This window comes from Sphaerodactylus townsendi, linkage group LG04, assembly GCF_021028975.2.
Source record: "Sphaerodactylus townsendi isolate TG3544 linkage group LG04, MPM_Stown_v2.3, whole genome shotgun sequence".
Taxonomy (NCBI): domain Eukaryota; kingdom Metazoa; phylum Chordata; class Lepidosauria; order Squamata; family Sphaerodactylidae; genus Sphaerodactylus; species Sphaerodactylus townsendi.
Genome location: NC_059428.1, coordinates 88,228,940 through 88,517,297, shown reverse-complemented (window position 1 = coordinate 88,517,297; position 288,358 = coordinate 88,228,940). Strand labels below are relative to the sequence as shown.

The 288,358-nt window shown below is 40.8% G+C and overlaps 1 protein-coding gene across 2 annotated transcripts; it reads right to left on the bottom strand.

The window, feature by feature from the left end:
* Nucleotides 1–107,108: 107,108 nt before the first annotated feature.
* On the bottom strand, nucleotides 107,109–224,134 carry ANOS1 (anosmin 1). 2 transcript variants are annotated; one of them, XM_048493915.1, is made up of 14 exons: nucleotides 223,738–224,134; nucleotides 204,504–204,551; nucleotides 150,577–150,639; nucleotides 146,593–146,815; nucleotides 139,449–139,633; nucleotides 135,828–135,957; nucleotides 129,142–129,347; nucleotides 128,262–128,409; nucleotides 124,445–124,600; nucleotides 114,709–114,806; nucleotides 113,952–114,123; nucleotides 111,527–111,747; nucleotides 111,255–111,393; nucleotides 107,109–110,219 (listed from the first exon to the last, which is right to left on the bottom strand). In XM_048493915.1, the coding sequence occupies exons 1-14, from the start codon at nucleotides 223,969–223,971 to the stop codon at nucleotides 110,161–110,163; spliced, it is 2,082 nt and encodes a 693-aa protein (XP_048349872.1). In that variant the 5' UTR covers nucleotides 223,972–224,134; the 3' UTR covers nucleotides 107,109–110,160. The 2 variants fall into 2 exon arrangements, with proteins under 2 accessions (XP_048349872.1, XP_048349873.1); XM_048493916.1 differs by having other exon boundaries at nucleotides 124,445–124,534.
* Nucleotides 224,135–288,358: the final 64,224 nt, after the last annotated feature.

The window sequence follows — 288,358 nt, the reverse complement described above, 5'->3', positions numbered from 1 at the left end:
AAAACTATCACATTGCAAACAATCTGGCTAGAGAAAATATTTTAAAATATTATATACAATATCAGCTTGCTTCTTGGGTTTATTTTTGTTCATCTTAGAATGTGTTCTTTTCATTGGTTGAAAGAGAGAACCAACTGTTTGCTGGTGTCACTGTATATTGAGAAGAAAACTGCAAATCAGATGGAAGTCATTAATATAATTTGGGAACAATAGCTATAGGTGTTTCATTTTTAGATTAGCATGAATGTGCAACAGTTTTCTTGTTCAATATTGTTTTGGCAGAGAAAAATAAAATTATAGTGACTACCAAACTTCATTAGAAAAATATTTCTCAGCTGGGATACAACATGTTGGGATCTGTCATTAATTCCAGTTTCAGGCTTGTCTCTGTCAAACAGTTTCCCCCACATGTGTTCCTATGAATTACATAAATACAGAATACTCAGCTAGTATGTAGTTTTTAAGTACCATCAGTGTTATGTGATCTTCATTTTAATATCTATCTTTAAATTTTAAGGCCACACTTTTCAAATGTAATGAATGTTCTGACTCGTACCAGTGAGTCAGATTTCTTGAACTGGGGCGCAGATGTACTGAGTACATGGCTATGCTTTCATGATCTTTGGGCTTATGCTTCTCTTTGTGAGAGGATGAGGCTCAACACAAAGGCTTCCAAAGTCATAACAATGGTTGAATGAGATTTCATTTACATGTGGACACAAAAACACACCTTCAGTGTGCCAGCAGCAACAATCAGAGTGGAGACTGGTAAGAACAAGGTTTACACATGTGTGTTCTTGCCCACTCAAATGTTTTGCCCCCCTCATCTTCTTCTCTTCCTCCTCATGTGTGCAAACACAGAGCACAATGATAATGTTCTGCCCCAAGCCAGAACCTATCCCTTTCTGTTTCTGAGCTCAGCTGTGCTGTGAAAGTATAATGTGACTAGTGGCCTTGAAATGGTTAAAATGTCTAAAAGTGGAAATTGCCATTTTGAAAGCAGAGTTGAATAAAGGAGGTTGGGTTGTGACGGACAGCTACATAATGAGGAGTAGTCCTGGTTATAGAACCTTGAGTGACAGGAGGTTTGTGAAAATAAAAAACTTAAGAATTCTACAAGTAGCAGTTGAGAAAGATGGTTAAATAAACAGACAGTTGATAACTGACCATTGAATCTGACAATTAAGGCTGCAGCAGGAGTGCAGGCAAAGCATTTGCTGAGGATCAAAAAGAATCCTGTGTAAAAACACATTTTTGGGAAGTTTGCCTCCTTGGCTTTTTTAAAATCTATCCTTATGTATGTATGTGTGTGTGTGTGTGTGTGTGTGTGTATTTATTTATTTATTTAATTCCATTCCATTTTTAAACCGCCCTCCCCCGGAGGGCTCAGAAGGGTGTACATCAATATCAAATATAAATACAAATATAAAAACAATCTAATAACAATATGAAATTCACAGAATTTAAACAATAAAAATTTGCAGATGGCAACTTATCCCAACCCCATTCCCACCTAGGGTCTATGACTGCATTCCTATCTCCTAATATAATTATTTCACCTTCTGGATTGGGCTGTTAAGGTTAAATATGTTAAATAAAAAACATAAAGAGGAGCTTTAGCTGTGCCTAATATAAAATTATATTATCAAGCTTCAGGACTTGTATGAATTTTTTTTTGGATTAAAAATCCAGACCAAAGAATTTAAAAATTAGAAGCAGCAGATTTTCAACAGGAATGCATAATTATCTATGGAAGGAAAAATCAGACCAGAAGAAAGATACGATTAGAAACAATTCACATTGAATAAGTAGAAATATTTGGAATCAAAATATATACAAGGTTAAGTCCCCTGTATCTCATCTCTAAAATATGGCAATTCTGGCACACTCTCTTACTTTTTCCTCCCAAGTTTCTCTTGGGAGCTCATATCATAAGAGCAATGTTTGCTGGGAACAATAGCTAAGACCCTGCTCAAATGGAATGGAAAAAGTACAAGACTGTATGGTAAAATGGATGCAAAACTTTCAAGGAGATATATCTTTTCAACAATGTTACTATGGTCCAAAAACATTAACAGCCCAATCTAGAGCTGATGGGCAAGTGAAATTGGTGAGAACGGTGCCACTCCAGCACCAACCCACTCCCTCTGAATGGTGTTCCCGCAGTGCAAGTAGTCCAGAAGTAAACAAAAACCCAACTGCTGCCAACCATTCCCCACAGGGATTATGGAGATATGCCATGAAAAATGTGGCAAATCTACAAGAGCCACTATGCCAGTGTGTGGGGGCTGGAAAGGCAATGGAAGTCAATTAAAATTGGCTCCTCTGAATTTGGCTGCCCATTTACAACTTGCTAAATGCTGACAGAGAATCCTTTACAGATGGTATGTGACATTGAAATATGAAGATGAGTAAAAACTTCAATAGTCCCTGTTGGAAATGTCAAGAAGAAGTTGAGTCATTTTATCATATGTGGTGGACTTTTTAAAAAATTAAAAAGTATAGGCAGAAACGCAGAAAAAATCTATTTGTTGCAAAGACAATTTTATTAGATATTTCTCTGAAGAACCTTCTTAAGAAACTTAAAAAATTATGTTTATACTTATTAATGGCATCCAGAATAACACTGGCAACTAACTAGAAAGATGGAAGATGTCCAAACACAAAGACTTGGGAAGAAAAAATAAGAGAGTATGTCACAATGCCCAAATTAACAAATCTTGTAAATAGACAGTCAAAACATGAGTTTGATGAGAACTAGGAACAGTATTTTTTGTATACTGCTAAATCAATTATTTTTTTAAGTACCATTAGGGATCAAAATTAGATTTAGAGCGATTAAATTGAAACATTAGTAGCCAAGGCTATTAATAACTGTCTAATTACCATATACAAGTGATGTTTTATGAAGAGAAGAATCTTAGGTGAAAAAAGTATGATGGAAGGTTCTCTCTCAAATTTATATCATGTTTATAATTTACTGGAAAATTATGATCCATTAAATTTGTTATCTGTTTATATCATTTATGTGTTGTTCTTTAAATGAGTTGATTTCCTTTTTTGTGCATGTGTTTTTATATTGACAAAAATTAATAAAAATATTTATTAAAAAGTTTTCTTAGCAAATGTGTGTGCAGCATTTTTGTGAAACCAACTAGTAATCTGACCCAGAAAGCTTCACTAGTAGTGTAAGGATTCTAACCTGGACCTCTCAGATTCTTGTCCGACACTCTAACTTTCCTTTGGTTCCTGTTAAAGATGTGGGTCTTTGGTTCCCCATGTGGGGAAACTTCTTCTGTGGATAATAACTTGAGATATTCAGAACTGCACATACTTTAATTAGGCGTTAAAATAATCATAATTTAAAAACATCACGTGGAGCATGTCTAACATATGGATAGATGGTGGTATAAACTACTGCCAAGTCACAGCGAACTTATAGGGATCCCTCATAAGGTTTTCAAGGCAACAGATGAACAGATGCGGTTTGCCATTGCCTGCCTCTGCAGAGCAACCCTGGACTTTCTTGGTGGTCTCATATCCAATTAGTAACCAGGGCCAGTCCTATTTAGCATCTGAAATCTGAAGACATCAGGCAAGTATGGGTCATCCAGGTCAGAGCTAAGGAGAGATTGCCACTTAGTAAATCATTTCATCATTGCGATTCTGCTCCTATTTCCCCTTCACAGTTTCCTCTTTGTCTGGATTTTTAAATGGTTTTGGATACCGAAGAGTGGTAATAGTCATATTAGTCTGTGGCTATGGCCAACAAACTACTAATTTTCTTTACAGTAATAGATAGTTTTTTAAAAAAAACACAATATACATTCATGTTGTCAGCTGGCCTTTCCCCACGTTACCCTTGGCCACCGTCGCTGCGCGCAATTCCCAGCGCGCGGCATCCCTGGATCTTGGCGATCGGGTGGCTGCCCACTCTCTTGGCGCAGGGGTCATCAAAGCCCTTTGCAAAGGAAGCCATGGATGCTAGCAGCTGAAGGAACACGACAGTGGCAGCGTCGGGGCGGCTGCGCTGTCTCCGCCCCTCTCATGGGGAGTGCCGGGGAACCCTGTGCTACTCTCCTCAAGTAGCGTGGGGCTTAAGGTAAGTGGGGAAAGGCCCAGTATCTCTAAGTCTTCTGTAGAAGAGTGGGTTATAAATATTATGTAAGGCAGGAGAAAAAGAAGCAGGGTGGGAAAAATCTAGCTCTTTGCCACCCATGTTGTTCCCACGGAAGTGGGTTCAACCTGGGATTTTTTAAAAAGATTGCAATGTTGGCGTGTTTTGAAAATCCGGGTTGGGGAAAATATCACAGGTCAATCTTGCTCTGAGGAAGAGACCCATGCAAAGTTCTTGCCCAAACTGGGATATTTCCCTTCGTCAACCCATTATATTTGGACCATGTGGAAATGACCCTACTGTAGAAAATGGCAGAATGTTGTATCAAAGCTGAGTTAGTATCAATGGAAGAAATTTAAATATGTTAAACTTGCTCACTGAAAGAATGCAAAGCTTTTTTTCTGGATTTTAACCAGCAAGTTTCCCCTCAGATAGTTTAGAATATCTATTTCTGTTTCCATTGAACCATCACATTTCAGCATTGTCTGCAGCTGAGATTTAAAAAAATTTAACCACCATCTATTTTTAAAGCCTCAAAACACATTGTTTTGATCCAGTTTCATTTACCAGTGATTGTTTAAAGTTTGTATTCAATCTGATAAAATTTCTGGTATTTATAGTATGCATTTTCAGAATTACGCATGCTAATTATTGGTTGCCACAGAACAATAATTGTTCAATCTCTTTTTTAAAAAGAGATGTATGTTCAACTTTTAACTACTAAGTGTTCACATTCTTCTTCACTGGGAGAATATAGGACCAACTTCTGAATTATTGTGTGTTTATACAACTCTTCATTTCACAAAAAAGAAAAATGCTCAGTCTTCTCATTCTAGTTTGATCAGAGACAAAAGCAAAACTATCACTTTACTGCACAAATTCCTTATAATCCCACAGATACAGACAGAAGAAAAAGAGCAGAAAATCTGCAATTCAATCTTACCCCAACTTTGAATTTGTAAGGAAATCCATAACATCCTCAATACTGACCTACCATTCAGTTTGTTCAGGGTTACAGATAACTGCATGAAGCACTTACAAAAATAATTCAGTATAATTCTCCACATGGGGAAATCTGTGGACACTTAAATCCAGAGATTGGGGCTATGATAATTAGATGGGTCAGTACTTTTGCCAAACCTAGAAGTCTCTACCGGTTTGCATAAAAATCTGACATCTAAAACAAAACATATATTGGGTTTTTAACCCCTCCCAAATAGAAGCAGGTTCTGTAGAAATGAATGCCATCACTGGCCTTCGCTAGGCAACCACAACTGTACTGCCAGCCTTCAAGCCTTAAGCCATTTCCGCATGACCTGGCATGTCCCCGGGCCTCTGGCACGTCACCGAGGCCTGAGGACACGCCCCCCCGGCCCTGCACGCCTGCTCCAGCATCGCAGGGCAGGGGGGCGTGTCCCCAGGCCTCAGCGACGTGCTGGAGGCCCGGGGACAAGGTAAGTGCAGGGACGGAGTGGGGGGAGGCGCCTTGAAGCTGCTGCCGTTCGCACGGCAGCAGCTTCAAGCCAGCATTCCCGGGAAAGTGCTCTTCCCAGCACACTCCGGAAACGCCGGCTTGGCGCCGGTTGGGCGGTGCGAGGGCGGTGCGGCTGCTTTGCAGCTGCGCCCCCTGTGCGAATGGCGGCCTGGGGACGGCGTTTTTGCCGTCCCCAGGCCGCCATATTCCGCCCGTGCGGAAACGGCCTTAGTTTCTTTCAGTAAATGAGCAGACAGAAGGGATAGGATCCTTTTCAGGGCTGTTTTGGTTTTTAAGAAAGGACTCATTAAGGCCAGCCCCAGAAGCAATAGCCAGGGAATTTGATACTATACAACTTGCATGATTCACAGAAGCCTTGTTGCTTACTACTGTTTAACACTACCTGCACAAAAGTCTATGTGATGTAGTAGTTAGAGTTTCAGGACAGGATCTGGGAAACCCAGGTTTCATTCATCACTGCTGTGGAAGTCCACTGGATGACTCTGGACCAGTTACACATTCTCAACTTAACTTACCTCACAGGGGTGTTGTGAGGATAAAACAGAGGAGAATAAAATGATTTAAGTGGTTTTTAGTCCCCACTGAGGAAGATGTGGTATAAATGCAGTAAATGAATAATAAATACAGCTGAAGATGGGGGTGGAGTTGTTTGATGAGTGAGAAGGAGAGGTAGGTTGTTTGATGAGTGAGAAGGAGAGAAGGGAAAGATGGGAATTTGGGGGTTGCCAGGAAAAGGAAAAGTGAAAATCATATAGGGAGAATAGTACAGGAGAAAGTGTGGTGGCCTCTGAAAGTTCTTGTGGGTTCCCTACCACACAGTTGGTCCAGCAGCCAACATCATGCAACTCAGCCATATTTTTCCTCCATAGAGGCAGAAAAGAAGGAATAAAAACTGAAGATAGAGGGAGCAGATAAAGGTAGGTCAGCTGTTGGGTGGAAAGGAGAAAAGGAGGCAAGAAAAGGGGAAAGGCTATGGGGCTTTCAGCAAAGGAAAAGATAAAATAGTGGGGGAGAGGGAAATAATATGCCCCTCACAACTTCTTGTAGCCCTCTCATATTTTATAATCACAACTCCTCTGACCTCAGAAATAGAAACTCCTACCATATTCAGAGATAATATCTAAATACATTTCTTGGGAATATGTTCTTTTTCACTTTATAGCAAGAAAAAAACCCATTTTGACAAAGTAGCCTAAACTTTTTTTTTACACAATTGAGATGTACATAAAACTTGCATGATAGACGCTCAGGAGAAAAACAGTATTTCCCCCCCCCCCCCCCCGCAATCATTCAATTGTTTTTGCTTGCTCTAAGGTCCAGAGCCAACAGGGTCAGTATGTTCATAAGGATTCAATCTAATTCTGAGCACTGTGGGGAGTTTACTTGATGGCTCTTTGAACTGAGATTAATAGCTTAGCTAACCCTTTTTGATCCTGCCATTTTGAAATGTTTTCAGGAATAGCCTATTGAACCTACTTTCCAATATAGGCCTCCCACACCATCATGACTTTCACTTGTTTCCTTTTATGATCAAAAAGGCATAGGTACTGCTTGGTTTAAAATTCTACCACATTTATGACAACAAATTATTTCTGTTAAAGTTTGTACTTGTTTCTTCCCTCAATACTTTAACAGTTCATATATCAATACTTTTATGGAACTATCATAGAATTCTGATAATTATGGAAATATCTTGTTTATCAGTAACAAAACATGACATGATGATACAGAGAATTATCTCTCCCACCATAAACAGAGTCCCTGTAAAGGATTCAATGGTGTTGATGGTGAAGTAACCTTGAGTGCATTCCACAGCCCGGGCGATGGGCCAGCTTCTTCGGCGGAGACCTTATCTCTGCGCGGGAGATGAGGACTCCGTTCCCATGGGAAGCAGGAAGGGGGGATGGGGTGAATGGTGTTATAACCTGTGCTTCTGGCGGGAAGTGTCATTCCTGCCACTGCGTGTACTTGAGCTTTCTAAGATGTCTTAATAAATGGACTTTTACTCCCAAAAAGCCTTTTATTTCTGCTTCTATGGAATTCCTTACATTGTGGCAGGAATCACCAATACATCTATATCCCTAGTGCAGTGGACCTCTGGTGTCTTGACATGGAGAGGTTGAATGTTTCTGCGGAAGGTGCGGTAGCCCCCAAAGAGGGCTCCGACCTTTCCCTTCTGGATCTGGAGGCACCGGCAGGAGAACGGGCCTCGCTGGTGGCTCTTTCTCGTCCTCGTATCAGCACGAGTCTTCCTTTACTCCGTTGGAACGAGGGACGTGGCGGCGACCATGGGGACTTCCATGAGCCGTTTGGGGCGCTGTCTATGGATCGGCCTGTGGATCCGGATCTCTACCCGCTCTCGTGTGGATTACAATCCTCTGATGCAACCTGTCATGGAAAGAGGCAGGGCCTGACCACCTTTCATGCGGCAACCCAGGAATCCATTGAACGGTTCCTGGACTCGTATTTTGGTGATGCTCCCAAAAAGGAACCACCGTGGCACAGCACTGGGGCCGTCAAAGGACACGGGACTAAACCTGGAATTGGGAGGGGTATCCGTGCTGCTTCCCAATCGGACCCCCCTGATCCCGGGCCAGCGACCGCACCTGCAAGGTGCCTCAGGGAACCACCGGTGGCTGGCGGCTTCGGTGTCTCCGATGTCTCGCTTCCAGATGAAGAAGAGTCCGAAGAAAGCCTGCACTCCCAGCCGGATCTGTTCCCTCTCCCTTCGAAGGAGACCTGGGATGAGGAAGTAGAGGCGACTGCGAGATGCCCAAAAGCATGGACCATTGAGCGTCAGCTATGGGAGGAGGAGCGGACACAGTTGCAGCAAGGCGTGAAAACCTGCAGAAGGACCGGGAGCGGCAATGCAAAGAAGTCCAACTTCAAGTTGGACCGTGCCAAAGATCGCTCCAACGACAATATGCCCAGAATCTGTCAGTCCATGATAAAGTCCTGGAACACTCCAGACTGGATTTACAACGGCAACGCGAAAGCGTTCAGGCCCTGCGCACGCAAAGTGAGCTCACTGAAGCCCTTAAGCGGGACGAACTGGCTAAATTGGAGCGAGAAAAAGCTGCTTTGCATGCGCACCAGGATGCATTGACCCGCAGGAGAGGGAGCTGGCTGCGTTGGAGAGGAGCTAAGGAGGCAGCAGACCAGGAACCCCAAGTTGGAGTCTATGCTGTTACTGATCAGCGCGGTGCCAGGGGGGCCACGTGTATCTGGGTCCTGCCACCACTAAGCGCCGCACCCCGTTCGCCCCATTACAGCAGCTGCCTGCCAAACCTGCCCAACCAGCAGCCACCACCCCAGCAGGCACCAAGAGCCGTTGAGCGGGGCTACTATCGGCCCCGATACCAGCCCGTTTTGATGGGACCCTTCAAACTTCCTACTTCATTTTGCAACTCAATGCCCGCGGAAGACTATGATGATTTATACCGGTCTGGCGCGAAAAAATACGGGACATCGGCTCCGTCCTGGATGGGGCAGCAGCCGACTGGTTGGTGACTCTTCTAGATTTGCAGGATGAAGACTCTCGCACGGTGCCCGCATTCCTCCAAGCCTTAAGAGCGCGCTTCCAAGATCCAAGCGCCGAGAATGAAGCTATCCGCACCATCAAAACTATCCAGCAAGGCAACCGCCCGTTTGCAGAATTTGCCCGTGAATTTGATGCGGCTGCTCGACTTCCTCCTGAGTGGCCTGAGCGCATGAAATCGCGAATACTTCTCGGATGCTGTGGACGGCAGAAGCTGCGTGAAAGCGGTGTTTTTAATTAGTCCCTCGTACTATTGCAGATTGGATCCAGTTGGGATCCCAGGTGGCATCTCGTCTGGAATACGCTCGTGCCAGTGGCCGCCCACGCCCAAAACCCACTACTGTGTCCACCAAGTCAAGCCCAGCTGCCCCTACGAAACCACCTCGGAACGCCGTCGCCGACTGGGATTGTGTCTTACTGCGGAGGGCCAGGTCATCTAGCCGCCAACTGTCCCAAGAAACAAAAAACAACCGCTCCAGCCCCGCGCACCCCATCTGCCAGGCCACCACGCAGGCCAGGGCCGCCGCCCGGCGGGTTCGTCTAAAGCGGTCATCGAAGGCGACCCAGAGGAGGAAGCAGCTGTTTGCCTTTCTTCGCCCCATGGACATGGGCCCGACTCCTAATGGCGGTGAGTGAAGGCAAGCGCTCCCATTACTGTCAAGCATTTCTGGCCAACCCCGCTAAACACACTGCATCATAGCCTCGGCCCTTGTGGATTCTGGCTGCTCCCACTGCTTAAGCGGCCCCAGATGGCAGAGGAGCTAGGTCTGGACCAAATTCCCCTGGCCAAGCCCATACCATTCACCCAAATGGGCCGGCAGCCCCTTGGGAGCGAAGGACCCGGCCCAGTACAAAACACAGCGGTTCTCCTCCGTTGCGCCGACCATTGGGAGAAAATTAGTTTTATCTTGGCACCAGTGGCCACACACCCCATAGTTTTGGGCATGCCTTGGATTTACTGTTACATGAACCAAAGTTCGATTTGGAAAGAAGCGGATCTTAGAATTTACTGACCCTCCCTGCGGTGAACACATGAACTGGGGAAAACCCAACTTCTCCTGACACACCCCCCCCCTGGCTTCTTCAGCGATTGCTCCCGATCTTATTGGCATCCCACCTGCATATCATGATCTAGCCAGAGTTTTTCAGGAGCAAGAATGCGATCAGTTGCCACCCACAGAGACACTGACTGCAAAATTGTTATACAACCAGAGTAGCAACTTACCCAAAGGTAGAATCTATCGCATGAGTCCCAATGAGGAGAAGGAACTCCGTGCCTTCTTGGACAAGAACCTTGCTTAACTCATGGGTTCCATACGACGGGCTACAACTTACACCTGCGCTGCTTTCCACGTTTTGTTTGTAAAAAGAAGATGGAGTCACTTCACGGCTTGGTGCACAGATTATGTCGAGGGTCCTCATAGCGGTCTCTGTCCAATAAATATCCTTTGCGCTTTGATCAAAAGGACGCTTTTAGATGCACTTTCGTGCAAAAGGCGCATTTTACTAAATTGGACTTGAGACAAGCTTACTACAGAGTCAGAATTGCTGAAGGCTATGAACACTTGACTGCCGTTTAACACAAAGTTTGGACAGTTTGAATACTTAATAATGCCATTCGGCGGGTTAAAGTGGGCCCCGGGGCTTTTATGGCCCTTTGGTGCCTCATGGCGAGAAGTTCTTCATGATTTATTGTTATTGTACAAAGGGAAGTTGTGGTATGCTTGGATGGCGTTTTAATTTACTGCAAACCATGGAAGAGCATTTGAGACATTGGTTTGTTGAGGTATTGAAAGCGGCACCTTTCATCGACACTAACTCTCTCTTTATGCCAAACTCTCCAAATGCAGTTTCACCAGACCTCCATTTGACTATTTGGGTTACGGGATCACAAGCCGAGGGGCTTGAAAATGGATCCTGCTAAAATTGATAGCGCCCGAGGTCCTCCAGCCATAGCCTGCCCCACCAACCGCCAAAGGAACTCCAATCTTTTCTTGGTTTTTTGCCTAATTTCTATCGTGACTTTACATGCACCCCAATTCGCTGAACTGACTCTCCCTCTCCACAGACCTCTGCTTACGCACTAAGGGGTAAAGATCCACTGTCCGCTAAGCCCGGGGCCCCCCCCTTTCCTGGTCACGAGGAGGTGTCAAACAAGCTAACTTTCCAGCTCTTAAAGTCTGCTTTTACCACCGAACCTATCCTACGGCAGCACCCTGGCCCAGATCCTCCCGTTTGCTGGTTCCGCGTGGATACCTCGGACAAAGCACTTAGGAACTGCAGCCCTGTTGCAGAAAAAATAAAGATGGTAGAGCTGGTTCCGTGTGCTTATTTGTCCTAAGAAATTCTCTGGTGCTGAACTCAACTGGACACCTGTGGGAGATAAAAGAGACTGCGGCCGGCATCAAAGTGGCACTCTCCACTTGGGCGCCACTGGCTGGAAGAGGGAGCGCAAACACCCCTTTCAGGTTTGAGTGGGATCCCTTATAAAAACTTGGCAGCTCTTTCCACCCCCCCTCAAGATGTCTGCAAAACAAAAGCTTCGTTGGGCCGATTTCTTTTCTCGTTTCTCTTTTACAGTCCATTTTTTCCCTGGAAAAAAACCAATAAACTAGCCTGTGGCTCTCTGGCGCCTACGAGGAGGGTGGTGGAGCTGCCTTATGATTTGACATTCAGCAGCTACTGTTCTTTCCCCCACTCCCAGTTAGGGGTTGGCTGTCACCCGATCTCAAGCGTACTCGCTCCTCCTCCACCCCCATTCCTATAGCCTCGTCCTCTCCTTTCCCTCGCGGGGAACTTCGAAGAGTAGGGGCTGCCCTGACGAGAACCTTCAATGGAAGAAAGTGACTCCCAATTGCGTTTGGAGAATGGAGTTTGGCGGAGGAACTGTTGAGAATGCGTGCACTCCGCCCCTCCGCTAGCAGGTTCTTGAAGCTTGCCGCGATGCCGTTGGCTGGACATTTTGGCTTTTAAAAGCTCTGCATTTAGCCCGCTTCGGCAGTTCTGGTGGCGCGCAATGCGCAAAGACATTGAGGCATACATTAAGGGCTGCTCAGTTTGTGCAAGCCGAAAACCATCCCGGGAAAGCCCCATGGGCTGTTGCAACCTCTCCCGGTGGCCTCCCGCCCTTGGAAGTCATCTCCATGGACTTTATTACAGATTTGCCCGAAAGTCATGGCAACACGGTTTTATGGGTGGTGGTAGACTTATTTTCTAAACAAGCCCATTTTATTCCATGTCGTCCATCCCCTCCGCTCCTAAGTTATACGGCTGTTCATTCAACATATTTACCGTCTCCATTCCGCTTATTAAGGTGGTCTCCGACCGCGGCCCCCAGTTCATCTCAAAGTTCTGGAAAGCGTTTTGGGGTTGTTGGGGGCCGCCCGGTACCATCGCCGCCCTACCACGTTCAAAGTGACGGCAGGCGAGACGGAGCGAACGAACAGAACCCTGGAGCAGTATTTACGTTGTTACACCAACTACCACCAAGACAATTGAGTGCGAGCTTATTCCGTTTGCAGAGTACGCCTACAACAATGCAGTTCATAGTAGTACAAAGAAAACCCCCTTTGAAATTGTGTCTGGTGGCTCCTTTCCACCCGTTGCCACAACTACCGCGCAGAGCAGCTTTGGACCCCCCAGAGTTTCAACAGTGGATTTCATCCCTAGCCGAGGGATGGAAAACGGTCCAGACCGCTTTACAACAAGCAAAGGACTCCCAAAACTGCAAGCGGATAAACACCGCTTCGATTTTCCTCTGCGTGTGGGCTCCTGGGTGTATTTATCTACAAAAAATCTCTCAGAGGCGATTGCATAAATACTCCAAAACTTGGCAAAAGATTTACATGTGGGACCTTTTCAGATTACTAAAGTGATTTAATGAGTGTCACTGCTACCAGAAACTTAGATTTGCCTAACTCTCTTTAGTAACATTCATCCTACTGTCTTTATCTTCCCATTTCCAGCTTGCTCCTAAGGAGGCTCAAAAGCCTCTTCCACGATGCCTGGCACGACCCACTGAGAGGCCCACCGGACTATTATTATTGATGAGTCACAAGAGCACTCCACAGAATTGACTGGCTTATTCTGGACTCTAGAAGCTTTAATCGCCAGAACGCTTGCAATATTTAGTCTCTTGGGTGGGATATTCCTCTGGAGTATAATCAATGGGTTTATTCCGAAAATATTGAAGCCCTACCCCCTTATTTCTGCTTTTCCACCGCGCCTTTCCCGCATAAAAACCTGGGGAGGGGTCTTCTTTAAAGGGAGGCAAGAGTGTAAAAGGATTCAATGGAGTATTGTTGATAGGTGAAGTAACCTTAGCCAGAGTGCGATTCCACAGCCCAAGGCGATGGGTAGCCCAGCTTCTTCGCCGGAGACCTTATCTCTGTATGCGGGAGATTGAAAAGGGCACTCCGTTCCCATGGGAAGCAGGAAGGGGGGATGGGGTGAATGGTGTTATAACCTGTGCTTCTGGCGGGAAGTGTCATTCCTGCCACTGCGTGTACTTGAGCTTTCTAAGACGTCTTAATAAATGGACTTTTACTCCCAAAAAGCCTTTTATTTCTGCTTCTATGGAATTCCTTACAGTCCCTGTATGTTCATCACAAGTGATCAGGGCAACAGGTAGTTTTAAATATTCTGAGTTTCCATTTGAAACAAACTCAAAATAGAACCCAAAATTTGACATAGATATACTGGGTGTCAGCTTGTAACCATCCACTGATATATTAATACATTTATTGTAATGATAGTTTATCCTGATTGTCTTGGAGGAGGAGGAGGAAGAAGAGGAGGAGGAGTTCAGATTTATCCAGTGCTTTTCTCAACCGTAAGGAGTTTCAAAATGGCTTACAAACTCTCCCCACAACAGACACTTTGTGAGGTAGGTGGAGTTCAGAGAGAGAGAGAACTGTGATTAGCCCAAGGTCATCCAGTAGGCTTCATGTATAGGAGTGGGAAAACAAACCTGGTTCAACAGATTAGAGATCACCGCTCATGTGGAAGACTGAAGAATCAAACCTGGTTCTCCAGATTTAGAGTCCACAGCTCTAAACCACTAAACCATGCTGGCTCTCAGTAGTGAAATTACAGTTTGAAGTAGTGGCAGAATAATCCCAAAAGAATACAGCCTGGACACATAACAAACACAGTCCACCTGTTTGCTATGATTGCTCTCATTATGTACTTGAAAGTCTGTCACTTAAAAAGACAAGGAAGCAGTTCCTGTTGGCAGCTGAGAATAGAACTCAGAATAATGTATATAAATTATAGGCACAAAGGTATCATCTGGATATTGGGAATTTTTTCTAACAGAAGTAAAATAAGCTTCCTAAGGATATGGTGAGCTCCCCCTTACTGCAATCTTCAAGCAATGGCTGGACAAACACTTAGGGTTGCTTCAGGTTGATCCTAAATTCTGGGTTTCATGGTGGTGTAGCTGAGAGATATGCATCTGCCCCATCCACTTGGGAAGGGTCCCAATACAAGCAAGCACACTGGTGCAAGGCCGCACCCCTACCTTTCAATCCCCCCCTTTGGATGGGGCTGCTCACGTTGCTCTCAATTTTTAAAAAAAATGTAACCACCATGCTAAATATATATAAAGTAGATTCATGAGTTTCTACTATTGTTATCCAGTTGTCACAATAGTAAAAACATTGCTGTGCTACATGCATTAATCAAACCAAATGAAGATCTTCTGCCTCATTATTACTATCATAGTAGTAATCTACTGCAGTAAAGAATGCTAGGATCTGTTATTACAGAATGCAGTCACCTGCTTACATGTGTGGTGTTGTGTTTAAATTAAGTACTCTTGATGGAACTGGAATTATCACAAGCCTCTTTAGTTATCTCTCATGGGTAAATGGATTAACATTGGCCCTTTCCACACAACCAAAATAAACATTTTAAATGTTTTAAGTGAATCCTCTTTGGTGATTCCTTTGTGGAAACTTTTCACTTTAGTGATTCTTTTGTGGAAGCATTTTCACTTGTTGTGTGGATCTCTTTCCCATGCCATTCTGCAGTTCATAGATTTCCTCCTCAGCACCAGTTTTTGAGCTCACTCCATCGGCTCACCTGTTTATTTTCATCATTTTTCAAAACAAATATTTTGGAGGGTAAAATCTTCGAAGCCTTGTGAACACAGCCTATGAGAATCTCAGCACGAGGCTTTGAAGAAATTGAATCCTCAGAGAATAACACTGAATCCTCAGAGAATAACACTGAATCCTCAGAGAATTTTTAAAAAACTGGAATGATTACAAAATGGAGGCCAGGAATTGCTTCGAGAGGTGAATGTGGACAAATCAGTGGGGAGATAGAAAATGTTTTGCAAATACTTTCAGGGATCTATGTGGAAATGGCCACTGTCTTAATATTGTTCAGCATTTTCCACAAATCCGTACTGATACGTAGAGCAATGTATAGATTTTGGTATCCAGGCTGATAGAAAACTTAAGAAGAATATGCAAATTTCAATTCAAGGAAAAACTGAGCATTTTATTCTACTCTGGTTTTACTTTCATATGCATAAGTTTCCTCCCATAAGCTGGTCCCAACATAACCTTTAATTTTAACGTAGAGGAAAGAGATCATGTGCAAGAGAAAACTGAGAGACTGATATGTTAGGAGTCTAAGAAAGTAGTTTTTCATTAAAGCCAATAAAAAGACCGAGGTTGACTTCAAAGGAACTATAATCAAGCTGGTATTCCTTTACCAAGTAATCTCCTGCAAAGGCTTATGAAATCTCCATTAATAACTTTTCTACTATAGAATGAATAGAATGAAACATAGATCAAATTAAGGATGGGAGAAAGTGGATATTACAGTTTCCATCTTTTCCAGGGTGTCAAAATATTTGTCTTTTTAAAACTATTCTCTTGAAAACAATGTCGAGTGAAAGCAAAATGTCTGGAACCAATTTTTTAATGCTTTAGAAATTATATCCTTGAAGATATCTGCAGAAATTGTCTTCTTGCAGATATCTGTTTCTTTAGCATGTACTTAGAAATTTTTCTTTACAGGAAAGCCAGAGAGAATTATTTGAATAACTGCTACTGTAATGAGAGCTAAGATGCAAGTATTGTTCTCAGCTTTTGATTAATACAGCAGCATCAGAGTATGCATATGCCCCTCTGCAAGATAGGTAAAAGCAGTCCTTTGTGAATGCACCAGGTCTTTACTGGTCCATGGGGGGATATCACATCACAACATTTACTAGACAGACTATGGTCAGATATGCACAGCACAAATAAGACATCCTGGGAATATCTTTAAAAAAGCCCCCTCCTCATTTTTTGTCTGGACAGCATGAACAAAAAAGACATCAGAAATAAAAAAGGCTTTTTTCCCCTGGCCGCCATTTTCTCCCGCCCAAGTTTAAAGTTCTTGAGCCCAACATTTTATGATGGTGCAGTGATTCTCTGTGCCTACTGATTTTTGCTAAAGGTTTCCCCAGGACATTTGCTCTGCAGACTCCACTGCTGGATGCCTTTTCAGCCCAAAAAGTGCATGGTTGTACTCAGCTCATCCTGCCAATTTCAGCAATATATAGTTTTCCCCTTTGTTAGTTTCAATGAGCTTTCTTCATAGACACACAGACATGATATGAAAATAGGCATGGATTCTGAAATCATGTCTATGGCCCTTTCCGCATGGGCCATTTACAGAGCCCTAGGGATGGCAAAAATGCCATTCCTAGGGAGCTGTTCGCATGGTTGGTGCAGCTGCATCGCAGCCGTGCCGCCCTCGCTCCCCCCAGCGGAATTGTGGTCCGAAGCCACGACGAGCATATTTCCAAACCTCGGCCTCCCCTGAGCCGGGAGTTTCTCTAGGAAACACCAGCAGCTGCCGTCGCAGAAGCGGCCAGTGGCTGGAAGGCGCCATCCCCCCTTTTCCCATCAACGTACCTTCCCTGCGACCTTCCAGCACGTCGCCCAGGCCTGGGGACACACACCCCTGCCCTGCGACTCCAGAGCTGTTGCGCAGGGCAGGGGGCGTGTACCCTGGCCTGGGCGACACGCCGGAAGGTCGCAGGGAAGGTATGTCGATTGGGCGACGGCGCAGCGCTGCGCCGTCTTCCCTGCCCTTACCAGGACCGTATTTTTTTAAAAGGGGAAACTATATATTGTTGGAAATAACAGGACGAGCTAAGTACAACCATGTACTTTTTGGGCTGAAAAGGTGCCCTACAGCAAAGCCTCCAGAGCAAATGTCCAGGATAACCTTCACCAAATATCTGCAGGCATGGAGAATCTCTACAGCGCCATAAAATATTTGCAAGTTCCTTCAGCAGATGTCCCATGAGTTAATCAGTTCCCACACATGGTTTTGGCCGCTCTCTAGCATAGTCCAACAAGAACCTTGACCTCACTTTCTCCAAAGCAAGGCATTACTTGCTTCTAACATCACTGCCAAAGCTAATTTGAACCATAGCAGGCAGGACACGTCTTTACCATAGCAGGCAGGGGGTCCTTCATACCTTCATACCTAGAATTGGGTTTTCTCTCTTCCAACTCTGCATGACTCAGCACTAAGTTTGATTAAGCAATCTTAACAAGCATTACATCATCCCTTCTTTAAGCAGCAGCATGTAACACCTCAGAACAAAAAGGCAGTATGCTGCCTCTTTGATATACATTTGACCCACATAGTTGGTTCCATTGCTGTGCAGGGCAAGTTTGTATATTATTTTTAAAATTATGGATCCTCTGGATGGAGGATGGATGATCCTCTATAGATGCCAGCCACAAATGCAGGTGAAATGTCAGGAGAAAATATGACTGGAACACGGCCATACAACCCAGAAAACCCACAACATCCTAATGGAGGAATATTTGGGTTGAATCCAATCAGACATGGGCAAAAGCTCATTTTAAAGCATGCCCAATGATAATGGTGGTAATAACAAAAAGGTCTGAAAGAGGAACTGGACTGCTTTGTGGTGGTTTTGTTCAGCACTTTGCAGATAAACTCTCTCATTTTCCTTCTGACTTAGACTCTATGTTAGCAGTGACAGGGTCAGATGGTGCTAGAATGCTCCAATTGTTTGGGATGCTTTTCAGTTTATTCAGTCTAAAGATGTGGACAGGATCCTTGGAAGTTTGAGACCTGCCACCTGCTTTTATGACCCTTGCCCTTCCTGGTTACTTAAAACTTTCAGAGGGGGCTGGCTGACTGGATTTGAGATGTAGTTAATGCCTCCTGAAGAGAGTTGGTAAAATAAATAAATAAAATAAATGCAGTGATAGTATATAGGCTGATGAGTAACCAACACCAAGAGAAGGCCTTGCAGATAATGATAAGATAAAGCAAAAAGATAAAATATAAGGTTGGGGGATGGTTAGAGTAGGAAGCTTTCTGGCAGTGGACCATATTTTGCTTCAAAATTCAGCAATATAATTTGGGAACTCATAACCTACCATGTGTTCTGCCAGCACTGGATATTTATAAGATCAGGCATATCTGTCCTCATTGTTGCTCAATATATATGACACAGTTCAAGCTGACATCACTCATCATAAAATATGCAGTCATGATATTCAATAGCAGATTAAAAGAAAATGAAGTTAAACTATAAAAACCACATCTCCAATATCTCTGAATCTTAACATACTCTCAGCGTTATTTCCCCTCTGAAAATATTTTGATATAAGACACATTTTTCATTTTGAATAAGTGCTTTCAGATTTCTTGCTAATTTTTATAATTCTCTATCCCCAGAAGTGCAACATGATCTATACCACACAGGACCTCTGCAAGTGAAAGACAAACCTTAGCCTAGGCAAGTTGCTTTCCAAGAACATAAAGAGAGTGAAGTTCAAACCAGAGTACCAGAGGCATGTGGGTGCACAAAACAGACTAAGAACACTGTGTACAATCACAGAATAATGGTTTGCATTTGCCTCGCCCTGTCCCAGATGCATATTTCATTGCAGTAATATAATTTTTAAAGTTTGTGAATATATAGATTGCAATAACAACACAATAAACATAAGAAAAAGAGGGATGCATCAAGAAAAAAGATCTAATTATGAAAAAGGAAAACAATACTGCAGTGCACATTGCTGAAATACAAATATCTGCCTAGGACTGCAAGAGTCCCACTGTAGAGACCTCCTGCTGGCAGACCCCAGCCTTTACTACCACTTGACAGGACAATAGGAAAATACAAGTTTAAATCATTGTTTTTCTGACACTTTGTCATCACTTCTGATGCAAACCCAGAAGTAATATCATGGCATTGGGGTGAAACTCTAGGATTTCGCTAAAACTCTATCATAAAATCATAGATTTTTAATGGAATCCTAGAGCATCATCTCAGAAATGATGTCATGCCATTGAATTAACATAAACATGCATTTCCCCACACCCTGCTGAGGCTCAAATACAGTAATGATTTGAAGAGGCTAATTCCTATCATATTTGCCACATCAGAAACAGTTGTGTGCATTGGCTTTAAGTACTTCAGATAGATGCATCAGCCAGCAACTTCTCTTTAATTTTTTTGTTGTTGTATGACAATATTCCAACATAAATACAGCCTCATGGGCCAATAATAAGGAAATATTTCCTGCCATAGTCCTAAACATCCCTTGATCTCAATAGTCTGGATTTTTAGAAAAGGAAATATATGATGCAAGAGAGGGAGAGATAGAGAACAAGACTGAAAAAGCAAGTGTGTGAGAGGGGGCCTGATAATATTAGTGATAGGTTTGCCACCTTTCAGATCATGCAAGTAGAAAAGATCATGACAACAATACAGAGGAATGTGAAAAATTTATGACTGCCTTGCTGTGGAGGATTTAGAGGGGTGTGGTCTAGGATACAAGATGAAAATCCTGATAAAGCATTGAAGAAAAAGTCAACAAATCTAAGGCTCATTCCGCACATGCAGAATAATGCACTTTTAAACTGCTTTCAGTGCTCTTTGAAGCTGTGCGGAATAGCAAAATCCACTTGCAAACAGTTGTGAACGTTTTTTGAAAACGCATTATTTTGCATGTGCGGAAGGGGCCTTTGTTTCAATAAACAATGGAATGCTAATAAAAAGTAAGGTGGGATTGATGTCCAACTTGCCCCTGCAAAATAGGTAAATGAGGAAAGGCAGCCCCGGAGTCAGCCGGGGCTACCGTTGCAGCAGGAGCGAGGCCGGCAAGCCCCAGATGGGCCAGCAACACACATGCCGCAGTCGTTCAGTCTCCCTGTGTCACGCAGGACGGGGGGTCCTGTCACGCCATGACTTACAGGGGAGGGTGGGCTGAGCCTGTTAAGTGCCTCCCAGCCTCTTTCAAGGCTCATAGGCCATGTGCTCCACATCGGCTGTTAGGCCTGAGCTGCGGCCACTTTAGGAAAAGCTTGGGCATTGTTGAAAGTGCTCCGGAGTGAGCTGGAGCACCGGAGACAACACTAACTGGGGAGGGGGGTTCCTGGGAGGGTTGGACCCTTCCCCCTTTGTTTTTTGAAGGGCTAGAGACCAGGTCTGACAAGGTGACACTGCCCAGGCAAGCAGCAGGGATGTTCGGTGTCCGTTCTCACACCACCCCGCCCTCTTCCACCCACGTTTATTATTCCTGCCCAGCAACAGAGCTGGGGCAGGTGTGGAGGAGGTAGGCAGGCAGGCATTGTTTAGCAGGCCTGGCTAGCAGCAATTTAAAGGGGTAGGCTTCCCCTCCCCCCCATATTGCTGTTTGGTTTTTTCCTTTTTTCCCTCATAATAACCTGAGGTGTTCAGGCAGCAGGGTTAGCCAGGATTACCTGCAGGCTGGCAAAGGGGCATACTTAAATGACAGTTAGGGGTAATCTTCCCCCCGCTACCCCCTCCCCCAAAAAATTATTATTAACTCGTTAGGAGTACTTGGAGCAAATTGATAGGCTGTTCATAGTAGTTGGTTCATAGTCAGAATTTTGTTCATTGCTAGTAGTTGATCATAGTTAGTGGTTGGTTCATAGTTAGTAGTTAGTTCATAGTTAGTATTGTTAATTAGTTGAGTATATTTTCATTAATTATAGGGCCATTGCTTGAGTGTGGCTTCAGTTTCTAGACCACTATAATGGGGTTTCTTTATGGCAGACCCCCCCCCCTTCAAACCGGTGAAGGGCTTCAAGTTCATACTGACGAGAATGGCATTGGTTTTGGGATCTATTTTAATGGGTGATGGTGCTGGGGAGTTTGGCCACCTTCTTGGTCTGCTTCAAGCATTACTTCGGGACATGATCTTTTCAGAGCTTTTCCCAGCAATGGTTGTGGTCCACCTATGGAGGGACCTTTTGAAAAACTGTGCGGTCCTTTTTTGGTGCAACAATTAAGCCGTAGTGCAGGTCGTGAACAGGCAGTCCAGCCATTCTGGCAGGGTTGTGTCTGGTGTGGGAGTTGGCGTTGCTTTGCCTGGTTAATAATATCTCTTTTAAGGCCGTATTCCTTCCAGGGATCACCAACTGCATTGTTGACTGCATTGCCTTATCTTGCTGCCAGGTGGACCGTTTCCACTCCTTTGCACCCCTGGCCAGCCAGGAGCCTGACACATTCCCAGAACAGCTCTGGAGCCTTGGTAGCAAATTATTGCAGATGGTGTCCTCCAGTCCCTAGCTCCAGCCACCTGCAGCTCATGCCAGGAAGCAGTGGCAGCCTTCCTTGAATTTGCCTCACTGTGAGGCATGGCCACAGACCAGGGGATCCCTGAAGATTTACTTTTGCAATATTTGACCCATTTGAGGGCGCAAGGTTTCACTCCACGGAGGCTTTGCAAGAGCTCGCTTCCCCCAGCAGGAAGGGGTGTCACATAATGGGCATACGCTCAGGTGGCACCTAGTAACTTTCTGTCTTAATTCCCCAATAGGGATTGGGGATGCTGCCAGGTTCAGCAGGCAGGCTGCCCAGCAGCTAGGATGTGCCCCTTATGCTTGCCCATCTTCCATGTTGCATAATAAAAGGGCTGCGGCCAAATTTTATTCCAACAAAAAGTTGTGTTGTATTCTTGGGGCAAGAAAAGCTCCACAAATCAGCACGCAAATCTCTTATCACTTCAGTGTTTGCACAAATCAGTAAACCATTTTTAGACTAAGTTAAAGGTGTCCAAAATACCTCACACTTATAAATGTTATATGCCACCTTTCCTTTGGCTCTTAACTCAAGCATATCCTCTTTCAAATTTTTATTTTGCACTTCCACCACAGTAAGTTATTTTGCACTTCCACCATAGAAAGTAAAGTTTACCTCTTTGCATTTCCAACATTTTCCTTTGTAATTATTATCCATCATAATTTCAACTATCCATCATAATCCATCATTATTTCATAATAAGGCTCCCTTCCTTTTTTGAGTATGATGGTGTGGTCACTGAGGATGCAAGTATGGTCATAATCTCTGTGGCCCAGCTGGCAGGTTATTTGCCTAGTTCCCAGACATTGCAATTTTCCTTCAGGGAGTGTATCAGGGGCACCACTGTTGCACTGGCACCTCACCATCTGTACCTCAGTGGCTCTCAGGACAGAGTTGTCCTTACCCTTTTCTATTTCAAATAAGTTCTCTGAATTATTTGGGATTTTTTTCCTGGCAGACTCTCTTCAGTCTGACCTAACGCTTTCTAAATGCCAAGTTGATCTCATCTGAGAAACTCTTCCATATTGGCATTTTGGTTACAAGCATAATCTTTTCAAGCATTTTCTAACTACAATTTCAAGCTTCCTTCCTAATGTCTGACTGGCTTCTAACTGCCCTATAAGGTCTTCATCTCTCTCTCCATCTGTTAAATATTGTTCCTTCCCACCTCCTCTTTCAGCCCAAAGTCTGAACTCAGGACAAGCCTGTTCTCTCCTCCACCTGCATTCCCCTCCCCGCCAAAAAAAAACACAGACACATACATATCTCCTTTTTACTGCTTCTCTGCTCCAGACTATGCTTTACAGACAAATTGCAGACTAGATTTGTGGACAAACAGCTAATGAAACCAGCAGGTTCAAGTATCCAAATGGCTGCTGTCATTGCTATTTCACAAGTTTAAAATTGTACTTGGAGCTATACAGTTAATAAAATGGACACAGCTTCCAGTTTAATCCAACACATCATATTTTTCATAACTCAGAATTAGCCTTTAATCATAAGTTTCTAAATCTATTTTAAAAATTCATATTCCTCTGTAGGTATCTAAAGCACACTCAGATAAATTAATACCAACTTCGATCACATTACAACAATGCATCTCCAGCAAGTTAAAATGTTTTTTTAAAAATGGGTTGTGCTCTAATTCAAAGCCTGCCAACTTTCTGCCAGTGCAATTGCTATTCACGATCTATTCTTGTGTGAAGCAAAGTCTCCTCCTCATTTAATTTTCAAAATGTAGATAGTCTGAAAATCATTTTAATTATAAATGCATGGGTTTTACCCCTGAAATATGTGCTAATTTCTCCAGAATGGACTTTTATTTTTACACTGTAAGTTTCATAATTGACTCACAGAATGATTTGCTGAAATGAGGTATGAGTCCCATCCATCAAATGCCTTTTACATTTGTCTCCACAAGGAAAATAGCAAAACCCCAAAGCATACTGAATCAGGACTGGCACTGAATATCAGAAAACTTCCTTGAAATTCTGGTCACCCTGTCTCAAGAGTGATAATGTGTATTTATTGTTGTAATGGTTCAGATTCTAACCTTCAGAAGCAATAAAAATCACTAGTGCAACACATAATCACCCTGAGAAACAGAACTCTATGGTCCATTACATAAAATAGTGTTCCGATAAAATCTGGGGCTTCATGGTCCAGTTGTTTTTATTGTGTCCATTTCTTCAACAGTTGTCACTCGGATCAAGCAGCTCTGTTGAACACACAAGGACTCTTATGAACACAAGTACTGTCAAAGCCTATGCTACTGACTCATTAATGGCAATGTCATTAACTACAAATTCTCATTCAGTAAAGGAAGCATGTTGTGCTTTTTCAAAGAATGGGCCATATCTCACCAGTGCCTAACTCAGATTTATGTGTTCAAGTCAGAATTCTGTGCCTGATTCAGTAAATGCTGCCTGCATAGAGTCTGGGTTGTGCACACAGCAGAGGTTTCCCCCAATGTCTTCCATTGTGACAGTGCCAGTACATGATCATCCTTTCACTGCCCTCTATTGAACTGAACTTGACAGAGTGTATTTTCAATTATTTTTCAGCTGACATTTCTGAAAACAGTAAGGTAACTGCTGTGGACATCTCCACTCTGCAATGAAAAGTATTCAGTGCCAAACTGCCAAGCTCAAATCTACTCATGACTATTCTAGCCTTCATATTCTTCCATTCCTTATTAAGTTAACTTAGAACATCTAACTTGCAGCAACTGTTTTACCATGTCACAGAAAAAAATGTCAAGTGGTTTTTTGAAAGCTTATTATGAACCTGGAACAAATTATCCTGCAAATAGAAGAAATATTTCATGCAGAATGACATATTTAAACTTATTGGAAAGAATACTTTTTTTCAAATAGTATTTAGAGGAGATTCAGAAAGGGAGGCTGCTCAATGACTACACAGGAGGTGTGGATAACCGTCAGGCTGTCTGGCAGGAAAAACAGTTATCAGAATGATCACACTGTAAGGAAAGATATCTCGGAAACATTTCAGCAAAATACACTGCAATAAAAGTGTTTCTTAAAACTATGAAATAAAATGTGTTTGGACATGTTTTTGGCACCAAACAGGGGGGTGGGGGAGTGTGGAATTCCATGAAAAAATCCATTAATGAGCTGGATATAAGGTAGAACAATTGTGCGGAAAGGGCCTTGATGTAACAATTTATTAACAATTTATTAACAAAATAGTTTATATGACTTTTGGTAAGAATATCAAGTTAACTTTTGTTAATTTATTTCATATATACCTTGCCTATTTTCCATCATTATACTCAAGGTGTCATACATAGGGCACACACATGGTCTCCCACCCATACACTGACTAGACTCAAAGCTGCATAGTTTCAACAAGGTTGCCGCATTATATTCCTTTCAGTCATATCCATATGTCCTCAAGAAGCAGCATTTTGGGATACATTTTGGAAGGCAAAAAAAAGTAAGGCTGTGCAGCAACTGTTTCCATTCACAAAATTGCTCTGATTGTGCCAAGCCTGTTTCTAATCGATAGCTATTACAGATAATCACTACTGTCTTATAATACAAACAATTCCCAGTCATAATAGTGAGACAATAGAAAGTAATATATGTATTTTATTTATGGATTTATTAATAAACACCTTTCTTTGAGGCTTATATTATGAACTTGTACATGTACTCATAAAAGAGAATTAGGAATTTTTTTTATCTCCTGTGGTTCCTGAATAACTGTTCAACATACTCAAAAAAGAAAACAGTAATTTCATTTATATTTTGCTGTTAGAATTAGATATAAGAGTTCCCAGAAATTATTTCCCTTGTGGTGCAATTGTACAGTGTTCTGTTTTGAGAATGTGCAGGGGAAAGCAAATAGTGAGACAAAAAAATACACCCCAAATGTCAAGCATTCTTGGAATTAGAAAATGCAATACTGAAAACTGTTTTGCATGCCAAATGGTATGTATTAAAGAAAAGATACAAAAAAAGACAACCAATTAGGACACCTAGGACAATATATCAAATTGCCAATTTCTATAATGTTGTAATGTTAAGAAGATTCATATTTAATACAGCTTTTTCTCATTAATTTTCCAGTTTTCTAAAAGATTTAGTAAACATATTTAAAATTTGTTTATGAGCCATTTTCCTTTTTTCTTTTCTTTCCAACTTGCCGAGTACATACCATTGAGCAAATTCTGCCTAATCTGACTGGCTGGTTTTATTTCTTACCAAAAAATATTTGTACAATATCTGGAAACTATCTACCTGGGACACTACAAGTATCAAAGGAAAAGCAGTTTGGGAACAGTTTCTAGTCTGCTTTTACAACAAAGTACATGACTGGCAGGATGTCAGCTGGAAACAGTAAAAAGATAACTCTGAAATGTTTGCGCATGTAGCAGAACTGCAGTTTTGCTTGACAGTTTCTGTCTCCATCTGAATTGTATTTTCTGCCAGCTGAGTTAATGATACCCAGTGATGTATCCTTCCTGCCGTCTCATCTTTGCAATGGCACACCCTACAAAGTCTTCTCATATTGTACATCCAAACCAAACATCTTGGTATGTGACTAATGCGAAGTATTTTATTATGAAACGAATATAAGATACCCTATGTTTCTTCAAATCCATGTTTGTTTATAAAAACTCTTTTTCACTCTTCTTCCTAACATAATGGAAAACACAGGGCAGTCTAGGAAAGGTCCAGTATATTAAAGTGCAATCAATGACAGCCTCTGAGTGAAGGTAAAAGCACCATTAGCAGATCTGTTGAAGGCTCTGTTTACAGCTTCCATGTATGTGTGTAAAGTGCCATCAAAAGCCAGCATGGTGTAATGGTTAAGAGTGGTGGACTCCAATCTAGAGAACTGTTTGACAACTCACTCCTCCACATGAAGCCTGTTGGATGACCATGGGCTAGTCACAGTTCTCCCAGAACTATCTCAACCCTGCCTTCCTCTCTGTTGTGGGAAGAGGAATGGAAGGATATAAGCTGCTTTGAGATTCCTTACAGAAGAGACAGGCAGAGCAGAGGTGGGATCCAGCAGGTTCTCACAGGTTCCCGAGAGTAGGTTACTCATTATTTGTGTGTGCCGAGAGGGGGTTACTAATTGGTGATTTTGCCACGTGATTTTTGCCTTAGTTATGCCCCTGCTCTCAGCAGTAGCGCACAGAACTTGAAGCAGTCTAGCAGGAGGTGCACCGGCGTGCGTGGCAGCCTGTGCCTGTGTGCACTCATTTCCCGCCCTTGCCACAGCCCCGCCCAGGAATGCCCCGCCCTATCGTGCCCCGCCCATCCCCATTGGCGCTACGCCACAGTTTGAATCCCACCACCATGGGAACCTGTTACTAAAATTTGTAGATCCCACCACTGAGGCAGAGTATAAATCCAGACTCCCTTTCTTATTCTTTAGGGACACCATAGGGTTTTCAAAGTAAGTGATAAAGCAGAGATGGTTTGCCACTGCTTTTATCTGCAAAGTCTTCCTTGGTGGTCTCCCATCTAAGTATCAACCCTTCTTAGCTTCTGAGATCTGATAAAATTAGGCTGTACAATAGCATTCCACACCACTTACAGCTTCCTTATTGAGAACAATTTCTTTGGATTTGAAAGTCCTAATTTGGAAGTCATTCAAATGCACTTTTTCAGATGTGGTATAGTCATTATGGATGCTTGACTGCCTAGTGGTTTGGTTCATTCCCTTTTTGCCAGGTACAAACAAGCACCTGATTTTTTTATTTGTTTATCTGTTTAGCAATGTTCTGCTGGTTCCTAAATGTTGTCAGGCCTTCATCTCTTTGGAAGCGCCTCTCCCCATATGTTTTTCAAAGAGTGTTATGCTTGGCAAATAATATTTTACTGGTGGTCCCTGGCCCCAAAGTTATCTGTCTGTCCTCAACTAGACCCAGGGCCTTCTTGGCTCTGGCCCCAGTCTGGTAAAACACTCTGTCAAATGACACCAGGGTTCTGCAAGATTGGATGCAATTTTGCAAGGTCTGAAAGAGAGAGCTGTTCTTTCAGGCTTATGGTTGAGAAAAGCAACATTATCCATCTAATTGGCCCCCTCCTCATCCCTTCTCCCTTTCTCCCTCCTCTGTTTCACTTCCCTTTTCCTCTTTCCGTTTAATGGTGTGAATGTGGTTTGTTTGTTTATTTGTTTGTTTGTTTGTTTATTAAATTTATAGGCCGCCTCATCCCCGAAGGGCTCGAGGTGGCTCACAACATGACTGTTTCCAGAACAGTAAATCAATATAAATCAATATAACATAAAATCTAACATTAAAATTCAGCAGCAATTAAAACAATAAATACAGGATATAGTTCAATTTTAATTATTTTCTCTTTGGTGTTTTCCCCATAGGCAAAGTATCCTGGAAAAAGGAGGTGAAGCATCCCGGTTCAGGTATGGCTTCCGCATGGCTTCCAGACCTAAATTGGGGCCCCCTGCGAGATTTTCCTTATCCTAAGGCTTTCAAAAACTGATGAAATTGGTGGTTCTTTTGAAAAAGCCTGTGCCACTCCCGCTCCCATGCAAACACCGCGGGAGACGGGCTGGTTTATTTTTCTGGCTTCGCAGCCTGCTCTCCCTGCCCCTTTGCTGCAGCCAACCAGAACATCGGAAAAACAGAATCTATTGTAAACTACGTAAACATACACAAACTATGTAAATGTTCATGTGGAAAATGAAAATAAACTGGGGGCTCGTGCATAATACACTGGAGTTCTTCCTCCCAGCCTGAGCACAGTGACAGGCAGCCATGCAAAGGGAGAAATCAGAATAAAAACACCCTGGGATATATGATCTCGGGTCTATCCCAGGATATTTTGTCCATAAGGAAAATACCTTAGAGAAGTTAATGGCACCAGGATATAATTGTGAAATTTTATTGATTTTACTGTTGTTTAACTGATGGTGTATTCAACCCTGAACCTGCTTGAGGAAGGCAGCCTACAAACCAAATAAACTAAACTAAACTAAGTTTTCTGTGCAAGCACATTCTCATCTCGTTCAATCAAGTTTTACTATCTCCCTTATTCACTGTGTAACAGCTTCAGTCAGCAAGCGATCGTTTAAGTAGACAATGGCCCTTTCTGCACAGCACAAGCAAAACAGGAAAAAAGACACATGTATGGGATCAGCAGGAAAACCTAACTTTATTCATGAACTTTATGCACTGGAATGACGCACAGATAAGCTACAAGCAGAGGAAATTCCATGATAATACTCTGCAAATGGCAGCAGCATGGAGCCTCCTGATGAGGGCAGAAAATTAGGGGTGCAACCTGCTCAGTAGAAACTGAAAGTAAGTGTTGTGGGTGGGTGAAGGAAGGGGGGGGGGGGAGAGAATCACTTTCCCTGCCAAAGCTTTATTTGTCTTCACTATGTGGACCAAAAGAACCCAAAACAGTTCTTTTTAAAATGTCTGCAAGATTTTATTTGTGTTGTGCAGAAGAGATCAATTAGATTGCTCAAATCATATAAATCAATCATAAATAAATGCTGTGTTTCAATAAAATCCTAGTCTTCAGAGGGATTCTAGTGGCCAGGACTTGGGTCTGGGGAGAAGTGAAAGATTTGTGTTATTTTTTGTTTGTTTTAAACTTAAAATGTTTTAAGATATTGTTGTAAGTCACCTTGAAACACAAGGAAAGCTAGGTTATAAATATTTTAATAAATAAGTAAATAATACCATAGGCCCAGCCTGCTAATTGAAGGACTGCCTCCTCCCATACTGTTCAGCCATCCAATTAATGTTTTTCTTCCCAAGCCCTGTTCTTTGTGCCCTTGCCTGTACAAATGAGATGGCAACCAGAGACAGGACCTTTTCACTATGGCATCTTGCCTTTGGAATATCCTCCCCTTTGAGACTTACTTGGTGCCTACATTACTGTCCTTAGCACTTCTAGCCCAAACCTGTTTTTTAATCTGTTTTTATGGTTGGCTTCTAGTTGTTTATGGATCTCACTTTATGCTTCTAGATATTGTTTTATGTGCTTTTAACTTTTAACAGCTTGTTTTATTATTGATACTTATGTTGTTTTTGAAATTTGCTTTTACTTCCTGAGCCACTGTAGCAGATCTCTAGAGAGGTGACATATAAACAAACAAATAAATAATATAGCAGCATTTCAAAAGCTGCTGCCAAATATTCCCATTGCCTTTCAATGGTTCTGTTTGCTAAAAAGCAATTTTGAAGTTAAAAAAACTATTATCTGATTGCCGTCCTCAAACCCTATAACTCTGTTTTTCTTTCAAATACTTCTTGTTTACTTTTGTTAGCTAAAAATTAGAGCCTTGTTAAGCAATCAGGGTTGGATCACATAAAGATTCTTCCAGAACAGTAACTTAAAACCTCACATATAATTTGTGGTCTCATGTAAAATCAACTGATTGCAATTTTATTAATGATTTCTTCATGGATGCACATGGAACTAATATAAGAGCCTTAGTTAAAACCTTGGGTGGTTTTTAAAGTAATTTTTTTTAAAGGTCACAGGTTTGGTTTTGTCTTTATGGAAAAGCACTTTGAAAATGATGTCAATAACTATTTCTAGTCACTTCTTTCCAACAAGTTACAAAAAATACCTCAGTTCCATCCTTATTTACTAGCCAGTAGAACAAGTATATTGGTGGGAGGACAAATCTGTACATATCCTCCACAGCAGGGTCTCTGCATCTCACCTTAGAATGGAGCTGTCCAAGAGGAAGCCCTCCTTCCATGCTGATTCATACTTACACAGCATGCCTCCTGCTTTCGTGTATTACATGGCAAAATGTTGAGAGAGCCAGCTTCATCCATCACCATTCCAGCCACAGGCATGTCATCCACCCATGCTATCAGATAGTAAAGCATGACATTAGCTGGTCACTATTGGGACTGAGTCGAAATTTTTTACAAAGGTATTTTCTATTGAAACAGTAATGAATACAGCAACGGTACACAACCTAGTTAAAATGTCTTTTGAACTTTATTCAAGAAATAACATACTTTAATAGAGAAGAAGAGAGAAAGAAGTTATGTCTTATCTACATCATGAGCTTAGAAAGAGACAGATAGCTCCATCCAAGAAATGGGTGCCCAGCCGCAGTGCTGTGGCTGCACCCAGCCACTCCCACCCCCCAAAAAGACTTTCCGGTGGCTTGTAGAGGCTCAAAAAGGCCTCCCAACGCTGAGAAGCCTGGCCTCAATGGACTTGCACCACCCAAAAGAATGGCTTAAATCAAAGGCCCAGGCCACTGGCATAATGCAAGCAAAGGCCAGGAGGGAGCCAACTAAAGTCAGCTCCTCCCCTGACCATGCCAGCAGTGGGAGGGACCCTGGGACACTGGAACAGCATCCAGGGCCACATTCCAACACCAGGGTAAACAGCAGCAGCTACATACCATCAGCTACATACTGGCAGAGCCCTTCTGCTGTGGTCAGTGCCTTACGGAAGGTGAATCTGCCAGTATAATGGCCGTGCCTTTACCATCCCCTTTGGATGGGGCTCTAACAGTGGAACTTCCAAGAAGAAGTATTATATTGCCCCAAGACTAACAAACTAAAGAACGTTAATATTCTTAGCCGGCTGCCGAGCTGAGTGGACACTGTTTGCTGTGCTCCTCCTCCACCTCCTTAGAATAAGTTTTTAAAATTATTTTACCCTATTTAGTTTTTATCTTTCAGTATATCCATTTGTTATCTAGAATGTTTTTACTGTTCAAAGGGTAGAGCCTTTTAATACTTTTGTGTGGAGACGAGCGTACCAGCTGTTTTTCACTGTCTATTCAGAATGCCTGATGATTATTGTTTAAGTTAAGTTACTTCTGATTATAAGGCTTGAATTGATCGAAACAACTGAATTTGATTTGTTGGCAACTGAGACGCCACAATTTTTTAACAGGACTCTTAACAGGTTTAAACTCCCCTTGACTTGGAGTGGGAGTAGCTGCTTCACTCTGGTGTCACTGCAGAGTTTCTCCTATTAATTGTATATTTAGCCTTTTAGCTTTTTATTTAGTTCTTAAACTTTTTAAAAACATCTATCAATTTAATAACAACACAACAACAATAGTCTAATTTCTGTTTCTAAAGTATCGGGTGGTTTTATTGGGTGGAAACACCTGTCATTTCTTCTTTTCTGTTTCTAACTCAAGTCTGTTTCTAACTCAAGTCAAGGAATGACACTTGAGAGAAGGTGCTGAGCTTATTATCCTATCTAATTGTCTTCTTTCTGCCTCCTTCAAAGTCTCCTTCACATCTTTGTACACCAAACATTGCCGATTTCAACATTTTTATCTACTCAGATTACAATGTTGTGATTTGATTTAGTTACCATTTAGCTATCATAACACAGGCCACAAGTAGAGAAATGGTGAAGTGAAAAGAAATTGAAACAGGAACATCTTGTTTTCATTGGTTTTTTCTTCAGACCATTGGCATGATGTTGCACATGATATTCTGATGGGTAAACTGCTCAGAGATGGATGCTAGGGCTGTTTCCGCACAGGCCAACAACAGTGCCACATGGACGATAAAAACACCATCACTGCGGCACTGTTCGCATGGCTGCCACTGCTGCAGTGCAGCAGCGCCGTGCTTCCGCCCCCCCCCCCAAAATGTCAGGAAAATGCTGCTTTCTTGACTCGCTCAATGAACGAGTCTTTTGGAAAGCTGCATCTTCCCGCTGGCACCGTGCAAAGCGCACCGCCATGAGGGCATTGCTTTTAGGCACTGCCGGGTTGTTTTGTTTACCTACCTTTTCTCCCTGTGAAGCTCCAGAGAGTGGGAGGGACTCACCCATGCTGCCCTCTAAACCCCGGGGATAAGAGGGCAGCATGGGCATGTCTCTTCCTCCATTTAGAGCAAAACAAACCAGAGGCGGCTTCATAGGGAGCTATTAGGTGTACAAGTTTTAGTGGGATTCACAAGTTTCACAAGTTTTTGCGGGCTTTCCACTGTGTAACTGGGCCTTAGTTTTTAGAAGTGCAATCATTAACATTAATTTCACTCTTAATTTTACTGAAAGCCTCTGATGCCCCCAAACTATGGAGGAAGTAACAGTAGCATTTCTGTAACCATTTTTGTATGTATTCAATAAAACATAATCTTCCCAAAGAACTTGCAAATGGATGAGCACAAGGCCAATTTTGGATTATGTCTAAGAGAACAGATAGCACTAATATCAGCTATTAAAAGTTACTTGAACCCTTTTAAAATAGCAACGTAGAAGACAAGAAATGGTGAAACCAACTAAAAGGTGATTTTTTTTTCTTGTTTATGAACATAAATATGAAATTGGTTCTGGTGGGTTTTCCGGGCTGTGTGGCCGTGGCCAGAAAACCCACCAGAACCAGTTGAATTCAGCCGTGAAAGCCTTCGACAATACATAAATATGAAAATTTCAGTTGGCTATGTGACAGGAACTTGAAAAATGTGAAAAGAGATAGAAGAAAATAGCCTGTACTAATAATTTTGATGTTTCCAGCATCAAAACTGTCACCACTGTGGATAGGTACATGTGATAATGTCATATAATATGTTCTCTTTTAGCACAATTGCCGAGTGAGAAGGAAATGTGGGTGTAATATTTCCAGTGGCAACTATACATCTCCAAGAAGAAGAGGAGGAGGAGGAGGAGGCATTTGAATTTATACCCCCTTTCTCTCCTGTAAGGAGACTCAAAGGGACTTACAATCTCCTCCCCCCGCCCCAACAAACACCCTGTGAGGTGGGTGGGGCTGAGACAGCTCCAAAGAGCTGTGACTCGCCCAAGGTCACCCAGCTGACGGGTGTTGGAGTGCACAGGCTAATCTAGTTCTCCAGATAAGCCTCCACAGTTCAAGTGGCAGAGCAGGGAATCAAACCGGGTTCTCCAGATTATAGTGCACCTGCTCTTAACCACTACCCCACTGCTGCTCCTTGATGGTGTCTCCTTTTTTTAGATGTTTTTATAGGCTTTCTTGTCATTACAGGCATTTTTATTGACAGACAGCAGTGATGCATTCACGTGATATTCCAGTGCTTCCCCAGCTATGTACAAGAAATAACATTTTGGAACACTATACCATATATTTAGTTTTATTCCAATGTAAAAATCATATTTGTAATACTATGCAGAATCCTTTGGTGGAGAATTCTACACATACACTCACACATACATTATACAGGGAAAACAAATTACTTGTCTGGTTTGCGTAAACATGTCCAATGCATAGGACTGCTGTTTGGCCTGGTGCTTTTGAACAAATCCAGTTGCGTAAGAGCAGCACAATGAGGTGGGGAAATGCTCAGGTGCTAGAATGGTATACCATTTCAAGCCCAAAGATCTCATGTAAGCAATTTGCAGAGATATTTTTTTAAGATGCAAGCAATTTTAAAGAATATTACTTATCCTACCATTTGGGAATAGACTTGATAGAATTAGTACAACCAGCTGTGTCCTCATTTTTATCAGTATAGTTAAAACATGCTGAATGTAATAGGTTCTGAAAGAATAAATGCTGATGTGTTAAAACAATAACCATTTTCAAACTAAGGCAAAAAACATTGTTCAGCTGACTATATAGAGAAAGCTATAGTAGCAAATTTTACCCATTCAAAATAAGAAAGTCCTGCATTTGCATCTCCTACATCATTCTCTTCAACTTAAAATTCAAGCATACCGGCAGTCCTCTTGTATGATTAATAATGAAATCCTTTACAACAGAGAATTTGCTTGAAAGATGAAAGCTGGAAATTAATCTCTTATAAACTCTGTGTCTGTTCTAACTAATACTCTATAATACTTGGTTCTAGGAACAAACAGAAGTGATGTACTAGTAACTAGGCTATCGTATCATATGGCAAAACCAAACTCACTGGAACTTCTATTTTGTCCAAAAAAGATGTCTTTGACAATACAGATTGAAATTCTGTACCACTTTTGAAAATTTTATACTTTTGCACTTACTGGACAAACTACATTCATATCAGAGTTGAGCCAAAAACCGTTCAACCACTTTCATTTAAGACTAAACATAATTCCTTTAATCATTTTTTCAGCTTATTTTAGCCATGAAATGATGAGAACCCGGAAAACCCACAACATCCTAGATGATGAGACAGTCCCAGAGATTTTATATGTCCATACTTCCTGATTGTATCAGTGCCCTTTTTAAAACAATGAAAAGCTGTTTTGAAGAGAGGTAAGTTGAGTAGATAACACTTAGGAGAAGAAGGAAGGGGTGCTTATTTCACTTTGTTTCTCCACTCTAAAACCAATCTCCCACAGAGTTTGAGCTTCCTATAAGCATGCTGTGTATCCTTTCCATTTCTTCTTGTCTCACCTCTGGCTTTTCCTGTAAATTCTCCCCTCTGGCTTTTCTCTTCTGCATTTTGCGAACATGTCATGAGTATTCAGTGTATATTTTTAGTTGTTGTTTGTGTTTGTCTTTTTTACAAGTTTTAATTAAAAAATTGAAAAAAATATACTACATTAAAAGTTGGTGATTGACTTTGCAGCATACATAACACTATGCACTGAGATCTCAGCTGGGAAGTTCCATGGGTCAAGTTGATCAGTGTTTCCGTATGGATGTTTAACTGCAACAGTGATGAATAGCATCATGGTAGACTGTTGACAAATAACAGGAATTGTGTGGGTGCCAGTTGGTGTGTGCCTCTGCATCTTTCTACAGTGATTCTGAAAGGGTGTTTTATGCACATCAGAATAATTTCAGTCATCAGCTGATGTCCTTACCACAATTGTAAAACATACAAAGGGAAAAATTCACCCTTCATTTTTAAAGTCATTTTCTTAGCTTTATCTCTGAATCAGACATGCTACAACCCACACACTTTCAGTTTTGTAAAATGGGGACTACAGTGTCTTGTCAACCAACTCCCCCTCCCACAGAAAATACATTATTCCAGAAATTGCAATAACTGTAGTGGTAACATATCAACATCTGGAATATTATAAATGCATAGTCTGAGGGAACTTCTGTGCACAAAATCTAGTATAAAATGTGGTGTTTAATTGTTTGTAGTTTCTTTACAACATATCCAGTGGCAATCCAGAGGCGTACCGGGGAAATGGCGCCTGGGGACAACACCTTTTCTGGGGACACCCTGTGCCCCCTGCTCTCAGGAGCAGGGCTCAGGGACAGGGTTTGAGGGCACTGAGCCCCACCCCCTGTTTCCCTGCAAACTGGCTCCTGCTGTCCCCTGGGCCTGGAGAGGGCAAAAGCCAGCTTGCACGGAGGCCGGGGGCAGAGCTTGGAGGGCATTAAGAACATAAGAACAAGCCAGCTGGATCAGACCAAAGTCCATCTAGTCCAGCTCTCTGCTACTCGCAGTGGCCCACCAGGTGCCTTTGGGAGCTCACATGTAGGATGTGAACGCAGTGGACTTCTGCGGCTGTTGCTCCCGAGCACCTGGTCTGCTAAGGCATTTGCAATCTCAGATCAAGGAGGATCAAGATTGGTAGCCATAAATCGACTTCTCCTCCATAAATCTGTCCAAGCCCCTTTTAAAGCTATCCACGTTAGTAGCCATCACCACCTCCAGTGGCAGCATATTCCAAACACCAATCACACGTTGCGTGAAGAAGTGTTTCCTTTTATTAGTTTTAATTCTTCCCCCCAGCATTTTCAATGGATGCCCCCTGGTTCTATGGATGCCCTATTCCAACCAGCTGAAGTCCACACCACTTTCACCACCAGTTTCACCCCTACATTTATTTATTTATTGTTTAGTTTCTGTACCGCCCTATCCCCGAGGGGCTCTGGGCGGTGTTTAGATGGATCACTAAGAAAGGAATGTTCTGGAAACAATCCAGATCAGGATGCTCTAATTCCCATTGTTTTTGACACTGTCATTCCTAGGATCATCCTAAGCTGATGGCCATTTTTGAAACTTCTAATTTTATTTTCTGAAGAGTTATGGATGTCACAGGCACTTCCATTACAAATAACATAGGGGGATATCTAGAGATGATCTGGGCAAGCATGTTCTAATCCCTTCATTTCTGGAACTGTTGCTTCCATGACCATTGCTGAACTAGTGGCTAGTTTAAAAACTCCTAGCTTTACTTTTTGATGAGTTATGCCTACCTAAAACAGACATACAATCCATCTATTCCTACAGATGTTTTGAATTAATATTAGCACACTTAAATTTAACTTTTTAAAGATTTTTGAACAGTCAGTTTTAAGCATCAAGAATCAATTTGTAAAATTAATTTATTTTAAAAGCCTAAAATTCTTTTATGTACATAAGTATAAATATTTTATAAATATTTTATATACATAAGTATATTTTATATACATAAGTATATTTTAAATTAGTGTTTCTGTGAGCAAAATGTACATGAATTTATATTAAAATATTATCTTTGCTTTCAATTTATTTAAGCTCTTTCATCAATGAACATTTACAAATAATAACATGTATGGTTATTTATTTGTTTGTTTGTTTGTTTATTTGTATGTATGTATGTATATTTTTATCCTGCCCTTCTTAATAGGGTTCAGGGTGGCGAACATCAATATGACCCAGCTAAAACAGTACAATAAAATCAATTAAAACTTAAAACAGTAGAACAATAGATTAACAAAAAACCCATAAAAGACACCCATGGGAGGTCACAATGTTCCAGTCAGGCCAGCTGGCAAGATATAAAAGCCTGGTGGAAGAGCTCGATCTTACAGGCCCTGCAGAACTCACCAATGCCCCACAGGGCCCTGATCTGAGGTGGGAGCTCATTCCACTAGGTAGGGGCCAGAGCCGAAAAAGCCCTGGCCCTAGTAGTGGCCAGCCAGACCTGTCTAGGGCCAGAAACCTCCAGCAAATTCCCCCCAATGGAGGGGTCTAGAGGGGCAATATGGGGAGAGGCAGACCCATAGGTATGTAGGTCCAAGACTGCTCATAGACTTAAATGTCAAAACAAGCACCTTGAACCTGATCCAGAACTCGATCGGCAGCCATTGGAGTTGGTACAGGACCGGAGAAATCCAGTCTCCACTATGCGCTCCCGAGAGATGCCTGGCTTTCGCATTCTGGATGAGTTTTAGTTTCCAGATCAGGGCCAAAGAAAGGCCAGCATACAGAGAGTTACAATAGTCCATTCTAGAGGTGACCGTTGCATGGATCACTATGGCCAAGTCAGAGGTGGAGAGGTATGGAGCCAACTGCCTTGCTTGACAATAAAAGGCAGCCCGGGTAGTTTTTGCCACCTGGACCTCAAACGACAAGGTGGAGTCCAGAGTGACCCCCAAGCTACCAACCAATGACGACTCAAATGGGAAAATTCAATATTATACAAATTTAATGACCTAGGACAACTTTCATGACACAAGAACTAGAAATAAAATGAAACATATTTTTATTAAGTCTGCAAAGAGATGAACAGGACAAAATCATGGAACAAAAGAAACGAAGGTTCCACTTTGCCAGATACAGCAGCAACAGTGCTGTACTACCCGGGGCCTCTCCTTAGACATGTCTGGTGGATGATGGACATAAGTCACGCCTATCACCCTTGCCCATGTTCCCAGTCCCAGCAGTATGGTACTATGTCAGCTCTCATCTCAGTTGCTTGGGTGGAAAACTGGACCTGCATCTGACATGTTACTATCCACCATAGGTCCTGAGGGTTACCTAAATCTGAGTGAGAGGTTATCTGAAATGGTAACTACAATGTTCAGGAATTTTTTTCTAATGTGATTGAAGTTTAAGCAGGCAAGGGCAAGTACTGGCATTTTGAGCTAATCAGCCTGCCTTGGAAATCATACCAGCAAGTACTTTCATCAAAGTTAAACGAGTTAGACATGCTCAAGCCTGATCTAGCTACAATTACCAAATAGGTTGTCCACAGAAATGATTTTTGATATTTTCCAATATTTTGTGATTAGCCCTATACCCACAGCAACCGTTTTGTGGTTACACACATTTCTTGTTTTCCAAGTTACCAAGTATGCAAAGACTCAATTGTGGTTCACCACTTTAACTCATTTATAAATTAATTAAATAACACCCATCCCAAAATTTATTTTTGGATACCCCCATTGCATATTTCTTTTCATTACAGAAATTTTCAGTTTATTCCAACTTTCTGCTTCCTGCCCATTAACTAGTTAGTGATCCATAAGAGGACCCTCTTTTTCCATGGCTGCTAACCTTATTCTGCAGATTTATTTTATTTTATTTATTTATTTTATTGAATTTTTATACCGCCCCATCCCCGAAGGGCTCTGCAAAGGACTTTGCAAAGGCTAGATATATTTGTTCCCTCTTTTGGAAAATGTTGCTCACTTCAGTGGCTGAATGTTATACAGATTTGTCCGCATAAAGGCTGTTGTACATATAAAGGCTGTGGTTCTGCCAATACTTATACATGTGTGGCTTTGGGAATCTTAACGTGAAAGTGGTCCTTCCAAGCATCAGCAATGTCTGGCTCTGGTGGCAGGTATTTGAAAAAGCCTTGAAGCTAGAATTTAGCTGCTCTTCAATCTCTGCCCTATTATTGTGTAATTGCAAGTGAATTAAATGTACAATTGAACATGTCAGACAGTAATAAATATTGCATGTAGGAGTGCGGAAACATATCTGGTTCATTCAGGTGGAGAAGTGGGGAAGTAAACCCAGTTCACCAGATTAGAATCCACCTTCTCTTAACCACTACACACCATACTGGTGATCACTGTAAATCTAATTCCTTAAGCAATTCCTTTTTAGCCAAGACTTTGTGTGTGGTTGCCATTTTCAGTAGACACCTTTGTGAATAGAGAAGCCACAGTGTGGTAGCTCAACAGCCCCCAGTAAAGAAAGCCTTGTTCCAACCACATTTATCTAACACTCCCTGGCTTGAAAGACATCCGGCTGGCCTCTACAAGGGCCATGGCGTTTATGGCCCTGGCCCCTACCTGGTGGAAGAAGCTCCTTAGAGAAACCAGGGCCCTCTGGAAGTTGCAGAGTTTCCACAAGGCCTGCAAAATGGACCTGTTACGCCAGGTGTTTGACCAACCGGGCTGATCATATAATTCCGTTACATCTAGGCCTTCTGTAGGTGTAACCCCTATGATCAGAATGAGTTGACCCAGAAAGGGATGGAGACTCAAAGCAGCAGAGGCTGCAAAAACTGGTGAAGTTGGAGGAAGCAAGGCTACCAGGCTGGGACCTTGATTTAATCCGTTATAAGCTCTTAACACCTTGTTTAAGGGCTTGCTATGTATGTAATTGATGGGAGTTCGTTTGGGGACCTTCATCATCTTGGATCCCAATCACCAAGCTTCTGAAGTCTTCATAAGCCAACCACCAGCAGGAAGAATTGGACTTGGCATTTATCAGTAGATTGTCAAGATAAGGACTTGAAATGCAACCTAGAAGGACTGTAAATTGTTAATGTTAAATGTAAATGTTAAAAGTGTTATTTGTTAAGTAAACCATTTTGTTTTAAAATTTAGTTCTTTGCAACTCCTTCCAAGTTCTGCCCCACAGAACCCACAGTTAGAGGTTACATAGGCACAGTGAGTGGCTGCGTTTTCATCATCATCTGATCTAGTTCATGTTTTATAGTATATATTTTGTTTTAGTGTTTTATGATCATTTGTGATCTTCCTCTTGTTGTTCACCACCCGGAACCCTTCAGGGGAGACGATCTAAAAGTCTAATTATTTTTTTAAAATGCAAACTGTTCTGAATCATTTCTTGTATCCTCTGCAAAGTACTATTTTTATTTATTTATTTTATGTCCCATCTGTCTGCCCTTGCAAGGGCTGTTAAAGCTGTTCACAACTTAAAACATGTAAGATAAAATCACATCATAAAATCAACCACCCCAACATACATCATTAAAACAATTTTTCACGTTAAAATATGTCCAAACAGTTATACATACAAAACACAAAAATTGGTTAAGAGGAAAAATCATTTGAAGGAAGTCCAAGCCTAACAAAAAAGTCTTCACTTGCTGGCAGAAGGTGGCAACAGAAGAAGTTAGATGAATCAGTTCAGAAACAGAGTTTCAGAGCTTTGGTGTCATGATCAAGAAGAAACTCTCCCAGGTGTCCACCCACTTGATATCTGAAGATTACTGTGATAGTTGTGTGAGTTCATAAGGAATTAGGGTGTCCTTCAAGGATGTTGGCCCCAGACCACATTCATCTCTGAAGATCATGTCCAGCATTTTGAATTGTACTCAGAAACGAAGAAGAAGAAGAAGAAGAAGAAGAAGAAGAAGAAGAAGAAGAAGAAGAAGAAGAAGAAGAAGAAGAAGAAGAAGAAGAAGAAGAAGAAGAAGAAGAAGAAGAAGAAGAAGAAGAAGAGGAGGAGGAGGAGGAGGAGGAGGAGGAGGAGGTGGTGGTGGTGGTGGTGTTTGGATTTATATCCCCCCTTTCTCTCCTATAGGAGACTCAAAAGTGCTTACAATCTCCTTGCCCTTCCCCCCTCACAACAAACACCCTGTGAGGTAGGTGGGGCTGAGAGAGCTCCGAGAAGCTGTGACTAGTCCAAGGTCACCCAGCTGGCGTGTGTGGGAGTGCACAGGCTAATCTGAATTCCCCAGATAAGCCTTCACAGCTCAGGCAGCAGAGCAGGGAATCAAACCCGGTTCCTCCAGATTAGAATGCACCTGCTCTTAACCACTATGCCACTGCTGCTCTGCTAACTGGAAGCCTAACTGCAATAGGCCAAGACTGCATTGATACGGTCCCTATGACCCACTTCAGTCAACATCCTGGCTACAGAGTTCTGTACCAACTGAAATTACTGAAAACTTTTCAAAGGAAGTTCCATGTACAGCAGTCTAATCTATATGTAACTAGGGCATGCACCACAGTGACTAGATCTTTACTGCGAAAAAAAGGCTGCAGCTGGCTAACCAGTCAAACCTGGTAAAAGACATTCATAGCTGCCATCAGCTTATCCAGCAGTATGTCCAGGTGTATTCTTATCTGGATGGCCTAGGCCTGCTTAGTACTTAAATGAGAACACCAGGATTAGGATGCAGAAGAAACCTCTTGCCTTGAAAATCCTACTGGGTTGCCACATATGCAACTTGACAGCATTTTAAACACCCAAGCCTGTGTCTAAGACCGTCCTTGGATTATGGAAAGTACAAACCCATCCAGAACACATGATATCTTCAATCCCATATCAGACATCCATTTACCTGCATCTGGAGATGTATCTTGGATTCTCAGAAAACTAGTAATCAAGTCCTGAATATTTTGAATCCCAAATAGCATTACAAATACCTGGAGATAAAAGCTATTTCATTTCAAAATATATATCCAAAAATACCTTTTTGATATATATTTGGCCTACAAATATCCTAATTCACACTGCAGAAAAAGCCAATTGGACTGCTAGGAAGGAACAGAGTTAAGCCACCTCTCAGTCATGAATTGGTTGACAATGGAAGTTGTCCTGATCTTTGTAAAATCAGCTCCGTTACAAACAAGTGTGACTCACCTAACTTGCAGGAGTTCGAGCATTTTTAATTAATCCCAACCTATATCAAATGAAGTTAGAAAATGGTTCCTAGTAACTGGGAAAGCCCAAAAAGCACTGTTTTACAAAATAGCTTGAAAGGATTTTTCTGAAAACTTATGAGGTGTTACCAAAGGAGAAGCTCCCTAATCCAAAGGGCACGACTGGCATCTAAAATAAGATTTCTTCCTGCAAGCTCTTGTCCTCCTATCAAGTTCTCAAACCATTGGTGCAGTTTAATTTGCTCTATATTTAGAGGGGTCACTGTTTATTGCTTAGATGCTATCCTAATTTCAGTTCCCTGCAAAATGAAATATTCAATTACTTTAGCCATTTTCACATGTGATAGAAAAAGGAGGATTTACACTTCAAAGGTAAAAAATAAAGAAGAGTGCAGCCAGAACAGCCCAAGGGATGATTTTAGTTCACAGAAAAATAAACTGTGATTTAACAACCTTGTCTGATCTTGTGTGAAAGAGCTGCAGTGCTCAGCTCTGTCTCGGCAACATGCCGCCTTATAATTATGCATGAGAACACTATACGTTTCTGGTTAATCCATGCAGCACTAATACCTCCTTGAAAATGTTTGGATTATCCACTATATTAGGCATTCATTTTAGAGAATAAAGCAAATCACTAAAATGCACTACTAATGAGGCCCAATATAACATGTGCCAAGTGCCTTGACAATGCAATTCCAAGTTACACCCTTCCAAACTCATTGACTGCAATGGACTTGGAAAGGTGAAAACCTGTTGGAACTGAACTGTAAACAGCACAGCTAAAAAACCATGCTGATTCTCAAAGACTTATAAAATCCCCATTGAGGGATTGGGTCAAGGTAAAACCACAAAATGCTGAGCTGTGACTACTGACTACTCCAGAGTAACACTATGACCAGCTCCCTTAACCAACCCACTAGCCAGAGACCATGTGTGTTAAGTATCTAGTGCTCCCAGATCAAGAAATCAACCCTGCAAGGTAGGACATTACTAGGTAAGTTGCAGAAAACAATTATTTTGGTAAGGGCTAAAGTAATTGATTCAGAATAAAGTCCCCAAACAAAAGAACATTCACAAAAAATAATTAAATCACTTTATTAAAAGAATATGCAGGAATATACACTGTACAAGCAATAAACTATAGGTATAAAATACTTTAATAAAGCTATATATCTAACCTAAACATATTTATAAGCTTTGGTTCTGAATCAGATTTTATCTGGCAAGGCTGACTTCAACAGAGTTTCAAAATCTGACGTCTAAAGCAGAGATTCCAGCCAGCAGGCATAGATCTACAGGAGGCACCTTCCCCAGGCATGGGCAGAGAGAGGGCACTGGCACCAGCAGCCAGGATTCCTTGTCCTTTAAACTGCTAGGCCTAATGGTCTGCCTGGCACCTGTTTCACTCCCATTCCCCTTTATCTCACTCTTTGAAGCAACAGTCAGCTTAAAGTCAGGTTTTCAGAAAGTGTCTAGGGTATTTACTAGGCTTCAGCCTGAGCCAGTATTTCGGAACAGAGACTGTTGTTTGTTTGTTTGTTTGTTTGTTTGTTTGTTTGTTTGTTTGTTTGTTTGTTTGTTTGTTTGTTTGTTTGTTTGTTTGTTTGTTTGTTTGTTTGTTTGTTTGTTTGTTTGTTTGTTTGACTTCTATACCGCCCACCCCTGGAGGGCTCTGGGCGGTGTACAACAACTGATATAATCTAAAATAACAAGAGCACATTCAATAAATACATACAATATAATAAAATTAGGGCTCTAAATTTCACATTAAAACCATTTAAAACAGCGCACAAAACATCACGTCAGGCAATCTAAAAGTCCCTCTGAGGAGGGAACGGAAAGGCCCATGATGTAAAATGCCACAGATGGTAAAAAGGGAAGGAGACAAGTTACCTTCTTGGCAGTGGTTTTCTAAGATATGAGATGGCTAACAGTATGACTTTAGAACAAAACTATCATTTTTGAGCAGCAGTGGCGTAGGAGGTTAAGAGCTCGTGTATCTAATCTGGAAGAACCGGGTTTGATTCCCCGCTCTGCCGCCTGAGCTGTGGAGGCTTATCTGGGGAATTCAGATTAGCCTGTACACTCCCACACATGCCAGCTGGGTGACCTTGGGCTAGTCACAGCTTCTCGGAGCTCTCTCAGCCCCACCTACCTCACAGGGTGTTTGTTGTGAGGGGGGAAGGGCAAGGAGATTGTCAGCCCCTTTGAGTCTCCTGCAGGAGAGAAAGGGGGGATATAAATCTAAACTCTTCTTCTTCATCATCATCATCTTTCAGAGAGCGCCTGAGTTTTCCAAGAATTACAGCTGACCTCTAGGGTAAACAGGTCAGTTCCAATGGAGGAAAAGGCAGCTTTAGAAGGTCAAGTCTATTGAAATCACAACCTTGCTTAGCTCCCTCCAAACTCTGTTCCGCAGATTACACCTCCAAATCTCCAGGAATTTTTCAAGCTGGAGTTGACTGCCCTATTTAGAAATGTTTGTGACCTAGCAAAATGCAATCAAAAGAATTCAAATTCACATTTGAAAAGCATATCACTGTAACTTTCCAGAAACACCACAATATGTAGTTTGGTGAACAATTAAAGCATAAATCACATTTTATAGGTAAAATATGCCCTGACAATATAGGATTATAATTTCTGGAACATTAAACTGTTCAGGATTCTTTGTATTTTTCATTTAGATATATGGAATATTTTCTAAACTGTAACTTCAAAGCAATTCACGAAAATCTGAACACAGCAATCTGAACACAGCAATAGGCCATGCCACACAGCAGAAATAATTTTTTTGAAAACATTTTCAAAATGCTTTCAAAATGTTTTCATGCCAGCATATTAAATATCTGCATAATATTTGAGCATGGAACTCATTTCTATGAAAAATAACCAGAGATCTGCATGATCTGAAAAAGAAAAAATTGCTTCTCAACTGGAAATTTTCTTTATGGTTCATATGGGTTGAATTCAATGAATTGTGAATGGAACAAATGCATGAAACAGATGGGATTTTTCAAAAGACTCATGAAAAGTGTGATTCTCTTGGGAAAAATAACATGGGGCAGACTTACTTTAGGGGGAGGATCCCCCATATCAACCACATGAATCTAATTTGTTTCTTCCAGTGGCGTAACTAGGCAAACTGGAGCCCTGGGCAAAACCTGAGTTTGATGCCCCCCCAGGCGCATGCCCGGTGCAACGTGCGCACCCCCAGCTCCCTTGTAGCTATGCCCAGTGGCGTATCTAGGCAAACTGGAGTTTGGCGCCCCCCATGGGCAGCTGCCCTCCCCTACCATGACCAAGCAATGATTTTTACACCAAGTCATTTCAAAGTCACCATCACATTATAGAACATGCCCCAACTCACAAATCTGAACACAGCAATAGGCCATGCCACACAGCAGAAATATTTTTGAAAACATTTTCAAAATGCTTTCAAAATGTTTTATTACTGCTATGAAAATATTTTATGGTGTTGTATCCAGTCCCCCCAATTGGGGGAAATAGTATCACTTTCAATGTTATTTAAACTGGAAACCCCAGATCCTCCCTTTAAGGTGGATTTAAAAGGAAAATCTGGGCTCCCTAGTTTAAACAAGTGATGCTGGAATCCACCCCCAAACAGCATCATTTTCAATGGTGTTTAAACTAGGGAGCCCAGATTCTCCTTTTAAATCCACCTTTAAGGGAGAATCTGGGGTTCCCAGTTTAAACAACATTGAAAGTGATGCTATTTTGGGGTTGATTCTCCTCCACCCTGAAACAAAATCACTTCAATGTTTAAACTGGGGACCTTAGATTCTCCCTTTAAATCCATGCCAAAGGGGGGGGATTTAAAAGGAAATTTTGGGGAAATTTTGGGGGTGCCTGCTGTCAGGGGTGCAATTGTTAAGCTAGCAGCACCAAACTTTCAGAGTATCTTTAGGAGACTCTCCTAATGATACCACCCAGGTTTGGTGAATTTTGGTTCAGGGGGTCCAAAGTTTTGGACCCTCATAGGTGTAGACCCCATCTTCTATTAGCTCCCATTGGAAACAATGGGGGATGGGGCAACCTTTTGGGAGTCCATAAGTTTGGACTCCCTGAACCAAACCTCACCAAACCTGGGTGATAGCATTAGGAGAGTCTCCCAAAACATCCCTGAAGTTTTGGATCTGCTAGCCTAAAAACTGTGCTCTCTGAAAGCCAAAAATGGAAAACCTACTAAAATACCAAAAAGCCCATAAACGAACCCTGCATTTTTGGCACCGACCACAAGGGAGTGCCCTAGGCAACTGCCTGCTTTGCCCAATGGGCATTATGCCACTGCTTTCTTCTTCAGGACATCCATTAAAATGGTATAGTTCTTTCACATCTCCAGGGCCATCAATGGGATTTACTTCATGATATCGGGGAAGACAGTCTTGAGAGTCTATGCGGCTTCCTCTTGCTGCCTGGAGAGCTTACAACTCCTTTTGAATCATTAACTGGAGCTTTGGATCCTGGAACAAATTTGTGACCTACCATCTTATGTCATGGCTAGAGCAGAAGTCTCCCCATTTGGGGAGATCTGACAACGCCGAACTTACAGTAACTATAGCTGCCCAGTTACAAGTGCTAGCCAGTCTTTTGTCAATCCGAAAGGGAGGATAATTATTTGATCAGATTATTCTTCTAACAGAAAAATAAAAAAGGTAGAAGCAATATAACTTTTGAAAAATTATAAAATAAAATAAAAACGGCAAATAAGGAACATGAACAAACACAGTTGTCAGAGCAATCTATTTGGATCTATTTCAGGTTCTCTTTTTTGAAAAAGTCCTTTTTCTAAGCAAGGGCAAGAATTCTTTTTGCTCCAAACTTGCAATATAATTTTGCAGCAATGTTGATTCTCATAAAAGAGCATCCTGACCCCATATATTATACAGATGTCTGTTCTTCATAAATTCAGGCACAGTTCACCAGGATGACTCAAGCTGATTGCTTACTGTATATACTCGCATATAAGTCGACTTTTTCAGCACATTTTTTGAGCTGAAAAAGCCCCCCTAGACTTATACGCGAGTGAGGTGTATTTTAAAAAATATTTTAGGGTGTTTACTTTGTCACCCACCAGGGGGCGCAGTTTTTAGGCTAGCAGCACCAAAACTTCAGGGATTTTTCAAGAGACTCTCCTGATGATACCACTTATGTTTGGTAAAGTTTGGTTCAGGGGGTCCAAAGTTATGGATCCCCAAAGTGGGCTCTCCCATCCCCAATTGTTTCCAATGGGTCCAATGGGTCCTTTTGCGGGTCCAGAACTTTGGACCCCCTGAACCAAACTTCACCAAACCTAGATGGTATCATCAGGAGGGTCTCCTAAAGATACTCTGAAATGTTGGTGCTGCTAACATAAACATTCCTCCCCTGACCAAAAATCCAGTTTTGAAGGATTTTAACTCTTGTGTTTTAGCTTGGTTGCTGATTGAGCTAAGGTTTTTGTACTTTTAAAGTTATTGTTGAGACCATATTGTTTGTGTTGACCCTTTGAAATAAATATTCAAAAACATTTAACCTACTGATGCCTCAATTAATGTAATTTTATTGGTATCTATTTTTATTTTTGAAATTTACCAGTAGCTATTGCATTTCCCACCCTCGACTTATACGCGAGTCAATAAGTTTTCCCAGTTTTTTGTGGTAAAATTAGGTGCCTCGACTTATATGCGGGTTGACTTATACATGAGTATATACGGTAAGTGAATTTGTCAATCTGGAAATGTTTTGAGACATAGAAAGGCTATGATCGTCTAACAGCCCAATCCACAGGGCTGTTATGGATGGGGATGGCACTGCTGCTGTGCTTTCTCCAGAGCGCTTCCAGATATCAGAAGGCTGAAAACTCTGGAAAATCTCCTGCTGCCCAAGAATGCCACTAGCCCACCCTCAGCCATGCTGGTGTCCAGATTTAGGCTGGCACAACCCTTTGAGGCTCAGGATCTTCAGAGTCAGGTGCTGCAGAGCTCTGCAGTGTCCACTTGCCTCTCCATTGGGCCTCCTCCCAGCATAACTGCCATTTATGCCAGCGTGTTGGGCAAATGTGCCAGCATGACCCTGCACTGGCTCCAAGTGGTTCCCCTTCTGAATTGGGCTGCCCCAGTCACATACCCTTTATCTCTGCATACTCTTGTATCTTCTGAGTTAGTCAGAAGTCATGAGGGACGAGGTTTCAGTTTAAGGAGAAATCAGCAGAAATCAGCCACTCAATTTGCACAAGCTCTACTGTAAACGGAAAAGTTTGCAAGAGAAACTGGTGATTTCTGCTGATTTTTTGCTGCACTTATCCACATCACATTCCCAGACTTCTGATTCCAGTTTAGAGACAAGGAGAGTATTGTGGCTGAGTTCAGTGTTATTTTAGACTTTGTTTATGGCTTTCTGTTAATTTTTGGTTTATTTCCATTTTTGTTATTTTTTGTTTTTTCTCCACCCGCTGCTGTCTATTGTTTATCACTGAAGTGTCTGAAGGTTTGCTGCTTAGGCTGAATTTGCCAATAAAGATCCACTTCTTCTGGAGCTGGAGATTAGAGCTCACTGGAAACACAATTGGTCCTGAAAGTCTGTAGCTGCCTGCTAGAACTGGATAAAATCACTCTGATATATTTTATTATATTTGAACAGATTTATTTTCATTGTAGTATCAGTGGTTAAGTAGCACCTGGCCCTTTAATGGGACTATGTTGCCTTCATTGACTATGTTCCTTCATTGACTATGTTGCCTTCAGGACCATTCATTTGGTCCTGAAAGTCTGTAGCTGCCTGCTAGAACTGGATAAAATCACTCTGGATAAAATCACTCTGATATATTTTATTATATTTGAACAGATTTATTATTACATATTTTATTATATTTGAACAGATTGACTGATTGACATTGTAGTACAGTGCTTGGTGACCTGGCCTCTTGAATGGACTATAAGGCTCCCCATTGACTATGTTCCTTCATTGGACTATAAGCTGGTTTGTAACCATTCCCATTGGTCCCATATTCAGCTGCCTGCTAGAACTGGATAAAATCACTCTGGATAAAATCACTCTGATATATTTTATTATATTTGAACAGATTTATTATTACATATTTTATTATATTTGAACAGATTTATATTTTATTATATTTGAACAGATTTATTTTCATTGTAGTATCAGTGGTTAAGTAGCACCTGGCCCTTTAATGGGACTATGTTGCCTTGAAGGAAAGGGGAAAAAACCCTGTTTTAAGCTATTCTGCTTATATTATTCCTCTTATCTATTTTATTAGAGCTATCCTACAATGTGTAGAATTGGATCTGTGCCTAAAGATTTAAGAGGAAGCCTTCATTTAATATTGAGTGAATACATGAGAAGTGAACCTGTGCAAAAGTGGGATGATGGTTAAAAAGGACAATATCCGTTTGACAACCAAAATTATCTCCCAATGAAACAAAGCAAATGAAGTAAACTAGAGGTGTTTTTATGCTCTCCCTACCCTAAATAGATTTGAGGTTTTACAGCATGATCAGGAATTGTCAAAATCCATCTTGGACTCAAGTGATATTTCCTGTCCTAATACAGTAAATTACACTGCTCCTGCAAATCTGGAGACTTGCCTCTCTTATTTTCTCCAGATTCTAGCCTCGCAAACCTTCCTGATTGCCAACATTGCAGAAGATATCTAGCAAACTGGACCTGGTCTTTAACAAACTCCGTTTATGCAATACTATTCAAAATGAATATTGGGACACTGGAACAAGAACAAACCACCTAAGGGCAGAAGATCCATATGTCCAGGGAATTTGAATTGCCAGACACTGTGGACTCCGCTAGGCCATCAGCTTCTAAGAATTTCTCTCCCCAGATACTGAGTATTATTCTTTATATTTACCTCCCATCAGAAATAATATATTAAACGGTATTGTTGGAAAACTCTTATTGCCACAGTATTTATATCCTGTGATAGGAAAATTTTAGAAAGGAGAAATAGAAATACAGTCCTTCACAAAACATTTTTTTTTACCCTAAAGTTTTTATCTAACGTTTCTTCAAATAACTAATTAATTATGTTTCATGATTTTACTTCCATTGTATAGTTTGGATATGAGAATTGAGAAGAATGGTAATCTCGGTGAGTATAGGGTGGGAAAAGAATTGTGGTGTCTAGATCTTTCCAAGCATTAGAGACAAAGGGGAAAATTGACGTCTTGGTTGAATATAATATTATTTCTAAAATATTGGCATCATGAACTATTGATTTTAAAAGGCTTTCGATCAATACCCTTTTAATAGTCTCCCTTTTATAATGCTTTACATTACCAAAACAATAAATCTGCAAGCCGATCAGCTATAGAGATGAGTGAAATCTTCTTAAATGGGCCTTTTATTCATTTGGATTAACCTCACTGTATGGCAATCACCTGAAATAAATGACAGATTGACAGGAATATGAAATGGTTTTTTAATGAACTCTTGAAACTCAGTGCAACCAAGACCTTCAGGCTACTGACATATAAATCCCTTTTATACTGTCTGAGCAATTTCAGTGGATTTGTGACTGATAACTGACTGCTGTGGATTAAGTTCTCAGTCAGTAATATGGTCAGACTTCAGATTTGTCCATATTGAATCCATTCTATGTCACATTCCTCTGCTGTTGTTGCTTTGTTTTTGTTTTTTCCTTCTCAAGTAGAAAGTTAGGTACTAACTATCTGAATATATGCTTTTGCATCGGCATTACAATAGTATATACTACAAAGATCCACATAGGACTCAATGGAGCCTTTGAATACCACAGTAATACCACAGTACCCCACAATAATTTGCTTCATCAGCATTTTTTAATATATTTCATGCTTTACTATACATATCAGATTCTATTTTTCTGTTAGTTATTCATTTCTATTTTTAATAGAAAACAAATTTCTTCAACTATTAAGTATCTGCCAAAACTGGGGTAAAAATCTCAGTGATTGTACTTCTCCTTAAAGGGAAAATTCCTGTCCAGTTACATCTCCTATTTTATCATGCTACATTTATTTTTGAGAGAATCTTTTTTTCCCAGCCCAACTTCTATATCAAAGCCCAACACAGACGTCAGAACCTTATGCCCCTATATGCCTGTCCTTGTTCTCTCCCTATCCCTGGCTCCCTTGTTCTCTCCCTATCCCTACTCTTGCCCCCACCCCATGTCCTGGCCCTTCCTCCCTGAGGTCTTTTGAACTCCTCCCTCTTGCCTGACCACTCTTTGTTTATTATAATTTGTCATTGAGTGGCTTTAGGACCTGGGAGGCTGCTGGGCCATTTCTTCCCCCATCATTCCCTTGGCACCCACAGCTCTACTCCAGCCATAGTGCACTGGATGGGGCCACAGTTCTGCAACTGCTCCTGAGAGTGGTGTTCTTCTGAGGCCCCTATGCTGCTGTGGCTCTTCTTCAGGCTTTTGTAGCTCCTGTGGCCATTCTCCCAGCTGTGTCAATGCCTGGGTCTCCCCTGCGGGAGATGGGATTGGGCAGTGAGTTAGAGAAGGTGGAGAAGGAGACTGGCAGTGGGGAGTCTGGGGGTGGGGACTCTAGACATCACAAGGCAATGAGCAAGGTGACATAAGATATAGATTGGCACCCCCACCCTTCAGGTTTATGAACAGACTTCATGCTTTTTCACTGCTGCTGCACATTTATAAACATCTCATTGAACTATCCACTACAGCCCTAGGATCGCTTTCCTTCTCAGTCTCTGCCAATTCAGACCTCAAAATATAAACACAAAATGTAGTGCTTCCTTCCATTGTGAAAATTGTTCATTTATTCCTATTCAATGCTTCCTGTTGTTCAAACTGTATTCAATCCATTTTTAAAAATCTATTATCTTATCCCATGACTGCTAAGATTATTCCTGAGTCTTTGGTGAAGGACCTTATCAGAAGGACCTGGGAGGCTGCTGGCCCATTTCCTCCCCCACCACTCTTGCTGTGGCACCCGTGGCTTTCCTCCAGCCATGGCGCACTGGGAATGCCATCTAACAGTTCACCATTATCCACAAGCTTGTTAACCTTCTTAAAGAACTCTGAAAGGTAAGACTTCCCTTTGCTGAAGACATGTATATTTTCTCTCTGAATGGTTTATTTCTCAATATACTAATAAACTATACCTTTAATAATATTTTCTACTAAACTTCTTGGAATATTCATTGGGCTAACTTACCGGTCATTTCTGTATCATTTTAGATCCCGTTTTTGAAATTAGTGTAATGTTTTCTACTTTCCCATCCTGGGGTATGGAGCCTTATATCAGTGACAAGTTACATATACTGATTAGTATATCAGTTAAGTCACATTTCAGTTCCTTGAGAAGTTTCAGATGTTTGCCCTCTGGATCATAGTCTTATTAGTTTTTAATTTGCCCAATATTCCTAGAAGTCTCATCACCTCAACTTGGCCCATTTCTTTAGTCTCCCATCCCCAAAACAGCAATTTTAGTGTGGTTATGTGACCCTCATTTTCCACAGTAAGAACAGATGCAGAAGAATTCTTTCCATTTTTATGCCATTTCTCCATGATTTTTAAGCAATCCTTTCACTTTTTATTATACTCCCATCAGAAACAACAACTAAGGTTAACTGAAAACATGCATGACTTGATTTGTAGCCAGACTTTAAAAACACAAAAGAGGGAACTGAAAAGAAGAGAAACAAAAGAAGTTGAAGAAAAATAATATACTTATATAATGCACTAAGTACAGAAAGGTCATTTATCACTCCCCCCCCCCCCCAGTGAATCATTTAAAACCAAATTCATTTACCCATGATATATGAATTCAAATGTGTTCATTCCCACACAAAAAACTGTAGTTAATTAGGAAGTCCACAATTATTGCAGAATACATCAGAATATAAGAAAAGCAATGCTGGATCAGACCAAGGCCCATCAAGTCTAGCAATCTGTTCAAATGGTGGCCAACCAGGAGCCAGCGTGGTATAGAACAGAACCGGGTTTGATTCCTCACTCTGCCACTTGAGCTGTGAAGGTCTATCTGGGGAACCAGATTAGCTTGTGCATTCCAACATATGCCAGCTGGGTGACCTTGGGCTAGTCACAGTCCTTTGGAGCTCTCTCAGTCCCACCCACCTCACAGGGTGTTTGTTGTGGGTTGGGGGGAGGAAGGGAAAGGAAATTGTAAGCCCCTTTGAGTCTCCTTGCAGAAGAGAAAGGGGGGATATAAATTCTACCTCTTCTTCTTCTAGGAAGCCCACAATCAAGATGACTCCAGAATGACCCTGTTTGTCTTCTACAGCAGCTAATATAATAGGCATGTTCCTCTGATTCTGGAGAGAATATGTATGCATCATGACTAGAATTCATTTTGACTAATTCCAGTTAATAGGTATATTTGCATTCATAGATCTCAGGTAATAAGAATTAATTTTAATCATGATTCTCCACATAGCCTGGAAAATGGGGAGGACAAACATACACACAAGCCCAGAAACAAGCCAAGTTTGTGAACATTGTTATTTGATCATGGTTAAGTCTGATGTTTGAATGCAGTGCAGGGCATATATAATAAAATGATAGGTCAGCTTTGATGCTCATGATTGCTTTACTTCCCTCTTATCTGACTCGCATCCATTCTCCAATTTCTTTCCTCACAGAAAAACCGTTTGATAAATAAATAAACATTCAACTAGCTCAAAGTGGGTTTCCTCCCCTAGGCTTACTGCTTTAACAAAAAAAGAAAAAAGCTTCCAACTAAATGTCTTTGGCCTTAATATTTTATAACAGAGATATGACTTGTAATACAATCCTGAGGTAGATAGGATCTCAGTGGACTACTTAACAAGACTCTTTTACGTTGGAACATTGTGCCTGAAAGTCTGTACACTTTTTATCTATTCTAACTTTTCAAATGTTCACACCCACAGAGCTTTGTGTAAGCCAAGATCCTTCTGGCATCAGTAGAAGATTTCATGCTTTGTACAGTTTTAGTCCTGAGGCAAAACAGTAGGTACTGGAAAACTGTCAAATAACTATTCCTTTTTCCTATCAATCTGGAAACCTTTGTTGCCCATCACTCAGGATTTATGCCCATTGAGTCAACTGACAAAAAAATATTATTTTTAGATAGCCATTTTTTTAAAAAAAAAAAAACCTTTTGGTCTGATTTAAGTTAAGAGGGCATTCATTCCTCAGGCTATGATGAAGAGTTCTGGGTACAAATTGTTTCTGGCATTTTCCCCATGGCCAAAATATCCCGGGGAAAAAACGGGATCATACTTACCAGGATGTTTCCATCTCGGTTCCTCTGTTCGCACTGCAGCCCATCAGCGCGTTCAGGCCAGGAGGAAGAAATCCAAGTGATTATGCACAGCCCCTGGTTTAGTTTCATTTTCTTCACCAACATTGCCGCACATGTGCGAACTGTCCCGTTTTTCCACCATTCTGATTGGCTGCAGCCAGCAAGGCAGGAAAAATAAACCGGCCCGTCTCCTGTGGTCTTTGGATGGGAGTGGGAGCAGCGCAGTTTTTTAAAAAGAACCCCAAAAATCTTGTTTTTTGAAAAACGCCGGATAAGGGAAATCTTGCAGGGCGGGCCCAAGTTAGTCCCGGAAGCCATGCAGAATTCATGCCCAAACAGGGATGGTTCACTTCCGTATCCCAGGATATACTGGCAGTGGGGAAAACACCTTTGACACTCTGGCTAGTCACTTTTATCTGCCTAACCTACCTCTCTATGGCCCCTTCCGCACATGCAAAATAATGCGTTTTCACAACTGTTTGCAAGTGGATTTTGCCATTCCGCACAGCTTCAAAGAGCACCGAAAGCAGTTTGAAAGTGCATTATTCTGCATGTGCGAAATGAGCCATTGTTGTCATTAAAACAAAATTGAAGAAGTATGAATATCACCCTTGAGTTATGTGAAAAGAGGACAAGATAAAAATGAAATAAATAGATTGGATATATTTTTGCTTAATTATTTTGCTTAATTATATTTTTTGCTTAATTATAAACTAGTAATTAATAGCCTTTGGTGAGATATAGCATAGTTGTTCTCCACATAGAAGGATCTCTGTATGAACAGATACCCAATGCACAGCAGAACCCTATTTCATTCTCTCTCCACTATTCCTTCTCCTTTTCATTTGTTGTCAATACATAAATTCAGTATAAATCTACGATGTATTGCTTGGTAATGTTTTGCAAATGTCTTCTTTGAAAAACTTTACCAAACAACATATTATGAATTCCATCAGACGCTCTCCCACTTCTAGAGTCTGCCCTGAACATACATGGAGAATGGGAGGAAAAATTGTGATGTGATTTAAACCTGAATTTTGAAAAATTGGATTAGTTACCGTACTTCAAGCTTAACACATCTAAACAAAGAAAACTTAATTCATCAGCAAAGAGTATCATGTGGTTTTAATACTTGCTGGTTATTGCTCATTGTCAAATTACCACATGTTCAAAACTTGAAGGTTCAATAATTTCCAAGGAGTTTATGGTCATCATGATATAAATAAACCAGTATCAGAGATATAAGAGACTTGGGTATATTTCTTCTAACTTGTCTAAAATTATAGAATTTTAAATGGTGTGCTTCTTGTATGCTTGAACATGGCATTTTGATAAGGAAAAAAGCATATGCTTCTCATTAAGACACATGTTCACTGGAACTGAATGTAATAAATAATTTTTCATGTTAGATGTGGTATCTTTTTTTCCAGAAAATTCTGACAATGCTCTTCAAAGCATTAGTGTGAACCCTTGCTTGTCAGTAAATTTTAATTAAATTAGAGAAATGGTCTTAATAATTTTCATCATGAAGTGCTGTATGACGCATGCGTGCTCTGCCTTGATGTCCTGTTTGAAAAGCTGTTTTGAATAAACTTGAAGAGAACTTCTCAATATTTCACTTGTCACCAACAAGCACCATGCAATAATCAAACACATCTCAGACAAAAGATGACTGCTCACCATTTTCCTTAGTGAGGAAAAATATAACAGGGATCAAATTATAGAGTGAAATAAGAAAACACTCACAGTTTTTTGAATCCTGACTACCAGAAATTTTCTTAGGAAGAGTCAGTAGCTGGCCCAATGTTCTTCAACCATGCTGCAGCCATCTACTTACTGTGGTAATTTCTTACCATGTTTTCACATTATTTTGTCCTAATCAAAAAGCAATTTATTTATGTGGATACAATCAGTAGTGGGATTCAAATAATTTAACAACTGGTTCCAAACTGCCAGTGGTGGAATTCAAATAATTTAATGACCAGTTTGCAGCCCTAATGACTGTTTTAAGTATAAAAAAAGATATACCAAAAGGTAGTTTATTACTTAAATAATACTTAATACTTAAATAACAACAATAAAAGAGGTACACTAAACTAGATAGTTAGAAAAAAGTTTTAAAATATTAATGAAAAAACCTGCTTGAAAAACACAGATCCTCATGATTTTTGCACGAAGTCATCCCAAAATCACCAGCACATCACAACTCCAGCCATTAGCCACATGTCTGAACACAACAACCATACATCCCACATTTCAATAGAATTGCCAGATTGTGAGAATACAGTGAGAAGCCAATTTCATCAAACAGTTGCAAACATTTTGGGGGGGGGGGGCTCAAAAATGCTACTTTTGCTAATAGGTTAAGCCAACTGTGTTGCTTCCTTTTTAATTCTCAATCATCAAACTTCAAAATCCCCCCCAAAAAAGAATATCAGGAAAGAAAACTGACAACTGATAGCTGACAGCTAGTTTCCCCCACTCCCACAGTATTCTCAACATTTGTATGAGCATAATATATGGTTGACCAATGGCGTAGATCCAGTGGTGCTTTCTGCAGACAGAAGAGATTTGTATCCCTGAGTACAACTTGCATATTTTGCCCTTCCCATTGCAGCCTGAAATGCTGTTCCTTGGGAAACAGAACACCTCCAGCTGTCCAGCATGAGAAGTGAACTAGAAGTCTACAGTGAGAAGGAGAAATTGGCAAGAAAACCATCCCACTTCCATGTGAAGAAATGATCCAATGTACTTTTTATATAATGTAAAAACTAAGGCACAAACTTTACAATGTCCATGCTTTTTTTGGAGTATTTGTGAGACTTGGCTCTTGGCTTTAACTAAAAGGGTGTTTTTTTTAAAAAAAAATCTAAAATATTAATGAGCCTGAAATTGTTTCTGTATCTGTCTAATTTTTTCATATAGAACAAGTATTTAACAATCATCCTCTAGGATGTTTTATGATTTACTAGAACTACCTTAAATTGTAGCTGTCTCTTTTAAGTCTACTTCCTCAGATATTTTCAAGTTAATAAAGTTCCCGTCATTGGCTTTAGCAATACAGAGACTATATTAGTATAGGAAGTGGTTTATGCTACTATTCTTATATGCAGAAAGATCAAAGTGTTTCTACTGATCATTAGGTTAACATTCAGCTACACAGCATTAACAGGATGTGGGCTTTCCCTCCCATATTGAAAGTCTGTGGTTTTGATTTTGCTTCCCACCCTTCACCTACAAAGAACAGTTGTCTGGAAAAAAAACCCCACCAAAAGGATTCATTAACCTGCCAAGGTTTACAGGAAACCTTCCTTCAGCAAATCAACCCTATTCATCTGAACACTAAAAAATGTTCTTATTTAAAATTATAAAACCTATTCTGAGAAGCTGGATATGTCTGGAGTGGGTGCTTTGCTGTGAAATAGACTTTAAAAGACTCAGAGAAATAATAATATAACAAAAATGGTAATGATGATGATAATAAATGAAAACTTAGCATGCAATCCTTAATTCATTTTTATGTTGTGGAGCTTTCACAGCGATTTTAGATTTTCTGTTTTCTTGGATAGCATCCCCAAACTTAGGTAGGTCTTTTAGTAAAGTATAATAAATCAGACCCCCACAATTGCAAGGCTTTTCCAAGCCAGGTTTGCTCATTTAAGCCATTCATATTGTCCCGTTATTCATCTTTCATGAACCAGCACTAAAAAAAACCCTTCCCCCTATCTCAGGCATTGTTGGATTAGGCAGTTAAGTATGGATAAAATAAGTCAAGAATTTTTATTTCCCTTCCAAACCACACATTCACACAACACATTGTTTTAGCCAAATATTTGGGGAGTGTGTGATTCAGTTTCAGACCTAGCTAAATTCCATATAGGACATTTTTTGACTTTTTTTGGTATTTAAAAAATTAATTCCTTTCAGCTGTTTTCATGTCATCTTGTTTTTTAAATTTATGCAAGGATCTGAACACTTGATCTTAGCATATAATGGTCTGTACTTTTAAATTACGGCTGGGATTTTCAAAAACCATGAACACAAATATTGCTTCAATTTCAGGACACAGAATTATAAAGTGATATGATGTATTCTGGTTCATCATTTATGACCTCAAATCCATGGAAACCATCAGAAAATTGGAGGAAAAATCTGTAATTGTAAAAAAAAGAAAAAAGTGGTAAAATAAACCTAACAAAAACCTTAGTTCAAATCAAAATTCAAAAATGTTTCTTGGCATACAAAAGGGGTTCCAAAAGAGTACAGAAACATTACTCTGCAACTTCTACATTTAACAGTTAAAATGAAACAAAACTTTGTTGCGATATCTCCACATATGCAAATGTAAAAAAAAAAATCCTGGCTAGAATTTTGCCACCACCATGGGTTGCTGTAGCTTACATAACACTTGGCTTGGCATGGGAGCCTCAGAAGTGAGCTAGAAGAGGGGGAGCACATGGTGGAATGAGGGGAGTGAGGGAAGCAATGATAATTGGAAAGAGGTGACTGAAGGAAGAGAAAGGAAATGATAACTAGGAGGACAGGGGAAAGTGGCGGCAAATGGAAAGGAAAGGAAGGGATAAAAATGACACACACACCCCTCCAAAGTCATTCAATACTATGCACACTTTTCTTGGAGTAAACCCCATTGAATATACTTAAGGAGGATTCTGAATAGATCCATTTAGGGTACCTCTCTTTGTCAATATTTTTCTAGCATATTCTAATAGTTTGGTCAAAGTTATGCCTATCTAAATCCAAAACATAAAGGATTTGTTCTTAAGCATTCCTTGCAATCTCCACATGGAGGTAGGAGCGAAAAGGGCCTGTTTGAGCCTGGCATTAGCCAGGCTTGGATCCAACTCTAAACTGTAGGCTGGAAGCCTGCAGCTTAGAGCTGGATCCAAGTCTGACTGAAGCCAGGCTCAGACTGAGCACACAGCCTTGCCCTCAAGGATGGAGCCAATAGTATAAAAGTAGATGATAACTAACTGTATGCTCAGTTTGCTGCTGGCCTCAATGAGGCTTGGGGCTAGCTTTAAATTGGTCCAGACAGCCGAGGCCAGCAGTCAATGGCTGCTCCAAACCTGACCCAGCACTCCAACTTCACATAGAGTTTGGAGTTGAGGCCAGCCCTGCTGGTCCTTCCCAAGTTCCATGTGGTGTTTGGGGGTACCCGGACTTTAATTGCAATCTGGCCCCAAACAAGATTGGCTCTCTAATTTTGCAAATGGGCTCTTCCAGCTCAGCTGTGGCTTGACAGAATTAATGTCCCATGTTCCAAGGCAGGAAGTTCTTCAAAGTTCACTCAGAGACCTAGTCCTGGTAGGGAGAAGTATACCCCCAAAGGGAGGAGGGGAGTATGCCTTTCTCCTGCACTTCTCCTCCTTTTCAAGACTTGCTGCCATGAGAGAGAAGTACCACCTTGGGAGGAGGTGTATGGTTCTGCTGGGAAGTGAAGTTCTGCTGGGAAGTGAAGACCTTGCCCCTCCAGGAGGAGCTGGAATCTGGGCTTTTCTGGTTAGTCATCAGGAAATGCTGCTCAATTATATAGTAAGATATTCAGAACTATAAAATTCCAATCCAGATCTAAATATGGAATTATTCAGTGAATTCCAAATATTTCTGAATCCATCCTAGTTAAAATACAGTTCAAAAATATGTCCATTAAAAAAAATTCACCATCACTATGTACACCAATAAATGTGGGTCTGAATCTTCTAAGCAGTAGGGTTCTGCCTTTTAACAATGAAAAGCCAGCAGAACTAGACAAGCACTAGACCAGATGTGAATCTGCCACTATCACATAGGATGGCAAGAGACAGGCTTGAATAGCTGATCCTGCATAGAAACATGACTTATTTGCATTTGGAAGGAAGAAAAAGTGGAGCAGACAATCTCTTGGAAATGCCTGCTAGGGTAAGGCATCCAGAAAAGGCTAAGTCAATTCATAAAGGATAATATTAAAACACCTATAAGTTATGTTTTTCTCCCACCCCCACCCTTGAAACAGTTAGACAGTCTTTGTCCATCACAAGAGAAAGTTGAATAAATGCATTTACCCAATGCAGTCACACAGTGGAATGGGTTCACTGGAAGAAGTCCTGGAGTATGTTGGCAGTCAGTATTTTCCCACTTTCTCCTGCTGTTTGTCCTGAAATGTCAGTCCTTATAAGGATCAGGAAGCCTCACAAGCAAATGTACTACAGGATGGGGAACTGAGAGGATGAGGCTAATGCAAAATGGACTCTTTTGCCCCCTTTCACTGAACCAACTGCCAGTAGAGAAAAAAGACAATTTTGATTCCCCATCATCACTGCACTCCCATGTAACAAGTTTGCCTCACAATTGCTTAGAGAATGGGAAGAGAAATCGTTCTTTATACGAACTCAATCAATTAGAATTAGCGACTTATTGAGCACTGATAGCTCTTTAAAAAGAGACTAATGGTTCCACACTAAGCAGTTACACCTTTCTAAGCCCACTGAAGTCAATGGACTCAGGAGTGGGTAATTCTCCTTAGCTTTGCACTGTGAGTCTTTTATAAAACATGCGATGGAAAGTCTTTAGGCTCAATTCATCAAACTCCTACTTCTAGTTTCAGTGACCTGAACATTTTAGTGCAGGTGGAAACTTCAGAAGTACTTTAAAGAATAAAATATTGTAAAACCAGAACTGTACAAGCTTCGACCTCGCTACTGCAATAACTGAAATGCAAAGTACACAGAATTAGAAAAACACAAAGAAAGAAATATATAAATGAATGGAGCATGCTCCATTCAATGAAAAGAGATCAGACAGTGAGTGTAAGCATGTTGTAAAAGGAGATGCACAACTCACTGTTGGAAAGCGATCAAGTAACACACACCTGGTTGGTCTCCTGTGCTTTCTTCTTTTTATAGCTTTCAAATTCTAGGACCTGTCTCAGGCATACAGCAACACCAGCAAATCTGGCAATTAGCACCAGTGTTAAAATGAAGTCATAAGTCTCTTGTGATTGCTCTTTTTCCAACTCTAAAATGTAAGCCTTGGCTCAGACACATATCACACTGTGCTCTTAAATACTGTGGTTTATCTGCTCCTCGGGGAAACCACCCTTCAGGGTCACTGTGCTAATCATGGCTCAGTTTAAATCACTGGAAATGAGAGGGAAGTGGTGAGGGAGTATAAAGGAAACTGACTGATATATTGTGAGTGACATATTCCTCCATGGTAACTTACTCTTCCCAAGAGCTTTCAACTCTGAATTCCAGCTCCCAGACTTTAAAACTATTTTTTAAAATTTAAATGTGTCTCAATCTGTGCAAAGCCATTCTTATATTCCACCATGATGTGGGGATGTGATGTGTGACCAGCATCTCTCAACATCTTCTCAGTGCTTTCTGATTGCAATTTTGAATTGTAAGAGCGGCATTTTTTTCAGGCTAAAAACAGTGGCTGCATCTGGACATGCAGCAGGCAACACATTGTAGACAATTGTGTCAAATGAGGTCAAGTTGTGGCAGGTGAAGGAGTTCTGGACTGTTTGAACAGCCCTCATTTATATCCATACTGCAGTATATACCAATGCCACATGTGCCGTTTTCCCTTTTTCTTGGGCTCTTTTATAAACTACCATTAGTTTCAGAGTTTAGAACTAGGGGTTCTCTGTGTGAAGCCATTCATAGAGGAAGAGAAACTACCATGTAAACAGAGTTGGATCCCTGCTTGTACTTACAATAAGTCGTTTTCTCTCCCCATACTTAAAAGTCAAGACTTAGTTACCTTGTGCATGCATGCTTCTGTGGTGCTTATGACAAAATTATGTGTTGACTTATGAATAATAATAAGTTAACACCACCTAAGTATCAACAGCTGTTGACAGGGATGAAAAATGGGATTCGGGTTTTCACTCCAGTGCCACAAAAATAACACAGCTTACAAATGAAATATTAGCAGATGCCTCATCAATAATGTACACACAATCTGATTTGTAGCCACCAGACGATGAAGGATTGCAGCAACAGAGGGCAAACACATCATCCAAGGAATCTCAATTACATTCTTGCTTTCAAGGAAACCTGAAAGCACAAGGAAGTGACATTGTTGAGAAACTTTTGGCTCATTGCTGCAGAGTATAGTGCTTTACAAGATGCCAAGGAATCTAGTATTTCCCTCAGGATTGATTTCTCCAATCCAACACCCAGTTAGTGTAAAATGACTGTTTTGAGATATCTTGGTTGTGTGAAAGAGCTACTGCAGATCAACTTTCACAGACAAAGCAAATGAGCAGTACACCATCAAAGGAAGCTAACAAGTGATAAGCTTATCACCGGAAAACTATCACTTTTACTAAACATATGAATTACTTTTCAAGCCACTTTTCTTGTTAATTTTTAAAGTCAAGCAATTTGATCATCTTTACTAGTTAAAAATGGTTATGAAGTTCCAAAATAGTATCCATAATATGCTTTTCTTCATAATACTTGCTTTGACTACTTAAAAATGTATATCCTACAACATTTCATTGAATGTTGAAAAAAGGGATCTGGATGGACACCTGTATTCTCAAACCGAAGTAGACTACTGAGGCTCCTCTTCTCTTGTGCATTACTACAGATTTTACTGTGCCTGTTGTATTCTACATTAATTTATTCCACAATCATCTGCTCTCTGTTGAATATAATGTCAAAAAGATTCCCCCCCCCCTTTATATATATATTAGGAAAACAGTGCTTTAGTGCTCATACCAAAGCATCAGTTACATGCTAGGAATAAGATGCTTTAACCATCACACTGTGCTCTAGAGATGCTGAGAAAGGAATGGAACTTGAAAAATTACATCACTAACAGTTTCCATGAGATATCCCCCAAAGACCACACAGGAACAAAATAAAAAATAGAATAGAAACAGAAACTTAATAGAAACAGAAACAGACAACAAGAAATATGGAGTGTGTCTGCTTTCATATGCAACCAAGAATGAGATTTATCAGAGTTTTCAGCCATTTAATATATTTAGCTATCCCTAAAGGTGGAATTCTAATTAGGATTATTTTTTCTTTTTATTGATTGTTGGAAAAAACAGAGAATGATGCAAAAGCAGTGGTCAGGAGACAAAAAATCTTCATATACTGAATGAATTATGTATTGCATTCATTTTCCCTCTCCTTTTTTAACAGCTGTGCAATGTTCATTTTTTCAAGAACATCACTATACCTCTTGATTGCATGTTGCTTGGTTAGTCCAATGCAAAACTTAAAAGGTCATGTCATAACTTTTACCAAGACTTTGTATGCAAGACTTTTAATTAACAAAAAAGCACGCCTCCTATTTTTTATGAATGATCTTCTGTTCACTTGCTAGTAATTGATTTTGGAACTCAGCTTGGAAATGCTCCATCTCACAGGGACTTCTTGATTAGCATACAGTAGGGATGGAGAGCTGGTTCCTTGCTCTCTGCTGAAGCTCAGTTAGAGGGGCTGGTGATGGCTACACTGGAAAGTGAGGATTTAATCTCTAGTCTTGTGTATTTTGCTTTTATATTTGTCATTGGGCCTTTCCCCACTCTCCCCTATCCCCCCTATGCCGTGCAATGCTCTCAGCGCGCGGCTTCCCTGGCGCACGCCCTGGCGTCCCCACGACCCCACGCTCTGTGCGGGGTCATCAAAAGGTGCCCTTTGCAAGAGCGCGAGGGATGCCGCGCGCTGAGGGGGCGCGACAGCGGCAGCGTCGGGGCGGCTGCGCTGTCGCCAGCCCTCTCGTGGGGAGTGCAGGGGGACCCCACGCTACTCTCCTCAAGTAGCGCGGGGCTTAAGGTAAGTGGGGAAAGGCCCAGAATTGTTGACATGGTTGGCAGGCATTCAGATACACAATGAGGGTGCTAGTGCCATTGCAAGCCCATCAGCAACAGCAATTGACCACTCTATTGGGTCCTTAGTGGCCCATGATCCACAACCCATGCTGTAGTGGTGAGCCAACAGGAAGAATCGTTCCTAATAGGGCAGCCACTTCCAACATGGCAGCTGCACAGGCATATGATGACAGAGATTGGGCGGATGTGGGCATGAGGCATGACCAGGCACCACCAGAATCAATTACTCTCTATATCACCACCAAAGGGTTCTTCGCCTAGACCTTCTCATAATAGAGCATCTTTGCCCTTCGAGATGAACTGTGGAGGTCAGATTGGTAGCACTCCAACCTTGGGCATTGGAGACTCCCTGGACTTTGTGATTGTTAATGAGTCATCATGACTGACAAACTCCATATCCTTGAGTAAAGTGGGGTTGTAGGGGAGGTCCCTGTGATATCTTGGGAGTGGTTCCTGGGAATGCAGGCACAGTTGGAGCCAATATAGCCCAGCTGCCAAGACTCAACCTATGCAGAGTCTCTTTAGCCACTAGCAGCTGGCCTCTTCTCCTTCAGTAGCACTCAGTATTGTGTAGCCCAAGTTGTATTTTTAGCTCTTTAGAGAAAACTACCATTTTGAAAAGGATTTTTTTTGCTGAAACTCACTGTAACTTAAATAAATCAGTTCTATCCAAATTAAAAATGTTCTGAGCTGTGAAGATTCTTCTACTCAAAGATATAACATTTAATTATCAGATAATGCTGACATAAATTTTGTTAGCTAAATCTGTGATAATGATATATCAGACTGTATGATTTGGAGTTTAGTATCTTTTTTATTTTTGCAAGATTGTATCAGAATTCTACCACACGTTGTTAATGATAAATACTATTCTTTATACATTTTTAAATACAACCTTTTTTAAATACAACCTACAGTGAAATTTTGATTGATTGGGGATCTTTAGAAGTTGTTTTATTCAAAATTGCCAGTAGTATTAATATATAACAACACAAACGATTGTGTGTGTGTGTGTGTGTGAAAGAGAGAGAGAGGCATAACTCAGCAGAAAGTAAAGCTAAAAGTTTCAAAATTGACTACCAGCTCCAGGATAATCATACTGTCAAAAATGAAAGGTATCAGAACATCCTGGCCCAGAATATCTCCAGAACAACCTTATGCTATTTGTAATAGGGAAGATGCTTGCCTATTTGTCGTAGGCATCAGAAAACAAAGCTAGGAGTTTTAGAATTGACCACCAGCTCCTGAATTATTATGAAAGTTGCAGCACAAAAGAAATAATAAAGGAATCAGAATATCCTGACCCAGATAATCACCAGAAAATTCCTCTGCTATTTGCAGTAGAAGCAACTGTTTACTCCCTAGAAGCCGACAAGATGCAACAATATGGAGGATGGAGAATATCTCCTCCTGAACAAAGCAAACATGTTCACTTGACAAGGTTTCTGAGCTACACTTCAGAAACCTCTCATTTCTGTAACTGCAATAGTTGTAATAGCAACCACTGAAGCTTTTCAAGGCTGTTTTCACATATCTCTGCCAAGATCAAAGTCTTCCTGCAAGCTGAAGTGATGCCTTTACCATAGTTATGCAGCTGGAGAAGAAGGTTGGTTGTTGGAATGGTCTGTAAATGCAGCAAAAAATAAGTGACTAACAGTCCAATCCACAGCTTGAGTTGGCCAGGGATGCCTTGCCACTTCCATAGGGTTTCCAGCACAGGAAGACAGCAAACAGGAAAAATCCTGGCCACCTGTAAACTCTCTATAAGGCTTACAGAGTTACTCCACTGTTTTGGGTGGCATCAGTCCGAAGCCCTGGCCACAACATTCCTGGCCCTAAAGTCCAGGTGGAAGCCCACTAAAGTCAGCTCAACCCCTGGGGATGTCCCAGTCTGTCTCCACACCGTGTCCAATTGGAGATGGGGGGCATCTGGCCACCTTTGCCCTGCCTGCCAGTGGGAATGTCCCTTATGATGGTGGAGGGGGCAAACACACTGGCACAGCCCAGCACTGGTTCTGCAGCCCATTCTGCTCCCCCATCTGGATTGGGCTGCCCAATAAACGTATTTTCCTATTGCTGAAATATACTGTCAAATATACCAGCCAAATATACCAGTTTATGTATAGAAACAGGAAAAGTGGAAATTTTACCAGAGTGTAGACTCATAGTTTGAGATGAGTGTACCATGTCTCACACAACTGTGGGGGAAGCTTTCAACCACACATTGCAGGATTTGTGCAGAAATAACTTCATGCTATCTTCTCTGAGGCCGTTTCTGCACGGCCCATTTATGCAACTGACCTGGGGAGCCAAAAGAGCCCCCCCCAGGCATACGTTCCTGAAGCGCCCGCTGCTGCAAGCGCAGCAGCGGCGACTGGCTCTTCTTCCCTCTCCCAGAGCGGTGTCAAGGCCGCCCTAAACAATAACCAAGGGTTGTTGTTGGGGAAGGCGTCTTCCCTCTTGGCCTTGATGCGGGCAGCGCGGGGCTGCGAACCTCCATCCGCCCTCCGCAGTGTCCTCCTCGTGCGCCTGCCGGGAAGTAGCTGTCTCCGATCTCCGCCCACTCCGCGGTGTCCTCCTGGAAGTAGCTGCGAGCGTCGCAGCCCGCCCACACTGTCCTCCGACCTCCAGGGGTCGGAGGGCGAAGCGTGAAGCGGGGCTCGGCGCGCCCTCATATGAAGCGGACATTACGATGAAGTAAAGGCGAAGCGCAGAGAAGCGGCTCACGTCGCGGAGCCGCCTGCCGATCTCGGCCTCCCCTTCAGCCTGCTTTCATACGCTTGGCGCTTGCGAGCAGGCCACTCCCTGCGCTTGACAGAACTCCTGCCCGGCATGATAGAGCACTACCTCAACCCGATGCAGAAACGGCCTGAGATCTGGTAGGGAGATGAAAATACCATGCCATGAAAGGCTTTGCATTTGTAACATGATTTTTGAAGAGTCAGTTCATCATATCATGCTCCATTGTCCTTTATATAATGCAGCTAGGAGGAAGTTCCTGGCTCCTTTGTTGAATGACAACAGCATTCTCACAGACCAACAGAAAACCCTCTTCCTTCTGGGCAAAGGTTCAAGAGAAGTCTTAGAGTTGACTGCCAGGTTTTTCTGTATTGTAATTGCAAGGTGCTCTTAACATAATTTTTGAAACATTTTATTCAGTTTTTAAATCATCATTTTAGAGGATTTTTAAAATATATATCCCTATTTTGTTATTTTTTAAATAAATGTATACTTATTAAAAGCATATATTATTGTTGCTATTTGAATGCTATTAAAGGTTTCAGTTCAGTTCAGTTCAGTTCAGAAATAACTGGGGAGGAGTCATTGTCCTATTTTCTGCAGACTTTCAACAAACGCTTTCTGTTATTCCACAAAAGAACTAATGCTGATGAATTGTAAACTTTTATCAAATAATTACATATATGGAGTATGCAGCTTGAGGAAAATTGCACAGATAGAACTGGCTGGTTTCTAAACCAAAATAAAATCCAAATGCTTTTAAGTTTTTACATTCAGGTGTTCTAATTTGAAATAATATTTTTATCTAACAAAATCTACTGATGGTATTTGTCATTAAGGGAGAAAAACAAATAAAACACTGCTTTTTATGTTAGGCAGACACATAGCAGCAATGGGGACATCCGGGGCGGCTTGTCCCGGGTGCCGCCATTGCTGTCACGTGTCAGGGGCGGAGTGGGGCGGAGCATGTTGGGGGGTGGGAGGGGGCGTGCAGGCAGCTCATGTCCCAGGCGCAGTTCCCCTCCCTTTGTCACTGATGTTAGTGCATGGAGCACACAGTGGCAGAGCCCCTCTGACATAATTTTATTGTCAGAACAGCAGCAGGCTACAGTCTTGGAGCATGTAGGGGTGGGTCTCTAGCAATAAGCAGTGTCATTAATGATACTCATTCACTTATTTAGAACTTTTCTATCAAAGATAAAACAACTTACCAAATTATTAACTGAAAAAAATCATAAACTTAACAATTGAAAATAGAAATTAAAAGTAGCAAGCATAAGCACAATATCAACAAACCAATAAAAGTTTTCTTACGCCCCCTCCTCCCCCCCCCCAAAAAAAACCCTCTTTCTTTTAAATATGTCTTTACCAGATTCTGAAGGTCAGGAGCGAAAAGACCAACTGGACACTATGTATGAGAGCTATATAATGCACTCAACCACACCTTTGCATAGCAAGTTCCACCCAAACACTTACTGATTGGACAATATACCCCACTAAACTTTCCCTTCTTACTAGACACAATGTGAAACAGACTTTCCTCTGTGATATACCTCTGAAGATGCCAGCCACAGATGCAGGCGAAACAAGATCTACCAGACCACAGCCACACAGCCCGGATAACCCACCATAACCCACCACAAACCATACATTGTACTGTTTGGATGCAATTGTTGAGATGGCAGTTTTTATGTTTGTGAAGTTGGATCCCAGCAGAAAAAAATGTCAATGTGCAGGCAGGAATATATGATGGCCTGCCCCTAAGCCATTTTACAAGCAGGAACGTATGGTTCCATGATCCCAACCCATTTTCAGTGCAATCCTATGCAGAATTACTCCAGTATAAGTCCATTGAAATCAATGGTCATCATCAGCACTGTGCTTGGATACAAGCTGGCACAATATTAGAGTCAGATGTTTCCTTTGGCAAGTTCCTATTACAATTGTTTTTGCCCCATTTTGAATTATTTGTATTTCCAAAAAGAGATTTGTATTTACAAAAACCTGCTAGCTGCTTTGGATAGTTTTTAAACTGAATTGATAGATATAAATTGAATGAATAAAAACAATTAATAACCCAATGTGGACATCATTAATGTGTATATAACCATGGCCAGACCTTTTCAGAAGCCACCATGGTTGGAAAATAGTTTAAACAGACGAAAAGCATTCCTGGGCATTTCCACAATGTATGAAACAGCTATTTCTGTTCTGTTTTTGCAATTTCAGGCTAAAAGCGGGGGGGGGGGGGTCTGAGTAGTCAATGGTTGCCATACAGAGTTTATAGGCTGGATTCAACTTCATGGAACTCAATACTGAAAGCAGGCTATAGAACAATACAAGATAATTTTTCCCATGCAGCTCAGTTTTGTTTCAATAAATTAAAAAGTTTGAAAAGGAAAGCAGCCTAGCTGCTTGAAATGTGCCAATTTCCAGACCAGTGTTTCTCTCTCAAAGGCCTGATATTTTGCAGAAGTTTAAAAAAGTAAGAGAAGAAAGGATAAAACACTTCCTGACCTAATACATTTTCCCAGAGTTTTGGATTTTTTTTGAAAAACATGGCAGTTATTATATGCTGTTGCACCCACAAATCATCATTTAGTATGCCAGAGTATATTGTTCGTCCTGCCACGTTCTCTGCTGGCCTCTGTGAAAAGAAGCCAGGCAAAAAAGAGGTGTCAGAGTACCATACCAGCATGTATCTATGCAAAACCACCTGTCGACTTCAAGCAGCAGGTCTTCCCAATTCACCCTCCCACTGCAATCTATTGAGAACCCTACACATTTTGTTCCTGGGTCAGCATACCTTCAGGTACAGTATACAGGATAAGAAAGGATATGCAGTAGGAAGGGAAATAGTGAACATGACCATTCCCTCATGAAGGCTTACATGCCAGTAAATGTCTGCAGCTGAGTGGTTGGATACATGCCACATGGATACAGTGGTTGTCAACTTTCAGGTGGGACCTAAAGATCTCCTAAAATTATAACTGATCTTTAGTCTATGAAGCTCAGTATTTCTATATAAAATGGCTGTTTTGGAGGGTGGACTTTATAGCATTATAATGTAATGGGTCCTTTCCCTCTCCAAACCCTAACATGCCCAGACTCCACCCCCAAACCTCCAAGGATTTCCCAACCCACAGTTGGCAACCCTACATTTTTCTTGTGATCCAAAGATCATTCCACATCCCACTTAGCACTGTTTTTTTAAAAAAAAATCACCAAGGGGGTTTCTGCATTGTCCAAATATCCCGGGTTGACCAAGAGAAATATCTTGGTTTGGCTAAGAAGTTTGCACAGTTCCCAATCCTGAAACTGGTTTGTCCCACAATATTTCCCTCTTCCTGGAAAACGCTATAATGTTGATCTTTTTCCAAAATCCCACTTTGAATCTATTCCGTGTAAAGGCCACAGGAACAAAAATGATTTATTTTTCCCACCCCACTGCCTGATCTCCCTGCCTTACATCATGCTCACCCTGTTCCAGCTCACTCTCACCAAGTGCCACTCACTAGCCAAGCTGTAGTCAGCCCAGTCTGCTCATGTTCCTGGCAGGATGCTCTCATTCCATGACAATCCCAAAGACCAGTCAAATGTTATTTGGTATATTGGAAGAGAGTGGTCGAATCCCCACTTGAAATTTGCACGCAGATCCAAATCTGTTCGTGGTGAAACCGTGTCCTCTTCATCGGAGTTTCTCCCTCCCCACTGCAGCGAGCACACAGCAGACACACCCGGTTGCAGAACTCTTAGCAATCCCCACTACCAGGTGAGCTCGATTCGCTGGACTCTCCTGATTGGCTGGCATGCCTTGATGGGGCAGGACCTTTTCCCACTGTGGAAACGTACATTGTAGGGGCGTGATCAAAAAACCAGCGTGTAAAAGTTTAACGTTTAACTGTGTAAACAGTTAATCGTTACCTGTGTAAACCATTAACAATTCAAAGTTACATGTTTGACTGTTTAACATTTGCATCCCCTTCTGCTGGCCAATCACAAAAGCGGAAATGAAACCAAGGAAAGGCTGCGCACGCATCTCAGTGCTGATTGGTTGCCCAAGTTCCGCGTCACACTCCAGGGTGAGTCAGGGTTTCCACCCTCATCCCTCCCCTCGGATCAGCTCTGTTAATGGGGGTCTATGCCACTTGCAACCAGGTCCTGCCGGAATGCGGATTAACGGGGAGAACGAGCACCAGAAACGGAATCTGCCATGCAAGCAATGGGGAGGTCATCCCTCAAACCTGGTTAGTTTGTGTTCTGAAACCTGGCTAAGACGGTAGTGGGGATTCAACCAGTGTCTCATGCTGTGGTTTCCTGCACACCTTTATATGTGGATGGGACATAGTGCTCTGCCCAGTATTTGTCAAAAGTTTTTACTTTGTATAGCTCAACATGCTTGTCATGTTGCTCACTGCACCAGCTCCTTTCCAAAGCTAGAGAAAAGATGTGTGTGTGTCCTGCTTGGTTTTCCTGCAGTTGCTCTGGATCCATTAATCAGAAGCATTGCCTTTGAGAAAGGGGGAAAAGCCAATCAGAATGCAGCACACCAGGGCTGTTCACACATAAGTGCTGCATCTATGTTGTAAAAACAAAAAAAGCCTGACTCGTGCAAAGGAAATTGGAGTATTTCCTCCTGTCTCTTAATGTGACTCCTTCACTGAAACAGGCACCCATGTGAAGGGAGAAATTGGGATAAAATAGATACCAATTGTAACCCGGTATAATTGTGCTGCGCGAAAACGGCCCAACAGAAGCAGCCAGGTAGAAGAATCTAGAGGCTGATTTAGTTTATCTGAATTTGGATGATAGTTAAAGATGGGAGATTGGTTTTTCACTTACTAGACTGAAGTTCTGCTGAGAGTAAATTAAGTAGAATTAAGAGACAACAGTTGCTGAAAAAAATTGAATTTAACAACAGCAGGGAACCAAAGTGTTGAGTGCTGGAAATGGCAGAAAACAATGTGTTACAGAAGAGAAAACCTTCTGGATCCTTCCTTCTTTCTCTTCTGCCATCAGTAAATGAGTTTAATGTATTGTCGAAGGCTTTCACAGCCAGAATCACTGGGGTGCTGTGTGGTTTCCGGGCTGTATGGCCGTGTTCTAGCAGCATTCTCTCCTGACGTTTCGCCTGCATCTGTGGCTGGCATCTTCAGAGGACAATTTCAACAGGAAGGAAGAAACCATGAAAATGAACAGAATTTGGCTGCCAGTGTTGAAAAATTCTAGACTAATCAGCTCCACACAAACACAGGACAACTGTAGACAATAGCAATCAAAGGGAACAAAGACCAGGATACTTCTATTCAGATGCATTCACCTATTGACCTTGCTATCTTCATTGTTACTCACATTTGCTGGCCTAATGGCCGTAATAAAACTGAACTGAACTGAACTGATTGTTACTCACATGCTACAGACTTCTTTGTGACTCACATGCCAGGCTACTCTATTCGCCTTTTGATCTCACAGTATATATACTCCACTTGCTTTCCATTCCTACTATCAGATCCTCTGAAGATGCCAGCCAGAGATGCAGGCGAAACGTCAGGAGAGAATGCTGCTAGAACACGGCCATACAGCCCGGAAACCACACAGCACCCCAGTGAATGAGTTCTTGAGGAAGCCCATCTGGATCTTCAATAATAGTTTTGTTAGAAATGTAAAAACAAAATGTGGTCAGTTGGAAGAATTATTTTCTTCAAAAGCACAGATTTTGTACCTGTGAATTAGGTGGAAAAACAAGTTCTGAATACTGTTTTCTATTTAAATTTTACATTGGCTATTTATAATAATTATGAGCTTAGTTGAAAATCCATCTGCTAAGGAATTCTAAAGTTCTGGAGACTTCATGTGAAATAATCCTAGTACATTCTATCAACAGTTAATTATCTCTGGACAGCTAGTCAATTTAATTCCTATCCAAATATTTTAGGTTTCTTAGCTTATTAAATTCTCATCTTCTTTAAGTATTAACACACATACAAATAATTCCTAAGACAGCAATTCATGATCTCCCAGTGGGAAATATGAGATAATTTAGGTTTGGTTTAAATTTAAATATTTCATCAATTTCTCTCAAACTAGGAAATGTAATACTAAAATACAGTAATGTACATATTCCAGTAATGAAATATTCCACTTTTTACCTACAAAACAATTCTAAACATAATTATACTTTTCTAAACCCAATAGGACGTAACTCTTTATGGGATTCCATTCTAGTTTAACATGCATACATATGTGTGTGTGTGTGTGTGTAATTTTTCTGAAACTTTGGTTCTATCTCTTTTTATACATTATTTATTATGCAAACAATGAGATAAAACCACATTAAGGTAGACATATTTTGTTACTGTACAAACTGTATGTAACAGATCAAGCAAGAAATGTTTCTTTTTTTTACATATCTGTTAACATCATAGAGCTATATTCTGAACTAGAGCATTTTTCACAAATTGAATTAAAGCTAATGATAGAGCAGGCTAATATGTGTATAGATAATCAGTTTCATCCAGGAATACCACCCATCAAACATCTTCTTTCAAGACTGAATCTTTGCAACTAGCCAATTATTGCCCCATCTGTCAGAATCTAGAGGGCACCCTCATGAGTGAAATTATATCTGCCTTCTTCAATGTTTTCAGGATACCTCCTTTAATATCAAGTAAGATGTTTCAGTACTCTACAGTAAAATGGAGTAGTGGCTTTGTGCTGGTGCTGCCAGAGCATCTCACTGGTCCTTATTGTAATACAATTTGCAAAATTATGACATCTCAAGCAGCATTTTCTTGGAGGTCCTTTAAAAAAAATTAAACCAGGCAACTCTGAAGTCCCTTCTGCACATGCAGAATAATGTACTTTCAATCCACTTTCACAATTGTTTGCAAGTGGATTTTGCTATTCTGCATAGTAAAATCCAGCTGCAAAGTACATTGAAAGTGGATTGAAAATGCATTATTCTGCACGTGCAGAAGGGGCCTGAATCTTGGTCTTCACAGAGATTCAAAGTAGCCCTATCTGATAGCAGTTGCCTTTTCTGAGAAAAGTACCAACACCAAAAAAAAGCAAAAGCCCCACTCCCCTTGAAAACTGCAAAAATGTCATTTGAAGGTATGGACTTTACAGACCATAAGATATAAAATATAAAATGTCATATTTTTGATATATTATGCCAACAAGATGAATGATCAAAAGCGAAAGGTGGGATAGTATGGGATGCCATCCTGCTTTTTTTTTTCTTTCAATAGATCTAAAGTTATCCCAGGAAGCTCGTGGGATAAAGGCACAAAGGCGCCTTCTGCAAAAAAAAATGTATAGTGGGTTGCAGTTAGGATAAAATTACAGTTTTTTTCTTTTCATGTTTGCATGCATTTGTGCAGGCAGCGATTGGAGCCCACAGAAACAATGGGGATTGCTGTCGAGCCTATGCATAGAGGCGCGTCTATTTTTAAAATTTACCTCCCACCAATACGTAGCTACACAGGCATACACAAATGAACCTCCACAACCATGCTGATGTCTCACAACACCATGCTACGACCATCTGCACCTGCATGGCTATGCAGATGTAAGCTGCGAAATTTTAAAAAAAGGAAAGCACAGCCGAATAAAGCACCTCCTGCCTGGCTGTTCACTCTCAAGCGGCTGCAACCCAGGACTTTTCAAAAGACTTGCAAATAGTGTGATTCTCAAAAAAACCCAGTTTGTGGGAAATAACACAGGGCAGACTCACTTTAGGAGTGGGATCCATGTAAAGTTCCCCCCCCCCAAAAAACGGGTTTTTTTACCATCCTTAACCCATGTTTATTGGCCCATGTTGAACGGGCCAGAGAGGTAAGCTGCACTACTGTAGTTAAAGCTCTGCTCATGACCTAAATTTGATGTGGATGGAAGTCAGTTCAGGTAGCCAGCTCAAGGTTGATTCAGCCTCCCATCCTCCTGAGGCTGGTAAAAATGAGTATCCAGCTTGCTGGGGGTAAAGTGTAGATGAATAAGGTAGGCAATGGCAAACCACCACATAAACAAAGTCTGCCTAGTAAATATTTTGATGTGACATCATCCATGGGCCAGTAATGACTCAGTTCTTTACCCTTTACCTCACAACTTATCCCACTTCTTTTTCAATGGATGTAAACCATTTCAAAAGGGAGCAAGATCACAGTAGTGATTAACAATTGCCTGTATATGGCCCATCTTATGTTGTGGCTCATCCTATGACATGGTCTGCTGAAGGAAGTCAGGGAGGCTCCCACTCTCCTGGAATTCTGCAACAAGCAAAACAAACAAAGGTAATGGGGATTTAATTGAATGGAGTGGTTCAGGAAGATGCTCTAATAAAGAGTATGGACCATACTACTATGTAGTGTATGTGGTATTTATTCTGTATATTAACCTATTGTGTAATACTTATGTTTGGTTGCAGTTTTTTTCTACATTTGTCTTTGGCTTTAATTTCTGCAATCCTAATGCAGTTACTCATATTACTTATTACATGTCCCATAGTATTGACTGCACTTACTTATACTGTGTAATCCACTTTTTGACTTACCGTAGTAAGAAAGATAAACTATATATAAATAACATAAATCAATTAAAATAAAATAGCTCCATATTTGGCTTTGTTCCTGAATTCTTTTATAGTAACTCTATTCTTTATCATGTTTGTTGAGATGACTACAATAATTTTAAAGAACACCAAAACTAATACAATTAGCAGACAGTTTACTTGGTAGTTATGGCAGCTGCAACAGGATGCAGCAACCGAGGCTAAAAGTGAGTATCTAGCCAATTCGAAACAAAACCTTTTTCCCGCTTCGGTCATTTTCAGTAATGAACAGGACATTTTTTTCCATGTTGCATTCCAAAAAATATCATGTGCAGTCTTATTAAATATCTAATCACATTAAAAAGAATCAGGTTCTGAACAAAACAGCAATCATACTTGCAGGCATTTGTAGCAAGGCTCAAGACCATTATGTGAGTGGTTTCAGTTTCTCTGCACTCATCATCAATGTTGTTTTATTTTTCTAGACAGCTGTTTTTATTGGAAAAAGGAAAACAGTAACCAGATGGAAGTTTGACTCTGGATGCACATATTTTGGATCCATTATATTTAGCTTTAACCCCATGGAAAGCTTGGCGCATGGCATGACCTACATGTTCAGGGACAGAACTATATCCGTAAATCTGACAGGCAAAATTGAAATTAGACATTTAAACAGTATTAGTTCTAAATTCTCAGTCCATTATATCTGATTAAAATAAACCTGATCACTTTTGTCTCATTGTACCATCTGGGCATGGGGGCAATCACAAAATTAATCCCAATAGAGACAAAAGAAATGAGAAATATAAAGCAATCATTTTATTCTAATCAGTTTGGGGATATATTTTTTGTCCAGCAGACAGTGACCTTTCCAGTGCAATCCATATCATTGCTGTACAACATACAAATACTTGATGACTACAGAGCATCTTGAAAACAAAAAATCTCCAAATCAAAATACTATGTGTGGACTATAATTTCCACTAGTGATCCTGAGATGTAGGATTCCACATGATACTAAACATTGTAATTGTAATGATACAAACTACATCTTTATTTTTTTAAAAAATAAGGCAGCTGTGTTGCAATTGTATATGGTAAAGCAGCTGCACAGTTTATGAGTTTACAAAACCTAATTGCCTCTTGCCACAAATCTTGTTTTTAAATTAGGCTAAATTCTAGACATGAAATAAATGCAAGCAAAGCTTTTGTACAATGACAGTCAAGATCACATGCCCAAATTGAAAGCAGACAGTCATAGCTCAAAGCATAGATTAGTTATATAATTAACTGTGCTGGAGTTTTGAAATGTCTTTTTTCTAGGATCCTTCTTTTATTATGCTGTGTGTGTGTGTGTGCGTGCGTGCGTGCGTGCGTGCGTGCATGTGTAAAACTTTCTTGGGTCTGAAACATGGATTTTGGACACTAATATAGTATATAAAATGCATTTTGGTTATATATTTTTTCAGTTTCATTTCACTCTCAGAAAACTTGACCCAAGAGTGGGCTCTTATTAGGAAGAGTAAATCCTTAAAAGGTCAAATAGCCATGCCATCATCATTAGTATGAGCAAAGGGGCAAAGGTGAAACGTCAACTGTTCCCTAGTGGCATTCTTCAGCTGTGATATAATGCATAGTCTTCTAGAAAGAATTCTCTGTTAAAAACAAAGGGATTACTATACATATTGAAGGGTATTCTTTGTAACTTTAGAATATTAGCTACCTCTAGCCAGACCTTAATTATTTTAATAGGTGTCCATAGCCATCTTTCATTACCTATGTTATTAAATACAAATTAAAAAACAAGAGGAAAAAACCATGAGGATGACTGAGACATGTATGAGTGGTCTGTTCCACAATGCATAAAAAATACATCTGTAGGACATCTTAAAAAGAGCTGACTCCTTCTTTTTACTCTGCACACCCAAAATAAGATGTCCAGAGAACACCTTAAAAACTTCTGGTGTGCTTTCCTGACAGCAAAGATGTCAGAGAGAGAGAAAGAGGCTTCCCCCACACCCCCGACTGTTTTGCACTCTGGTCAGTTTCACCTTCAGCTTGTGTCTAGGACATTTGCTAGCCCAGCTAGCCCAGGACATTTGCTCTGCAGACTCTGATCCTGGACACCTTTTTTGCACAAAAAGTACATAGTTGTATTTAGCTGGTCCTGCCGATTTTGGCAATAAATAGTTTTCCTTTTTTAATTTTGGAGGAGCTGTCTTCAAACATATGCATACCCAAGTGTGAAAATCTTAGACACTTGGAGGATTCCCATTGAAAAGCATTGAGAATGCAGAGGACAGGTCTACCACCCTTTGAGAAGCATTGTAAATATCTTTTACACATTTAAGTATAATGTAGCAAGCTATAATGCTGATTTATTAATGCACAATTAGTTTTGAAAAATACATATTTTAAATAGATAAATCTATACCAGGGGTCTGCAACCCGTGGCTCCAGAGTCGCATGCGGCTCTTTCGTCCTTGCATTGTGACTCCATGTGGCTTGGGTCCTCTCAGCCTCCTTCGGAGAGTCGCCCTAAGGGTTAATGGAAAAGAGTCCCCATTCTTAGAGAGGCACAGCCCGAGATGGCTATCCCAAGCCACTTTCGGCTTCCCTGTCCCAGCTGCAGGTTTGCTGATGATGGTGATGACAGTGCGGGGGCGGAGCACTGTGGTGGATCCTCTTGAACAGGTGAGCAGTGAAGGGTGGGAAATGGTAGGGAGTTGCAGGTGCACAGATTTTCAGTTACAATCCCTAACCTTCAGTCCGGGCTTCTATGAATCGGGGGTCAGGGGTCGACCCTGCTTTGGGTGTCCTCATTTTCCCCTCCCCCAGGTCCTTCTTGGGAGGCGGGACCATATGGGGGACCCCAGCAGCACCACCTTGGGTTGCAGACCCCCCAGCAGCCCCACTGAGCTCCAGGGGCTTTCCTGGCGGATGGCAGCCTGGCTGAGTCCAGGTAAGAAATACGATATCAGGTTTTAAAGGAGTAATTACCTGCAGCCCTGCAAGGTTGCACTCATGGGGGCTGTTTGATGGGGAGGTGGGGGTGGGTGGGAATTGTTTGCTTCTGCATTGCCAAGGAGGGCAGGAGTGCATGGGGAAAGCTTTGCATGGGGAAAGCTTTGCATGTGGATCTTGGAAGGTTTACTTCAGAGTAAGCCAGTGGAGGGTAAGCTTGTAGATCGTGGAACAGAGGAAGGCCGGAATCATCCTTAGCCATGGTTGTCGTGGGTTGCTAACTCTCGGCGGGCAAATCCCAGAACATTTGGGGGTAGATTCTCAGAAGCTGTGGCTTTTGGGACCAGGGTGGGGGCCATGCTCAGTGAGGAATATGGCTGTCGAGTCCACCCTCCATGGCAGACATTTTCTCAGGTGGGGGGAGAAGTTCACCCCCCCCCCAGAAGTTGACAACCCAATTAAAAGCATCAATTCCATCCAAGTGGAAATTGAGGGGGTTCTTTTGGGGAGGCATAATCAGTTTCTTTCAACACAAGAAAAGAGAAATGGGTGAAATGGGTGTTCTATTGCTGGTCATTTGAATCATGTACAAAACAACAGGCTTTTACCCCCTTCCTTTTTTTTTTTTTTTTGCTTTGATGGGTAAAAATGGGCCCCAAAGAAGGGAACTTCTCCCTACATGAGAATACATACAGTGTTATCTTCATTTTAGATGTCAAAAAGTATTTGCGGCTCCAAGTGTTTTCTTTTCCATGGAAAACGGGTCCAAATGGCTCTTTGGGTGTTAAAGGTTGCCGACCCCTGATCTATACAAACAAATGTTGTGGAAATAAATTATGAGAAGCAGAATTGAAACAGGGGTATTCAGTTCAAAATAGCAAGGAAAATAAATTAAAACTTATCCCTAGATCAATTAGAGCTTACTTGTCTTATCACTGTTTATTCCTTAATGAAGGAAATTGATTTCTGCAGTGCTACAAAACAGTACAACATTAAACTACAGCAGATGTAGTCAAAGCATTCATAAAAGTCTACAATGCAGATGATTTTTTTTTTACAAAACATGGTACACTGGGGTGTCAATGCCATTAAATCACATGGTTTTGTCCTGTTTTAAAAACATAGCCATTTATAATGTGCTAAGTTGATGTTTTCTTTGGTCAAAAATATGGCTGATCTTACTGCTGAGATCAGTCATAGCTATCAGGACATTTCCCCAGTGAATTCTGCTGTGAGGAAACTCACATCTGAATTACTGCATGGTTTAAATTAAAATATTTACACTAATAACAACTTCATTACTTTAAATATAATACAACATTCCAACAAGTTATTGTACCTATTATAGGGACCTCTGTGGTTTTCACCCATTCCTAAGTGTTAATTGCTGAAACATGGCATGATCTATGAAGTCTATTCTGCTCTATCTTGAGATGATTGAGCACTCTTTTTGATGCTCATATCTTTTGAAGGGTTTCACCTGTGATTAGAACCTCCTTTGCAAAGCTGTCTCTGCATGAGGTAAGAGACTGCTAAAATGCTTTTGTATTTCATGATTTTAGCAGCATTTAACTAAAACACTGCAAGGCAATCTGTGACCTGGACAGATCTCAGAAGCTTAGTTCTGGTCACTATTTGGATGGAAGACGACAAAGGAATACGAGGATCACTACAAAGATGCAGGCAATGGCAAACTACCTCTGAAGTCCTACAGAGTCACTATAAATCAGGGGCAACTTAATGGCACTTAAAAACCAAACAAACAAACAAAACCCCTGCAAGGAACATGCTGGATTGAAGGGATCTGGACAGAAGGGATCTGATCATTTTTGTCTTTTTGGCATTTCAAACTCACTAGTTTGTTTGTTCACTCTTTGAAAACTGTTTACAAACTGCACCTGGTTCAGAATGTGGTTGCCAGATCGTTATAGTCAAGCCACCAATAGTATATTTCTTCTATTGTATATAAAATTCATTGTTTGATCATTAACTTCTTACTAGGGATGTCTGGAGAAAACATGCCTTGTCCCTTTGATAGAGATTCAATGTATAGAAATGTACAGTTCAAGCTTTTCATGGCTTGGATGTAAATAACATCTCCTGGCAAAATAATATTCCATTAAGCTTCTATTAAAGGAATGGATCTTTCCCCCCACAAACTATTAGCTACTGATTAGCATTCTCACTCATTAAAAAAATGTTTAGGCCTTTAAAGCCTTTAGAAGCTTCGCCTGTGTACTAGGAAATCCAGATTTGCCTAGTTAAAAATGAGGTATCACAGTATACAAAACAGTATACAAAAATGCAATACACTATGAAAAAACTCACATCAACAATTATCAGCTCAAAGAAAACAAATTGTGGCTAAATAGTAAAAATGGGTATAGAAATATAGCATAATATTTACAGTAGTAGAGAAAAACTTATGCAATAATAAAACAGAATGTTTACATTGGTGGGGTACAGGAATCCAGATATGCTTCTGTTTCATAAACCTACTTTAGCTGGAGCCTAATTACTGATACACATCTTAAACAGTGAACAGGGAGCTCTGCCAGTCTTACTGCTTGTGAAGATTTAAAGGCAGGCAGGAGCACATATTTAATTCAAAGTAATGCTGCCTGTGCTTTCTTTCCAAAGTATTTTTTTAGCAAAAAACACCTCTCATACCGAGAAAATCCAGCATCTTGTATAGCAAGTGCGGAAAATTACATTCAGCCATCTGCAGAAACAGCTATCTTTAACTCTACTGATAAAAAAATGGCTCTCTCCAAATGCAGAAACAACACCTTAATGAAGCATTTTAAAATGTTAAATCAGGAAATTTAAAAGTAAAGTTAATACATGATAAAAAAAAGTTTCACAAACCTTGCATTGTGGTTATCCCACCAAAAGGTAAAAAGCTCAGATACATTCAGTCCATTAAAAGCCAGATTGAGAGGATATTGACTAGCTGATACTGGGCTTTCAAGAAGCTGCTGTGTATACACAGATATGTAACCATTTCAAATATAAGATACTGGAGATGGTATACAGTGCAGATTACCTCTTACATATGTAGATTACCTTTTACATTGTTCATATTTTCTCTTTGTCTACCCAGCAAATCACTAGCAGGAAAATTAATATCTTTCTTTAAATTATCATTTATTGAAAAAGACTTTTTAATGAAAAACTAATGAATTAATGAAAAACAAAAAGACAGAAAGCATAGTAAATAAAAATATTTTCAAATGTTTTATTTACTTACATTTCTGTGATGCCATTTCATCAAGGCATCCCCTTGATGACATTAAAAATGTTAACATTAATAACATTTAAAATAAAGTATATACATAATAGTTTAATTTAAAAATCATGCAAACAGACATAACACCCAAAACCAGGATGAAGGGCCAACACAGAACAAAAAAAACCCCTCTTCAGTATGATTGCCAGACTCCAGCTGGTAGTGAGGAATTCCTTGCTTTTGCACCCTGTTCCCCCTTCACATAATGCAATTTGGTTAGCCAGCAAGGGAATTTACTGGCATAAAACTTAGACCAAGGCCGCTGGAATCTGCAACAAGGTAATTTCTGGCGTGCACTGGAAGCAACATTATCACATCACTGAAAACTGTGGGGACACTCTGATATTTGGGCAAACTCTATGATAAAAACAACCATAGTTTTTCCCAAACACCAGAGCAATCCCACAGTTGCTGGTGATGTGATGAGTCAGTTCCGGTGCATGACAAAAATTAGGTCATAGCATTGCTGATGCCAGGGTCTTAGCTGAAGTTTATTGCCAGTAAGTTTCCCACTCTCACCAGTTGCTAGAGAGTACCTGGAAACCCTCGTCTTCAACCACTGGTGAACACAACGAGGACAGACAGATGAATCTCCCTAGTGAGGAGTTCCAAAGTTTTGTCACCACAGTCAGGTTTGGATACAGAGAGTGGAAGCAAGCACAGAGGGAAATGCTATAGGCACTTTTCGCACGGGCCAATAACAGTGCCCTAGGGATGGCAAAAACACTGTCCCTAGGGAGCTGTTCGCATAGCATGCAGCTGCATCGCAGCAGCAATCAGCCTTGCTCCTCCCTTACAAAGCCGCCAGCTCAGCCTCGCCTCCCCCAGCCAGGCTCTTCTTCGGCGGCACGAAGGCTTATCCTTCTTCTTTCCCGGACGACGTACATTTTCTGTCGCAGTCAGCCTAGGCCTGTGGACATTGGCCCCCGCCCAGCAACTCCAGAGTGGTAGCGCAGGGCAGGGGGGGTGTCCCCTGGCCTGAGCGACGCGCCGGAAGGTCGCAGTGAAGGTAAGTCGTTCGGGTGCTGCGCCGTCTTCTCTGCCCCTACAGGGACCCTTTGTGCGAACGGTCCCGGAGGGGTGCGTCGGCGTTGTATACGCCGACGCACCCCCCAGCATGGCCGTGTGGAATAGATTCACATTCATCCTTGGCATAACTACATCCAGCTGGACTGTTGTGATGAGATGACCTTTACCCAGAAGCAAAAAGAGGCACAACATGGTAGGTAGGACTGGCAATGACTGGTGGTACTTATTTCACCATTAATGTTTTGACTAGAGCTTGTTTCAATTGTGAGACAAATTATTAAATCATTTTTTGCATTTCAGGTTCTCATTGCTATTCTTAAATAAAAATGCAGTAAGATAGCTGCTATTAATTTTATCATCTTCAGTTTTACATGCCATCAGTCCTACAGCATCTATAATTTTTGCCATTACAGTTTTTCAGTCATACAGACTTCAGGACATAAGTTATATTCACACAGAGATATCTATATGCAATACTTCATATAGAATTAAAAGTTTGGTTCTGACATATTGCAGTTTAGTCAGAAGTGGGAATGGCTCTCCTTGCCCTCTGACAGAGTTAAAAACCATCACTTGAAAGTTCTGGGAATTGCCATCTGTTTCCAATATGATCAACATTCTTCAGGTGCAGATACTTTTGGAAATCATACATTTTGCTCTTTTATTCTTTTCTTTTTGGTTAACTAAATTTTCGAGAGTTGTATCCCACACATACTAGATTTCAACATGCAACTATTATTACTTGTCAGTTCAACAGATAACATTTTCATTGCTATGTATGGAGTGTCTAGATCAGATGGAAACAGCTGCATTTAAAATGAATGCAGTGGATTTTCTGATATTATCAAGAGAAGCAGGAAAATGGTATTGCATGTAAGAAAGTCCCTGCCACTCATTATTGACCAGAACTTGCAGGTATTGCAAGAAGGTAACACAGATAGTTGCATTTCTTTACCGTTGTAGAGCCACAAAGTTGCTGACTGGTTATATGCCCATAGAGGGTGTTTTAGATGTGTACAGGGAATTCCAGACCCAGGAATCCTTGTTATCTTCTTTCTCAAGATTTTTTTTAGTGATGGCTTGGGAGATGGATAGATCAAGAAGTCCATAAGTGTTCATTCCTTCCTCACTGTGGCCCTCTCTTTCTGTGACTAAAATAGTGAAATAATTGTAAAGATGGATTGAAAGGAAACAATTATATGATGGCAAAAAACTTTTCAGGAAAACTGCCTCTAAATCAAGGATATATTGTAATAGGGCAACTAGATGGAACAGCACCTTACAAATCCCTCTTCATTGTGACAGGTTGTACTTTTTAAATACTAGCAAATAAATGGCATATTACATTTACAATATTCAGTGCCCATTTATTCCACCATCCATTTTTATATTGGGATCGTGCCCAATTTAACATAGGGATTAAGGCAGTGTTTCCCAGCCTATAGGTTGGGACCTAATAGTGGGTAGTGAAACTCTGAAAGTGTGTAGCAGGCCAGCCATCTCTTATGACTGCTCCTGTCCTTTGCATCCTTCTTTTTCTTTCTTCCTCAACAATTCCTTATATTCTCATTTCTCCCGCCCTCTTTCTGACAATAATCAAGGACAAAAAACATTTGGTAACTCATAACTTGACAGGAGTAGCTAAAAGAAGTGGAACAAGGGTTGTAAAGGAGTTGAGAGGTGTTCATCCTTCCATGAAAAAACAGAGGAGGATAGAAAGAGGAGTGTGTTTGTGTGGACTCGGGTTTGGTGATGTCCAAGCCCTCTGCAGTGCCTCACCTGTTGTGGAAGGTGTACTATACTGAACATCTTGCTGCCAGCCTTTTCACCACCATCTGCCATCTTTTTGTATTTCCCCAAATGAACTTTTTCAAACTCTGGCTCTGGCCTGCTGCCAAAAGAGGAAATGAACTCCCATTTGCTTGGAGTTCATAGTAGGAGTAACTGTAACCAATATGTGGTGATTGTCGATTTCTCAAAAAAATCTGGTTAGGTACTACAGAAAGCAGAATGATGGAATAGATAGGTGCCAAGGTCATATTTTGCTTAGGGTATCCAAAAAATTTGGGGCAATCCTGGATGGGTCACAATAAAAGCAAATTTGGACTTATCCGACCCCTAAAAGGTTGGGAACTTCTACATCATGGGACCAGAGTTTTATGTACATGATCCAATATTTTTCTCTGATATATTCTGACAGAGATTTATACGTGGATGTTGTCTAAGGGAATTGAGCACAACTTCCTATAGTTAGGGATACTGAGGGATCTAGCATGTTGTCCTAAATGTGATTTCCCTGTGCTATAATTTCAGTGGGCCAAGACTGGAGCAACTCTGAATAGGATTGAATTTCAGTTAAAGGCTCTAACATTAATCATATTCTCACTACAAGACATGAATCTACTGTCAGATTTCTGGAAAAAGTTGCCTTGGGTTAATGTTCCTTTCTACTTTTCAGTAGTTGAGTAAAAAATAAATGACATACCTCGTAGATACTTCTTTAGATATCTAATTCACTTGTTTGTTTAGATGAGATGTGCCACTAGGTTTGAATGAAGCAGTAGAACTGAAAGCTCTCATAATTTTTTACGATAACTTGAACTGAGTATCCTATACATAACTCTTGGTCATCTGTGTATTCAAAGATTTCTGAGAAGAGCATTATGTCTGCTCAGTGTACTTGAATCAGAGTTCTACATATCTCATTGGTAATGAATGAATTTATCATTATAACTCATGAATAAGTATTTTTTAATCAGCTCTAGTGATCAAAAGTAGCTAAAACAATTGTCAACATTTAAAACATTGTCATTTGAATATTTTACAGACATTTTGACATTTGCTAGGTGAACACTAAGTCTTAAAAAAAAAGAAACCAAAAGACTCCATATGGAAGTACTCTAAGATCCCGTTCATCTTTATTTTATATGACGCCCAAACATTTTTTAACTAAGTGCCTAATTCTTTAGAAACCATTTGGCTAATTTATGAATACAAGTTCTCTGTTTGGGGCAGGGCCTGCTCCATGTTTTGTTCTTTCTGGAAGCAATCAGTCACACACATGGCAGGAGTAATAGGTCGATACAGGGCTCCCCAAGTGTTTATACACACAGAGAGAGACACAGACAGGGTAACAAATGTGCCCTTTAAGCCTGAGCTCCAGCCCCCAGGATGTTCTCTTTGGCCTTCCCATTGTGCTCCCCTCCCAGACCTTCCCTCCCTTGCTTTTAGAACTCAGTCCCCAGAGCCTCCTCTGCCTACCTTACCTTCTTTGAACAAACTCTGTCACCTTCAGTGACTAAAGCCCTTCTCAAGGCTTTTACTTCTGTAGCTGCCTCCAGTGGCACAGCCTGCAGTTGAGAGCTGCTTCCGCATCTACTGCTACAGTTTCCACCTCTTCTCCCCCCCACATTTGCACACTTTTTTGCCATCAAGCTGACTTATGATTGCAAAAAAATAGCTCCATTACATTTCCTTTGGTGAATTTCACAGAACTTCAATTAATTTGAAAGGTTGAGAATCTGCTAGAATGTTATTGTAAAGGCCAAAACCTAACAGTCCATTTATAACATGAACATGGTTGCCATATTCATACTTAAATGTGAATGGGAGTTATTTTCCCTTAAGTGGCAACCGGGGACATACATTGAAAATTCTGGGGGGAAGAATTAGGACTAATAAAAGGAAATATTTTTTTCACGTAATGCATGATTAATGTTTGGAATATGCTGCCACAGGAGGTGGTGATGGACACTAACCTAGATAGCTTTAAAAGGGGCTTGGACAGATTTATGGAGGAGAAGTTGATCTATGGCTACTAATCTTGATCCTCCTTGATCTGAGATTGCAAATGCCTCAGCAGACCAGGCGCTCGACAGCAGCAGCAGCAGGCCATTGCTTTCACATCCTGCATGTGAGCTCCCAAAGGCATCTGCTGGGCCACTGCAAGTAGCAGAGTGCTGGACTAGATGGACTCTGGTCTGATCCAGCAGGCTCTTTCTTATGTTCTTATGTTCTAACCATGTAGGTTTTCATATGGAATGTTTTATAGTAATGCCATGTTCTTAATGTGACTTTACCATGTTCAAGACTAAATTCTTTTTAAAAATCCATGCAAACCTGTTCAGTTTACCTATACCTGTCTTTGGCCACCCTGCCTTTCATGCCCAAGTGCAATCTAGCAGGTTTGCTGATGTAATGAGGATGTAGAAATTTACAAGTTCTCTGTGAAGCCAGGTGCACTATCTCAGAGCTGGGATGTCATTGTTTTGTTTGTTTTGAAAAAATATTTATTTTATGCATGTAAACAACACAGACAAAAAAGAAAAAAAACAAAATCTCACCCCTTCCCCATCTATAATAATAACAATTAAAAAAACACATTTCAGTACATCACTGCATACATAAATGGTGTCTTCCAGCTACTTCATTATGGATCCAAAATCAAATCTAATTTTGTGCTTATAATTGATATCAGCATTTCTCCACTTTTAATCCTATTTCAGTCCAATCTGCTGTTTTTATTTAAATTTCAAATCCTGCTATCATTTCTCTAGAGTTGGGTTGTTGTAAACGAGATTTGCGTGGTTGGCCCTCAGGAGGGGCATTGTCTGAACCTATGCATTGTCTGAACCTATGTATTCTTGATTCAGGAAGAGAAATAATTATTTCATGTGTTTCTTGATATCAAAGACCTCTTGATATCAAAGACCTTGAATTAGGATTGGCAACGGGTGTGGCAGGGGCACGGGGCACATGGGTGCCCCGTGAGCAGTTCCCCCTTGCAGTTCCCCCTCTGCTAGTAGGGACTCATCTGGTCTCATCAGAAATGGTCCCCTGTCTGACTATGGTTTGCCCTGGTATCTTGTCTCTGGTCATTACTCACTAACTGAAATTTCCATACCTTCACTAATACTACATCCATTCAAGCTGTTGGTAGGATCAAACTGCAGCTTACCAGTGTGCTATGGCTCTGGTCCAGAAATCTGCACAGCTATTCCTAGAAAGCATTTCTACTTCTGCTCATCCTCATGCACAAAATGTTTCTGTTCCAAGGACACACTCATCAAATAGAAAGCCACTTTTGAAAGTCAGGGAAGTATGAAAAAGCATAAGGGATCAAAGGGATCAAAAGGCCAGTCTGCTACAATGCAGATGCCCTCACTAACTGATTATGCTATCTTCATGGTTACTCACATGCTAAATGAGTGGATCTCACCCAACACATGCAAATCAAGCTTGCTAAATGCACCCTTTACACTTGTTAACTGGCAAATGGTTCTTTCTCCCACCCTCGACATTCGACAGGTATATATGCTCCACTTGCTTCACTCACATCAGATCCTCTGAAGATGCCAGCCACAAATGCAGGCGAAACATCAGGAGAAAATGCTACTAGAACATGGCCATACAGCCCGGAAATCACACAACCCCCTATGAAAAAGCAATTTGTAATATCAGGCCTGTTTGTTAAAGGAAAGTCAATGGCATGTCCAAGACTCAGGTTACGACCACTCTGGATTGCTTTAATAATCAATACATTTGTAACCATAGGAAGGAAGTCTATAAAATGTTTAATTACCTGTCTTAAATGCTTTACAGCTTCTCCAACAGGGCCGTGTTGATTTAGAACTCTTTCTAAAAGTATGGTATGGTTTAGGTATGATTTTCATGTATTGCCTTTATAGCAAGGGAAAAGCTTCCAATATAGTAATAAATTAAACACAAGGCTGGTGGCACACACACATATACACACACACACACACAATACTTTGCTGCTTTTAGAATTCTAATGACATCTCAAACCATCCATTCTTAGCTTTCCTTACAACCACAATATTATCAGAACCACCTGTTGTGGCTGCTTGACTAATATCTTTTTGATCAGTGGCATACATTTGGTTGGCCAATAAAAATACACTGTACTTCAACATAATGTAAAAATATTCAGTACAATCATGCTGCTTCATTTTCTGATAATGATATTCTATCCAAACAAAGTGTAACATATTCTGTGCCTTAACTGTGGTGATAATGTTAATGAAATGACACACATAGTGGAAACTCTGTTAACACCTCAATACTTTTAAGATTTAGATTGGGTGTACTTATAGGAGGCAGTTTGGCAGTAGGTCTGGACTGACCCAATGCTTTTGGGCATCCGAGGCCAACACCTGGACCTCAAGGAAGTCACCGCTATTCATGCTGCCCTAACTGGTGCCATGGCTGTGGACTGTTGTGGAGCCACATTTCCCAATAGGCAAAAAGGCCTTGGAAAAAGACTAGGAGCAAACCCACTGCCCTGCCCCTGCCCCCAACTATGAAAGGTAGGAAGAGGTTTATACATGACCACTTCTTTAACTTGATTGGTTAGACATGCATTGAGAGATACAGATAATTCAATATCAGGTTTGAAATGTTTTGATGATCTTAGGTGTTTGTACAATTATTACAGAAGAATGTCTTAGGCCCATTTCATAAATCCTCATCCTTTGCACAACAGACGAGAAAGCAACTCCTGGTGTGGATTTATATATTAACTGTTGAATGAATGGGGTGCTGTGTGGTTTCTGGGCTGTATGGCTGTGTTCTAGCAGCATTCTCTCCTGACGTTTCGCTTGCATCTGTGGCTGGCATCTTCAGAGGATCTGATAGTAGGAAAGCAAGTGGACTATATATACCTGTTGGAGTGTCCAGGGTGGGGGAAAGAACCATTGTCTGTTAACAAATAAGGGTGCAATTAGCAAGCTAGATTTACATGTGTTGAGTGGAATCCACCCATTAGCATGTGAGTAACAATGAAGATAGCAAGGTCATCTGAATAGAAGTAGCCTGGCCTTTGTTCCCTTTGATTGTATTACTACCTATTCAAATGCCCTCACCTATTGACCTTGCTATCTTCATATATGGAATATATGTCCAGTATCTTCTCAATTTATTTACTGAACTCTCTAGTTCAGTACAGGACCCCTGGCAACATGTATAGAGTCCACTCTTCAAAACTTCAATTTTCTTCAGGTGAATTGATATCTGTAGTCTGGAGATCAGTTATAATTTCAGGAGAACTCTGTACCCCATTTGGAACTTGGCAACCCCATAGGCCAAATTTAACTTATTGCTAAGATTTGCTGTACATGTGCTTGCACTCAATTGATTGTAGTATTAAACTGAGCAGTAAGCAAGCAACAGTAAACTGGTGATGATATAACTAAAAATTATCACTGGTTACATTTAAAATCCTGACCTGGAAAACACCAACATTTCAACCTGTCTGGATGTAAAGTTTCCCCTTCGGTCGTATTCAGCCCTGGGGTACCACTGCAAGCAGTGATTTTATAGGAAAGCCGCTTTTGTGGGGTAGTTTGCCATTGCTTTTTCCGGCTATTCTTTACCCCCTAGCTATGAGCTAGGTACTCATTTACCGATCAAGAAATGGATGGATGGCTGAGTTGACCATGAGCCAGCTGCCAGGATATCTGACCCCCAGGGGGCTCGAACTCCTAACCATGTGAGTGGCAGTACAAGCACTTAACCACTATGCCACACAGTCTGGATGTAGATATGTTTTAATTAACAAAAGCAATATTTCCTGTGAAGCAGCATGGAAAATCTGTAGATTTATCTCATTGAACATAACCCATAACTGATCAAATTTATCTACAGTATGTTCTTCTAATCACACATTCATTTCAAGGTCCAAATGTTTTCTTAATTAATATTAGCATCTAAATTGATGATTAATCTTTCTCTGATGCCAACTGGTGAGGGGTTTTTTTGGAAAAAAATAATCTGAAATTAGATATCTAATGCTGCAGTAATCAACATAGCTCCTATCAAATTCAATTGAACTTACTTCTGCATAATATGTTCCAATTCTGGCTGTAAGAATTGCTGTTAAGAGAAATTAAGCTACAAGCAGGGCATTCAAGAGCCAACAACCTACTTCCTTTGAAGCAGTATTGCACTCGGAGTACTGTTATTTAATTTTTCTATAGATAAATAGTTGGAAACATGTAACCTGTAGAATAACATTTGGAATCTTCTAAAAAACATTCAGTGTAGTCCTAAGCAGGTTATACCTGTCTAAACCCATTTATTCCAATGGATTTAGAAAAGAGTAACTCTTTAGGATTGCACTGTTAGCCTACTTAGGTCAGATATGTAAAACAAATTCCTTGGCTACTACCGTGTTTCCCCGAATATAAGACAGTGTCTTATATTAATTTTTGCTCCCAAAGATGCGCTATGTCTTATTTTCAGGGGATGTCTTATTTTTCTGTGTTCTGTTCGTCGGGCATGCTTCCAAACAAAAACTTTGCTACGTCTTACTTTCGGGGGATGCCTTATATTTCGCACTTCAGCAAAACACTCTACTATATGTCTTATTTTTTTAGGATGATGTGTGTCTCGCATATTAGAGAACAGGGTAGCTAAAGTTCCTAACTGATTAAAGAAAAAACAACAACCCTATTTATCAGCCAGGAAGAAATATCTTGATTTCCTACCTCCTAAGGCAGGGTTAGGGTTAGGGTGGAACTTTGGTGGTGGAAAGTGCCATCAAGTCACTGCTCCAAGATAGATCGTTTTGTTTTAGTCAACATTATGTTTAAATCAGGCCAGAGGTACAGAGGGACAGAAAAAGCATGTGTCCATCTTTATATGTTTCTTGTTTGTGTGAGAGAAAGCATGGAACAGAGAGAAAGCAAAGAGCAGGCAGCTGTGCATGTGGATTATCTCCAGGTCCAAATCACATCTGTTCTGCAAAGCTTAAGAAATTAGCTGTTGGAAGTGAAGGACTTTGCACTGTCTCTTAATTTCAAACTTCAGAGGATGACTTGACTAGAGTATGAGAGAGATAGAGGGGCCGCTAGACTGTGCTTCCTTTCCCTACTGCTCTGACACTAACCCTTTGATGTGTAGATTGCTAGACTCAGGGAGGCTTCCTTCCTGCTTTCACAGCTCCATGCACACACACTTCACCATGATAGCAGGACATGGATCCTGTATCTCCCTCAATCCTTGTTAGACTAGATTAGGAAACTATCCTATTATATCTAGAAATGGAGGTCCTATAATAAAGCATGTTAGTTTGACTAGATAAAGGAGGATGTGTGTCACTTTCTTCTTAGTACAGCACAGACCAGATGGGCTTTGTTGCACACAATAGCCTTTGTACACTCTACTAAATTCAGGTTTCTAACAAAACTAACATTAGTAAATATTGCTTGACAGAAATTAGAATTTTTGAGTTAAATCTTTCAGGATAGCATGGCATCTTGGTGCCATAAAAGGCAATGGCAAAAGTCTGGAAACAAGACTGTGGATTTAATAAAGCTTCTCTTAAAAAGACATAATAGCATTACCACCAGACCTTCCTGAATGAGGTAAAAATAGCAGGAGATATTATTATTTTGCTCATGTGGAGACTGTATTTAGAGGAACTGTAGATTTTCTCTCATATTACTGCTATCTAGAACAAAAGGGCTTGTGTTTTAATGAGATAAGAAAACACAAAATCATTGTGTGAACATGTCTTAGTCGGTTTTCTATAATGTGATGATAAATTCTGCTTTGGTTATCACTTAATGATTTCATCCAGTATTATGCCCTCTTATAGTTCTTGAAACTTCCTATGTTTCATATCAGGTAACCGGTTGCTCTAATTCCTATCATTAAACTATACATCCTGGAGAAGATGGAATTGCTACTATATCCTCTTGCACATAAAGTACAACATCCTAGCACAGTGGAAATTGAACTATTGTGCTAGAGGCACATTATAATAATTTCCTTCTCTGATGGTACACAACCAGCACAAGGGTGGAGAAGGACAGAGCTGGAGAGGCAGTGGCAGAAGAGCAGAACTTAATCAGAAAATTATGCTAGTTTGGAAACCTCTTCTAACTCATAATTTGTCTAGTCATATGCCTAAAAATAGGTGGTAAAAACACTTCAGTAGGGAGATGATGGAAATTAGGCCTCCTTTTTGATTTTTGATTTTCACTAGGAGACAGGGATGCCACAGAGTTTGAAAACAGACTCTTAATGCAAATTTTCCTATTTGTAATAGACATTTTTACATTGATTAGAAATGGAGTCTTCTTGTACAGATAATTTTGCAATGTCAAAAAAAACCCTTTATTAGGCATAAAACCAGTGCCAAGAATTTCAAATACAATAAAAGATCATTATTGCTCTACTTGCAGTACACAGAGCAAAAACATAGCAACAGCTTCAGATATTTCAACACTAGAGCTATTTAGAAGCTTAGCCATTTTTATTTTATCAGAAAGGAGCATAAATCCTGTTGGTAACGCAGTTCTCAGATCGGTTCTGATGTTGTTGTACTTTGAACAATGGAGCAGAATATGAGAAAGTGTATCCAGTTACTGTGATCAGGACAAAATTGACAGCGACAGCTCATTTTGTGGAATACCAGAGAATTCAACCTTTGAAGATGTGCTTTGACGGAAAAGAGCTTACACCTTCGGCTCTAAGTCATGACCCATCTGTAACGGTTGTAATTAATGCCATAAGTTGTTGCAGGTATATAGCAGGGGCTAGTTTTTTTCTGAGGGATAATCCCAAAAAAAGAATATTTGGAGAGCAAGAGCTTTCTTGCTTTGCTTCCAGGAGAAATTGGTACTCTTGATCAAAATAATCGTAGTCTTTAAAGCGATGAGTAAACAAATCTCCAGAAGCGGTGAGCATTTCTATGGTAGGAGCCTCCCAAGAGAAGCCCGAGGGAAAAAGATCCTTTTCAATCATGCTTAGCCTACCATCTTTGGCTGGTAACTCTCTCATTTCCTAACTGGGACAAACTGTTAGGGTCAGTGCAGAAACAAAGACGCTTAGCCAAAACTTAAAAGTTACAACCCATGCCCTTGTTTCTAATAAATGTTGCCACCTGATTCCAAACAAAAAAGAACACCATAGGGGACACAATGTCTGCGGGGTGCCAAAGATCTGGCTATAAAGGGAAATTGGATTGGATGCTTTCCAATTTCTGGTGCCATGCTTGGATCCAGATGGGGATGATACCATACAAAGGCCAGCTGGAGCCACCTTAGCCGTTAAACACCTTCAATGCTGCTGAGTATGAATCTTACCACCATTGATATTAAAGAACTTCAAGTACTGCAGCGGATAAATTTTTTGTTCAGGGCTTCATAAGCGGTGTTGTATCTCTATGTGTGGTCCCAGGTTGACTTATGATGGAATACATTATCCCCAAGGTATCGTTGAACAATTTAACTTGCTCCAATGTCCGTTAAGCACCTTGGATAGACTCAGTTCCTGACCAGGAAATGGTACCGTTGATGCTCTGAAGCGAAGTGCCGATTCCAGCAGGTCCTTTCTGCGAGGAACTCCTACTGGTCACATATTTTCCTTCTAGAGAGTGGTAGCCCCGGAAACTTATAAAAAAAAAAGCAAATGCGAATAATATTCTGCAGGACTAAACAGCAAAGGTTTAAATGAATCTTCCCCTGCTGAGTATTTTCTGCTGAAGAGGCATTTATCGTGTAGTTCTTCTTGCGAAGGGCTATATAAGTCACAAACCAATGAGAAATGGAGAAGCATCTCATACAGGCAGTTTCTCAGCTCAGCGATACTAGAGGCTTTTAGGCTTAGCCTTGTTGCTGAGGGAGAATGGAGTTCCTCCTTAGTTACTACTACTATCATCTCGTACTATTGACCCCCCAATATGAAGCATAGCTATTTTTTGTAATCTTTTCAATAATGGGAACCCTGATGTACTCTTAGGGTTGAGCCCCTTTGTCTAAATGGGAGATATTCCTAGAGTGGGGCCTCCTGTAAACAGAGGAGGGGATAAAATTACAACACTAATAGTGGTAATCTTAAAACTAATAGTAAGCTCCGAGGGTCCAGATGGGGGGACCCGGCAGAAATACAAAATCTTTTCCCGATTGGTGGTCCCCTCTGTTATTAGCCACCTTATTCACTACTGTGAATGACTCTGGCTCAGATGCCCATAAATGTGGAGATCTACTTACGCAACCATCATTCCATTGTTTAAAAAGGGTGACCGTAATCTCCCTCTCAAACTACAGTAACCAATCAGCCCTGCTGTCTGTTTCAAGGTAAATTGTATGCCAAATATTTACTTCTAACCATCTTTTTGAATTGGATTTCAACTAATAGGACCAATCCGAGATTAAGAGCAGATTGGCTTCTACGAAAGGAAAGACCACCCTGGACCACTGTATGACGTTGGAAGCACTTGTGTCCAAATACCTCTGTAGAGGAAAATCCAATCTTTTTGCAGCCTTCATTGACTTTAAGGGGGCTTTTGACTCTATTGACAGATTGCTGCTATGGCTTAAACTGCAGAAGCTCGCTATTGATCCTAGGCTTCTCCTATTAATTAGATCTCTTTACAGGAATCCCACCTGCCAGATAAGGTGTACACCATCAGAATTTTGCAATGTTTGAAATTAAATTTAAAATATTATTATTAAGAAATAAGATTATTTTGACTATATATTCTCTTCTTGTACTTGGGTTTGCCCTTCATCACAGTAGGGGCTGAGCCCAATAGCTGGTTTGGGTGCATGCCCAGAAGATAACATGAAGCTCTCACATGATCTCCAGAGACTACTGAGAAAACTCAGCAATGAAGGGATAAGAGGGGAAGTCCTCCTATGGATTAAAAACTGGTTGAGAAACAGGAAGCAAAGGGTGGGTGTAAATGGGAAGTTTTTACAATGGAGAGATGTAAGGAGTGGTGTCCCCCAAGGATCCGTTTTGGAACCAGTGCTCTTTAACCTATTCTTAAATGACCTGGAAGTAGGGGTGGGTAGCGAGGTGGCCAAGTTTGCAGATGATATGAAATTATGTAGTGTGGTGAGAACCGCAAAGGATTGCGAAGAGCTCCAAGCGGACCTTGATAAATTAGGTGAGTGGGCTAAGAAATGGCAAATGCAGTTCAATGTAGCAAAATGTAAAGTGATGCACATAGGGGCAAAAAATCCAAACTTCACATACACGCTGCATGGGTCAGTGCTATCAGTCACAGACCAGGAAAGGGATTTAGGCATCCTAGTCGATAGTTCCATGGGAATGTCAACTCAATGCATGGCAGCTGTGAAAAAGGCAAACTCTATGCAGAGGATAATTAGGAAAGGAATTGATAATAAAATTGCAAAGATTGTCTTGCCCTTATATAAAGCAGTGGTGCAACGGCACTTGAAGTACTGTGTTCAATTCTGGTCACCACATCTCAGAAAGGATATCAAAGAGATAGAAAAAATGCAGAGAAGGGCAGCAAGAATGATTGAGGGACTGAAGCATTTTCCTTATGAGAGAGGCTGCAGCGTTTGGGACTCTTTAGTTTGGAGAGGAGGCGTTTGAGGTGGGATATGATTGAAGTCTATAAAATTATGCATGGGATAGAAAATGTTGACAGAGAGAAATTTTTCTCTCTTTCTCACAATACTAGAACCAGGGGGCATCCATTGAAAATGCTGGGGGGAAGAATTAGAACTAATAAAAGGAAACACTTCTTCACGCAACGTGTGATTGGTGTTTGGAATATGCTGCCACAGGAGGTGGTGATGGTGAGGAACTTTGTCAAAAGCCTTTTGGAAATCCAAGTAGACAATGTCCACTGGTTCCCCCTTATCCACATGCCTGTTTACACCCTCAAAGAACTCTAGTAAGTTTGTAAGACAGGACTTGCCTCTGCAAAAGCCATGCTGACTCTTCCTCAGCAGGTCTTGCTTTTCTACATGTTTTATAATTTTATCTTTAATGATAGATTCTACTAATTTACCAGGAACAGATTTCAAAGTGACTGACAAATTAAAACACCATGCAGGAAAGAGATATTGCTGAGGCAATGACAATTGAAAACAACAACTAAAACTTTCTCTACTGAAAAAAGAGGAGAGGAGAGGAGAGGAGAGAAAGAGGACAGGAGAGAAAGGAGAGGACAGGAGAGAACGGAGAGGACAGGAGAGAAAGGTTCCAGAAATTTGGCACCATAACCAAGAAGACCCTTTCCTAGGTTGCCACCGCCTAATCTCAGAAAGGCAGGAGCCTCAGTTGACTGTAGTGGTTGGATAGGTTCAGAAAGGAGTAGGCAGTTCTTCAGGAATATTGATTCCAATCCTACAGAACTTTAAATGACAGTACCTACCCAGTTTCTCAATACTTTTCAAGGGCAGTTCCATATGGAGTACACTGCAGTAATCTAATCTTAGTGTAGTCAGGACTTGCACCACAGTAGCTGGATTTTTTCAGCCACAGCTAGCTAATCAGTCAAAGCTGATAAAAGGCAGCCCTGATCACAGCTGCCATCTGCTTGTCTAACAATAGACCTGTGTCCAGATTATAGACACTGGGTTGGAGGCACTGGATAATTAACGATTGAAGTACTGCCAAGAAACTAATTATAATGATAAGAGAAAGAGAGAGGTCTAGGTCTAAAAGTACCCCAAACTATGGACCTCTTCCTTCAAGGGAGTTCATCAAGAATGGGTGAAACATTAAATCCTGGGTCAGAACTTTCACCAACTAGTAGCTCTTCTCTTTGCTCAGAATTAATCTTCAGTTTATTAGCCCTCATCCACACCAGAACTGTCTCCAGGCACTTGTTCATAGTTGTTCATATTCTTTGGGATCAGGCAGAAATGTGAGATAGAGTTAAGTATCATCTGCATACTGATGACAACCAAGCCCAAATCTCTGGATGACCTATCCCAGCTGTGTCATATAGACAGAGGTGTAGCTAGGGAAAATGGAACCCTGTGCAAAATCTGAGTTTTGCACACACACATACCCACCCCAGTCCGATATGGGCGGCTTCCCCACGACCCAAGGTCGCCCTCCCCCACTACAACCAAGGAACAATTTTTGCACCATGTCATCTCAAAGTCACCATCACATTATAGAACATGTCCCAACTCACAAATCTGAACACACCCAGAGTTCCCTAGTTTAAACAACATTGAAAGTGATGCTGTTTTTTGGGGCGGGAGGGGGTCCACCCTGAAATAGCATCACTTTTAATGTTGTTTAGACTAGAGAGCCCAGATTCTCATTTCAAATCCACCTTAAAGGGAGAATCTGGGCTCCCTGGCTTAAACAACATTGAAAATGATGCTGTTTCAGGGTAGATTCCCCACCCACCACACAAATAGCATCACTTTCAGTGTTGGTTGTTGTGGGTTTTCCGGGCTGCATGACCAAGGTCTAGTAGATCTTGTCCCTAATGTTTCACCTGCATCTGTGGCTGGCATCTACAGAGGTGTATCACAGAGAGAAGTCTGTTATACACTGTCTCCAGACTTCTCTCTTATAATAGACTTCTCTCTACCAGACCACGGTCACGCAGCTTGGAAAACCCACAACAATCAGCTGAATCCATCTGTGAAAGCCTTCTACAATACTTTCAATTGTTTTTAATCTAGGGAGCCAAGAGTCTCCCTTTAAATCCATGCAGAAGGGGAGGGGGTTGATTTAAAGGGAGAATCTGGGGAAAACTGGAGGGTGCCTGTCAGGGGAGCAATGTTTAAGTTAGCCATACCAAAATTTCAGGCTACTTTCAGGAGACTCTCCTGATGACACCACCCAGGTTTTGTGAAGTTTGGTTCAGGGGGTCCAAAGTTATGGGCCCTCAAAAGGGTAGCCCCATCTACTATTAGCTCCCATTAAAAACAATGGGGAATGGGGCACCCCCTTTGGGGGTCCATAACTTTGGACCCCCTGAGCCAAACTTCACCAAACTTGGTTGGTATCATCAGGAGTGTCGTCTGAGGATATCCTGAAATTGTGGTGCCACTAGTATAAAACCTGCGCCCCCTGCCAGCCAACAAAATAAAAACAGAAAAAAGTTTTAGAATGTATTTTTGATTTTGGCCCCCCCTGCAGGCGCGCCCAGTGCATCGTGCATCCCCCGTCCCCTGGTGGCTTCGCCACTGCATATAGATGTTGAAGAGCACAGAGGACAAGATGGAGTCAGAAGTCAAGGGATTAAGTAGCAGGTCTCCAGCATAACCTTCTGGAACCTGCCCTCCAGATAAGACTGGAGCTACTATAAAACAGTGCCTTTCAGTCCCAGTTGAGAAGAATTCCATGATTAACAATATCAAAAACCACTGAGAGGAGGAAAAGGGTCAACAGAGTTGCACACCCCACTGTCCATCTCCTGATATAAATCACCAATCAGGATGATCTCTGTTTCATAACCAGGCGTGAAACACAGTTAGAAAGGATCCAGTCTTCTTCCTCCAGAAATGTTTGAAGTTGTTCAATCACTACACATTCAGTCACTTTGCTCAGATTATGATATTTGAAATTGGTCCATGGTTACTGAAATTTCCTGGGTCCAGGGTAGAATTCTTTAACAATGGACACATCCAGCCTGTTTCAAAAATTGTGGCAACCATTCTCTTTTCTCAGGGAGAAATTAATCACCTTGCACCCAGTCAGCCAGTTCCCTCACGACAGATTCATAAGTATCCAGAAAAGACAAGGGTCATAGAAGCAGTGGTTATGCCTTCAATGACACTGCCTACACCCTCAGACTGAATACACTGAAAAATATCTCAAAAAACCTATCCAGGTCAGCATCTTGGTCCCATCTGACCCTTTCACTGCTAATGTAAACTGTAAGCCTCTACAACCATGCAAGAGAATTTATCTGCAAAAAGTTGAGCAAAACAGTTATAGTAGGCCACCAAATAGTCCACCTCCTCCTGCATGTGAGATCCCAACAGACCTAGAACACCTCTTCTGGCATATACTGTGTAGAAATAATGGTGGTGGGAAAGTATTACTTATTTGCCACCATTGAGAATGCTTTAAAATGAGCCTCAGTCCATGTTGTATTGGATTTGTCACAACTGTTCTTGCATTATTGCTCTGTATATCTACCTTGTCTTTTCATTGCCCCTAGGCCCCCAGTAAAATGATGAGGTATCTGGCCTCTAACATCTGAGCGATGGTGCCTGGGTCACTTTCAGTAATTATGTGCAACAATAAAAATGTGGCATAGTCCAATCATCCATAAGTGATTAACCGCACAAACCATACTACTTAGCAAACAGGAACTCCCCCTCCCCACACACACATACTTTTCTTATTGGTACTTCATTAAGATAGAAGGACTGCAAGAAATAGGTGAATAGTACAATACCAAGAAAACTTCTCTGGGAGGAAGTGTTTCAGATATGTTTTACAGATTGTACAGTTTCTGTGCTTAGATGTTCTGGCTTCTGGCTATTCCACATACAGGTTCTAAAGCTGGCTTAGTACTTATACACAGTACTTTCACTCAGCCTTCCTAGTTAGAACCCTCCCCCCCAAATAATAATACATAAACTCTCTACTGAAGTAAATCAAAGCAAATCCTAATACCACAGACTCACTGATACACTGGAACACTTCTTTCCCCAGAAGATATTCCTAATCTAGTTTATAAAGGTTCTTCAGCTAGCCTGTTATTAAGCTGTTCCCACCTGTGCACTTTGTCAGTGTATTTGATTTCACACAGCATGCAGGCTGATAACCAGTAGAATCAGTCACTCACTTTGGCTGATCTACTCCCCTCAAGAGTAGACTCAGTTACACTCAGTTAAGACAGACAGTTCTTAACAGCACAAGATTCAAACCAAAAGCCTCTCAGAATGTACTAACCAGGGAGATAAGCTCCTTTCCCCTCTGCATAACGTTGTTACTTGCCCAATCAGAGTGCAGGAGGCCATAGCCAATCAGGTGGCTCCTCCATTTGTAGGCCTTTCCTGCCTCACTCTGAATGTAAACAATATGTTTCTGTAACAGAACTGCTCTTTAAAAATCATATTTCTACTGCAGTCCATCACAGCTGAAAACAGTTACAAATGACATTGTTGGCACATCTATCATTATGGCTATGTCAACTACTACAATTATTGTACTCTGTTGACAGTCCCAAATAGAAGTGTAACTATATTATGCTGATAAAACAATTGCATTGTACTGGCATAGCAGCTCTACAGGAAGACTACAGGATGTACATGTTAATGTACTGTGTGAAATAAATTTGCAACAAAATTTGTTCTCTGCTTGTATCTATTTCTGGACCTACTCAAAGTCCATGTCATCATTTTTCAGATAAGACTATACAGTTACCAATTGACTTGCAAGCTTCCCTACTTCGCATATAAATTCAAGCTTCATTTCACAAAACTGCTTCAAACATTACACTACAGCAGTGATAGCAAACCTTTCTGAGACCGAGTACCCAAATTGCAACCCAAAGCCCAATTATTTATCACAAAGTGCCAACACGGCAATTTAACCTGAATACTGAGATTTTACTTTAGAAAAAACAGTTGGCTCTGAGGCACGCGTTACTCAGGAGTAAGCTTGGTGGTAGTCGGTGGCTTTGCTTTGAAGCAACCGTGCAACTTTTCAAATGGGTGAATCACGACCCTAGGAAGGTTTACTCAGAAGCAAGCCCCATTGCCAGCAACCAAGCTTACTCCCAGGTAAAGGATTGCGCTTTAGTTCTTCGCATGAAAATCAGTGGGGTTTAACAGTGCTTAACAGGGTTACCTACACTGCTTCCCCAAAACTAGGTCTTAGGTTTAATGCTAATAATCGAGCCCAGCGGCTGAGGCCAGCCTAGATGTGTCATTTGCTTGTGCCCACAGAGAGGGCTCTGAGTGCCACTTCTGGCACCCGTGCCATAGGTTCACCACCACTGCACTACAGTGAAGGAAGAAGGTGCGTTTGGATCTCATAAAATCCCAGCAGCAAACTTCAAACTGTTCATTAATGACATTACAAAGAAGAGTAGTCATAGCATACTTAGAGCTGCAATCACTTCTCTTGATTCTCACCATTCACTTCTCTTGATTCCCACATTGGCCCCTTCATATCAAAATATTGCTGTTTCTGTTTGTGCACCCAAGTTCTATGCCTCTTCATAATATTTAATTATATTTTTCCTGTAAACCTTGATGGAATGTTGGGCAAGTTTGGAATGTTGGTAGCCTTATTGTCAAATGAGTGCATAAGGCATTTAAATAAACAGATCTTGTGATACTGCATCAATATTTTGTCAGAGGGTTTGTTCACAAACACTGCAAACCACAGAAGAACACATGTATGTTTCTGCTCGTCTCCCAGCAAATTCTTAAGTCCGCTGCTGTTCAAGTTCGTGTTGCAGACACAAGATGGGCAGTTTTGACTTCTGTATGATTCAATTTGTATCACAAATTTGTCCGAGGCATGCATAGAGTCATTCACATGAGGTTTCTATCAATCAGTTAAATAGCAAGATGGCTTTTACATTATCCTACAACAAAATATTCATTATTAATATTGAGGTGTTATTTTGTGAGTTGCCTTTTTTAAAATCACAATGAATGTAGTCACTTGGAGCTTGAAGAATAATTTTACACCCCTAAAGATAATGTAACAGGGAAATAAACACCCTCAAAGAATTTAAAAATAATAATCTATAAAATTATTTTGTTCTGAAATAATCTAATAATGGCTTTAAAAAACCATGACTGGTAAAAATGCTTGAAAATCTTCAAGAACTATATTTTTAATACAGCTGAAGTTTGGAGGATCCCAAGCAAAGTAAACTGAATGGAATTTAAGACACTCCCTTTTTGAGAGCATTTGATATTTAGTATGAACACGTGCAATTGTTCAATTCCCAAAGTCATTTTGAGGTAATTATTATCAGAACACTCTGAACTAGGCACTTTTCTCATTTGTGACAAAATATGTTAAAACAAAATGCAAATTATTCATGAGAGACATTCCAAAAAAGGTATGAAGTGACTGAGTACACATTTGTAGTTCCTGAGGGACAACTGTATAGCAAAGATTTAAAGTAGTGTCAACTTGTTGTATGATATTATCCAGACACAGGGAGCTTAAATTGCTCTTTTCTGGGTATCTATCCATCCAACTCCCTCTGTTATTCATTCACATCTGTTTAGTCAATGAACAGAAAATGGTTCACAATCTAGATCACGTAAGCCAAGAATAATACTTAGATCTTGCAGCATTTGCCAAGCTATAGGTGACAATGATACCTACCAGCAACATAGCTTTCAACCTTACTTACAAAACTATAGGTCACATACCAATGTTTGTTAAAAAACAACAACCACAGGATAACAATATGTTCAGGCCACAGCCATAAGATGCAATGCTAAGTGATTAACTAACATATGCTACCTACAATGTTCTGGTAGAAATCATCCTTCTTTGCTAAAATGGCTTTATTACTTATACATGTATATTTATGCCAGATAAGTTTTCCAATGAGCCAATGTATGCCTGGAAAACAAATTAGGTATTGATTCTCTGTTTTTAAAATTAGATTAGAAATAGTTGCAAAAGTATTTGGCTGACAGGTTTGAACGAATCAGTTTGGAAAAGTGACAACACTGAGTTCCATTAAACAATATTATAAAATCTTGTGAAATAGAGCCAGATATTCTGCAATATCACATATTTGATGCAGACAAAAAAACCTTAAGAGTAATCCAGCAAGAATGTATAGCTGTGGAGTGGCCAAGAGTATTAAAAGTAGATGATAGGCCATTCCTTTTTTTTCTTCTAGATGTCTGAGTCATCGCCAATAAGAAAAAAACAGGTGTTCAGATATTGTGTTGAAAACAAATATCTGCAAGAAATCTCAGATTATATCTTTGAAGCTTTTGTACAATTTCTTTTTCATAATTTAAAGTAATTTATTGATCCATAAAAAAGCTATGACCGACTGAAGCATCAGGGATGACAGGAATCACTTGCAGGAACGTATCAAGAAGAGAAAAATCAGTCTTGTCCTGGATAGCAGAGATTTTCAAAATGGTCCAACCAAGGAACCCTGTATGTTAAGCTTGGAAACCCTTTACATTGCAATGGATCCCAAATAACATTCTAGAACATATATTCAATTCATGTTGGGACATATCCAATTACTTTTGTTATTGTTAGAGAGGTGACAGCATATGGCAATTTTATTAACATAAATACTGATACAGATCATGTCCTAGTGAACTAAACATGCTAAGTATCAGTATTTATGCTAACTCTACAGCAGTGTCGAGGGGGGAAATGGTGCCCAGGTCCTGCCCCCACCCCCAACCCCTGTGATGCCCCCCTGTGGCACCCCGCCCTCCACTTACCTTACTTCAGCTGGCTGCTCCAGGCTCCTGCTGGCAAGGGGGGAAGGGGTGATTTTCCTACATGACCCCAATCGCATGCACCCGGAGTGTGCCTCCCCCAGCCCTGTGGTAGCTACGCCACTGCTCCAGAGGAAGTAGAGGCAGCATTCTTTCTACTACACTGAATGTATTGGATGCTTATCTCATTTCCCCTGCACCTGTAGTTTAGTTATTGTATCTTAAAGATGTCTCATTCTCTGTCTTTGGAAAGCCCAGTATTTTTGTTGTTGTGTTGTTTTTCAAATCCTGTTGTTGCAGTAAACTTTATTTAAAGAAATTCTGCATGTCACTTCCCCAACTCTATTAACAAATATTTTTATTTTATTAAACTTAATATCTTAATCTTCCTGAGCCAACAGCCAAGCTTAGACCAGCTAACAAAATAAACAACAATAAATTAAGTTGATCATAACATTAAAACATTAAAATCCCATTCCAGTTAGAATTAAATTATTTAAATAGTTTTAAGGTGCCAGTAGATATCCCAACTGTGATCAATAATACCCTCCTATCTCACTTTATATTAAGTTTACAACGAATTGGAGGAGGAGGGAAGGAGGAGGAAGGCCAGTAAAATTCGAGGAAAGTTGTCACTGCCTTAACCGAAAGCCTGGTGGGACATCTCTGACTTGCAGGCCCTGTGGAAATTGACTGAGTCCTGCAGGGCCCTCGTGACAGATAGTTCCACAAGGTTGGGGCCAGGATCAAAAACGTTATACTCTGTTTCACATAAAGATGATACCGTCGATTGATATATCACTGTCAAGAAAACTGTATGCTTCCACATTAGAATATAATCCCAAACTAATGTGAGAATTATCATTCATTTTAATGCCTTCTTCAAAACTATTATTTTGTGCATTATTGAACATGGTACTTTGATACAAGAGCATTTCTAGTTCATTGAATGACTAATACTTGCCTTTTGCAAACTGCGTCATACTTTTTCTTGGCAGAATGGCCCAAGGAGCAGGAGCAGGCATGTCTACTTCCCAAAATTGCCTGTACATGGCTTTCTTTTTTGTGCCCCCCCCCCCCTTTATGAAATGGCCTGCCTGATGGAATCAGGAAGGTTCCTATTCTTTTGGAGTTTTGTGAACTATGTATAGCTGAATTATTCACAATGGCATTTTTTCACAAAGATGCTTTAATAAAGGGAAAGAGACCGTGGACTATACTACGATGTATAGTAAGTATTATTGGTTGCTATAGTCCAAGCTCACATCATCTCATCAGATCTCAGAAGCTAAGCAGTTGACTTTGATTAGTATTTGTATGGGCAACCTCCAAGGAATACCAGAGTTGTGATGCAGAGACAGGCAATGGTAAACCACCTCTTGATTGAAAACCCTACAGAGTCACCATAAGTCAGCCATAACTTGGAAGCACAAAAAGGCATGGTCTTACTATGTTATTTCAGCACTGTTTGAAACATACTAATACTTACATTTTATTTCAGATTTCTGTTTGGTTTAAAATTTCTGCAATCCTAATCCTACTGCATATTCATCCTGTTGATTGTATTGATTTACACTGTTCAATCTACCTTGAGTCTTATTGACAAAGGTGGACTATAAAGAACAATATTATAAGATTTTCATTTTTCACTTGCCTTGTTGTTTCCGATGTCTCAAAGGGGCAAAGGCTTTGCCTCTAGATTTTTTAAAATGGAAAAACTTCCAACCTCATTTCCCACACACCCTTACATGGGAAAATACCTTGATGATTTGATGTACAGGAAGGTATTCCGTGCACAGTTTTTACCTCTATATAGCCCTCAAGTTGTAATACTCGAAAGTATGACTCAGAAATAAAGTATTGTTAGCTGTTGCCCAATTTTGTTGAAGATATCTAGCTGCTTGTTGAGATATTTGACACCTGTCACATCACTTGGAATTACACATATTAGTTATACAGCAAAATTTGTTGCTATCAACAATCCACGTATCCTTTGAATTTACTTCTCTTGTATTGTAATTGGACAAAAGCCAGTATTTTGGCTTTAGGACTTTCTTGGGAGACTGGCTCTTTTCCAGGTAATTAAAATATTACACCTGTAAATGAAGCATCTAAAATTTTCCCCCCTTCCCCCACTGCCCAAAGATTCAATACCAAAAGTACAGCTAATGAACTAGCTGCAATAATATCCTTTGCTATTGCTACTGTCATTTTAGTTGGATTGGTGCTAGAAAGCATTGACCATGAATTTTAAGGGACCAACATGTTGAAAACAATTCTGCTAACATTGAGACATACAAGGAGATAAAGGGGCATCTGTCACTGGACAGGCTGGAGTTTGGGTACTAATTCTAAGCCATGCGATTCATTGGTTTGATTCAATTGGTCATCTTAAATCCAGTATCACCATCCCTCCATTGTCTCAGAATTCTAAACTGATGAAAGAAACGGCTAAGCAATTTATGATAACTTTCTTTTTGTGCGACGTCTCAAATAATTTTATGATACAAAAGATTAAAATCAATGCATAGTCTTATGCATATTTCATTGTAGTCGCCACTATGTTCAAGATAGTACAGAAAAAACAGTAGCTTTTGAGATAATTGTGGTCAGAAGTGCCATTTGCTAAGTAAGCAGCTATAATAAGATTCCCAGCTGTCTGAATCAAACATTTATAATGCAGGATGCAAAAATCTGAGAACACAGAGACATACATGTTCACATGTCTATATTTATAAACTATTAACAGCACTCCAATAGTTTGTAACCCCATTTGTATATACATACACACGCATGCATGCACAAACTCACACTCCACCCAAAGATGTCTACTTGGGTGTTTACATATATCATATCCATTCATGGAACAATGAACTCCCATACTTTTCTCAAATAAAAATGTGTTACTCCTATGGAGAAATGAGAAACTTCCTGGGGCTAACCATACACATCTACAGTTCAATGTGCACATAGTTCTCTACAGAGAACTATAAAGGCAATACAAAATTAATAATGATTCCAAAGCAAATTACACACGTGTACATTTCCATATAGATGGGTTATTTATTAGTTAAACATCTGTACAAAATCTAAACAGGAAAATAAGGAGAAACTGAACAGCATACTATTTACAATATATTTTTACATTTTTTACAAGAATCATTCTCTAAGTAACATGACACACACAAATCAAACTTATTCTGTAGAACATATATAAATAAATATGAACTTTTAAAAATTGGACCATTATAAGAACATGATTTCTACAGCCAATTTAGTTAACAGATAAACAGTTCTGTTATCTCCACAGTACAATATAATTACATAGAAAGGAAAAATATTTTTTTTACATATAGAATCTCTGTTAATTACTTTGTAAATTGTACTTTACTAATATATTCAATAGAGATGATACAGTTATATACTTCATGCCTATAACTGAGCTAAGAGTTCTGGCATGCAAAACCATATAGATCCATCAACATCTGTTGCTATTAATTATTTTTTTTAATAATGTTTTGAAATTTAAAAAAAAACATGCAACGACTTATTCCTGGATTATAACTCACAGGTGTGTATGACATATTAACTTGCACATCCACAGATCTTGATGAACAGATGTAAGAAGACTTGGCAAAAAAAGGATACTTAAAAATAAATAAGTTAGTATCTCAACAGTTTTGAGAGAAGCACCACTTGTTTTTTAAAGGGATAGCACACCAGAATGGAACCACCTGGTCCCTGTCCTATATTTTTGAGCTCTGATTGAAGACATGTAATCTTCTCAAACCCTATTTATGTGCAAACAATACAGACTTCATACTTCAGCGACTCTAATACAATTTTAGCATCCATTTACCTATCATAAAAAGGGAGGGAAATAACGCAGAATATATATGAAAATTTGCCTCTGGGTTTCTGAACTGGTTCTGTATCAGCTGGTTCATACATATACCTTTTCTTCTTGATTTCTTAAAACATGATTAATTGCCACTGTGTCAGACATGTGAAGTCCTATCTGTGGGCATTTTTATTACCAGCGTACATCATCAAATTGTAAACATGCAAGTTAAAAACACCTCAATGATTCCCAGAGCGAGACAGATGTTAGATGAAGTCTATTTCTTCTCTATTCAGTTTCATCAGTAACAAAAGAAAAAATGCACTTGTTGATATGTGAATGCATACAACCTTTAACATCTCTTTCACCTGCACACTACTGTTCTCTTCCACAGAACATCTGACATGTCAAGTGATATTAGTTGAAATATTATTTTTCTGTGATGATCAAATCTGACATGTCAAGTGATATTAGTTGAAATATTATTTTTCTGTGCTGGTCAAATCCTTATGGTATTTCATACATTTCAGTCAACAATAACCTATATTTCCATGCACCAGTTATGGAATGGTTGTTCTCAAATCTCATAAATGCTTAGGGAATAACTCTCTACTTGATCTCTAATACAAAGCTGTAATAGAAGTATGATCTTTCTTTTTAAGAAAGAAGTTTAGTTTAATTCTCCTCTGATCTTTCTAAACAACTTAAAATTTCCAGAAAAAGCCTCTTTTGTAAATTATGGAGAAACACATAAACATGGGAAAGCGGTACAACCCTACTATTCACCAATTAAAGATGGGAAGACGGAACAGCTAAATCTTTCAAATGTTGGTTACCATACTATTCACTATATAGGATACAATGTTGTTAGATAAACAGAAACTGTCATCCATGTTAAATGTGGGTCATAAAATAATGGAAAGGGGGAAAAACCATTGGTTGGATCTAATTACTTTTTCTACTAGGAAACAGAAAAGAGAGTTTGCCTCAAAATATGCTATGCTGAGAATTACGTACATCTGCATGTAGCAAATCATATAGGTTTACATGGCCAAAGCAAAGACAAGCATTGGTAAGACTGAGTGGAAAAGATGGCTGAATCTAACCCTGGGTACTGCATTACTGAACATATGTGGAATTGCTTGGGATAATAAGGTACTGCTTGTCTTAGAGGAGTTACTCACATCACTAATGACACAAATTTCAATATTTAAGAGCACTTCAAAGTCTGTCATCCTGATCCGAGCCCTAAATGCACTACAGTTACCAATTCCGTATTAAACTCTTCCTTGTGTGGGGACATCTGTTGAAGGAAAAACCCTGTGCGTGCTTTTGGTACATACAAAGCTGCCTCCCCATCAAAAAGGAATAGGCAAGCCATGACCAGCTGGGGTGCCCCATGCATATTTTACACAAATGTCTACTGTTTAGTTAACTGGATAGTTATTAAATAAAGGAGGGAGAACAGTTAGTCTTGACTCAACCGCATCTTTGAACTCAATGTCATCATAATCCTTTTCATATATTTGTCTAAGTGGCATTTAAAGATATGAGATCATAATCCACAATCCACTTAAGCCAAAGCACATTCTTTAATATACTTATAAACCACTTTTCTATCAATGCACTGAATTTTTACAACTGTTATCTGGGGAAATCTGCATTCAGGTGTGAACACCACATGCAAAAACCAATAATTCCAAATTTTTGACATTTTCCAATATTGGAAAAGATCACAAACCTGTTATTTCTTCTGTTCTGCTATCATACATTGATTTGGATATTACAAAACCAAAATATCAATATAGGCAATTTCATCATTAATTACAGGTTTTGTCTGCTACTGCACCTTGTGACATATTTGATTTTTTCATCTGCTAACAATTTAACTATGACATCTTGAATCATATTATTAAGTTTAAAAATGGAATAAAGAAAGGTGTAAAAATATTTGATTAAAAAAACTTGTCAGTGTTACACATTGTATTTTATGATGACAAAGAAGTATATTCAATATACTTTTATTTTCACACATGATGAATCTTTTTTATATGCACTCAGTTGATCCTTTCATGACATTTCAGCCTGGCATTAGTACAAATATGCTTGCTTCGGTCCACATAATATAGATGTATCTAAACAATCTGTCCACCAGAAGTATAGTTATTCTGTATTTCAGTATAAGCATTTTTCTGATCTTCTTGCAAGAGCTCAGTTAATAATTTTTCCAGCTAATTGATCCAATGAATTTTAATACTTTTCAGGTGGTGATTTGTAGTGATGTGGATGGTGCTGTTTCAGATGTGGTCCTAAAATGTACAATTGCTAAAGTAACTACAGTTTGTAAGCATGCACGCAAACTTTTATGTTAATTTTTGTAGAAAAAAATACAGTAATTATATGATATTTCACTAACTTGAAAAACTACCAACAGATTTGTAGTAAAATGGCCTTAGTTCATTAGGTGCTATACCTTTGATCCAACAGCGTTTCCTATAAGGAACGGGAGGGGAAAGTTTCCTAATTTTCCCTCCTGCTATAGACTTGCAGACTGTCTTTCATACTGTTTCTGGCGTTCCACTGATTAGCAGGAGTGTAATTTCGGGAGCTAGAGAAAACTAAAGTGGGAGAGGGTGGCAGGGAAGTTTCTTCCATTAAGACTCAGATCCATTAATTTTACTTGGGATCCAAACCATAGCTGTGATTTAGAAACCCGTGATTGAGCCTTCAGTATAACAACATGCTAAGAAGTACACCAAGCTTGAGAAAGTATATGAAGTATAATTTTCATCCCTACGTAAAGTACAGTTGCCCAGCTCCTGCCTGGGGAAGTACATTTTCCAGGGTTACTGATGCCCAGGATGAAAATTAAGTTCTATTGCACTTTGGATGCCACCAAGAAAGTCTGTGTGGGATAATGAAGGAGAAGTTATCAGAAACTAGACTATTTTGAATTGAGGCTGATCTTTGGAAGGATTTGTTGTAAATTTGTAATGGATTTAATGGACTCTAATTCTGTTTTTTTCTACCATCAGGACTGACAATAGCCTGACTATGGCTTGCAGATATCAGGAAAACAAGTTATCCTCTCAGCCAATTCCATGAAGTCAACCCATCTGAACAGCTTTATTAGTGCTCATCAGAGTATATAAACAATGGATTACACATTTCTACAGCACACCCAGTATTAAGTGTTGTAGATTTCAGGTGCGTGATAAATTTTAAACTAAGCAGTATCATTCAGACTGATTCTCTACCTACTTTTTCTGTATGCACAGGAGGGAAACAAATCTCCTTCTGCATACATGTGAGTCAGTCAAAAGTTGTATCTGGTCAACACTCACTGTGTGGAGATGTCAGTAAATCAGGTGTTCGGAACGATTTGATTATCGCTGGTCCTTCTCCACTTGTTGTCAGCACTTGGACTTCCAATCGGTAAAGAGTTGATGGCCTCAGATTGGGCACAGTCAGAACATAGTGATCCTTAAAGCAAAATAGGAGCAATTATCTCAAGAGGAAAATGGTATTGAATAGACTTAAAATTCTCAACCTCACTGAGCTTACACAACTGTCCTATCAACTCCTCCCCCACATCTGTAAAGCAGGAGACACTTACTACTGGCAATATTTGTGACTGTGAAATAATACTGTTGGGCAAACTGTTTTGTCTGCTTTCTGTTGTGACCTCTGCCCAAGTGACCTGGAATCCTGTCATGGGTTGATGAAGATTTTCTTTGGATATTTTCCAGGAAAAATGGCCAGTAATGTTTATGTCCTGCACAATGAAAGAGGCAGAGAGATTCTCGGGTTTTGCCAACACTTTGGGGACAATTGAATCTGAAACAAACAACAAGCAATAAAATGTTAGCTTTTCTATCAAGGCTTCAAAAATAATTTTTAAACTAGATACACAAATAGCAACATCTTCAGATAATATTCTGTGGCTTTACCTAAATGCATAGCAGTTTTTCATCTCAGATAATCAAGAATACAGAATTTAGCAATAAATGTATTCTACTCTCAGAACTGCTCAGTTTGGACCTTTGTTTCTTTTTTGACCTGTGCTGTTTCAGTCTAAATTCTTCCTTTACTAGATTCTCCTGTTTTGTATAGACCAAAATATCCTGCTTGATGAAATCCTACCATACATCCTACAACTCTGCCAGAGAAACAGTCACTTAATTTGGAAGAAGTCTTCAAGCTATTCTAAGATGACTTGTACTCAGTATGGTCTATTCTAACTAGCAATTGGTATCTAGAAAGAAAGATTTTTCTCAACACATGCTGAGATCTTGTACCAGCAGATCTGGTACAAGGGACTGAATCGGATTTAAAAAACAGCCACTTTTTGGTATCTCCACTAACTCAAGGTGCTTACATCTTCCTCTTCCATAACCATTAGCCTCCTTTTTTAATTATATTAGCACAATTCATTTATTCTTTTAAAAAATCTTATCTCATTTCTGTTTACTCTGATTTAAATTTCTATTTAAAGTTCAGTTAAAATTGCCTCAAATCAAGAAGAAGTCCGTCAAAGAAATCAGTATACAGACGACACCCAGTTGTACCTGTTGGGGAACAGCTGGCTGGACACAGTCCATGAAAATCTGGCTTGTGATCAGAGGCTATGGCAATATGGCTAAAGCAGAGCCAACTGAAACTCAAGCTGTCAAACATGGTCCTGGGATTGGGTTGGGGAGGTCTGGGTTAGCTCCCCACTTTTGACTGAGTTCAGCTGATACTGGCTCCAGCTGTCAGGAATTTGGGGGTCCCCCTGGGTGTCTCCCTCTCTTTGGAAGCTGTCACAAATACTGCCAGAACAGCATTTTTTAACTTTTGCTAAGCCTGGCACCTGACCCTTATCTGTCCTGCACTGACAGTGCAGTGATCCATGCAACCGTCAGTGATCCACAGTGATCCATGCAAATGTCACCTCTAGATTAACTACTGCTAGACTATGCCAAAAGAATAGGAGCTCTACACAGGGCTGACCTTGTTGCTCTGGAACTGATCCAGAATACAGCCGCGAGGATTCTTATGGGGAATCCCATGAAGAGCTCATGTATGGCCAGTGCTCCACCAGATTGAGTACTGGATCACATTCAAATTTTTGGTCTGCGACCCATATACCCTTCCAGATATGCCTCTCAGAGAGTGTTATGCATGTCTGATAACAATTTTTTGGTAGTCTCTAGTCCTAAAATCATCTAGCTGTCCTTGGCCAGAGCCAAGGCTTTTTTGGCCCTGGTTCTGGCTTGGACAGACTCTCTCTCTTGTGAGACCTATGCCTTGGAGGACTTGGCACAGTTCTGCAAGGCTTGTAAAAAGGAGATGTTCCACCAGGCTTTTGGCTGAGGACAGCAATGGCATTATATATTAGCTGGCCTCCTTCCCATCTTCCATTTTGTTTCTTTCCTTCTCTTCTCCTTCCTTTTTGTCCTGGTCTCCTTTTCCCTGGAGCAGATGAGATTGTTGCATGCCTGACTGTCATAAGAACATAAGAACTAGCCTGCTGGATCAGACCAGAGTCCATCTAGTCCAGCACTCTGCTACTCACAGTGTCCCACCAGGTGCCTTTGGGAGCTCACATGCAGGATGTGAAAGCAATGGCCTTCTGCTGCTGCTGCTCCTGAGCACCTGGTCTGCTAAGGCATTTGCAATCTGAGATCAAGGAGGATCAAGATTGGTAGCCATAGATCGACTTATCCTCCATAAATCTGTCCAAGCCCTTTTTTGAGCTGTCTAGGTTAGTGGCCATCACTACCTCCTGTGGCAGCATATTCCAAACACCAATCACACGTTGCATGAAGAAGTGTTTCCTTTTATTAGTCCTAATTCTTCCCCCCAGCATTTTCAATGAATGCCCCCTGGTTCTAGTATTGTGAGAAAGAGAGAAAAAATTCTTTTAGCCTACCAATGTCCTATTAAGGAGTATAGTTATGGCAACATTTTATTGTGTTAATTAGATCAAAACTGTGGTTTTAATTATGTGTTTAATCTATATTTTAATCTATTCTGAATGTTTTCAGAAATCTACTTACCTCCTTCAGTAGGACAACTTATAAGCTTGTGCTTTTTTCCTTTAAGATCAGAACAAGATGGCGTAGTAAAGTAAATACTTTCAGCCTTCAACCGGCCTTTGGACCTTGCTGGCTGGACTGTAACTTTGTATTTGCATGAAAATGACAGATTCTGAAGAATTATATGATTTTCCTACAAGAAGATAAACAGTTTATAGGCAGATGAAATCTAGGAAACTCTTTATTTCCCTTTTGATAAATTCAGCTTCAGTTTATCCTCATCCCCTCATCTTAATCAGTATATACTAAAATTATCTTCATTTACAAAACAAGACAAATTATTCATTAAAATATTTTTGTAGAATAGTTATTTATCATGTGCGTAAGTTGTCTTCTTCAGTTCTATTTACTCCTATAAGCCATAATCACACATCACTTGAAGGAATTTTGGAGATGGGCAATAGTTACATTTGTTTTATGAACTATGCACTGCCTTAAACACTGTCAGTCGAAATAAAGTATACAATTATTTTAAACAAATAAAAAAGCTTTACAATCTGTCCATCTCCTCTTGACCATAACTGGTACCTTCTTATGACAGCAGTGCTAAATGTACTATGCTACCATTCCTCTGAAAATAATTAAAATGGAGGATAATAGGAGGTTGTCAATAAGGTTTAACTAAGATATTTTCCTTCCTTATGTGTGTCTTTGGGGATCATTACCTTGATTCCATTTTCAGTTTACAAGTTAGTCAGAAGATTAAACTTCCACTTACATATGTAATATCACTGGATTTTTCAATCCCTTTTGTTTCATTGTGTGTACAAGATTCTGGGAACCACTGGACATGGTATCTACTCCTACTGGCAGCATCTAAGTGAAATAAAAAAAATACAAAGAATATGTGCTAAAGATCCCAGCAACTTTTACTGGCCTCTGTTTTAAAAACAGGATACTGTTGACAATTATAATATGTAAACAAGAAAAGCACATTTATTATGCATAAGGATTTCAGTTGTCACATAATGGAAAAGGGACCCCATTAATGTTGTGATGTAGTAAAAATGCGACAGGAAGCCAACATAAATTAGATGGACTGAAATTTAAGAATCAGTTGTCATTTTCAGTCAAAGGACCCGCACTCTGTGCTCCACAAGACAAAGATATGACAGAAGAAGAGAATCTGTATCAATTATCTATTTGTAAGTACAGGGTTTAGCAATATTTCTATATATCACCATTTCGGATCACTAATGTTTGGGAGTATGTTTTACTACAACTGCATGCTTAAAAGGTTTTAGAATAAACCCACCTACACTATTTACTTAGGATTTTAAACCCCATTTTTACTGCAGTGCTTTACTTCATAGTTAGTGCAGCTAGTGTCCAGTTTTGCTTATTTGCTCAGAGACATGCCATCAGAACAAACACACTCCTTGCCAAAGTTCTATTAAATTTGTCATCACCAGAATGCAGTTCTAGCATTTCTTTGGGGGGAACTAATACTCATTATATGAATGTTTAGTAGTCTATAGCGTTCAAAATAAAGAATGCTGTGCAGCTGTTATACATAGTCATAGCTCCTCTGAAGCAAATGAAGGAGTAATTTTTGAGAATTATTACCTCCCACATATGTTTTTCTTTTACAATGATTTCCCTAATCCCATATATAGACCTGTGTTCTCACATAACTGAAATAACTTGGTTTTTAAAATTCATAGGGAATAGCTAAATGCATTTAAAACTCTTCCTTGCTATGTTTACAAGCACTGTTTGCTTTCAGTACAAGCTTGCAAAGCACAACGTCTTTTAATGTTTACATTAAAGATGAAATAGTGCTGATTGAGTACAGATGAAAAACGAAGGCTTTGAATAGATCTCATTTGTAAATAGAGAACTGTGCAAAGCAGCTGAATGTCATTGTTGATGACAGATATAGATTGTCTAATTGGTATGAAAATCACTTCTTGATTAATAGACACTTATGCAAGAAATTTAAACTTTTGTTGCAACTACTGAACGAACTGATTCAGCCACATGTTCTATTTTCCACTTATCCCTGTTCACACTTGTAAATAAGTTCTTGATTTCTCCCTTTCTGTGACTGTTGGAGGAACTTCAAAGCCAAATTTGAAAGAAAATCAAGTGGGTTTTGATATTACTGTTGTCATCTTATATTTTTGTATTGATTTATTGTCATTGTTCTTCAGTGAATACTTTTTTAAAAAATGTGTACTTGTGTGATCCTTTTCCTTAGATTAATTTTTGTAATGTATGATCTCCCTATAGCATTAACCCTGGTATATCAGCAAAGAGGACCTAGTCAGCTCTCCGTTCCAGTTTTGCAAGTCATTATAATAAGAAACCTTGTAAGTCACCAACCAACCATATGAACAGATTCTGAGATTCAACACTAGCCTACAGAAGTAGTTATTAGTGGTAAGGACTGCTGCCTTTTTCTTATGCATCGTACGAACTATTTCAGGCTGGTACAGCAAAGGAAAATTACTAGAGTTATCAGGATAATGGTCTATTACTTGGAATAGCCTGTTGATCAAAACATTACAAAAGCAGTCCAATGCAGTGTTTTGTCTAAAACTAGACATTAAAATAATAATTTCGTGATCTGTGGAAGTGGTCATTGGCTATAACAGTCTCCTGTGTGAGTATTCAGAAACAGGTTTTGCAGCGAAAATTGCAGTCCCTTGAAATATGATGCTATGTGTAACGTGCAGTCAAGTCACAAACAGCTTACAATGACCCAACGATCAGATCTATGTGGAGAAGTGGTGTACCGCTAATGGGGACATGGGGTATTCCATGTCCCTGGGCGCACGCCATTTGATTGGGGGACGACAACAGGACCTAGCCACTCCCTCTGTGCTACTTAGGTGGGGGCCACGGCTGCAAGCCAGCTCCTACACTCCTCAGCCTTCCTGCTGACAGGGAGGCCAGCTGCAACCCACCTGAGCTACCTGTAGCCGAGCCATAGCCATAGGCCAGCTCCTTCCCGAGAGCTGGTCTCCCTGTCAGCAAGGAGGCTGGGGAGACAGGAGCTGGCTTCAGGCATATGCCTGAGCTGTGGCTGTGGCTCAACAGCAAGCAGCTCTGGGGGGGGGGGGTCCACCAGCTGAAGAGTCATATTATCTCTGGCCCACCAGGCACCCCTCAGCCCAACCCCACCAAGCTGCTCTTTTAGCTGGCTAGACTGCTGCCGGGTGCCCTTCGGCCCAGCCCTCCCAGGCTGCCTGGGACTGCCACCACCAGAGCAGCCACCAGGCCCCGGGCGCCATTACCCCCCCCCCCCCGTACACCTCTGGTATGGAATATTGTGTACAGCTCTGGAGGTCTTTTTATAAGGAGGACTTCAGACCAGGTACAGATGAAAGCAATGATTATGATTAGGGGTTTGGAGACTAAGCCTTACAAAAAGAGTCTGGGGAGGATTGGCAACATTCAGCCTGGAGAAAAAGATGTTGAGGGAAAATATGATTACTCTTTGAAAGTATTTGGAGGACTGCTGAGTGCTGTTTCAGTAGGTAGTGGAGAATAGGTCTTGTATTAATATGTTTAAACTATGGATGGAGAGATATCAGTGGGATATTAGGAAAAGCCTTTTAAACATCAGGGCAGTTCAGCAGTATAATCAATTGCCCAGAGATATCGTTTAAATGGATATTAGATAAATCAGGATTATTTTAGGTCCTTCGGATGGTGCAGGGGGTTGGACTGGGTGGTCTTAGGCCTCTTCTAACGTTTTGATTCTATGAGCTAAGCATAAACCAAGATCAGAATCTTTGTGATTGAAATCAGATTAGAATCATGAAAGTTCTGGTTTAGGGTCACATTATCCACTAACTTGACTCCTGCTATACAAAGGCATGCTTGTGTTTTCATGAAAACTTTGCATTGTACTTTGTTCTGTCCCACGGTCCATACGAGAGAAACTTAATAAATGCAGGTATTTTTAATTATTTAGAAAGAGAGTTAAAAGTTGTCAACAAAAATGCCTCTCTGCTTGGAAATTAATATGGCTTTGATATCATTAGCAGAGAACAAAATGAATGGATAAGCAATCCTATTAATTCTATAACAGAAAATGTTTGCTTAAAAGGCCTGAGGCAGCAATCCTTCATCAAGGGACTAGTCTAATTAAGCTCAGTTACATGAAATGGGCAGCATATATTTGCCCCCTAGCATTTTGCAGGGCCTGCAGGTTCATAAAATCCTACTGTTTTCCCTTTTGAAGAACGATAGCACAAAGAAGCTATATATTTTCAATAAAATCATATGATTTATACTTTTTATGAATTTACTTTAGCTTTTCATGCATGGTCATTAACTATTTCAAAACAACAAATAAGCAGACATAGTTGGCCAAATAGCAAAGCCTAAGGGATGAAACCCAAAGTACTATACCCAGTCTATAAGATAAGTAAATGCAACAAATGCAAACCCCCCCACAAAAATACAATGAATGTACACATTTAATATTTTGTGTAACCTATATTCCTAGCAGGAAGATACAAAAGAATGCGGCATGAATAATGCCAATTATTATCCTATGGACTTATAGTACCGTATATACTCGTGTATAAGTCGACCCGCATATAAGTTGAGGCACCTAATTTTACCACAAAAAACTGGGAAAACTTATTGACTCGCGTATAAGTCGAGGGTGGGAAATGCAGCATCAATTGAGGCATCAGTAGGTTAAATGTTTTTGAATATTTATTTCAAAGAAAAACAGTAAACTGGCTCTGTATGTGGAAAAGAGGGCCGCACAACAAGAACAATATGGTATCCAAACAAGCTAATTGCTTTAAAAAGTACATTCCCAAAACCTTACCTCAACCAGCAACCAAGCTGAAACACAAGAGTTAAAATCCTTCAAAACTGGATTCCTCAAATCATCATCTGTATGTCCAAATGTAATCCAACTTAGATTTTAAGGAGGGATATTATCAGAAAAAATGAAAAATCTACTGGCCATTAGCTTCCATATGGCAAACAATGGGGATGGGGGGCAGCATCCCACGGAATTGAGGGTCAATAGCACTACGGATCCCCTCACCCAAACTTCTGAGAGCCAGAAGCCACTGTGGCTGAGTATCATAAAGAGACTCTCCCTGGCCAGACCAGCCAGGCCTTTGAGAATGAATGTCAGAAGAGATCCCAAAGATTATGGACCCTCAAAAGGGTAGCCCCATCTACTACACTCAACTCCCATTGAAAACAATGGGGAGGCTGGGGAGGCACCTCCTTTGGGGGGGTCCATAACTTTGGACTCCCTGAACCGGAAGACTCTTTACCAAACTCTGGCTGAAGAGTATCATCCAGGAGGAGTCTTCCTGAGGGGAATTACTCCACAAGAGAATTTTGGTGCCTCTAGCATAAAAACTGTGCCCCCTGCTGGCTGGCAAAGTAAAAACACACAAAAATTTTAATGACCCGCATATAAGTCGAGGGGAGCTTTTTCAGCATTAAAAATGTGCTGAAAAATTCGACTTATACATGAGTATATATGGTAATCAACATCTTGTAGAAAACTCCATAGTGGAAACATAAACTTTCTAGATCCACAATGAAACTAAGTATCTTGTACTACTTTCCAAGGTCTGTAATCAAGGTAAGTATCTTGCAGGACAGGTTCCTCGGTATACTCCTGTTTTGTGGGAGTACTCCAACTTCTTCAGCAACATGATGTTATCTTGCCCACAGTCTGTGAGAGATCACTGTTTCAGTTAATTTGCGTTAAGTTAATTTGTTTCAGTTAATTTGTGTTAAGTTGCATTTTAAAGATGTGTCCCTTTCACTGTTGGTCTTAAAATGTGCAATGTCTAATGCACAATGTTAATGTACTCCACGAAACAGGCGTACACTGGGGAACCTCTGCCATATGGTGCGCTGATGTGTGGTGGCAATAGAAAAGTCAGATATACTGCGTTGGATCTCGCAGAAAAGGGATTAGGAGAGGTCTCTGTCTCCCCACAGATTTATCCCTTCATTCTGATTGTGTATTGTAGGGGTGGGTGGGTGACTCCTAGCACCTAGAATCAGCCTTTCAAAATGCTTTTAGGCTGCAACAGGCATGGGGTGGCAAGAAAATTCTCCTCTGCTGACAGAAGTGGTATGTCAGTAATGATTTGCCACAAGATCAAGTCAACATTTTCTAGATGTTCTCAGTAAATATTTTGGGAGAGCACTTATCCACTGTCTTATAGTTTACAGTGGTATTACAAATGGATGAGGTGCCACTGTTCAGATGTTTGGCCAGTGTTCTGTAGGCAGATATTCACTGAATCACCCTTTTGTAATTCCCAACAAAAAGATCTCTGGTAGCAAAGTCGGTTTAAGACTTTTATGAACCACAGTAAAAATAGATTGTACTATTTCGAGACTGTACTGAGTGAGAATAATGCAAATATGCATGATGTAAGCGGCTTTATCCCATAGCCCTAATGCTTAATTAGCTGCTCAATTAACTTCAGTACAAGTATTGCTTGTTCAATTGTGCTCTGGTGGCAGCTACACTAATGAAAGTGACAAGTAAATCAGGCATATTACGAGAAATCAAATAGTTACCCTAAACCCATTTATGTATTTACATGTCACTGTTGTTGAATCAACTAAGAAGGGGTTCAGCAACCTTTACCACCCAAAGAGCCATTTGGACCCAAAGATCTACTGAGCCAGAGTTTGGCCCCTCCAGTCACCTTTCCTGGAGGGACACGCCCATTCTACCCTCCGACCTCCAGGCCATGCGGAGCCGCAGTATAAGGCTGAAAGAGCCGCATGCGGCTCCAGAGCCGCGGGTTGCAGACCCCTGAACTAAGATATTTTACTTAAAGTAAAATATAGGGCACAAGAGGTATGCTTTCAAAATGTGGCACTAATTCTACACTAGAATTTTCAGTGGATCTAAATATTAGGATATGTTCCTTCATCTAGCAACCAACTGAAAGCACAAAGGCTCTGAATCTTAGCCTTAGTAACAGCCAAAAGAATATTCTTCAGAAGTAGAAAACACTAGCCATGAAGCACTGTTAGACTTTCCAATGAAAGAAAAAGTTGCCTTTAATGAACGCCAAATCATAAGTGTGTAGACTTGTTTAGGTTGCATGCCATATGGGATTTGCTGGCCACTTCAGAGCTGAGCATAAATTTCTGGAACTGTCTTCAGTTGGCTGTGAGAGAGTCTTTTTTTATGTTTCATACAGTATCAGAGAACTTAAGCTTTTTAAAATAGATTTGGTTAATATAAACCAGGGGTCTGCAACCTGCGGCTCTCCAGATGTTCATGGACTACAAATTCTGTCAGCCCCTGCCAGCATGGCCAATTGGCCGTTTTGGTAGGGGCTGATGGGAATTGTAGTTCATGAACATCTGGAGAGCGGCAAGTGGCAGACCCCTGGTGTAGACTCTTAAGGTTGTAACTCAGAGGCAGGTATGAAACCAGCAGCAGTGTTGATGAAGTTCAGAGCCAGGGTGGGCTCAGAGCAAGTTCTGCTATGGCAGTTGCTAGCAGCAACTCCTTAACAGCACCTCAACACTAGCCTCAGCGCGGATGCTGAAGTTCTGAAGGACCAGTAGACCAGGAAACCAAGTACTATCTCAAGTAGCTCAGAGTGTAAGTTTTCTTCTTATATTGTGTAAAATATTGTTTTCCTTATGTTCTGTATACATATTAATGCAAAGAAGTACATTGGGTGGCAACTTTCACCAATATGCTCTTCTTTAATAAGAATATACATATAGGTTTTCAAAAATAATCCTAGCTCCACAGGAATGCAAAGAGTCTTGCAGTATTTCTAATACACTAAAGCCATTGCAACTAAAAGTCTAACTTTAGGAGGACATACCTCAATTTTATTTTGCCAGTTCACAGAGGTGCCACGTCTCAGTCTTCAAAGATGGAAGACTACTACTAAACCCACTTATGAGCCAGGAATCTTATCAGGTTTCTTGCCCTTAATTTCAATGTAACTTTTACATAGGAATACACAGAAAAGAATTTCACCTCAGAATTGAAAATGTGCATAGATCTCTTAGGAAGGATTTCTGGATAACAGATTTTCCCACCCTCCTATTTCCTGTTAATCATTTTCCCCCCTGATAATCTCACTACTGATTTATGCCCAGCTTCTCTCTGAAGACTAGATTTCAGAACCCAACATAATGTCCAACAAACTACCAGAACACATTGAATATCAACAATTAAATACAGTTAGTGGCTCATTTAAACTGTTTGGCTTGCATAATTTCATGAACTGCTGTTAAGCCAGAAACCTGACTCCCTCGCTGCTGCAAACTATTCCAAAATCCAAGAGCAGCAATAGAAATGCACCAAATCTGGGCTGAAAGAGATTTCTCTCCTTTACAGGAAGGCACCATTAATAAAGTGTGGGAAGTCTTTCATTCCCAAAATAATATGTTCTACAAATATTGCTCCATGGTAACAATTTCATGTGAAGTCTTTTAAAGAAAAATACTTCTTTTGAAAAGGATGTTCATTACAGCAGCCCAACACAGCTGGGTACTTTCAGTTAACTTTGTTGCTGACAATGGTAAGCCAACATCTACACATTTCCATGGACTTATTCCAATACCTTGTAACTTTTGTATGTACTTGACTTCTCACTCTATTCTGTGCAGATTGCATACCACCTTAGTTCCTTTTGTGTCAAGGGGCCTAGAATCCTTTTAAAATAGTAATGTATCACAATTGCTAACTACACAGTGGGGAAAAAAAACTTTAAAAAACAAGAGAAGCAATTTCCCATTTAAAAATCCTAACAACAGTAACAGAGGAAAGGTCTTTAAAATTTTGCATCCAAATACAGTAGCCTCAATTCCCCCTTCTTCAAATGGCAGGAAGGAGAGGGTGATGTGAAACCTTTATTTTAGCAATTTCAGTCCTGCACGAGACCCCGAATGTCACATGTAGTTAATCTTGTTTGAATACGCATCAATTTTTGGCAGTAGCCTGTTACACATACCATTATCAGCGCCAAGGAGTTAAAATGATTTGTTTGAACAAGTTAAACTGACCTGCATAAATAGCATATAATTTCAAATTTTATACAGCTAAAATGGCAAGAAAATCCAACCACAAACAATTTTTCTTTTCATTGATAGAACATGAATTCACACTCATTGCAAGATCTATAGATCTTTCCCTAACCCCTCAGTCAAAAGGAGCAAATGAAAGACATATTTTCCATTTCCAAAACAAGAAGCCATTGTCTTCATCTAAATACTATACACTTCTATGATAATTGTCCTAAGAAAACAGAACATTTCCAGCCTGCTTTATATTACCTCGAGACATATTCACATCCAGAAGTGCATACACTTTTGCTTTTAGGGAAACAGCATTTTATTTAAAAAATTTATTTTAAAACAAGACGTTTTAAACAAATTATGTATTACATTCCCTAGACTTGTTCAATGTGGCATATTGGATAAGTGGTAGATTTGGACAGGACAGCAGCGTTTTGCCTGTCTCATCTTATATTAGCAGAGTTACGATGGCTTCTAAAGTGATAACTTATTCCTTCATTGGTGAAATAATTTATTTTCTATGCTTGAATTCCCTCCCACACAGACAGCATTCTGTTGACAGGGGAACTGATGCTTTGGTGTGTAGGCAGCACTCCCACACTGAAGACCTGCAGGATTCTCATTCTTATGCCAGGGGAGCATTCAGAATTGCTGCCTTTATGCGCAAGGAATGTCCAAGAGTTATAGCTGTAACTTCTCAAAACTGGATCTGGAGAAGCAACAAGTCTGCCTGTGCCTTGATGAAGGTGGAACATTTGGAGGATCTTCAAAAGATCCACTTCAAAGAATGCTTATATCTCTCAACAGATCCTGGGCTTTATTCAGGATTATGTTCCTTCTAATCAGCTAATCTAGGCTCACTATACCTAGAGATTTTGCCTCTTTGTTATCAACTGAATATGCACTTATCCAGTCAGAAATGATGATAGCACATTTTCTTTTAGCTAATTTCCCCCTCCCTCCATGTCAAAGTCTCCTGAGAGTCTGAGTGAGCAGGAAAATATTGTCAGTACTACCTTATTTTTGGAATTGGTACTTTCATTCACAGCAATTCTATAGACTTTATACTCCTAACTTTTTTAATTTATTGACATTTATGTGCCCTTCAGCATGTGCAATTGGAACGGTTTCAGTACAGTCTTATCTACTAATTATCAAGCTTCGATTACACTCTGAGGAAACATAACAAATTGAGCATTGGACCCATTCACATAAGGAGTCGTCTGGAAATGTATCTGATACCAACAGTGCACTTAAAAGGTGGTTCTGTCAACTGCATTATGTTACTTCATTTATGACAATCTCACAACAAAAATCTATGCTTTGGACTTCTGCTAGGATCACAACAAAGATTCTTCTATATTTGGTCCCCACGGAGACTAGAAAAATACTCAGAGTTCTGCCATCCTAAGTACATTTATGCAAGTCAGTAGAGAATTGTAACAAACCTTCTGTCTTTTTCCAATAAACTTTCACCTGAAGCTCTTCATCTTGATAGAAAGGTACTCCAATTTCAAGAAGACGAGTGGGTCTTCTTCCTTTGAAGGATGGAAGAGCATCAGTTAATCCATTCTTTGCTTTCATAACTGTAGATACATGTTCTTCTGCAAGACAAAACATAGCCAAGAGGTTTTCTTCTCACACAGACTCTTATAATGTTATTAAATTAACTAAAAAGTCTGCAAATACTTTCAATGAAATGCATTTATTTACTTACTTCATTTATGCCCCACTGTTCTCCTTGAAAGAAACCAAAGCAGCAAATGACAAAGTAGGATCTAAGGAAATGTACTTATATGCTAATTTTTAATGTAATTATAGTTCTCATAGCATTTTGGATAGGCAGAATGACAGTTAAAGTAGAACTCCTTTTATTTGAATGGGCTAAGAATATAGAAGAGCCACAGTGGGGAACACTGCATAAATATACAAAATATCCTCATATAAAAATTTGCAGAAGCAGTTTAGGCCCAGTATAGAGATCTGTCTTATGGCTATAGTTATGCATAGGATAAAAGAGGTTTTCCCACTTTTCAGTGCAACTAATGATATTAAATCAAGTATGGCTACAATTTACAGCTAGACTTTGCACAGTTGCACAGAAATTATGAACTAAATAAACCTAAATATTACAGTATCATAGGAGATTTATTTTCTTTGTCAAATGTACACACAAAAGTAATCCATAGAAGACTGGAATATGTGTATTAAAGTGCTGTTAAGATTATGGTGACCCAACAGCAGAGGCGTAGTTGGGCCAAACTGCGCCCGGTGCGCAGTCTATATTTTCCACTCCCTCGCCCCCTTACGGTGCCCCACCCACCCCCATGGCACCCCCCTCCCGTGCGGCGCCCCCCTTCCCATATTTACCTTTGTTCCTTTCTTTTTCCTAGAACTTGTTCAGGCTGAAAAAAAGGCCTATTCACATTTCAGGCTTAAAAATGGCCTGATGAGAACTATACTTCCCAGGAGACCTTGTGAGCCCCAAGGTCTCCTGGGAACTGTAGTTCCTCAGGCCGTTTTTAGCCTGTACTGTGAACAGGCCTTTTTTTCAGTCTGAAAAAGTTCTTAGGAACTAAGGTAAGTGTGGGAAGTGGGGTGGGGGCACTGCAAGGGGGTGCCGTGGGGGGAGGGGCCTGGGGTGATTTTCCATACCCCCCAGGCATGCGCCTGGTGCACGGCGCACCGCCCTGTCCCCTTGTAGCTCCGCCACTGCCCAACAGAATTTGCAAGGCAGTTGATTAAGTAGAAGTAGTTTCCACTGTCTTCCCTAAAAAGTCTTCCTTGGTAATCTCCCATCCAAGCACTAACTCTGATAAGCTTTCAATATCTGATGCAATCAGGCTTTACCATACTACTTCATGTCCTAGATCACTCTATTTCTATAGGCAAAGCGATAATGAATTCACAAACTTCAAAAACACAATTCACAATACTTGGATAGCTGGTACACGGAAATGGCATTTACAGAAAACAAAAGCAGTAATTCGTAAAATAAAGATCAACTAAATGGAGAAAAATCTGTAAAATATCTGAGAAAATATTAAAAAGATAAAGTAGACTTCAAGCCTTGCTGTTTTCAAAGGAACAGGGGAAAGACTAGATAATCCTAAATTACTGGTTTTAAAATTAGAGACAGTGGTGAAAAAAAGAATGAATTGTCTGTTTCTTTCATGGCAGGAAAGAAGAGACAAAGATTTGAGTTAGGTATAAATTAGGTATAAATTTGCCACAAAAGAATGAATTGGTTGGTTTAATAATTTAAACCAAATTTCTATTCAGGAAGACGCAACAACAAAATCACCTAATCCAAACTAAGATGCATAGCAAATTTTCATATACAGTCTTGTTGGGAAGTTCACCTTAAATACCCTCGTCCCAGTAGTCCTGCTATTTGGGGCAGAGATCCACCCTTTCTACCTGTCTGGAATCACTAACGTGTTGAAGCAGCCATATATTTAGGCCAGAACTGAAAATTACAAAACTATCCATGGTTACCAATAAGCCAGGTTTTCAGTCCCTGTATTTAGTATTTTTCCCAATTACCAATCTAAAAAAAAATTAAAATCCACTAACAATAAGGAAAAGGCAATCAAAGATGAAGCAAATAGCATACTTCATGGAAACATAATTCAGGTTTTTTTTATAAGTTGAAAAAAGAACAAGAGGTTAAGAGTCAAGAAAAGATTAGACTATGCCCCAATTTATCTTCTATGGCAATGTAAAGAAAATGTGCACTTGAAGAAAATTCTAACTAATAAAAACACAAAACTCACATAAGGAGATTAACATAACCTTATTCCTTGACAGATCTAAATTGAGGAAAGACCTTGTCTGAGAGCTAATGCTAGTCAGAACTGATAATATTAAACCAGGTGGACCAATGGTCTCATGCAGCTTCTTATATACGGTGTGTCTCCACAATAAAAACCATGCTCAATTTAGTTGTATATGCATTCATTCAAGGCAATGTACACAGGAACATGGGTAACGGATTTCAGGAAAAGATTTCTCCCTTGAGATTCTGACATGTTCTGTCAGATTAAATAATATCAGGCAAGTTCATGTCAGCTTCTTTGGAGTAATTTGGGTAGTATTGTTAGGTTGTCTTTTTGTAGCAGTTATAGTAATAGTTTACTGTTAATACATTGATATAGTGTTAAGGTATCAATAGATTGTTAATGTATTGCTATTAATGTATGGATATATTTTAATGTATTGATATATTGGTGTTTTGTTATATTGATGCACTGATAATGTATTGTATGGATTTAGTATTGACATGTATTGATATGTATTTATGTAGTTCTGCTGTTATTGTTACTGGCAAATAGTTAGGCTTGATGTTTTAAGTCGCTATCTGTATTTGTTTCTTATTTTTTAGATTCATGTATTCTATTCGCATTTACTCTGTTTTAATGTATATTGTTTTGCTATGTTGTTAGTCACCCTCAGCCCTGCGGGGATAGGGCGGGGTATAAATCAAAATACAAATACAAGATAAACAAAAGCTATGCCTCAGACAAGCAGTGTAATCCAGGGGAGGAGGTAGTTGCCCTGAAGACAGCACAACCGCAGCATAGTTGCACCACCTCCTGAGAGGCTCCACAGCTAGCAATCTGACACTGATGCTCCTCCTTCCCCAGTAAAAGTGATCTATGAAACACAACGGACTGTGCCGCTGTTTTTTCCAGCATAAGTTTGTGCTGGCAAATTGGGCTGTACCCTGGCTGAAAAAGCTCAGGAAGTTGACTAAAGCTGAACCTGCCCCCAGGATCACCTTCTTCAGCTGTGGCTGCCCTGTCTCCCAGGCATCATGCTGCAGAGTGGATCCCCAGCACTGGCATGAGTTCCCTGGCACCTGTGTAAGTGCTCCTTATGCCGGCACAAAGAGCATGAATTAGCAGCACTGAGGATCTGTTCTTTAAAGCCTTTCAAGTGCTAAAAATTTTAAACCTGCATGTACAACAGCACCAATTTTTGTTTCTCCTTCTGAATTTCTGATGAATTTATTCACAGTGGACTAATGGATAAATCATACACTACATACTCACTCATACCCTTAAAGACACCAAGGCTATAGTCAAACTATACTAGTCAAACTCTTGTTTTAAAAAGAGATGTTTGGACACATATTAAAGCAAGCAAGCAATAGAAATGTCATTCAAGCATGTAGCATACTTTGTCATTAATCACATTCCTATCTGAATATTTTTTTGTTAAACACAGGTAAAAAAATACAGCATTTTTGAACATATAACTTACTGCTATTAACAGCTGTCTGAGTAGAACTGAAGTAAAGAGAAACCTTGGCACTTTTCAGGCGAACTTGACCCCAGTATGTAACTGCCTGAAGTTCAACCATGTAGTTACTGTTGGGCTGGAGTCCTTCCAAGACTACGTAATTCTGAGACTACAATTGAACAAAGCATACACACACATATAAATATATAGATTAGTTAGGCAAAGGTGTACATTTGGGACATGGGGGAACTCATGTCCTCGGGCGCATGCTTTTCAGTCATGTGGGGGGCACCTCCGGCACCCCCCATGTGGCTGAAAGGTTGATGTCAGTGCCCTGTCCCCAGACTCCAGGGATGAGGGGGAGCTCTGCTTCATGCCCTCTGCCCCCCACTCCCCTAGACTCCCTGGAGCCCTGCTGCTGCTCTCCCCAGACCCTGGGAAGAGAGCACTTTCCAGCCTCCGGGACGTACATTTATAACACCCATTTGCACAGGGGGTAAATATATATGGTAGGTATTAATACTATACATGCACATACTACAACATGCCATAGCAAATCTGAGTCAAAAACAGTATTGGGAATAGTTTTCATAGTTTAATAATATTTGTGTATGTCAATTCTGTCTTGAAGATATGCAAACTGAGGAACAGGTTCACTTTTCACACATCTTGCTAGTCTATAAGGTGCCACTGAGCTGTTTAATCTATCTTGTCTCATACTTTTAAGGGCAACTCTGCACACCTAGTCGAAAAGAATTTTGAATTCATCTGGTTCAGAAAAGAATTGCAAGATAACTAAAGACCAATAATATGAAATTAAATTTAAAAAATGACAATAAATGTCTTTTAAAAGTGCACATAGACATGCACATGGTTTTATTCTTTTTAAAAACTTTATTACCCCATCTGTTGTCTTCCTTCTCTTCTTTTTAGCAGGAACAAGAGACTTGCTGTTAACAGTCCAGCTCCAGAACACTTTGTAGTGATGGACTGGGATATCAGGTTCATCAGGGAGATCCCAAACAATCCTTGCACTAACAGTTCCATCACTGTTTGCAGTTGAATTGGAAATGCGGAGATTGGATGGGGCAGGAGGAGCTGATGGGTCTGATGACAAAAAGCAAAAAAAGGTCCTGACAATGTTGCTCCATGGAACTACTGCTCCTATCTGTCTGTCTGTCTGTCTGTGTCTGTCTGTCTGTCTGTCTGTCAATTATTATTACGATCATTGAACAACATAGACCAGCATAACAAAGATAAGATATTCACAATTAAAAGGAGAAAACATATATTGCACATATTTCAGCATCTGAATTACAGAATGGGGAACAAGGCAGAGAATTTTTTGTGAATTACATCATGAATCTTTCAAGTGTAAATTGTCAATATAACATTCAGTCAGAACTTGAGCCCCTCGGGGATAGGGCGGTATATTAAATTAAATAAATAAATAAACAAACAAACAAACTTAAAAACTGCACCATTCTGCATTCACTGACTAACATTATTCAATTTAATACGGGCTATCATGTACCAACAATGTCCAGGTCCAAGCCTGGCCCCCAATGCGAGACCTCACCCTGATGTGTTTCCGCTGGACCTGTGGAGCCCCGGCAGCACCTGATTATCCAGGACGTTCTCAGGTCCCTAGCCCCCACAACGCGGCAGGCATACCAACATGCTGTGTCTGCCTTCCTGGTCTTCTTGGCCCCTTATGCCCCTCACGTTTTCACCCCGTTCGCAGAGAAGGTGGTCCTTCACTACCTGAAACACCTTCAGGGTGTGGGTCTGGGCTTCCAAGACCTTGCACGTGAACCTAGCTGCCATTTCTTTTTACTGCAAGGCACTGGACGTAGTCAACCCATGTTGCTCTTTCCTTGCTAGGAGAGCTATTGAAGGGTGGAACCGCTTAACACCACATCCCCACGACAGCAGCAGGTCCATTACCCTAGTCATGCAGTCAGCAGTCGAGTATCTGCTCCTCCTTGACAAAGAAAATAAATCTCTAGGGGGCAGGTGTGTCGCCCACCAGGACATTTTGTTTCACCTTCTGGCACTGTATCGGAATGACAGCATCCATCTGTCAGAATGGGGTATGGACCTTTGGTTGCACAACATCAGAGCTACTTTGTGTGATTGGTTTTTGGCTTAGGAAGCTTTGGTAGGAGCAAGGTGGCCTCACTCTTTGGGGGGTTGCACATGGGGACTGATCCATTCAGGGGAGGAGGAGCCTGCATGCTGAAACGAGCCTGTGAACCACATGCCCAGGTGGGGAATGCTGTTGGTTCATGCCCCCTGGAACGAAGGGGAGTTCATCCAGAGGCCAGTACCCAGATACCAAGGTCATTCAGCTGGCATGTGTTGGAGTGCACAAGCTAATCTGGTTCACCAGATAAGCCTCCACAGCTCAAGTAGCAGAGCAGGGAATCAAACCCAGTTCTCCAGATTAGAGTGCACCTGCTCTTAACCACAACATCACGCTAGCCTATGCTGTACCTCTGCTTCCTTTTGCCAGCACACCAATAAAACAGCTGTGGACAAATTTTACCCACGCAATGGGTTTTCTGTGTCTCCTTCTGCATCCTTGGACTGCTTCCACCCCTTCTCGGGTTGCAAACCAGCAAGAGAATTTCAAGTACAGACTTGAAATTCACTATTCTACCAAAACAAAAACAAAAAAACCCAACTAACCAAAGGGCATAGCCAATGTGAAAGTGTGCATTAAAACTAATCAAGAAGTTAAAAAATTCCTATCATCCTACCTTAAGCAGAGACATGAATGAATACTATGGAACTACATTTCGCCAATGATTGCACTTGGTCAAGTGACCTGGAGCAAAGGAAACCTTACCTGGCTTCATAGGCTGTACTGTTTATGTTGTCATAACAACAAAATTCAGGTACTGGGCTGGGGAAACAGTTATGCAGGAGTGGGCACCCTACATGACCCAAAAGGGAGGACCCCTTTAATTGACTCAAATGCAAGAGGTATGTTGGCTACCTCGAGTGGGGGCAGTATGCTGATTATTTATTTTATTTATTTATATTTCAAACTTATAGGCCGCCTCTTCCCCTAGGGGCTCGAGGCGGCTCCCAACATGGCTGTTCTCCGACAGCAACTCCAACAACATAACTTAACACATTTAAAATCCAGCAGCAATCATACACAATTTAAACAGTAAAAACAGTAAAACAGGCGCCCAATCTCAAGGCTAAGAGAGAGGGAAAAAAAAATAATAGAGGAAAGGAAGGAAGGGAGGGAACAGGCGGGCCCAGATGGAATCAGCAGTGGGCCCAACCGAGATGACAGGAGATGGAAAATGGCAGCCTCAGTTTTGATTCCGATGTTTCAGTGGGGGGCAGTAAAACTGCGGCCAGCCTCTCCAAAGGCCCGGTGGAATAGTTCTGTTTTGCAGGCCCTGCGGAACTCACCAAGGTCCCGCAGGGCCCGGACTGATGGAGGTAGAGCATTCCACCAGGCAGGGGCCAGAGCCGTAAAGGCCCTGGCCCGGGTCGAGGCCAGCTGCATCGTCGCGGGGCTAGGGGTCACCAGCAGTTCTGCCACCGCTGAACGTAGTGGCCTATGTGGGACATAAGGGGTGATGCGGTCCCATAGGTATGAGGGCCCCATGCCGTGTAAGGCCTTAAAGGTTATTACCAACACCTTGAAGACGATCCGGAATTCCACTGGGAGCCAGTGCAGACGGCATAGCACAGGGGTGATATGGTCTGAATAATCACCACCTGTCAGAAGCCGTGCCGCTGCATTCTGGACCAGCTTCAACTTCCGGATCAATTGCAAGAGAAGGCCCGCGTAAAGCGAGTTACAGTAATCCAACCTCGAGGTGACCGTCGCATGGATCACAGTGGCCAGGTCGGGCCGGGAGAGATAGGGAGCCAACCGCCACGCCTGGCGAAGATGAAAAAACGCAACCTGGGTTACATGGGCCACCTGGCTCTCCATTGACAAGGCAGAGTCCAGGCGGACCCCCAGGCTGCGGGCCAGGGATGTCGGGGCCAGAGCGACCCCTTCCAAAATAGGCAGCTGAAGTTCCCTCGGTCTCTCCCCCCATTACAGGCATTACAGGCATTAACACAGACATTACAGGCATTAACACCAGTATTCATCATTCCTTGCCTTATAGCTAGTTCTTTTTTTTTTCTGGTTACCCCCAACAGGTGGGAGAGAGATTCACTGCCAGCAGTTGGACTGACTGTGGTAGCTTCTGTTCTCCACCCATGCTGTGCCAAGAACTGCAGAATTTGTCATCCATATAGCTAAGGTCTTATTTCCAAATTCTGGTGTTCTGTGTCATTCTTTTAACTATTTCTCCAGCCTGGTATCTACATAAGGTATATACATTTAAAAACATTCTGGCTAGAGTAAAATATTTTGCTAATGATTACAGTATGCCACTACATTCCAACTGCTATAACAATAGAATTAAAAAAGAAACTTTTATTCATGCTCTAGGCCAAAATAAAACTTCAAGCCAGAATTAAAGCTAGATATGCTACACCAGACATTTGTTCATTTAATGACGAACATTTCACCAGATAATCACCAAGATAAATGGTTTCACAGAAAGAATTCGGTCATTTACAGAGTACAAACTGACACTATTACTAATAAAGTAGACAAGACTTCCTATTTAATGATTAGCAGAGTGAAATAAAGTTATCATATGCCAAAGAGGGAATGTTTCAACTCATCCAACTCAAACTCATTTTGGATAAAATAAACATGTGCATTGGAGTTTGTTTCACTTTTTTATTTGTTATTAATTCTAAAAGGAATTGTATAATTACTGAGTTTTGTATGGTTTTGTTTCATCTCTTCATCTCATAATTTCTCTTGTTATTTTTGTTTCATTCCCATAACAGTATTTCCTTATTATTTCCCATTGGTTTAAATGGAAGACTACCACTATCACCCAATTTCTTGGGTCTATACTTTCATGATTTTCAGCCAAATTGGGCAAAACTTGGCGGGTGGGTGTAGTATTCCCCAAGGACACCCACATCGCCAAATTTCAGACAGAAAAAGGAGCTCTGCTTTTTGAGACAATGAAAGGCATCCAGATATAACATCAAAATTTATGGCCCAAGTGATAGGAAAGAATTCAAACGACATCACAGAGGGCACTGCAAACACTTTGTTTGAAGAACAGTGCACAAGGATGAGATCAATTGACATGGCAAGAGCATTTTGTGGCATCTGAGGGTAAGGCATCTGAACAAACAAACAGGCAGATGAAGGACAACTTTGAGAGATTTTCTTGGATAGTGGATAAGATTTAGAGAGGAACAGGTAGGCAGGTGAGTGCAAACTGCAAGGAAAAATTTGGCAGAGCAGGACATAAAGAGGAAGGCAAAGTCACATTCCACATCCTTCAGGGTATGGTTACATCACACGTGCGAGTAATCCTAGTGGTTACAGCTTGTAATCTATCGAGAAAGCCGCAGCTTCTCTCCCCTTTTCACTAAGGAACACTGGGCTCTCTCTATATATTAGGAAAATTCAGCCAGCCTCATAGAAGTGAAACCAATAGAGGCAGACCAGAAATAACAAAATAAACCAGAATAAAACAAAAGAAAACCGGGGGGGGGGGGGTATTGTTCAAAGCTTAAAGTGAGAGATTTGTTTCATTTTAATAGTAATTGTAATTATTTAAAACGCCAATTTTTCAAAATGATTGCAATTATTAATGAAAGAAACACACAAGGTTAGAGTAACATAATTTGCAATATAAAATAATGTATAGGTAATTTTATTTACATACACTTTATATCTAAGTAATTATTATGACAATAATCCAAGTAGGGCAAACCTTAGGGGTCATAATCCAATTGTGATGTTTCTATGCTGAAACTAGGAAGGTAAAAAATAGCTTTCCTTACCTGTTGCAAAGCAGAGCAAGAGGTAACTTATCTCTCTATCTTCCCTTCTTTTATCTATCTTTGCTGTGGAAGGTAATGGTTACCTGTATGGTATTTCACTGTGTTAAATGGTCTATTGTGCCACTGTCTTTACACAGCAAATGTTTATTTTCTTCCTCTCACAGAACATAAAGGCAAGGCTAGCAAGGCACGCATAATCATTACTCACTATCTCTACATTCAAAAATGAATACAAACTGGAAGATGGAAGGCATTAATGTATGAACATAATTTGTATGCTGCTGCTTCTGGTTCACTATTGACTAGTTTTGTGATCCTCCTATGTGAAGGAAACAGAAGTATCACCACAGAGGGATATCTGTAATTTATAATCCATTTTGGGTTGCAGATAAATATTTCTTGCCAACAAGAGCTCAACATGACAGATATAGCTCCTCTCACTTCCAGAAAGTAAAATATCTTTAGGTCAAGACTGACATCATAGTCACTGCAAATACGAGTTACTCTACATATTATCTCATCAAGAAATACCCAGCAGACTAAGGTCATGAATTATTTGCCTCTATCCTTAAGCAGGAAATGCTGCTTAAAAACAAATTTCTGTTAATTGCCAATTTACATTTTTATTTTACATTAAGTTCAGATAAGAGTTCTAGAAATATTATGGAGAGAGAACTATTATCTTCCTCTCCACCTACAAGATCGTAGCAAAGTCACTGAGGTTCACAGATAATGCTAAACCAAGGTAAAATAAGATTTCCCAAGTGCTAAGCCAAATTCTGTCCAGATCTTATCTTGAGACTGAGGGTTACTTATATTTAGCAGTTTAGCAATGTATAGTATCAGTTGTTTTCCCACAGAAACCTACTCAGGGAAATGCAATGTGCATTTTATAAACTGAATTTTATTTCAGCGGTAAGTCTCCAGAAAGCAAACAGCAACTTGTGGAAAGTGCAAACATGTATGCAGGAATTTGGATTCCACAAATGTTAGTAACAGGTAATTTGGCTATAGTTCATAATCCTTTCAAGCATTAAGATGAGAGTGTTCTGTTCTTATTTACAACTGGATCGCATACATATCAACTTGGTGAATTGATTTTTTTTCCTGGAGCTTTGATTCATAAATGGTCTCCTGTTTTTTTTAAATCTTAAGATAATCACACCCTATCTAATCAACACTATACAGTGTCTAGCCCCGTAAATCACAAAAAAAGATACTCTTCAGGATTAAAACAGCATGTTCAAAGACTCTGAAATGTTTGTTTGTTTATTCAGCGTCACAACAGAACCCTAATTATTATTATTAATACTGAGTGGAACTGAAAAGGAAGTAATTCATTCTGATGTCCCTTGCAAATAAAATTTCAGTGACATCTTTAAGGCCCCTTTTGCACATGCAGAATAATGCACTTTCAATCTACTTTCACAATTGTTTGCAAGTGGATTTCGCTATTTTGCACAGTAAAATTCAGCTGCAAAGTGCATTGAAAGTGGATTGAAAGTGCATTATTCTGCATGTCCGCAAGGGGCCTAAGATATACATCAACTTCATACAACTACACGCTGAAAACCCATCTGTAAACAATATGTAAACAATATATAAAAATATGTAAAAAATATTAAAAGAATTGGGTTCTATTTCCTGTGGAAACTAGAAAATGAGATGCAGGAAATTAATACAAACCTTTTGAAGAGCGGAAGTGTTTGCTGGGAGCTGTGAAACCTCTTGTTCCATGCACATTAATGGCGGCCACACGAAACTGGTACCACCTGCTGGGCCTAATGTCAGACAATTGTATTCTTTCATCTGTGGTCTGTAGAGAAAAGCATTAAATATATTGAAGATCACTGCATAGTTTGTTTGCTTTATGTTGCTTTCTTTAGGAGGCATGAAAACAGTGTTTTATCATTTATATTCTTGGTAGCCATAAGTATAAGTTGAAACTTGAAGCCCTTTGGGGATGGGGCGGTCTACAAATCTAAAAAATAAATAAAAATAAATAAAATAAACTGTTGGAAGTGAAGGACTTTAATGCTGTTTCCTGCCTTAACCACAGAGGGGTTTTTACTAGTAAGCCAGATCCTAGATAAGGACCTAGGAATTGACACCTTTACTCTATCATGCTGGCACTATCCCTTTGATGTTATACTGGTACTCTCAGGATTTCCTTCCTTCCGGCTCACTCCTTTCTTGTTCTCTAACTTCTTCTACAGCACCATGTGTGTAGAGAGGACAGATGCGGAGTGCATCCATCCCCAACCAGATAGATTAGATTAGATTAGTGAATTTATGTATGTACTTTTCTATCCAGAATGGAGTTCACTAATAAAAACTCTTTTTATTACCGTAGATTAGAAACTATAAATGACTCCGAGTTTTCTTTGTGCCAAGCTCACACACATGTTTGGGATGCTCTGCTGTGTTCCAGCCTCCATGCACTCTGCTTGTAATGCAAAGGTATAATCTCTCCAAAGAAACTTTGTGAATTATTGCATAAAATTCAAAGTGCATTACATTCTCTTGGACTAATTACCACCACTCATACAGTAAAATATATTTACTGATTGTTTTTAACTCTTAAACTAGACTGTTACACTCAACCTAAGAAGTTCTACTCATAAACATAGATAAGTTAAGAATATATATCTACTATCTACCAAGTGGAAATTTGACTCTCTCAAAATAAACCTGAAGAGTTCTGCAAGTAAACACAGAACAGTTAAGAATATATATTTACTATCCACCAGGTGGAGATTTGACTTAGTTTCCTTAGCCCTACCATGTCTAGCTGATGAAGAAAAATCTTTATTAGTTCCACCTTCCATTTCTGTGGAACGATCCCACAGTTTTTGTTGCAACAAACTAATATATTCCATTGGAATCTAGCTGACAGAATGATGACAACTCCATTCTTATTCACCTGTTTGGATCTGGAGTTGGTGTTATGGGCCCTTTGATGGTTTCACTCCTTTCTGTCAAATGATACATTAAAGCCACTTTCAGATTACCGTTCTAAACTGAATGGCATTTACTGTTGGCCCATTTCTGAGTAAATCAGTCCATACATGGAAATTCATACACCTCATTTCAATCTCTAAAGTTGTCTCCAAAGCGCTCTGGCCAATTCAAATAGTGCCACAATTGTTTTCTCAACTTTTTCCACAAAGCATTCTTTTTCAGCTACAGTGACAGGCCTTTCAGTGGTGCTGCTAAAGAACTATCATAGAACTTATCTTAGAACATTGGCTGCCAGTCTGTTTCCAAGTTCAATTCAAAATTCTGGTTATGACCTCCAAAGCTCTTCATGACCTGCGACTAACATATCTGAAGGAATGTCCCTGTAAGCTAACTATAGTCTTTAGGTAATCATCTGTTTACTTTCCCACCACATAGTATGGCCTGCCTGGCAGAGCCTGGGCCTTTTCCATCATGGCTTCTGCTCTGTGGAATTACCTCCCTGAGAAGGTGAGGGGAGTTCCCTCCTTGAAAAACTTCAGGAAGCACTGCAAAGCTTGCTTGTTTGTCAGGGCTCTTGAGAGGGTTTGAATGGTAGCAAAGACGTAGGTAAGGGGGGGCTCTCAGGTTCAACCCCCCGCATTCATGTCTGAAGCTCCGCTCACCCATTTGTGGGTTTTAAAAACATTTTTAGTGTTTTTCAGGTTTGGCCTGCAGGGGGCGCATTGTTTGGGTTAGCAGCACCAAACTTTCAGGGATTGTTTGGGGGACTCTCCTGATGATACTACCCGGGTTTGGTGAGGTTTGGTTCAGGGAGTCCAAAGTTATGGACTCCCAAAGGGGGTGCCCCCATCCTCCATTGTTTCCAATGGGAGATAATAAAAGATGGGGGCTACATCTTTGAGGGTCCATAACTTTGGACACCCTGAACCAAACTTCACCAAACGTGGGATGTATTATCAGGAGAGTCTCTTATTGATACCACCCAGGTTTTGCGAAGTTTGGTCCAGGGGGGCCAAAGCTATGGACTCCCAAAGGGAGTGCCCCCATCCCCCATTGTTTCCAATGGGAGCTAATAGGAGATGGGGGCTACACCTTTGAGGGTCCATAACCTTGGACCCCCTGAACCAAACTTCCCAAAACCTGGGTGGTATCATTAGGAGAGTCTCCTAAAGATACCCTGAAAGTTTTGTGCTGTTAGCTTAACAATTGCACCCCTGACAGCAGGCACCCCCCAAATTCCCCCAGATTCTCCTTTTAAATCCACCCCCTTTGACATGGATTTAAAGGGAGAATCTGAGGTCCTCAGTTTAGAAGAAGAAGAGTTTGGATTTATATCCCCCCTTTCTCTCCCGTAGGAGACTCAAAGGAGTTTACAATCTCCTTGCCCTTCCTCCCTCACAACAAACACCCTGTGAGTTGGGTGGGGCTGAGAGAGCTCCAAAAAGCTGTGACTAGCCCAAGGTCACCCAGCTGGCATGTGTGGGAGTGCACTGGCTAATCTGAATTCCCCTGATAAGCCTCCACAGTTCAAGTGGCAGAGCAGGGAATCAAACCCGGTTCCTCCAGATTAGAATGCCCCTGCTCTTAACCACTACGCCACATTGAAAGTGAGGCTGTTTCAGGGTGGGGGATAATCCACTCCAAAACAGCTTCACTTTCAATGTTTAGCTAGGGATTCCAGATTCTCCCTTTATGGTGGATTTAAAAGGAGAATTTGGGCTCTCTAGTTTAAACACCATTGAAAGTGATGCTGTTTGGGGGTGGATTCCAGCATCACAGCGGATGCCCAGGGTGTTTGTGTGCAAAACTCAGATTTTGCACCGGGCTCCATTTTCCCTCTATGCCTCTGCCCAGAGGGGAGGGCAGAAGGAACTGCCAGCTGCCGGGTGGGAGCCCAGCTGGTGGGGGGCAGGGGAGGGCAGGGGAGTCTGCCGTCCCGTCCTCAGAGAGCTGCTTTTATAAGTGCTAGGCCAGGTGCGGGGCATGGAGAGGCATGGCCATGCCCTAGGGACGGGTGGGGGTGTGGCCCCACTCCCGAACCCCCCCATAAAAAATCTATACCTACGTCCCTGAATGGTAAGCATTTTTAAGGGGAAAAGAGGGAGAAATGTGGGGTTTGTTATTGTATTCATGTTTTAACTAGATTTTTCTTTAAAAATATTATTGCTAGCTGCCTTGAACCATGAAAAAAGGCAGGGCAAAAATGTATTAATAAATAAAATTGTGAGGCCAGGCAAAACAACACATACTCACATGTACTTCATTTAACAAGTGATATGAGAAATATTATTAAAGATATTAACAAAGAAGGGCCTAAAATGAAAAATTTGCTTAAGAAAAACTAACCTGTGCCACAGTTTGCCAACTGGTAGCATCATCCTCACTGGGATGAATCCCGTAGTTCCATCTCCTTTGTACTACATAGAGCACAGGCTCAATTGAAATATTGAATTTCGAAGACCACTTAACTTCTAACTGTCCAGTCTGAAGTTCAGTAAACTTCAATTCCTTTCTGGGTTTCAAAGGGACACCTGAAACAGAACAATATATAACAACAAGAAGTCTTTTCATAATATATGTAGAATGATTTTGTCATATAACATGCATTATATAACATGCACTTATATTTTTATTCTCCCCTTCCCCTCCATTTTATTTTCACAACAGTTCTGAGAAGTGGGTTAGGCTGAGGGTGACGGAATGGCTCAAGATCATCCAGAGAGCTCCACAGATGAATCAGAATTCAAACTTGGCTTATCCTGATCCTAGTTCAATTATTACACCATACTGGCTCTTTATTTTTTAATAAAGTTACAATAATAATTCAATTTTTAAAAGGTTCATAATCAGTTCCCACTCAGGAAAGGTGAACAATTTTAACAAATGCCTCCCAGTTGAGTTTTAACTGCAACACAATTTGAATCCCTGACAGCAAAGCTATATTCTGCAGTGGCTAGAGTGCCAGTTAGGTTCTGGAAGACCTTTCTGCCATGGTGTACGTAACCTAGGGCCAGTTACTCATTCTTTTTATCCTAAAAATGTATTAGCCAGACAGAAAGATTCAGAATAGGCGCTCTATAATTTATACCAAAGATGGGACTGCCACTAAACATAGAAATCCCACTTCAAATTCTCCTTCACTGCATGCAAAATTAAATGTATCCAGAAAACACAACCTTGTATAGTTCCTTATGCCTGCTCTACACCATTGGTTGGCATGGGAGAAAAGTGTGCAAAGTTCTGATATTAGGACATTAACAAGTTTACTATATCTTGGAAATAAAGAAGTGGTGGCCTCAATAAAATACTACCATGTTTAGCAGCAAGTCTCTGTTTATTGTAACTCATAGTTCCACTCTCTGGAGTTGTGTTTTCTCAAATGGCATACGTGCAAGTGTATATCTCCATTTCTTCAAGCAACTCCAGAGCTGCTAGGATTTGTGTTAGAAATTTATCTGATCCACTTGACTCACTTCCAACATGATTTGTAAATCTGGAAAATATGAAGTTTATCTTTCCAGCTTCTACATTTTCTTGGGCAAACAAACTGTCTTTCCTAGTGATCTAAAATAAACTTTTCCAGAAGTGTTCCAATTACGCAAATCTACTACAATAAACTAATATATATACGTTATGAACAGCCCTACATTGCCAGGAATAAAAATCAGCATACAAGCCACTTTTAATACAAAAGTTTAATCCCAGATATCAAAGAACAGCTACCCACCTCCATGTACACAACAAGTACCGTATATACTCGTGTATAAGTCGACCCGCATATAAGTCAAGGCACATAATTTTACCACAAAAAACTGGCAAAAACTTATTGACTTACGTATAAGTCGAGGGTGGGAAATGCAGCAGCTACTGGTAAATTTCAAAAATAAAAATAGATACCAATAAAATTACATTAATTGAGGCATCAGTAGGTTAAATGTTTTTGAATATTTATTTCAAAGAAAAACAGTAAACTAGCTCTGTAAGCCCTGATTCTCCCTTTAAATCCACTCAGAAGGGATTTAAAGGGAGAATCTGGGGAAAATGTGAAGGTGCCTGTCAGGAGAGGAATGTTTATGTTAGCAGTACCAACATTTCAGAGTATCTTTAGGAGACCCTCCTGATGATACCAGCCAGGTTTGGTGAAGTTTGGTTCAGGGAGTCCAAAGTTATGGACCCTCAAAAGCGTAGCCCCATCTACTATTAGCTTCCATTGGAAACAATGAGGGATGGGAGCACCCACTTTGGGGATCCATAACTTTGGATCCCCTGAAACAAAAATCACCAAACCTGGCTGGTACCAGCAAGAGATTGTCCTGATGATACCAGCCAGGTTTAGTGAAGTTTAGTTCAATGAGTCCAAAGTTATGGACCCTCAAAATGTAGCCCCATCTACTATTAGCTTCCATAACTTTGGACCCCCTGAACCAAACTTCACCAAACCTGGCTGGTACCATCAGGAGTGTCACCTGATGATACCCTGAAATTCTGGTGCCGCTAGACTAAAAACTGCACCCCCTGGCAGCCGACAAAGTACAAATCCAAAAATATTTTTTAAAATACACCTCACTCGTGTATAAGTCGAGGGGGGCTTTTTCAGCACAAAAAATGTGCTGAAAAATTCGACTTATATGCGAGTCAGGTGTATTTTATTCGACTTATATACGGTACTGTTAACATCAATTCACATTTTAGCATTTTAACATTCTTTAATTTGTACAATACTTTTGCAATTTGAATAGTACAAAAAAATCCATTTGCTTTTCATTAGTCAAATTCACTTGTTGGAAAGTAACAAAACCCCTCTAGTGATTGTAATTGTGTGCAGATGACTCTCAAGGGCACTAAGAGGTAAACTGTATCACAAGTGCATTTTGGAAGATTCCAGCACAATTAAAATCATTAATTTTATGTCCCCATGTATTCTTTCTGTCCCTCGGAAATGTTCTTTTTGTTAGGTAAAAAAGTTCGCTATCCTCCTTTATTGTAATACTAGATGCAGTTGGTTTGTATTAGGCTTAGTGGTTGATATTACTTTAAGTTAGTGCTAGGCTTTGTCATTACCCTATCACTGCTATGAACTGCTTAGATGATTAGTACAAGGTCATTATGTTTTTTAGTCTTCGCTATAGAAGAGAAAGTCGCCATCTGTGCTTATTTAGATGATTTATTAGGTTATGGTTATTGGATTTTTTTGTAAATGATGGTATTATTAGGCTGTTATTTGACATTTAGTGATATTCCTTGCCAGGTGTACTGTTATGACTATTGTTATCTTGTTTATACTGTCACATTTCATGCTATTAGGCTATCTTTATTGATATTTTTATTGGCAAGGTTATACTCATGATATTTTTACCATGTGAAATGTTATGGTTGTTATTTGTGGCTTATATTGTTTATGTTTATTGATGTTCTTACTATTTCGCAATGCTATGCCTATTGATGTTTTGTTGATTGACTATGACCAATGATGTTTGTTGTTTATATTATTGTTGTTCGCTGCTCTGAGCCCTACCGGGGTGGGGGTGGGGGGGGGCTATAAACTGAATAATGAATAGTGAAAAAAGCATGTTTCAGCTTTGGAAAGTTTACAAAGTATTGTTTGATAAATCAGAACTGGAAAGCAGAACTACATACATTTGGCCTTTTCTCAAGATGTTACTTAGAGACACAAATTAATCATACTCTGTTTCACATAAAGATGCTAGTAGATTGTATATTTCTCTGTCACAGAACAAAGCATGATGGACCTTCTCTATTGTAGAATGGGTTCTAGAGCCTACCTAGCCCTGCTCGTCCATCAATTTGAAAGTAAAAAATATGTTTTGACATAAGTGCTCTTCTATCAATATACCACGTTCAATAATGCACAAAAATAATGGTTTTGACAAAGGCAGTGAATAAAAATGAATGATAATTCTCATATTCATTCAGGACTATATTCTAATGCAGAAGCATACAATTTTTTGAACCGCTGCACCTCAATTGATCAAACTAACATCTATATGTGAAACATAGTATAGTAGAATTTGACAGAATTAAAAAGTGTAGTCATTATGGTTGCAATACAGAATGACATACACACGCAGGGAAAGCAAAATGAATACCCTGCATTTTTCTATCTTTAAGCAGCTTATTCCTCTAGCAGAAAGGATCTACCCTGCAAAGGTATGTCAGAAAGATACATGATACCTGCCTCCCTGCTTATTGTCTGCATTGGACTATATCCTGCAGCACTGTCAAGGCAAGCTAAAAAAGGAAATGCCTCTTATGGAATTAAGTGCATGTGATTATCCTCCAATCCTTAATCTATGCCAACACATGGTGGAATTTACTATATTAAAATGATTATATAATTTCAATCAGTACAGCCTGACACTGTACAGCTTTACAGTACAATATGGCAATTTCCATACAGGCGATACGGCAACTCCATATTTGATGGCCACTTTTTTGGTGAAGTGCATAAAATGTCTTATTAAAGCTCACTTTAATCAAGCAAAATGAACAACACTCACATAATCATTTCTCATGATTACAGAGGGCCCACCATAACCAGAGAGCACATGCTCTAATTCCAAATCAACTCAAATGATGAGTTTAAATGGAATACATGTTCTGAAAATAAAAGAATTTTGCCCTAGTTTTTATTACAAGTAATCCAAATATTGATAGATACTCTTGCCAAATATGAAGCCCATTCAAGGTAATTTTTATATAAAATTTATATAAAATTCAAAAATGATTAATAAAATTTACATCTGGCATATATATTTTATTATCACGAAATTTCAAGTGGTTTGATGCTAATAACATCCCACAGAAAGTTCCAGGAACTATGTAGTTTTCTGAACATGTGCCATATCCTGGTGGCCTACACAGGGGAAAAACAACATACATACGTAGGAAGTGTATGTTCAGGCAGCATCTCCTAGGGCAGAAGAACCATTTTTAAACATTTTAAATCAAGTGAATGGAATGTACACGCAGACACTTTGTATACACATACGCACTGGGATAAAGCTACACATAGCTGGAGTTGGTATATAATTCCCATTCCTCTGCTACAAGAGCTGATGACATCAGAATATGATGTAAGGGAATGGACAGCAGTCTTTTCCCAACAATAGTCAAGAGATCAAGATTGAGTAGGGTTGCCAGATCCCCACTGGCTACCAGCAGGGGGTGGGAGACTGTAGGGTTGCCAGATCTAAGTTGGGAAATCCCTGATTTGAGGGATGAAGCTTGGAGAGGACAGGTACATCAGTGAATAATATGCCATAGAGTTCACCCACAAAAACATCCGTTTTCTCCAGGAGTACTGTATTGTGGAGATGAGCTGCAATTACAGGGGATCCCCAGGTCCCACCTGGAAGCTGGAATCCCTACAAACAAACATTGAGGCTGCACTCTCTCTCCCATTAGCAATATTAAACATCTAAAACTAGCAGGGCACCCGTGCTTCACTACGCATACTTCATCACAGGTTCTCTATGAATTTCAGGGTGACATGCAGCATATTTCCTCACAGCCTGTCTGTGGACTGATGGGTTTCGCATATTTTGCAGCAGCTTCCTGTAGTTGTCTTTTTATAATGCAATGTGTTATTGCTCTCTTTCACCTGGTGGGCTCCAAAAGACGTCATGTGGAAGCAGCCGTTGTATTTTCGGGATGCAGAAAGGAAGTGTTCTGCAATTGGATGCAGATGAGTGAGAAGGCTGTGAAAAGGTTCAGGGCAGGGTTGAAGGGCAGGGAGTTGGACTCTACCGCCGCTGCAGCACATTCCTGGGGACTCATCCCACCACTTCATAGCACGACACCAAGCACAGGGTGATCGGAGGCCGAGAGCAATAAACTTGTCTCCACTGTAATAAATCTGATGTCCATATGCAAAACCCGACAAATGTTTAGTAGTCCAAGGTGATAGTGTGGTTTGTAATCTGTTTTGATAGTATTTGGCTGTAGCGGTGTTCTTAACATGAGGGTGGGTGGAGGAGTACTTTATCAAAGCCTGTCTGTTAACTTCAGGGTGACATTCATCATACTTTTTTGCAGCCTGTTTGTGAACTCTGGGGTGACCTGCAGCATATTTCCTCACAGCCTGTCTGTGGACTGATGGGTTTGTTTTCAAATAGGTTCACGTGCGCTGTGGAGGGCGGTGGTAGAGTGCAGTTGGTGAAGGACATGAAGCTGGTGGTGTTGAACTGTCACCCTTAGAATGTTCAAGCAGCATGTCTGTGGACTGAGCAGTTGGTTTGCCCTTAGAATGTTTGCGCAGATGGCCAGAGATGAGCAGTTAAAACAGTAAATAGGTAATAAATCGAGTGAAAGTGAATATTTTGGGAAATCCTTTCTTAGTGAGCACCTGGAGTACGTAAGGAACAGGTGTGCCAAATTTCATGTGTGTGGCTTCGGTGGTTTTTGAGTTCTGTTGATGAGTCAGTCAGTGAGTCAGTGTGTGGTATTTTGCATTTATAGATATAGATTAAGTTAACATAAAGGTTAAATGTTAATTGAGGTTCTCCATTAGAAATGTTAGAGCCCCGTACAAAGTGGGGAGCCCAAATCCTTTTAGGGAGTGGCATGCCATTACACCAGCAAATAACCCTCCCCAGAAGACAGGCAATCCTACCACCATGTGACCACCACCTGCCCCCAGTGCTGGAACGCCACACTGAATGTTGTACCAGCATCCCAGCCCCTGCACTAGTGTAGCAGAGCAGGACTGGGCTGGGCTGGGCTGGGCTGGGGGAGAAGCTGACATTAGTTGACTCCTTCCTGGCCTTGGCCGGCATTTCGCCAGCAGACCACAGTTCACACATAAGCCAGGCTTTTGGCGGGCGGAAGTCCGGTGAGGCCCACTGAAGCTTCTCGGCAGCAGGGACGCTTTTTGATTTCCTCACGCCACCAGGAAGCCTGGCACCTGGCTTGGACTGTTAATCATTTACAACCATTTCTAAATATGATCTAAGAATATTTAACAGTAACCATGGTTAACACTGGAGTACAAAGGTTTGAACCCAGAGATGCAGATGGGAAAAAAATAAATGGCTTAGTGCAGTTCTGCCTGCTCAAGACCTTGCGGAAAATCTTTTTTTTTTCAATTTATTATAGTGACCATAAATTTACTGCATAGTTCTACTAGCAGAGATAACATAAACCTACCTTAGTGTAAACAGCTTGTATCTTACTTGTGTCTCTGCTTTCCCAAGAAGTCTTGGGAAATTTTAATGCAACAACTATCGTTAAAGCAAGTGGGGAAAAGATGCAGAAAAACAGATGCATGTGATGAGCTGGAAGAAGCAATGCAACAGCTCAGAGACCTTCACCCAAAGTCCATAGCAACAAACTAGTTTTGAGACAGGCAGCACTGTAAGCCTTTATTTTTTCCTCTTTCTTCTTTTTTTTCATAGTCCAAAACAGCACACAATCCTCCTTTAAAAATGAAAGCTGCATTATTTCTAGCAAGCTCTCTCCTAACAATCTCTACCTTTGTACAGATTTTTTGGTACTTGGCATGTATGTCCACATCCGTTGGAGCAGCATTTTTTCACGCCAGAGCATTCACTGTCAGCCTCACAGCTTTCAACACAGGCAGCCGCAAAGCCACTGGCCTTCTCAGGAGCTGGGCAGTCTCCTTGCTTCACCGACAGGATATATTTCAGGAATTCACAACTAGTTAGGCATTCATAGTTCTTCTTGGGGAAAAGAGGCTAAGAAAAAAATGACAGAATTGTACAAAGCATTTAGACTAATGAAATTATGCCAAAATAGTTCTGGAAAGAAAATTCAGATTTCCTGCTATTGTGAGACTATCTCTAAAGGATTCATACAGGTTTAGCTTCTACATAGAAACGGAACAGTGCACAAAGATGAAACTGGATCATAAGCTCCTACTGAATTCAGTCTCTGCAGCTTTTCAATTTTCTGTTTTATATTCTTCCATTTTCCTTTTCTATAAGCTTCCTAGAAATTCAATGAGATTTAAAGCTTTGAGAAACAAAGGAAATATATTAGCTTGAGAAACCTTTGAGTACATTCTTTACCTATATCTTCCTGGAATAAAACCACCCTGTTATCATGTGTCCTTCTCTGCCTCCATTGCTGATAGCCAACAATGCAAGGCAAGAACAAAATAGTGCTTTCGTAATATCAGGCATCTATTTATCTAATTTGTCTATTTATCTGAACTTTATCCCAGAAAGTGGATCAAAAAAAATATTTACAGTGGGGGCTACAGTTCAGCCTGAGAGGTATCCCTACAAGAAAAAGAAGGGTTCAATGAAAATCAAATTCCAAGAAAATCATATTTTTAAATTCCAGGAATTTATGACATCACCTCTTAAAATCTTAGCAGCCATTTTAGATATCCTGTGCAACTGTGGATACCTAGGTAAATCCAAACTGGTTGATTCCGTTACACTTCAAAACTGGAGGTAATGGGAGTGGGATGAGAGGGAAAGAAGAAAGGGGAGGCATGATGTAGGAGGTAAGCAAGGGAGCAGGGAAAAGTCTGAAATAGGCAGTGAAAGGATAAGGACTCATTTGGCATTGCTCTTTCCCCCTACATGAAGTTCTCTGTTCCAAATCCTTTTCTTGAAGTGAGGATTTTGTTTCATGAATCGTTACAACACCTTTTTGATTAATGTATTGTTAGACTTTTAGTGCAAAACTTTTAAGTTCTTGAAGATGTACATTTTCTCTTTTACCTCACCTAGAGCTATTGTTCAACATATTTGTAATTTGGTTCTTTACAATAAAATTGTATTTCTCAATCATTTAAGCAACACACAACATCTAAGTCCCCTGTTTTCCAGGTGGCCTGTTACTACAACTTCAAGGGTCTGTGAAATACACCTTTATTTTTGTTTCATTGCATCAGAACAGCTCAGAGGTACCCTGTTTTTCTTTTGTGCACATTTATCAGAAGTACAGTAGCATCATGGATTGGATTGGGCTACTCCACTGTAGCAACTCTGAGTCACAGTGCTTTGGGGAAGCCATGGCAGGACTCTGGATTCTTCGAGTAACTTGTGAACATACCCTGGCCTTGCTTAAAGTAATTCCCGTTTCAAGAATCTTGGATGAATTGCTGATTTACAAATATAATGCCAAATAAAGTGAAACTGGCAATTTTTGATTGCAGCTGACAAGGGCAGGGGTTAATCAAAACAAAATGTATCTGATAGTTGTGATTTATGTTTGGGGTGACAGATGGGCAGGTGCATGTGTCTGGGTATGTGCCTATATAAAACATCACAAATTTGCAGCTAGTTAATTAAAAATCTTTTATAGTCCCTTGAGGCATAACATTCCTTTGAAGCTTCTCTTCTTCACCCTAGTTCACAGCTCATTTTTTCAGCAAACTGTTCAACGTGCAGCTTATTTCCACCCTTTTAATTTTCATGTTTAGCAACTCTGAGCTTGAAGCTAATTAAACAAGGATGGTAGAGGACCCCGACGACAACAGGGAAAAGTTAATTCCCCCCGTTCAACCAATTCTGTTGCTGAGTAGCATGTGCACAAAGCGTAATGTTTCTATTTTATATTTATAGATCAAATAAACTAGCTTCCCTGTCGTTTTGTTTGCTATATCTCTAATGGAAGAGAACTGTCAAATTAAGGAAATATAAGTAAATTGAGAGTATAGCGGAAAAATCTCCATAGAAACAGATAACCTTCCTGTATTATTTTATACTTTTAATATGAATTTAAAATACCTTTAAACATGCATTCTGTTGCTGACTGGTTTTGGTTAATACAATGATGCAGATCTCTTCAGATGCTCTATTCCCAGTTACGCATCATCAATGAAAAGACGAAAGACTCTTACATTCAGGTTCCATCCTTGTGAATGGGAATGTTAGAGAAAGTATATGCCCATTAACATGTTAGGGCCAAGCACTTGCACCCACTCTCCTTCCACAACGGTGAGGTTCAGATTCATTGGGGGTTTTTTTATTGTAGGTGGTTACATATGTGTAAAATTTTTAACTAAAATAAAGCCCCATGCTATTTTAGAGGAGAGATGCAGCAACAAGAATGACTAAACCATTGCTAGTTTGCTTCCAAGACAAACTGGAGCTAGGCAAGCCATCTGTACTACTATCTAGCCACAAATGGACTAAAATGGAAACAGACTCTACTGGATAATACTTCTGAGACAAATGGCAATATGCCTGCAACTAGCTTGAAATCTACATAAACAATAAGATTATTATATTCTACCTTGCTTCCCATTAATGGACAGTGTTCATGGACAAGAAGGCTAAGTCTACCATATATTGACCATACCAATTGAGCAGGTAAAGCAATTTATGTATCTGGAGGTCCTCTTTTAATCGCATTTGAGCTCCAAGGTACATCTTAGTGTTATAAAAAAGCTAAATTCAACATTTACGCCTTCATTCGTGGTGGTAATTACATACGAGGTGCTATTCTGGTTTTTAATGCTAAGGCAGTATCCCAACTATTGTATGAAATTGGGGTCTTTTCTCTCTCTCTTTTCGTTTCCTTCAAAAAAAGCAAAGAAAAAATAAAGAAAAGAGTTAGGAAGAATATGCAGTTTGTAAATATGGATCTGGTGAACTTGAGTCTTTAGAACATATTTCATTGGAATGTGAAATCATAAACAGACAACGTGGAATAGTTACTTCATAGTCTAGTAATCAATATGGTATGCAGCCATGCTAAAGCAAATAACAATGGTATTTTCAAGCATCTCAGGGACTGCTATTAAATAATGTTAGTTCCACATATACATTTTTTTAACTAAGAAAAGGAATGTGAACCCGGAGAGATTTTCAGCTGATAGAAGATATGTGGATACCTATGCAAAACTATAAAAAAATTATCATACATTTCAGAAGAAGCATGCATTGCCTCCAACTACAATGTGCTGTCTCAGAAATGTCACAGCTGTGAGTGCAGAAAGCAAGTGGAGAACCTTTGTACGAAGCTACATTCATACTGAAATCTCTTTTACATGTGGAAAGTGTACACATCATTAGAAAGGATTCTATTCTAGGAAGGCATTCAACCAATACTTTCAAACAATCTATGGCAGTATATACTTGCAGAGATACTCATACAATGGACTGGTTTGTATGTTTTGTATCGGTTTTAAAAAAATCTATTTGCAGTCTGCCTTTTTCACTGAGGCTCAAGGTGGTTAATCAAGTTTGTACAAGGAGCATTACACAAAACACTTCCTTCCACCCATTAACAAATAAAAGGAAAACAGAGTGGCTCCTACAGCTCCTCATACACACCAGTCTAATAACAAACTTATTTGACATCAGTTCATTCTGTTACGGAGTTTTATTACTATCAATATTTATTTCAAATTTCCCATGTGCCAATTGGCTATCCTCTTTGTAATTTGTAAGACGGAATAATACAGTACATATTTATGAGCTAGCTGTTATCAACCAAAAACTACATGGAACAGAAGCTTGAGAAAGAGATGACGTACCTCACAGAAACTTTGGCAATGATTTCTCTTCAGGTCCCAGGACTCTTTGCAAGGCTCCAGACACTGTAAAGGATCATAAACAGTGTCAGGAGGAAAAGGAGATCACATTCATATCCTGTTCAGTATACTTGGAATTGGATATTTGTTTGGGCCAATGGGTAATAATAATATAAATTTTATATGTAGACTAAAAGACAACAGACTAAAAATGTACAATAGCTTTGTGAAACAAAAGTTTAGCTTAAATGTAACAACAGAAGGAGCTCAGAATGCCTTTTATTATATATATTTTATATATAAAAAAGCTGACAGAGTACTGATGGCACTGTGGACCTATTACATCTGTATTAAGCTCAAGTCCCTCTGATCCATGATTAGATTAACATTACCAGGATTTCCTACTCTACAGAAGCATCTGCTTTTTTGTGGTAAATTCCATCAACATACTTGTTTAATCAAGTTTCCATCAAGTAGCTTCTTTTTACTTGATTGCTCCATACATTGCTCCCAGAGTTTTAAGGAATTCCCTCTTGCAAAGCAGATAAGATAATGCAACAGAACTTTGCACAGACCTTATAATAAAACTGGCAAACTGCCTGTACTGCTATAAATTTTTTTGCATATCACTTCATACCAAAATTCCCTATCAGCAAATACCTTGTTATGGTAATCAAGTTTTTGTGATAGCAGGATTCCCCATGCACTAAAACTCATCATGTTCCTAAGGCTGCCTATTCCAAGTTGGAAAATTCTTGGCGGAGCCTGAGGAAAACAGAGTTGGGGGAGGTGAGAGGGTAGCAGGGATGTGATGCCATAGAGCAATGGTGGAGAGCCTATGGCACTCCAGATGTTCATGGACTACAATTCCCATCAGTCCCTGCCAGCATGGCCAATGGGTCTGATGGGAATTGTAGTCCACAAACATCTGGAGTGCCATAGGTTCGCCACCACGGCCATAGAGCCTATCCTCTGAAGCTGCCATTTTCCATGGGAACTGATCTTTGTATTCTGGAAATCAGTTGTAATTCTTCAAGAACTCCTGAATCCTAAATGTTCTTCAGGTGAGTTGGGAAAAGAGGACAGGAACAATCTCTTGGTCATACTACCCTGAGATGCATTAGTAGTTTGTCCCAATTAGCTCTTCAATATGTGTTGTGAATTTATAACTTTAAGTCAACGAAGTCAGATGGTAAGCAGCAAAAAGCAGGATGGCTCATATATTCACTTCTCAACACTGCCTCCCGGCATACCTTCCCTAGCATTCAAGCTCTTTGCTGCTTTACCTTTGCTCTTTCATTCCAGAACATGCTATTTAGACCAGATTTCTCTACTATGGTAATATCTTACTTTCTCTTCTATTTGTGATGATTATGAAGGCTGCAACCAGGTGCAAAGCCTTTCTATCTTCCACACTGAAGGCTTTCTTAATGGAAAAACAAATACTAAAAGGAAGGAAAAAACAATTGAGCCTAAGTGACAATCAGTGGTGTATGTTATGCTGGTGTCTTATCTACTGTTGATTAGTGAGCACCACCCTTTGGTGAAAAGGGGAAGTTTTACGCTAGAAGCCCAGAGCCTTAATTTAATTTGTTCCAGTTAAGATCTGGCAACACCACAACATATACTAAGAACTGAGAGGATGCTGCCTGAAAATATTTAATAACTGAAAAGCCACTTTTTAAAGAAATCCAAACCGTGAATCTTTAATGGTCACTATATTTGCTGATGAAGCATGTGACTGTTTTTAACTTGTTTAGTTAGGCAAAGAATGCAAGTATTGTAAAAAACAGAACACAGAAAGAAGAGAAAGCATATGTACAGAATGGATTCTACAGATGGAGCGCTTGGTTACAACTGGTATACTCAGCTAAATATTTTTATTACTTATAAATCTGTTTATTTGTCCAAAGATATCAATTCATACCAAAGTGGGAAAAACCTTGTTAGGGAAGCAAAACAGAAATAACATGCTTGGCATAAGGCACTACTATCTCAGCAATGCCATTCTTTACATTTTGGGGGAAGAGAGGATAGGATGAATTCAGGTCTATGGGAATACTTTTATCACAACACAGCACAACTTCCTCAAAAATTAGGCAATGAGTCTACTGCTTTAATCCAGGCAAAAATTCCAGTGGAAAAGGTATCACAATCCCTCAGAAGCTGTTGACTATCCAACAAAGGATACCCTAGCTCAGTGATGGCGAACCTTTTTGAGACCAAGGCCGCTTCCGCACGCGCAAAATAATGCATTTTCAAACCACTTTCACAACTGTTTGCTAGTGGATTTTGCCATTCCGCACAGCCTCAAAGAGCACTGAAAGCAGTTTGAAAGTGCATTATTCTGCATGTGCGGAATGAGCCATAGTGCCCAAACTGCAACCCAAAACTCACTTATTTATCGCAAAGTGCCAACACGGCAATTTAACCTGAATACTGAGGTTTTAGTTTAGAAAAAATGGTTGGCTCTGAGGCATGTGTTACTCGAGAGTAAGCTTGGTGGTAGTTGTTGGCTTTGCTTTGAAGCAACCATGCAACTCTTTGAACAGGTGAATCACGACCCTAGGAGGGTTTGCTCAGAAGCAAGCCACATTGCCAGCAACCGAGCTTACTCCCAGGTAAAGGATCACACTTTAGTTCTTTGCATGAAAATCAGTGGGGTTTAACAGTGCTTAACAGGGTTACCTATACTGCTTCCCTTAGGCTTAATGCTAATAATCAAGCCCAGCGGCCCAGGCCAGCCTAGATGTGTGTGTGTGTGGGGGGGGGGATTCTCCCCCCACATGATGAACTCTGTTTGTGCATGCCTCCAGAGAGGGCTCTGAGTGCCACCGTTTGCCATCACTGCCCTAGCTAATTTCTGCAAGCACAAGCCCAGTGGCCAGCAGATCTATATATGTTGAACTGATAAATCAATTCTTTCACTGTCAATCTGCCTTCAATGTTTTGTTCTGAACTGTCTTCAAACTCAAAATCCAGCATTAAGGCATCACCTTATTCAGTCCTCAATCACCATTCAAAAAGTTATTTGGTATAAACTGAAAGTAACTTGAACAAAAACAAAGCAAAAAAACACTTTATTGTTTCCAAAATAAGGAGTAGCTTCAGGAATAAACCACTAACTGACACCTATGTTTAATTTTACACTCCATTCTTGACTAAGTAGCTACTTTTAAAAAAAATTTCCAATACATTATTGTGATCTTCAGACTTAATATAAAAATACATAACAATGTTCAACTTCTCACAAGATTTTAAAAGTACCTTTTCAATTGTTTTTCGTAGCAACAGTAATTTACTGTTACGGTAAATCTCCCAGAATATGTACATGGCACAATACAATCAAAGCAATTAGATTTGTTTAATGTTTATTTTTTCCTTGAAAACAGAAAATGGTCCTATATATTCTTATATCATCAAATCATTTGATTTGAACCAATGTCACTATAACATAGGGGGCTTCCCATTCCCAGCTGTTGGAAGGTAGCTTCAGATAACTACACAATGGTCAATTCTGCACAGCACAAATAAGCTGTTCTGAGGACCAAAAATAAGGTGTCTTGGGAAGAAATTTGGCACAGCTTTTTTCCCAAAGTTGTCCTTAGGACACCTTATTTTGACTCAATGTGTCTTTAAAAAAATACTTTGAAGAGCATCTTTTTTCCTTACGGCGCCTGCAAGATGTCCCCTGGCTGGGTCTGCAGAATGCAGAGCCCAGGAGGCGTCTCATCCCCCCACCCCCAAACTATTTTGCTCTCTGGTAGTTTCATCCTCTGCTTTCACCCAACATTTTGTGTGCTGCTAAAGGGATTCTCCCTGCCTCCATTTGCTGAAGGTTGCTCCAGGATATTTGCTGTGCAGGCTCTGATCTTGGGTGCCCTTTCAGCCCCAAAACTGCATAGTGGTACTCAGCTGGTCCTGCTAATTTCAGCAATATATAGTTTTCCTCTCCATGGTCTCAATGCTCTTTGGCAATGTTTCTTAATGGGATAAACCTATCCTTTGTGGTCTAATGCTTTTCAATGGGAGTCCTGCAAATGGATAAGATTCATGGTTGTCTGCATATCTATGAAGATAGCTCCTCCATTTTTTAAAAAGAAAATCTATATATTGCCAGAATCAGCAGGACAAGCTAATATAACTACATACTTTTTTGAGTTGAAAAGGCGCCGAGAATTGGGGCCTGCAGAGCAAACATCCTGGGGCAACCTTCAGCAAATGGAGACAGGGAGAATCCCATCACCAGCACATAACAATCGGGCGCAAGCTGAGGTTGAAAGCAAAATGGTCAACCAGAAAGCAAAATAGTCAAGCAGGAAAAAAAACTCCTTTCCCCTCTGAAGCCTTTGCTGTCCAGAACCAAACCAACAGCAGCCTCTTTTATTTTGGCTGTGCAGAGCGAAAAGAAGAAGTCACCTGTTTTTAAGATATCTCACAGACATCTGTTTTGCGCTGTGCAGAACGAACCAATGTTATTGAACCACCAACTTGTTATGACACTTGCTCCTTCTTTTGGTAAAATGGGTGTTGTCATTGCTTTATTAGTTAATCAAATAATTTCCATAGGCAACATTGGAATCTTCTCATGCATTTTTTTGCAAACTCACTTTATTTCCACTATAGCACGATGTTTCTACAGGTCAAACAATAAAAAATGAATTGAGGAGCAATCCTTTGTCTACACAGTGACAAGGTTTTTCTTTTTGGCTTCCCTTTCTCCTTCCAGCCATTCCTATCACAGCCATCCAGGGCAGCATATTCCGAATTACCAAACAGAAAGAGCCATGGGGCTTTTCATTTCTAATTTCATGGTTTAATAAGATGCATTGGTTGTCTCATTGTGAACCCTCAAAGCCCCCTCTTTGTCAGGCCTGTTTGATGGTTAAGTTAAGCACCACATTCTGGCGGCTGATATCTGTGTTTTTTCCAGGGTGTGATTGGGAGGGGGTGGGGATGAGAGAACAGTCTAAAGAAAGAAGTGGGGAAATACAATAATCTTCCCTGTTAAAGAAAAAAAGTATTCATCAGTCTTAGCACACTAACAAAAATAAATTTTCTTTCTCCTTTAATGGGCTTAAAGACCACTTGAAGTCTACTGTAGAAGGGTGTGATCTTTTGTCATCATTGTTGCTATTACTGACAAATTGTTCAGCGTACTGCATGACTGCCAAATTGAATATTCAGAATTAAACCTTTGTATTTCTGTGCCTTACTCTGGAAATGAAAGTAACAGCTGTGAAAACTGCTCAACGCTTTGGGTCTTTTCACACATCATCTTTGTAGTAGAGGATCACCTTCAAATGTAACTCTACCCAATGCTGAGAAGACAACAGTAGAACTCCACAGTCACAAGGAAGGAACCACAACGCAGCTTCTTCCTACTTTAATGATGACCCTGCTTGAAAGCACAGTAACATTGGCAATGAAAGGAGCCAGGGCTTTTAACATTATTTTCATGACATGGAAGCACTGCCCCTGAAAATGCATCTAAATGAGTGCAGGATATCAACCAAAAGAATCATTACATTATTATCATATAACTCAAAAAATAAAAGAGTTCTCACAATTTTAAAATAAAGCAATGCCCTTATAGAAGAATTAAACCATTGACATAGTAGCTGATATTCTTTCTCCAGGTAACAAAAGTGTAACAAATCTGAACTGCACAATTTGGTGTGACTAATGTTCTTATTACTGCAAATAGTTTCCTAATGAATGATTGACTAACTATTCAATTACCACTTCATTTAGGTGCTACAGAAAAACAGAATCATGTTACTTAACTTAAAATAAACAAAAAAAGGGTGGGAATTTTATATCACTCCAAAAACGACAAGAGTAGCTGAGAAACTGAAAAGAGTAACAGGCAGGGAGAGGTTCCCCAAAAAGTATATTCCATTGCTCAAGATATGTCAGCAGCACCTTGGTTTCAATTTGATTTATTTATTGATTTAAATATGCTCTATTTGTACATAGACATGAAGCTGGCATTCAAGGCAGGTCTAGCAAGCACTATCAAAGCTATCAATGCAACAACAGTGAGAGCTGAGCTGGAGCTATTTATAGGAGAGCCTGCAGATGTACCAATGGCTGAAGATCCTTCCAATCTGCTTTCAGGTCTGGTTATGGGTCTGAAACAGCTTTGGTCACCCTGGAGTTGGACAGAGGAAGTACAACTATGTTGACTCTTTTAAACCTATCAGTGGTTTTTGATACCATTGATCACAGTATGCTTCTAGGCTGGGAATAAAAGACACCATATTGCAGTGGTTCCAGTCCTACTTGGAGGGCGGATAGATAGTGCTGGAGACTGCGGCTCAGCGCACAGCTTTTGACCTGTGGAGGCTTTAGCCTGTGTATGGACACAGTTTTGGACTGTCTGCAAGCTAATAAACTGAAGCTTAAGCATGGCTAGTATGAAGTAATACTGGTGAGCAGAAGGTCTGACCTGAGATTTAAGGTGTCACCCATTCTGGACGGGGTTTTGCTCTCCTTGAGGGGACAGTCTGTAACCTGGTGGTGCTGTTGGGCCGGGTCTATTGCTGGACAAGCAGGTGACAGTGGGGCCAAAAGAGTATTATACCAGATTTGACTGGTCAGCCAGCTGCAGACTCTCCTGGACAGAAAAGAACTGGTTACATCTATTATCCTAATGTAATGCTTGACTGTGGGTTGCTCTTGAAAAGCTGATACAGAATGCCACAGTCAGGATGTTACTTGCAGTAGGTCATAAGGATCACATAATTCCAATCTGTTATTGGATGCAATTTACGGTACTAGTGTCAACCTTCAGTGTAGACATGGTTTGGCACCAACATACCTGCTGAACTACCATGGTTATTTTTAGAACTCCTGTGCCAGGTGCTCCCACCTTTGCCCGCCCACCCAACAGCAGTTCTTCCTACTCTAAGCCAGCAGAGCTATCCAAGAGGGTTTTTTGGGGGGAGGTGGCTGGAAATGGCTGGAAATGGTGGCTGGTTCAGCTGGGGACGCTTCACAGCCGGAGAATCCCAGATACCACTGAAAACAGAAGGAAAACCCCTCTGCAAAGAAAAGAGCTGCAGGGTAAGCTCTGCCTGGATAATAGTCCTTTATGTGTTCACATGGGTGTTTTAGGTCTGATTGTGAGATACAGTGCCCATAATAATGGTTTTTGGTATAGTTTGCCTGACTTAAAAGTCAGACATTATATTGTTTTTATTTATTTTTTAATCAATTACCAGAAGATTATGCCCATCCTATCCTGGAAACTTAGGAGATGGCTTATAGAAATCTCCCTGAAATGGTCATTAAATCGGAAGAAACAAAGAATGGCAAATTACAAGAATGGGGGGAAACACCTAGACAGGTTTCTGGATTGGGAGGAGCAGAAAGAATAGCATTTGCAACACTGAACCTGAAGATGCATTGCCTCTAACAGAGAGGATTAACCTCATGAGAATAAGGCCCAAGTCAAACTGCTATACATACTCAACAGAGAGCAGCAAATATCTGTTTACGTCACTGCCTTTGCTATGTGATAGAAACTGTTACACTATTATGGTACACATCAAACTCCCAAAGCACTTACAGGATGGTCCTGTGTAACAGTAACTCACTTATTTGCATAAGAATAAGGGAAGCTTCACTGCTCAAGCAAATTATTTTCCAGACACAAGTATACACAAGCCAGTTACTTAGCTAAGCACTATTGAAGCTTCAGGAAAAAAGACTGCATATAATTACATCTTGCCTATTAACAAGATTTAAGGTTGCCCACTCTATAATGTGCAATTGTCATACACGTATCAATTTTATAAAATGATTGGGGGGGACACGCTGCTCAATCTACAGCTCTTAATTGCTTAAACAGAATCAAATTAGCATTCAAAAGCTGTATTTCACTAACAACAGGCTTTCAAGCTGCAAATAATTTGTAATTCAAAAAAGGCCTCCGGTCAACAGACTGAGCATGTGAAACATGTTTTGCACTTATGAAGACCAAAACCTGTTGAACACACAGAGTATTAGTTTTCATGTTTTCTTTCTCCCTCTGAGTGGAAAACAATTAAAATTACAGCCCAATCTAAAAGAAGTGGGAAATTAATCAGACAGTGAAATCATGCGTGCTAATTAGATATCATTTTGCCTAAGTAGATTTTTATGACAACTCATCACTGAACGACACGGCAGTTCATTATGCAGCAAATTCTTCCACAGATTTTAAAATTATAAACCGCTTTAAGGCATTGATGGCCAAAGAAGCTTATTAACAGTATCAGCATTGTTAATTTACAAGGGAAAGCTATTTGGGATGGGGTTAATTACCTGTTAGCAGGTTTTTCAAAATATTTACCTTCATTAAAAAAAACTATCCCATACATGTAATGCCAACTTTCATTCCACTGCTTGTTCTCTTAGTAAAGATATATTTCAATACAACCACTATAAGTATGTTATGCAGACATCAAATAGCATTTTAAAAACTCACCAAATTTTATTTTTGCATAAGCTTTCATGAGACAGGACTTTCATGAGGTGGCGCTCTCATTCTCAAATTGCCCTATCTATATTGCTTTGAAAAAAATTAAAATGAAATGAAATCAGGGCAGAGGTAGCACATAGTTAGATGATGGGAAGTGAGTGCTGATGGGCATCCAAGGGAAAAGAACAATAACAACAAAAGACAGAATCATTATGAATGAGGAGTAAAGGAGACTCCAAACCAGTTTGAAAAGCAGATCAGAGTAAAAGTGCTCCCCCCCCCTCCACAAAATTGGAGAGAAAAACAGGAAAAAACCTAAGTAAACCATATAGACAACCAAAACTTGTGGAAAAGAGCAAAAAAAACCTGAACCAGTGTGGGGCTAGAACCAATAAAAATCACCCATACAGAAAAACCCCATGTCTCCTGATCCTATTTATTGTAGTGATTTACATTATATAATCTGCCTCGAGTCTCAGTAAGATATATAGACTATAAACAGCATAAATAAACAATCCCATATCTTTTCCCAACTTTACATGTGAATTGAGTAACCATGAAAAGAAATCTATGAACAATTGCACGCAAGATATTTGCTGAATGGTAGAGGCAAATGTCGGTTGCAGCAAAATTTCTTGTGCAGATGTATTTCCTCTAGCCCCACTTTCACTTTCCATGTTTATCTTCCATTTTAACCATGATGAAGCTATAATTTGGAATCCTGATTCAAGACTGATGTAACTATAGTTTGCTGTATAAATATTGAGTTAAGGCCAAAAATAAGGGAAGGAGAGAGAATTCAGGGTGACCTTGAAACATGTGTTTGTGAAGCATCACTAATTTGTGAGCGATGAACCCTAAAATTTTCACTCTATTGAGAAGCCTAACTATAAAAACACAATGACTGAACACAACCAAGTGAGATTTGTAGAATATCTATTTAAGTTAATTAAATTCATATGAAATAGGGTTGTCAGCATCTAAGTAGGTACATTAAAATCTCATTCTGAATCTCTTTTCCTCTGCAAATTTTGTCACCAATTCCTTCAGAACAAGTGCTGATGCTTGGGCACATTTGATTGATAGTTTTTTTCTGCAGCTTTTTCTGCAGCAGTGTTGAGCTTATGTACATTTTTATAAGTTTGACTTCAGAAAAACTCTGCTCACTACTTCCCACTGACACAGGAAGTGTAAGAAAGATTCTTAGAACAACAAAGCATTAGGCATGTTATCCAGGAGTTTTTGTTGCAGTATGAAGGGAAGTACTTGTGGTAAAATAAACTTCAGAAGTCTTCAAACTATTGCTTCAAGTGTACAGCACATATCTTCAGCATCAACATATCTGTTTCCATTGGCGATCAATGATTTTTCCCTTTCTTGAAAAAGACATCTTCAGACTTTTTGTTGATACTATATATCACACAGAAAGCCAAATAGAGAATAACACTGGAGTGCTGTGTGGTTTCTGCACTGTATGGTCGTGTTCTAGCAAGGAGAGAATGCTGCTAGAACACGGCCATACAGCCCGGAAACCACACAGCACCCCAGTGATTCTGGCCGTGAAAGCCTTCGACAATACAGAGAATAACACTGTTGTAGCTGTGGAATCTCTCTTCAACAGATTGTATGACCATATCTAAGATAGCATAGTAGAAACCTACTTTGAATGTCTGCTTGCTTGCTTGCTTGCTTGCTTTATTTATTTATTTATCAGATTTAATATACCGCCCCATCCCCAAAGGGCTCTGGACGGTGTACAACCAATAAAACCATCATCCTCCATCTTAAAATCAGATGATAACATAAACAATGACAAACTCATAGGACGGTCAGCATAACATGGACAAGCCCCCAAGGTGGAATATGGGGCGCAGGAGATAGCTTTGATTCTTGTGGTGTCTTTTCTTGGGCCTCAAACTCAAACTGCTGTTTCTTCTTCCTTTTTCTAACTTGTTCTGTCTCAAAGTTTGGTAGCATTTCTAGCTCCTTTGCAATTTCAGTAGCATTTATCAAAACTTATCAAGCATTTATCAAAATTTATCAAAACTCATCACACTACAGTGCACTATGCAATTCTTGGTCAGTTGCAATTGCCTTGTGGCTTAATTTAAATCAGCTTCCTTATTTTGTAATGTCTTGTTCATAAGATTAATTTCAAAAAGGATGCTGTACCATGTAACAAGGGATAGCACAACTTGAATTTACAAATTGAATCAGCAAGGGCCTTAACCTCAATTTGGGAAGTATTTCCAGATAAACTTTTTGGGCTTCTGTTACCAATGATCTCTATTGAAGCATCTTATATACTATCAAGCTGATATCACAGAGGTTTCAGAGCACTGATCCAACTTCCCCACCTTGTTGACTCAATGCCTTAACAGATGTCTGATACATGACTAGTTAGAATTTGCCAACAATGAGTCGATACACTGAAATAATTATAGGTCTGTTGAACCAAACTGAAGAAACTAGTTCCTTCCAGATAACACTGAGCGGCATCATTGACTACGAAGTCTAAAGAATGTGCATTGCAGGGCATGAAACATGTACATAGATTTATGTCTCGAACTTCATTTTATACCCCATTTTCTTTGTCTTTCATGTTACTCCCATTATCATAACCTTGACCATGCAGATTCTCAAGTTTGCTCAAGCTGTCCAAAAAAGAGTTTCTGTCAAAAAGGGACCTGTTGTCTCCTTTAGTGGAACAAATCCCAACAAATGTTTTTATCATAACCCGAGGCTCATATATTTGATGGTCTGATGACACTTACATACTTTACAATAATTGTCATTTGCTCAATATGACTAACATCAGGTGAACAGTCCAGAATATAAAAGTAGCATGTGGCTGAGTTTGCACATGCTAAAATTTTCTGCTTTACAGCACCTGCTAGAAGATGTATAAGCTCGTTTTGCTTAGCTTTTCATAAATAGTGAATAACTGTTTCTTCATCTTTAACTCTGTAAATGTTCATTCCTGTTAGGATCAAAAAGGGCAAAATAGTCTACAGATTGCAAAAAAATTCCATTGTTAGCATTGTACAGCTTTTCACTTGTATCATGGCATGATAAGTTTTGAATGCCAAGGACTCTGATCAAAGCACTCACACATTCCAAGATTGTTCTTCTTGCTGATTTTCTGCTGCTTAATATCATCGACTGCTTTTCCTTTAGATAAGTTCAAGTTGTCTCCAGGTCTCCCCCCCAAAATCACACCCTTTGAGATGGAATGTATCAGCCACTGATGGCACACTTCTTCACCATTTGCTAGCCTTTTCTTGTAGTATATATGAGAAAAATCATCTGTATTTTGAGATTCTGGGAAAATCACAAATTATCACTGCAATAGTTAGGCCAGTTAGCATGGCCACTGTAATTCAAGCCAGGCACAATAGCATCTTCTTTTGCAGTATCTGGAATACTTACACTTCCCTTGAAATCCTCTTTTCTCTGTGTATTTTACTGAAATATCTCCAGCTTACAAAACTTCATTTGTAATAGGAGCACCACATACAGCTTCCTTAGTGATAGTTTCAACAAGGGTGCAGTCATATTCTTGTACTTTAATTGCTTTCTGTGCAGAAAGGTATTCTCGGAAGAACCCTTTTTGCTTTGCTTGATCCTTAGCTCTTTGTAACCTTTCTTTCAGGAACTGAGCCCCAGATGGTCATTTTTATCAGACATAGCTTCTAGGAAAACTATATTTTCTAAATAAGTTTAAGATCAGTCCAAGCATAAGCTAAGATTGAAGTTAGCACAAACGCACCAAGTCCAAGCCAAGCAAGATCAGAAGACAGTTGGATTGAGGCTGGAACATGTAGTTTGGAATGAAGCTACCCAGTCATGGGCCGTTTCCGCACGGAGGCGGAAGGGGTCGGGTCGGCGTAGATGATGCCGACCCGACCCCTCTGGGACCGTTCGCATGAACGGTCCCAGAACCAGCCGGGACGACGGCGCAGAGCTCCGCAGTCGTCAGGGCGACCTTCCTGTGCTGCGGCCCTCCGGCATGTCGCCAAGGCCAGGGGACACGCCCCCCTGCCCTGCATGACCGCTCTGGAGTCGCAAGGCAGAGGGGGCGTGTCCCCAGCCCTTGGCGACGCGCCGGAGGGCCGCAGGACAGGTAGGTCGACAGGGCATGGGGGGGGAGGGCGCCTTGGAGCCGCTGCCATTCGCACGGCAGCGGCTCCAAGCTGCCGTTTTCCTAAAACCTCGCTTCCCAAGCGAGGTCGGAAAACGGCGGCTTCGCGCCAGTTGGGCGGAGCAAGGGTGGCGCGGCTGCAAAGAATGGCTCCCTGGGAACAACGCTTTTGCCGTCCCCAGGGCGCCATATTCCGCCCGTGCAGAAGGGGCCATGGAGTTAGCAATAGTGAGGTTACAGTATGTCATGTGATCCTTCATTTGAGCCTTTGCTGCTAGTGAAACAATGGATTAGAAGATCCTTGAAGACTTTGGTTGATTCCGCACAGCATAATTATACCGGGTTACATTAGGTATTTAAAAATCCGGGGCTATTTTATCCTGGTTTCTCCCTTGTATGGGTGCCTGTTTCTGTGAAGGAATCGAATTAAGACCGGGAGGAAATACTCCAATTTCTTATGCACGAGCCCGTTTTTAAAAAATTTTTACATCGTAGATGCAAGCACGCCTGCTCGAATATCCCTGGTGTGCTGCATTCCGACTGGCTCTTCTCCCCTTCCCAAAGGCAATGCTTCTAATTGATGGATCCACAGCAACTGCAGGAAAACAAAGCAGGAAACACACACCCCTTTTCTCTAGCTTTGGAAGCAGCCAGTCAAGTGAGCAACAAGGCAAACACATTGTGCTATACAAAGTGAAAACTTTTGATCAATACTATGTTCCATCCACATTTAAAGGTGTGCAGGAAACCAAAGCATGAGACACTTACACACACCCCCCCCCCCCCCCCAGTACATATCAAATAACATTTGACTGGTCTTTGGGGCTGTCACGGAATGAAAGCATCCTGCCAGGCAGGCACTTCCACACCCTTCCCCTCCCAGGATCCCACTGGGAACATGAGCTGGGAGCTGCAGGACTGGGCTAGCTGCAGTGAGTGGCACTTGGCAAGAACAAACTGGAATGGGGCGAGCGCTCATGCTTTCCTGCATGGGCTGGCTTGCCTGGCTCCTGGAAGAGTTGTCAAAGCAGAAAACTTGCTTGGGAAACGTTTTGGAAAGGGTGGGTTGCAACTCAGCAGAAATGAAACTGACATGATGTAAGGCAAGGAGATCAGGCCGGAGTGGGTGGGAAAAATAAATCGGTTTTACTCCTGTGGCCTTCACACAGAAGCAATTCAATGTTGGACTTTAGAAAAAGATCAACATTTTAGCGGTTTTCAAAAAATCCAGGATGAGGGAAATATTGTGGGACAAACCCACTTTAGGATTGGGAACCGTGCAAACTTCTTGGCCAAACTGGGATATTTCTCTTGCTTAACCCTGGATTGTGCAGAAGTGGCCTTTATCACAATTGTATCCAGAGTATTAGTCGTCCTTCCATTGCTCCCTCCCTTGTTTATTAATTTAACTTGCTATTTCAGCACTGCTGTGGCTGAGGTTATCAAGTTGACCCAAAGTTGCTGAGTCCCAGGGGTTGTAATTGCTGATTTGGAAGTAGGGCATTCATATAGCTTTAGGGAAAGGAAGGTATGGAAGCAGTTGAAAAGTTCTTAGTGCAGAGACATTTGTCCCTGCACTTGCTCTTCTGCAGCAAATATGCTCTGGGCATTACTATAGCTGAATTTCCCTGTTTTCCACCCTTTCTTGCAGTCAATAACCTGTCTTTCCACCCATTTTGCAGACATAGCAAAGTAGCTGTGGAGATTTTAGTGTTTTCCGCTCCTCTTGGTGTTGCTGGGGTACAGTTTGCTATACGTAATGGTTTCTTTTCTTAACTCTGGGAGCTATTTCCCGCCTTTTTCCCTTTGTTTTCCTTTGTCCTTGCTTTGCGTCCTAAAGTTGCTGAAAAGTTTCTTTTTGCAGCATTGGAAACTATTTCCCCACCTTTTTTTGCTAGCTGGCACAACACAGTGGCTTCTACTTCTCTCCCCCCTACCCCTTCTCATGCTTGTTGTGAGACAAAGGGAGAAAAGAATTATGTTGTACTTGACAAGGAGGTACTTTTTCTCTGCAGTTACTTATTTTGTTCAATTGCTTCTTTTAGCTGGCTCTTTGGAAAGCTAAAAAGGAATAGTTTCAGTGAGGTTTATTCCTTTCAAGCTGGTTGGGGCTTCTTGGATAACTTTCAGTCTCCTAGACTATTTTGAGAGGCAGTAATGACTGGCAACATTGCCTTAAAACAGAATGATATAATTCATAACATTTGCCTTTATTTGAGAATTAATGATCTTATGTTGTTTACCCAAAGCCATACCATACTGCTGTTATTCAAAGAAGAATATCTACAAATCACTAGCATCTTTTTCATCTTAATTACTTCAACTAGCCCATTTATGGTACAATTTTCTGGTATTAATTTTGCCTTATTAGGTAACATCTTGTTAAAAATGTTAGGGTGATCTTTTAAGCTGCCAGATTGTCCATTGAGAGGACCAATCCCTCTAACCTGTTGAGGGGAAGGGTGCCCAAAAGGTTTTCTCCCCCAGTACTGCCTGCCCATTAGCCCTGTTTGTCAACTTATAACCCCAGGAGGTGGGACCGCAGTGGGACTCTTGCAAGTGGTAGGGGGCACAATATATAGAAAACGTTTATAAGACTTTATGATAAAATATATTACATAGCACTGTTGTGGCATTTCTCTTAAAATAATATATATATATTGTCAGTTGCATTTTTTCAAGGAACTTATCTATAAAAAACTATGCCCCTCAGGTCAGTTCTGTGCCCAGTCTAAGTCTGTGTCCCAGGAAGCCATCTAGTTGGTCCAATGGTAGCATACAGGCACAAAATGAGAATCTATGACAAGTACAAAGTAACAGAGTAAGACTATTTTTGAAGCACACATACCAGCTTTACATATAACAACAATTCAAGCATTTTTCAGCAAGAAATCTCATACTCCCTCAAACCAGCTCCAGATTATTAATCAGAAGGTTCTTATTTACTGTAAAGCGAACCGATTTTAGAAACGAAGAAACTTTGCCAACCTTGAACATTTTTTTAAAATTAAGTCAATCTTCTGCCAAGCATCAATATTTGGAAAAACCACTTAACAAAAAGCCACCAACCAGAAACAATCGTATAAAATAATGCTCTTCTGCTGGCTGCAAATTTCGTAATATTAATGAAACAGCATATCCAATTTTTATTCTTACAAAAACTGTGTCCAAACTTTATCAGTAGCCAAAAAGCTTCAAACTTCTGCTTCAAATAAATATAACAAGATCCAGATTTGCTGGATCCATATTTGGTCCACCACGCAATTGTTCTCCTGTGATATACACGGAAACATTATAATTAAAAAAATTAAGTGGTTTTGCATTAAGCAAACAAAAGAGTAGAAAAAAACCAAGGGAACCACTACAATGAGGTCAGAGGAAATGTTATACAATGGTGTTTTTTGGATATGTTTTCCCTTCCTGCTAGAAAGCAACATAGCGGGGGAAGATGGAGAGCAACGTAAAGGGGGAAAGAGAAAGAAAAGAATTGTTAATATGTCTCCAATGCCTCCGCTTCCATGCTAATGGCTGAAGCTTTTTTAGGATGCTTGTTGGTATGAAAAAGACTGTTTTAAAATTAAACCATTCTCTTAAGAACCTGGTTCAGATCTTTAGTAGGGTTGGTGACCTCCAGGTAGGGTTGGCAGATCAATCAAAACTGCAATTTATCTCCAGACCAAAGAGACTAGTTCCCCTAGAGAAAATGCCAGGTTCACAGGTTAGATCCTAAGACACCACATTCTGCTGATGTCCTCCAAAACCCTGCCCTATTAAGACTCAACTCTCAAATCTCTAGAAATTTCCCAACCCAGAGTTGGCAACTCTAGCTCTTAGAAGAGTGGAAAACTTTGGATTTATACCCAGCTTTTCTCAACCATAAGGAGTCTCAAAGTGGCTTACAAACTCTTCCCCTTCTTCTCCCAACAGAAGCTAACTGTGGAAAGGGTTGGGTTGAGAGAATTGAAAGAACTGTGACTAGCCCAAGGTCACCCAGCAGGCTTCATGTGGAAGAGTGGGGCAACAAACCTGGTTCACCAGATTAGAGTCTGCTGCTTGCATGTAGGAGTGGGAAATCAAACCTTATTCTCCAATTAGTGTCCATAGCTCTTAACCACTGCACCATGCTGGCACTTGCTTAGACATCTTGCTACTGGAACTTCCCACAAGGACTTCTCTCAGTCTTCCTACTCTGGAGTGAGGCTGAAATCTGTTATAGACTCTGGCCAGCTGTCTTCTACTCAAGCCTGTATTCTACCATCCATCTCCTCTGGTTTTCCCACACATGAATAATGCTCAGAACATTTAACCTGAAGGCTCAGTGTGTATTTCATACAATACAGATATGGAGTTTTTGTAACCATTGCACCACAGACCAATCTGTTTGAAGACTATACACTCCCAAATTATTTCTATATTCAGGCTCTGCAGGGTTCAGCACACTCTAGCCAAGCTGGGAACCAAGTAGTAAATAGACAAAATCAACTCTACAGTAAGGTCTATTGAATTGCTTATAGGCTTCTGATTTTATTTCTTATTGAAATAATTCCATCCACATGGATTAAATAAATTGAATGCATTACAGTATCTGCACAGCAATCCAGATCACAGTTTCTATATTTGCCACACAGTAATTTCCTTTTCATACCAAGTGAAAAGTTCCACTGACTTCACTGAAAGATTTGCTGCAAGAACAGAGTAAAGTTTTCAAGAATTTTGTCCAATGTATCTTCCGGGTCTGCCAGGCATAATGGCTATTCCAGCTGCTTCACACTCAATAAATTATCATTCCTTACTTGTCCAATTGTTTCTGCATAATTTAAATTTATGTAATTATTCGTGAAAGGAAAATTTTCTTGAAGTAATAAAACGTGTATAAGTTTGTAACAGAGGAATTAACAAAAAAAATAACAGCTTAAGTACAGTATTTACAAGAATAGTTTTAAATATGGGTGTTTGTCCTATGTATTACATTTGAGAGGGGGTAAAATGTGTTGAGAACACAAAGCAAAAAATGTTTAAAATGCAAACTTCCACAACTGCCTATTTCAAAATTCAAACATGGATAATTTTTTTCTTCTGAGAAAAGCTCACTTTGATCATCATGGAGAGCAGCATGAAGATAGGGAAGCACCAGTTGCTGCTTTCCTTCCCCACTGTCTTAAGTTTCAGGCAGGTGGGGAAGAAGAATCTCAGCCTCAACTTGGGGGTAGGTAGAGGGAAAGGACAGGTGTTGTGGTTTGCCCCTCCTTTGAGCAACAATGACAAATTTACAGCAGAACCCACCACAATATGAAGCTAAGGCAAGTTAAGGAGAAGGGTCTGATTCAATATATGGCAATGTAATGTGTCCTTTCTGTCAACCTTGATCTCATCAGAAGCGAAGCAGGGTCTCAGACAAGTAGTTGGATGAGAGACCTTCAAGAGAGACCTTCAAGGAATACCAGGGTTATGAAGCAGAGGCAGGCAATGGCAAGCGACTTCAGAACATCTCTTGCCTTGAACCCCCCCCACCCCCCCGGATCATCATAAGTCAGATATGACTCAATGCCAAAAAAAAAAAATCCAAACTCCTGTCTCTGTCACTACTTATACCAGTACCCCGAGTATTCAAAAGGATGCGATACTTGGAATTTATGAAAAAGGCTCCCAGCATTTTTTCCTTCTTCCCTAAAAATCAGGTGTATTCAGGTATCATTTGGATCAGAAACATAGCAGAACAAGAGGAATGTTTAAGCTTTTAATGCTGCCATTTTTCTGTAATCAAATTGCTATTAGCTGTATTTTTATTGCCATCAGCAACCAGGCGAATGGCGATACTAGAAATCCACAGTGGCTACTAGATGACTCCGTGCCAAATGACTCCATTTTGCAGGAACCAGAATGGGCCAACCCATGTGATCTGTCATCTCTGTAAAGAATTAGATTTGTATCTAGAAAACGGTAGGTTGAGAGACCTGAATGCACTGCATTTTGGAATAAACACATGAGATCAAGTAAGCAGAAGACAAAAAATATTTGGAAGTAGTATATTTTAAAAGTTCGTGGAAAATCTGCTAAAGCTCAATATAGTTCTCCTGAATATGTGACATTTTATTTATTTATTTATTATTTTGATTTATTTCCCACCCTCAAGGCAGGTTACAATCAAAGTCATAATAAAATCGCACACAATAAAAACCAATCTTGGATATTTCTCTCTCTCTTATTTTTTTTTTTGGTTAAGGAAATGATCTATTCTAACTGATATTTAGTTTTGGTAGAACTGGTTAAAAGTAATGCTTCCCTTTTTTCAGTTTACTGTGCTAATGACTTTATAAAATTGGCTTACAAAAATTAAGCTATTTAAATTAACCAGTACCTTACAATAAACTAATGTTTAACTATATCAACCAGCTGTAAATCCCACCAAAGTCAGTGTCAGTTATTACCAAGAAAACTGGTTTAGGATTGGAGTACAGACAATTGTTATTGTATTGTAATAATGCCAAACATACTGTACACATTATCCTGTTACAAAAATGTGTGTGTAAACATGTGAGCCAAATGTCACCTTTTTTCTCACTGTTTTTATGAAAATGAACAAATTTTTGACAGGAGAATGCATACAGAATTTTATCAAATAACTTGCAAAAATAACTGAATAAAACTAACTTTTAAAGGATGGAAATTCTCTGCTCTTACACAAGGTCAGATTACTCAAACTGTTTCTTATATCCTAAAGAGAACAAACCCTGCTGCTAATGCCTGGATTTGTGCATATAAATCTCTAGATCTGTCCTACTCTCCATGAACAGTCCATCTAGATTTGGTTTAAAAACGGTGGGAAGTCGACTTACATGACAGAGTACTCTTGTAAATGACCGCAGGTCAATGTTATTATCTCTGCTGGCTACCAATGATACATTTGTTCCACCCTATATAGGAGTCATTCATTTATAACAAGCTCTTCTGTGTTTTGAGGATGCTAGCAGGGATGGGTATGGAAGTTTATTTTCTTTCAATTGGAAGAAGCACAAGGTGACTTTGCCCCAACCCCAAAAAGGAACCTTGCTACTTAATGAATCAACTAGAAGATTATTAACTATGTTATAAATAAATTAAAAGAAAAGGCAATAATGAGGAATGTGAATTACAGTACACTAGTAGCAGAAACACATTCCAATTTTGTCTAACAAATTTAACCTCTTATCAAATAGTCCTTTAGCATATAGAGAAAACTTGGAGTTTTGTCATTAAATTTAATGTATACTAATAAAGGAAAGTAGGACCATTCTATTTTATTTATTTACAGCCCAATCCAGACTGGGGGAGGGGGGAGCTCGGTGGCAGCCGGGAACAGTGCAATGGAGGTGGAACCACACCACCTCCAAAGGGTGGCACTGGAAGGAAGGATATCCAAAAACCTGAATAGCTCCATAGGGCAAACAGGTTTACACCATGATTTCTCATGGTGTAAGTTTGCCCCCAGGGAGGGGGGTGTTCCCAGGTTGAAAGTCCAATAGCAGATGACTAAAGTTGGCTTTACCCCCGAGAACACCTCTAGCCCACCCCCAGTAATGCTGTCGTCCTCAGTGACACCGGCACGGCTCTGGGGAGGCAGCTTCTTCCAGGTTGGGAACTATGGAGCTGTCAGTGCCTGTTTGCCCTCCCTGCTGGTATAGGTGTCACTTAGGCTGGCAAGGTTGAAAAAAGCATTGGCGTGGCCTCACACAGCTTTCAGCTTGTGCTTTTCTCCTGCTCCACTGGACTGGGCTGTTAAAATTTTTGCTACCTTTCTGTGCAATGAGGGCTCTCCAGGAGGGGAACAATGAAAAAGAAATGACAACTGTAAAATCTAGAGACTCCCAATGGAGAGCAGAAGACTTGGATCCTCCTCCTCTATTTAGGTAAGTTTTGGTAGCTATATTGTTCATTCGAATCAGGACATGTGACTGTCATATCTGCTATTGGAAGAGCTCTGTGCTCTAAGCAGTTGATGGGGAGCAAAGATTCCTGTGTTCTCCACTGATCTTGTGCCAGAACATTGTTCAGGATCACCCCTCATCTGATCAGGCTCGCATCCATGAATATTTGGATGACCTCTTTCACCCAGAATAACTTCCCTTGTCCGATATTATTGATCTTCATCCACCAGAGCAGACTGAGCAGTATCTGTCTGACCACTGTCAAGGATATATTGTATCTGTGTGCGATCTGGAGTTGTTAAGGCTGCAGGAACCTTTGTAGCTCCTGGGAGTGGAGGTGACCCAATTGCACAGTATCGATATTCAAAACAATCAGACCCGTGAGGCTGGCTAGCAATATTAGGGTAAAAGATTGGCAGAATTAAATGCCTGATCTTTTGTGATTTCTTTTGTGTCACCACTAGCTTGTTGATGGTGGTGTTTATGACCACCCCCAGATGTTCTATCACTTGGATTGAGTGCAGAATGCCCTTGTCCATGTTGATCAGGAAACCGTGTCATTGCAGACAGGAGATGATTTTCATGGTGTTCAGAGGTGATGATGAACAAATCAGCAGGTCATCCAAGCAAGGGTGGACATTGATGCCCTGTTGACACAGCACCGCTTGACAACCATCAGCTTGGTGAAGACTCTTGGGGCTGTACACGACTCTGAAGGATAGTGCCCAAAACTGGTAATGTTGGTTGGCAACTAGGAAATAAATGTTTAGTGGCCCTCTAACATGGGAACATATTGCTGAGAGGGTATCAAAACAGCTTGTCTCCTTGGAAGGGGTACCCTGGCCACTACATCCTTAGCTTGAAAGTTGGCAGGCCAGTGAAGAGGTCTGGTAGCCACTGCAGAAGCATGGCCCAGGATTTGAAAGTTATAGTACCCAGAAGGCCTCTGCACAAAAGCAGGCCGCTTTGATGATCCTGGCAGCACCCTCATGGAGTCGACTCTCACCCTCAGGTAGAAGCTGGACCATCTTTCTTAACCAGATGATTGCCACTCTGGACACAATAGGTGCCACCAATGACGCTTTGATTGATATAGATATGGCTTTGTCCTTCTGGACAACTGGTCAGCCATCTGTCCATGCTTTCCTTAATATAGCCCTCCCCATATTCTACCAGTAGATCTGATGAATGAAGGGCCACTATGGGACATCAACTAGGGGATCTTGAAAACGATCATTAGTATAGGAGGGCAAAGCATACAGTTTTTAAATAAAGGCCAGTATCTGCCTGTTGGGCATAAGTGTCTTCCCTTCCCCTTTGATATAGTCTCTGAAAAATTCAGGAACAGGAAAGACCTATTCCTTGTTCACCTTATGTGGAAAGAACACTTTTCCCCCCTTGTGCCTGGATTTTTTGGGCTCCCCCCCCCCAATTTAAGTCTAGGGCAGCTAGGGTCCTAGGGAGCAGGTAGTGGAAGTCTTCTGCCTTAAAAAAAAATCTCATGGAGTGTTCTGGTATCTGAACCCCCTCTTCCTGCTCATTCTTGGAGATGAATTTGCCCTCTTACCTCTTGGAGGACTTACTAATGGAGGACTCATCCTGGGGTGTTGTTGTTTCTTTTTGGCAACCTTAATAAGTCAGGCAGACACCCCTTCACCCTGAGACCCAGAAGGGACCTGGGTTTGGGGAAAAGAGGGGCAGGTAACTAGATGACCCCCCCATACCAGTGGAAGCAAGAAGGGAATCCATCTCCTCTTTTAAGGGGGTTCTAAATGGCTGCAACAATCTCAACAATCTCAGGGATTGGAGGAAAGACCCAGGAGCGCTCTCGTTACCAACAGTCTGGTCCACACTGATTTCCTCCACAAGAGTTGCAGAGGCATCGCTGGAATTGTTGGGGGTAGCGGAGCAATTGGTGGGAATGCAGGTAAAGGTGGCCACCATCTTGCCTCCTTTTTTCTGCACTGCTTTCTCTGCCTTAGTAGACGGCACAGCAGCTGAGGTAGAGGCAGCCCTCACATGGGTTGGCTGGCCGGCACCTTGCTGCTCGCCCACAACAAGTTGCACCTGCATATCCTCCTCCAAGAGGAATTCTTCATCAGAGATCCAGTGTTTATCTGCCATGGCAAAAGGCACACAGTCCTCCTGGCTTTTTTCTGTACCTGCCTTGAAAGAGCAGATTTAGCCTTTCACTATGCCTATAGCAGTGCAGGAGGACAGAGAAGAGGAGGAAATAGAATCAAAATAATAGGAAAAGGAAAGAAGGCTAAAGACAAGTGAAAAGTTTAAGAAAACAAGTTAGAGAACAGTTAAGTGTGACTGGAATTGCTGCTTCTCCCTATGAGGCAGAAAATAAAATGAGCAAGGGGGACTCCCAAAGGAAACAGAAACACCAAGTTCTCAAGTTAGTTCCTGCCACTCTAATGATTGGTGGGAATCACCCACAGATGTCCTCCTTGCTCAGTGGGGAAAGGGGCATTATGTGGATAGGGTGCTTTGTAAGGGGCAGGGGGTAGAACCCCTCCATTGAAAATGGAATCAGTTGCCCCCCAATCCTTGAATTCATTTCACTTGCACTTTCAACACAGAACAGGTGAGAATGATTTGGATGGCACCAGTCTGTGACTCAGCAGAGGGTTTTCAGCAGAGTTCTGACTGAGCAGACTGAGTGGGGTGTTGGGGAGATGACATAGCCACATTTTAGGTGTCCCTGTTGAATATTCCCCTGCAGGACAGCAAAACAATCACATGCAGTGGCAACAAGCAGTAGTGAGGGCAGTCATGTCTGTCCTGGCCCTCCAGGAACTCAACTACGTGGCCCTTTTAGGTAGCAAGTGATAAACTCAATGTAATGCTGTTAAAGCTTTCTTTACTAGAAGGCAAAGATGTCAGGACAATTAATATTACCTCCCACTTCCTCAAAAAGTCACAGAACAGAAAAGCTTGACAGCACTTCCAGACTCTGTTTACTGTTCATGCTGCATTCATAGATTCTGTGATTCATAGTCAAACAACAGTGTTATGTTATCCTCATATACAATAGAAACCAACAGTGAATGTGCAAACTGGAGCTCATGTAGCTACTAGTATACAAGATATTCATTTGAACCATACCAAAGCTCCATGGAAATATTTGTCTCAGTGACTGACTGTCAGCGTCCATTTTATGAACAATAATTTAGCTTGGATCCCACATAGAATGCCCTCGCATGCAAGGAGGAAGGGGAGGCAACTTTTGCAGATCTCTCCCCCCTACTGCAGTCTAAAACATCACCCTGAAATGCTATTCCTGGATGATGTGAATAGTCTGGATAGGAATTAGAAGTCTCCCATTAAAGGGGGCAATCAGTGAGCATCAACTCTCCCTTACGCCCATAGAAATTCTCAGTGGGAACAAAAAAACCCTAAGAGAATAGACAGGCAGACAATTTTAAAGGTATGAAGTTTAAGTGAAAAGGAATTGTTCCAGAGCGCAAAGTCGGGTCCAGTCTTCTGCTGGGTAACAAGGTTGTAATTGTGTACAAATTTGAATACCAAAGGTTGAAACTTGCTGAACTAAAATAAGTCGATTAAACACAGGAGCTAAAAGGTCTAAGAAGTCTGACACTTTTACAGGCCGGCCTTTCTCTTGACAGATGTGCCAGACACAGAGCGTTTCTTGTTCCAAGTGACACAAGTTTCAGTCCTGCTATTTTCTTGAAGTTAGAAACTGTTCAGTGTTGTCAAATAATGTTCATTCATCAAATGAAAGTAGTAACAAAGACTTTAAAACTTTTTTTAAAAAGTATGATTCATGTAATTTATTATTGAATGATACTATACAAGCCCTCTTAGTATGATTTATATTTATATTTCAGGTTTGTGTGGAAGTATTGACTCTAGCCCTGAAACAAAATACTGCTTGCTTAAAAATCTTGCTCAAAACACTGATACTGTTCGCTCATTTTACTGTTTAAAATTTGAATACCTAACCAAGGTATTGACAAGGGAAATATTCATTAAAATTGTTGTGAATTCAGCCATCCATCACACACTGGGTGGCCATGGATAAAGCCCCAATTACCTCATAAGATTGTTGTGAGAATAAAATGGACAACCCCAGACTTGTAGTTCAGAGCTACAGAGAGAAGGCCAGCATGTAAACATAAAATAAATTATCTGTTAGAATTCTTGGTTTTTAAATTTGATTAGTACTTGAAATATCAGAAAGAAACAAAAAAGATCAGAAATTATAAGAAAGTACACTTTACATAAGGACTCAATTTCATCTACATCAAGTGTGAACAGTAAAAATTAGTATCACTTGCTCTTTACCCACATACTTAGAGTTCTAAACTAATTACCACTACTGATAATTAAAACACTTTCTCTAAAGTTTTATAATAACAATTCACTAATCTTTAAAACAACTAATCACCCAATATACTTTTTTCTGTTTTACCTGCTGCTTCTATCTTTCGACGCTGCCAGCCCCTCCCGGCCTTTTTGATCAGGTGCCTCAAATTCAATCATGTATTGTACTGCTGTGTTAAAGGGATTTGCTGCATGAAATTTTAATTAATTTATTATTGTTTTAGATGGTTTATATATTTTATTATTTTAATTGGATTAACTGATTTATTATTAGATTAATTGATTTATTATGTAGTTGTTTTGGGATTGTTGTGAGCCGCCTAGAGCCCTTTGGGGATGAGGCAGCCTATACAATCAAATCAATCAATCAATCATCAATGATTTCCAATTGTCCAAAATTTTTATTAAACGTCTGTCTTTAAGTAACTAAGTGAGGAGTTTGGTCATCTCTGCCAACTCTAAACCCTTCACCCAACATTTTTCTACTGCAGGTATATCTGAAAATTTCCATTTTTGTGCATAAAGTATTTTTGTAGCTGATGTCATGTATAAAAACAAATTTCCAAGTTTTTTTGCTCCACTGCTCTGTCCATAAGTCCCAACAAGAAAGTTTCTGGTTTCAATTGCATATTCATTCTTCAATTGCATATTCATTCTTATGAATTATTCGATGTATTGCCCTCTAATACTCCTTAGCTTTTTCACAAGTCCACCATAAATGGTGTTCACATTTCTTGGTGTTCACATTTCCAACACTTGTTACATACGTTTTTGTCCATCTTCGCTAATTTACTTGGTGTTATATACATCGATTCATCTTTTAGATTAGAGCTCAATGTAAACTTAAGTCCTCTTGATCACATATTCTCTCTCCCTTTGTTCTATATGTATATTATACTCAAAATTAGTGACTTTATCACACACTCCTTCACTTGTTCTCCTTCCATTTCATATCTCAACAAGAGTTTATACATTTTAGAAATAACATGTTCATCATTTGTACATAATTCTATTTTAAATTTAGTTTGGTATTTTCAAAACCATACAGTCTTTTATTTAACTTAAATCTCCCAGATAATTATAAATAAGGAAACCAATCACAAGAAATACCCTCTGACATTAATTGTTCTCGATTTCATTTGACCTTATCCTTGTGAAGTGTCAAGAATATCACCATATACCATCCATTTCTTTGCAAAAGTTATTTCACATCTAAATAGTGCTTCTTGTGATAAGAGCTATCTTGGTATTCTTGGACAAAGTCTACTAAGTTTAACAAAATCTAGGTTTAAATTAGTCCATATTCTCAGAATGGCATGCCTAATATAGTGATTATTAAATCTTCATTTACTTTAACCTTCTCATATCATAAATAGGCAAGCCATCCAAATTTCAGGTCATGCCCTTCTAGATCCATCAACCTTTTGTCTCTTAGTGTGATCCATTTCTTCAGCCAAATTAAACATCAAGATGCAAAAGGTAGGCCTGATCCCCACCCCCACACATTCACTACAATTCTTCAGTACAATTCTGTAAGCCAGGTTAGTAATATCACCCACATGTGCAGAGTCTTACAGAACAGGACCTTCAGTAAGACCAATTTAATTAATACAAGCTGAGTTTGGGAATATTTATTTTCTGATTTATAGCCAAGCTTTTTAGTTGCTACAGTTTTCTACAGACGGAATAGTCAATTGTGACATATCTGTCTTGTACATGAATAACAGAATTTTAGCAAATGATACAAATATATAGCTGTGAACAAAGCTCATCAGTAAAAATGTGTAAGGCTGTACGTTTGCCTTGACACAAGACTGAAATATCGAGCAATTATAACCAATGCTTACAGAATTTGCTGTAAGTATATATATTTATGACTATCACTTCATAAACCTTTGGCCTTTGTAGTTGCTATGGTCTAAATGTACATAAACATTTATCTTTAGACTTAAATAGTGTTATTCAAACAAGCAAACATCACTACTCTTTTTTTCCCTTAATCCTATATTAAATTTCTATTTCAGAAGCACATATTAAGGGCTTGAGTCTTAAAAATTCACAGCTGCAACTCTTAAACTGAGAGGAATTAATGATTTCTGTTGGAAAACGTACAATGGACACTTGAGGGACTTTACATCATTGTCATGCAGATATCCATAGCCATAAGTGATAAGGTGAAAAAACCTAATTACTATACAAGTACCCAACAGATCACCATTAAAAGATATTTTCCTGTATCTTTCCTTGAGATGTAATCTAAGAAATGTTTCATGAATCTTTCTTTTTCCAAGAAAGATATTGAAGGGCAATTATTTTCAAAGATTTTAAATCATATAATGTTAGCTGTCTTTGTCCTGTGTCTCCTTCCAGCTATTTTTGATCATGCCTACATTTGCATTCAGCATTTAAAGCACTTCATATCCGTATCTACCACCCAGTGAGTGGATAATGAGAATTACAGATATCAGACAGCACTACAGTCCAAAACCAAACAAATATTAACAACTGTTAAGCAAACCAACGTCTTCCTGCTGAGTACGGCCAAACTTCACATCAGCACGCCTGCCACCCAAGAACAGAACAGATAGCTCATATAACAATGGATGACAGTAATGTTCTACTGGGGAAAAATCATAATCAGTCATATTCTGCATTTCCTGTTGAGGATGGCAGTAGCAGACACCATATTATACCTATTTCACTACTTTTTTAAAAAAAAAAACCCACTTTTCCTCCAAATGGGGATTCAATGTTGTTTATCACATCTTTCTCCCTTTTTCTACTTTATTATAAAAACAGTCTGTGAGATGAGGACACAGTGACTGGGTGCACAGAGAGACTCTGGTCTCGGCAGTGGAAGTCCCGCAAGACCTCAGATCAGAGAAGGGAGGGGCTTGTACCCCCTTGTTCCTCTTCTTCTATGTACTACTCTCTGCTCTTATACAGTACCTGATCAGCAAAAATCCTTCCCCCATGATTTGCTGAATGTCCTCCTTAAATTGGCCACCCTTTCCAATCCCCTCCCCTGGACTGCTCTTCCTTTACCTTTTCGCCCAACAAGAAATGTCATGAAGCCCTGTTGCTCCCTGTGACAGGCAGGGATTTGTGACATGATTGGTTCCACTCGGTTCCCAGATTCTGTTACTGAACTTGAGTCTGTAAGGCCTGCCTGTTCTGGGCATGTCCAGGCCTGTCTGCTATAGTGCATGGTTGTCTCAGACATGGTGAATTGCCCCTGGAAGTCCAGACAGGTACCACTGCTGACCAGAATAAGTATATTAAACATAACATTGAATTGCATGCTACTTCAGCAAACAGTGGCACATTTTACATAGTGGGACAAAAGATATTCCTATCTAAGATGCTCACTGTAAGGCTCCTTGCACTGGAGTAACATATTAGCAGTAGCTGAGTGCAATGGGGTGGCATACAACCCCTCATGTAAGTACACATTTCAGTTTTCCCCAGGAGAAAAAACACACAGCCATCAAAAACATTTTAATACCTCAGATTTTCCATCTATGGAGAGTGAGAAATACTTACAAAGGTTAGAACTGGGTGTCTAGGGAAATGGGAAGGTTATGTAAAAATTTATGCAATAAATCTGTTACTTTGAAACAGACTTAACTGCTAATTTGTCTAGTGTTTCAAAAGTACTGTCTTTCTTTGAAGTGTTTGATCAACTCCGCTTCACTGCTGATTGAACTACTATTAGATGCTACTTAATCAACTGCTTTATAGATGGCAAAGATTTACAGCTGATTAGCCTGCATAGTTCAGCTGCTTCTACTAAAAATTCTAGGAAAGGATTATTTTTGTGCCCAAATAACTCAAAAGAAAAGAAGGGCTTGCTCAGAGTTTGCGGCTGAATATCTTGGATTCTCAACACAGTGCTCAATGAAGCAGATAAAGCCATGTTAAAGAAGTATTTAGTGCTTCAAAATGCCAACCCTTATAAGTATCTTTTTGTGTGCCCTTCTTAAAAAGCCTTGGTGCGCAACTTTTTTCTTCCCTCTTTTTATTGAGCTCAGTGATAGAAATCCAAGTTCTTTAAGAAAGTTAAGTTTCCTAAGTTCTTTAGGAAAGTTCTACAAACCTTGTGTTACTGGCTCCTGAGCAATGGAACAACTTAGAAACTGGAACAACTTAGAAAGACTCTGTGTCTTTGGGGGAAGAAACAAACTATAATGAGCAATAGGTATTTCATCCATGGCTAATAAAGTTCAACATCTAAAACAGAGAATAAAATAACTGGGTATGCATTTTTATGAAATAGTAGACAACATTCAATAATAGAAATATGGGACATTCTGTGATAGCACCCACTTAACTCCTGAATCATAACTACTGTGGACTCACCAGATATTTGAATTAGTAAACAAATGCAAGTTATCACTAAGCATACATCAAAAATCCTTCTTAATGATAAATTGCTATCTTCTCCCTTTCTAGATACATGAGTGAAAAAAATCAACCAAAATGAACATAGGTTCAGCATCCTCAGTTCTGGTGCACAGCCACACCACAGAGCAATTCACATTCTTATGATACATTAAAAAGAGGTCAGTCTTCTTGATTTCAGTAGTATTTTCTGCCCAAACTGATCCACAATATCCTGTACTCTATCCATGCTGATAAATAGTTAAATCTCTAGGAACCAAAGTGTTTGTTTATGTTTCCTGGCACTCATTTTCTTCCTCCAAGTGTTTCTTTTCAAAGCAAAGAGCCAATTCTGGCTTTTCTCCACCTCACAGGAACAGACAATCCTGGGAGAAATGATCTTTGAGTCCAACAGATGGAAGCCATGTAGAAACAGTTTTCTCCATCATAGGGCAATGCTTGGCTTGGGACCACCCATATTTTGGCTTGGACCATAAGCAATACAAATGGAGTTGTACCAGAAGAAGCTACCCACCTCCATTATCTTTACCAGCCTTCTGCTTCTACAGATCAGTGGACCAGCAGAACAACATAGGTAGCAACTTGTGGGAGTCTATAGCAGGTAAAAGAACCTGATTAAAATCTCTCTCTCCTCCATAAATAGAAAAATGGTTCCACTGGAAGATTTACTACTGCATCACAGAACAGCACCTTAGTATCCATGTCTGTTGTTTGTGCTGCCCCTTCGACATGTATTTTGTGTTTGGAATGCCCCAAACAACCATTACACTTCCTATCAAACTTCCAGTAAGTCCTACAGCTCAACTAGGCTGGAATCCTTGGTGTATCAGTGGTTTAAAGGCCAAATCTTCCTGAGCAAATGTTTCTACAGAACCTTAAAGTCTTGGACTTTTATGGTATTTATTCATATGAACTGAACATGGCTATTGTAATTTTGTGTTTTCAGTGTGTTCCATAAATGTTTGCTTTGGCAGCAAACAGATGTTGATGACACTAAATCCTTCTGCATTTGAACAAATTTCTCACCCACTGATCTTCCAAGAACTGCCTTAGTATCCATGACTGGGTGGAGTGAATTTCTCCAAGGCACTCAGGATCTTGTTTTAGCCCACTTTGACTTTCCCACAAGCAAGGTGGTCTTCACAGACTGGATGGTGTATGATGCTCTGCAGAGGGAAACAACATTTGGCTTGTGGATTCCTGAACTGAACTGATGTGGGTATTTATAGGCTCGTTTGGTTTGGCAGTGAAACCAGGGAAGCTAAACTACCTGCTTCCTGAGGTATTTAGGCATTGGCAGGAGAACACACTGCTGGTTGTGCAGGATGGGTTCCCTGCATGACCAAAGGGGAGTCCTCTCAAGGGATGCTGAGAGGCAAAACGTACAACAACCAACCTTGAAACTGACCACACATCCAGGAGAATGGTGATAGCTAGGAATAGTGGTTTCCACTGCTTCCGGCCCTAATACCAGCCCTCTACCCACAGTTACCGCGACATGTGGATTTGGGAAGGTGCTCAAAGCAGTTGGGCTGTCAATTGAACCCGCTGCCCACAGCCTATACTAGACCAAGACCAGAGGAACCTGTAATCAATGAAGTTGTGGTCTGATTCCTCCTAGCACAGTGTATCTGTGTCATCCTTCTCTTTTCGCCCCATCTCTTATCAATTGAACGTCACTTCAAATAATATTATTATTACTACTTTCATTATTATTATTTATTCAACTTATTACTCCATTCTTCCCCATCACAGCGGGCTCACAGCAGCTTACAACTTATAATAAATACAATAAGTATTATATACAATAAATACAAAACTGAAAAACTATCAAAACTTAAGGCATTTAACATCTAAGGGTGAAGAAAGACCACAACCGCAAGTCCATAACAACATACAACCCTGAACACATTACACAGGAGTGGGAATGAAAGAAGTAGGAAGGGAGGTGAGTCCAGATGAACACAAATCCTGTCCATTTATGCACTTGCATTTTGCCTGGCAGCAAGTTTTCCTTTCCTTCACTGTAGACTTTCCTTTATACATTTCACGCAGGCTGAGAACCAACATTGTTCCAACATATTCTAAAATAGGTTTGCTAAAAACCCTTACCAGTCTTGTATTTATATCCTGACCTGGATAGCTCATTGATATCAGAAGCTAAGCAGGGTCAACATTGGTTGCTATATGGATGGGAGACCAGCACGGAAGTACAGGATTGCTATGCAGACACAGGCAATGGCAAACCACCTCTATCTCTTGCCTTGAAAATCCTACAGGGTCACATTATAAGTAGTCTTCAACTTGATGGCACTTTCCACCACCATCACTATCACCACCACCTAGTTATATTTCTTAATACCTTTTCAGATATGATGCAGCTGTACAGATGACAGTTGTTCAGCATACTTCCATGAGAGATGGTGGTTCCTAGTTTTTTTTAAAATCATAGCTATGTAATATTCCCACTACTGCAAGCAAATGATCCCCTCAAATGCACACTAATCAGTTTGACAATAGTGTCTCAGCATGAAAGAACAGAACATTTACCATAAGAATGACAGTACTGTGGGCAGGGCAAATCACAACACGATTTCAGGCTGAGTTTGGTGCTGGAGGCACAAATGAAAACTATACAGTTTATTTCAGTGGACTTTGACAGATGGGAGGGTGCAGCAAATCTCTAATTGTTCAGATCATTAGCTCATCTTTCCACCTGCATTCTCACCAGCAAGAACTCAGCTGGAAGCCTTGAAGAACAGTTCATTGGGAAAATTTTGAAGAATAAGCTAGTTTACAAAGCAAAGTCAGATGTGCATTCCAAGACACAATGTTTATTTGGCTACTGTAGTCATATCCTTATAATCTCTACTTTTTAAAAAAATCTTCTTACTCTGAAGACTTCAACTGGCTTTTTGAACTCACAATTAAGTCAATCAATCAATGACTACTGTCACTGCATTGTTAACACTGAGCCAAAAGAAGAAGCAGCTGGATTGAAATTCACTGTGCATCTTGATGAATTCTCACTTATTTTCAGGTCCTTGTAAATGTCACTGCACTGGCAATCTTAAATTATGCCTCCTGGTCATTTGGCTTTCAACTGAGCTCAGGCTGTGAAACTGGAATTTAGAGCTGTCTCACAGGCACTACTTAGAAGCATCTCTCCATGAGCTTGTTAATTGCTGCAAGACAATATGTAACACTGGAAATCTTCTTCTCTTCCTCCCGCCCCCCAGCCCACCCCCGTTAATGATTGGTTTATGAGAGTATTGAAAAAAATTTCCCAAACTAAACTGACATATCAAAACAGAATTACAAATCAAGAAAATATAAGGTATAATGAGTTCCTGAAACAAAGGACTTTGTTTATAATGTTATGGAATAGTAAGGTTAATGATAGTATATTTTGTTTTGTATTTTGAAATTTTACAATGTGTGACTTTTTGTATTTTTTTCTCTCTTTTTCTTCTTAGCAATTAATTTTCTTAACAAATCATAACCTTTTCTCATTATGAAATGTTTTTCAAGGGAAATTTTAACATTAGCTTGAAACACCTGTTAACATCAGTAAGGTACCTTCACTACTTATTTACGACAATTATGGTCTGTTGACACATTATGACAACCCACCTGCAATAGTATGTTGCATTTGCATGAGTTGGAGAGAAAAGTAGGATATAAATATCTATGATGCAAATAATGATGCAAAAAACTGCTAACTCACAAATCTAAGCAGCAGCTACTTGAAATTTAAAGTTAAAATTATGCTAAGAGCTTCTGAGCCTGTAGACCACCAGGGAACACAAAGATGTCTTATTATAAACTGACAGATAATAATAAATACATCTAACCTTTCACATGGTCAGATCTGTAGATATGGAAATTCAGAGACAGGAGCCAATAAGAAAATACATATATTTCTGAAATGTAAAAAAGACCCAGGCTAGCAGAAAAATCTGAAATAAGCTTGGAGCAGGGGGGCCAGTTAAAGCACCAAAACTGAGAAACCACCAAAACTGCCTATGCTTTAAGAAATGGATGACCTTGGTGGACACTGTTAGCCATTCACAGTCATACTGCCAGATTTCAAACCTTTCCATGGCCCTTGAAGAAGGATTTGTTGGGTTTAGGTCTAGCAGCCAGGCAACAAGCAACCATGCAATTTGCACAACTCACCCAAGTTTGGCAGCTAGCTACTGTTCAAGAGCAGCCATCCCATAAAACCAGTGTAGTATAGTGGATAGAATTTCACATACTAGGATATGGGAGACAGGATTTAAATACCCATTCAGCAATTCTCACTGGTGACTTTGGGCCAGTCTCATACTTTCAACCTAACAAGCCTTGTAGATGAAGGGAATGCTCTGGACATAGTATACCTTGATTTTAGTAAAGATTTTGACAAGGTGCCCCATAATATTGTTTCAAGTAAGCTAGTGAAATGTGGACTTGACAATGCTACTATTAGCTGTAGGATTTGTAATTGGTTGGGCCCCTGAGGCCAAACTCAAAGGATGTTCGTCAATGGATCATCTTCATCCTGGAGAGAAGTGACTAGTGGGTTGCCACAGGGTTCTGTCCTGGGCCCAGTGCTATTCAACATTTTTATAAACAACTTGGATAACGAAATAGAGGGCATGCCTAATCCCCATATTTTGCAAAATGATGACACCAAATTAGGTGCGGTAGCTAATACCCCCCAGAGGACAGGAAGTCAGAATTCCAAAATTACCTGGACTGATTAGGAGAGCTGGGCCAAAACAAACAAAAAGAGTAAATTTCAACAGAGATAAATATAAGATACTACACTTAGGCAGAAAAAAATGAAATGCACAGATATAGGATGGGTGACACCTGGCTTGACAACACTACATGCGAAAGGGACACTACATGCGAAAGGGACAAGCTGGAATGGGCCCAGAGGAGGCCAACCAAAATGATAAAAGGTCTGGAATCCATGCCATACAAGGAAAGACTTAGGGAGCTGGGTATGTTAAGTTTGGTGAAGAGAAGATTAAAAGGTGACATGATAACCATGTTTAGCTATCTGAAGGGATGTCATGTTGGTGGGGGAGCAAGCTTGTTTTCAAGTGCTCCAGAGACTAGGACCAGAAGTTATGGGTTCAAGGTGAAAGAAAATAGATTCCACCTAAACATCAGGAAAAACTTCCTGACAGTAAGGAAGTGTTCACCAGTGGAGTGTACTACCTCGGAGTGTGGTGGAGTCTCCTTCTTGGAGGTTTTTAAAGAGAGGCTGGAAGGCATCTGTCAGGAGAGCTTTGATTATGTGTTTCTGCATTGCAGGGGGTTGGACTTGATGGCCCTTGGGGTCTCTTCCCACTCTATGATTCTAACCTACCCCATAGAGTTATAGCGAGGATAAAATGGAAGCCAGGACAATGATGTAAACTGCTTCTGACTTCCCACTTTAGTGAAAAGCAGGGTATAAATAAGTAAATACACTTGACTGAAAATGGGGAGGCAGATAAAAGGTAAATAGGTTGATAGATGGGAGGAAGAAAAATAAGGAGGGAAAGGTAAAGATATGGTGACTACCTAGAGATGTGAAAGAGATAGTGTGGGTAGGAGATATGGGGGGAAATGAGGTGTTCCCTTCAAAAATTTCCTAGTTCCCTATGGAGCAACTGGGCCATAGTTCTTCTGGACAGAGGCTGTTGGAGAGAGAGAGAGCTGAAAATGGGATACTTAAGGAAATATTAAAGTTACATAGATCTTTGAACGTGATGACAAGAAGATTAAATCAAACTGAGGATTAAATGTGATAGAAGACTGGAAATGAATGGGTGAACTCAAGGAGAAAAAAACCTGTTCCCCGATCTCTCTGGGAATACCTGTGGATAGATTAATTGTAGCCCAGTACCTTTATCTCCTGGTTGAGGCCCGGTGGCGTAGAGCAATCACCTTAGCTAGGTGTAATGCCCTGCCTTCTTCCTTTAGCCTTGGACACCACCTTGGAATCCCACATAAAGAAAGGAAATGCCCGTGTGGCATGGGTTCTGTGGAAACAGTATCTCATATGCTGTTGAATTGTCCTTTTTATGAGATAGGTAGGAAGAAGCACATAATCCCCTTCCTGCATGGAAGTGAAGGCATTACAGATAAACAGAAGGTTATATATCTTTTAAACAACCACAACTACGAGCTGTTGGAAGCGGTGGCTAAATTTTTAAATGGTGTTATTTTAACTCGTCAGAAGTTGTAAAGTTGTAAAGGCTGTTATTATCTTGTTAAGTTAATCTTAAACTATTTATATGCCATTAAAGGTATTCGAAATCGAGAAAAAAATTAAAGATTCAGGGTTTTAAAAGTGGTAGGACTCATTCAAATATCCTTGAATACTGAATAGCGTCATACTCCACAAGCAGTCCAAAAGCAGCAGTTCGATGTTTTACTTCAGTGCTTTTGATGCAGCAATAAAAACCTAAAGTTCTAAGTTTAACAGTTATACAGCAATTCTGACAAATTCAGGGAAGGGTGTTTAGACATTACTTTGATCAGATGACAGAAGCTCTTGCAGCAGAGTAGAGTATGACAGTCATATTTTCAGCAAAACAAAGATAGTAAAAAGCACTTTTGGGGGGGCTGCGAATTAATTTTGTTCTCTCTATCAATAATGCTGTATCCAGAATTACTCTTAGGCTCCTAAAGTTAACTAGGGTCAGCTGAATCCCATCAAATGAGGGAAGCACAATGTCCTTCAGGACCTCAGCCTTCTCAACCAGCATCAGATCCATTTTCTCAGGATTCAGTTCCAACTCATTCATTTAAACACAGCAGTTAGGAAGTGGCTCAAGACATTCATCACATCACCAGGGCAGTGCCACATCCACCAGTGCCTTGAGTGGGCAATGGTTAGATCATGGCATTGACTGAACCACCAAGCCCCAAACCAGCCTTTACCCTAAAAGATTAGTGCCAAGACTTTAAGTCTAAGATAAGTTTATTACAACATGAGATAGACCCATGACAATCAAAGAGACTAGGTAATGTACAACACCAGGCTCAAAAGATCTCATTAAACCAACGTTGCCAACCAACAATGTTCAGTCAAATGTTTTTATACACCTTAGAGGAACAGATTTTTTTTTATTAGGCTTTACTCATGGACACCTTTTTTTTCCAGCACTGGCTCTACCCCAGCTCCCAGACCAGTACTGACCTCAGCACCCAGGCTTCATCTGTGCAATGACAGATCTATCAATAATAAAACAAAGACTCTACAAGATTGCTTTGCAGAGCATAAGGTTGATCTGGTTTGCATGACTGAGACCTGGGTGAGAGATGATGAAACAGTCACCTTGAAAGAATTGGCTCCCCCAGGCTTCTCAGTCCTCCATCTGTCACGGACTAATGGCGGGGGGGGGGGGAGTGGTGATGTCAATCTGTGAGGCTTTCCCCTACAGGGCTCTCCCTTCGCTGGAAATTCTAGGAATTGAATGTATTGGCTGGGATGGAATGCTGAGGAGAGTCTGGTTATCTGGTCAGCATATCGCCCACCTAACACACCAACAGATACTCTGCCATGAGTACTGGAGGCAGTGGCTAGCTAGGCCCTAGATTTCTAGTCTTGGGGGACTTCAACATCCATACAGATGGCACTGCATCTACATAGGATGTGGACCGGGTCACATTATGGGTAGTCTTCAACTTGATGGCACTTTCCGTTCACCCTCATCACTATCACCACCTCACCTAAGTTATATTTAATACCTTTTCAGATATGATGCAGCTAAAAATAGATGACAGTTGTTCAAAGCATACTCATGAGAGATGGTGGTTCCTGTTTTTTTAAAAATCATAGCTATGTAATATTCCCACTACTGCAAGCAAATGATCCCCCCCAAATGCACACTAATCAGTTTGACAATAGTGTCTCAGCATGAAAGAACAGAACATTTACCATAAGAATGACAGCATTGTGGCAGGCAACACAACACGATTTCTGTGGCTGAGTTTGTGCTGGAGTAACAAATGAAAACTATACAGTTTATTTCAGTGGGATTTTGACAGATGGAGGGTGCAGCAAATCTCTAATTGTTCAGGATCATTAGCTCATATCTTTCCACCTGCATTCTCACCAGCAAGAACTCAGCTGGAAGCCTTGAAGAACAGTTCATTGGGAAAATTTTGAAGAATAAGCTTAGTTTACAAAGCAAAGTCAGATGTGCATTCCAAGACACAATGTTTATTTGGCTATCAGTAGTCATATCCTTATAATCTCTACTTTTTAAAAAAATCTTCTTACTCTGAAGACTTCAACTGGCTTTTTGAACTCACAATTAAGTCTATCAATCAATGACTACTGTCACTGCATTGTTAACACTGAGCCAAAAGAAGAAGCAGCTGGATTGAAATTCACTGTGCATCTTGATGAATTCTCACTTATTTTCAGGTCCTTGTAAATGTCACTGCACTGGCAATCTTAAATTATGCCTCCTGGTCATTTGGCTTTCAACTGAGCTCAGGCTGTGAAACTGGAATTTAGAGCTGTCTCACAGGCACTACTTAGAAGCATCTCTCCATGAGCTTGTTAATTGCTGCAAGACAATATGTAACACTGGAAATCTTCTTCTCTTCCTCCTTCCAGCCCACCCCTCACGATTATTTATGAGAGTATTGAAAAAAATTTCCCAAACTAAACTGACATATCAAAACAGAATTACAAATCAAGAAAATATAAGGTATAATGAGTTCCTGAAACAAAGGACTTTGTTTATAATGTTATGGAATAGTAAGGTTAATGATAGTATATTTTGTTTTGTATTTTGAAATTTTACAATGTGTGACTTTTTGTATTTTTTTCTCTCTTTTTCTTCTTAGCAATTAATTTTCTTAACAAATCATAACCTTTTCTCATTATGAAATGTTTTTCAAGGGAAATTTTAACATTAGCTTGAAACACCTGTTAACATCAGTAAAGTACCTTCACTACTTATTTACGACAATTATGGTCTGTTGACACATTATGACAACCCACCTGCAATAGTATGTTGCATTTGCATGAGTTGGAGAGAAAAGTAGGATATAAATATCTATGATGCAAATAATGATGCAAAAAACTGCTAACTCACAAATCTAAGCAGCAGCTACTTGAAATTTAAAGTTAAAATTATGCTAAGAGCTTCTGAGCCTGTAGACCACCAGGGAACACAAAGATGTCTTATTATAAACTGACAGATAATAATAAATACATCTAACCTTTCACATGGTCAGATCTGTAGATATGGAAATTCAGAGACAGGAGCCAATAAGAAAATACATATATTTCTGAAATGTAAAAAAGACCCAGGCTAGCAGAAAAATCTGAAATAAGCTTGGAGCAGGGGGGCCAGTTAAAGCACCAAAACTGAGAAACCACCAAAACTGCCTATGCTTTAAGAAATGGATGACCTTGGTGGACACTGTTAGCCATTCACAGTCATACTGCCAGATTTCAAACCTTTCCATGGCCCTTGAAGAAGGATTTGTTGGGTTTAGGTCTAGCAGCCAGGCAACAAGCAACCATGCAATTTGCACAACTCACCCAAGTTTGGCAGCTAGCTACTGTTCAAGAGCAGCCATCCCATAAAACCAGTGTAGTATAGTGGATAGAATTTCACATACTAGGATATGGGAGACAGGATTTAAATACCCATTCAGCAATTCTCACTGGTGACTTTGGGCCAGTCTCATACTTTCAACCTAACAAGCCTTGTAGATGAAGGGAATGCTCTGGACATAGTATACCTTGATTTTAGTAAAGATTTTGACAAGGTGCCCCATAATATTGTTTCAAGTAAGCTAGTGAAATGTGGACTTGACAATGCTACTATTAGCTGGATTTGTAATTGGTTGACTGACCAAACTCAAAGGATGTTCGTCAATGGATCATCTTCATCCTGGAGAGAAGTGACTAGTGGGTTGCCACAGGGTTCTGTCCTGGGCCCAGTGCTATTCAACATTTTTATAAACAACTTGGATAACGAAATAGAGGGCATGCTAATCATATTTGCAAATGACACCAAATTAGGTGCGGTAGCTAATACCCCAGAGGACAGAGTCAGAATTCAAAATTACCTGGACTGATTAGAGAGCTGGGCCAAAACAAACAAAATAAATTTCAACAGAGATAAATATAAGATACTACACTTAGGCAGAAAAAAATGAAATGCACAGATATAGGATGGGTGACACCTGGCTTGACAACACTACATGCGAAAGGGACACTACATGCGAAAGGGACAAGCTGGAATGGGCCCAGAGGAGGCCAACCAAAATGATAAAAGGTCTGGAATCCATGCCATACAAGGAAAGACTTAGGGAGCTGGGTATGTTAAGTTTGGTGAAGAGAAGATTAAAAGGTGACATGATAACCATGTTTAGCTATCTGAAGGGATGTCATGTTGGTGGGGGAGCAAGCTTCTTTTCAAGTGCTCCAGAGACTAGGACCAGAAGTTATGGGTTCAAGGTGAAAGAAAATAGATTCCACCTAAACATCAGGAAAAACTTCCTGACAGTAAGGAAGTGTTCACCAGTGGAGCAGTACCACCGGAGTGTGGTGGAGTTCCTCTTGGAGGTTTTTAAAGAGAGGCTGGAAGGCATCTGTCAGGGAGAGCTGATTAGGTGGTTTCTGCATTGCAGGGTTGGACTTGATATTCCTTTGGGGTCTCTTCCCACTCTATGATTCTAACCTACCCCATAGAGTTATAGCGAGGATAAAATGGAAGCCAGGACAATGATGTAAACTGCTTCTGACTTCCCATTTTAGTGAAAAGCAGGGTATAAATAAGTAAATACACCCTTGACTGAAATGGGGAGGCAGATAAAAGGCAATAGGTTGGATAGATGGAGTGAAGAAAATAAGGAGGAAAGGTAAAGATATGGTGACTACCTAGAGATGTGAAAGAGATAGTGTGGTAGGAGAAATGAGGTGTCTCTTCAAAAATTTCCTAGTTCCCTATGGAGCAACTGGGCCATAGTTCTTCTGGACAGAGGCTGTTGGAGAGAGAGAGAGCTGAAAATGGGATACTTAAGGAAATATTAAAGTTACATAGATCTTTGAACGTGATGACAAGAAGATTAAATCAAACTGAGGATTAAATGTGATAGAAGACTGGAAATGAATGGTGAACTCAAGGATAAAAAAACCTGTTCCCCCATCTCTGGGAATACCCGTGGATAGATTAATTGTAGCCCAGCACCTTTATTCCGGTTGAGGCCCGGCATGGACAATTACTCCAAGCTAGGTGTAATGCCTGCCTTCTTCCTCTTAGCCTTGGACACCACCTTGGAATCCCCACATAAGAAAGGAAATGCCCGGTGGCATGGGTTCTGAAACAGTATCTCATATGCTGTTGAATTGTCCTTTTTATGAGATAGGTAGGAAGAAGCACATAATCCCCTTCCTGCATGGAAGTGAAGGCATTACAGATAAACAGAAGGTTATATATCTTTTAAACATCCACAACCACGAGCTGTTGGAAGCGTGGCTAAATTTCTTTAAAATGGTGTTATTTTAACTCTCGTCAGAAGTTGTAAAGTTGTAAAGGCTGTTATTATCTTGTTAAGCTAATCTTAAACCATTTATAAGGCCATTAAAGGTATTCTAAATCGAAAGAAAAATTAAATTCAGGGTTTTAAAAGTGGTAGGACTCATTCAAATAGTCCTGAATACCGAATAGCGTCATACTCCACAAGCAGTCCAAAAGCAGCAGTTCGATGTTTTACTTCAGTGCTTTTGATGCAGCAATAAAAACCTAAAGTTCTAAGTTTAACAGTTATACAGCAATTCTGACAAATTCAGGGAAGGGTGTTTAGACATTACTTTGATCAGATGACAGAAGCTCTTGCAGCAGAGTAGAGTATGACAGTCATATTTTCAGCAAAACAAAGATAGTAAAAAGCACTTTTGGGGGGGGCTGCGACCACTTTGTTCTCTATCAATAATGCTGTATCCAGAATTACTCTTAGGCTCCTAAAGTTAACTAGGGTCAGCTGAATCCCATCAAATGAGGGAAGCACAATGTCCTTCAGACCCCGCCTCTCAACCAAAGCATCAGATCCATTTTCTCAGGATTCAGTTCCAACTCATTCATTTAAACACAGCAGTTAGGAAGTGGCTCAAGACATTCATCACATCACCAGGGCAGTGCCACATCCACCAGTGCCTTGAGTGGGCAATGGTTAGATCATGGCATTGACTGAACCACCAAGCCCCAAACCAGCCTTTACCCTAAAAGATTAGTGCCAAGACTTTAAGTCTAAGATAAGTTTATTACAACATGAGATCGACCCATGACAATCAAAGAGACTAGGTAATGTACAACACCAGGCTCAAAAGATCTCATTAAACCAACGTTGCCAACCAACAATGTTCAGTCAAATGTTTTTATACACCTTAGAGGAACAGATTTTTTTTTTATTAGGCTTTACTCATGGACACCTTTTTTTTCCAGCACTGGCTCTACCCCAGCTCCCAGACCAGTACTGACCTCAGCACCCAGGCTTCATCTGTGCAATGACAGATCTATCAATAAAACAAAGACTTCCTAATAAGATTGCTTTGCAGAGTATATGTTGATCTGGTTTGCATGACTGAGACCTGGTGAGAGATGATGAAACAGTCACCTTGAAAGAATTGGCTCTGTATTTCTCTACAGTCCTCCATCTGTCAATGGACCAATGGCGGGAGTGGTGATGTCAATCTGTGAGGCTTTCCCCACAGGGCTCTCTTCGCTGGAAATTCTAGGAATTGAATGGGCTATTTCGGGATGGAATGTTGAGAGAGTCTGTTATCTGGTCAGCATACTCCACCTAACACACCAACAGATACTCTGCCATGCATTGAGGCAGTGGCTAGCTAGGCCCTAGATTTCTAGTCTTGGGGGACTTCAACATCCATACAGATGGCACTGCATCTACATAGGATGTGGACCGGTCCATTGGTAGACTTACCCTGAAGAGGCCTTCTCCTGGATGGCGACGAGGGCATCCTGATTGGGTGATTCCTAGCTCATTCTCAGGGAGGTAGGACTCAATTTTTTGTCGTCACTTCCTGAGGAGGGCTTAGACACCCATCCTTGCTCAGTATTCGATTAACCTAGTAGTATAGAGTGAAAACTGTCTCCGGACATAAGAGCAAAACATTAGGAAGTAACAACATGGAACATGGCATAACAAGTAACATGAAAAACTGGCAACAAGCCTACTGAATCTGATAGAACTTAACTGCGTGTCCTTTTTTTTTGTGTATGTTTTAATGGGGCTAGATGCACGCCATCCAGGAGGCCTCTTCAGGGTGGGTGCCCAACAATGGACCGTTTTCCTGAGGCGCAGGCTCGGGCATCCTGATTGGGACCCCCCCGGCGTCCCCAACGGCGACCGCCTCCCAGCCCAGGACCCTGTGTCCCAGCCTGCATGCTGCCCGCGACGGTTCGCACGCCGAGCAGCATTCAGCACCACGCTGCCGCGGTCCCCACCCAGCCTGCCCAGCCCAGCCGCACCTAGTGAGCCTGGTCCTGAGGTCCCGAAATGCTGGACATCATGCCCAGGAAACACCGTGGCAAGCCCCGTGCTTCATGCCAGACGCATGAACAGGGACTCTGTTTTCCTGAGGTCCTCTGTGCGAAGGATGTAGGCCTTGAGGGCTCTCCTGACGTCCAGGGTGTGCCACAGAATTTCTTTGGGATGCTTCGGATTGGGGAAAAAGGAAGGTAGTGGTGGAGCGACTGATAGTTGCAGAATGGAGGAAAACCATGGCCGTCTCGGCCACCATGGTGCGACTAGAATGATCTCTGCTTCCTCCTTCCAGACTTTCCTCAGGAGCTTGGGGATAACTGGCACCGGAGGGAAGGCATATAAGAGGCCCGGAGGCCACTCTGAGGTCAGTGCATCGGTGGCCGCTGCACTGGGGTGATGGAACCTGGTGAAGAAGATTGGCAGCTGGTGGTTTTTCTCCGAGGCGAAGAGGTCTACCTGCGCTGTCCCAAAGCGTTGAGTGATCTGCAGAAATATGGATGGATGAAGTTTCCATTCTGCTTCCATGATGGTCTGGCGACTCAGCCAGTCGGCTTCTATGTTGAGATTTCCTCTGATGTGCTCTGCTGTCAGTGACTTGAGGTGTTTTTCCGCCCAGGACAGGATGATGGTTGCCTCCTGATGTAGCTGGAGGGATCTGGAGCCCCCTTGATTGTTGAGGTGGGCTTTTGCTGCCACATTGTCCGTTCTCACCAGTATGTGGTGGCCTTGGATGAAGTGGTGAAAGTGTTGAAGGGATAGGCGAATGGCCATCATCTCCAGTAGGTTGATGGGGAGGCGAGTCTGGTTCGGGCTCCACACCCCTTGGGCTACGTTGTGTTGACTGGAGGCTCCCCAGCCCCGTAGGCTGGCGTCTGTGAAAACTTGGATTTTTTGGTCTTGGAGATAAATCTTCCCGGTGGAGAGATTTTTTAGGCGTGACCACCAGATCAGGCTGTGCCTGGCTTGAGCTGAGAGTACAAGGGTTTTGTCCTTCTTTTGCATGATATGCCACTGATGAGGGCGTAGAAATCTCTGGAGCGCTCTTGCGTGGAACCTCCCCCACTGTAGCATATCTATGATGGAGATGAAGAGACCCATCAATTTGGCCAGTTGAAGTAGTGCCACCCGCCTTGCTTTTATGAAGGATGTTGCTAGCCTCTGAATCTTTACGGCTTTGGCATGAGGTATGAATAACGCATTGGCTCTGGTGTCTATTATGGCTCCGAGGTGTTCCATGCGCGTGGTGGGCACTAGAGAACTTTTTTGTAAGTTGATTAAGAAGCCATGATAGGCCAGCGTCGTCATAACTGACTGGACGTCCCTCTTTGCCTGTTCCTCGGACGGTGATCGTATGAGGATGTCGTCCAGGTATGGGTGGACGTGGATGCCCCTTTCTCTCAGGGCCGTGATGGGTGCGAGTAGTACCTTTGTGAAGGCTCTGGGGGCAGTGGCGAGCCCGAACGGCAAAGCTTTGTATTGGAAATGCTGGTCTTCTACCGCGAACCTCAGGAAGCTCCTGTGTCGGGGGTTGATGGGCACATGTAGGTACGCTTCGGTGAGGTCCAGTGATGTTAGGTGGTCCCCTGGCCGAAGGTTCTCCACAATGGACCTGAGAGTCTCCATCTTGAAGCGACGTAGTTTTATGGATCTGTTGACATAACGTAGATTCAAGATGGCTCGCCATTCCCCGTTCCTCTTGGGAACGGTGAAGAAATGGGAGTAGACTCCGCAGAAGCGTTCCGAAGGAGGTACCTGCTCGATGGCCTGGATTTGTAGGAGATGACGAATGGCTTCCTGGGTTCTTAGTCTCTTTTCCCGGTTTCTGAGAGCGGGAAAGGCTTGAAATCTTGGTTTTGGTATTCTGAAGAACTCTATGAGGTAGCCGGTGGTGACTACCTCCTGTGTCCATCGGTCTACATGGCTGCCCGTCCAGCGGTGATGGAACTTTTGAAGTCGGGCGCCGACCGGGGTATCTGTTTTGTCATGATCTGGCGGGGCGGTCCGGCTGGAAGGGTTTCCCTCCTCTGCCTGTTCTGAAGTTTGAGGGGCGAAAGGAAGACTGATTAGAGTTATTGTTGGTGCTGTAGTTGTTAGTACGCCTACGAAAGGTGTTAGAGTTGGACCAGCGTTTGCCATCTCTGGAGGTACGAGGAAGTGTGCGCTGGGACCTGAACGTGGAATAGGACTTGTAGCCCGAGCCCTGTTCTGCTCTAACATACTTGGGCATGGACTTTTTATTTCCTTTTGACTCCACTAAGACTGCGTCCAGATCCTTGCCGAACAGTCTTGCACCATGGTAGTTGTATGTGGAGACTACCTGTTTTGAGTGGAAGTCAGCCTGCCAGGCTTTAAGCCAGGCTTGCCTCCTGACTACCACTCCGAGGCCCATGATGCGTGAGACTAGGGTGAGAGCATCTAGATTGGAGTCCGCCCAGAAGGAAACTGCTGACAGCATCCTTTCCACTCCCTCTCTAATTCCTACGTGTTCGGGGGGAATGATGGAGAGGATTCTTCGAGCCCATATGATAGCGGCTCTGGCCATAGTGGCCGAAGGGGCTAAAGTTCTTAACACTAAGGCTAAACGGTCATGCATTCTTTTGAGTAAGATTTCACCCTTTTTATCAAAGGGGTCCTTTAATGTACCCTCTCCATCCTTAGTAACAAGGCCCCCCGACTGGACGGACACCACGGGGGCGTCGACTAGTGGTGTATGTAGTATGTTATGCACATGCTCTGGGAGCACGTATAGTTTTTTGAGAAGGGAGGGGTAGGTTTTATTGGCATCAAGGTTGAGCCATTCCCCCTTGATTTTCTTCTCGAAATATTCTGGTAAGGGGAAGGCACGGGGGGTGTCCTCAGATTGAGGAAAAATTACTTTGGTCCCTCTGGGGACTCCCTTGACTGGTTTTTTGGATCCCTCTGGGACAGACGGGTCTTCAGCGCCTTCCTCATCGTGCAGTTCCAAAGCCGATATGGTTTTTGTGAGATGAGGAGGAGGAACTGGAGCTATATCGCCTCTTGCGTTTATGTCTATGGCTGGATCTATGGCGGCCTCGGCCGCGGCTTTTTTGTTTTTGTTTGTCATAGATAGAAATCTCCTTTCTTAACTTTTTTGTAAAGAGGTGCATTAACTGCGCAGGGGAGGCGTTGGCCCAGGAAGACGTATCCGTTAAAGAGGTGGCCTTTGGTGAAGTACCTCCACCCGCCACAGGGGCCCGCCCTTGCCTTGTCTGTTCTGAGTCAGAGACACTGAGACTGGATCTGCTGCGTGCTTCCTCCTCCTCCTGATTGATTTCTTCCCCGCCCCCTCTCTCTGCAGAGGAGCAGGAACGCTCTCTGCCTTCCTCGTCAGTTTGGGTTGGAGGGGGGCGCGGGGGGAGTTGCGGAGCTTCGCCATCCACGTCCTGCGAGAGGACGCTGGTGCTCCGGTCTTGGGCGGCGGCCTCCTCTGGTTTGCGGCGCTTGGCTGGGGCCGCTTTTACTTTCGCGCCTTTTTCTCCCGCCAAGGCTGGCGGTCCTGCGGGCGCTGCCTTGTCCGCCGCCGTCGCCGCGGGTTTTTTGGCTTTTTGGGGGGCCTCCGGCGCGGCGCTCGGTTTTTCGGGACGTTGCTTCCTGTGACGGGTAGCTGCCCGGGTTCCCTCTGCCGCGGACCTTGCATAGTCCTCACGCGGCGGGGAGAAGGAACGGAGGGAAGCCATAGTGAGAGACTTGCGCTGATGCAGCTTTTTAAGGAATCTTTCTCTCCGCTTTTTTCCCCCCGCCTAAGGCGGGGAGGGGGGGGGAGGGAAGACGGACACGAACACAGACACAACTTACTGGGTAAGGAGACACACCAGACGAAAGGAAGAGTGAGGAATAGAATAAAGAACCTAAGAGGCTTGGAGCCCTAGCCAAGCCCTGCACTCCCTATCTAGGCAGGAACAATACTGAGCAAGGATGGGTGTCTAAGCCCTCCTCAGGAAGTGACGACAAAATTAGGTCCTGCCTCCCTGAGAATGAGCTAGGAATCACCCAATCAGGATGCCCGAGCCTCGCCTCCAGGAGAACAGGTGTCTTCCATGGTGACACTAGGACTCTCCCAGTTTGTTTCAGGTTCCACACATAGAGCAGGCCATATCCTGGATCTAATTTTCGGCCCTAATGCTGGAACTAACGGCCACAGAAGACATGGCCTCACCTACCCTAGGGGGAATCATGTTAATAAACAGCAACTCACATTCTCTGATATTTTCCTTGCGTATGAGAAAGGCCCTCAGGGACCAACGCACATCCAGGTGGTGCCATAAACGTTCCCTGGGATGGGTAGGGTTGGAGCAAAAGTTAGGTAGAACCACCTCCTTGGGTGGTTCGAACTTAAAAATATTTTTGTTAATAAGGATAGTGGATTTAGGCTTGTTGTTCGTATCCCACTGGGATACAATGGGATACGATCACGACTTGTCACCACTGGGATACGATGACAACAGAAAGCGAGGGTCATCTTGATGGCGCCCTACTGGCCTTCCCCATAGTTTTAGTGATTCAAGGATTATCAGAGACACCACTCTTAATCCTTTCGACGGTTCCAGATTGGTTATCCCAGGGTCACCTGTGACATCTGTGGCATTTGGTTCAGTTTGACCGCATGGTTCTTGAACAGAACAGTAGGAGAAAGAAGAGCTATTCAAACAACTTGACTGAGATGTTGCTAGCCTCATGTTGTCCATCCACCACCAGGATTCACAGATCTTCCTGGAAAGCATTTGTTCACTGGTGCAGGGGGAAGCTAATCACACCAGAGACTCTGTCACTAGATGTCATCCTACTCACAAGTTGGTCTCAAGCCCAGCCTTTATAGAGCCACCCTACAACACCAGGTACAGTTAGACTGAAACTTGCCTCATGCTGTAATGCTAGTTAGTTAACTAACTGTCTCAAGGAGAACTGAAATTCCTTTTAGAATTGAGAAGTAATGATTATTACTTCTAAAATCAGTTCTTTATTCTATAAATGAATGGCTGCCAAAGGTAACCCATTCTCTCTTGCCCCCCTTTGTGAAAGATTCCAGACAAGTCTGAATGTATTTTTAAGAATGTGGCATATAAATATTTGAAATAAATAACATGTCAAACTCCAGTTACAATGTTTAGTGCACCAGGATTGTGATTTCACTGGGGACATCCCTGTTTTTCTTGGGGGCTGTGAAGAAGTGGGAGTATACCCCCCTTCCCACATGGTCCAACAGCACGGACTCTATGGCCCTGATTAAGGTAAGAAGAGAGATTGCGCACTTCAGTCTGTCCTGTTTTTCCGGAGTTAAGCTGCTCAGTGAAGGGAGGAACCTGTCTTGTGGCAACAAATGGAACTCTAAGGAGTAACTGCAAGAAACTATGTTCCGGACCCACTGGGCGGAATGGGTTTCCATCCACTAGTGACAAAAAGACAGAGTCAGGCAAAAGGACTTATTGGACTTGTGCTGGCCGCAAAAATCCTGCCACTTAAAATTACTCATCCCTGGCAGGACTAGAACCGGCAAGCTTTTAGACTGCAACACAAAGGCTGCATTACCCAACTAAGCCACGGAAGCTCTAGTCAGAGAAAAGGATTGCGTCTGCCAGCCCACTGTCCTTCCCTCCCGGTAGAGGGGAGAGGATGAGCGAGAGGCCCTAAAGGCCGGCTTGGGTGAAAACCTGGGCTTGTCTGACCTGATAGATCCGGGCATGGCTCTCTTGTTATTGTTGTTTTCAACCAGGATCCTATCAAACTCCGAACCAAAGAGGGTACCCCCCCTGAGAATCAAAACTGGAGCCACTGTCTTAGAATGGGTTCTGCCTGCCATGGCTTAAACCAAAGTAGGCGGCGCGCCACCAAGGACACTGCCAGTATACGTGAAGTGGTCAAAAAGGCATCTAGGGTGGCATCCACTAAGAAGGCAACAGCCATGAGTACCCTTTCAGTCCTGGTCCTCAGGAGGAATGATTGCTAGAAGGCGCTTTTGCCAGATGATAGCAGATCTAGCCACCGTCGCAGAGGGGGCAAGGATCCTAGGAGCCATAGCGGTGCCCTCATGGACCCTGCTAAGGCTGTAGTCTGCCTTTCTATCCAGGGGATCCCTTAGTTTTCTCCCTCTGTCCCTCCAAACCAGACCACCCGAGTGAAACTGGTCTTCCGGCTCTGAAAAGTGATAGGAGGCCAGATCAATCTCCCCCTCACTGAGGTACTTCAAATGGAACCCCATAGGATGTTACAAATGCACCTAGTAGATGTCTCGTGGAAGCCCTCCAATCGGGGGGGGACCGGTCTCAAGGGACAGTGAGGGGAACAACAAGGACCCCCCCGGATAAGCGTTCAAAGGTGTCCCTCAGAAGGGCTCATGAATGGCTGGCCTCAGCTATGAGAGCTCTTGTCCCATCCTACTCAGTAGCCAGGGCAGTTATAGGCTGGATCCGTAGGGTCCCGGAAATGCCTCCACCCGCAGAATGCAAAGGAGTTCTGCCTTTATATTTTGGCTTGCCCACCAGCTGTCACATAGGACAGGATTGCAGAATTTACAGATGTCCTTCCCCATTGTTAGGCCAATAAATTATAGCTGCTACCTCACTCAGGTTTTGCTAATGCTTAAGTGGGCTGACATTGTGGTTTTGTGTCTTAACTCTGACAGCTGCATTTAATACTTTCTGGGGATGACTAGCTGGTTTCTAGCTTTCCAAACAGCAGCGCACCTTCTCCTCATAGACACTGTGTATCACTTCTCTGGAAGCTACGGCTGCCTTCAGCATTACAGACTGGCAGAATGATACTCAGTTCACTTCTGCATTCTTCTCTAGGTGTCCATGTTCAGTCTCCACTGCACTGCTGGAGATTTGGGCCTAGTGTTAACTGAAGCCTTCCTAATTTCCAGAGATTTCATTAATAGATTAAGCTTGTGAAGCTATAGCATTCCCAATAGAATTGGGATCTAAATACCTCCATAGACTCCCCATCCAATTTCCATGAAGTCCTTGCATGTTATTGGGGCTTCAGCCAATTTCGCCTCAAGGCTGAGCTACTGATCCCTCTGACCTTAATTGTTTGGCCTAGTACACTCTGGCCATCTGTACAAACTGGGGGTTTATCAGAGTCACCTCAACCCCTGTATCCCTGAGGCTGCTTAATTCTTCACTATCACGGGCTCCATAAATCTTACTGATTCCTTCCTGAGCCGTCGAGACCTGTAATGCGTTAGCTGCACCAACAGGTTGAGCCTCCTGCGTTTTAGCAACTGGTTTTGGGTCAGAATCAGCCCATTTGACAGTTTGGACCTTTTTGGTTGGGGACTGAGCATGAGGTTTCTGAAACCTGCGACACTAATATCTGGAATGTTCTTCCTGAACAGTAGAAACAGATTGCCAATCCCTTCATGTGTTGTGAGGGTGTATGTCACTGCCCTCTGACTTATACACAGGAGCCAGCCAGTCCCTATCCCTCATACTGGGAATGGGGGATCTGGATCTAGAGCGAGGCCTTTGCCTGTAAGGAGGAAGGGCAGGGGATGGCTGCAGCTGCTTAGAGACCTCCTCCCTGATGGAGGAACGCGTTAAGGCGCTCCACTCCAAGGGAATGTTGCTTTCCCTCCCCCTCCTCTCTCCCTCTTGCCTGGAAAGTCCAGCTAGATCGGAGGCCTCTGCCGCATCCATTGGCTGCAGAGTTAGAACACTGGCAGTGGAAACGGGATCAAGGCGGGAAGATGACCCGCCGTCCTCTCAGTGCCTCCTCTCTTTGCAGCTGCAGCCACGTCTCTCACGCCCAGACGCTCCTTGGCACTCTGTACAGCGGCTGGTCGAGCGTGCGCGCCGACCTGCGCACCGAGAGGGTGATGACAAAGAGGCCCGCTGGCTAGCCCCACAGCTGCTCTGGGACCGCAGCTCTCATGCCCAGATGCTCCCTGGCAACCTGTACAGGGGCTGATCGAGCGTGCGCGCCAACCTGCGCGCCGAGAGGGAGATAGTGAAGAGGCCCGCTGGCTAGCCCCACGGCTGCCCTGGGACCGGCCGGTACGCACTTCCCTCTCAGCCACACGGCTGCGCGGGGGAGAGCGGGAGGCTTGACTGGCATACCTGGTCACTGCCCTCCGTGTTCTCCGCTGCCGAGCGGCAGAATCCCTCCTTGTGAGGAGAAAATGGTGCCTACGCCATAACCACTGAAGAGAAGGCTTTTTTGGCAGGAAGAGGGAAACACAAGGAGGGCAGGGACCACAGACTATAAACTCTCACAGACACAGAAAGGAGTTTTTGGGATTCAAAGGACATGAAGCCTATCAATAAGCAAAGAGCCTGTTGAATTTGCTGCACTCCCTGATGTGGCAGGAAGATACTGGGGCAAGATAGATATGAGCAGCCTACAGGAAGTGACCAAAGATATTTCCTGCCTCCTTGATTGATGGTGGAGAATAACCCAAACAAGATGGCCTACACCATCCAGGAGCACCATCTCTCCCACCATGCCCTCCAACTGATGCTTCTATCATCAAGCAATAATCTGGCCCGAAGGAACTCAGATGATCTCAACTAGGGTGAGGGCTTTTCAGCCCTGGCTCCGGACAGGTGGAATGCTCAGACCAGCTGTGGGACCTAGTACAGTTCCACAGGGCCTGCAAGAAAGAGGTGTTCTAGAAGGCATATGGTTAAGGCATCCTTTCAGTAATATACATAATCGTATTTGTCAGATGAAAACAGTTGTACAAGGAAAAATTATTGGTGTAAAAACATTGTTCTCAAATTCTTAAGAAAACCTTTCTTCCTTGTTCATCACCACCAAATAAAGTTAAACTTCTGTGCCCAGAATACCAAACTGCACAAGTAAAACGAATACTTCAGACTGAAGGAAAAAAGAAAACTTACTGTTTCACTGAAAGTTCAGTAAAAAGCAAACATGTGTAAAGATTTTATACTATGTTTTTCACTGGTTTACAGACTCAAAATCATAAATAATCTGAAATCATACTGCAACCATTCACAAACCCAAATGAATCAAGACATCAAGCAAACAAATTAATCAAAACATCAGGCAAACAAATCAAACAAACTGTATTATTACAATAAATTCTAGTTGGAACAAACTCCATTCCTCTCATCACTTAGATCCCAAATGGTTGTGTGAACAACTTTAGCCAGTTTTCTTAAAAGCTGGAAAGTGTGCACTCAATGCCTCTGGTGAATGTTGCATAGAACTGGAATAACTACCATAAATGTCTCTCTCTGGCAGCCCTCACTGTTCTATGTGTTGAAACTACTAACAATGCCTCAGTGGAAAACTGGTGTACAGGGTGAAGCAGTCCTTCTAAAGACCAGCATAAGCAAAATAGACCAAAAAGCATATTTACATGAATTCTTCCATATCACTGCAACTCACTGTCCTAGCTTTTGTTGAGGAAGAAGTTTGATATACATAGCAGACTGTTGAAAGAAAAGATGAGGGAATATCTATTCCACCAACACTTGCTGTGAATTCCTATGCTACATATTAACACCTACGAACAGGGACGGCGTGAGTGCCCAGTGCCCAGTTAACTGGTGCGTTCTCCGCCACGCCAAGCCACACCCTCGTCCACTAACGGAATGCCCTTGCCACGCCACTGCAGGGGCGCATGCCCGGTGCATCGTGCGCACCCCCCGTCCCCTTGGAGCTACGCCTTTGCCTATGAACTCCTATGAACTCCTAAGAACAGCTACACATTGACACATGGAATTGAAATATATTTTGACAGCACCTCATCATGTGTCTTCTAGCTCCAAATTGCCTCCCAAGACAAATACCTTTAAAAAAAAATTCCATATTACCCTATCCTCGCTTAACCTATTGCACCACCAACTTAGTTCCTTACATCTATACCTCTTCTCAGACTCCCAATTTATATTTCCTTCCTAGCCTTATCTACCTAAGGTAGCTTATACTTCCTGCGGGCAATGACCACTTTAATATGGTAAAAACACTGTTTGGGTGGGGAAACTTCCCACGGCTGCTGCCTCCAAATCGAGGTAGCACCACTCTTCCCCCCACCAATGGTGTTTTGTTGCCTTGCTCAATGAGCGAGGCAAATGAAAAACAGTGGCGTCCACCCGGTACCGAGCAAACGGCACCAGGTAGACACCACTGTTTCCTGGTGCGCTGCTTTAAAAAAAAACTTACCTCCATGCCCCTGCTTGGCTCCATCAGGAAGAGGGTCATGCCCCCTGCCCTCTGACCCCAGGCCATTGTCTGGGCCATAGGAGCATGTCCCCTTGTCCTTACGGAGCTATTCAGGGACATGGAGGTAAGGTTTTTTTAAAGCAGCATGCCTCATGGCCACAACAGCTCCCAGGACACTTGTGGCTGCAGAAGCTCGCAGGACACTTGCACACAAGTGTGCGAACAGCCCAAGGACGACACTGGTGTCTTTTATACCGGTGTCCCGCTACTCCCTGCACCCACGCGAAATCCATCTGAATTAAAGCATCATTGAAGAGAATAATCATATTAAGTGTATTGAATGAATGTTTCTTAACATGAAGTATCTCCATTCATAGAACCAAGTATCACAGAGTTGATGGAGCCCCATTTAAGACAGATTGCTCACAAAACCACCTACTGAAATTAGATTCTGATATGATACAATGAATATTCTTGAATTACTAATCATGGAGCTCTGGACTGAAATATTATCTCACCATTTCTTACTACACAAACTTCACTTTCTTCAGATAAAATTCTAAAGCAGTAAATAAATGCTCTGCAAATTAATGAAAAGAGCAGTCAGCAACTAAGCCCCGTAATTCCACTTTGACCTCTAAAGCTGATAAATCATTGTTGTTACTCTATAGGCAACTAAGTAGGTTGCTGTCCATGAAATAAAAGCAGTAAATACCATGAGAAATTCTTTCGGTACATGCTTAGCTCTGGTGGTGGTTTTAATGCTAGATTTAATTGATACTGAATTGTAACTGAATTGTAACTATAAGTGATTAATTTGGATTTACCCAATCTATTAAACTTGATAATAAACCTTTAATGACTTTCATAAAGTTTTAGTAATATACAGCAAACGATATGTTCTGTGTAACTCAAGACAACAGATTAATACACACTAAAGAAAAATCTTCAATAATTAATATATGTCTTTTTCCATTAAACAAAATAAATTCCATACCTTAGAACATTGTTTATGATTCTGACACCAGACCAAAGATCCATTATTCTGTAAAAGAAAGAAAGAAACAGTAAGTATTAGTAATATCTTCAAGTAGCAACTATAAACAGTTTTCAGCTGCTAGAGCTATTGGGGCCAGGAAGCTTAAAACTGGCAGAGGTCAATCATGATGTTACCTGATCATATTTATAGGATGACTTGTTATTCGGTACTTCTCTTGGAAAAGCAGCAAAAGTAACAGAGACACATATTCACAGACCTAAAACTTTTTCCATCATCAGACTAAGGTGCATGGTCTACCTTGGCAGAATTAGTAGTGCTGAAATTCTTGCTTCCCTGCTTCTCCATTCCGTGCTTTCTTGAGAAAAGCAGTCCCTTCTATAAGGAAGGTCTAGCTACCATAACCAAGGCAACTACTTAGACACTTCTCTACATTTTTATGGGGGGGAGCACCTCTCGACAGTACAATCACAACAGTACAATCACAACAGTTTCCAATGGGAGCTATTTATATATTGTTTTTATGCTTATTGTATTTGAATTTTGTGTTGTTCGCCGCCCAGAGCCCTTCGGGGGTTGGGCGGGATATAAATCTGAAAAATAAATAAATAAATGAATGAATGAATGAATGAATGAATGAATGAATAAATCAATCAATCAATCTATGGCATAAAGGAGTGTTCTCATCACTTTGGAGACAATTCACACATTTGTCTGTCTGGTAATTCAGTACATGCAGGCAGTGACGTATTTACCTGGGGGACATGGGGTACCCTATGTCCCCAGATGCCCTCCAGTAAAGGGCACAAATATTTCAGGTTCGTTTCTGTGTTTTATGTATTTTAGTGGGTTTTTTTCAGTTTTCGGCCAGCAGGGAGTGCAGTTTTTATGCCGCTAGCAGCACCACAATTTCAGGGATTTTTCAGGAGACCCTCCTGAAAAATACCACACAAGTTAGGTGAGGTTTGGTTCAGGGGATCCAAAGTTATGGACCCCCAAAAGGGGTGCCCCCATCCCCCATTGTTTCCAATGGGAGCTAATAAGAGATGGGGGCTACACCTTTGAGGGTCCATAACTTTGAACCTCCTGAACCAAACTTCACCAAACCTGGGTGGTATCATCAGGAGAGCAGCACCAAAATTTCAGAGTATCTTTAGAAGACACTCCTGATGATACCACCCAGGTTTGGTGAAGTTTGGTTCAGAGGATCCAAAGATATGGACCCCCAAAGTGGGACCTCATCCCCCATTGTTTCCAATGGGAGCTAATAGGAGATGGGGGCTACACCTTTGAGGGTCCATTTAAGGTTGATTTAAAAGAAGAATCTGGGCTCCCTAGTTTAAACACCATTGAAAGTGATGCTGTTTGGGGATGGATTCCACTGGAGGTGTTTTGTGAGAGATGATGCTGACATTTGTTTGGTAAATGTTTTGCTGGGGGTGATTTGTAAGAGATTTACATGCTTAATACCCACTTGCACTGGCTTGGAGCTGTTTCTCAGGCAAACAACCTACCTCATAGGGTTGGTGTGAGGACAAAATTAGGAAAGAGAGTTGGTGGGGAGAGAGACATGTATGTTTTACTGTGGGTGGGAGGTATTTTGTGAGCTGGTGCAAAAAATCATTGTTTGGTGGGGGGGAGGGTGGCCGCCCATACCGGGCAGGGTGGGCAAACTCAGATTTTGTTCCCGGGCTCCAGTTTGCCTAGATATGCCTCTGCATGCAGGCTTGTGTTCACATATTACATTCTTGTGTTCACATATTACATACAAGAATGTAATACAAATCTGTATTTGTAATGTAATACAAGATTACAAGAATGTAATATAAGAATGTAATACAAATGTAATACAGAGCTCTACAAATCTTTCAATCCCTCCCTACCCTTCAAGTGTGTAGCTCAGAGATCAATTATTTCTTTCACAACAAACTGAACTCTGCAATTTATACATTTGTATAATAAGAAGTCATATTGTGTCATCACTGGCTCCATTCAGACAAATTATGATTTGCATATGACCATAAATATCCAGAAAGTCCTCAAACTAATATGCTCCCTGACCTGGATGGTGCAGGCTAGCCTGATCTCATCAGGTCTCAGGAGATAAACAGGATTGGAACCGATTAGTTTAGCCTTTTTGAGCCTGCAGACACATTTGGAATTCTAGCACAATGGACACAGCAATACAAAGGCTGCCACAGGAGGCAGTCAGTCAGAAAATGATTGCTACAGCTTAACTTCAGTAAAATGATGCAGATCTTTGCACAATGGTAGAAGCTGCTGCCAAAGCAACATTTTAAAAAATCTGTCCAGACAATCAAATCTCCGATAGCTAATCAGAAGCTTTGCCAAGCAAAAGCCATACCTGGCCCCACCCACTTCCTAAAAATACTTGGTGGACATCAAAAAAGGTGCCTGTGGGCACCACATTGGGGACCCCTCATTTTAGTTCTTGGATAGGACAGTACCAGAGAAGTCCAAGGTCACAGTTCAGAGGCAAATCACCTTCATTAGTCTCTCGTCTTGAAAACTGTGGGATTGTCATGAGTCAGCTGGGACTTGATGGAACTTTCCAACACCATCTCCCACTAACATAGCTAACTGAGTGTCCTGGTTTGAAAGACCTCACAGATTGTTGTCATATTCTGATCTGGGAGACTAAACTGGAGTTAGATTTTTGCATGCAAATAACAATGCCATACTAACAGTGGTGGGATTCAGCCGGTTCGCACCGGTTTGCTAGAGCCGGTAGCTAATTTTTTCTCTAGTTCGCAGAACCAGTTGTTATGCCCTAGCCCTGGCCACAGTCCCTCCCTTAAAACCCAGGCTCTTAATATTTTTCATTAATATTTTAAAACTCTTTCTTATAACATAATCTAGTTTTGTGTATCTCTTTTATTGTTCTTATTTAAGTACTAGCTGTATGAAATAATAAACTACCTTTCAGTATATCTTTTTAAAAACTTAAAACAGTCATTAGGTCAGCAAACTGGTCGTTAAATTATTTGAATCCCACCATTGGAAGTTCAGAACCAGTTGTTAAATTATTTGAATCCCACCACTGCATACTAATAATCTATCTGCTACATTTTCAGCCTAATCTTCTTCCAAGACCAGCATACCTGATTGTTCAAGTATCATGTATTGTCCAATGAAGATTTTATAAAGATGAATCCAGTTCACATACATGCATCTTACACAATTTTTACACTTTAGACTGGCACAGCCAGCATTTTCAGATACATAAAATTTATGTGAAAGTTATATTTTTTCAAATAGTTACAAACAACAGAAATCATTATGCCTATCCAGATTTTTTTTCTCATGAGCACACTTCATCTTTAACTATTAAACTGTAACAGTTTTAAATAATCCTAACGCTCTTATGGTTGGCAGAGACTACTAAGGAATTATATATTAAAGCACATACATAAGTAAATGTGAAAAATAAGCCTTTTAAATGCTTATGAGAAGGACAAGCACAGAGAAATAAAAGTTTAGGAGGATGCCATAAATAATATACACTTAACAAGACTACTTTAGCAGTCACAGTGCCAGCCAAGAATTTATTATTTCCTTTTACAAACCTAGCAGTAATAAGTAATATTTCATGCGCTACTATCAATTCCTTGCTCCTTTCTTCTTAAGATGGGAAGAAAGCAATGATTGCAACAACAGATTGGTAGCAACTGGCTGCACTATTTTACAGCTTTGCAGCATCTTTTTATTAAATCAGATTAATTTGAATTTATTCCTGTTGCCTGGAACAGTACCATAGTAAATACCACAAAACATGACTAGTGTTTTTCCCACCAAAAGGAACTATGCAGAAAGTTTTACAATGGTTTTAAACAAATGAACACTATTAGTTCATAAAATAATGCTACGAAAACAATGTTATTTATAAAGAATACTAGCTGCACCAGTAATGTTGCCTGGTCCCCCCTGACCACAAATAGGGGCAGGCTGCCAGATCTAGGTTGGGATATTTCTGAGATCTGGGGTTGAACCCTTTAAAGGACAGGGACCTCAGTGTCCTAAGTTAAATTGTATTCCAGAGATTGTATTGCTCTACTATGTTGTTGGTATAACCAAATGAAATCATAGAACTGTATTTTATACATTGTTTGCAGCTAGCTGAAGTCTGGAAAAAGGAAAAGTTCCCAAGGCTCCTATTAAGAAAGTAAAAGATTGCTATTTTTATGAGAGTTACAAAAAGTTCAATATAGGAGAAGCTGAAATTCCAGATGAGCAATGTAAGTCTGTTATTAGGCATATTGAAAACACTCCTGTCATTACCTTTATGATGTAAACTTGATTAAGCTGCTTTGATTAATCAAATATGCTGTTGGATCACAAATGGCAGTTTCAATTTATGTGATTTAAACAAATACATTATATAAACAATCATTTATATATTTAATCCATAAGGCATTCATGAATGCATACAGTCAAGCAGCTACTCACAGATTATTTTCCCCAGAACACTCACTGACATCTTAGTCCAGTATATAGTTTAGGATGGTCTAACGTGTAATTATTCAGATTATTTTGGACTACTAACAAGAATCAGGGAATGGATGCTATAAAGACTACAGAAGCCCACACAGCATGTTGGCAGGTAAGTGGACCTTTGCTACAATGCTAACATTCATTCCTCTATGGCTCCATTGTGTTTTTTAAAAACAAATATGATCTGCACAGTATAAAAATTATAGTTGATGTAACTAACATTCGTGCTAATTGTGCAAAAAAAAAAAGCAGCCACTCTCTTATAGATTAGAAACAGGTTTTTACCCCTAAACCTGCTCTTCCACAGAAAGTCCCGCCAATAGCTTTAAGGGTTAATAACCTATGGTTAAAACTACATCAGCAAACTAAAACAAGGTGGTTATTAACCAGAGCATATTAAACAAACAGGAACACAAAACCTTCAAGCCTGGTTACAAATCCTTAGCATCACTTATGGCAGAAGTTGGTACTAGCATGAAATGTAGGATTGCTAACCTCCAGGCAGGGTCTTGAGTTCGATTAAAATTAAATTGACATGATAAAGTTGCCCACGTGACAGAGCTGCTTTGGAGAAAATGGCTGCTTTGGAGGGTGAACTCTATGGTACTACACAAATGACGTTCCACCCTATATCACACCCCACCTTCCCCAGGATCTACCCCCAAATCACCAAGAATTTTCCAACTCAGGTGAAAACCCTAAGAGACTTAACCATAAGTTTTGCAGGGAGATTGATAATGAATAAAGCACATTATCCCAAGGCCCTACTCCCTTAACTATGGTTTCAAGAAGTGGAAACATTATGTTTGCATAATCTCATATAAATCAGATGAAACCATATTACTGGATAGTTCACTGCTCTACATACCTGCCCAATAAATACCACTCAGGCCATTTTAGTTTTCCTTATGAAATCTGTTGAGTTTTGAATAAAGCTTTCACCTCCCAAAATACAGGTTGTTTGGCTTCTTTCAAAATCATCTGCCAAAAAATAGGCACGATACTTTCACATTAACACAAGATGCTCTTGAAATATGTCTATGGAACAATTAAACTCATACCACCAAAGCAAGAAAGGAACAGGAAATGCAATTAAATACTGTTAAAATTCCCATTTTAAAAAAAATTATTGGAAACTTTTACATTATTTAAGCAAACTGTGACAGCAGGATGTGACTTCAGTCTTTCTCCATCCATCACATGCCAGCCTCCAGGCAGGATCTGAGGATCCCCTGAAATTACAGATCATCTCCAGACTACAGAGATCAGTTTCCATGGAGAAAACGGATTCTTTTGAGGATGGACTCTGTGACATTGTATCCCACTGAGGTCTCTGTCCATCTCCATATCGTCAGCAATTTCCCAACCTAGATCTAGCAACCATCAGGGGACATGTGGTAACTCTAGCAATAACCAAAAAATTTGGGTTAGCTGGTTGTTGAGGGCTTTCCGGGTTGTGTGGCCATGGTCTGGTAGATCTTGTTCCTAACATTTTGCTTGCATCTGTGGCTGGCATCTTCAGAGGTGTATCACAGAGATAATGTTCCAGCCACAGATGCAGACAAAACGTTAGGAACAAGGTCTACCAGACCATGGCCACACAACCCGGAAAGCCCGCAACAACCAGTTGAATCCAGCTGTGAAAGCCTTCGACAATAATTTGGTTTAGGGCAAGGCTGTAGGTGGGGGGGGGGTTCTCGGGTTCAAACCCCCATGTCAAAAGCTCCGCCCCCCATTTGTGGGGTTTTTTTTCATTTTTTAGTATTTTTCGGTTTGTGGCCTGCAGGGAGCGCATTGTTTAGGCTAGCAGCACCAAAATTTCAGGGATTTTTTGGCAGACTCTCTTGATGATACTACCCAGGTTTGGTGAGGTTTGGTTCAGGGGGTCCAAAGTTATGGACTCCCAAAGGGGGTGCCCCATCCCCAATTGTTTCCAATGGGAGCTAATAGAAGATGGGGACTACACCTTTGAGGGTCCATAACTTTGGACCCCCTGAACCAAACTTCACCAAACCTGGGTGGTATCATTAGGACAGTCTCCTAAAGATACCATTAAAGTTTGGTGCTGCTGGCTTAACAATTGCACCCCTGACAGCAGGCACCCCCCCACCCCAAATTTCCCCAGAGTCTCCTTTTAAATCCACCCCCTTCGGCAAGGATTTAAAGGGAGAATCTGAGGTCCCCAGTTTAAACATTGAAAGTGATGCTGTTTGGGGGGGGGGGATAATCCACTACAAAACAGCATCACTTTCAATGTTGTTTTAACTGGGGACCCCAGATTTTTCCTTTAAGGTAGATTTAAAAGGAGAATTTGGGCTCTCTAGTTTAAACACCATTGAAAGTGATGCTGTTTGGGGGTGGATTCCAGCATCACAGTGGCCGCCCATTGGAGGGGTGGGGGTGTAAAACTAAGATTTTGCACCAGGCTCCATTTTTCCTAGCTACACCTCTGCCCAGAGGGGAAGGCAGAAGGGACTGCCAGCTGGGAACCCAGCTGGTGGGGGTCAGGGCAGGGGAGTCTGCCATCCCCGGCCTCGAAGAGCTGCTTTTATAAGCACTGAGGCCAGGGGCGGGGTTTTGGGAGGCATGGCCATGCCCCAGGGGAGTGTGGGGGCATGGTCCCACCCCCACCCCCCATAAAAATCTATACCTATGCCCCTGGTTTAGGATTGCCAACTTCCACTTGGAAAATATATAGAAATGCGGGGGTGGAGCCTAGGAAGTACAGCATTTTTGGGGACCTGTGGGGCAAATGCCATAGAGTCCACCTTGCAACCCTAGTTTGGGTTATGATGTGGTCAACAAGGCCATGCTGGAAAACACACTACAATTAGATGGTATGGGGAGGGGGGCAGCCAGCTAGAACCAGTAACTGAGAATTTTCCCCTTTCCCATTCCTGGAGTGATCGATAAAGATATCTTCTTTCAACAACACAAGAATGTATTTATTATCTTTTCTTTATTTGCAGGTAAGGAGAGCTGAAGATCTGTTCTAGAAGGATTAGTGTATCCCAAACTCAATGACAGGCTGAGGGAGGGAGGGAGGGAGGGAGGGAGGGAGAGAGAGAGAGAGAGAGAGAAAGATGGATTTTACTTGGAATGGCTCACTAGATGTAGGAATTTCAGATTCTGGACGTAGTGTTAGCTTGTCTCTCAGGATATTTTTCTCAGTTGCCTCATAAATCACTCTTGTGCTGCTATTTCTGCTGACTAATCCAACCTGAGAAACCAGGAGCAGTTGAACATGCTCTAAACCAAGCCAGACACAGGTTCTTATTTGAAGACACAGAAATTCTTAACAATTCCAACAGCTACTATTTCTGACTACACAAGGAAGCCACGGAAATCCACAAACACCAGGAAAGTTTCAACAAAAAGGAAGAGAATCTGAAGATCAACAAAACCTGGCTAAAAAACACCAAACCCTAAAAGCAGAGATGTTCAAAGGCAACTGCAAATGAACTCCATCCAGCCACATATTAATATTGTGTGTTCTCTGTGTGCTAATAAACTGCTAAAGACAACTGGTTGAGACCCCAGTTCCTAAAGGTAAATTTTTCAATAAGGTGCCCATCAACAGTAATGAAAAAAAACTATTTCTTTTGTCAAAAGCGCTGTACATGCACATGCGGAGACACACATATACTTTCAGGCAATGTGCTATTAAAAATGCAGTCAAGGTCTTCTTCAATACCTTTCTTTTCATAACCAAGAATGACAGGAAATCCATTTTCAGCCGCGTGGAAGAAAGTCTCTTGGCCAAAGAACATCATTCTCCTCATCAGTTCTCTTTCATCACTGTGTCTAAGCTTGGCTAAGATTTAAATTGCAAACTCGTGAAGTTAACGATCAATGCTTTTGCAGGCATATGATGATTTGATGCAATTTGACAAAATCGATTGCTTCAAACGGAAAGGATGCATCATCCCCAGTTGAAAGGAAAGAATGGCAGGAAGAACAATTTACTGTACAAACAAACAACAAGCTGTTCTAATGGGTTTCAAGAACTTAATGTTTTTCTTCAGTGACTAAACCTTAAATGAAAAATATGGAATAATAATTGGAATGTGTCTTAGTAAAACAGGTGCAGTTTTGAGCCTCTCCATTATCCCATTTCCTTTCTTTTATTGAATGTCACGTATTTTAATGTTATAGCAGAAAGCCTGAAACGCATTCAAAGATTTCCAGGCAACAAGTTTCAGGGAGTTGATATGATAAGTTAGGAAACATTTTTCTTCATATAAAACCAATATAACAGAGCAAATTAAAGTTTGGGGTGATTTAATAGCATCTGGGCTGTACTCTGACATACTCTCAGTTGTGTTGCAGGTAAGTACAATACAAAATAATCCTCAAACAAAATAATCTTCCAACAGCCAATGGGTTCCTGTTACTTTCAAATACTTTAAAAACAGTTAAGTTAGCCAATCACCTTTTAAAAATAAAGCATACAGAACAACATATGAACTTGCCTTATTCTAACTCAGACCTTTGGTCCGGCAAGGTCAGAATTGTCTGCTTAGATTGACAGTGGCTCTCAGAGTCTCAGGCTGTTTCTGCACAGCCCAATAACAGCACCCTAGGGGCGATTAAAAAAAACCGTCCCTAGGGCGCTGCTCACACAGCAGGCACTGCTGTATCGCAGCAGCGCCGTGCTCGTGCCGGCCAAGCAGCATGAAAACGCCGCTTTTGAACCTTGCTCAACCACCAAGGTTTTCCAAAAGCAGCATTTTCCCCCTACCTTCCCCAAACAGCTCTTACCTTCTCCTGGCTTCCGTCGCGTTGTAGAGGCCAAGGGACACGCCTCCTGGCCTCTGACTCCAGAGCTGTCGCTCTGGCCAAGGGAGCGTGTCCCCTGGCACCCACAATGCAACGGAAGCCAGGAGAAGGTAAGAGCCATTTGGGGATGGCGCAGCCTGTGCGAAGGCTGTGCAAATTAAATGTTAAATTTTATCTCATTACAACTGTAACACTTACATGCTTCTTACCCCTCTATATACTGTGTTAACTCTAAGTCCTGAAAATTGCCCCCCTCCATACCTTTAAATACAAGTTGTAAAAACAAAAGACTGGAATAATCTTCCAGATATCTATTTCACTTATGAACTACCATTGCCTTCTTGTGGTTTTCCAAACACAATGAGAAATAACATCTGAAATCAAATTAAACACCAAAATGAATATTAGTTTTCAACATATTCACAAGGGCTTTAAAGGAATTATAATACAATAAGATATGTCTTCTTCATTTTGCCTTTAAGACTAAATCTGTAGAGCTTAATATAAAATGCATCTTGCAGAGATTTGTTTGTAAACAAGACATAGTGTTTCCAAGTTACCATATCTTACAGAATTAGATGTGCTACACAGGCAGCTGCCAGGCAAGGCAAACCATCATCCTAACCAATTCAAACCTAATTTGTACCTATGAATTGATGGACAGTGAGGAATACATTGAATCCCCCCCCCCACATCAACAGGATATTAAATTAAATCAAATATGCAATTAAATTAAATATGTAATGCCCGCCAACAGGATATTACAAAATTAATAGTTTGTAAACTGGTAAACTTGTCACAATGGTGCTCAAATGATAGGAGACTGCTTCACAAAAGTTCAAAACAACCAAAAACAATATCCATATATCATCGGATGAATAGTTAGACCTGTATCAGACAACAGCTGACAAGTGAGCATGGACTTGCTTGATCATGTGTACATGATATGATATGATATTTATATACCGCCCTCCCCCAAGGGTCCAGGGCGGTGCACAACAAAGTAATTGAACAATAACCTTATAATACAATAGGACTAATACTACAATAGAACTAAGGGAAGTAAGAATGTCAATTGTACTAGCTTCCTAATGGGTCACAATTCAACAAATACTTAACAATCCAATATCAGGTTAACAACTAGTAATAAGTAACTATGACAACATCAGCAACAGCATAATATTTCAACAATACATGGCACAATATTTCAATACATGGAACAATAACTTAGCATTCCATAACAACAACCTGTAATACAATAGAAATATCAGACATCGCACAATATTTCATAATAATATAGCACAATAACATAACGTTCCAGAACAGCATAACAGCACAGTATAATCTTAACAGCAGATATCACAGCAACTTAAACCCACAATAAACACTTCATAACAGTTAAATCATAACCAACCTAACAAACAGACTCTTATTTAACATGATAGAACGTAAGAAGGTGGATGGCGATGTCCTAACAATTTCATGATCCAAAAAACAACCCAACTATAACAATCCTACATCCTAACACTTCATTGGACATGTTCTAGTTTTATGGGACTAGTCAGCATGGATACACCTCAGAAGGGTGTCCTCTGTACCAGAAGAGGACATGAAAATATATGGCATACAAATGAAAGGGAGGTTGCTGACGTCTAAATTACAGCTTGCTGGGTCCCAGGATGGCCAGCTCATGCCTGCACAGCAGCAGGTGCTCCTGAGCGTCACACCTCTACTTAGCTCTTTCATTACCCATCCTATCAACCGAAGAAGAAGAAGAAGAAGAAGAAGAAGAAGAAGAAGAAGAAGAAGAAGAAGAAGAAGAAGAAGAAGAAGAAGAAGAAGAAGAAGAAGAAGAAGAAGAAGAAGAAGAAGAAGAGGAAGAGTGGTTTGGATTTATATCCCCCCTTTCTCTCCTGTAAGGAGACTCAAAGGGGCTTACAATCTCCTGGCCCTTCCCCCCTCACAACAAACACCCTGTGAGGTGGGTAGGGCTGAGAGAGCCCCGAGAAGCTGTGACTAGCCCAAGGTCACCCAGCTGGCGTCTGTGGGAGTGCATAGGCTAATCTGTATTCCCCAGATAAGCCTCCACAGTTCAAGCAGCAGAGCAGGGAATCAAACCCGGTTCTTCCAGATTAGAATGCACCTGCTCTTAACCACTACGCTACTGCTGCTCCTTTCTCAAAGAACCTTTCTCAAAGAACATAATTAGCACTCCAAAGCCTTCAAGATGTATCTTACCATGTATGAATAACTCCCAAACATCCCTAACCACAAACTACCTCAGCAACCTAATACCAAAACTTTCTCAAAATAGTAGCTGAAACTAATTCATAAGACCAACATATTTTCTGGGTGTAAATATATTTAACTGTGGCATGAGGCATTAAACTATGACCACAGGCTTGCACATATATAGGAGAGAAGCTGTACTCCAGCATTGGAACATATATCTGCATACAGACATAGGATTGCCAACCTCCAGGTGCGGCCTGGAGATTTTCTGGAATTACAACTGATCTTTAGACCCAGAGACCAGTTTCTCTGGAGCAAATGATTGCTGTGGAGAGTGAACTATGTAATTAACCGGATTGAGGTCCCTTTCTCCACCTGAGATTGTGAAAAGCTGTTCCCAGTCCAAAATATACTGTGAGTTAATAAAGCCATGGTCAAGTCCAAAATAGAAATATAATGTTTACGGTCTCGTGATGTTTTGTATCCTTGCAACTTGCATTTGTATTGTTAATTGTCCTAAGTTCAAATAAACAAGGATATAAATACTTAAATGTCTGATCTCATTCTGTTACATTGTATCTAACTTCTTAGTTTCTATATAATATCTCATAACAAGGTCTTTTGATGCTAATGTTAATGTTTATTTTCAAGCACAAAATGTTTTTTCAATACAGAGAAAGAATGGATGAACTGAAATTAACACTGTGTTGTATAAAACATTATATATTGAACCAGCATTCAAAGAACATTCCTGCCTTATAGACCCACAAATCCCAGCACTCACTTGAAGGAAATTATAACTGAACAACATCTGGGAAATCAGTCTGGTTTTCAAGCTGTCTTGTAGGTTTATTGGGGTTCCCCCTCTGAGGTACTTATTAAACCAAATACCCTTTAAAATGTGTTGCAGAATTCTAGTTAATCACCTAAGTAATCTGTATTTAAGCAGGGAGATTAGTTTGGCTTGCGAGCAAAAGCAAATTTGCTTCTAAACTCTGCTGTATTCAAGGGACGTGGAATTACTTTAATTGATCTCCAGAATCAAGGACACAAATGTAAGAAGTAATCTACTTCCTCACTTCTGCCAGTCACCAAGCCAAGCTTTAAGGCACGAGTGTATCCCAGCCAACTTCAAAATTGTCATTACACATTAATTTAAAATGCATTTATTTGTACTTATCCATAAAAATAACCTGAAGAACTAGGACTGAGAATTATGTATTCCAAATACAATTTCACAACACATTACATGAAACTGATATTAAAGGAAACTCTACAGATGAATATAAATTAACCAGTTGAACCAATGTCTTCCTAGTGAGGCAGCGAAATCCAGATTCGGAATGCGCTTTCGGATTGGGCGAGGGTTGTGCCGATGCATTGTCTCCTCTGCCAGCTAAGGGGCACCCATACCAACAAGGAGAGCAAAGACACCAGGCTCCAGCCACCCCATAGCTCCACAGCAAGCAAATCCAGAAGTGGACACCACTGCAAAGCTACACTGGTGTCTAAGCTGATGCTGATACCGGGGGATGGAGGGTCCCAGTGTGGAACCAACTTCAGTCAACTTCCACTGGTATTTCAGCCCAGAAACTCTGCCCTCCTAGCCTGAAAACCTATGCCATACAGTAGTGTGACATATGCCTGTTTCGGCTTTAGCGTAATTCAGGCAGCAGGAAGGTTCTTACATTTCCATCGTTTCCATGCCATCCAATGCCCCTTTGGAGAGAGCATTACAGAGCCTTCAGTGCACCATTCCTGGACACTGCAGCACTTCTCCCCATCTGGATTTCTCTGACTTGAAGTTAAAATTGCAAGATTGCCAAGAGTTTTGTTTCCCATGATTTCCCATGTTATACAGCAGCTATAAAAGGTACCAGATCTGCTTTTATATCAGACAGATTTGCTCTCTGTTACCAGCTTCACGCCCTTCATTTCCAAACGTAACTGAACAAGACTACAATTCTTTTCAGATGCTGAATTTGGTTCCATGGATACCCATTTCATAACCCTCACTATAGATGCAATCCCAATTTCTTCTGAAAGTAACATAGTGTAAACTTTCTGTCTTCATATGTAAATTCCAGATACCATATTATTCTGTTGCTTGTCATGGATGTACCCAAGCTACAGTTAAACATGTGATACCCCTTTCAGAAGAAAGTGATCACATATCTCAAGGCCTCATGCACCATGCCCATCTTGTACATGTATTCATAGTATGAGTATTTAATCTGAAAAAGGCTTACTTTTGCTACTTGTATTGTTTTTCTGATCCCTGTTATAGCTTGCATATGCACTCATACACAGAGAGTGGTTTTTCTTTTACCAAATTCTGCTGATAAAAGTCTGCATGTTTTAACTCTAGCACTAACAAAACTCTGAAGCTTGTATACTGTTCCCAGTGGATTCTGGCCCAGTTTAAAAAAAACCAAATAACCAACATTTAACAAACTTTGAGACTGACAAAAGTCATCAAAGCAAATACATCAAACCAAGGACTTGTAGGGATAAATCAAACATATCTTAGGTCATACAGGTTTTATCTTCCTTAGCAAAAGACTACTGCTCCTAATGTTCAGTTATACCAATGTTTGGTTTTATTTAAGAACTGAGACAGATAATGGATGATCATCAACTGGCATCATTTACATTGTGAAGACCTTTTAAAATTATTGTGGTAAAGTAGCAAAGAGAAAAAGGTTTTCATGGCAGAACAATGACACATATACCTATCAGACCTTGCCATCTCTAGTGAGTCTCCAGTACTGAAGAAAATATTATGTTCACCATCCCACTCTCCCTGTTTTTATTTCTCAGTTAAAAAGTACAGAGTATTTTTAACATGTTGTTATTTTTGTACATTATTGTAGTTTTATATTCTAGAAGTATTTAATCCCCCATAATGTAGATAGATGGTAGAATGTTACCGGTTAAAGTCAGCAATTTGCAATTGATTGAAAATTTTAAAAAGCCAGTTATTAAGTCTTAACTGAGTAATTTGCAGCTTTTTTCACCCCAGCTAATTAAAATGTAATCACTATTGTTTGGCAATGTGCATTCTGTCAGCAGTTTTTACTTCAAAAAGAAATCATGCCAAGAAAGCACACACATAAAAAGGCCTTTCACTAGGAACTGGCTGGTGTAAATTGCCTCCTTTAGCCAGTGAAACTGTAAAACAAAAAGAGTTACAACCAACTGACAACATTTAAAAAAAACTAATTCCCTTTCAAGATAATTAATTGGGTTTAACGATTTTCTGTTTTTGATATATCTTCTGAAGAAAAGACATGTCCATAGGCCAGCAATTTTTTATTTTAAGATCCAAGATAACAAGAATTTACCATATTGAGTTGAAAAGATGACCCTATATGTAAATTAATCACCCTAAAAATGTTATGCACATTTTAAAAAATTACATAACTTTAATTTGTATGCAAATGTAAGGTAGCACCCACTTTTGTTGATGGCATCTTTGGTGGGGGAGAAGAAGGGAACTAACTAGTCTTATATTTGAGTAAATACAGTATTAATTTGGACTTCTAGCATACCCCATCACAAATCATTAAATGGATTACAAGATGCACGCAGACATGAAGGTGCACGTGTAGGGTCATACACATACACTTTATTTACATTATGTTCTTCAAACAGAGTGCATGTAACCATCTTTTGCTTTATCCTGGTGTTCTAGACCATTGCATCTACAGAAGTTGGTGCTGGAACAGATGGAAGAGACTGTAACACCCCACAAAGGTTTGTCCTATAAATATAAAATCCAAGTGTTTGGTAGGCTGACAGGCATGAAGGCCATCCAAGTATTTTTCCCAATGATTTATCTACCCCTGTCACATATAGAAGATCCACTGCAAATGCTAAGCTTCCACATTTGCAGGAGTGATGAAAGCATCAGAGAGAATCCTTGCCATATATTCGTGTACTCTGTAATTATCACATACATTAGACATTTCTATGAAGAGCTCCTTAATAATGTTAAGATCCAGGATAACAAGATAACTAGTTCTAATTTCAAATAAGATGGAAATACAGTGGCAGACAGCAAGGGAAAATAGAATTTTGGTTTATTCAATCTGTGGATGGGAATCTTTGCTGTTATTTTGACTACTTTTCCTGAGCTTTACATTTTAAAAATCAAAAAACAATACCAAAGTGTCTAATAGTCAAGAATGAAACACATTTTTTAAAACGATGAATTGAAATTTTGATAACTATCCTTCGATAGTCTGCTAAAGGCTTCTTGACCAACTCACCTCCTAAAAAAGATACAATTCAATCCTCAGCACATCTACTCAACATCAAATTCCACTAAATTCCACAGACTCTAATCCCTAGCAAGGAGACATGCTTTCATTATATTTTCTCATGTTTTCACTGCCTGACTTTTACTGAAATCCTTGCGTACTTCATGAATAACATGAAGCAATGCACACAGTAGGATGCAAAGATGGCTTTTTAGTGAATACCATATCTCTGGGCTCTAGCTTACTTACAGGCAAGTACCCTACCAACTTTGACATTATCGTTAATCAAGCAAGGCCCAAGCATTTTTATTATGTATAATACCTCTCAGATCCTACCTACTTTACCATCCATTTTTTTCAGAAAGGATCCTAGGAACATATATCATGTGTGCACACTCTAATTATGCTCTACAAAAGATGAATGTGTTACCAGTGTGAGAATTAAACATTTAAGGTAAGTACAGTTTCAACATCACAGAACTAAAGTGATATTTTTAGACTTGACTGAATTTCAGCATCAAAAAATTCAAATCACCTTCAGAAGTAATTGGTATGATAAAAACATCCACAATTATCTTAAGGGAGGTCAGTGTTCTTGTTTTCTAAATCACTCAAATCTATCCAAATGTGTCATGTTAGGATGCTTGTAGCACAAGATATACCATTTTACTCTATAATCTGGACACGTCACATTTGTAGTAATGCAATAGGCAGTTACATGTAGGCTACAACTCCAGGCCCTTTAATACACACCTGAGTTATTTTCAACAGGCTTATGTATGCCTAAGTGGACGTTGCAGCCTTAGGGCACACACACACACCACACAAACTTCCTACACTGCTGATTGAGCATTTTGTGATAAGCACCGGAAGCTCATACACACACAAAAAGGGCGGGGGAGAGGAGAACCTTGTCAAACAAGGTACCTTTATTCCCATCTTGGTTATCACAGAGCTGCTCATGCAAGCTGCACAACCAGAACTGACACAAGGCTGATTATCTTCTACAGAATGGACTGCCAGGAAGCAAAGATGATCTGAGCAATACCAACAGCTCCATGTACACATCAAATAAACTTCTGAATCCTTGCAGAAACTCTATGCAGATTCACAATGATTAATACAATACCATCAATCTTCCATGTGACTTAACACAAGGTTGTGGTACTCCAGATTTTTACATTAACTGTGGCTGTGTACACTGAAAGTGGGAGGACGGAATGTGACATGGATAGAGACAGCAAGGAATGAAAAACTTCCTGATGCTGCTTTGATATTTTACAAGGTATGATCAAAGAAGGATGTTAATTCTGTTTTCTAGACAATAGAAGGGTGGAACATTTACTTGCGCTGATCATGACAATAGTGTCTTGCTTGTGTTCTGCACAGTTGCTTCATTCTATTTATTAAGGTCTTCTATACAACATCCCTCTTAGAGCAGCTTATATCACAGCAATCTTGTGATGCATTGTAGCGCCAGTGACAGAGTGTGACTAGGTCACCAAGGTCTGCTTTCAAGACAAGTAAGGATTTGAACCTGGATCTCCTATATCTTTGTCTGACACTGTAACTATACCATGATAGTTCTCCATAGACATCATGCTATCAGTTCACCTTCCTAAACGGTACAAATTGAGACAATCCATTAACCTACTTTTTCAGCATACAAATACAAGCATGACCTGTTCCAAATAAAACTTACCACCTGATACACAATCACAATCACAAAATTAGGGGGAGGGAGCTATCAGACAGCTCCCATTATTGACAAGCAGTCTCCATAAGCAACTTATCATTCAGACTTTAAAACACCAAATAGATTAGATCCGTAGCTTTTCCTGCTGCATTTTCCCTTCTTTGCTTCAGAGACAGTCTCCAACATAAAACCCTAGTAAACATATGTTCAAAGAGAATGATTCCAACATGTTGTCTGTGGCAGAAAGTACAGAAGTCCCGCTAGACACCCTACGTTACCAAAATAACTGCCAGATAGAAATACAAACAGGGACATCTGTGAAGACCCACCAATGAAAAACTACTCTTTTTGCCTTCACTGAGCATGTTTCAGTGATTTAGAAAGAACCCCTATTGTCAAACATCCCAATCATAAGAGTAAGATAGGCTGATACCCATCATTTCCAAAAGAACTCTACATAAATACTGGTTAGTGCTCTTGGCCAAACCAAGAAAACTGATCTTTGCAAGTCTTATTAAAAGTACACAAGTTTATACATCTGCCTGCTTTCTCTCTCTCTTGCTCCCTTGTCTCTCACAAATACATTTCCACTAAAAAAAGACTTGTAAAAGAATCCTTGGGGCAGGGAAAAATTTCCCATGTATCACTTATATTTTCAAGTAGCCTTATAAATCCAAGCAACTGGCACACGTATCCCTGAGAAACCCAACATCACATAGTTGGTGTATCTAAAATGCTTACCCCAAACCACATACTTTAAATGTTCACAATCATTAATCCAGACAGTGATTAATCACATAAGCTTAAACCAAATGACTGAGAAAGCGCACTGGATCTCTTACCACTGATGAAAACAAAAACTGTAAAGAAATAACAAATTCTGGTGACTGCAAGTATGCTTACTTCAGACCCAAATCCAGGAACATACAACCCTGCTGTTGTCACCTATTCTGAACGGACTGATACAAACTAGAAACATATTACTATACATAACCATGAATTGAAAAGGAATGGGGAATGACTCATGTTTTTACACACAACAACAACAACAACAACAATAACAACGAGTATCTTCAGTATGCATCCCTACACACTTGCCTGAAATGCCTATAACTTAACCTGGGGTTAGTATCATCTTCAGTTCGCATAGCCAAAACAAAAATGTCAAAGTCCATTTTGTCCTCGAAATTATACACAGGCAAGTAAATTGTATCAATTAACCCGGAACAATTACGCTAGTATGGTTGTGAACGAAATTACGTCAAGCATAAAGTAGGGGTCCATCCTCGCGTGAACACCAGTGTGATCCTCCGCAGATACTGTGGAAGACCCCCGCTGCCCAAAGGACTGCTCCGCTTGCGCCCTAACGCCCCCATAGGATTGCCTTGCAACTGATTTCGGCAGGGCGGCTTGTTTAGGATCCCAACCCTCGTCCTAGGCAAGACCACAGCCCAGTTACCTGAAACTTCTGTCCAAGCACGTGTGGATAGTACTGCGCCTCGGCTCCTCTTCTCCCCCAGCAGCCCGGACGTGAGGGAAACTGGCGCCCCAGCTGCTGGGATGGGAAGAGGGACGGTAGCCCGTCTCACGAGTAAGCGTGGCTCGCGAGTAAACCAAGCTCCAGGAGGGTCGCCCAGTGGGGGGGGTTTGCCTCCGGGCGGCATTTGGCCCCCATACGCCTCTGGGAATGCGTGAGCTCTGAACGGCGGGACAGGGGCGAATTCTACTGGGCACCGTTGTCCTTCCTCCATACCTGGAAATGTTTGAAGAAGGCGGAGATGCGCGTAATCTGCAAGCTGAGGCACCTGGAGGCGCATCTGGCTCCGTAGACGCCTGTCGCCAAGGACTCCTCCTGCCTGCGAGCAGCCCCTGCAGCCGTCTCTCCAGCCCCGCCGCCCGCAGCGGCAGCAGCGCCCAGCAGGCAGCCCCAGGCAGCCGCAATCCAGAGGAGAAGGGTCACGGGCATGCCGGGCTCTTGAGGTCGCATGGCTTTGTGTGTGCGTCCGCAGGCGAGAGAAAGAAGCCCACCCGAGCAGCCCGCGGGACGCGCCGCTTCACTTCAGTGCACAGAGCGGAGGGAGACGCCGGCGGAGCCTTGCCGCGCGCCACAAACTCCGCCAGAAAAAGTTCAATCATTCAACTCTCTTCACCCCCGCCAGGCTCCGGCTCCCCGCCCTCCCCAAGAGGGGGTGGGCAGAAGGTGACAGGCGGCGGTGCGATTGGCTGCGGGCGGCGAGAGTGACAGGGCGGGTTGAAGAAGGCGGGCAAAGCGGGCCGGCCGCCAGCAGGTCGCGCAAGCAGAGAGCGAAGGGTGACGGCGGTGGTGGGCTAGTGTGAAGAACTCGCTCTCATGTGGTTTCCGCGCACCTGTCCTGCACGTGGAGACTGCTCGCGGGCATGCGGGTAGGGGAGTTAGATTGGACCTGTGCATGGCTCTTGGGAGGCTTCAAACTCTGCCTAGTATTGTCCGAAGTCGAGTGTTGTCCGATTCCCCTGCACGGGAGACCTCTTGGAAACCCTATGGAAGCTCCCTTGAGTTTCCTCAAGGGGAAGGTGACTAGACCTGTAATAATAATGCATCAAAGCACCAATTTACATTCTTCAGATGCAAATTCTTCAATCTTCCCAACAGACACACCCAGCCATTTAAGAGACTGTAATTATTTGTTTAAAAAACCACACTGGCATATATCGGCACGGAATGCCAGGTGGAGGTGCAGCACCTGAAGCTTTAATTTGCTCATTTCCAAATGTGCCAGAGCTGGGGATGCAACAGGGTCCTTCAGACCTTGGAAAGCAGAAGCTAGTCTGAAAGAACAGTAGCGACCTGCATGGGCCACGGGATTTTTATTCAGTGAACTGCAAGAAGATTTGGGGGAGGGGCACTGGCGGAGCTGGAGAATTTCTTGCAAGCTCTTGTAAAGGAGAAAAATCCTTGCAGAAGCTGCAGGCGCGGGCTGCAGCAAAGCATCCCCAGGCGTGAGGGCATTGTGGGTCTTGATCCCGAGGGCTTCCGCTGTTTGGGAGGGGCAGGGGGGGTGGCTGCAGATGACTCTTCTCCCCTCCCAGCTGCTCAGGGGGGGTGTTTGGCGCTCACTGTGGCAGGGCCTTCTGCAGTTTTCCTCTGGCAAGGGGCTGGGGCACCTGTAGAGCTCTTGTAAAGGAGAAAAATCCTTGCAGAAAGCCTTGCCGGCCATGGAGCACGCCAAACATCCCCAGAGCAGCCGAGGGCAGCCCCAACCAGGTCTTGATCTGAGGGGGAGTGGCGACCCGCTGTTTGAGAGGGTAGGGGGTGGCCTGGGCGACTCTCTTCCTCCCCCTGTTGCCTAGTGTTTGGCGCGCCCATGGCCGGTAGGGCTCTGAGCAGGATTTTCCTCCTGTAAGAGAGCTGGAGACTTTCTTGCGAAGTCAGGGAGAAAAATCCTGCAGAAGGCTTCCATGCTAGACATGAGCACGCCAAACACCCCCCAGAGCAAGCTTCAGGGCAGCCCCAACCAGGTCTTGATCTGAGGGGGGGAGTATGACCTGTTTGAGGGTAGGTACCTGCACTCTTCCTCCCCTCCGGCTGCTCTGGGGGGTGTTTGGTGTGCATCCTTATGGTCCGGCAGGGCCTTCTGCAAGGGATTTTCTCTCCTGCAAAGAGCTGGAGACTTTCTTAGAGCTCTTGTACAGGAGAAAAAATCATACGAAGGCCTTGCCAGACATGGAGCACGCCAAACACCCCCAGAGCAGCCGAGGGCAGCCCCAACCAGGTCTTGATCACAGAAGTGGCGACCAGCTGAGCCCCAAGGGTAGGGGGGTGGCCTGGGCGACTCTCTTCCCTCCCTCGGCTGCTCTGGGGGTGTTTGGTGGCTCCATGGCGGCAGGGCCTTCTGCAAGTTTCTCAAAAGATCTCCAGCTCTTTTACAGGAGAAAAAATTCTTGCAGAAGGTCCTGCCAGCCACCAAGCACGCCAAAAACCTGTTCTATAATGTGATGGTGACTTTGAGATGACCTGGTGCAAAAAAATCATTCACTGGTAGTAGTGGTGGAGGGCAGCTGCCCATACGGGAGGGGGGGGGCGCAAAACTCAGATTTCGTCCCAGGCTACATTTTCCCTAGCTACGCCCCTGGGGAGGGGGCTTTGAAGCAGCTATGGAGATGAAGCTGAACAAATCAAAGATACAATCTGTGAAAAAATCCTATGGCATTTAGACATATTAAAGAATATATACAAAATCATACCTGTGTAAAAACCCCTCAGTTTCAAGCACTATGATGATTGTAATTTGAAACATGCTAAATGTATGTGTATAGGGCTGCATTCACAGAACCCTATGCAATACATGCAGCTTGAATTCACACTTGTTTACATGGAAAGTAATCCAATATTTTAGTAGTGTTTACTGTTAAGCACTCAGCTTGCTGGGGATAAAGTGTAGGGTTAAAGCTTGCTGGGGATAAAGTGTAGGTAACGTGGGAAGGCAACAACAAACCAGCCCATAAACATAGTCTGCCTAGTAAATGTGATGTGGCATCACTCCATGGTCAGTAATGACCCAGTGCTTGCACAGCGGACTGACTTTACCATTACCATACTTCCAAGTAAATGTGCAAAAGATAAATTGGTGCCATAACAATGTGATTCAGACTCAAAAGTTCCACGATCTGTTACCCAAGGTGGTGGAATATAAAGATGTAAATAGTTAAGGATATTTGTAAAGTAAAAGTTTTGTCAAAATGACTCCTAAGTGAGTAAAAAAACTTGAGGGGACTGAAGCTTACTCATGGCTACAGGGGATAGTGCAGAAACTGAGGTCATTGTGAACACTGACCAAGTAGAGATCTGGAAGATAAAGCAAGAAATAGGACTTGAGAAATTAAAAACAGAGAGTCACTGTTGACCAGTGTGGCACAAAATAGGGAAGGGAAATAAGCCAAAATAGAATTAAGACAAAGTGATATATAGAGAAAAGTCAAAAGACAGTATAAAATAGAAAAATAAATAAATGGAAGAGTTCAATTAAGGGTTGAGTTGGGAAATACTTAGGTGGTGAAGCCTGCAACATTGATCAAAAGAACCAAGCTTGGTTGCCTCAATAAAAGATTACATCCGAACACCAACCCTCCACAGCAAACTCTTCAGACTAGGAGAGAACCTGAGGTATTGTAATTGTGAAGAAATAGGGTGTGTAAGATACCATTGTCCCAAATTAGTAAAGAAAAATAGCTCAGGACTTGTGAGGCAACACAAGTAGAGGCAATTAAAAACACATGGGTCAGCAATAGCAGATCCACCTGAAGTAGAAACTTTTCATGTGTAGTGTGTGGAAGATTATTGAAGGGATTACAAATGAATATATGGAACTGGCTTAAGTGAACAATACCAAAGTCTTTGGCTGGAGAGATTCAAGTGCTCAGGGACACTAATAAAGCCAGAGCGAGTGAATTCTGAACAGTAGTTACCTGGAAAGGAAATGGCTTTAAAAGAATTAGGAGGGCCTCGTTCTAATGGGCATTTAACTAACATAAAGGTAACATACAAGAACTGGTCAGCAGACTGGGAGATGAATCCCATCTCCACTTCTGATCTACAATGATTTGGTTAGACATGTCAAACAGGTCAATAGAATGACCAGAAGCCAAAGTAAAATACTGCCTGCTGCCACGGGGAACTTGTTAGAGGAGGTAAAGAAATTGCAACACAGAACCCCATGAGCTAGACTGCCTAGTGGTGGACAATACACCACCTAGTGTGCTGATTGCAGAACAACAAGCTGATGAAATTTGAAAGCATTTGATACAGAAAAGGCCCACCTGAAGTGCCTGTAGAACATCCTGTCAGATTCATATTTAAGGAAAGCAAGCAACACAGTGAGTCTCTGAGAAACAAGTTTGCAACTATTTGGGAGAGGCAAGTCCAACTGATTCTCCCACAAAAGTACATATTGCAGTTTCTGTCAATGGTTCATAAAAGTCCACTTGCAAGTCACTTGGGAGTGGCTAAGACTAAGCAGACTGACTCAGTGGTTTCATTTACCTGAGGTAGGAAGAAATGTGGCAGACTTCTGCATGATGTGTCAGGTTTGCCAAACTGTGGGCAAACCAAGGGACAGAGCCAAAAAAATTTTTTGCCCATATAGAGAAATACTATTTACAAGAATGAGAATTGACATAATTGGTCCATTGAATAAACTTGTGCTGACAGCAGGTGTGGTCAGGCAGTCTCAGGGTCAAAGTAGGTAGCAGGCCAAAGTGTGGTCAGGCAGATCAAGGTCAAGACAGGTGGCAAACAAAGACATAGTCAGAAAGTCTGAAGTCAACACTGGAAGGACATCCAGGCAGGCATGCTGGGAACCAGAAAGCAGAGGTGTAGCTAGGGAAGATGGAGCCTGGAGGAAAATCTGAGTTTTGCTGCCCCCCCCCCCTCGCATGTTCGTTTGTGTTTTTGTATTTTTTTCAGTGTTTTTTCAGTTATTGGTCTGCAGGGGGCACAGTTTTTAGGCTAGCAGCATCAAAATTTCAGGGTACCTTTAGGAGACTCTCCTGATTATTCCACCCAGGTTTGGTGAAGTTTGGTTCAGGGAGTCCAAAGTTATGCACTCTCAAAGATGTAGCCCCCACCTCCTATTAGCTCCCAGTGGAAACAATGGGGGATGAGGGCACCCCCTTTGGGAGTCCATAACTTTGGACCGCCTGAACCAAACCTCACCTAAATTGGGTGGTTTAGGAGAGTTCCTTGAAAACTGCCTGAAATTCTGGTGCTGCTAGCCCAGGGTCTGCAACCTGCGGCTCTCCAGATGTTCATGGACTACAAATCCCATCAGCCCCTGCCAGCACGGCCAATTGGCCATGCTGACAGGGGTTGATGGGAATTGTAGTCCATGAACATCTGGAGAGCCGCAGGTTGCAGACCCCTGCACTAGCCTAAAAACTGCGCCTCCTGCAGGCCAAAAACTGAAAAACACTAAAAATACAAAAAACAAACCTGAAAATTTTGCTCCCCCCCTCCAGGCACGCGCCCAGTGCAATGTGCACCCCCCCCCAGTCCCCTTGTAGCTTCGCCTCTGCCAGGCAGGTTCAAAAGAACACTGGGGAGGATGATCAAATGTATATTGCAACACACCCAAATGACTGGAATTACACACCTGCAACACCTGAAGTTTAGCCTCACAGAAGTGCCCCAGAAAAACACTGGGTTCAGTCCCTTTGAACTCTTGTATGGCCAGCTGCAAGGAGCCTTTGATACCATCAGAGGTGTATAGGAAGAAAAAAATATTCCTGAACTGGAGACCATCGTGCAATATGTGGAAGACTTGCAGAACAGTCTATGTGAGATGCTGGCAGCTGCAGACAAAAATCTTCATCGTAACTAGCAAAAACAAAAGAACTAGTATGATACAAGGGCTGAAGACAGGTGTTTTGAAATAGAGGACAAAGTATTGGTTTTGTAACCTAAAATTGTAAACTACCTGGGAAGGACCTTTTTTGTGATTTTGACTAAGATAAGTGATATAAACTACCTAATGAGTGTGTTTCCTGAGGATGATAAAAACAAACTCTACTATGTTAATGTTAAAACCCTAGTTTGAAAGAAGTCAAATGGTACTCCTTGCTTGTAAAGAGGGTAAAGCAGGACAAGCTCTGGAAGGATGGGGGGAACCCTCATATGAGGATAGAGTTCAGAGTACAAACATTTCTTCTTTTGTCACTGATGAACAGCTGGTACAGATGAAGGTTGTCTTGGATAAATATGCTGACATGTTTTTCTCCAAACCTGGAAGGATTCAGCACAAGATCAGCACAGATGAGGCAACCTAAATAGGCACAACCCCATATAGGTGACAGGGACTAATGCCTTCTAAATTGAAAAAGAAATCAAAGAAACCTAGGGGTGATAGTGCCATCAGAAAGCCCATGGTCTGCCCTAGTAGTCCAAGTTCAGAATCTTGACTGGACCATCAGATTCTACATTGACTACAGGAAGTTAAACAACAAGAGCAGACAACTACCCCATGCCTCAAGTGGATGAACTGGAGTAAACCATGAAGACAGTACATAACCACCCTGGATTTTACCAAAGATTACCGGAAGATAGAAATGGTGCCAGAGGACTGATCCAAAACTGCCTTTTACCACCCAGACCAGTTTGCTGGAATTCACAATCCTCCCATTTGGGCTTAGAAACACCGAACCACCTTCCAAAGGCTAATGGGCAAGTTGCTGGAGGGTCTGGGTGAGTTCACTCTAGCTTACATTGATAATACGGACATCTTTAGTAAAAGCTGGGAGAAACACCTGGCCTCTGTCCTACAGGGAGGCTGGTCTGACTGTAAAAGGCAAGAAAATGCCAAGTAGTTCAATGACAGGTAAAGTACTTTGGACACATTGTGGAAGGAGGAGTAATCAAACCAGTGGTGAACAAGTTAGAAGCCATCAGGGAATGGTCAGTGCCCTTGACCAAACACCAAGTGAGATCCTTTTTGGATCTGGTTGGTTTCTATAGGCAGTTCATTCCTAGTTTTAGCAGCATCACAGCTCCATTGTTTGGCCTGTCTAAAAAAGCATATCAAACACTGTGAACTGGGCAGCAGAATGCCAAACTACTTTCTGAAAATTAAAAGAGCTAATAACATCTGAAATTGTGGGACTGGCACCTCATTTTTCAAAACCATTCATTGTGACCACAAATGCTTCCCATGTGGTTCTGGGTGCACTATTGAGTCAACGTGACCCCAATGGACTGATATGCCCACTGTTATTCCTGAGCAGGAAATTCCTAGCAAGGAAACATCTTTCAGCAGGGGAAAATGCATGTTTGGCCATTGTGAAGGCTCTAGGAAAACCAAAGCTTTAGGTGTGGGGATGAAAGTTTGCCCTGCACACTGATCATTCTTCACTATGCTGGCTCCATACCACTAAACGCAGTAAGGGCAAACTGCTCCAGTGGAGTTTGCTTTTACAAGACTTGGATTTTTACATCATTCAAGTCCTTGATCATGAAAATGTCATCTCTGATACTTTATTCAGGAGGATGTATACTCAAAGGGGTTGTCCGTACCAAAAAAAAGAGGAGCTTTTAAATACATGTAAATAAGAAAAGTGTTACTCTACCTGTAACTAATTTTTTATTCTGTCCCTGTAAACCATTTATATTGCTTATTAATATTACTGTTATGTTATAAAGAGTAAGCTTGCCTCATTGACCAAGCAGAGACCTGAAAAAGATTTCACATGGGTTAAGAAGTTTTGGAAAGGACATTGTGTGACAGACAGGAGCCTGTCCTGCCCCGAAGGGTAAACCAGCCACTCAGAGGAGTTCATAGAATGCTACTTCAGCATCCTGTCACCTTCAAGAAGGGGGAGAAGATAATGGAAGGAACACAGGAAAAGAAGGAGTTGAATTCTGCCTCAGAGAGATAGCAGCGACAGGTCAAATCTCGCTCAGGAAAAAGAGCAGACAGATGAAGGGGTAGCTCTGCCTGGTAGTGTCACAGTTAGCAACCACAAGTGAGAGAGGGGGGGTGCCAACCTGAATTCAGCAGTCAGAGGAGAAACACCTACGTCATGAAATAAGTTAACTATTATGTTACCCAGCTTAACAGTATAAGAATTTATTTTAATATAGCAATGGGGAATTACTCAGCTTGGCAATGCAAGAGGTAGGCTGGGAGGGGATCTTTTTAGACAACTATACTAGAAACGGCTTGAAACATATCCGCAGAGAATTCACAAAAGACCAAATTGCAGTTTAAATATTTTTATATACGTTTTGGTTGCAGACAATCACACAGTGAGACATTAAGGCTCATACACACAGTTCCTAGATATATAGATAGGGAAGAAACAGATAGAGTTGGATGATAGAATGGGAGTTGGGGAGCAAGGGAATTATACGTTACCTAAATCAGCTGATGAAGATCAGGAAGAAGGCAAGGGTTCCTATGCCAGCATGGAAACCCAATGCGAAGGACAATATAGTGTCTCAAACCAACGTGACCAAGAGAGGTTCAGGCTAGTATGAGCACTGAGGCTCTGGTGTGGAGTATTTTTATACCCCTTTTCACAGGTAAGGCGGGAAATTCAAACTTAGGTTTTGTTTTTTTGCAACTGCTTGGGGTTTCCTTGCTGGACTTACGGGGTTGAGCTAATTAGCAGCTCTATCTATTGTCTCTACTCCCCCGGACAATGGGGTCAATTGGTCCTAGATTATATCAGTGATACCTTGAATGGTTCATGCAGAGGTGCTTCCTAAAGTCTCTGCCTAAAGTATTCAAATTTGGCTGAGGCTCTAGTGAATCAGGAAGGGATCTTGTTGTTAGGGAGATCGTATCTAGAGGTTGAGGAAATCCATGGAGAAAGCACTTGTTTGAGGAAATGGTTTCTCAAAGATAATGTCTAGTATCAGTGAGTTTTCCAGGATTCATTATATCACAACATCTTAGCAGGGTTTGGTAATCAAGATCTGCCCATGGTCAATGAGGCTTCCAGATTCTATTTCCTGGAGTAACTCATGCATTGATTTAGTTTTGCAAACAGACCTTTTGCCTTTGGCCTGTTTTTAGATTGACACTCTGCTACCTACACATACAAACATGGAAACTGGCATTTTATAGCACACAGTGTAAGAAATAATATGAAAATCCAATATTTCATAAGGCAGGGGATGAAGGCCATGCTAACAATTATGAGTGAGATTACATACCAAAATTAAATAAGCATAGCTGAACTGAAAATTGTATGATATATTCTATAATTTTCACATAACTCTACCATCACAAAGTAACGTGCCTATGTACATAAGAATTCATAAAGAACACTGCAGTATGAGCAGAATGATTTGACTGAAGTTTAAGTCTTTTAAAAAACATTGTAAATTTTATGTATGGAAGGGAAGGTGGTATGGTATATTCCAGTCTCATCAGATCTCAGAAACTAAATAGAGTCAGTACTTGGACAGGAGACCCCTGAAGAAGACTTTGCAGAACAAGGCAATGGCAAATCTCCTCTGCTTCTCACTTGCCTCAAAAGCCCATTGCTAGGGTTGCAATAAACCAGTGCCAATTTAACAGGATTCAAATATGTGCATGTTGTGTACATAATACATTAAAATTAATATAAAATTATTCAATTTAATTAAATATTAATTTAAAAATAAACAAGTTTTCATACAAAATTAGTTTTGATGCATGGAATCATACCCTCAAAGCCTACTTTGGACCAGCATTTTGTATACCTTATTGCATTTTTCTACATTGTTATAGTTGACCTACATATTAACAAACCACGCAGCTCAGAAAAGTAATGCCTCTCATTTGTACTGTCTGGGAACTGCAATATTAGTACAGAAGCACACAGGATGCAAAGATCAGCACCACACTGCAAGAACCGCAGCCAAAACCAATGGCAGATGGAATGCCACCATGAACTGTGTAAGTTCTCATTAGGACCTAGAAGCAGGTTTGTCAAGAGCTACCATCATCAAGCACCTTCCAGTTCCAAAAACTCCAGGAAGGTAGTGTATAGACCTTATCCAAATGGTAAGCTACCAATGGTTTTGCTTCAGCCACTGCTTTTGCACGCTACCCACAAAAGCTTGGTAGTATTGAGCTACAAATCTTAATTTGCTAAGACTATTAAAAAAAGAAGTGTGGAGAAATCTGATCTTAAACATATTTATTTGGAACTAAGCCCTATTGATTTTAGTGAGACTTGTATCCAGTAAGTATGCTTATTCCAATTTCATGCTGAATGTAGCAGGTGAAACTTGTAGAAAATCTCAGTGTGTTGTTCCAACATGAAGTTTGGAAATCATTACGTCTAGTGCCTTTGGGTAAAAGCAGCAGTATGTAAAATGCCAAACATCTTGAGCTGATAAAAATTGGCAAAGAGAATGGCTTGGATCCTAAGAACTGTGAACAGAATAGAGTTCATGAAGGAAATATTTGCTGTCTCCCCCTCTCTCTGGAGCTCCCTAAAATGCAGCTCTTGCAAGTTGGAGGATCCTTGGAAATGGTTGGAGAAGCTGACCTAGAGGAGGAATTTGATAGGAATCACTTTCTCTATGATTGAATGGATGGAGAGCTCTCTCAAGAGGAAGCTGATCTGCTTCCCATATATTCCAGACCCCACACCCACTTTCAGGAGTAGCTATATGGGGAGCAGGAAAAGTAGCAAAGATCTCTTCTGTGAACTCCATTTCACTCACGATCCTTAGGATCCAAGCTCATTTTCAGTTGTTGTTTTTACTCTGGTGCTCAGATGAACAGAAATGCAATTGGACCTCAAAGTCACTGGCTTGTGCAAGGAGCTAATCTATTAAGCTAGTTAGGACCATGTGTCCTTTACAGAAACAAAAAGGTGTACAAGTTAGGGCTGCTGTAATTGGCAGGCAGTATAAAATATGGGTTTGCCAGGATAGGTATAAATAGTAGTAGACCTTTTGTCCTTAGGTAGTCAGCAAAAAAAAAAAAAAAAGCATTGTAATCTGCTAACTACATACCAGGCGTCAGGAACCCAAAGAGTTAGAGAGGTTGATACACGCACCCTCAGCCTTGGCTGGCCCTGATATGTGTATGCATACCTCATAGATACCATTATAAACATTTGTCTCTTACTGGTGCTTGCAATTGTGCCCTTTGCTGGCTCTAGAAAAGGCATGAAGTGTGGGCCTCACTGTTTTTTAGCTTCAAGCATTGTAATGTGGCCATATGGCCATAAAACTGAAACAGGGAGTGGGCCATACTTTCTACCCTCATTCTGACAACTTCTGGATATAAAAGTAGAGGGCCGTAATAGTGCTTGGCAGAAGGAGCAGCATTATGAAATTCTACTTATTTCATTTATAGCCCAACTTTCTCATAAAAGTCAAGGTGGATTATAAAATATAAACAATGTGGTCAAACAGCACAAAAAAAAAACCTGCTGGTATTTGCAAGTTCTGTCACAACCAGTCATGAAAGTGTTATCTATCTGTGCGTAAACAGGATGTTGAGGTCGCATTCTAATGAGCTGAACAATTGATTAGCTATTGGCCAGTTAGACTAGCCATTGCTTATATATCTGTGTGCATGTATACCAGAGGTTGTAAAGGTAACCTGTTTTCTTTGTTCCAGTTAGTTGATGTTGAAGATAGATAAGTGCTGAGACAACTGTAAATATGTAACAGTACAGTATAGTGTTTATTGTTTTATCTCCATGTTACCTTTTTAGGTAGTAAAATTTTATACCATGCAACTCATTGGTATCTGGGTCTTTATTGGTATCTCCTAAATTTTGCTGATAAAGTATATCCACCAAAAAGCAGTGAACAATGCAATAACACTAGGACTACAAACTTCAAAAGCAAAATTAACAACACTAAGCGGAGCTAAGATAAGTGGGGTGTGGGGGGGGTACCAGAACAGGTGTTGCCGTGAGTGCCATTTTTCCCTGGTACACCTCTGTTCAGATCCCAGTCACCTGTTTATTTGCAGCATTTCTCTGTTCTTTTATTTGGGGCGGGGTCAGTCCTCGAAGCTATGCATATATGGGGAGTATAGAATTCAGCACGAGACTGTGAAGCACCGAAGCACTGATCCAACACAGAACAAAAGAAAGAAAGAAAGAAAGAAAGAAAGAAAGAAAGAAAGAAAGAAAGAAAGAAAGATCACGTCATTGCAGCCAGGATTTCTTTTGAGGGGGTGAGTGTGAACAGAAATGGGGGACTAAAATGTTTTACAAATGTTCTAGAAGATTTGGCCGTAGGCACTCCAGCCATCACAAAGTGGTGGGATACATTATAGTATGTGAAAAGGATGGCAGGTATGAATGACATAAAATTTTATGCTGTATCTTATTTATTATTATTATTATTATTATTATTATTATTATTATTATTATTATTATTATTATTATTTATAAACCGCCCTCCCCCGAAGGGCTCAGGGCGGCGAACAAACAAATAGATAGAGCACAAATAAAAATCAAAATTTTTAAATAGTTATTAAATATGGCTCTATAAGTTAAAATCGACCCCCATTAAAATGCAGCATCTATCAAAATTACCGATGGCGTCCTACTCGTAGTCCCCTAAGAAAAGAGGGGGGGAGGAAAGAAGAGGGAGGGGGAACGGCAGGGTCCACAGATTTTAGAAAGGGGGGCGGCATCAGCGGCCAGGCTCCCCAAAGGCCCGGTGGAACAGCTCCGTCTTGCAGGCCCTGCGAAATTCATTAAGATCCCGCAGGGCCCTCGTAGCTGGAGGAAGAGCATTCCACCAGGCAGGGGCCAGAACTGTAAAGTCAGAGCTTTATTTGTTGAATAAAAAGAATGCTGAGCCCTTGGCAACAACCCTAGTGACTAATCTCAGTTCCTCGTATGGTGTTATTGACATAAATCAACATGCAAAACCATACCTGGCAGATTCACCCCTGCATGCAGGAAGAATGAAACCTACACTACATGTCCTTGTGCTTGAGGTATCAATAATGAATTCACAGAAGGCCAATTGAATTGCAACCATTACCCTATGTAAAGTATTTTTAAAAGTAAAATTAACAACAAAATCATAATTATTTCCATAAGAATTTGGCTCCTGAAAGCTCTTAATGAATCATGTGACCCATTAAAATTGATTATTCTTTACAATTATTTAAAGTTACCAACAACTAATGAGTTGTCTTCCTGTAATCTGATTCATTGACACCAGCAAGCCCAATTGACTAATTGTAAACTTGTTTAATGGTTTATTTTGCTCACATTTTTTTCTAGCCTTATCTTAGCAGTAATGACTGTGTTGAGTAGCTAAGCAAGAAGAGAGAAAGAAAAGTTGAATTCAAACCCATCAATTAAAATAGTGAATACATTCTTTAAAATAAAATTCAAATCAAAGTCTTTCCCCAAAAAAGAATACCTTATCTCTGACCTCTAACTATATAATCCCCTAGCTCTATTTAGATTTGGTACTTATTTTCAGATATCCCCAAATGATGCCTGGTACAGTTTTGGCTTATCATGAAGCAATGTAAAGCAAATTAGACAACAGATTCCAGCTTGGGGATGGGGTGGCTTTTCTTGTCTCTTATCTTTCTGTGCTAGGTATAAAGTCATAGAATAAGGAGGAAAATTTTATTCTGCAGGTGCATTTAGAGTCAGCATTGGCCCCCGGGCATTCCAAGACTGATTTCTGCAATCTGCTCCATTTACCCTCCCTCCTCCTTCCATCTTCACAGTGCATTAGTCTCTATTTCCCATGGGTTCTGATGTCTCCATTCCCTATCACCCAACACTGGAGTCCTTTTCCTATAGTGCATTTCTACTTTCTAGGGTTTAGACAACTCAAAATGGTCCCAAAGATCTCACTGAGCAAGGAACTCTGTTATGACTTGGGAACAAAAGACTTTGCTCATCTCTTTTGAGCTTTTAAAATGCTTATTATTGTTAAACTTTTCAAAGTTTGCTGAAACATCTTCCTAGGGACGCCAGCCTCCAGGTGGGACCTTGGGATCCCCTGGAATTACAGCTCATCTATCTGTAATTCCCCTGCACAAAAATGATATCAGTCCCCTGCACAAAATTGATGCTTTGGAGGATGGAGTCTGTGGTGTTATACTGAGGTCCCTGCCCTCCTGAGGTTTTATCCCCAAACCTTCAAAAGTTTCCCAACTTGGATCTGGCAACTCACATGTCCCCCCCTAATTCCTTGCTGATGGCCAGGGAGACCTGACAACCCTATGTCTTCCATATCTGTAGATTGTTTATGGCCATTTTATACAAACCCTGGGATAAATTCGAAATTTGGTAAAGAAGTAATTTCATCACATACAAAATGTTTTTTAATTAAAAAAAACACCCTTGCTGGTAGACTATTTTGAAGGCCAAAATAATATACTTTGTGACTTTCCTACCACACAAAATTCTACATTCACTGAAAGATGAAGAAGTTGCTTCATAATATAGTTAAGGAAAGAATTGAACAGTAACAAATTTCACAAAGTTGAATGGATCTTTTGAAAACAGAAAGGAGGGGTATAAATTTTGTAAAATAAATAAATAGTGTTTATATTTACAAGCACTGGTATTTCCAGGATGTTTTTTAAAAAGCTAATCCCTCCTGTATTTTTAGAAGAAAAACAACCAGGAACTTGCTTGAAATGCTTGAAAAACAACTAACAAACAACACTGTTCAATTGAGTGCCAAATAATACTTGTATTGCGGATATATGTTAATAAATTCCAAGTTTCAGTTAAAAAAACCCTTACAATGTAATTTTTTATTATATGGCATCTATTTTTTTGTAGATTAAAAATCTGTAGAAAAAACACAGGGCTCTTTTTCATTTTAAACTGCACACATACAAAGCTTATGCAATTTGTTGTGTTTAAAAGGCAGAGGCGTAGCTGGGCCATACTGCACCCAGTGCCCACTCTGTGTTTTCTGCCCCCGCCCCCCCATGGCTCACCCCTCCCCCACACACACTTACCTTAGCTCAGCCTGAAAGTGCAGGCTAGAAAAGGCGACCTGTTCACTTGAGGCTGAAAACGGCCTGATGGAAACTACACTTCCCAGGAGACTTTGGGACTCACGAGGTCTCTTGGGAAGTGTAGTTTCCACCAGGCCATTTTCAGCCTCAAGTGAACAGGCCACTTTTCCAACCTGTATTTTTAGGCTGCACTAAGGTAAGTGTGAGGGCGGTGGGCGCCGCAGGGGGCAGGGGCAATTTTCTGGGGGGGCCCCAGCATGTGCCTGATGCAATGCGCACCCCCCTGACCCCTGGTAGCTCCACCTCTGTTAAAAGGTCAGTTACCCAAAATCATCAATCCTGCTTTGATTCCTTTAAGTAATAGCTTGGTTGTTCAAACACAAATGATTGGCTGTTCAATGCCAGTAAAATTGGATTCCCACATAAAATGTTGTCTTCTAAAGAGAAGTAACAACTGGACCTAAAGCACATTTGCATGGAAATAATTCTGTTGATTTCAATTCACCACCTGCCTTTGTGATGTATTTATGCTGTGACTATGAAAAATAGCAAAAATTACTTACACCCAAATCCAACACACCTTTACTTTGATTCCTATAGAAATTACTTGCAAAATTTGCTTTTAGCCAGAACATGTAATTTAAATGTCCGAAAATAGCTCAGTCTTCTGAAATGAACAGTAATAATAACAGTATTATCCTATGCAGTTACTCCACTTCCCTGTTTATTTTACTAGGCTTAGACTGGAATAACTATATAGGATTTTACTGTTAAAAACTGATATTAGACCACGTTGGCATGAGCAGAGTATAATTTATTTATCGGTCACATTTATTTTACTGTAATATTTATAAACCACCTTTTCCCATTTAGTTGATTCAAGGCAGACAAAATTAGGTGCCCGTGCATGTAAATTAAATGTTTTAAAATAATTTTTTAAAAACTCCAACCACTGTACTATCATAAACAGCAGACCACAATGTATCTCTGTGTGTTAAATGGCCTGAAGTGGTAAGGAATTTTTGTAAAATATGTGTGTGAAAAACAAGCTGGCTGACGAGTATAAAGCACAAATATATATCAGAAATCTGGGACAGGGTGTAGTTTCCTAACAATACAGACAGTGAGAAAAACATATTTATTTCCATAACATGTGCAATAGCCTTGAGTAACCATATCTAAGTTATACTCTGCATTAATATAATCATTTAACAAGTGGTAACTCACTAATGAATACACAAATACATAAATGTGAGCTTCCATATGATCATATGACAAGCTGATCCATCTCTAACATCCTGGCAGGAAATGAAGGAAAACAGTCAGAAAAAGCAGAGAAGTAGTCAGATCATCCTTACCATTTGGCAGAACATTTGAGGTAACCAGTTTACCAAGTAAATATTTATGGAATACCTAAAAAGAAACTAGGAGCCTACCAAAAAAAAGATTAAAAATAAACAGTACCTACCCACAGATTTATGGTCTAAATAAATATTCAACACTTCCCTTTTAGTTAAGGCTTCTGGGGAGTCAAAGCAGCAGCAAATTAAAGAAAAGGCAAAACAGGTATTTTTGAAGTGTGTTTTCATGAATTTCAAGTGCATTTTTGTCTTGCCCTCCCTTCAAAGAGCTAAGAGTGGCATGCATTGTCCTCTCTTCTTTGTATCCTCAAAACAATCTTACATAGTAGATTTGCTTGAAAGCATATAACTGGCCCAAGGTCTTCCAGTGAGTTTAATGGCATCAAATCCAGATAGTTCAGATCCACTACTCTGGATGCCAGCATGTGTGTTGATAGTTCAAAAAGATGTGTTGAGCCAACTTCTGTGTTACTGTTACTGTGTGTTGAGCCAGCTTACTGTGTTACTGAGCCAACATCTGCGTTACTGTTATCTATGAATACACTGTGCTAACTTACCAGGTAAATGGCCAGCTACATTCATCTTCTGCCAGGCAGCAAGCTTGCAGACCACAGGAGCTCAGTTGATATATCACAAAAAAATTAGTCTGCATTAAACACAGTTTGCATTAAACCCAAGTTATGGTTTGCCCTTCCAGAAATACAGAGAAGCTTCCTTGTAGAACTTCTATGTTTTTGTTTCCCATCAACTCAGTACTCCTGTCTCAAAATTGAGCAACTTCCAAAGGTGGAACAACAGCTGTAATTATGGTTTGTTGATTCAGACATCATGTCAAGCCATAGTTACATTTCCATAACCATGGTATGTCATAATGTTTGAATAAAATTTAAAAGGTTACCTGGAGATCTAGAATTCATCTTTTTTTAAAAATAAAGCCATGCATTGCAGGCAAGCAGTTTAGGAGTATAGCTCTAGATACTGTACAATCATTCTGTAAATAAGGCATGCAGAGAAGCACCCAGTTCAACACACAGGCACATTGATAGGTACCAATGTATACTTACTTTGCACTGAAAGGGATTAAAGGATTTGATTCACAGAACACAGGTTTGGAAGTAAGTCAAATAAACAGTTTTCACATTTTTTCCAGTCCTAAGAAGACAGGTTGTTTGAAATTCTCACAAGGTACACTAGATCTTTTGAATTAAGTGATAATATTGGTGATATACTAACTAAGGAAATGTATCCTTTTGGGTGAAATGTTTAGACACTATTATGTTTTGAGTTAAAGTGGATGATTTACAAGGAAAAGAAATTCTCTTCCTTGTCAATCATCCATTCTAACTGGATAGCATTTTTAATAATATTGTGGTATGGTATTCCAATTATGTACTTATTTATATACTAAAGATACATACTTCTATGATTTAGAGTGTTTGCTTTGGGGTAGTGTGAAGGGGTGGTGCTTTTTGCCAACAAAGTAATAACCAGGGCCAAGTTAAACTATCAAATGAGGAACTGACCTGATGCCATTCAAAACACAAAACCAGTCTGTAGCTACTTCCCTGTTTGCATCTGTATGAGTAAAACTCAGCTTTTCTGAGAATACAAGCTTTACAAAAGTTATTGTTTTTCTGCAGAAAACACTGCCACACACTGGTAATAAGGAGAAATTAACAGTGCCTTCAATATGTATTACTTAAAAGAAATTCTAATTGAAGTTTTGGAAATATGACTAAGATAATTTTATCTTTACAAGGAATCAGTAAATACAATGTTTACCTCAGAAATCAAATGCTCCATAATTGAAATCTTGTGTAGTATAATGCTAGACCAAAAGTCTTGTTATAAGCAGAAATATGCCTCTTGGAATTTAATGACACATATTCCTTAGGAGAATAAATATATCGATATAATGGCACGAGGCAAGGTGTCAGAGCTCCCGCACCACTACTAGTCCCATCAGTGCAGTGGGGGCATTCCAAAGTCATTGGTTTCCACCCAGGATCTCACACTGCAAGCACTGTGGCCAGCACCCTGGACTTATACCACCCAAAATGGTGGCATACATCCTTTTAGCCCCATGGAGGTCTTGCAGACAGCTGGGGAGATTATTTGTTTTTTCTGCCTTCCATGCCACCTGAAAAGCCCTCTGGAGGTGGTAAGGAGGCGCAGGAATGGCTCCGTTCCCAGTTGCCTCAGGCTTTGGATGGGGCTGACAGTTTTCTCTGCATTAAGTAGGAGAGGGAATTTCAGAAGGCACTACCTTTGCCTTCTTCACACTCAGTGATTAAATACATAAATTTTGTCTTTGAACATCCTAGCAGAGGTCCAGGAAACACAAAAGAAGAAGAATTTTTTATACGCCATTTTTCTCAACATTTAAAGAGTCTCAGAATATCTTAAAATAGCCTTCCCTTCTTCTCCCCACAACAGGCACCTTGTAAGGCAGGTGGACTGAGAGAGAATTGAGAACTGTGACGACGCCTGAAATCACCCATCAGGTTTCATGTGGTGAAAAAAACCTCAGTTCACCAGATTAGAGTCCATTGCTTTTGTGAAGGAAGGAGAGAATCAAATCCAGTTCTTCCAGATTACAATCTGCTGCTCTTAACTACTTTACCCATGATGACTCCATTAGATATTCTAGGACAGTGATGGCGAACCTTTTCGAGACCGAGTGCCCAAATTGCAACCCAAAACCCACTTATTTATTGCAAAGTGTCAACATGGCAAAAATGGTTGGCTCTGAGGCGTGCGTTACTCGGGAGTAAGCTTGGTGAAGCAACCGTGCAATGCTTCGAATGGGTGAATCACAACCCTAGGAGGGTTTATTCAGAAGCAAGCCCCATTGCCAGCAACTGAGCTTACTCCCAGGTAAAGGATTGTGCCCAGGCCAACCTAGATGTGTGTGTGGGGGGGGTGATTTTCCGCCCCCCCCCCCCACGATGAACTCTGTGCACGCATTCTCACAGAAAGGGCTCTGAGTGCCACCTCTGGCACCCGTGCCATAGGTTCGCCACCACTGTTCTAGGAAGTGCCTTTCTCTCCCCTCCCAACTTTTTAACCTCTTTTAACTATTTTTATAGGATGAGTATATGAGAGCATAGAATCGATACTGTAGGTCAGCTATTTATTTATTTTATATTTATATTTATTTATATTTTAGATTTCTAGGCCGCTATGTTACGGCCTTAACAGGGGTAAGGGTTTTATTAAAGGGATTCTCCACCAGCTGCTAAAAGTGTAACAGCACACATAGGATTTTATAAGTAGCAAAGGGGAATGAGCTCTCACGTTGGCAGCGAGAGGGGCCAGGAGGAGATCTTTTAGACTGTATAATACGGGGAAGGAATTCTGGCAATGAATATTCCACAGAGAAGCAAGAGTCCAAATTGAATTTAAACGTTTTATATAAATTTGTTTAAAAATACAAACACACAGTGAGACATAACAGCACATACATTCAAGTTCCTAAGATATAAAAAGGTTTTAAAAGATAGATTGGATGATAGAAATGGAGGGGGGTTTTCAGGGTAATACGTTACCTAAATTCAGCTGAAGAAGATCTTGTAGAAGGCAAGAATTCAAATGACCAGCATCTGAATCCAGGCGAAGGACGATATCATGTCTCAAACTGACCAGACCAAGGAAGGTACAGGCTAGTAAGAGCACATGTGTTGGGGTGAACTAAACTTTTATACCCTTTTGCCCAGGTAGGGGCGGGAACAAGTGAGTTTTAAGTTTCATTTTTCTAAATTCTCTGGAACTTCCCATGCTGGGCTTGGGGGTGCTGAGGTAATTAGTCAGCTCGTCTACTGCTAAACCCAGGACAATGGGGCCAAAATTGCTTTGTTAAGCTAAACGAGGAAATGCTGAAAGACTTCCATGCAGATTAACTCTTGAGAGTCACTGCCCAGGATATTCAGATTTAGCTGAGACATTTAGATCAGGATAGGTGAGTGGTTTAGGAGTCATAACAAAGGTAGAGGAGATGCAGAGAAGCAACCCTTTGTTGCTAGAAGAGATAGTGAAATTCAGCAACTGATGCTAATGTGGCTTTCCATATTCTTTGTCTTTAACAGTATCTTTGCAAGGTGAGGTAATCAAGCTCATGCCCACAAACAAAATGAGACCTCCAGGTTATGCAGGAGTAACTCATCCTCTTGATTAGATTTTGTAAAGCAGACCTGTGACCTTTGGACATGCTGCTACTTGTATAGAGAAGTGTATGACAACTGGCTTCTGCCAATATTATTTTAAAGCAGAAATATATATAAATAATATTCTGGGGGTCCTTTGGGTCGTTACAGTTACATTAATTATGGGAGGAGCAGAAGGATAGGGATAATGGGATTGACTGCTATGATTTTTTTCTGCTTTTCTGAAGCTTAAAGTGTTATTATAAAATACTAATGAGCACAGATACAATAAAGACTGCAAATCTGAACTGCAGCACTACCTTTAGCTTTACTTTGTTATTCCTTTCCCATTTCACCACAATAAGTCGCAGCAACGTGTGGCCGGGCCCCGCTAGTGATACAATTTTAAAAATTGTAAAAAACCACTCAATTTGACCTTGCTACAAGGTGCTGTTTTCTTTTTGGGTGTGGTTTGTTTAAACTACCTAGTGCAAAGCTATAGCCTGAATTGAAGAACTAATTTTCTAAGCTGCCCAGCTTCCATTGTTATGATGTTCAAAGCTGACACTGAAAAGGTTTAGTGTGTGCTAATTTAAAGTTTAGTGTATGCTAATTAGGAGCCCCAAGGAGCAGAGTGGTAAGCTGCAGTGCAGCAGTTAAAGCCCTTCCACCCTCCCTCTTTAGGTGGTCATAGTCCACATTAAGACTGTAGCAGTCTTGCAAAAATGCAATGCAAAATGTGTTGCAGCAATTAGCCAAATAGGAAATTCTAGAAAACTTTCCTATTTGTCCCTTCACAATGCCTCTCCCACTCCCTCCTGTTCCCCTGGAAATCAGCCACAGGGCAGGAAAAGGGCAACAGGGGATTGTTCCTTTCCTTTCAGAGCAATCCAGCAAAGGGTGCTCTGCTGGTTTTCCACCGCCAAAAATTGGTGGGGGGGAGTTAAAATTTAAAGTCCAATTGTCAGCCTTGTAAATGGGCTTTAAAAATTGTGAGCTTTTTAAAAATTTCCCCTGTGCCCTTACATGGGCCAAGAAAAAACTGCAAAAAGCAAAAAACAAACAAACCAGTTTTCAGCTTTTCAGCTTTATCTGGATGGCTGGGGGGTTTTCCTGACTTTTTTCAATTCAGCCTATCTGAATGCACACTCTTACTAGGAGTTTATCAACTCATGTTGATCCTCCCAATATGTGTGGTAACCATGTTGTGTGAATAGAGGCAATGCCCACATTTACTATGTGTGTACAGCTCCACCTGTATGCAAGGTGACCATTACCATTTACCATTCTTATGTGTATTAACCTGCAGGTTTCAGCCAGTTGTCAGTTGCTTGTGTCTTGAGAGTTACTGGGGATGTGATCTCATCACAAGGATGCATTATAATGTATTATTACTAATCTTGTTATTTATTCATTTTTATTCCACCTTTCTCCCAAAGTGGCTCACAAAAAAACACAATACAAAACAAATGAACCCACACATGTCATCAGTGCAAATGATATTTTAAAGACTAAGCAATTTAGCATATTCCCACCCACGCAGGTTTTTTTAATTAAATAATTTAGAAAACTGCCTGGGAGAACTGCATTGCAGAGATCTAGAAAAGTATGCATACCCACAAAAATGCCAACTACAGGCATTCCTAGCCAGGCCACAAATCATGCAGATAGGACTAAAGTTTATTTGCAATCAGAATTGAATTATTTTTGTTTGTGTTTTGCAATAATGAACTGGCAAAGAAACAATATAAAAGATGCTTACCAAAGAATGTGCATTTATATACATATATTTTCCAGTGTCTTGCCTGTTATCAAATGGAGGGGCTGAGTGGGTGACTAGTTCTGTATGCACACCTGTCTGGAAACCAAAACACAGCTGCTGGATCTAATTTAGCCTTGCTTTGCAAGTGCCCAATTAATGTGTAGGTTTTTCAGCAAAAGTGCCGCCATGAAAATGACACCATCTCAAAAAGTGCTTTGTTCCCTGTGGAGCTGCTTTCTTTGGCTCAGATTCTGACATCTCTAGACAGGTTGAAACTACCTTATACAAATACCATAGTGATGTAGTCTGCCTAGAAAAAAAAAGAATATGTTTTTGGTTCAGATCTGAACATGAGAAAGAATTCTGGCTAGACTTTTCATGGAATATTGACAATGTAATTGTCTACTAATTTTACTTTTAAGTAATCCTATTGACTTCTAGATTTGCAGTGTTTATACTGCCAGAACCTAATGAGATTTATGTGATTTTAGGTCACTATAAGTAACACTTCTGACATGGCAGGTGGAGGTGAAATTCTCTTGGAAGGATTTATTAGTTTTCTAATCATTTGAATCATTTGACATATTACAGACATAGGAGAAGTCTACAAAGTTGTGGTGGGTGTTGGCTGGGAAATGCCAAAGCATCAGAATGCTCAGTCACCTCATCAAAATACTATTTCTACTTCATCACATCAGTTTCTACAGCATGCTGGAAGGGTCCACCCCTCAAAAGCTACGCAAGCCGTGATGAGCACACCAGCACAGCAGGGGCATTCCTTGAGGTGGAGTGGACTTTAGTTGTCTTCCTCCGGGCTTTTACCCTGGGATCACCTCCCTGCTCAGCTGCAGGCCAAAAGTGTGGCCTACTTTTTTTTTGACAATGGGCAATTTTCAGGAAGCCAGGGTTTTCTGCAGGGGAGGGGGGTCTCCGTCTCATGCCACCTGGAAGCCATTGGGGGCAGTGCACCTAGCCACCAAACCCTCTGGATTCGTTTGTAAGGGACATTTCATGTTATGCTGTTCTTCAGGATAGCCCGGCATGCCATTTACTGTTTATCCACTATAGGTTGATATCATGCAATGCAGTGATTTATTGATTCTTTTTTTTGTTAAAATATCTGCAGTCTAAATAGGTTTACAATTTATTAGTTTATTTGGATACTTGCGACCCACTTTTCCTCTCAAGAGGGACATTTGAATTTGTTTTTCTCAATCTAGTTTCACCTGATTTTATTCTGGAGGGAGAAAACTGATTACCTATCAGTTTGCCTCAGAGACTAAAACAGATTGGAAGTGTTGGTTTTCAGAGAAAAATGACCAATGGGAAAAAAGATTTTAACGTTACACATAGTATCCTTGCTCCCCATCACTCTTCTCCTTTAAATCATTGCAGCAGCAGCTGAATTTTGTAATTAAAAGAATTAAAAAGGCATCATATTCCTGAATCCTCTGGGATAGTCAAAATAAGACTGGCACAGCTCATGCATACAGTAAACACTGTGTATACATGTGCCCTTTGTATATTGTACATATTCAACAGGGTTATAAACTGACATCATTAAAATTCAAGCTTAATTTGAAAAACATAGATATATTGCTGCTTAACATTTACTCTTCTAAAAAGCAGGCTTCTTGTTCTTAGAACGATTCACAAACACAAGTGAATCATTTCAAATCCTGGGATGCTGGGTATTGCTGGATTTTGCAGCCCTGCGTACATGACTGATATATAAGAGTATAAGGTTGCAGAAAGGGCCTGTACTCGAACTATATTTTGCAACTGGTAGACCTAGGCATGGTAGAACAAAAAGTCATATGTTCTAGTAGGATGTTTGTCTATGCTTGACATTGCAACTCTTGTATTAAAGACAAAAAAAGTATCAAGTTTTATCAGGAAGAGAAGAAATCTGCAAAATCTGGCAAGGAATTCTGCCAGAGTGCTAATCATGCATGGAAGCAACAGACTCACTAATTAAAGTTAAATGTTTATTAGAGAGCTGTATTTCAGATAGGAAAGCTGAGAGACAGAGAGCTTCTAGCTGTCTAACTCAGTAAGGATAGGAAGGAAGAAAGGACTTCTGAGAAGACGGAGGAAATTGAACCTGGGATTATTAGGCTAAAGACAGACAAGAGGTGGCACAAAAGGATGGAAGCAGAGGTGGGATCCAACTAGTTCTCACCACTTCTCTAGAAGTGGTTACTAATTTTTTCTGAGTGCCGAGAAGGGATTACTAAAGCAACCTCCTTGCCCAATAGGGACTGGAGGTGCGTGTGTGCGGCGGCGCCACCACTGTTTGAATCCCACCACAATCGGAACCTGTTATTAAAAATTTTGGATCCCACCACTGGATGGAAGGGTCTCTAACCTTATAACAGTATCTGATCACCACTAGCCTGTCCCCTTCTCAGTTCCTCTGCATGCTAGACATTGATACTTTCCAACAAGGAAATGGTGCTTTGGCAGGCCCAGATGTTCTGACAATTGCAAAGTGGGATTCACTTTCTGAAACCAAATTATACATGTGCAAATGAGTATGTTAGTCATTTTTGCCCTATATCACTTTAACCTAATATCAAGCAACCCTATAAAAACAATGCTTCCAAGGAAATTGTGCATCACTGTTTGCCATATCCAAGTACAGAAGAGCCAGTATGCTACCAAATGCAAAGCAAAATCACACACAACATTTTTCACAAGACTAATCAATTTCATATCAATACCTTCTTACACCAACTAGTTAAGCTACCTTTAGGCAAAAGCACTCTCCAGTCCTTACACTGTCCAGTACAAGATCGTATAGCATCAAGAGAGTTACTTAAGGACTGTGGCCTCAGCTTTTTAAATCAGTATATCAACATATGAAATGATATTCTACACTGCAGAATTTATTTTAACTAGACAGATGTCAGCTATGTAATCCTACATAATAATGCAATATTTATAAAGTGAACTTAAAAGCTATGCTTAAAAAAAATCCAGCCCACCTTCCTTATGTTTCCATTTCTCATTGATGTTTATATGCAACTGTAGTTCTATCTCAATAATGAGCTGACAGTGTTCAAAACAGGAAGCTTGTTTTCAGTATAATGACATATTTTTAATTTGAGTTTTGTGACGCCCATCAGACATCCCAAATCCAGTGTAGGCCATCTGGACCCAGAAAATAAGATACTTGTGTTCACCTTATTACTACACTTCATTTCTCTCAGGCAGCATCCAGGTTTATCCAGGTCTAGCAGGGAACAACTTTGTACCACACCATGGTAACATGCACCCTAGTAACATAGAGACTAGCCTACTATAATATCCTCCATATAACTTGCTCCTCAAAATCAAGTCAGATATGTCATTTGGTACAGAATGCCATAGTTCAGTTATTATCAGAAGTTAGGTGGAGCTTGCATATTAATCCCATCTTGTAGTCACTTATATGGCTGCCCATCAATTACTGGGCAATTACCCTGTGTCAAAATTCCAAGGGAGCTTGTGGGCTTGAAAAGGCTGGAACACTAATGAGGTCGATTCCCCACTGGCAGGTTTGACCTAGGTTCAACCTAGGTTTGACTTAGGTATTCCCCACAGCTGCTGAGTCCGACACAGTTCCGTCCCAGCTTCACCCCCTCAAACTGTCAAATTCTGACTCCATCAGGGAGGTACAACTTTTTCAGCGAACCTAGGTCAAACTCAGGTCGAAGCCGGTAAAGTGGGGAATCATCGAGGAACTGTTCCCTCTGGTCAGCCAATCACAGTTCAGTGTTTTGAGCATGCTCAGAACGAAAGACTCATGGTGGGGGAAAGCGCGCCCTTTTAAAAAAATCCTTCTTGTATATGAAGCGATGGCCACACATATAAACAGCACACGTTTATACGCTGCTTTTAGCTACATAGAGCACAGATTTGTGGCTATGTTGCCGTTATGTAAAAAAAAACCCAGATGCACGTTCACGTTCCCATGGTAACACGACAGCCAATCGGGAACAAAGAATAGAAGGGGCGCTGAGGTGATCCCGCCCTCTGAGCTCAGCTCTGGTGGGACTTCGGCTGCTGTGGAGTAACAATGGAGTCAACCTAGGTCAGTTCCTTTTCACGGAACTGGGTCGAATCTAGTTGACTCTGCAATGGGGAATCAACCAAAGTCTCACATACGTTGATTTTATGCTTTGTTTAAACTTTTTCAGATTTCTGTAATCCTAATATTACTGCATTGCTTACTGAATGTCTTACCAGGTTGATTGTATTGATTTACATGGTGCAAACCATCTTGAGTCTCTGTGAGACTGGTGCACTATAAATAACATAAATAAATTCAAGTACCCATACATCAAAATAATGTAACAAATATATATATATACCTTAAGAACGAAACTTGAAGGAAATCTAATGCATATGAAAACAAGTGATTTTTTAAATCTAAGATGCTTTCTTGCTTTTTAAACTCATATTATTGAAATAAGAATAGCTTTAAAATTGTAGTTTGTCGAACTCCCTCTGTACTACTGTACACCTGACATTTTTAGGACCAGGTGAAAACAATTCTCATTTCCCAGACACTGAGTGCTTTGATTTTGGTTTTTAATTGCTTGGCTTGGCTTTTTTTTTATTGCTTTGTATGTTATTTGCTACTAAGTTGTATTTTTACATCTTCTATTTTTTAAAAAGTCTATCTATGTTACTGTTGTGTTTCTGTTTGTTTTAGTGGTTTTTAACATGTATTTTTTATGCATGCTTTTAATCTGTTAGTTGCCTTGGTGGCCAATTTTATCTGAAGCTGGCACCATGCATAACACCAAATATAATATCTGAAAAAGACTGCAATGTAGTTTGAGATTGTATACAGATGACCTCTTCAGTTGGTTCTCAGTTGTGTAATTTCTTCCTATGGAAGTTTGAAGTTTCCACCTAAGAACCCTCCAGATGCACTACACAATTTGATGACAAGGGGAACCAGGAAGGGTGGCTTACATTTGGTGGAACATAGCATGTGATTAAGCACTCTGCAGCAAATATAGTTACAACTTAAATATCCTTGCCTGGCAAATTTTAAAAAGATTTTCTTAAGATTAAATTGCGACTGATTAGAATCAATAACAGAGGAAAAAACCTTTAGAATGGGCAACATAGCCCCTTAGCTCTTGCTCAGAAAAATTTCTATGCTTAAAGATTTTTCTGTCAAGTGAATTGGAAAGAACATCCAAAGACCTATAAACCTTATTTAAGGATGTGTCGAATTTACAATTGTTACGAAGAAAGCAACCTATGATGTTTTGCTTGATCAAAGAGTAAAGAGATGAATCAAAACTTTCCATAAGGGAATGAACTTAGCAAAAATAGACTATTAAGGTACTAAAAATACTAGACGTTTTCCTTTCTAGGATTCCATGAAGCAAGAGACAGAATACAACATCTTAACAGAGTGGTATTTAAAGATACTAAGGACCACTCACCTTAGAAGAGTACTTTAGTGTGTCCGAATAGAACAGTAGTGTACCATGTGAGAAAAAATTTTTTGATAACATTTCAGGGATTATAGAAATACAGAGAATGAATGATCGGTAGGGAAAGAGATGACATGGACCCCATCTGAGGATGATATCCATTCTGGCCATAAAATCTAGAATTATTGATCATGTTACTTGCTGCTATTTTTTAATGACTCTCCCTGACCCTTGTACAAGGATTGTGAGTAGAGCCTAAGGGAGTTCAACTAGCAGAGGTGTAGCGCCAACAGCTTGTCCCAGGTGCTGCGAGTGACGGAGGCACCGGGCAGGGGAAACCCCCTCTGCCTGCTCCATTGGGCGGTGGGAAAATGGCGGCCGCGGCCTGCCTGGTACTTCTGCCTCTCATGCTGCAGGAGGCAGTGGCGCCAGGCAGGGGAAACCCCCTCTGCCCAATGGAGCAGGCGGTCCATGGGACAGAGGGGGGTGTCCTCCAAATTTTCTGGGACCCCCATGGATAGCCATAAGGGGATAAGTAAGTGGTGGTACGGGGGGTGCAGAAAACTCACAGGCCACCCCAGGCGCAGCTTCGCCCAGCTACGCCTCTGTCAACTATTAGTATTTTTTTATTTATATGTATTAAAGATTTTTATTGGTACGGATACATACCCAGTGATACCTTTCTTGTTATGGATTGTTGCACAAATTTTGTTTGATTTGATTTGCCGGTGATTTCCACACCTTTTCCGGCAAGAATCCTTCCTTTTTTTTTTCATATGTCCATATCTGAAGACAGGTTTTGTTGCTGTTATTGTTACTTGCCCAAACTTTGTTTATTGTTTAGCCATCATTAAGCTGTTGTCTTTTTGCCCTGAGTTGTGTTATATGACACTCCCAAGCGTGGTGTAGTGGTTAAGAGCAAGTGGATCCTAATCTGGAGAACTGGGTTTGATTTCCCACTCCTCCACCTGAGTGGCAGAGGCTTATCTAGTGAACCAGATGTTTTTCCACACTCATACATCCCTGCTGGGTGACCTTGGGCTAATCACAGTTCTAAAGAATTCTCTCAGCCACACCTATCTCTCAAGGTGTCTGTTGCGGAGAGAGGAAGGGAAAGGAGTTTGTAAGCTGCATTGAGTCTCCTTACAGGAGAGAAAGGTGGGGTAGAAATCCAAACTCTTATTATTATTCTTCAATTGTCAAAAGAAGTAGTCAAAAGAGGTAAATAAGGGATCTTGATAATAGCCTGTGTGGCCACTGAACTTGACCAAAATCTATGGCTTCCTTTCTTCATGGCCACAACAGAATAAAATAAGCTGACAGGTGGTTTTGGTGGGAGAGGAGTTAGAAGGCATCCTGGTTAGGCAGGGAGCTCAGAAGGCACTTTAGACGTTCACTAGATATGAATGGTTTAGATTAGGGATGCCAACCTCCAGATGGGGCCTGTAGTTTTTCAGGAATCACAGTTGATCAGTGAAATTAGATGATCTTTTCACTTAATCAATAATATTTGTTTATTAAACTGTCATCACTATGTCAAAGAAATCATTTAGATTTGGGTGGAAGTGGTGAGCACATTTATTTACATTTCATTTAACAATCAAGCAAATAAAAATATGATTAATCAATTAAAATTATTTAACTGGTTGACAACCATATTTGCAATGCATGCTTGGATGTATTATTTACGTTTTTTAGGAAATATTAAGTAGGCAGAAAGAGAAATCATTTATATTGTACTTGATGCTGTTGTGGTCAACTTAAAAGTGACATAAAAACAGAGAGTTCAAAGGGTAAAAATGGATTTCTTTGGTTACCAAGTATTTTAATTTATCAATATAAAGATGGTTTCATGAATAGCAATTGAAGGCCAAACAGTATGATTATTTCCATTCTTTACTGCACCATTTTCCAACAGCCTCTTTTAGCAGTTTGTAAGCAGAAAGATGACATATTTGGTCACTGGTCCTTTTAAGTATTGAATTCTTTTAATAGGAAAATCAGTCATAAAAATTTTTTAGCCTATGGGGAGAGTAACCTTCTATAAACATGTAAATGTCAAATTCTGGCAAGAGTGTTTCAGGGGGGAAATCCCCAGAGGAGAAAAGATAACATTATTTCATGTATTTTGACACTGGCTGCCTTTTAAACTTAAAACTAAAGGTGACATTGAACTAGTTGTTCTAGTTACCATATGTCAGGCGTGTCTCACTTTTGTTTTCTTCAAAAGACTTTTGTCTTCTTTACATTCCCCACAGAGGAATGCATGCAAAACATCAGACCCAAAAAAAGAATGTGTATTCATACCATTTCTAGCATACTTAGAATTCAGACTACATCCATTTCCAGTTCCTGCCCCAGTTTAAGTGAAATTATACTTTGTGCAGCCCAATCAAATTCATGTGTACTCATACCCAGTTTCAGTGACATTTGATTTGCTCCCAAAGTATGTGCACACATAAAATTACAGTAGCCACCCAAACCACTGATGTGTATTCAAGGTTTCAAATTGTACCTACAACATGTACAAGCAACAAGCATTTGTCTTGTCCAGATTGTGTGTCATTCTGTAGCTCCAACAAGAACAAAACACTTCTACCTATTGCCACAAAAGAGAAGGCCAGTCACAAAATTCAGGCCACGACTGTGGCTGCTGTTCATATCCATGATGACACAGATCAGGATTATTGGTGGTTATGATAACATTATAACATAAGAATACCCTGTGGTGTATCTACCAAAAATGGAGTCTGGGGCAAGAACTGGTTTTGTGCCCCCTCCCCCTTCCACAAGCATTCGCAGAGGCAGCAGTGATTCTGGAACATTCCTTTCACTCCCAGGGCAATCTACATGTACTCAGAGAAATTACATTAAATTGGGGTTGGAGCCCAAATTACAGAGATCTGTTACCCTGGACTTCAGAGGCAGAATCTGCAGTCTAAAGGTAGACCTATCTGGGGTAGAGCAGAGTTCTTGGCAGAGAGGGGGCTGGGCACATGCCCTGGCTTTCCCTCCCTAGATACACCTTTGGCCTGATGGCATAGCTGTTTAGCATCTGCCCTCTTGGCACACTGGTTAGGATGCTAGCCTTGGAGGATGTGGATTCAAGCCAGGTCTCTGTCTCTTTTTTCTTTTTAAAATGTTTTTCTATAAGGGAGTGAGAGTAAGGCTCAGAACAGGGATAAGTTCATGTGGGCAGCACTTCTGCCAATCAGACCCTTTCTCACTTATGCTATGGAAGCGTGCTGGGTACCTTGGGCTAGTCATACTAGGACTTAACCTACCTCACAGGTTGTGGTGAGGATAAAATGGAGGAGAGAAGAATAATGTAAGCCACCTTGGGTTCCCACTGGGGAGAAAGGCGGGGTATGGAATAAATAAAATAAAACCAGTTTAGTTTCTTTTCTAATTGTGACTAAGCCCAATATTCCCTTTGACACCTATTTTCAGAGCCTACCGAAATAGAAAATACCAGAATCATTTTAGAACAAAAACAAATAATCCCAGCACCACATAAACTGACAATCCTTAGTACAATTATTTAATCATGTTTCATCACATAATTTTTACAAACAGGATCCTTCTTGCCTTTTTCAGAAGCTCTCAACAAACACAACACTGAATCAAAACAGTGTCTGGATGTCAGATTAGTTGTGACTAATCTTTCTGGCAAGTATACCATGCGTCCAAAAATATTTAAAAGTGTCATTAATATGGTGCACACAAGCTATATCAAAAACACCTCTATTGCAGAATTCCATAGCGAGGCACACAAAACCTCACCCTTTTCCATAGCTGTAATAAGTTGGTTAGTATGAGAAACCTTTGTTTTCTGAACTATGCTGAGTCTTTTCTGAACTGAAGCTGGTTACTCCTAGCTGATGGTCACTGATGCTCTTGCATTTGCCAAATAGGTATTGGCTCTAGACCCTTAACAGGCAAAAATGGCCCAAACTTGTGAGTATAAACTACATTCTAAGGCAGAAATTTGTTCAAGAAGCAGACTTGGCATTTGAAGCTTATGACAAATTGTCCTTGGATAGAGGTCAACTATTTTTCCATAAGGAAGAAACATATTAGCTATCATTTTCATGGCCAAATGTCAAGTATAACTTACCTTATATAAATGTTGAGCTTAAGTGATTTATAACCATTAATTTACAAATGATCAAAACCAGGGAATATGTCACAGTGCCCAGAAAAGTTCTAAAGAGTTTGCTGTAAGGGCCAAAATCCAATAGAGTTAAGCATGCTTAAATTCATTAAAATCAATAGGCATAAAAGGGATTATTTTGTGTTGGCTTGTGGCCTGAGCTCTTATTCGGAGGTATTAAATGAAAGCAGGTTTCTTCAGTGATTAAACTTCTCATAAAGAGCTTTTCAGCTTCTTCTGTCATTTGAACTGACTTTTGGAACAATAAACAAGTAAATAACATTTTTTCATCCTTGAAATTCCCTCTTTGTAATCACAAAATCATGGTCCAAATGTTAAATTCCTTTTAAAAAATGGATACACTGGCAGTGTTCTTCTAAAGAAGATCCTATGTGCTGCGAGAAGTTTGCAAGTGTAGATCTTATCCACTTTCCACTTTTCTTAGTATTCCCTCACAATTCCTAAAAAAGTGATATCTTATTGTGAGGCACCTTCATGGAAGAAATGCATTGTAATATGGAGAGTGGGAGAGTGAAGTGGGAGAGTGCAGTGTAGAGAGAGTGCAGTGAGTGGGAGAGTGCAGAGTGGGAGAGTGCAGTGAAGAAGTCACATGTTCAGGCTTTGAGGAAGTAGCTAATGTTATGTTAATAAATGGATTAAACGGAACAGATAAGAAACTGTCATAGCTGCATCATCCCATATTGACCCTGGAGAGCACTATCCTCAGCCGGTAATAATCTTCTAGTAGTCCCTTGCCCCAAGAATGTCAGGCTGGCCCCAATCAGGGTATGGGCTTTTTTGGCCCTGGACCCAGTCTGGTGGAACTCTCTTATCTCCTGAGACTATGGCTGCTTCCGCACGGCCATGCTGGGGGTTGGGTCGGCGTACATGACGCCGACCCAAACCCCCGGGACCATTTGCACGAACGGTCCCGGGAATGACAGGGAAGACAGTGCCGCGGAGCGCCATCACCCGATCGACGTATCTTCCCTGCGACCATCCGGCGCATCGCTGAGGCCAGGGGACACGCCCCCTGCCCTTCGCGACTGCTCCGGAGATGCAGGGCGGGGGGGATGTCCCCAGGCCTCAGCAACGCACCTGACGGTCGCAGGGAAGGTAAAGGGGAGAGGGATGGCGCCTTCCAGCCACCGTTTTCCAAAAACCTTGCTCAGGAAGCGAGGTGGGAAAATGGCGGCTTTGCGCCACTGGGGAGGAGCGAGGGCTGGCTGCGCCCCCCATGCGAACAGCTCCCTAGGGACGGCATTTTTGCCGGCCCTAGGGCGCTGTATACAGCCCGTGCGGAAAGGGCCCAGGGCCCTCTGGGATCTGATTCAGTTCCACAGGGCATGCAAGATGGAGATGTTCCACCATGCTTTTGGTTGAGGCAGCTGTGGGTTTTTTTCCAACTTGCTGGCCTCCCAATTATGTTCCCCCTCCTCCTAGCCTCCAATTGCAGTAAATTAAATTACAATATGGTGGAGGGATGTTGATATAATTATATTAGGGTCTTTTTAATGAAGCTCTATGAGTATTTTAAATTTAAATAAATAGCCACCATCATTGATATGTTAATTAATTTTTTTAAATATTTGTTATTATCTAGCGTTGTTGAATTGTATATTGAACCATTTTATATGTTATTTTAATTACGTATGTTAGCTATTATGAGCCTGGTCGTTGGTTAGGAAAGAGTAAGGTAGTAAGCTTAATAAATAAATAAATGGGTTATAAGGAACAGATTTAATAATCCATATTAATGCTTGGGTGATTCTTATTATGGGTCATACTTATCTGACTAATCAGTATGCTATTATCTTTTAAAATACCAGTCCTGCACATAGGAAGTTAGCTTTCTGTTTAGATATCATAAATAATGGGCCCAAACCTAACTAGTAGACATGCTTGCATGTTTCCTCCTTCTTCCACCAATAACTAGAAGCCCTATTCACAAGTAACAATGAATGCACATAGACTTCATGTACATGCACATTTGATTTTTCTTTATACATGTGTTGAGTAATTATGTTTAACTCATTAACACCTTTTAAACATCACATTTATTCAAGTACAGGTCCCTGGTTTCATTTGTAAAATGAGCACATTTACCCTTTCTTACAAACAGATGTACACATATAAATGCTTTCACTGTAACCATGTGAACAAAAATTCTACTGCCTTTCTTTTTACATGGTGCAGGTTTCATAAGTCTTCAACCTGAGTCTAATATGTTGTGATATCTGAGTGTGGGGATTTAAGGAAACTGAAGTTTATTCATTTCCCAAACGCCAAGGATCTAAACCAGGGGTAGGGAACCTGCGGCTCTCCAGATGTTCAGGAACTACAATTCCCATCAGCCCCTACCAGCATGGCCAATTGGCCATGCTGACAGAGGCTGATGGGAATTGTAGTTCCTGAACATCTGGAGAGCCGCAGGTTCCCTACCCCTGATCTAAACTATGGTTTAATTACGACTGAATTTCAGTTTGTGAAGAAGTTTTCCTTATGGTTGATGATGGAGCCAAGGAATAGGAAATCGTGAACAATTTCAATTTCTTCAACTTCTGTCATCTTTTACATTTGCTTCTTGCCTAGCTTCAGCATTTTTAAGAGTTTCATCAGTCATCCATTTCAATCATCCATTTCATTTCTTTTGGCTACAGGAATAGGCTTTGTGCATTCTTCATTGATAATATCTCTGTTTCAACCCAGTTTACATTCACTTGAATTTAGTAATGCAAATCTTTACATGGTTTTTAAACTATCTGGGAATGTTGTTTAGATTGCACTTTGGCATTAGAACTGTTTTGGTATTTTTCTTCAACATTATTTTGATTGTCAAAAATTAACAATTCATTCTCTGTACCACAATTGGCTCGTGGTCTTGTTTTTGCAGAGAAAATAGAGCTTCTTCATCTTCTGCTTCCAATTATGTAGTCCGTTTAATTTCTCTCTGGTGATGTCCATGTATACAATCATCTGCTTGGTTGCCTGAAACATGTATTCACAATAAACAAATGATTGTCTTCATTGAATTCTATGAGTTGATCTCCCATCATTGTCTTATCCTAATATCAGGTCTATTTTATGGATAGTTTTTATGGATAGTTTCTTGCTGTTTATGTTCCTGGCTTTGTTTTAATGGTGTTTTTATATTGTTAGTATAGCTTTAATTGCAAGCTGCTTCAAGCAGGGCTCTGATAAGGCAGGAGAGAAATATAAATAAAGAAGTAAATCAAATAAATAATACAATTGCTGTTAAATGTCATTAATTGTTATCGAACTCCATGCAGAAAACATGGATGCTGTCATGAACATTATACAGGACTAGTGGATGCGCAAGCAACTTGCACAAGAAACCATCTCATTTCTCTTCACCTCCTCTCTCCCCCCCCCCCACTTCTTTCAGTATATCTCTCTTTCCCACCCACCCCCATCGACACATAGAATAGTGGCTGGAAGGATATTGGAGCTTATCTGTGTGTACACAGACCAGACTCTTGATTCTGGGGGAAACTAACCCAACAATTTTTTTAACTTTCAGATTTTCCTGCAAACTTGGGAGTTTCCCAGGTTTGCAAAACTATCTATTTATATTGATGAATGTAATAAATATAGTATCATAGGCTGATTCCGCATGGGCCAAAAACAACGGTGTGAAAACAGTGTGAAAACAGTATAAACCCTTTTACACCGTTTTAAACCCTTTTACACCATTTTCACACTGTTTTCACACTGCTGTTTTTGGCCTATGCGGAATCAGCCATACATTATGCTAATATATACCTACATGTTTTCGTGCGTGTAATTTATTGTCTATTCTTAAAACTGTTCAGCAGCCTGCTATATCAGTTTAGACACGAGATGGCAGTATTTGCATTGTTCATTTAGAAAGCAGAATGTACTGCCACATGAGGCATTTTTTTCCATAAAGGAGACAGTCAAATCAGCTGATGCCCCACAAAAGCTGAGCTATACACACGGAATGTTCCAAATGAAAATCATAATTTCTTGGTTTTTCTTCAGATAAAGAGGTTTCCTTGCTTTGCCATTTAAAAATAAAATAAAATGATATTTCTTGTAGACAACACTTGCTAAAAACATACGCAAGACACCAAGAGCCTAATGGGGACAGTATGTTCAAAGAAAACTGGAATTTTGCAAATAGGCAGAATGCCCGCTCTGCAAAGCAATGGGACACATAAATCGCAAGAGAGATGTTTAAAGCTGTTTTTAGGAATCACACATGAAAATAGTCAGAGTATGAAATTCTGACGGTGAATGAAATTCATACAATGAACTTTTAACTGTTATATCACATAGGTCTCAATTAGAATTCTCTTTTATATATTCGCTTCCTGTCCTTGAAAATCACAGAAATGTTTTTACATGTTGCTTAACAGTGCCTTTCTACACAGAGCTAATCCTTCTGAAACACTGGTTTCAATGCATAGCAAAGTTGCACTATTTAAAGCGTATATGCATTACATTGCTTTAAGTTTCTATAGAAAAGGCGCAGTAAATGTGCTGCATTGAAAATAAACTGCATTGAAAACCTTTTAAATGTAATTTTTCAACATTATATCATCTTCCATTCTTCAATATTCAAACATTCTAAAAACTAATTTACAATATATCAAAAATTCTTTGTGCCACTTGTATAAAATCCTAGGTATTCTATATTAGGTGGAAGTTCCCCTGGCCTGGATAATCTAGGCCAGCCTGAATTCATCAGATCTCTGAAGCTAAGCAAGGTCATCCCTGGTTAGTGCTTGAATAAGAGGCCATAAAGGAAATCCAGGATTGCTACACAGAAATTATTTATTTATTTTTATTTGTTAAATTTGGTATACCACCCACCCCCAAAGGGCACTAGGCCATGTACAATATGTATAATAAAACATTACAATTTAAAACCCAATATAAATTATATAAAACCATAGACAATCTATTAATAGCAATATACATATCAGATGGCGATGATCACATATCACAGTTGCAAGTTGCGAGGGCTGGTCCACTGATGTAGACATGTCAAGTTGGAATACATTGCCTGCTTATATCCTAGGTATTCCATAAATAAGCAGGCAATGCCAAACCACCTCTGAATGTCATCTGGGGTCACCAGAAGTCAACTCGTAACTTGATGGCAAAAAACAAAACAACACTGTGTATGTGGAAAATTCTTTCTGCAAACTTTTAGGGGATAATGATGTGATATTCAGTCTTCAGCAAGTATTAACCCTTAAAAGATTTCTCCATTATAAAAATTCTCCTCCAATCAATAAAGCGTACCTCTATTTTTCTCAGCAGAAACTCATTCACTTTGTCGAAAATCCCTGGATTTAGATTCAAGTCTCTACAAATTAGAACTGGAAGAAGATAGATCAAATATTTATTGAACAGCCAACAATATTGCTCCATCACTTCTGAGGATTAAGTCTGTATCTTGCAAAAAAAAATCTGGATTTATCTGGCTGTTGACAACATTCTTGATAGGTACTTAACTTGAAACCAACTTGAAAGCAAAAATAACCAGCAGCTAGTTTACAGAATTTGGTAAAGCAAAAACCAGATCATAATTTCTAAAATTATTTCAGAAAAGCAAATGTCATTACATCTCATTTTCTTGTGATTTAAGGCTCTTATATATGTTCAGATTATATTGCTACATAGATTTACATTCATGTGTGGGTGAAAGGAAAAATACAGGTAAACAGATTCTGGCATTCAAGATAAAAAGCTGCACCAGAAGATTTCCAACTGAACTGCTAGGGGAATCAGGTGGCTAGCGGCTCAGTGTAGTTCTGCTGTACTAAACTGTCTTATCTGCTACTTTTAAGTTGCTATAGTATTGTTTACTGTTGTTTTGTATTGCTGTAGTGATTTTTAGATTAAGGTTTTGTAAGGCACTTTGACCATTCTTTATAGAACTTTTCATAGGCAACTAAATACATAAATAGCAGAAAGCTGAGCTTGAAATGAAGCAGGCAGAAAACGTTGGTTTGTCCAACAGGCAGGGACTCGGAAAATTGTTGGATTATTAGTTTTGTTACAATTGTATTTGCTATTGCACTTGCAATCACATTCACAACTGCATTTGTATTCACATTTGCAATCACAAGTGCATTCACATGTGCACTTGCAATTTTTCAGTTTCATAGCTTAAGGCTGCAATCCTAAGAATACATCTGTGGAAGTAAGTCCTAATGAAAAAACAAGTAGACTTTCATTGGCTCGTTCTCTAAAAAATCAGGTACAGATTGGTGAGTCATATTGGCAGTGGTGGTGACTCACAGTCAAAAGAAAATTCACTTGTTTCTGAAGCAATAACAGAAATAATTTGTTTATACTCTTATTTTAAATGCTCAAGGTTTTTTTTATTTTAATGCAAAAAGTTATGGCATGTGGCAGATGAAAATAAAGTCATCACCCACATTCTGGCTGAGGAAGGAACTGAACTGCAGTTTGCAGACAGAAAAATTCATTAGAAGTGCTCACTATTTAAGTTCCCCAGATTTCCATGACAAATGAAGCAATTATTATATGTCAGGCATACAAATAGTAATTTGTCAACATTTCAGCTTATTAATTTCAATGTTTACTATTCTGTACAACATGCTTAACTTGTTTTACTGCTTGTTGATAAAAATCTGAGCATGGTTCTCTCAATTATCTTTGCCCTGTCACTTCTATAGAAACAAGAAAGTCTATAACAGTCTTGAATGCTGTCCAAATTACTGCTTCATGACTTTAAGCTGGAACAAGACCTCTACTGGCCCATTTTCAAATACTGATATTCATTTAACCCAGTCTCTCTTAAACTACGGCTCATTCCGCACCTGCAGAATAATGCACTTTCAAACTGCTTTCAGTGCTCTTTGAAGCTGTGCGGAATAGCAAAATCCACTTGCAAACAGTTGTGAAAGTGGTTTGAAAATGCATTGTTTTGCGTGTGCGGAAGGGGCCTTGGAGATATCCCTAGGGTAAATTTTAATTGTAGTACTACTACAATTAAAGGAAGAAGATCAGCTCTAAGAACATCACTTTAAACAGAAGCTTATTTTGTGAATGAGTGGGCAAGGGTGCGATAAGAGATTCTTGCTTTCTCCTCCTAGCTTTTCTCCTGATTTCAAAGAACCCTCAGTCAGAGGTTATTTGCATAAATTTGGAGTGGCACATGGAGTATTCCAAGCACTCACAGTTTGATACAGACTCTTCCATGAAAATTCCTTATCTTGGACTTTTCTCCAAAGTTGATTGGCTGGGAGACTGACCTCCTGATTCTTTGGTGGGGGTGGGGAGGTGAATGTTATTGCCTGGGAAATCAGAAACACCAAAAAAAATAAGACACCTGCTGCTGCTGATGGTAGTCTGTTGAAGGGAGTCTGTTGAAATGGTATCTTTCCCATGGGGTCTTAAAAGTACACACCTCTGCAGATTTTTTGTCCAGTTTCACCTACCAATAGCCATCCTTCGTAGCTAGAATGGTAAACAGCTTATGACCAGCCAAGTTTTTCCTGACATCTTCAACAGTGGTAATAGAAGTATTGCCACAACACAGCCTTATTAAGTCTTATTAAGATCACCTGGATCAAGACAAACCCACAGTAAGCCATTTTTCTTTTTTGAGACCACTAGGCTACTGGCACAGGGAGTGGGCTTTGTAATCTTCATAATTACACCATGTGCCTACAGTTGGTGAACTGTGTTTTTCAATTTGTTCAAAAGAGAGTAAATTTTTCTGCACCCATAGACCACAGGAGGGATTTCTGGGTCAATAAAGATGTACTGAGTATCAGGGAATTGGCCCATACCTTCAAAAACATCTGAGTAGTGCCTGAGAAGATCATCTCTAGGTCCAGGTGCTATGCAGGGTACCAAATGGACTCACCTAAAGAGGTCCATACTGATGCAGACATCTCTTCCAAGAAATGCAGCATTATTGTCAATAAAGTAAAAGATCAGCTGGGCCTTGTTGGGGCCTGATCGGCAACGAACAACAAGTGCCCCTACTAGTTTTCTGTAGGCATCTCGAAAAGCAACAAGTGTGACTGGTGATTCCCTAATACTCACTTTCCCCCTCAAAGCTTCAGCCACTGCAACAGGAATGGTGTTTGCTTCAGCTCCACTGGGAGACCCGCTATTGTTACTGTGCTGTGCCAGGCCTTGGAGAAACCAACAGAAGATAACGTTTTCACATCCTGTTCTAGCTCTGCCTGTTCTTCTATCACCTTAAACACTTTTGCAAAATGGGGTGTTGTGCGGTTTCCGGGCTGTATGGCCATGTTCTAGTAGCATTTTCTCCTGACATTTCGCCTACATCTGTGGCTGGCATCTTCAGAGGATCCTGTTGTTTATCTTGGGCAGAAATTCAAGGAGGGAGGTCTGCTGGAGGCTTGTTTGTAGTTGGACAGTTTCACCTTTGCTCCATATCACGCAAAGTTGCTTCAGCAGACATAACTGGCCTGAGTCCGTGTTCTGCCTTAGTTCTGCAAATATGAATTACCTGTTGGAGGGTGAGACTAGGATTCTCTGGGAATTTCTCCAGTAGTTTGCCGTCGGTTATACTAAATACACTCTTGTCCCTTAACATGAGATCTTGAGACGGACCAAACTCACAATGCTGCACTTTCTATCTGAGGTCAATGACAAAATCATCTATTCCAGCCACCTCATTATATTGCAATTGCCAGATCTCTCATACACACAGTTCTTTCTGGGTACACAGTAGGTACAGAAAGCTAGCAAAACTTCTGCCAGGGTTTTATTTTCAGGGTCTGCGAATATGCCTTGCAAATTATCATAAACTTCCCCCCCTATGCACGGAAGCAAAACTGCAATTTTGTACTCAAATCTTCATCAACTCTGGTGGTTTTCCTCTGGAACAAAGTATAATGTCACCTTTTGTTCCCATCTCCTCCAGTTTTTTCCTAAATTGCCCACAAAGGGATAAGTCTGATGGAGACTTTAAATACTCTGTTGCTTTATAAGGAATGGAACCTGAAAGCTTCCAATTTGATGTTGAAGATCCAAAAAAGATGCAGACTGACTTCTGACACCATGTGATATCCCCTGGACTATAATGTCCACTCAAGCTCTGGTTCTCAAGTCCATTCAGCAGAGACAAGCTGGTCCAAAGCAGCAGCTTTTTATTTGTAAGAAGGACAACTCTTACAACCAACAGTTTCAACTAACATGGAAGAACTAGAAACTGAAACCAAGAACTGCAACCAATGGGGCCAAACTAACTCACACAAATAATAGGGGAGGGGCATACTGTTCCATTACATACATATGTACACAATGGACATATCAAAGACCAATATTCTAACAATTCTATTAAGCTGGCCCACTCTGTTCAATTAGTTAAGACTTATGGTTAATAAATCAACTTCAAACCATGGATTGAGATCCTGGTTTCAGGTACTCTAACCAAACAAATTTAATGATGTAGCCCATGTTTGCATGATCACACTAACCAAGATGTCTGAACTGAATGTAAGAATGAATCTTCTTTTTTTAGCAAGAAAAGAACAGTTGCCAGTCTAACAACAATATAGAACATGATTTGGCTTACTACTGCCATCTACTGTTAAGCTATGCGGACGGATGAAAACAAATTTGTCCTATATGATGCTTTATTCAAGTATACTGGTTAAGCTCAGTCAAAACTAAGAAGATTGTAAACTGCAGCCTTCATGTTAAAAAGTATTCTAGACAAAACCTTAAGTTTCCTTAAATCTCTGTGAGAAAGGAGAATATAAGCTAGCATAAATAAATAATGATCTTTCTACTTACAACAATTCTCCACCAAAGATATGTTTAATAATATGGATATCTGTTTAGTTTGCATGATAGTCCTTAAACAGATAAAGTTGTGGATGTGATTTATGGTACTAATATCTAGTATGGTATTATGGTCAGAGGGAAAGTGGCATAGAATGTCCTGATCTTGTCAGATCTCAGAAGCTAAGCAGCAGAAAGGAGACCTCCAAGGAAGGCTCTGCAGAGGAAGGCAATGGCAAACCATCTCTGCTTCTCACTTGCCTTGAAATCCCCTTACAGGAGCCACTGTGAATTGATGGCAGTACACACACAAACATTATTTAGTTGAGAATCAGTATACTACAAGGGTTATAAAGACAACAATGAGAGCACCCCTGGGTGACTGCCTTGGCAAGGCTCCTGGCAGGGGAAATAGAGCCCCATGGCAGCCTGGACAGGAGTGCCTACTGCACTGCCCCCACCCCCAACCTTTCGTCCGCAGGCACAGGCCCGTCCTGCAGGGTGCACAGACAGAAGCAGTGAAGCGCCCCTGGGCACATGCTACCCCTTTGCAATGCCCCTGGCCAGGGGGACATATGGGGTCAAATGTCCCCGGGTTCTGACCATTTAGTCTTGTGGAGGGCGGAAAAGGAGGGAGAAATGCAGCCCGCCCCACCAGCCGAAAATATACCAGCATATTTTGGGATGAGATTCTAGCAAGCTCTGGGCAGCAGGTTTGAGGTAGCAAAAGCAGGGATCCTGGCCTCCCGAGTCCCCTGTGCCCTTGCTTTCCTTTTCTGCCTCTACAATGGGAAGGAATACAAAGGAATACCTTGTGTTTGGAAAGGGGAGGGGCGACGGGAGGGAGGAAAAGAAATGGTGGGTGGGCTTTAGAAGAGCTGGAGCCGGGCGAGCCCTTGCACCAGCCAAAAGAATGAACTAAGCAACAAGAACAATAAAATAAAATTATATTTACAGCACTATAAACATTTTTTGGGAAGAAGATTTACATTTAAATAACAGCTGGGCAAATCCCTTTACTAAATGACTCTGTCTTACAGGGAAAAAATGAATATTTGCATTCTCTCTGATTCTGCACAATGAATAACAATGATGGCGATTACTGAAGTGGAATGTAATGATGTCAAGAGAAGCTAGACTTCTGCAAAGTTAGGAGAAAATGTTGCATTCATATGCTTTGACATAAAGTAATCCATTTTTCTTTCTGGCTGTTGTGGGCTTTCTGGGCTGTGCGACTTTGGTCTGGTAGTTTTACACCTAACATTTTGCCGGAATGTATGGTTGACATCTTCAGAGGCATGCCATAGTAAGATGTGTTTTTCTTTTTTCTTTCTATATAATATTAACTTTCTACACTAGATGGCAGCCTAATGCACTACATTAGAAGCAAGGTGGGGTGGAGAAAATAAAAATATGTATCAATAATAATGACAAAAAATTAATAATCTTTGCAAATGTTCTTCTGTTTCCAGTGGTATCTCATAGAAAGCGCATCTTATTTCCAGTTAGGCTCAATTTATCAAAAAGAAGCCATTTGAAATAGACATCACTCAGTGGATTTACTCTGTTGTCATTATGACAGAGGGCTGAAACAGACATGGTAGCAACCACAGATAAAGACACATGCCATGTGTCATGTATGAATGCACCTGGCCTGCAAAATGGCCCATTTACATGGAAAATAAGCATACTATCAGTTTTGGTTGATCTGTAATTTGCATGCTACTTCCACCAGCTGTGCCCCTAGCCCCATGCAGGATTATATGTATTTTTTATTTTTAGAATCACTGCTTGAACATTCATGTGCCTGATCATTCATCACTTTATTATTATTTTAAAGGAGGGGAGGGGCTGCATGTTCACAGGGATTGGTGAATTGGCTTCCTCAATTGACAAGAACATTTATATCTGATGTGCAGAATGCTTCCAGGGGTGCTTTACCCATAGCTGCCCATGTATGTTTTATCCCATGTAGTACCAAGCCCTTTGTGCAATAAGCATAGCACACAAAGGTATAAACAAACAGTTTATACTACCCAGTCAAAACTACCCAACTAAATGGAACCAGAAAAGATTCTTAGTTCACTATGACAAACTGTGGGTGGCAGGACTATAAATTCATGCATAAGGACTGACTCATGGAAGTTCTGGTAATTGTCATGAGGCAGATGGAGTCTAGCATCAGCAAAGAGCCACAAACTCCATGTCAGAGGCCCTCGCTCATCTTCTGCCCAAGGACATCTGGTGGTGGTTCTGATTTTTAAGTGACTGTACACACTGGGAATTTTGTATCTTGCCTCTTTGTAATGTATGAAGTGCCCTTAAGACAACGGCAGCAAGAAGATTTCTGGCAAACTTTTACTGAATGATTTGCTGCACTAGCAAAAGAAGGCATTCAAGCACAGTACTCTTTTCTTATTCGGTGCAATCACCTCTTCAGATTCTCATTCCAGAAATTCCTCCAGCTTAGTCTTCACATACCTTAGAAGTCAAACTTATCCCTAAGCCTTTCAAAGGTCATTTGTTTGCTCAATAGAAGATTAAAACAAAAATAAATCCCTTTGGAAGGCAAAAGACATGCTTATGTAAGGTAATCCAGCAGACATTGAATAAATTGCATTCGCCTGGATAGAATCCATACTTTGAATACCAAATTGTGGACATGGCCCACTGCCCAGGTGTAGGGCTTGTGCCAGTTCCTAGGGAAGACATTGATATTCATAGTGTTATTTTTAAGGTCTGTCTGCTACAGAGTAGTTAAGTTTCAAAGAATCAAGGATATGTGTTGAGCAAAGGAGTCACCTCTATACAAACATATACCGGTATATACATCACTACACTTGAGCCCCACATATAGATGAGTGGGACTTAAATAAGCTTTCAGTATCTAAAAAAATCTAAGATATAACAAATATTAGTCACTACTTATACACAGAAAAAATGTTCTAGTGCTAGGAAAATGTCTTATGCCTCAAATACTGAATTTTTTCAGCAGTGATAAGGAACTGAGTATGAAAACACAGAGCAAAATTTTGTAGACCCACTAACTGTATGTAACGGATGGCACAATGCAATATAAAAATTTCTCAATTCTGCAGCTTTTCCTCGATTTGATGATATGTCTGTCGTACTACTTATTTTCCTGGCCAGACTAAAATGAGTTTACTTAGCAAATTCAGCAACGACTTTTGGCTAGACATCAGTGTATGTTATCTGTACTATGCACAAACATAGGAAGCAAAATTATTGTTTTCAGAGAGTTTCCAGAGTCAGAACTTTCTCATCAAATAGGGAAAGTTAGCTACCAAAAAGAAAGAACCCCTATTGACTAGGATGGTGTTTTTACTTACAACAACATCCAAATGGCTGGGTGGCCAGATGCGGCGGGACCCTGCTGTTCCCAGAAGGGCTTTCTGGCGGTGTGGGGAGCCAAAAAGACAAACAAAAGTGGCAGGAGCCAGGAGCTGAGTCCAGGAGCCAGGCACAGGCATTCCCCGCAGCAAAGCAGGGGTGGAAGGCCCCAGCTCTGCCTCCAGATGCCCCTGTGATGCCAGCGTAGGCAGCAGGAATGCAGGAGCACTGGTGCAGCACATGCCACTACATCCAGATGTTTTGGCGGTCTATGGCAGCTGCCCACCAACAAATCCACCCCTCCACTGAAACAAGTGACTTGGTGAGAGGAAAACCACCAAAGTAAGCTGCACCGCCTCCAACAATGGATTCCTCCCCCCTTTGAATGGGACTTTAAGGTGTCTTGCAAATTTATATCTAACTAGCGAGCCCGGCCACGTGTTGCTGTGGCAATTGTCCTTTTCATCACAGTCAGCAACCCACACAGATGTCCATGCAAGTCCAATGATCCCCAGCATAGCCTTTTGGGGTGGTCAAATGGAATCCCTCTTTCCCTTTTCAATGCACATTGTTATATGGTGCTGTCTTGTTTTTTTAGTATAAGGCAACCCTTTCCATTCCACAGTGGAACTGTCCAGAGTGTGAATCCCGCTGTCCATGAGGCTGGTTGACACGCACAGTCCTGGCTTGGGTAAGGCAGAACTGGGGCAAGCAGGCTATCCCAGTCAGGCAGCAGAGGCAGGGTGGTAAGGCACTCAGATCGAGGCCAGCTCCCTAGGTTCTTAAAGGGCCATGTGCAAAAGAAGCGGAGCCGGTAGTGTTGGTTCGTCCCCACACCACGGATTTTCTTAGAAGAAAAAGGCAAACTCCAGCTCACTTTTAGTAAAAGAGAGCTGTGGCAAATATGGGTGAGGAAGTGGGTAAGTGGTGGTTGGATGTGAGGGAGGGCAGAGTGAGGTGTGTAAGGATGAGCTGGATGTGTATTGTGTGGTAGTAGTGGGTGAGGCACAGAGAGTGAAAGTTACCTGCATGTGAGGGGGGAACCCCACCTGACATCTCACACGGCAAAGTGTGTATGTGTTTCACTTCCAGTATTACCTATTTACTGTTTTCACTGCTCATCTCTGGCCATCTCTGTGAACATTCTAAGGGCATACCAAGGCCTCAGGCCAGACAGGCTGCACGAACATTCTAAGGGTGACAGTTAAACAGAGGCAGCTTCATGGCCTGGTGCGCCAGGAAAAAGACATTTTACCTGGCTCAGGTATGGACTTTTGGTGATTTGAAGGTCCGATTACCTGCCCGCAACCGGGAGGGACGTCCTGTAAAAATTTGGGGGCGATCTGTCCAGCAGCTTCGGAGGGAGACCATCAGGGACAAACACACTGTTAGATTTTTATATATATAGATTAAGCTACTATATTGAGCTTCTGTTTTTCTCGCCACCTTGGGGTAATTCACATGACACCCTGTGATGTGATACTGTTGACTTGTGACTGAAAAGAATGGTACATTGGTCACTTACCGTGAAGGGGCTTCTCCTAGTAGGCTAGGAGGACATCTTGAGTGGGTGATTCCTTTCCCCATCATGAGGGAGGCAGGAACAAGTTTTCTACAACTTCCTGTCAGAGACTCGTTGACCATCTTCTGACAGTATTCTCCTGACAAAGCAGTGGTCAATGAAGCAGAATAAAAGAAACTAGATAGAAGAATACAACAAGTACATAAAACATAGCAGAAAACATGGACATAGGCTCCTAACATCACCCGGAACTAGGGTTCTTTGGCAACAACAGGAGGTAGAAATCTTGGACCCATACTAAGGACTGATGGTGATCAAGGGAGAGCCAAAATGTCTTCCTAGCCTACCAGGAGAAGGCCCCTTCATGGTAAGAGACCAATGGATTGTTCTCCTGGAGGTGGAGGACATCTTGAGTGGGAACTCCCAGAGCAGTGTCCCCAATTGAGAGGGATCATCTCAGTCCTCAATAATATGTCCAAGACCCTCTTGCCAAAAAGAGTTCAGTGGAGACCCAGGACTGAAGTTTGTAATGTTTGACAAATGATAAGGTGGATGCCTAAATGGCAGCCCTGCAAATGTCCTTTATTGAAACATTTTTCCTGAGTGCCGCATTGGTGGTGGCACTTCGGGTGGAATGTGCTGTGATGCCAGTAGGAACAGGAACATTAGTCACTTTGTACGCCTCAATAATGCACATTTTCAAGGCTGAGCTAAGTGCTGCTGTGGACATTTGGAGGCTCAAGTTTGAAGGGGTGATATTAGTGAAGAAACTCTCAGACCGACGGATGGGTCCGGACCGAATGATGAAGGCCTTGAGTGCTCTATGCACATCCAGATTGTGCCAAAGTTTTTCTCTGGGGTGCGAAGGATTAGGACAAAAGTTCGGAACAATGATTTCCTGTCTCAGATGGAAGCTGGAACTCGCCTTGGGTTTGAATGCTGGGTCAGGCCTAAGCACGCCCCTGTCCTTATGAAAAATACAGAGGTCCAAATGAACCAATAATGCTCTCAGTTTGGATACCCTACTGGCGGAAATGATTGTGATCACGAATAGGAGCTTCATCCTGAGTCATTGTAGAGGGATAGTTTGGACTGGCTCAAAGGGAGGACAGGTGAGTGCCGAAAGAACCACATGCAACCTCCATGATAGGAATCAGTGAATTTGAGGAAGTTGCAATTGATGTACTCCTTTTAAAAATCTGATAATGTCAGGATGGTGGGAGGCTGGAACCCAAGCCTGAAATGGTCTTGCCTGCTGGTTGAGGCTTGAGAAGACTCCGGCTCGCCTGGGATGGCGCCGCCACATTCCTTGCCCAAACTGTGGGCTCTGGAGCAGTCCTGGAACACTTTGCCTGGCACTAGCGTTTCTTGTGCCACTTTCTTAAACTGGGGATCACCCAGCTGGGCTCCTGGCAGAAGCGTAGCTGCAATGGAGTGGTTCGTCCTGGGCACTGCCATCACATGACGAGGGCAGGTTGTGGCGGAGCAGGGGTAGAAGGGGGTGCACAGGCAGTTCATGTCCCAGGCGCAGTTTCCCCTCCCTTCGTCACTGGCTTCTGATCTCCGATGTGAACCCTGCTCAGAGAAAACTTGACGGCTTCCTGAGTGGGACTGAGTTACCACATCACCCTGCTCAGAGGGAACCTGACAGCATCCCGAGTGGGTCAAAGCTTCCCTTGAGGCAGCTGCTCTGTATGAACCTGACGGCATCCTGAGTGGGTCAAAGCTTCCCTTGAGGCAAGCCTCTCTGTGACTGACTTGCTGAATGTTTTCTTGGTAGCAAGACTTGTAGGCCATCTTGTGAGCTGGGAAAATGGCGGGAAATCTTCACAGGAAACAGTCTCGCTGCAAAAAAAGTTTTGTCCCCCTTCCCCCAAAGGAGACAGACTAGGAATAGAGAGGCAGGCACAAGGAGGGAAGAAAAACACAGAAATTGGAGAGAAACAGTAGAAATAACAGAACAAGAAGCCAGGAGCCTGTAAGGATCATGCTCTCCCTATAGGAGGCAGGAAAAATACTGTCAGGTGACCGACGAGCCTCTGACAGGAAGTTGCAGAAAACTTGTTTCTGCCTCCCTGATGATGAGGTGAGGAATCACCCACTCAAGATGTTCTCTGCGGCTCCGCCTCCAGGAGAACTACATTTTTCATCAAGCAACTTTACTTTGGCATCTTTCTGCAGTATTCTCCACATACAGTGAGGAGATTTTATGTTTAAAGCTGGTTTTACAATATGAAGAACATTATCAATATTTACCCCAATTCTCTTACATATTGTGCCAGTTCCCTCCCCTGGGATTACACTGGCACCAGACTAAAGTAACCAGTACAGAAGAGAAAGCTTCAACAAGCCCCAGCTGCTGCTTTCAGGAACTGGTTTAATAGCAACAAGGACTACAATAAATGCTTTCTTTACTTTGGGAATTGTGAAGTGGGTGGACAGCAGAAGATTTTGTTTTAATGGAATGGGAGCCGCGTGGACTGTCCTCCAGTAGTGACAAAAAATATCCTGGACTGAACATGCACAAAGGGGAACCTTATTCCTCAGTTCAGAGTGTGGATGTGACAAGAAAAGAATACATATATGTATGTATATGAAAAGTGTGAGAGAAAGGTTTAGTGCTGCCAATCGATCGAGAGGGTGAATAACCCCTCTCCTTTTAACAGAAGCTTTATTTTCCAGGCGGTTTTATTTACCTCTGTGCCATAAAAAGAATCAGTTGCCTATTGCACATATATTAAGCTTCTATCAAAGAAACAGAATACATGGCTGGTAATCCTAGAAATTTTGTGAACAAATATATTTTTTGTGAAGATTTTCTTGAACTATGTTCAGGAAACAAATATATTTTTATGTAGATACAGTACAGTACAGCCAATTGGCCATGCTGGAAGGGGCTGATGGGAATTGTCGTCCATAACATCTGGAGTGCCAAAGGTTCGCCACCACAGCCCTATAAGGTTTGCAGTTTTAACTATGAAAAGGGGATAGGCTGAAGTTTTCTGTTAATATTCTGGGGGAAGACTCTGCATATCCTCAAAGCTACAGTGCTCCTTAATTTTAAGAAGAAGTAATATGGTGAAGAAAAGGTTCTCTACTGAAGATGATCAGCCTCTCTTATCTACCTACGGCTTTGCTTCAGCTTCTCTTCCCTAGATCTAGATCTGCTCTCCATAAGACTACACGAAGATATGTTGGAAGATATGCATTTCAACAGACTTCACTTTCTTCTATTTTACTTTCAAAGAAAACAAAGATATTTCAAGACTTAGATCTCACAGATTTTCAGCAAGTTCTCAATATGTATTCAATTTATTTTAAAACATGTCATGCCAACTTTTCACCCAGTTTAAAGTTTCTAATGCAGTGATCAAAACGTTATAAGTTTTTTAAAAATGGAGCATAAAAACAAATTTAAAAAAGAACCATTAAACAAACCACTTCCATGATTAAAATACATCCAAAGGAACACCAGATAAAACATGTCTTCACAAACTAGCAGAAGCCAGTGAGTAAACAGGGAGGGCAGAACTGTTAGATTCTACATAGAATAGTCTGAATTGTCTGGAAGTAGCATGGTAAATGAGGGCCACTGGAGCTGAAGAGGAAAATGTTCCTAAAGTGGGCTAGGCCATTCCTAAATAAATGAAAAAGCCTTCTATCTTTGATAATGTCAACCACATGGTTGCACAGAATTGATTATAATTTCAACGCTCCCTTTTAATGCCTCCTAAAATACCTAACAAAACTCATGTTATGTTTTGGAAACCATATTGGAGTTTTGAGGAATTCAAACCAGCTTATTCCAGAATCCATGAAGACTCTTCCATTTAGCATCCATTAGTTCTGCCCTCCCTGCTTCAAGAAGCAATACCAACAGCAAATTGTAAGACAAACTGCCAAGAAGTACCCAACCTTAGGCACTGAAGTTTAGAGCAACTGGATCCAAAGTATTCTGTTTAGAAGTCACCAATGCTAAGTTCTTCAGGAAATGAGAACAGGTGTTAAATCCCCATCTGTTGTGGAGCCTAGGAAAGGAATGTATCCATAGAAATGAGATCACTTCTTACCAATCTCCCATCATGTAGCCAGCATACGAAGCAATATTATTTGTCCACCACTGCAAAATGAAAATCCTGGAGCAGCTCAGTTGCTGAATTTAGCCTTGCTGACTTGCTGTTATAAGCTCCAAATACATAAATTACAAGTACAGAAGGCTCAGTTCCTCCAGGATGTATTTCAAGATCCAAGTCACAGAGGGGACTTTATATTAAATAAGAGCACAAGGATGAGAAAGATGATATTTTTCACACACAAAAAATGGAATGAATGAAACCATGCACACACACAATTCACTTTCATCAAACTATATCCAGATTTTTATCAACAAATTAATAGAAATAAGGATACCTCTGCAAGGGTCATAGTATGTGTCACTAGGGCTCATTCCGCACATGCAGAATAATGCACTTTCAAACTGCTTTCAGTGCTCTTTGAAGCTGTGCAGAATGGCAAAATCCACTTGCAAACAGTTGTGAAAGTGGTTTGAAAATACATTATTTTGCGTGTGCAGAAGGGCCTATCACAGAACTATGCAGATAACTGAGCATGACTTAATTATTATAATAATCAATAGCAAATTGATATCTCTTTCATAGGCTTCAAACGTGTTTTGAAACCATGTTTGTTGTTTTGGTGAAAGGTGAATGATTCCAAATATTGTGTCTCTAGTAAGACATTTCCGAAACTAACAATCTGTTGAATGCAGGCTGAATACAGCTTTAAAACTGATCATTTGACCTGGTCAGAGCTTGGGAGACACAGGAAAGATCACTGGAATTTAGCAATTTCAGTTTTAGAAAAACAAAGGAAGCATATGTATCTAAGATCTAAGAACACTTTCCTAGGAGTAAGCCCCACTTATTAGAAAAGAGTTATTTCTGAGTAGACATGTTTAAGCTTATGCCCAGCATATACACTGGTAACCTCTTAAGACTTTTTAAAAGTTCTGAAATTAAAAAGGATTTTTCAAAAGAACTGACCATTATTTTTGTTCTTTTTTGGCACTCTGCCTCAAATAATGAATTGTATGAACTAAGAAACATTTGCTGTATCTTTCTAAGAGGCCTTTTTTGGTCTCCTTCATATACTCTCCTTTCTGCCTTTCTTTATTCTTAGGTGGATTCCACATGGGCCAAAAACAGCAGTGTGAAAACGGTTTAAAATGGTTTAAAAGGGTATAAAAGGGTTTACTGTATATACTGGCGTATAAGACTACTTTTGAACCCTGGGAAATCATCTGTAAAGTCTGGGGTCGTCTTATATGCCGGGTACTCTTATATGGCAAATATATCCCAAACTCTGGAAATTTTAACTGGAAAAGTGGGGGGGGGGGGGTCGTCTTATACTCCCAGTCGTCTTATACGCCGGTATATACAGTATACCTTTTTCACACCGCTGTTTTTGGCCCATGCGCAATCTCCCTTAGAATCAATTCTATATTATATGTTACTGAGTTCCCAAAAGTACATACATCTCTTTTCAGTTTAAGAGAGGTTTTCTTCTATTTATGATCTATTAGGCTCATGGCACAGACCCCCATGCTTTGGAAATTCACCAAAGTCTATTCTGTGGTACATCCAACCCTTCCTGTTCCTGGAGGCTGATAATATGTTTTTATCTTGTTGAACAAATTGATATTAATGTAGTTATTGATGGATTTTGTATTACATTGTGTAACACATGTTATTGTGTTTAACTTTTTTGAGAACCACTTTGAGCTAATATTTAGGCAAAGCAGAGTGAGTACACCAATGAACACTATAATTCTGATCAAAATTGGATGTTGTGTCTATAACCTATCTTAAAAACTTTTTAAAAAATCTTACTTATCTTGCCAAGATGAATAGTAAATGAATTGTAACTACAACATTGGTCATTTCACTGAACAAAGCTATATACATTATATTTCCATGACTGTCACCTCTAAGTTCCTCTTCAATTTCATCCAGCTGTTTGTAATATTCCCTGCTTCCTCCAGAAAACAATGACTTTTCTATCATACTTCTATTGGGAGGATGAATGATGGGAAGCAGCCAGACCAGAAAAAGTTGAACTTCAGATTGATGCCAGTCACATGTTGTTCAAGGCAAACCCCCACCCCCGCTCTGTCATATACACACACAAAGAGAGAGAACCCATTTTCATATGTGAATCACAGTAAAAAGGTGTTTGTAATTATTGCTGTGTCAACAAAAACTCAGACTGGACATTCTAGCTCTGGGGTCAGATCATCTTGTATTGTTCAAAAATGGATCTCTATGAAGCTTATTTGCTATTTTTATATCTTGTTCATCCTTCAAGAAACTTACACAAAATTCAAAGGAGATCAGTCACTTATAGGAAACTACACTACCAATCATCCATTCTAGATCCTGAGGAAGAAATCTATTACAATTTTTTACACAGTGTAATCCTCCTTGAGTCTCACTGAGAAAGGCGGATTGTAAATACAATAAACCATCAAAATTATGTTCTTTCCTATCAGTATCTATTGCAGATACACTAATAAATCTGCTTATGATTATGAGGATAGAATATTCACATCTGATCAGGATTATCTTGCCCTGACCTTTATAGCTCAGACTACTTTGATATTGTCAGATCTTGGTATCTAAGAAGGGTTGGCCCTGACTACTACTTAGATAGAAAATCACCAATGAAGTCTGGGGTTGCTACCCAGAGGCAGGCAATGGCAAACCACCACTGAAAATCAATTGCCTTGGAAATCTTGTGGGGTCACCATAAGTCAGCTGTGACTTGATGGGAAAAAAGGATCATCTAGTTGTTTTTTTAAAGATGAGGCAATTAGTATAATTTAGCATAAGCTTAGAAAATATCTAAGGAAGCAGTAAGAATCTAAAAACACAAACATAATTTAAAACTAGCAAAACAAAGGGAGCTATACCCAACCCATAAAACAGACTACGAACCTTAAAAGTTTAGTCACAATAATTTAAAATATTACAAATATGCCTCTGTGTGTGTCTGTGTCCGCATGCATGTGTGTATAAAGTACAATTGCACTTTAAAAGAGTTAAAAACACAAACCTCAAAAGATAAACTTTATACACATGAGGATTCACATGAAACAGCTACATTGGTTGTACAATAAAAACCACCAAGACTATATGAATTTTGGCTCATTAGGGCCTTCTTCCGTGGGCACAGACATTGCATTGACTGTTCAAAGATCATGTTATTTATTGATTCTAGATGCATATACACACTCTATTGTGACCACTGAGGAAGACTTTATGGGTTGAAACATGAATGATTACTGGTTTTTATTGTGCAACCAATATAGCTGTTTCATGAGATTCGTAATATGTACGAAGTTTACCTTTTGAGGTATATTTTTTTTAAAAAAATTAATTATTATTCCTCAACAGACCTAATTTAGACATAAGGCAAATAATAGATTTACACAGAAGCAGAAATAACATGATCTAGCAATATGCAATATGTCTGCATTAAAAACAGACTTGGGCTTAAGTCAAATATTATATTTTCCTCATGGCACTATGTGTTCCACGTGGTAAACAATTGTGTGCAAATCATTATCAAAATGGAATTTTTACATGGCATGCTTTAGATTGTACATGAGATCCCTGATAGGGAAATTCCAAAGCTCTCAAATAATATGTTTATTGTTCCTCTAAAAATGCAATATTCCCATATATTTTACCCACAGAAATAAATATGTTGTAAACACAAAATACATGACTATTGGATCAATTACACATATGTTTGCTGCATGGTGGGGATGAATGTCCATCACAGCAAGATTTATTGTACAGATGAATTTCTTCAAGTCCCACTTTCACTTTTCATTCTCCCCGCAGCAAGCAAGACCAATATAGCACGAATTTAATTTTGCTTCACTGCCAGAGTGGAGAGATTTGCAAGTCAGCACAGCTTTGTCCCAGACATCTTCCCTGCACCCAGCTCTCCCACTCCCTCATGCCGCTTTGCACAGTTTGCAATCTTTTCCCCTAGCCCCCCCCCACTACTGGCTCCTTCCTGTTTCTCAAAGTGTACATAAGTGTACATATCCAGACACTGATACCTCGATATAAAATAATAGCAGAGGGCTTTTCCGAGGCACAGTACAAGCAGAGCTCCACTCCACCTCCCACATTCTGCTTTCACCCCCTCGATAATTGGGAGGACCTTTAAGACTTTATTTCAGACAAGCCTCTCTCTTCTTTTCTTCTGCGGTAGAAGCAGCCAGTGTGTGTGTGTGTGTGTGTGTGTGTGTGTGTGTGTGTGTGTGTGTGTGTGTGTGTGTGTGTGTGTGTGTGTGTGTGTGTGGAGGGAAAGGGGGCCCTAGTGTTGAGACTCACCCGTTTGAAGAGATTTGTGCTTTCAAAACTGCTAATTGGTGGTGTTAAGAGAACTGGAAGGAGCAGAGCCTGTTTGAGTTTTCAGCAAGCAGCTGCGAGGAAGGCACTGGGCTGCCTCCTTGTGTGTAAACAGAGAAATGTGAGGAGAGCCCTCTGCAATCCCAGTGCACAGAGAATACCCTCGAAGTGAAAAAACCAAGGCCCATGCATAATGAACCTTGGTTTATTCACTTACGTAATCTAACATCTGGATGCAAGGATATGAAGGAAATATTCTTGTTTAGGAAAATCTTAGTTCAGAAGGATATTTCTCAAATATGTCCATCAACTGATTCCTTCCCTTTGAAAAAATGTAGGCATCTTCAGCAATTCAAATAACCAAACGTTTTAGCATTCACTTTCCTGGGACAATCAAAGTATGAGCCAAGATTCCTGAAGTTGAATTTTCAGATTTTATGAAGTATGCAACTATTCATTTAATGTGCACACATACATAAATCTTTTAAATAAAAGTATTTCACTACCATACAGCAATGCATTTAAACCTCTTGTCAGTTCTCTAATGCAGCGAACAAAATTCTGCTTTTAAAAAATCCCATAGTAGTATTCAAGTACATGTAGATATGTGATTGTTTACCAGTGTTGTAAGCAGTCAAACTCTTTTTAGGGGGAAAAATCCTTCCTAGAAAGAAGAATTGCAGCACTTAAGTTTCAAAGGCAGAAAATTAGCAGCTTGTAAAAAGGACCCTGCTGTTAGGATATCATATCAAAGAAACAGAGAGAAATGAGAGAATGACTAATGCTTTGGCCAAGAATATAGTGTCCCTTGAACAATTACTGTAACCAATTTGTTCATCAATGGGGAAAATGTCTTAATGGTATTTTTCCATTATGCATTTTCTCAGGCTGGGAAGTATCTTTCTTTCATTCCTACCCATCTTGTTTTCTTCTGTCTAATCAATATTGAAGAGAAAAGCATCATTCAAAGTAAAATAACCAACACTATCCTAGATAATAAATCTCTAACTCAAAATTGAATTGCTTTTAAAGCACTAAAATACAAAATTGAATCATGACAAAAGCTTCATTAAAAGACATCTATTCCCCAGTTGCAAGAAGAATATTGACAGAAATCAGAATTTTTGTACAGCTTTGGTTATACTGTTTGATGTTCTGTGACAGACACAATGGTATATGGGTTTAAGCAAAGCTGATTGCAATCCATTCACTTCTGAATTCTTGACATTAAAAATGAGCAAATGAAATGTTTACTCCCCAGTTCTAAATATTTAGTGGGAAGTTCCTACCACTGAGTTCAAAGGACCTAATTTTCTGTAAATATTCCTAAATTTCTAATCCTAGATAGTTGTAATAATAAGCTACTCACATTTTTTTTACCTGAAGCTCTTTGCCCAAGGTAATAAAGTAGGTGCTCCAAACAAGGTACATTTTGCCTTGACTACAGAAAAAGGGCAGAACAACAAAGTGATATTATGTTCTTAAGCAAGATTCAGAACAAAAGTGTCCCAATGTCACTGGTCCAGTGGCCTTAGCTCAAGAGGGGAAGGCACCTTGCTGGCACCTGGTTACTCTTAGAAAGGAAACAAAGGGAAAAGTGTGGAGGCAATAGGAAGCTATAAACAACTGATAAGAAAAGCACACACACAATAGGCTGCTGCATCGACATTTATGTAGGAGTCAGAGAAAACACATGATTCCAAACAAAGGCACAACAGAAAGCAAAAGCAATATGAAAACAGCATACAGACCACAAAACGGAAAGAATGCATAAAAGGCTGCAGGAGAATGGTTAGGTCCAGTAAGTTCAAATGAGCAACACTGCAGGGGTAGGTGTGCAGAAGTCACAGATTCTCTACTGTGAAAGGAAGGGACGATCTGGCTTTTCTTCCAAAACTGCTTCATCAGCAGCACAAAATTTAAGCCTACACAATCATGGGTTTAAATTAGCCACTATGAAATTGATGTATATAAAAAAGAGAACAATAAATATCAAGTTTATAAATATAAATATTATAAAAGTTACAAAAATACAGCTGTTCATGATGTTCATTATGCCTGAATTCTCTCTGAGGATTTGCTGCCACGCCAACTGGGCCTGGAGCTGCTCCAGGCATCTGCTGCTTCCACAAGCCCTGGAACCACTCCAGGTGTCTACTGCAGCTGCCACAGTTGGTCCTGGGGCCGCTCTAGGTGTCTGAGGCTGCAGCAGCCAGGCCCAAAGCTGCTTCAGGCATCCACCACTAAGGAGCAGATTACTCTGGCAGCTACCACAATTTCATAAGGGGAGAAATTCAACCCCATTATATTTTTTTTAATGTCAGATTTTTCTAAAGTAGTAGCGGATCCCCCATGTTTGCAGTGGGGCCCCCAGTCCATGGATTTAGATATCTGCAAATGGAGACCACGCTCAAGAATTAGATATGTGAAAAGAGTGGTTTTCGTCCTAATTTCCCCCAAAAAAGGACTGTCTAGAACAGTCATGAAATTTTAGGATTTCCTTGGATGGATCTCCAAAGCTATGGAATTCATGTTAACAATCATATGCATTCCAATGCAATGTATTTTCTCCATCTGCTGATAAGCACACATCATTCACACAAAGTCTTCCAAAACTTGTGTGGCTTCATTTAACCTCCAACCAAGCTGCTTTATAAACCTATAAAATATTGTCTATATTCATTTGGTGCAAATTAGAAGTAAGAAAGCTATCAGTTTATGACACACAAAGCATACAGATAAAGTCTCCTTCTCCAGCAGGCTTAAAAAAGAAAAGAAAAGAATTTCAGCTGAACCCTGTCAGGAGTGCAGATTTATCACTTGAAGAAGGAAGAAGTCAGGCAAAAAGGACCATTCTATGATCTTGCTGGAAAATAAGTTATCAATGTTTTCCAAACCTCATGTTCCTTTAGAAAATATCAAACCCTGAAGCTAATTAAATGTTACATTGGGACCTCCTTAATTGCTTTTGGGACTTGGAAGAAGCAAATTCATTTATCAGCATTTAAGAAGGCAGGGGATTATGCTAGCGACCTTTCACTTGCAAATTAATATTTTTGGAAAGATACTTTTCCCACAATAAAAAATCCTCCAGTAGCATATTTATACTAGGATGTTTGTATTATTATATTTTATGCAAACATTAATTGCTACATCTAGAGGCTGCTGGCCCATATGCCAATCACAAAAACAGCAAACCAAGGCTATCCAGAAACAAGAAACCTTTTCTAAGACCTTGGAGAATACTATAAATTGTATGCATATATGAAGAGTTTTTATACTAATTTAGACTGATGGTCCACCCAGCCTAGAATTTCTTATGTCTACGAACTAGGTCTGTGCACTTTTTTCCCCGGGGGGAGAAAGATTGGTTCAGCTTTAAAAGACGCAGAAAAAAAATTTAAAGCTGGAAAAAAAACCAACTCCATGTCAGTTTTTTCAGCTTCTTAAAGATTTTGAAGGGGTTTTAAAGTCAAACCTGAAAACCTCCAAGTCTCAGAGCTGAATGCAGGGATCATGTGACCCAATTCCTGTATGCAGTTCTGTTGGCTGCCCTGTTGCCTCTGAAGTCTGGTTGGGCTTTAGAGGCAGTAGATGAGAGCAGTGTGCAGGGATATCCACGCTGCTCTTTTGGCTGCCCTCCCTCCCAACCTTCAAAGCCTACTTGGCCTTTAGTGATGGCAGTGGATAGCTGCATGCAGGTCTCTGATATAGCTGGCTGTTCTGATCCTCTGACGTTCATTTGGGCTTTAAAGTTGACAGGGAAGAGCTGAACTCAGGGAACAACTTAGCCAACCTCTCCACATAGCTCTCCTGGCTGTTCTGCCACCTCTAAAATCTGCCTGGGCTTTAGAACTGGCAGGGAAGAGGATCAGCTGATCTGATGCCTCTACACAGTTCTCTATGCCCCCTGCTGCCTCAAAAGCCTGCTTGGATTTCTTAGGTGGCAGAGGAAAGCTGGGTACATGTCTTGGCACCCCAAATGTCAAATGCTAACACTACGTTAGCCTTTGATTATCAGCAACCCACAGTAGGGATTTAAACTTTTAACAAGGAAATTTAACCAGGCCTGAAGCCCTAGCCTGGGCCTCAAGTCAACTGAACCCCCGACAGTCAAACAATAACTACAGAAATCAGCAACAAAACCACAGCAACGCACAGGAGATATTAAAACCTTTAACACCAAGACTCAATCAGGCCTAGCCTGCGTCATGTATCCTAGACCCTCCCCCAACCACCAGCAAGTCCAAACTAACAAGTCTAACAGCAATGAAATATCAAAACTTTCAGTAATCAAAACAACAACACAGTTAAACACAGTAAGGAATAAGATCCAACCAGGCCTGAAGCCTTGGACTGGGTCCTGGGCCCTAGGCTGCCCTCTCCCATCAACCCACCAGCAAGTCCAAACAAACAAGTATAACAGTAATCAATTATTTCAAAAATGTAAATTATTTTAAATGTTAAACCAGTTTAGTCAAACCCTTCAAAGACAATTTATAGTATTCTCTAAGGTCAATGAATGCCAGGGCGCATTCATTGAAAATGCTGGGGGGAAGAATTAGAACTAATAAAAGGAAACACTTCTTCACGCAACGTGTGATTGGTGTTTGGAATATGCTGCCACAGGAGGTGATGATGGCCACTAACCTGGATAGCTTTAAAAGGGGCTTGGACAGATTTATGGAGGAGAAGTCGATTTATGGCTACCAATCTTGATCCTCTTTGATTTGAGATTGCAAATGGCTTAGCAGACCAGGTGCTCGGGAGCAGCAGCAGCAGAAGGCCATTGCTTTCACATCCTGCACGTGAGCTCCCAAAGGCACCTGGTGGGCCACTGCGAGTAGCAGAGAGCTGGACTAGATGGACTCTGGTCTGATCCAGCTGGCTTGTTCTTATGTTCTTATGTTCTTATGTTCTCCTGGCAGGCAGAGAGGAAGGAATCTGATCCAAGGTGCTGCAGAGACCAGAGAGAAAGGATCAGCTTGAGAACCAAAGGCAAATATTGAACTCTCTCTCAACCTCAATCTGGAACAGAATGGAGTGACCATGAACCAGTACTGGAATTTATACTCTTTGGCCAGGCCAATTATTTTAAACAATACAAGGAATAAAAATATGCTTGTGACTGGCCAAACAGCAGTGCTGCATCTATGCTAAAACCCTTTGGCTACTGGCAGCTTTCATCCCCTTCCCACTCCACTCTGTAAAAAGTACTAACTCTGCAAGAAGCTCAACTTCTTGCAAAAATGCTTGACAGTCATTGGCTAACAGAGAATCTCTGCTATTCTCACTGGCGGCTCTCTTAATTGCCTCCCTGTCACCTTGGAAACCACAGCAGAGCACTTCACTCAGGCAGTTCTAGAGGGTCAGCCTGGTTCCCAGCCCTGTGGCTGTGTAGGCTGCCAAGCTGTACTACCCACTCCCTGGCCAATGGGAGCAAGAGCGGACTGACACCTGCCTGAGAAGGGGGAGGAGGGACTGCAACCCTGGTGGCAGCAAGCTGGGAGAGCCTCACAAAAGGGTTTTCTGAAGGTTATATGCAAGAAACAGGTCCTTTAAAATTTAAAGAGCCAAAACCCGAATAGCTATTTGGGTTATCCTGTTTTCCACTATTTTTCACTATTCAGCTCAGCTTTTTTCTTGTTTTTTTGTATTCAGACCTAAAAAAAGCACAAAAAAGCAAAATCACAAAAAAACCTGAAAAAGGCCATATAAATCTACTTAGATTTCTAAGATGGTGGAGGATTGCTGGGTGCCAGTGGCCTGCACTCAGTGTTGCTGGCTGTCCCATTATCAAAAACTGAAAAAAACTGAATACTTTTCAGCTTTTTTCAGCTTGGGCTATTTGGTTCTGCCCAAATAGCGTGGGGGGGGGGGGGGGGGAGAGATTGGCTGAAAAAATCCCAAACTGGAAAAAGCCAAAATGACTTTTTCAGGAATAGTTCAGCTTGGATTTACCTGAATACACAGCCCTATGCTAACAGAGATGTTAAAAGGAGACATTATACATGTGTACAAGGCATATATTTTACCAGTGGCCTTCTAGGCCATCTCACTCTTTCTGGTTCCTGCTGTACAAAATAGTGTTTTCCTCCCTTACCCTGAACATAGCTGATTAGCATTATGCTTTTAAGACTTGGAAATGAAAGAACAGTATTATTTTTACTTACCTTACAAACTGACAGCGCTATTAGCCTTTTTGCTAATATGAGCAGATTCATCATACAGTTAGTTCAAATCTAATTTGTTTAAGAACTATTTGGAGAGCTGCTCAGCTTGGCACTAATTCAAGACCAGATAAAAGTACACCTGCCTGCATATCATGAGCAGCATCTCACAGTACTTATAGCACATCTACCATTTATTGTCTTTGGCATCCTCAGCTCATCTGGATGGGATGAATGTCAAGAAGTCTAGATTTAGTGGGGGCTGCCCAGATGAGAAGGATATCTCTTTTCCAGAACTACAAACAAATAACATTGGAAGATTAGATATGAAAGGGGCTGGTGAACATGTGACAGATGCAGCTTCAGAAGGTAAACCTAGCTTCCAGGAAGGATTTCATTTAAGCAGAACACTAAATCAGAGTTTACAGCATTGCAACTTTATTCCCAGAAGTGCCAGCATTCAGACTAGTGATTCCAGGAACTGAATCATAGAACATAGTCATAGCCCCAGCTGTTAGGTTAAGAATTAAATTTAAAGTACAGAATAGAAAAACACTAAATTAATTGCCACAGTGGAATTTCTATGTATACCTTTCTTTTCACCAAGTGTATAGAATGCTTGTTTGAATAACAGTTCTACTAATCAAGCACCACTAACAGGAATGAGTTATTCATAATATTTATGACTGACATATATGGCAATTGAAGAACATAGGTTGCTTGTAGTGTACTTACATGACTGCGAACAAGAGATATATGTTTGCAATGCATACAACAACAAGACAAGACCAAGAATGATACAGGTGTTACCATAAGACTAGTCAATGTGACCGCGCAAGGAAGATTTAGACTTATGAATGGTTCAGTATATATTTGCATCCATAGCTCCTAAAGGCATGCACACATACAGAGTGACCTTATTTGTGGAGATGCTGTTTTGCTTCCAGTGCCATGTTCTCTTGAAAAATATATTTTTCTTATGAACTAACAGCAGCAAAAATGAAGAAGTGTGCCCAGACAATAGTCTCTATGATTCTGCTGGGGGTGGGGGGTGGGGGTAGTCACAGATTTCTCTCAATTATCTCCCAGACAGTAGCCTGTTTATTTTTCTGCAAAGAATTCAGTGGGAGTTAATGAGAATAAAAAAGTCGTTAAATGCTTAGGGGTTTTTTTATACTTATGTTCCAGACCTGGATACCTTTCCATGTGTGAAAGAGCACTTGAGGTATTTTCTGATCACTGTCAACCAATTTTAAGACTACAACTCCACACAATATCCTTGTGGGTTTTTACTGGGGGGGGGGTATGCTGATTAGCACAACAATAGTACACAAAATACTCAATAATTGATAGGATACTGTTAGTATTTTCTCATTTTTACTAGCATATGTCAATACTTTGCTTTCATTTACAACTATGTCTAAGCCCTGGATGGCTGATAGAAAGGTCCCTGAGAATAGTTACCCAATCAAGGAGCAGCAAAATGTCCATTGTTCACATTCAGACTAATGGGTGCCAAGTCTCAGGTGGAGGTAGAGACGATCCTTTCCACCAGGTCCCATTACCCACCACTTTCACTCATGGGCAGGGGTAGGGAACCTGCGGCTCTCCAGATGTTCAGGAACTACAATTCCCATCAGCCTCTGTCAGCATGGCCAATTGGCCATGCTGGCAGGGGCTGATGGGAATTGTAGTTCCTGAACATCTGGAGAGCCGCAGGTTCCCTACCCCTGCTCATGGGTAACTCCAGGAATAGCCAACAACCAAGGAGCTGTGTTTTATAGTCCTTTGCGAGCCAGCATGGTGTAATCTAGAGAGCCGGGAGTCTTATCTGGTGAACTGGATTTGTTTCCCTGCTCCTACACATGATGTCTGCTGAGTGACCTTGGACTAGTCACTATTTTTCAGAACTCTCTCAGCCCCACGCCCCACCTACCTCACAAAGTGTCTGCTGTGGGAGAGGAAGGAAAAGGAGTTTGTAAACCACCTTGAGTCTCCTTACAGGAGAGAAAGGCGGAGTGTAAAGCCGAACTTCTTCTTCTTCCTTATTCTGACAAGGATGACTAACATGAAAGGACAACATGAAAGGACAACTAATCCAACCTGAGAAATCAGCAGTAATTGAACGTGCTGTAAACCAATCTGGGCATCAAATCTTATTTGCAAACATGCAAATGTGCCTCACTCCTTCACACCCTCCCCACACAGTCACATCACACCGCCAGCTGCTGCCGCTCAAGTGGGCCATGGGGGGGTGAGGGCATGGGACTGGGGTGGCGCCCAGAGCAAGTGTTGCCCCCGGGCGCCATTTCCCCCTGATACGCCTCTGCTAAAGAGTACGAGCATGCCCTGCTCAGCCAAGTCCTTCTGTATTCTAGATGCCTCTCCAAATCCTGGGCATGCTCCCAGAGCCACAATCCTCTTCATTGTAGAACCCCAGACTCAGCTGGTAAGACATCAACATTTCCAGAATAACAGTGACGTTGCTTTTAATGACTGCTTGATGGGTGTCTATCTGATAGGCCCTGAGATGAGAACTGACATTCTTGATATTTGCTGGGGCTTCAATTTGTTATTTGCTGGCTTCTGGATCTTTTCATAGTGTGACCATTGGGGTACAATTTTTGCAGACCCTCTCTTGGCAGGCAAATGTTACCTTGAGTGTTGACTTTGACTGGCCTCCCAACAGCCCCTTGTAGCTATGGGGGGCATAGAATCTCTCCTGGTCAAAATAGCAGAAATCACTAAACGAGACCTTTGAAATACAGGTAAAATATCAGTGTTTTCTGTAATTCAGTACTTAAAAACTGAAAATACCTCTGAACAGTAGGAAATACAAGATGAGAAAAGGTCTCCCGCACACACACGCACAGAGCTTATGGCACAGAGAGCTGATGTATCACATATCTCAGGATAATTTATTTTGTTAATGTGTTGTGGATGTGATTGGTCCCTAACTTATACAGCTATCAGTAGTGTGGGAGGGGTGGATCAATGGTTGCAAACCTGGCCATCTTTCTGGGGGAAACAAATCAAACAGCAGGATTATTATGCCTTTCAGAGATCTGGTCACATCTTCTGATATTGCATTTCATGGCCCATCTGTACTGCCAGCTTCAGATATCATAGGGCACAACAAAACACACTGTCATTATCACTTATCCTGAGAAGTGTGGGTGTAAATAATGGGCCATTTGTGGAACTCAGAGAGATCTCCATGGAAACGCTTAATCACTGACATTTAAGCTCCTGGTGGTGCTACAGACAGCAGCTGACTGACCTATTCTAACACTTTATCAAGGTAGAAAAAGAGGACTCTGTCTTGAACAGCAAGCTAGGATATGCTGACAGTCCATCTTATTGTATCTTTCTGCTTTCCCCTTTCATCAAGAATAACCTTACATTTTCCTGTCACTCCTTTCTTTGACCTTTTCTCATTTGGCATTGCTCCTTATTAAAGAATAAAATTTGGCTTGAAAGAGAATTCTGAAATAAGAGACTTTGATGTTAGAGGTCATCATTTTCCTACATGCTGTTCTGTTCCTGCAACAATTTACAGAATTTTGACCCTTTCTTGGCAGCAACTTATTCCTACTTATAATACAAAGATCTACAATATGTAATATCAGCAGTCACAGGTGTCAGTTTATATAGTACGGCATACACAGGTTGGATCTACAACTGTGTTATGCAGCTTGTACAACAGGCACACACTAACTGCCAGTTCTTTACAGGCACTTCATCTATAGGAATTGATTTGGATAACAAATGTGGTGGATGTGCAAAGGAAGCTTCAGTCCTCCACACGGCATTTTCCCAGTTTGCAT

Coding starts and splice junctions, on each gene's coding strand:
- ANOS1 (XM_048493915.1), bottom strand. CDS start 223,971: ATGCGACCTCAAGAGCCCGGCATGCCCGTGACCCTTCTCCTCTGGATT. Junction 204,552..223,737: donor CCTTCTTCAAACATTTCCAG/GTATGGAGGAAG, acceptor TTTCTTTTACAG/AATAATGGATCTTTGGTCTG. Junction 111,394..111,526: donor AGTCACAAATATTGCCAGTA/GTAAGTGTCTCC, acceptor TTTTGCTTTAAG/GATCACTATGTTCTGACTGT.